General features: G+C 45.1%; 2 protein-coding genes across 4 annotated transcripts; one reads left to right on the top strand and one right to left on the bottom strand.

The window, feature by feature from the left end:
• Positions 1–340: 340 nt before the first annotated feature.
• Positions 341–130,903, bottom strand: LARS2 (leucyl-tRNA synthetase 2, mitochondrial). 3 transcript variants are annotated; one of them, XM_045529805.1, is made up of 21 exons: positions 130,743–130,903; positions 125,965–126,219; positions 120,848–120,976; positions 108,786–108,877; positions 106,448–106,508; positions 83,704–83,793; positions 78,683–78,826; positions 63,442–63,549; positions 61,192–61,351; positions 51,506–51,610; positions 48,701–48,816; positions 45,602–45,885; positions 42,013–42,111; positions 38,823–38,960; positions 26,386–26,486; positions 23,847–24,029; positions 22,084–22,253; positions 19,783–19,860; positions 16,804–16,915; positions 7,008–7,135; positions 341–1,761 (listed from the first exon to the last, which is right to left on the bottom strand). In XM_045529805.1, the coding sequence occupies exons 2-21, from the start codon at positions 126,196–126,198 to the stop codon at positions 1,582–1,584; spliced, it is 2,712 nt and encodes a 903-aa protein (XP_045385761.1). In that variant the 5' UTR covers positions 126,199–126,219; positions 130,743–130,903; the 3' UTR covers positions 341–1,581. The 3 variants fall into 3 exon arrangements, with proteins under 3 accessions (XP_045385761.1, XP_045385762.1, XP_045385764.1); XM_045529806.1 differs by having other exon boundaries at positions 130,761–130,870; XM_045529808.1 differs by lacking the exon at positions 48,701–48,816 and having other exon boundaries at positions 45,879–45,885; positions 130,743–130,868.
• An 89,181-nt stretch (positions 130,904–220,084) lies between these two features.
• On the top strand, positions 220,085–221,880 carry TMEM158 (transmembrane protein 158). Its single transcript, XM_045529629.1, has one exon. The coding sequence runs from the start codon at positions 220,341–220,343 to the stop codon at positions 221,220–221,222; it is 882 nt and encodes a 293-aa protein (XP_045385585.1). The 5' UTR covers positions 220,085–220,340; the 3' UTR covers positions 221,223–221,880.
• The last annotated feature ends 21,913 nt before the right edge of the window (positions 221,881–243,793 follow it).

Genomic DNA, 243,793 nt, shown 5'->3' with positions numbered 1-243,793 from the left:
CTGGTTCTCACACCTGTGGAGTTTTTAAGACTCCTGATGCCCAAGCCCCACCACAGACCAATGAAATTGGAGTTTCTGGGCATGGGGACCAGGCATGGTATTAAGTTTAAGAACCAGTGACTTAACTGCTGTTGCTAAGGTGCCTGTATCAGGGTTGTCTACCATGGACTGTGGGTGCCAGAGCGAGAAGGACCACATGCATCTCACTTTGTAACATTCCTCGTGGAGCTGGGCACACGGCCAATGCTTCTGATGATGACGGAATACCTCAATCTGTTCCTCATTAGCTCCTAGAATTGGAATATGGTGGCTATTCCAAGATCACACATATGTCCCAAAGTCATAGAGGATAAACATTTTATTACACTAAAAAAAGTCATCTGTTAACTGCTTGAACTGCAGGGGAACCACATCTGAGGCTACTTCAGAAAAATGGCATCAGATAACACATGGAGACTTCTAGCATTACAAAATGGCTAGATTCTCTCCCACCCGCTCCCATTAAGTATTAATCAGTGGCTCAGGCCAATTCTGGTAAGAGCACCGCACTGCTGACTTCACATAAAGCCAGGACGAGGTCAATGCGCTGACGGCAGGGCCCATTCCTGGCCATCTCCCCAGCAGCCGGCTGCTGTGGCTTGGACACAGGCGGCAACGCCGGGGGGATCCATTCCACTCCGCTGTGGTGAACTTGCTTGTCCTAATGACTGGCTGTGGAGGCCGCATCAACACTGGTGGCATCGTCATCTGGGGCCCATGTGAGCCCTCTGGGGCTGGGGCTCTGAGACTGGGGACCAGCAGCCTGGAGCTGGTTCCACTTTACTCCATGGCAAATCTTATTCCCCCTTTACGCTGCTCCTCACTCGAGTGAGGAAGTGCTGCTTTGCCTGAGAGCCCCGTGTCAGCGCTGGAACAGGCTTGGCAGGTACATCCAGCTGGGGCTGGGGGAGAGGCCTGAATAACAGAGCTGAGGGGCGATGGGGACACGTGCAGAGTGACCGGCACCCCTTGCCTTTTGGTTCAAAGCAACTCTGGAAGATCCCAGTGTCCGTTCCACATACTGGACGTTTGAACACGGGCTACATGGCTTCTTCATCTGGCCTGCAGCCAAAGAGACCATCCAACACTCGGTGACTGGTTCAAAGTGTCGGCCACGCTGCCTCAGGCTAGCCTCGTGTTCCCGAGGAGGCCACAGGCACTGCCACCTCCAGGATCTAGGGGCTCCCGCACTGCTCGGGAGGCACTGTGCTGCTTCTCACTTGTTACTCTTTCTCCTTCCTGCTCCCACCCAGCACGACCTCTGCTGGCTTCCTGTGGGCTCAGATGGCCTCCTCCAGCCTGCATGGGAGCTAGGGGGTGAGGGACAGGCAGCACGACCCCTCCCCCATTGCTCCTCCTTCTCCTTTGCCCACATCCACCCTGGCCCCTGCACCAGGCCACACCGCAGAGGCACACTGTTGACTGCAGTCTGTCGTAGCACCAAGGTAAACATTCAAGACATTTGCCTCTTCCCTTCCCCTCATCCCAGGCCTGGAGGCAGGTTCCTCAAAGCCCCTCATAGTGGCCGCAGCCCTCCTGCTGTCACTCGTGTACCAGAAAGTTGATGAGGGCAGTTCTGGGGGAAAGAAAGGCCTTCTTGATGCTGCGTCCTTGCAAGAGCCTGACACCCAGCTCACTTTGGAGAACAAGTTCATGCACTTTGTCCTGGTCCTGGGCGACCTGTTGGGGCACAGGAATTTTGCCGCAGGCTTTGTTGTTTATCTGAGAAGGAGAAAAGAGGAGACAAACAGTGAGGAAAGTCCTCAGAGTGTCAGGCAGCCCCATGCCAACACTTCCTGACTGCAAAGGGCACTGCGGTACGTTTGGGGGAAGGGAACATAGGCAGAGAAAGGAGGGACTCAGCACCCTGCTTCCCAAGAGGGTGAGACGCAATCCAATGGGTAGGATTAATGCCTGAAACCCGCAGACAGACAGACACTGAGACTGCACGTGCGTGCTGCACCTGGAGTGAGGACCACCTTGTGTTTCCTGAGCACTGCCCCCCTACACAGCTGCAGTGGAGATTTTGTCGAAAACCTTTGGCATGAGATGGCTTGGCCATTTCCAGGGGGAAAGGGATTACTGGGTCACTGAGGATCAAATCTAAGTTCAGATCCAGGCTAGAGTGGGCTGTCCCCTTGGGTTTCACCCAGGTCTCAAGTGGACCAACTTCTGGGGAACGCAGCCAACCCCTCTTTCTGATGACTGACTCCAGAAGGGGGCGCTCAAGTGTGACGGCTTAGAAATTGGACCCACATCTTGTCCCACTGACAACTCTTCTCACTTAAAATGGGTCAGTACAGCTTCAGACCTTGGTAGGTATTCACCCAATATTATTTCAATGAGGAACTTCACATCAGACATGAACTGGCATCTCTCTGAGGAAAGTGACCATGTGGCTCAGACAGCTTCTGAACAGCCGGGCTTCCAAATCCTCAATCCCATGGCTCCCACATTGACCCTCACATTTCTTTTACTAACACTCTGGTTTTTCACTTGGAAAATATAGTCACGGTACTATGAAAAGTTACTAGGAATAACTTCTCAAGTTTCAATCAAAGCACACTATCAAATGCCCCTTAATCACCCACTTCATCTTTTCAGATTTTTGTAGAATTTAGTGGCATTTTTATCGTTTGCATTAGTCTAGATCACTAGGCAGGAGATAAGAGAATACACTGTGTCCTGAAATATTCTGAAATATTATTTTTAAAAACTGTGAGGCTCCATGTTGCAGGGCTTTAAAGAGTTCTCAAGCTGGGGAACTAGAAGGACCGTGGCCTCCCCTCCTCGGCGTCTCTGAGCCACGAGAAGCTGCCTTACAGGCCACGTGCGTGGTCTGACCGAGACCTTGGAAGAGACCTCCAGCCTGTCACACAAAAGCCGTGCCCCTTGGGAAGTCCGGGGGACCCCAACAGGGAATTCTCAGGATGTGCACTCGTTAGTGAATTGTGTCCCAGCCTGCCTGCCTCTGCTCTTTGTTCTTGTCCTGTGGAACAGCAGCCCAGGGTCAGGTCTCCTCCGGGCCCCATCCACGTTGGGGGTGCTGGGGAGGGGGAGCACGTGCTGGCACATGGGCAGACTCAGCTTTGACCCTCAGGCCTGCTCTTACAAGCCGTGGGAACTTGGGCTTGGTTTTCTCTTCTTCACGAGTATTTCCTTTTCTTTTCTTTTTCTTTGAGACAATCTTGCTCTGTCACCCTGGGTAGAGTGCAGTGGTGTCATCATAGCTCACAGCAACCTCAAACTCCTGGGCTCAAGTGATCCTCCTGCCTCAGCCTCCCGAGTAGCTGAGACTATGAGCACGTACCACCAAGGCCGGCTAATTTTTTCTATATATTTTTAGTTGTCCAGCTAATTTCTTTCTATTTTTAGTAGAGATGGGGTCTCGCTCTTGCTCAGGCTGGTCTCGAACTCCTGACCTCGAGTGATCCACCCGCCTCGGCCTCCCAGAGTGCTAGGATTACAGGTGTGAGCCACTGCGCCCGGCTTGGTTTTTACTTATTTATTTATTTATTTATTTTTAAGAGACAGGGTCTTGCTCTGTCTCCCACGCTGCAGCATAGTGGCATGGTCATAGCTCACAGCATCCTCAACACCTGAGCTCAAGCAACCTTCCTGCCTCAGCCTCCCAGAGTACGAAGACTGCAGGCATGAGCCACCACGCCTGGCCGGTTTTCTCTTCTTTAAGGATAGAATTCTCTGGATTACTGAGTGAAGTGGAACAACCCATGTAAACTGATGGCTCACTAAGCCTTGCTTCTTCTGCCTTTGTCAAGAGTCCTGGGCAGGATGGAAGGAGCTGGCCATGGGACGTCCTTCAATGCACGGCCTCGACACAACAATGACCCCTACTTCCAAACCCCATGAGCTTCCTGTGCTTCCCCAGAGCCTGGCGGGCTGGTTCCAAGCCATCACTGGGGACAGCCCAGGGGAACTGAGTCATTCTTGTCCACAGCTGGGGCTTTGGGGGCAGGGCACATGATCTCTGGATGTGGCCTGGTGCCCAGCAGTCTTTCCCATGCTGCCTTGGGCACCCGCTTGCGGTTCTGGCTCCCCGGACTGCCCCAAGTTACCTTATCTAGGGCCGTGCCCTTAGGGTGGGTGGGTCTCAGTCATGTTCCCCTGTCCCAGCATAAGGTACCAATGATGAAATGGGCAGAGAAGTCAGGTTGGGACCCAACACTGAGCTTGGGCTTCAAGGGCCCAAAGGGGAACAGGCACGTTCAAATCACTTCAAACAGAGGTGGTTACACTGCCGGGCTCCTGCTCCTTCGTCTTTGAAGCACTGCTCTCTTGGACTTTCCCAACAGGCCCCTTACCACGAGTGCTCCTCCCACCCAGTCCCTCGCCCTGCCCCCAACATGGGGGGGCCTTGCAATGGCAAATAACAATCAAACTCCCATTTGCTGAGCTCACTCTGTGCCAGGCTCTGTGCTGTGCAATTCACCTGCATCCATCCCATTTTACAGATGGGGAAGCTGAGGCACATGAGGTGAAGACACCTGCCCAAGACCCCACCAGTGGTGGAGCTTCTGTCTCTCCCCTGCTTAGACCCCCTGACAGCCCCTAGTCCTCCCAGGGATGGGGTCCGGCCTCTGAGGCAGGGACCCTCCCAGCCTGCAGCCTCCCCTCCAGCACCACCCTGCCTGTGCCCTCTGCTCCAGCCCCTCCACGGCCTACAGCCCGTGCCTCTGTGGGCTTGCCCCCTACTGCAGCCCCTGGTCTTCCGGCAGCCCCGGTCTACTGGGGAGATGCTGCTCCTCTTTCAAAGCCAAGGCCCATCTCCTTCTCACGATGCCTTTTCCAATTCCCCAACCGCCACAGGCGACGATGCTGACGCTAGCAGCAGCTCCTGTTCACTGAGCGAGTTCTAGACCAGCCGTGTGACCCTCGCTGAGTTAGCAAGCCCTTCTTTGCCACGTTTCCTCACCCGTAAGATGGGGTTAGTTGCATATCCGCCTTGTCTGCGAAGTGGGGTAACAGCAGGCCCGCCTCTCAGGGCTGCTGGGTGAAGTGAGTTCACACCTGGGAGGTTCTCGGGCAGCGGCTGGCCCTGAGTCAGCGCTCACTGCGTGTTAGTGGGTTTTGTCGTGAGTGTGCCCAGAAGCAGGCTGGGCACTTCCTGGCATTAACCCACCTAATTCTCTCAGCAGCCGGATATGGCAGCCACTGCATTTGCCTGCACTTTACAACTGAGGAAACTGAGGCTTAGAGAAGTTAAATATTTTGTAAAACTGAGACTTACACCCGGGATGGTCGGACTCATGAGCTCTTACATCCCAACCTTGGGGCTACATAAATTCTGCGTGTGACAACTCATGTGCCCTCAGACCTTCGCTCCTAGGCCCTAAGCTCCTAGAAGATACGGGTGGCCCCTGTCTCCGCATCCCTAGTATCTGTCAGAGTCAGGGGCACAGAGACCAGCCAACATGGGCGCGGCGGAACTGAATTACGCCGGACTGTGCGTGCAGCTTCTGTTTCTGGCCAGGTCGCCCCGAGAGACACGCAGGGTCGGGACACAGACCTCTCCAGTTCTGCTGCTGGCGCAGTGTCCGACAGAGCCCTGAGGCTGGGCCCTCTCTCATGGAGTCCTACACACGCATTTCACTTTGGGTTTGCATTTCAATGATCATCTAAAATCATTTTACCAATTATCAAACTCAATTTCTTTTCTGCAGGGATAATTTAAAATAAAAAAATATTTTCATAGACTGAAACTTCAGTTTTTCTCAAATTGGCATTTCTCAACTGTGCTAAGGATATGTTCTTAGGGACGTAAGAGAGATTTATTTCTCATAAACATTAGTCAAGTTAAAGAAATTTCCTCTGTTTTTGGTTTTGAGGATTTTTGGAAGAAGTCTGCCAGGGCAGCCCCAGGGCAGGGGGTGTGGATGGAGAGGGAGCCCCGGTCTCCTGCCCAGGCTTGCACAGATGCAGATGGGCTGGGGCCCGCTTTGTTCCTGGCACTTCTCACAATTTGCCATCATTTTACTTATTTTTCTCTTTCCTTTTTATTCTTCCTTATCTCTCCTACTAGCCTTTAAGCTCCATGGGTAGTAACCCTGTCTGTCTAGTTGGATTTTGTATCCCCGGAGTATAGCACTGTGCCTAAGGTAGGTAGAGCAGGAACTCGGTAATTATTCATGAGTAAATGAACAAAGCTGGGCAAGGTAACTGACTTCTCTGAGCCTATTTCCTCAACTGAAAAAGTGAAAAGGGTAATGCCCACTTCACAGGGTGAGCAGTGTGAGAGTACATTTTGCATGCGAATGACCCGGCCCCAGGTGCGGTTCAGAGGAGGCATAGGAAGAAGCCCACTCCCTACTTCTTTTTCTCTTCAGATACATCAGCATATTTAAGAGATACTCCCTATAAATGTCTCATATTTAGCAAGTCAAATATATCAAAATTACAAAAAGGATAAACTATAAGGGAATTGCTCTATAAAAGGTTTAAATAATAAACTACTCTTATATATTTAAAACCACTCAATTGACCAAAAAAAAAAAAAAATTATGTAGCCTGTCTGAAACGTATTTTACAGTGGGAGGTATTCCCACATTGCCACCCACCTCACTGTCACCCTCCCCCACCCTCCAACACCCCCCAGAGCAGCTAAATGAAATCTAGAGATTGAAGCACAGGCCTCCACTGGAAAGGAAGACAATGAGAACCTGTGAGCAGGACAGGCTTATTTCCCCTCCGTTCTAGTCCCTTGAGGGCCGTGAGAGTTTTATGCTCATGTGCTTTTGGTGTATGGTGGCCTACAAAACTGAGGGCCCCAGCAAAGGAAAGACAGGCCTTTGTGCCCTGCTCCTGGCTGGACGGTCTGGCCGAGGGCTGGGTGGGCTAGACCTGCTGATGCTTCTCTCAACACCAAGCCAGTGTCTAGGGGCTGCTGGCAGGGCAGGGACCGCCCGGCAGGGACCACCCGGCTCTGTCTGGGGCTGAGGGGAGACACTTACCAGAACTGCCATCTGCACGACCTCGGGCTGCTGAAGGAACTGCGGGTCCACGGCTGGCCACGCCTGAAGCAGCACACCGGCATCCCAGGCATAGTGGGCACAGAGCTTCCTTGGCACCAGTGCCAGGCCTGCAATGCCAAGGGACAGAAGGGTCGGGTCACTCCAAGCACAGGGGAGGCTGATGACAGCAGGACAAAAGCTTTTGCCACAACACAGCCTGGCTTGGAGCTGTCTGAGGAGGCAAGGGGAAGCCAGGTGCCCACCACTTACTCTGCCCGGGTTTATAATCCCAGGTTTATAGGTAGCTTGTTTTTGCCGACGGCACCCAGAGCTGTAAAGATGGATGGATGTGCTGTTCTAAAGTGCTCATCTGGAAAAACAAGGCTGCTGATTTTACTGGGTCATCTCTCTGCAACTCTGTCGGGGAAGGAATGCCTGTGTGCTACCCTGAGAACGGATGCATCCGTCTCCTTTCCTGCCCATGCGCTCTCAGGGTCAGAGACGGCCTCCCATCCCGTCCTTCTAGTCATAATCACTGGAGCCGGGATGCAGTGAACAGGACACTCCTCACCCTTCGCAGAGGGATCTTAACCTCCTCGCTACACTTCCTCTTGGGACGGGATCCCCCCAATTTCTGAACTGGAAGGAGTTTCCTTGGCTCAGGGTGGGCCAAACATGAGGAAGCAGTGAGGAATAAACCCTCTCAAGTGCTGTTTCCCAGAGTGCTTCATGCTACAGCCCCCAGAGCAGAGGTGGCCCTCACAGGGCAACCTGTGCCAGTGCGGCTGCAGCGGCCAGTGCTCCAGGACTTCCACTAGGCGCTTCCTGGGGAAAGCTCTGGTTTAAAAGCCTCTGCTGATTTGCTTGAGCGCAAGAGATGCCCCAAAGGTACAGGGAATGCACACACAGGAAAATCAGATCCCTGGGCAGAGGTGGGCAAGTGAATGTGGCTGGCGTGCCCATGCTGGGGCAGTGCTTGGCGGGGCTGGCCCTTCTATACCGCCCCCCTGTCATCCTTGAGACCAGGACCATGCAATTGGGGGACAGGCCCATGGCCGGGGCATGGTCTGAGGCAGGGTTTGAGTCTGGGACAGGGGGAATGAATTCCACCAACGCCAGCCCCAAGGACACTGGGTTGTGAGTGACAACTTTTTGTTTTATCTTCCTTGATGACAAACATAATACACATGCTCCTTGCAGAAAATTTGGAAAGGCCCAAAATATAAAGAAGAAAATCATGTTCATCCAGATAGCATTTTTAAACTTTTTATTTTAAAAGACCATAATTTAATATATTTAATGACTATCTGTACATCTAAACCAACCCCATAAAAAAAAAAAAAAACAGAACCACAACTACCACCACCAGGATCATGCTCTTAACACAGTTTTGTATTCTTTTATTCCCGTTTTAAAATGATATTTAATTTCAAAGAAAAAGATTATATACAATTGTATATATATATAACCTTAGTTTTATTAAAAATTTATATGAGCAGGTAAAAGGTGGAAGGAAATAAATCTGAGCAGTAACAGTGATTATCTCTGGGAAGTAAAAGTATGGGAGATATTTTTTTTTTCTTTAAAAAAAACTATTCTATAGATTTTCTACAAGAACCTTTATTATTTTTGTGATTTCAAAAAAAATTTAAATTTAAAAAATAAAGTTTTTCCATACCGTGAGGTCAGTTCAACATTTTTGTTCTTGTCTCTTTTTAAGATTTAATTTTTTCCCCATTTAACTTTCAAATCTATCAGCAATTTTTGTGCATAACGTGAAAAAAAATTATTTAAAAAAATATGTGGTCAACTTTCCAAAGCTAATTTGTTGAATATGTCTTCTCTTCCCTATTGGTTTGTGATTTTTTTCCTTGAAAATATATTATTCTGGGGATTGTTTTGAAACGATTCAGTTCAGAGATACTCAAAATGCTTGTGTGCAAAGAGGCAAAGAACTGAGGCCAGAGTGCCCGTCAACAAGCTGCTTCCCTCACTGGGACAGTCTTGCTATAAAAAAAAGCCAGCCTAACTCAACTGTGTGGTAGTGACACAGCTGTTGTACGTCCCAGCACAAGTTGTAGACTGGAACTGACAGTTCTGAGGACCACTCTGAGTAGCCCTGGTCCCCTGGCCCATGATATGCTGTTCCGTTCCATCAATCTCCGTCCGGATTCTCGTGCCAGTATTGCAGATCTATCTGCTGTAGCTTTATATGTTTCACTATCTGCACTCTTGTCGCATTGCCAGTCAACCTGAGGGAAGTGAAGCCTCGTCAGCGCCTGAGGATTAAGTGGTATAAAAGGCAGATTCTGGGTGCCCAGCTGGCTCCCATGGCCCGGGGTTTCTGTGCTTCCCACGAAACCATCCTATGTCTCACAGATGTGCCTTTTGGCAGAAACAGAAAGGAGATTCCTGCTTGTTCCTCAAAGGGAATCCTATTAAAACTCATATGTAAATACGACATGGGGGTCACAGACGGGGGATAATCTTTTCTTTCTTTTGGTGAGCTGGCCCAGTCTGGTCTGTCCTGTGACCCAGCTGCCGTGGGAAGGTTTCCAAAGCCTCTGTATGGCAGTTGCACAGGATGCCTGGGAGATGAAAGGACCTTGGTCACAAATGTTGTGGGCAGAAGCTGTTACAGATTCCACTTTAAAAAAACGAGGAAGCCCAGCCTTCCTGGAGCAATCAGGATGCTTATTTATAGCGGCCTGGGCCCTGCCCGGGGTTTCCATATAGATGGGAGTGGGGCCATCCTGTTCAGCAGTGAGGAACAGAAACTCAGGACCCAGGTGTATACGTAGTGTTTTTGCCTCCCTGCTCATTTTAGGGAAGTAGAAAATACCTAATATTTGCATGGGAAATACCATGGTTTCCTTACATGGCACAGCCAAGGTGACAGGTTGAGAGTTGGCCTTTGGGAAGCACGAGGAGACAGTCTGACCACAGGCTGGGAGGTGGCAAGGCCCTGGCACGCAAGGCCACCACGCAGCGCCGGCTGCAGCCCACAGCCCACCCCCTTCCTTCCTCTCCTCTGGGAGAGCTGTTGCGGCTGACCTTCCTGCAGAATGAGCAAAACAAACCTCCTCTCCCAGCAAGGGCTGGCAAGGCTGCCATCCTGCCGTGGCACCCAGGATGACTGCTGAGGTGGCCGTGGCTTCTGTGGATGGCAGTCCTCTCCTGGTGGCCATCTTCAGGCCTGTCTCCATCCCCATCTCCCCACCCCCTGCCCTCATATGCCAAAAGGGAGGACCTGGGGACTCTGTGGCATCTGATCCTCCCTGTGCCTCATCCGGCCCTGGCAGTTCCAAGGAAGTGAACAGGAATTGAGGCCACTTCACCTTGGGTTTAGCCCAGAAAAATGGTCTCATTGACATTATTTTGAAATAACAATATCTACATGGCATACACATTTATGTATAAAATACCATCAGAGCATCAATATTTATTCTCCCTTGTAATTATCACACACGCTTCTCTATAATTCTTGTGTTCATAATTTTGTTGAAATTAATGAATACAGCATTTATGTTAATATATAGAGAGCAAATCACTATAGCTATAATATTTCACAGCCACTTTTTATAAAAAGCTACAAAGAAAGTGATCCCAAATTATTTTATGGAGAAAAATGGATTTGTGGACTGATACTTGCAGATGAAGCTTCCCTCAGATTGCCCGAGGGAGGTAAAGGCTCACCTTGCCCGAGCTCTCAAAATGAAGGTGCTGATGGAATACGTGGAGACCACGAGTTAGATACCAGAAGCAAATATCAAGAAAGAAAAGTCACTGTAGAACAATAAAAATGGCCAGTGAAACAGAAATGTTATGGAGATCTTATTACCCCATTTAAAAAAAACTTGTATTTTGAACATGACACTAATCTCAAAGTAGCACAAAAAACACCAAAAAAAGGGAAATCACTCAAATGCCCATCAGTGGGAGATTGCTTAATCATTTACAGAACATTCACCGGGCAGGACACCCTAGAGCTGTTAAAAAAGAACTAGGTAGGTCTGTAAGTGTTGATACAGAACTAGTTTAAAGGATAATAAGAGTGCAAAATGTTCATACAGAATGTTAACATTTGTATAAAAAAGGGTCCTCACTTGACATTTATCTATCACATTCTTCTGTCAGATTAAATATAAAACTGGTAGCAGAGTTTCTCTGGGAGACCAGCTGAGCAACAGAGCTTAGGGCACACCCTTTTGTAACAGCTGAATGTTTTACAGAATGCATATAGATATACTTTTCAATTAAAAAGTTCAGTTTTGCTTTGCTTTAAGAAGCCCAGAGAGGCACCTGGAAGCTGGATTTATTTTTTGCAGTTGGCTCTCAGCACTTTTCTTCAGAAGCTGGGCATGTGCAGAAAAAAGGTGACTCTTAGGGAGCAAGCAGTGCCTCTGGGGCCCTGCGGGTAGGCCCAGCCCAGGCTCTGAGTGTTCCTGCTCACCCACGCTGAAGGGGGCACGCGGCCTGGGATGCCAGTGGGGCTAGGACGAATGGGTCCATCTGGTTAGTTCTGTGTGTGTGTGTATTAAAATCTTCTTCAATTAAAAATAAATTCCTGGCTGGGTACAGTGGCTCACGCCTGTAATCCTAGCACTCTGGGAGGCCAAGGCAGGCAGATCGTTTGAGCTCAGGAGTTCGAGACCAGCCTGAGAAAGAGTGAGAGCCCATCTCTACTAAAAAATAAAAAGAAATTAGCTGGACAACTAAAACATATATAGAAAAAATTAGCTGGGCATGGTGGCGCATGCCTGTAGTCCCAGCTACTCGGGAGGCTGAGGCAGGAGGATCGCTTGAGCCTAGGAGTTTGCGGTTGCTGTGAGCTAGGCTGATGCCATGGCACTCTAGGCAGGGTGACAGAGCGGGACTCTGCCTCAAAAAAAAAAATAAATAAAATAAATAAATAAATAAATAAATAAATAAATTCCTTCCTTCTTTCCTTCCTTTCTAATGGTCTACTATGTTCCAGAACCAGAATCTCAATACTGAGGACTTGTAGTTTAGAAAGGCAATTTTAAAAAGCCTTTATTTTGAAATAATTATAGATTCACAAGAAGTTGTAAAGAAATGTTCAGGAGGTCCCATGTACCCTCCATCCAGCCGCCCCTCGTAGTAATCACAGCACAACATCAAAACCAGGAAATTGATGTTGGCACAATCCACAAAGCATATTCAGATTTTACCAGTTTTAAAGGCACTAATCTGTGTATGTGCGTGTGTGTGTGTGTGTGTGTGTGTGTGCAGCTTAGTGTAACCACCACGTGTAGCTGCATGTAATCACCACCACAGTCAGGACACAGAACTGTTCCGTCACCACAAGGCTCCCGACTGACACCCTTCTACAGCCACCACCTCCACCCCCTACCTCCTGGCAACCACGAATGTGTTGTCCATCTCCGTAATTTTGTTATTTTAAGACTCTAGTATAATTGGGATCACATTGCAGATAACCTTTTGGGATTGGCTTTTTTCAATCAGCATACTCCCTAAGATCCATCCAAGTTGTTGCCTGTTAGAAAGGTCATTTTGGCAATGATAAAATCACATTTCCAACACGAGCACCACCAAGGAAAATCCCTGTGTGGCGATTTTCTGCTCTTTTACTGTCCACCAACAAAGGAGCCCTTGAACCCTTTGTCTGAAAATAGCATCAGTGGCTCCTGATACTAAAAATTTCCCTAAGCAAGCAGCTAACACCCTCATCTGGATAGGACAATATTCTATTATGGTAAACAAAAGATAACTTTGTAAATTCAGGTGTGGTGTCTTTAGCTTCTCAGCTCTGACGCTTTAGGAAGGAAAAAAAATTTCCTCATCCTGTTAAAATTTGCAAACTGCCAAGACGCTGGCTCTGTTTCTTACCAAAGGTCTCCATTTACTCTTTAGGTGATTGGTAGAGGGCTGGTGGGAGCCAAGTGCTTTGGGATTCTCTAAAATGTTCCTTTTTATCCAGGGCAATAATGGCCACTGTGCCAATAGGACTTCAGAACTCCCCTAGAGGACACATCTTTTTTTTTTTTTTTGAGACAGGGTCTCACTCTGTTGCCCGGGCTAGAGTGCCGTGGCGTCAGCCTAGCTCACAGCAACCTCAAACTCCTGGGCTCAAGGAATCCTACTGCCTCAGCCTCCCGAGTAGCTGGGACTACAGGCATGCACCACCATGCCCAGCTAATTTTTCTATATTTTTAGTTGTCCAGATAATTTCTTTCTGTTTTTAGTAGAGATGGGGTCTTGCTCTTGCTCAGGCTGGTCTCGAACTCCTGACCTTGAGCGATCCACCCGCCTCGGCCTCTCAGAGTACTAGGATTACAGGCGTGAGCCACCGCGCCCGGCCTATAAATCTTAATAAAAATAAAATGTTGGTAGCAATGTGGTTTTACCGGAAAAAAAAAAAAAAAAAGATATTCCAGCCATTACCAGTCAGAAAAATATAACAGAATAAGATCCTAGTCATGAGAACACAAAATAAAATAAAATATAAGAAAATAAAATATTTGAGAATAAGCTTAAGAAATGTGCAAGACCTACATGAAGAAAACTTGTCTGAGCATAAGAGAAGTCTTGAACAAAAGGGGAGACAGACTTCGTGCTGGGATGGAAACCTAGATGAGGTGAGATGTGAAACCTTCCCAAATTAACTCCACGTTTAACCAACTGCAATGGAAATCCCATAGAGATATTGGGGGAACTTAAAAATTATAGCAGACTTCCACTGAGCAGAATAGACAGGAGAGAAGAACTAAAATAATTATAAAAAAGAAAGGAAGGAAGACTGGTCTGCAAGTTAGCAAAATTATCTGTAAAAATTCAATAATTAAATCAGTGAAGCACAATATACAATTAAAAAATAGATCCTAGAGTAGAAAGTGAGAGAACTTTCCACAAAAGTAATTTGGTAATATATATCAAGAGTCTTAAATAGATTCATATCTTTTCCACTCCAAGAAAATAATCTGAAGTGAAAACAAATATTTACATACAGAATTGTCCATGGTGGATTGTTGATGGGAATGAAGTACTAGACACATTAAGTCATGGTGCATGTGGACAATTAATGCAGTCATTAAAAATGTTTACCAGTAATAAAATCAAAACCCAAAATATTTACATCTTTAAATTTAAATTTCTAAATTTTAATCTTTAAATCCATTTTTAAACTAGAAATACTCAGAGTTGAGTCTTTTGTTATCTCTGAGAAACCAACCTAAGCCCCATGTAAAGCAAAGATGGTCAAATTGTTGCACTGTGTTCTGACTGAATATCTAAGTCTGCCCAGATAAGACCCCTGCCACTAATGCCAGGCCCCAGGGAGGCCTGAGATCCTCTAAGACTTATCTATCTGTGCTGGGCCCAGGTGTCTGTGGCCCCTGTAGCCTGTCCTCACAGCCACAAAGGTGTGAGCAATTGCTCAGGATTCAAAGACATGGGACAGATCCAGGTTGGGTTACTCTAGCTTGCAAGGTGAGGTTATCAGAAAGAGATTGAATGGTCCATGTATAATATCTGGAATCATAATAGACACTCTTGTTTCTGCTGAAGCATATTCACAGATGACCCAGAGAATTTCTGGAACTTGATTTGGGGATGTGCACTTAAAGCCTTAACATTTTGAATCTTGGCTGGGCATGGTGGCTCACACCTGTAATCCTAGCACTCTGGATGGCCAAGGTGGACGGATCTTTTGAGCTCAGGAGTTTGAGACCATCCTGAGTAAGAGCAAGATTCCGTCTCTACTGAAAAAATAGAAATATTAGACAGCTGTGGTGGTGCACGCCTATAGTCCCAGCTACTTGGGAGGCTGAGGCAGGAGGATTGCTTGAGCCCAGGATTTTGAGGTTGCTGTGAGCTATGATGACGCCACTGTATTCTAGTCCAGGTAACACAGTGAGACCCTGTCTCAAAAACAAACAAACAGGCCGGGTGTGGTGGCTCACGCCTGTAATCCTAGCACTCTGGGAGGCAGAGGCGGGAGGATAGCTCAAGGTCAGGAGTTCGAGACCAGCCTGAGCAAGAGCGAGACCCCGTCTCTACTAAAAAATAGAAAGAAATTATCTGGACAACTAAAGATATATATATGAAAAATTAGCAGGGCATGCTGGTGCATGCCTGTAGTCCCAGCTACTCGGGAGGCTGAGGCAGAAGGATTGCTTGAGCCCAGGAGTTTGAGGTTGCTGTGAGCTAGGCTGACGCCACGGCACTCTAGCCCGGGCAACAGAGTGAGACCCTGTTTCAAAAAGAAAAGAAAAGAAAACAAACAAACAAACAAAATCCCCACAAAAACATAAAAAAATACATTTTTACTCTATCAGGATACCTTATAGCATATCAAGAAGGGCTGGATCTTTTGGGAACTACACCACATCTCTTTCCTGCTAAAGTAAACTGGGCCTTGATTCAATCTTGCAAGCAGCAAAGAATGAATCTATAGTAAACTTCAGGGACAGACCTACCCACATCTTTACACGGTATTCAGGATTAGTTCATGATATGGATATTTCTAAAGCCCTTTCCACTTTTTTGGTTGATGTTGTAAGCAAGAAATTGTAGATATGGTACATGAACAAAAAACTGGCTGGCAAATCATCCCATTACAAGAATGTCAGTATTTGGCTGAACATTTACAAGTGGCTTTAGGTACCACAAAGGACAAAATCCAAACGAAGCTCATGGGTTTATAATGAAAGCAATTTAAACAGGTCCTCTGTTCCTCAAGGGATGAAAAACACTTTCCTTTTCACAGAGATACTTGCTGATACTATAAAAAGGGGGCAACTGGAAAAACAAGTCTCATCTTAGCTAAGAAAAAGGAACTAATGCTCCTCCTCCTGAGGAAGTATCTTCCAAAGTAGGAGGAAATAAACAAAGCTTTGAGGCAGACACAGGCACTACTCTGCCAACTATAAATCCTACCACAATTTCTACCCATCTCCTGTAGTCATAAAATTACTCGGTGGTAGGAATTTCAAACAAGCTGCAAATTCTTCTCATCACTCAACCATACACTGTGACTCTTGGTCTCCTCACTAGTCAATATGTGTTTCTTCTCTGTGACACCATGTCAGTAAATTTAATTAGGAAAGTTTTTTTTAGAAGAGATCTTTCAGGGAAATGGAACTGCTAAACCAAATGCATGTCAGATGAACTATTTCTAGAAATTTCTAAGGACTTTCCCATGCATGATCCTGTAGCAGTGCAATTACATGTCACTTTGCCTCTCCCTATATGCTTGGCCTAATCCCAATTTGATGATTATGTGAAGTCTCTGGTTCTTTCTGGGCCAACAGTTCTGATGTGGAGAGAATACTAGAGGCTGAGCCTCAGGCAGGTAGTCAGCCCCTCCCAGGTGCCTTGCTCAGGAATGACTGATTGATGGAGAGCACTGAATCAGTGTAAGTGAGCGAATTTTAGACCTGTAATTGAATTTCCAGTGCCCTTTCTCCATCTGTAAAGTGGTCCTAAACAAGAGTTTCTATCTTAGAAAGATCAGGTAGGGTCATGATATGGGATACCGGGAGGCTGGGTCCTGAGAAGGAATCAATGGCAGTGACATCAATATTCACATTAGTCTGGGCACTTTATTTCAAAGCAGGGAAGTATGTCCTTTGGTACGTGTGATTATGTGGATGACGTGCCACCATTCAGAGTACAAGACACAAAGGTCCCTGAGTATAGATGCCAAACGTTGGACTCCATGGCTAAGGACAGCCGAGTCCCAAATAGTATTCAAAAAGAGGCTTGGGCACATCCTGGTTAGTAGTAACAGTCAAACAAGGACTCCACCACATACCTGCCCAGAGCTCTGAGGTTATGTGAGGGGCCATCGGAGCAGCCATCACCAGCAGGGCACACAGAGCATCCTCAAACTCGGGGCTGTGGAGAACGACTCTCTGAGAGGCTTGCTGAGGAAGAGAAGAGAATGTCGTAAGAAGTGACCATGGGTATGGAAGGCCATCAACGTGGCTAAAGTCTAGGGACCAAGCAAGTAGGAAGAAACTCTCTTTACCATCCATTTTTGCTTGGGACAAAGAACTTCTCCCATTTAATCATAGCATTAAACAAGCTACTGCTGTTTTACAGCAAAAACAAATACATTATTATTCTGAATATTAACCTTGTCCTCAGTCAGTTAGCTCTCACAACTACTCTTGAGGGTGATACTCTTTTTTTCTTTTTTTGTTGAGACAGAGTCTCACTCTGTTGCCCCAGGTAGAGTGTTGTGGTGTCATCAGCTCACTGCAACCTTAAGCCCAACTCCTGGGCTCAAGCCATCCTCTTGCCTCAGCCTCCCAAGTAGCTGGGACTAGAGCGTGTGCCACAACACCTGGCTAATTTTTCTATTTTTTGTAGAGACAGGGTCTCACTCTTGCTCAGGCTAGTCTTGAACTCCTGACCTCAAGCAATCCTCCCGCCTCAGCCTCCCTGAATGCTAGGATTACAGGCATGAGCCACTGCTCCCAGCCGAGGGTGATATTCTTACCTCATTTGACAGATGAAAACCTAAGTATCAGAGAGGGAAGGTAATCTGCTCCCCAGTATAGGATAATCAAACTCTTAACCACAGGTTTCCTGTGTGCTCCAGGCCCAGTGAGAAACCGTGAAGCCGGCTCAAAGGTTTTACATTGTGGAACCCCCAGGGCAGAGGTCCCCCCTCGGGAATCTCAGGGACCCCTATTGTCTTAATCATCTTTCCCAGCAAATATGCAATTTCTTCCTGAGGCGTGGCTCATTGGTTAACCCTGTCACGCCCATGCAGTAAACAGAGTCCCTGCTACGTGGCAGGCTGTGAGGATAAGAGGACCAGAGGGCACAGTCCCTGCCCTCAAGGAGCTTCCAGTGGAGTGGGGGGCTGGTGGTCAGCACACTGGTGTGAGCGGGGTGTGTGGTCAGAGAATGGCCAGGAAGGCAGACAGGCCGTCCTGAGGTGGCCGAAGGGAGTTTGTTGCTAGAAGAATTTTGTGGAGGCCGGCAGCTCTCATGGTGCCCTGAGGAAGTCATGCTAAAAACTGGCCTAACAAGGTGGTGGCAGTCAGTATATGTTCATACCACCCTGGGACAAAAACAGTTTTGGTTTAATTTTACGACATGTTTGTTAAATTTAAAAGTAAGGGCTCACATGAGGTATTCTGCTGGGTATAGAGAGGCCAAAAATACTATACACAGTCTTTTTTTAAAATGCGTGTACACATGATCTCTAAAAAATTGCCTGAGATTTGAAATATAACTTCATGGGTAAAGGAACAGAGAAGGTCTGTCAGAAAGGCTGTGGACATAACTAGCTTCGAGGCAGTAAGATTTCATTTTTAAATTACATTTTTGTAAAATATTTGCCTCTTTTTTCCTGACTGAAAAACTAATACATAGTATAGCAAATAAGGCAAAAACAAAACCACTCTTAAGTGTACCATCTAGAAAAATCCTGTATTTTATCCTGTTCTCCAAAAATACAAAAATGTGTGTATATACACACTTATTATGCACATAACGTTTTCACAATTGGGATTCTCACCACGTGGTCACTTTTCTATCACATATTTTTACTTAACACTGTATCATAAACAATCTCTGATTTTAAGTGTTCTTGGAGGACACCATGCTAACGGTGGTGGCACATTTCCTTCTTCCTGATGTGACACGAGTCATTTCACCATTCCCCCATCAGGGGACACGTGAGGTTCCACGTCTCTGGGATTATAAACCATCTAATGAACACCTCTGGGTCAAAGGACATTACATAATCCCAGGGCTGCCAGCCTCACAGCCGGAGCGCTTCCTGGCAAGGTTCCGTCACCCACGCCCCTGACTGGTACGTGAAAACCTATCTGAATCTTTGCAATAGCGTGGAAAACAGTTATGTTAAAGAGCCTCTGCAAATTTGATAGGTTAAAAAAAATACCATCATGTTTTTAATTTGTACTTCACGATAATTAGTGAGGCAGACTTTCTTTTGCCACAAGTTTATTGCCTATTTCTATATCATCTTCTGTGAATTGTTATCTTTACATATCCTTTGACCATTTTTTGGTTATGTATTTTCATATTATAATAATATATAGAAGTATTTTATACATTAAGGATATTAACCTTCTGTCTGATATATTTGTTACAAATGTTTTTCCTAGTTTTTAATCTTTTAGTATGGCATATTTTAGTATATTGGAAATGTCAAGTTTTATGTAATTAAATCTGTAAATTTCTTCTACTATTTTAAAAGCTTGGAGAGGACTTTGTTTTAAAAAGCATTTGTTAATAGTTTCAATGAATTCTTTTGTTGTCCAACAGCTAATAACATTTGTTGACAAATTCCCCAGGCAAGAAAAGTCACAGTCACATGTAGCAAGAAGATGAGTCCCTGTTGAAAAGGCTGATTTCTGTTTTCAATGAGAACAATTCGGATCCATCCAGGTTAAATAAGGTATCACAAATTTGTTCAGGAAATCAGGCAGTGGGGGTGTGAGGTGCCAGAAGAGACGGAAGCCTGAGTCTGGTCCTGGATTTGTCACTAATCAACCAGATATGTCATTTAACTCCCCTGGGCCTTAATGTTCTCATATGCAAAATACTGGTAGAGAAAGAGGTTGGGCCAGAGAATCTCTAAGAACTTTCCAGCAATAAAATTAGGTTGTAACTAGGGAGAAAATGCTTCCTTAAGCACAGCGAGGTGACACTGTGGTACTCTCTGTCCCTAACCTGGGGCAATGCAGGGCCGTCACCACACCTCTCCCTCCCTCCTCTGCCACCGGCAAGTGAGGACGGACAGGCCACTTACCAAGAGGGCACTGCTGAGTCCCATCAGTTGAGAAATTGCGGAATTCAGTGAGAAGTCCTCTGTGAAGCAGGCAGTCACCTGTTGGTAAAAGTTGAATCATTCACTTTCTTCAAAATCGTTTTAAGCTTTTCACAAAAACAACAAAAACCCAAAACTGAATTACCAAAACAAAAAGTAAAATTAAATGAATGCAATCAAAGATATTTATCCATATATTCACTGTCTCAAATAATCTCTATGTTGCATCAACACAAACACTTTTAAATTCAAAGTCAATGCTGTTTCCACTATTCAAGACTGCTCCTCTCCCACCCTGTCCAGGACAGTGCGGGTTCCCACAGCAGGTGCTTCAAGAAGCACCACTGGTTACCTGAACAGGAGGCAGGACCCACTGATGAATAAACATCAGAATAATAGTAAACAGGAGACAGGGAAAGGATGTCACTTCTCCCTGGTCATGTGACTTTAATTCACAATGATGGTTATTAGTATACGGAATAAAGTTAGTTTTACATTTTGAAATGTAGAGTCAACATAAGAACATTAATACAACTTATTACTTTTTTTATGTCCATATGCTTTTCAATTTTGACTATGGGTAGGAATACAGAAAAATAACACATCTTCAAGATGTCAAGAATTTCCAACTTGTTGAAATAACCCAATTCTATTATCTGACAGAATAGAAGAATATGCCAAATCCAGAGAGGAAATATGCGGTATGAAAACAATCGCTCAGGCACCACTCAGATCCCTGAATTCAATCGAGTGAGCTCTGTTCCTCCACACAGAGAGGGTACAGAGGACAGAAATAAAGCTGAAGAAGTGTCACTAAATGAGACTAGCTGGATTCAGGGCCACTTCAGGCCTCTCCACCGGCGAGGAAAAAACTTGCCAAGTCATCAATGCCACCAGTTATTAGATAAGTGACCTTGGCTGATTTTATAAGATTGAATCAGCATGGCTTAAAAAGAAAATCAGCCTAAGAAGAATTTGGGGTATCAGACATCCATTACAGAATGACTTCAGGCTGGGCGCTGTGGCTCACAATTGTAAACCCAGAACTTTGGGAGGCTGAGGCAGGAGGATTGCTTGAGACCAGGAGTTCAAGACCAGCCCGGGAAGCATAGTGAGACCCTGTTCCTACCAAAATTTAAAAAATTAGCTGGGTATGGTGGTGCATACCTGTAGTCCTATCTCCTTGGAAGGCTGAGGCAGAAGGAATGCCTGAGCCCAGGAATTCAAGGTTATAGTCAGATATGATCATACCACTGCACTCTCGTCTGGGTGACAGAATGAGACTCTGTCCCAAAAAACAAAACATAAAACCAAAAAGACACTTCAGATTTGCAAAAACTAATGCATAATAACTCACATGGATATTGTGTAACAAAGTAACTGAGTGGGAAAGTATGAGCATCAGGGAACTTGGATTCCAATCTCTGCTCAGTTCCTCACTAGCTGTGTGACTTTAGGGAAGACATTTAACCTCTCTGGGCCTCATCTCTGTCCCCATCTGTAAAACGAGGATGCTAAAGAAGAGTCTCTTAGTGCTCCTTTCAGTTCTAAAATTGTGTTTCGGCCGGGTGTGGTGGCTCACGCCTGTAATCCTAGCATTCCAGGAGGCTGAGGCGGGAAGATCCCTCGAGGTTAGGAGTTCGAGATCAGCCTGAGCAAGAGTAAGACCCCCGTCTCTACTAAAAATATAAAAAAATTATATGGACAACTAAAAATATATATAGAAAAAATTAGTCGGGTATGGTGGCACACGCCTGTAGTCCCAGCTACTCAGGAGGCTGAGGCAGGAGGATTGCTTGAGCCCAGGAGTTTGAGGTTGCTGTGAGCTAGGCTGACACCACGGCACTCACTCTAGCCTGGGCAACAGAGTGAGACTCTGTCTCAAAAAGAAAAAAAAAAAATTGTGTTTCTGTTAAGATAACATATACACTGTGGGGTCAGGCTGATCTTGAATTTGGTTCTCTGCCTGGATGTGTTAAGTATGGAAACATGGGTCGTGGGCAGCGTCCATCCACCCAGGATGGACAAATGTGAGACATTAGAGAGGCATTTCCTGAGGGTATCTCTTTCCTTTACAACGTTTGTGCTGTTGCTCCACCTTGGTAACACATCCAAAGCAGTGGGATCAATTAATCAAAGTAAGTAGGGCCACCATAACAAGGAAGGAAGAAGACCCACAGTGGCCCAGCCCAAAGCAGGGTGGGCTACATGGAGCACGAGGCAAAGGCTCCCAAACAGTGCTCAGTTACGGAATCAACTGGTGTCCCCTAGAGGGTTTCTGACCTGAGAGATGACCGAGTTCTTGTACTCCCAGAGCTTCCTGGCCTCGGCTTTCTCCTTGTTACTCAGCAGCTCAGGCTGGGGAATCTTCCCCGAAGCCCTGGCCTCAATAAATCGAGTTACCAAGGACCACAGACGTTGCTGCCATCTCAGCACTCCCGGGAGAGCATCAGCTGAATTTAGCATCAGTACATGAAAAGAGAAAGACCACAACATGAGAATGATCGGTTTGGTTATACTGAGGCTGAGAAAAACATCTGTGAATTGATGGGACGCTTCACCGTGCCCTGACGGATTTCTCCGAGCGGAGGCTGGAGGGTCCTCCCTGGCTTCCAGTGCCTGGGAGGTCAGACCAGGACGGAGCTCATCGTATCTTAGTGCCCCAGATGTTCAGAGCACTGGGTGGCAGGGCCACTCAAAGTGCTGCTCACCAACCATCACGAGCTCATGACAAGATTAGAAGCTTGGTCAGGACGTGCATCAGCACACTGCCCCCTTGATTAAGCAAGCTTGCTGTGACGAAAATGCCATGGAGCTGCCAGTGTATCTGGGAGACACAGTCCACTTACGCTGGTTAAAGTGAGATCTCACGTGGACGGGTAGCAGCCAGTGGTGGTGGTGCATGGACCACGCTTGCAGCTGCACTGCTGTACGGTGGGAGGTACTTTAACCCAGTCCCGTCCTTGCCAGGTATGTGTGTATGACGTGTTTCAAACACATTCCTCAAATCTAGCTGTTAACCTGGTCTTTGGTGAAGCAGAATGGCCAGCCATACTAGGGCCAGCCCAGGTCCCTGTACTCTGGACACTGGGCTAGGTGATCTCAAGCCTGGACACACAGCAGAACCTTCTGGGAGGCTTGTTAGAAAAAGATTCCTGGAGCCTGTCCCCGGGGTTAGGGTGGGAGCCAGAAGCTGTGCCTGTATACCTGTGCTTTCCAAGCCCTCCCAAAACTGGCATCTGCGACCACCATTCCCACTAGCCATGGTACGTCAAAATAAATGGCAGTTCCTCAAACGGTATGCATACTTCACACAAGTCTCCAGATCCCAGACATCTGATTTTTCTCTTCCATAATGACGCCCGGGGCAGACTATAAGAAGGAAAAATCAGTGACTGTTGGGCAGTTTACCGTAGGAGAGCCAGATACTCAAGATTTTTACTTCATGTCATCTTAGCTACAAGCAGCTCTGGAGACACAAATCTGCCCTGTGGGGGGAGATGGAGGTTGCCGTGCAGTGACTGAAGGGTCGCAGGTAACTCCAGGCTCAGGGCCCACCAGGGTTTTCTGGACTGGTGAGGGAGAACGACACTGCTCTAGAAAAAACCTGTCAAGGTAGATCAGGAGAGCACTGGCTTCTTGGACCATGACAGGCATAGGGGTAGCACAGAAGCCAGTCTGTCTCTAAGGAAACAGTCCTCAAGGTGTGGTCCCCGTAGAATGTGCCAGAATCTCCACAGAGCTTGTTCGAAGGCAGACTCCTGGGCCCCGTCCTGGAGGCTGTGTCAGCAGGTCTGGGATGAGGACTGGGAATCTGCCTCTGTAACGAGTTCCCCAGCTGATTCTGAGGCTCGCTTCCATTCGAGTAGCACTTACGCTGGTCTAAGAACGGTACAGGCTGTTGGACACACTGCTCCTTGCTTTGCGGAACTGATTCCTAGAGTTCTCCACCACCGTCTTCAGCAAACACATTTCCTTCCCCAGACTCCTTTGGAGTCCAGGGCAGATCACAAAGGAAGCAGGCCAGGAAGAGGAAGGAGACTTACTCTTCACATCCCACAAGATATCCTTCTCCGGAGGGGCGGCAAAAAGGATGTAGAGGCGAATTGTGTCGATCCCATACTGCTCTACAACTTCCTCGGGGTCCACCCCATTGTGTTTGGACTTACTCATCTTCTCCCACGTCACCTCTAACTTCTCTTTCGTTTTTGCATGCACGGGAACAGCACCTAGATGCCAAGGATACATAGGTATGGTGTGTGATTCTCAATTGGTCCCATATCGTCAACAAGAAAATAAATACTGGGTGAGCAATGAAATGTCCATTTGAAGAACGGCACTAAATCACTTGATGCGCTGTCTCTCCCTCTATATTATAAGAATGTTTTTATTTTTAAATAAAGAAGGCCCACCTCCCACCACAGACCTTCCTTTCATGAATAAATAGTATAGTTATAATGTCCAGCAGCAGCTTTTTCTACAAAACAATTTCCCCCTTTATAAGTAAATTATTTATGTACAAAAAAGGGAGGTAAGAAAGAATAAGCAAACCTGCACATACTGCTGTTTTCTTTATGGATTCAGGATCTCTTACACAAGGTGGCAGCTGACCTGTCAGGGTCTCAGAGCAGCAGGGCACATTGAGAGGTCACCTCACTTTGAGGCTTGGTCCCCCACCATGCTGCAGTCACCAAGACATGGTCTATCAGGGGACGCGGAGCTAACTCTCGGGCTCATGCTAAGTGTGGCGGTCCGTTTGTGGTGCCAGCCATGCACATCCTGTTCTTTGGAAGTGTCTCCTCTTCTACCCACACGCCATGGTCTAAATGATGCTGACAGAAGAGGCCTTAAACGGCCATGTTTGGACAAGGTGACCTTGTTGCCAAGCCCTAGTGGATAGGACCAGTAAGGACACCTGACAAAGCTAAGCCTCTTTCTCAGGATTTGGAAGTGAGGGACACAGAGACTCCGTCTCAACACTGTTGGGCACTAGAACCATCAGGTCCTAAGGAGACGGGGCAAGACTCGCCACTGTGGCTACCCAAGGTCAATCTGTAAACTGAAACCGGGGGAACGCAGCATCCCAGTCTGGCAGAGGAAGAACAGAGCAGGAGAACAGAGAGAAGCAGAAGGAGGAAGTAGAGGCTTGAGAAAGAGAGAGGGAAAAAGGAGTGGCTGTGTGTCCCGCAACCACGTTAGGGTGACGCCCCTACAATCCGTGTGTCATACCCACCTTTGGGTGGAATTTTCTTCCTTCCAGTCAAATAAGCCCTGGCTCTAACAGCAACCAAGCTCCCAAGGGACCAAGTTATATACCTAAAGGCTGTACGCATCATGAGAGGTACACCTGTTAGGTAGACAGAAGCGTGCCCCTGCTGGTCAAAGCTTCTCACGCAGCAGGCAAGTCTGCGTGGGAAGGGAAAAGATGTTCACAGGACAGCCTGGCCCCAGGTCATCAGAGCAAATGGAGACTGAAGCCCTGGATGATGTTCTAGCCAGGCTGTGGAGAGGCTCAGGGAACTCTTGCCGCCTCTACCCTGCCTTGGGCTCTGTCTAGCCTTAACAGCACTGTTCTGCAAATTATGAAAAAATTTATCTTTCTGGGCAGGGAAGTTGAGAGGTTACAAAAAGGTGCTCCCTTTTGGCAGATGTGGCCTTGAAACATATGGTTTGACAAGTGGCTGGGTTTCAGGCCAGCTCTTTCCCTTGGCTGGCACGGTGCCTTTGTGCAGTGCACAAACTGAACAGCTATACATGGGCAGCCTTGCCCGTAACACAGAGAATACTTCGCTAACTGCTGAAATTCATGTGCCCCTGAATTTAGTGTCATACCTGTCTGGCTTGTGCTGGAGAGACACTGCCAGTTCTGCTTCTCCAGCTCTTTTCTCCCATGGGCCATTCCAAACCCTGATATAGTATTGCTCTAATTAGGTAATTCTGCTGACTGCTTCCACCCAAACCTGTCTCTAGTGTTTGGCTTGGGAGGCTGCCTGCTATTTAAGAGGTTGTGTGTACCCAAGCTTATCCATCGTGCACTGGTTTTTCCCAATGTAGGCCAGAGTGCAGGGGATTTCTCACAGCTGCCTCTATGTATGCATACCCCACTCCCCCAATTTTCTAGCATGTCATCTATTTCGTTGTGTGCTGGGCGCATGTGACAGACACACCCTCATCATGCCACCTAAAGCTTTGGCAGGAGGAAACATCTTTGAGGTAGGGTCAAAACGCAGAGTGGAGGGAAGAGGCCTGGGAGAGCTGGGAGAAGAGGGAAGTCTGGGGAGTCGGGGAGAGGTATTCTGCTGGGCAGCGCTGGGGGGCAGCTCTGGGGTGTGCAGGATTAAGCAGAGTGGTGGCCCCGAGGTTCTGAAATGTGCCACTAGACCGGAGGAGCAGACAGCAGCCCCAGGACCAGTCTTCAGGGAGCCCAGAGCACGCTGAGGCCTGTATCCCGAGGCCAACAGGTCCCTCCCCCAGATTCTCCACCCAGCCACGGCCCAGTGGCAGATGCCTGCTTGCTCGATAGCTCTCAGGCCTGGCCCGGGTCCTCTGTGAGTACCTGGATGGGGCTGGATGGGCCATTCTTACCCGTGAGATCGACCTCCTCCCTCCGTAGATACTGTCCAGATGGTAGGCGGAATGTCTGCCCCTTGATAAGGCCTTGGGCCAGCAGCTTATGAAAAGGCTCTCTGAGGAAAGATGAGAGGAGAGGAAGCTGGAGGAGTGGGGACACAACGCATCATGACGACAGCAGCTCAGACCTCACCTGCTGATGGGGAGAAGTAACTGCCCTTCAGAAAAGAGGCTGGCTGACCAAGGCTACTTGTAAACCCAGCTTAGGCCAGGCACAGTGGCTCATGCCTATAATCCCAGCACTGTGGGAGGCCAAGGGGGGAGGATTGTTTGAACCCAGTAGTTCAAGACCAGCCTGGGCAACACAGCGAGACCCCATCTCTACAAATAGAAAAATTAGCCAGGCGTGGTGGCATGCGCCTGTAGTCCCGGCTACTCAGGAGGCTGAAGCAGGAGGATCACTTAAGCCAAGGAGTTTGAGGCTACAGCGAGCTACGATGATGCCACTGCACTCCAGCCTGGGTGACAGAGCGAGACCCTATCTCTTAAGAAACAAACAAACAAAAAACTCAGCTTAAACAAATGGCTACCTATAAATAAGTAAGAAAACTGAGTCAACTCAGCAGGTATTAGCCACAGGTCTAACTTCCACCATGGCAAAGTGGAGAGAGCCCAGGTCTCAGATTTGGAAGGCATGGGTTAGATTTTCAGTTCTGCTCCTCAATGAGTTCTACGAGCCAAGGCAAATCACTTGCTCTGAGTGTCAGTTTGCTTACCTGTAAAAGGTGGATAAAAAAATTCCCTGCCTCAAAGGGCTGTTGGGTAGACTAAATCAAAGCATTGCATAAAAATACTTGTAAATGTTTAAAAAACTCACACAAATGTCAGCTATATGCAGAGCTTAGCACAAGCAGGGATCATAAGGACCCGGAGGTTTGGTTAGGGTTCCGTTCAAGGAGGTTCCTTTTTCCTTAACCTTACATGTAGTACCTGTTTGCATTCTTCAAAATATTTTTAAACCATACAAGTTATACATGAATATATCCTTTCTGTTCAAATCCAAACACTACCCTTCCTTTTCAGGCCTACTTGCCTCCGAGGAGGCAGTTGTTATTAATAGTTTGGTGTGAACCCCTGGAAAAGTCTAGAGACTTTTTCCAATGCCTTTATATATATAAACATGTGTATATCCATATACCGTTTTATAGATTTTTTTTTGGATTTAAATAAATTGGATTACATCTTGTGTATTACTTTGTAGTATTCAACTTAATGATATAAATGGATTTCTCCATAGTAGTTCATATAGATGTATCTTGTTTTTTAAACAAGTACCTGGCATTCTATGGTATGGATGGATTTTAATTTATTCATAGTGCCTGTTTAAAAAAAGCAGTTTTAATCACATCCTTACTGGTTAAACAGTGAAATATAAATTTTTTCTCTTAAGAGGACAAGAAGAGGTTGACTTTCATACTGGAATTACTTTACTTCAAAGCTGAAATTTTTTATTCTTAAGAACCTGCCTGATTCAGTTTCTAAGAATTTCAGCAAGACCTATTCCAAACTCAAAGCATGACTCGTGGTGGCAACTGCTGATACCACAGGTAAGAATTTCATATTGTTCAAGGCCGCGGGCAGGAGCATTCACATACTGGAGACACACTGCACCTTCCAATGTGCAAACCCAGGGGTGCTTCAAGTTCACTTACATAGGGTGGTGGTTTTTACTTAGAGTTTCTAAAACCCAGTATGCTCCAAGAGGCCCAACAGGCTGCAAACCCAACTCTAGTGAGGTAGGTGAAAGGAGCCGGCTCTGTTAGTTTGATAGGATTCTCATTTCACACACGAGGTCATCTAATTTCAATGGACCCTGGCGCTGAGTGAGGCTTCTACAAAGGCTCCTGATTGTACCCTGTGTAGCCACTGCCATCACAGCTGTGAGGACAGAGGCGACTGAAAGGACATTCTCCAGTGGATTCAGGAGGAGGCAGTGAAACCGAGAGAATGGGAGGGAGACTGAGGGTCAGCTAAAAGAAAAGGATTCCCAGCCTTCATGTTTTAAAATCTTGTTACGAGCGTGAGTATGTGTGTGCATGCGTGTGGTAGTAGTGGTGGTGGTGGGAGAGGGGGCTTATTTTCCAAGGTGGAAAAGATCCAATATGTTTAACATTCAAATGGAAAAGTAACACGTATTTTTGAGACTTCTTCAGTATATGGTTGCTTTATTCGATGTCACGAGGCCCACTGAGCATGCTACTGTGTTAATGTGTTAGAAATTCCACATGAGCACAAAAGTAATCACACCATTGTTCAGGCTCTAAAATCTATCCTAATAAACTCTTTAGAGTCATAAAACTGCCACGCCTCCCACCTCCTCCAAGACATCCTTTCAGCAAGGTCAATCGGCAAGAGATTAATGTGCTTTTGTGCTACAGTTCATGTCTCAGCAAGATTCTCTGAAAATGTGACCCCTTACCCAGAAGGATGTGAAAAATGCTTTACTTATTTTTTTTTTTCTTAAGAGATTTACATCTCTCTCTGTTTTTTTTTTTTTTTTTTTGAGACAGAGTCTTGCTCTGCTGCCCGGGCTGGAGTGCTATGGCATCAGCCTAGCTCACAGCAACCTCAAACTCCTGGGCCCAAGCGATCCTCCTGCCTCAGCCTCCTGAGTAGCTAAGACTACAGGTGCATGCCACCACGCCCAGCTAACTTTTTCTATTTTTAGTAGAGATGGGGTCTCACTCTTGCTCAGGGTAGTCTTGAATGCCTGAGCTCAAGCAATCCTCCCACCTCAGCCTCTCAGAGTGCTAGGATTATAGGTGAGAGACACTGCGCCTGGCCTGAAAAATGATTTAAAGATCAAATGCACTAAGATCTTATACTGCATTCAAAACACAAGCACAAGGAAGGAAAAGCAAGGCTGTCTATGGTTCCCTGTTTTCCAGGAATGCTGGCACAGACACCATGAGGAACCTGTGTCCTCAGGCCTCATGGGACCTGGTAGGGCTTTGATGGCCAAGGGCCCAAGTCTGCATTTCCCAGGCCCCTTTTGGGAAGCATGTCCGTCAGTTAATGAAACTGCCTCAAGCAGCTCAGAGAACTGTATCCCACAGACCGAACGTGTGGTTCTCTCACATCCAGCCCCCGTCTGCCTTCCTGGCTTCTTCTCTGCCACTTACAGGTACTTGCTCCTCACAGAGGCCACACACACACCTGGCGGAACATGCCATCTCCCTGGGGCAACCAGGACTCATCCTTCACCGCAGAGCTCAGGCCTTCCCTCCTCTAGGTGGCCGTCCCTGTCTAGGTGGCTGTCCCTGTCTGCACGGCCCCCTTCACACAGCCCCAGGCCCCCCATTGTGCTTACATAAAAACTGGCCCATCCCCTGCCCCACACCCTTGGTGGCAAGGACTATTATCTCATTCTTTCCTCTATCCCCCACACTTAGCACTGGGCCCAAGCGATGATGGGTGTCTTTAAAAACGTTTCAGTTGTGGATGAATAAATGAACAGGCGGGTGGGTGGTGGGATGGAAGGATGGAGACTGGCTGTTTGCTGTTGCTCAGCTCCTGCAGCCAACTTCACCTTCCAGCCAATTTGAGGTGGCACCTGGATTTTAACCTCATTACATGAATAACACAACAGTTTAAAAACCAACAAAAAAAATGGTATGGCTACTTTTTATTGTAGGTGGAGAAAGAGGCTGGATGCACATACATTTAAAAGTACAATGCAAATTGAGCTTGTGTTTTATAGGGAAGGGGCGCCTGCCCCTAACACCCAGGGTACCTGCACTGTAGCACCAGCAGGATCGATGGTGCAGATCTGCACACATGCAGGGTGCATATTTTTGAACAAGAGTTCATCTTTTAGGTTAGAATCTTCCTGAAATAATTTTACACAAAGTGGCCTAACACAAAAGAAACAGACTGTAATCTTTTCTTTGATGTGGTCCCAGTAGGATGAATTTGCCTACTGCCTTGGGCTCTAGTGTTCCTGTACCAGGTTTTGAGGTTTTCCCTTTCCTTTCTCAGGTACGTATATGGCTTTGGTCACTCTTAAGTTGTTTCTTTTTTTTTTTTTTTTTAGAGACATCATCTTGCTCTGTCACCTAGGATGGAGTGTAGTGGTGTGATCACAGCTCACTGCAGCCTTGAACTCTTGGGCTCAAGTGATCCTCCTGCTTCAGCCTCCCGAGTAGCTGAGATTACAGGTGCACACCACCAAGACCAGCTAATTAAAATTTTTTTTTTTTGTAGAGACGGTGGGCGGGGGCGGGGGGGGGGCGGTCTCATTATGTTGCCCAGGCTGGTCTCGAACTCCTCGCCTCAAGCAATCCTCCTTGAGCCACCGCGCCCAGACGGGTCCACTCTTAAATTTTAAAGAAGATATCTTTGGATGGAAGTTAGGAGAGAATAATCTAGAACTAAAGATAAAGACAGGTAGAATGAATAAAATAAGCAGCAATGAGCCTCAAGAAGGGGCTGGGGAAGAAACAGGAATTGTTTGGTTTCTGCATTTTATCAAGTGGTGCAACACTGCCACCTTCTGGGAGCCGATGGAATCACAACATGCCAAAATCTAACCCTAACACCAGCTGGTCTAAGGCTGCAACTCCTCAGACCTTATCTTTTAAAACTTCTTTTTTTTTTAAGGTGAACTGTTTTTTTTTGTTTTGTTTTTTTTTTTTTGAGACAGAGTCGCACTCTGTTGCCCAGGCTAGAGTGAGTGCCGTGGTGTCAGCCTAGCTCACAGCAACCTCAAACTCCTGGGCTCAAGCGATCCTCCTGCCTCAGCCTCCTGAGTAGCTGGGACTACAGGCATGCGCCACCATGCCTGGCTAATTTTTTCTCTATATATTTTTAGTTGTCCAGATAATTTCTTTCTATTTTTAGTAGAGACGGGGGTCTCGCTCTTGCTCAGGCTAGTCTCGAACTCCTGAGCTCAAACGATCCACCCATCTCGGCCTCCCAGGGTGCTAGGATTACAGGCGTGAGGCACCGTGCCTGCCTAAGGTGAACTGTTAAATGAAGTGTAGCACACATATTGAAGTGTCTGAGTCCTGGGGGTACACTTGATGAATTTTTACAACATAAACACACCTGTGTAACCAGCACCCAGCTCCATTAGCAGAAAGTGACTTCTAGGCACTGTCTCCTCACCACAGGCACCCCTGCCCTCACTGCTAACACCATTGTTTAGTTCGCCTATTTCCAAACTGTTTCTAACCATTTGTGACTGAGGGGATCTCACACTGGAGGTTCTTCCCGGAACCGGCAGGTGTGCCCTCCCAAAACAGCAGTGCACCCAAACCAAGGCCTGCTAGTCAGATGAATATGTCTTAGTTTCAGAAAGCTGGCAACAATGCAACATGATCGCTGAAGCTCCTCTGGACTCTGTCTTCTCCCAGGGGCGCAGTATGGCAGGGGTCAGCTCAGATGGGTCATCTAGAGCAGGGAGGGCACAACTTGGCCTGTCTGCCCCAGTGCCCTTGCCACAACCACCCAGACATTGCTGATCAGTAGCAGCACCTCCCGGTTCACTCAGACTGGGCCTCAGAATTATTCTTAGTACTACATTATCAGAAATCACAGAGTTATGGCCAGGAACGGTGGCTCACGCCTGTAATCCTAGCACTCTGGGAGGCCGAGGTGGGAGGATCACTTGCGCTCAGGAGTTCAAGACCAGCCTGAGCAAGAGTGAGACCCCATCTCTACTAAAAATAGAAAAATTGGCTGGGTGTGGTGGTGCATGCCTGTAGTTCCAGCTACTCGGGAGGCTGAGGCAGGAGGATCCCTTGAGCCCAGGGGTTTGAGGTTGCTGTGAGCTAGGCTGATGCCACAGCACTCTAGCCTGGCAACAGAGTGAGACTCTGTCTCAAAAAAAAACAAAAAACAACCCCCCCCACATAGTTATTATGTGAAATCCATCATTTATTTCTTCAACAAGTATTTGTTGGGTGTCTGCTGAGTGCCTGGCGCTGAGCTAGGCATTTGGGATGTACTGCGGGCAAAGCAACCCCTTCCCTCGGGAGACAGCCTGCTTGTGGCCTGGCCACTCCCAGAGCTGGGAGGGAGGAAAAAGAATCTAGTCATATATGACAAGCTCCTCTTTCCAAATCAAGCCCTGATTCCTCAGCATGGCCACCAAGGACTCCTCCCTCTCCCTTTTCACTCACTCTGATCTTTCCAAGTGTTGCCCACACGTGCATGTCCTTACTCACATTGTTACCAAAACTCTACTCCTTCCAGGCTCAACTCAGATGCCTCCTCCACTGGGAAGGTGTCTCAGAACTTTATGGTCTGAACCAATTGCTCTTTCCTCGATGCATCCAGTGTGCTATCTGCGACTATGTATTCAGGTTAGGTGCTTACCTGTCTGGCTTTCTCCTCCTCTGAGGAGGAAGAAAATCCTTCAAGACCCTCCCAGTGCCTCGCTCTTAACAGATGCTCAATAAATGTTAACTGCTTTGAACAAAAATCAAGCTTGGTTCTGTGAATGAATGAATAAACCTATCAGCAGCAGAGGTGGGGGATAATGTGGATGGGACACAGGAAGCAAGAGAGGAAGGAAGGGAGGTGGGGGGGGGGAAGGCACTGGATGCCACGGCTCCCAGTTGGGGCCACCCACTTTCTGCAGGGAGGGGTGCAGTGACAAGTCGGCAGGAAGGTCAGCAGTAGCTAGGGAATGAGAGTGGGGACGTGCCCTGACAGTGTTCATGCGCAACTTCACAATGGGGAAGGGGCGCTTCCCAGCTCCTGGAATCCTGCTCATTCCCCGGTGCTCTCCCCTGACTCTTCCAGGGCTCCAGGGAACGCTCCACAGGGCTTTGGGAATCAACTCTCACTCTCTTGGCTGAAGCCCACCACATCTACCTCTATATGTAGTTTAACTCTGAATATTTTTCATTCAATACATACATGTGTGACAGTTGGGTACAGAGCACTTTGCAATTAACTGGAGAGCTTCCAGTAAAACAGGCGGCCCAAGACATGCTCATAAATAACCATCAACATTACAAGAAAGAGGCAGTAAGTGTGACACAGGGGTACAAGGTGCACGGGGAATAAAGGACAAGGGAACATCACAGGCCCTGCTGGACTTGGAACCCAGGCCTGCTGGAGAAGACATCACACCACATCGCCAAGTTCCTCATTCAGATTCACAACTGGGGTAACGTATTTCCCATTTGTTCATTTATTCACTCAACAGATGGTACTTGGGAACCAACTTGTGTAAGCAACTGAGTTATTCATTCATCATAGTGACTGTGCACAGCAGGGGCCTTTATAAGAGAGTGAAAAATCTGCAACTCTAAACCACCAACAAAACCCTTCTGACTCAGAGACGATCAAATTCAGGGGTCATTACGCCTTGAGGAAGGCCAAGATTCTTCTGAGTCAGCTTTCTTCTTACTCCTTCAATGCCACCCCTAGAGACAGATCATGTTTACTTGCACTGAAACACAGCTACATGCAAGCAGAACGACGAAGAGTGGGGAAATCATCAGTACTTTCTTGTTAGTTCATATTCCACTAATTCAGAAATTGTAGCTGATACCTGCTGGGCATTGAAGGCCACCTTTGTCCCACGAAGAAAGGAGGGAAGGAGAAAAGCTGAGAGGGACGGAGGGGGTGAGTAGGGTTGCTAATTATTAGGATAAACAAGGAACTTGAGAATATAGATTGATACAGGCTATTTTAAGTGCCCTTATAAAAATCACTGTGTACCAGGAATGTGCTGATTACGAGTGGCTAAAGAATCTCAGGACACAGCAGAGCCCTAACTAGTTGCTGCAGATGACATTTACCTGTATGAAGCCCTGAATGGCCTGCTGCCCCCCGACTGGCCTGCTCAGGTGTACTTACCTACTTACGTAGACCTGAAAAGAAAACAGAAGGCTGTGGATCTCTGAAAATGGCTTCTAACTTGGACTTTTCATTAAATCAGACTAACTTGACCTCTTCTTCCTGGCTCTGTGCCTAGGACCATCATGTTCATGCAATTAGCCCAGTTTCTAAGTATTGGCCACAGCTCACTCTTAAAATATCACTGCTCCCATTTCCCAGCAGCCAGCCAGTAGCACAGAAGGAGGCCCTCCTAACACAGCAAGACCCAAGTACGGCTTCTCTTCCCTTCCTGTTCCTTTTCCTAACAGCTCTGTTTCTGGCTGATCAGAGAAACAGGAGAAAACTCCGCAGATGGGGCCTGCTGAGCTCTCTGCAGTCAGCAGGGGGCTGGCCTGGCCGTTCAAGCAGGAGCAACCAGAGTGGGCTCGCTTCTGACAGCCACCACTCTTTGTTGATTGCAAACTGCAGGGAGAATTTCAGTTCAGGAAATTTAGTGTTTCTCTGAGTTGCATGAAAAAAACAACAACAAAAAAGCTGATGAGACTTCATGTTTATAGCTATCTCCTGCAAAGGGAGAGAAAAAGCTTCCCGACCTCAGGTCTGTGGACGTGAGCATGTTCTCCCACTGCAACATGCCCCTCTTGGCAGCTTTCATCCTGCTGCTGCCCACCAGGAAGGAGGGAAGCTAAACGCAGATGCCCACCCCACACCAGGAATCAACCGGCTCAGCGCATTTCTCTTGCTCAGAACACATACTGCACTGGCCGGGCGTGGGGGCTCACGCCGGTAACCCTAGCACTTGTTTGGAGGCTCTCAAAAATTCTAACTGGAGAATTCTGAACGAGCAGGTGGTTTTCATTTCATTTGTGGTGAACCAGTTTACCAAAGCAAACCTCTGATAAAGAGGAAACGCCCAGGCACAGTTTTCAGAGGCTACCGCTGCCCTGAAGTGACTGAGCAGCAGCAACCCTGGCAGCAGCGCCGAGAAACAGCTCAGGTGACTTTCTGTACCTTCTTCAACATGGTCAGCCTTCTGAGTACTTAAAGCAAATCTTTTTTTTTTTTGGGGGGGGGGGAATATGGAATAGAATCTTATCATCTTGAAAAGGATTAAAAAACAATAATTGCATAGGTCTATTTAAATTTACACCATGTCACTGTTCCTTAAAGTTGCTGGTGAAGCAAATCCCGGGTGTCACCGGGAAGCTCTGTACATTAGAAGTGCATGTGAGTATAACAACACATACCTGAAACAGTGTTTTAAAATTATATTAGAATGCTGCAAACTTTTTCTCCTCTTTGAATATAGTTTTAAGTCATTGTAAGGAAGTCATATAGCCAGACAGACCCCTGTGCTATCCCTGAGGATAGCTGGCCACTGAAACACTGGCTGATTGATTACTTCTACAAATAATTATTTAGAAACTGGCAGAAATATGCCTCACTGTTAAGGCGCCAGAAATCACTTACATATGGTTGCTATTTTTAGAACTACGTGAGAAAGGGATATTTCTCAAGTTGTATTTGGTCTCTAAACGTAACCTCTAACCAATTCTTGCTATCCCAAGGAGGATGTTTCCTTTAAAGAACACAAACTTTTTCTGTTTATATCAAGGGATTGAACTCAATTTCTTTAAACAAATATTCACTAAGAAGGACAGTAACAGGAAATAATTCCCAGCCTCAAGGGTAATCCTTTACTAGGATAATGCTGTTTATGTGGTTAGTGTCCTTCTGATGCAGACTGGTTTATTTTTACACATGAAGGCCTCTGGGACTAATGAGGAGAAAATTATTTTAAGCATTTAATTTATACCCTAAATTAGTTTTCTGTACAGTAGACTTCTTTTAATTTACATGTGCAGGTGCAGGGTCAGTGAGCTGGCTTGAGGGTGGGGTGAAGGGAGGGAGCTTCCAGTGTGTTTCATTTTAATAAAACTGGCTCTCAGTCTATATTAAAGAGGTTTTAAAAGTAATATATTATTTATGAAAATTTTAAAAACACATATCCTTCAGCCCAGGACTCCCCAGTGTTAGGACTTGACCCTACAGATAAGCTCCCAAATCTTAATACTTGCTAAGAATATAGAGTCACTGGACTTTTTTTTTTTGGTAATAGTAATTAGAAAAATAGGTGACTGCTTAAATAATTTATGGTATATCCATATGATGGAATTCTATGCATAAATTAAAAAGAATGGGAGATTTATACGTGCTGATATGGAAAGACTATGTGATTAAATCAAAGAACATATTAATATATACAATATAAGTTACATGTAAAATGAGTAAATCAATAAAAATACACATGTGGAAATAAGCAAAATATTTTTCTGGAAGATATCAAAGTTAAAAAGTGAAGAAAGGGATAGAATGTGGGGTATAAGAAGAGAAATATTAATGTTCATTTTCTGTGCAGTTAAAATTTTTTAATCCTAAATATGTCTTACTTTTGTTTTTGTTTATATTATTATTTATTTGTTATTTTTGGGTCAGAGTCTTGCTTTGTCGCCCTGGCTAGAGGGCAGTGGTGTCACAGCTCACAGCAACCTCAAACTCCTGGGCTCAAGGGATCCTCCTGCCTCAGCCTCCCAAGTAGCTGGGACTACAGGCATGCGCCACCATGCCCGGCTAATTTTTTCTATATATTTTTAGTTGTCTGACTAATTTCTTTCTATTTTTAGTAGAGACGGGGTCTCACTCCTGCTCAGGCTGGACTCGAACTCCTGACCTCAAGGGATCCTCCTGTCTTAGCTTCCCAGAGTGGAAGGATTACAGGCATGAGCCACTGCACCCAGCCTAGTTTTGTTTTTAAATTGTCAAGATGGGTTATCTGGATAGGGAAATAGACATTTCCCCCTTTTTTTTTTTCTCTGTAATTAAAATATATTCTAAAGGATGTTGTATTAAACAAATAAAACCCAACAGAATGACAATTGAAAAAAAATTCTAGGAATTATGCATTTGGCTGTAGATCAGATAAGAGAACCTGAGTTTTTGTCCTTATGAAAAGCAAGTGAAAAAGCCAGATGGGATATACAATATATTGCTTTAAATGTGTCATTGAGCTGGCAAAAACCAAACCAAACCAAAACAAAAATGTACCAAAAACACCTAAGGAAAATACAGTTCCTGAAGCCAGTTTCACCCTCGGGGTATCTATGCAACCCCAATGACCATGAACTTTTGAGCATGGTGCAGAGCACAAAAGATGGGATATAAAATCTGGGGCCAACCAACTTTAGGAGTCTAGGAGACCTCAAATAAGGCAGGAACCATCAATAGAAAGGTGAACTAGAAATAAACCTATGGTTCAGGACAGAAAAGCAAGGAAACTTGCCTACCTTGACCATGGTGATATGTGGAAGGGAAGAAAAATATTTGTACTGAGAATTTGTAGACATAAGTTGACCCTCATATGGGTTTGGAACTAAATTTATGCTACCTGTATGGGCCTAAAAACCTCAAGCAGAAATTTAATTTAAAGTGGTCTTGGGTTGGTAGCATCTCCAGGCAACAGGGAGAAGCTAACACAAATCATCTCTAGGAGAGAGGCTCCAAAGAGTTTCCATAAAGAAAGGTTCAAGGAATATAAGGTCACAGTTAAAATACACACACACATACTTTCTCTCTCTCTCTCTCCCCCTCCAAGGAAGTAGGCACTATGAGTGAGAACAGTAGAAATAATGAATGACTAAATCAGACCCATAATGACCTTAAATATAGAATCATCAGTCAGATAATATAAAATAGTTATATTTAATATATTTTAGGAAACAAAGGCTTGAAATATAGCAAAAAGACTATAAAAAAAATAAAGGAGATTAAAAAACCCTAGAACTTCTACAAATGAAGAATATAATAATTGAAATAAAAAACTTGGCCAGGCACAGTGGCTCACACCTGTAATCCTAGCAGAAAAATGAGGAATTCAAAATTCAGGATAGGTGTTAGCCAGAGGAGGGGTGATGGGTACAGGAAGAAGGATAAGACTGAGCACCCTGGGGATTCTAAGGTACCTGTAATATTCTATTTCTTAAACTGAGGAGTGGGGCAAGCATGTTCATTTTATTCTTTAAATTATATAATACATTACATATATCGCTTATATATATGATGTATTTCATGGGGGAAAAAAGCACAAACATTTTCTGAACATTATGAAGAACAGATTATAGGCTAACAGGTTAAGAATTTATCAATGGATCTATAATGTGATTCTCTATCTTCTAATTGTTTATTTACATTTATCAGAGTGATATACCAAGGCAGGATTCAGTCAAACTTAGCTTACATAGAGGGACCAGATGACAAGCATGACCTCACATGAGATACTGTAAAAGCCATAAACACTATGGACCACTCCTCTCTGCCTCACAAGTAACAATCTCAAATTAAGGCACGCAACACCACATCCCAGAACTGATTAAGCAATAGAAACATACCTCAAATGGTTAAGGCTGACAATGACCTCTAAGGTACACTTGACAAATAGGATTTTCCTGCTATATGTATACCTTGCTTCAGAAGAACTGACATCCCCTTCAAGTTGCCATTCATAGAACTTAATTCTTTTGCAAAGTAGTATAAATGCTCACCTGTGTTTGACCATTTTTTGATCATGGCAAAAATGACTAAAGAATCTCGCGTAGAACAAGTGCATGACAGCATGTTCTTTCCCTCCAATGTACAAATCCACAGGCATCCAGTAATCTGCCAACGCTGTGTTAAAAGGGCTGGAGGAAAGAGAAATGGGCACTTTTTTTAAAACCTGCTTTGCTGAAATTGTATAAATTAGACAGAGCTATTATAATTTGCATATGCCCTGAAATGAATTATGTCAAGGAATAACAGCGATTTTCTTTTTAAAATATAGTAAGAGAAAAGCTTAAATAATGAAAAAGTCAGATCCATGTTAATTTATAAAATTTATAAAAACTGTAACAGAAGACATCACTGAAATATTTGAACAAACACAATTTTCATACAAAATGAGGACAAGAAGGCCAGGTATGGTGGCTCATGCCTATAATCCCAGCACTTTGGGAGGCCGAAGCGGGGGGAATGCTTGACACCAGGCTGGGCAACATAGTGAGGCCTCATCTCTGCCAAAAATATAAACAAATAAAAAATTAGTTGTGTGTGGTGGTACGTGCCTGTAGTCCCAGCTACTCAGGAGGCTGAGGTGGGAGGATCACTTGAGCCCAGGAGTTCAAGACTGCAGTGAGCAGTGACCATACCACCACACTCCAGCCTTGGGGACAGCGTGAGAACCTGTCTCTCTCTTAGGAGGGAAAAAAATGAGGACAAGAGGAAAATATACCAGCAAAAAGTCATCTCAGTACAATGCATATTTCAATATCTAGATTTATTTTAATTTTTATTATGATTAGAGAATTAAACTTTTGAGTTCTTACCAATAGAGGGCAATGTGGCATCTACAATGGAGGTTAACATGCAGATACGAAGTACTCATTTTAAAACAGAAATTCAATCTTAATTTTTAAAAGCTGCCTTAAAGTATAGTCAGTAGGAGCCTGTATATGGCTTGCTGGATGTGATGAAGCAAAGTTAGGATTAATTGTCATCAAATAGCCCAATAACTCTCTCTCACCTCATAGATACTTTTCAGCCAACAGATAAATGAAAGGCTTCCTCAAACTCCCAGGTCCTAATAGACCCTGGAGAGGAAAGGAAACACCTCTATTTTCTGGCTGGGACCCTCAAGAAAAGGGGGCTGGGGACAGACCTCTTCATTCTCAAAGTTAACACCCTCTCTTGACATCAGCCAGCCAAAAAAACTTCGGCCTTTGGAGGATTTCAAACATTTGTGAATTCTCTCCCCCACAGCTCAAGGCCCCCTTTCCCCAGCACGGACTTGGCTGGCTCCTGCTCTGAGGCTGGAAAAAGAGCCTGTCACTCAGCAGGGGACAAGCCTGGCCACCACCACACGTTTGCGTCTGAATGTAGCTCCGTGTTCTCTCCTCCTGTCACTGTGCCAGAATTCTGGTAAAATTAAAAGAACATTTTTTTTTCTTTGTGTGAAAAATAGTTCCTTAAAGAAATTCAACTGCCAATCCAGGCGACAGAAAAGAAAGGAAAGTGAAGGATGGTATTTAGCCAGAAAACAAGTTTGGGATAAATTAAGGAGTGAAATGTTGAAAGTAGCTACAGCTTGGATTTCTGATCGAGCCAGGAAAGCATCCTAGCGAGAACTTGAGCCAGGGCTGAAGCTAGCGGCAGTGCGTTATGAGGGACATGGAGTGCTCTGTGGAATGCACAAGCTGGGGGCTGTGGAGGTCTCAGGAGGTACCTTCTGCCAGTCAAAGGTCCCATCACTGAATCTGGAGCCTCATCTGTAGGAAGGCTTGCCACTGAAGCACCCTGAGGAGGCCAAGAGTCTGGCTCCCCTCGCAGCCTGAGCCGGCTGTTACTAAGCAGAATGCACTGGTGGCTCCTTCTAGAAGGCGGGCCCCAAAGAGGAGCCCCTCTGTGGGCTAGACAGGGCCAAGCTGGTGCTTCCCAGCCACAGCAGTCACCTCGCACCCTCTCTGCCTTTGCACAGCTCCATGTACTCGGGATCCCACTCATTTCTGAAATGTTCTCAAACTATAGACTCACAATACTGCGGGCCAGAACCCTGGCAGGACAAGGCAGGAGCACCCATCTCGCCAGAAGTGTGTTATTTTACAGGCAATAAAGAATACATGTAGACGACAGGGTTCCAGAATATTGGTACCACGGATAAGAACAATCTGGCAAGGTCCTTTTAATCACAGTGCTGAGTTTCCTCCTGGGCTCTGGAAGAGCTCCCTTCAGCTCTCATTCTCTCTCTTTCCCTAGCTACCTGCTGCTCTCTTTCCCTTAATTTCTTACTTGCTTTTTGGTCAAAGGCATACATGAATATAGCTGAAAAATAAAATAGCACCCAAAGGTTTATAACAAAAAACAATGGCCTCCAGCCCCCATTCTTCCCTTCCTCCCAGGCCTGTCCCTTAGCCACTTTAATTCTTTTGACTCTTCCTCCTGGCAATTATTATAAAAATATGTTCATATTCTTTATTGATTTATCAATTGGAAATTATCTGTTGACCGTATGTGATTAGAGGTGATGCTTCTGAGCTCTCTCACACTCGCCACCTCCTAACGTAGAGTTACATCGTTTTTTCAGTTAAATAAATAACATTTCATCTCTATAATCATATAAATGCAGTTCACTACAAGGAGGATATTATAATGGCATTTCCTTCTCTTTTCTATTTTTCATTTGCCTTGTGCTGGGATTACTTGGCTGTGAATAATCTAACTTAATAATTTAACACACTCCCTCTAAGAGAGCCTGTTTTGAGGTGCACAGTTGACCGACCGATTCTGGCTGCTGCACCTCTGGGCCCACTCTGGTGTTGCTCCTGGCCTGTGCTCTCCCAGGCCGCTCCCAGGAGACTAGAGGGAGGGGGCTAGACTAGAGCCATTTCTGCCTGACTTGGGACTCTGCAAGGACAAGCTTTGCTCGGGGCTTCCCAGAGGCCAGGCTGAGGCTTCCTTGAGACGGGCTGTGGTCTGAGGCTCTTCCTCCCAATCCTTTCTCCTTCCCCTTCCCCATCACACCTTTCACATCTGCACCACGGTCTAAGGGCTCCCCCTGCCTACTCCTGCTCCCCTCCTCTTTGTCTGGCATAGGCATTACTCACTCCCAAGACATCTCCTGCACAACTCATTCCATCCTGGTCTCCATTTCTCGGACGACCCAAACCGACACATGTGCCAAGCCTTGGACAGAGGCTTTACCTGTGAGGGTTGCAGGGATCCGTGTATCTGAAGTAGTACCAGGCAGAATCAACAAAGGTGTCCATCGTGTCTGTCTCTCTCTTGGCTGCTCCCTTGCACCTAAGAAATAAATGAAGTTCATCAACTGGTTTCTTTTTAAATTTTAATGCTGTTTCCCACTAGCTTTTGAGAGAGCTATGGCAATGAGTATGAATTTAAAATGTCACAAGAATAATGCCACATCATGAAAAGACAATCCAGAGAAAGCTCTTTTTGTGCCTTACAGCACATGATGTTTTGAAGAAATTTACAAAATAAAAATTTCAATCTTCAACAATTAAAAGTCTCATTCTCTTATTTCTCTGAATTTAACCTGGTAGAAAATCTAACCACTCAAAAAGACAAGACATGATTAAGTGTCTCCTTTTTGCATCCACTTCTATTTCAGGCACATCAAGACTGCCTTCAGCCCATGCCTGCTTTAGGATGCTTATGAAGCAAATCGATGCATGAAGAGAACTGAAAACCAAATGGAGTGAGATGGATTGAAAATAAACTTTTTTTCTACTTCTGCTCTGGGGTGGGGGTACAGAAGCCCACCGGGATGACCGGAGGAAGATAAGTCACCTTGGAAGCCCCAAGGCAGTGGTGTGCTGGAGCCAGCTCACACCAGCTTGTGAGAATCAATTGTTAGCATCTCTTCCCAACTCTGTGACAAGTGACGTCAAGCTTGTAGCTTGAAATTAGTCCTGGTGGGAGTATGTACATCACAGAAACTGGCAAACACTATAAATCAGAGAGCTGGTTATTACATACTACCACCACACCACTGTGTAAAGCTAGCTTCCTCACAGAAGGGCGAAGAGAGCCTGGTGTTCATGATGGAGAATAAAGTGGGACCCTCGGTGAATGAAGGGTTGAACAGCAAAAGCAATCCCTGTCCTAGGGATGGAGATGCCCGGGGAGGACCAAGGTCTCACAGGGACCCAACTGCTACACGAATTCTTAGGAACATTCTCAGGGTTGTGGGCCTGTGGGACTGAAAGAACCAGGCACCAAAGCCACGCCGCCTGGGAACTCCAGAGAGGGTGCCCTTATCAGGCCTAGCATGGGAGGGGCTTAGCCCCCGTGAAGACTCCTGAAGGCCTGACCAGCAGTGGATCAGCATCTGCTGCCTGACGGGCAGAGCCAGCCATCAACAGGGCCGCCCTGTGGCAGTGAGAAGCCACGGCAGTACACGGCTCCAACATGGGGCTCTCCCTTCTCAGGCCAGCTATCTCTCCAAATATTGCAGTTTGGGCAGTGTAAGTCCTCAGGGGCTCTTGGAGAATTTGAGGGGGAGGATGAGGAATCCCAAGAGGAAATGATGAATCTTCTGTTAATCTAGCATGCAAGAGCTTGAGTCTGCTTTTAATTTAAAACTAAAAGTAGGGTTGCATTCATTATGAAGAAGTTCATACTGGCTTTACAAATATTACCCAAGGAAAAGCCAACCCCCCACCACCACCCCCAGTCCCCAAGCCAGCTGATTAAATGCAAATGGCTGAGCAGACAGCATGGGAGCCCCAGATCTGGCCGGGCTCTGGGACCCCCTAAGAGTCCCCCAATTCTAATCAGGGGTCCTCCCACTGGGAACAGCAGTGGTACCCGAGGGTAGGAGCTTGTTAGAGAGAGCCCTCAGGGAATCCTGTTTGCTACCACCAGGGCTGCTGTAGGAAGCCGGTCTCAACAGTGCATTTCTAAATTAAAGCCAGATCTTTTTATTTGGAGACCAATCAACCAGAACACAGGTAACTATTCCTTGAAATAATTAGAAGATAAAGGTTACTTTTTCTTCCTCAGCTAACTTGTGCAAGTGAGGTACAAGTGAGGAAGAAAATGCAGGGCTCAATTTATAAAAGAAATAACATTGGGCTAACACTTGCTGTGCTGATACTAAAAACTAGATGATGATGAGGAGGCCACTTGGTAAGTGGGAGGGATAGAGGACGGTGCTAGTGTTACCAGTATTAGCCCCAATAGTAATTACACTAATCCTGCGTGGCAGGCACTGAGCCAAATACTTCACAGGTATTCTCTCACCTACTCCCCAGTAACCCTGGGGCTTATGAGACACATACCGCTCATATTCCCATTTTGCAGATGAATAACTGGGGTTCAGAGAGGTTAAGGCCTCGGAGCCCAAGAGTAAGGATCCACATCTACTGGACGCTGGTACCTGCCATCCATGCCACCGCGCTGTCTGACTTGGCCACACTGGCTCAGTGGCTCTCAGCCTTGGGTGCTCATCAGGATCATGCAGGGAGCTCTGACCAGCACCAAGGCCTGAGCTCTGCCTTCCAGGGGTTCTGCAGCCGGGGTAGGAAACCTTATCCTCGCCAACATGGCTGCACCGACTATGCTGCAGGCAGGCCACCAATGTCTCTGGTGGGGAAGCCCTTTGTTGTTGCTTATCAACAAAGAGGGGGTGACATTTTCCTCCTGGAGCCCACATTTCTACCCTAACGTGGCCCACGGCTTCCTATGTTCCTGCCTATAAACTCCACCTTGAATTTCAAAATATACCTGGATGAGGACTTGGGAGAATGGCTGGAAAATCCCTGGCAGGATGGCTGTGATGTTTCCATTTATTGATCATCTGCTAGGTGCCACTGCGCAGAATTACATGTGTTAATTCTAGTCTTCTGAACAGTCCTTCAAGGGGGTTATTTTAGTTTCCAATGAGGGAATCGAAGCTCAGGGAAGGCAAATGACTTTCCGAAGTCTGACAGTAGATAGGAGGCAGAGCCAGGACTCGAATCCATGACTGTCTGACTCCCCAGGTTGAGACTTTCAATTACACTGTGTGGCTACCCAATCGCCACTCTGTTAACTCAGCTCTATACTGACAGAGGACTGAATTATTTTAAAACATGCTCATCATGATCTATAGGGCACAGAAAAATGGCTTCTCCATAGAGGAAAAAGAAGAATACTAGAGCTTGCTATTTGCTATTTATTTATTTAATCAGCTGAGAAGGCATCATAAAAAAATCACACCTGAGACATGCCAGTGAATTGACATGAAATTGAAAAACAGAATCCCACTTCGAAAATGAGAAGGAAATATGGTGTGTTTCAGTGTATTAAAGAACGAAGCCCCTGAGCACGCTCACTGTCTTAGCTACTATCCTGCTGCTTGTGATAAAATCTCCACTGTGCTCATAGTCACTATATTGGAAAACTGCAAGGCGGAGGAGAGAAAGCATTTTCTCTCATCTCCAAGAAGCTCTTTGGAATATAAAATGGAAGAAAGTGGTTTTTTACAAAGCTATCATGAAAATCTAGAGCTTTTCCATCAGTTGGATCAGATGTTTCTGGGATAGATCTGAATTGACATGCTGCTTCCAGCAGTTCAGAGGAGAGAGAAGAGTGTCCATCACAGAGGTTGGACCACGGATTCCAGACCCTTCCCTCAAAAGTCTCAAAAGACCTGAGGTATTCTTTCCAGCCGTGTGGAAGTCAGGGAAGAAGGTGCGGAGTTAGCACCAGGAAGGAGGGGCAGTGTCTAAACTCCCAGCAGGGTGCTGGAGGCACAGGCAGTGACTGCTGCAGGGATGCGGGGCCTTACCTGGGGCAGGAGCAGTCCACCCACTCTGAAGCCGTGGCCAGTGGGGAGCCGCCCTTGCCAGTGAAAGATGTGATGTTGGGCAAGGTCACGGGCAAGTCCTCCAGAGGCACAGGCGTGGGGCCGCAGGCTGGGCAGTGGACAATGGGGATTGGCGTGCCCCAGTACCGCTGCCGCGAGATCAACCAGTCTTTCAGTTTATCACTTGTCACATCTCCACCCACTCTCTTCCCCCGAGCTTTCTGAGTCAGGGCTAGGAAAGCATCCTGCCGGGTCATACCTGTGAACTGAGAAGGAGAGAACTCATTTCTCCCTGCATAAGACAAGTTACCACCCCCACGCCCCCGCCTGTACTGCCGTGTTTGTGTGGTTCTCCCAGGGGACCAGTGCTGTGCAGAGCCGCATGATGACTTTCACGAGGCCTACCTAGGTGCTTTTGCCTTTGTGGGCATTTTCCTCCTTAAGATAATATTAAAAATTATAAATTATATTTTAGATCTGTATTGATATAAAGACAAGTATATTATAATTTTTGACCCTGGAAGTTTGTTTTTTTCTTCTGGCTTATTTTAAAAGAAATTAAAATCTTTTCAGGTCTCTAAAAGTATTCTGGGCCCTAGGCACTGTGCCTACTGTGTCTAGCGGGTGAGCTGGCCCTGGCTCTGCGGCCGTCCTTCTCGCTGGAGCTGTGACACCTACAGAGATAATCCAATATCAGCTTTTAGCTGCCAGTGAAGAACTGCATGACATTTATTTTTAATGACTACTCCCCTGTTGGGGGGAGAGGGTGGGAAATATCCAGAAAAGAAACATTCAATATTATCCGAAAGCAGCAGGAATTCAGAGGAATAAACTAGGGCCTCGGCCTGAAGAACCAGACCACTCTTTTTAGATTCAAATGCTCCCATTTTATAGACAGTATGCAGAACACTAACAGTACAAAAGAGAGATTCTCTTTTCACCTGATGCTGTTTGGAGAGCCAGACTGATTATACGAATTGAGCCAGTGTGGCTTGCTGACAGCCTAGATTGTGGGTACTCTGGAATGCATTCAGTGAAGACATTTTGCTCCCTGCTACATCCTGGGCTTGTGCTAGGAGCGGGGCACAGGGATAAATATGATCTGCCCGTGTCCCCAGGAGCTTATGGTCATGAGGCATAAAGAGTAAAAAAATACAGCTATGTTTATCACGAGTAGCCCTTTTTATGAAAGGTCTGAAATGTCTACTGAAGTCCAGAGCTCCCTACCAAGGAACGACTCACACTCTGGGAAGACATGTCTTATGTTCTGCACTCCTATTACCACATACTTGTGATGCAAATCATAACATGCTCTCTTGAAAGTCTATCTTTTCCATGCACTTTCTGCATGTTCTAGAAGCTCACAGATGAAAGCAGCTTTTCTCCCTCCATTCTCTTTCCACTCCCTGAAGGAACCCCTTTACTCTAGATACTCACCCTAGAGCCAGGAGAGGATACAATAGACCATTTGAAGCTATTTGAAAGAAGCCAAAGAGCATAATTAATGCTCAGAGCCCTATGCTGAGCAGTGGGTGTTTCTCTGGGCATTTCAGAAGCATAATTTTGGCCTTGGGTGTCCCCTTTCTTGCCCTGCAGAGGGTTACCTAGGGCTCCCTTAGATACAGAGGCATGGATCTGCCCTACCCCCAAGGAGCCTCTCTGACAGGGTCTAAAGTAAGGTTTCAATTTCCATATCTTAGAGCATGATTCATGTCTGAGGATGCAATTTATGAAGTGAAGGCACAAACAGGAGGTCAGGAAAACATTGTCACTCCCTATAAAGGAGAAAATCTGGCCATTATTCCCTTATTCTATACTTATATACATATAATATCTTATAGCCAGGTAGCCCAAACCTGAAAGACCTGGATCTTTGGGTCTAATTGAATCAGGATCACTCAGAGTGGGGCCAGCAAGTACCTCCCAGGTGATTCAGAGACATGGCCAGGTGTGGAATCACTATGTTAAGCCAGTAGTTCCTGACTCTGGTGCACGTTAGAATCACCTGGGGAGCTCTGAACACTTTTGATGTCTGATCCATGCCCTCACCACCAATAACCATCAAACCAAAATATCTGCAGTGAGACACATGCATCAGTAGTGTTAAAAACTTTACAGGTGTTTCCAATGTATCATCAAGTTTAAGAAGGAATGCTCTAAGCCAGCACTCTCAAACTTTAATGTGCACATGAAGCACACGGGGATTTTATTAGACCAGGATGGGGTCTGAGATCCACATCTCTAACAAGTGATGCCAATGCTGCTGGTCCAGGGACAAGACATTGAGCAAGGTTCTAAGGCCTAGAATCTAGGCCCTCGATTCTCAAAATGTGGTCACTGGACCAGTAGCAGTAGCAGCAGCATCTGGAAACTTGTTAGAAATGCAAATTCTTGGGTCTCATCAGGGACTACTAAAGCAGAATCTCTGGATGGGGGGCCAGGCAATCTGTGTTTTCACAAGGCCACCAGGTGACTCTGATGTGTGCTCAGGTTTGAGGATCATTGTTCCCACGTCCCCCTCCCACCCCTCACCCCAACTCTTTCATCACACTTTCTGGTTTAGTTCAACATAGAGGCTGGGCTCAAATCGTGCCAGACGTACCATCTTCAAGTGCTGCTGTTTCATGCTGGAATAACCCTGGCCAAATAAACATGACTCAGAACTCCTCTGTTCATTTTTATAAATGAGATAAATTTAAAGCACAAATAAAGTCAGTAATCTGGAGAGAACAGACATCTTCTCTGGGAAGAAGAGCCACTTTCTATCATCTCTCCCAAGGAAACAGAGATTCCTTGGAAAAGATATTCTTCTCAAGCAGAAGATTCCCAAAATAAAATTAGTTACTTCAATGCCATGCTATTCTAGGACTGGATCTGATTTAGAGTTGATAAGCTTCTAGATCTTGAGGAATAATATTATTTTGTTTTCATAGTTGAAGACAGGAGACTGCAAGACTGTTAGGTACGGGGCCAGTGAAGCGGCAGGTTGTAATTTGCAACTGAAGGAAACTGTCTTATCAAACTCACATCAAGGTCATCATTTTAGAAGTAAGCGCTTAGGCCCATGCCATGGGCACCAACCTCGGCAGAGTTGCTCAGTCTCTCTGTACCATCTGGCAAAGTTTCAATGACTTCAGAGTAGGACAGGCCCAGGGTTTGGGCTAACACGGTGTCCTCTGAGCTGGTGCTGGGAATTCCTATTCAGAGGGGAAGAAACACAAAACGTCTCCTTCACAAGTGCCCAAATCACAAAATAATTGACAGTACTGACACTGAGCTTTAGTTTCTTAAAGGAGACTATCTCTTGTAGTTATAATAACAAGATTGGGGAAGGCTCTTCTTTGAATTCCCTCAGTGACAGAGGACAGTGGTTTTCTCTCAAGAAGCAGGGCTGACTCCTGCAGCATTTCCCAGCACCCTAGAAAAATCCACTCAGTCAGGAAGTCCAAAGCCAGCAACTGTGTTTTGTTCCCAAAGGCAACAGTCCATTCTAAACAGACATTTATTCTTCAACCCAGATAGGTCCTTGAGGAAGGTTGTTGAGCATTAGTAAATCACTCACCCAGCCTCCTGTTTTGGCTTTAGCTATTCATAAAAACAGGGCTTTTTTTTTTTCCAGTTGTTGGTTCCGTAACCAGAGTTTTTCAACCTTGGTACCACTAACATGAAGGACTTTGTTGTAGAGGATGTTCTACACATTGTAGGATGTTGAGCAGCATCCCTGGCCCCTGCTAGTAGTACTCCCTTAGTTGTGACAAGCAAAAATGTCTCCAAAATTGCCAAATGTCTCCTGATGGCAAAAATCACCCCCGGTTGAGAGCCCGCTGCAGGGTCATCTGTCAAAACTGCTGACATGCTTGTGGATGCAACACATCTTGTAGAAAGCGAGAGATATAAAACTAAGGGTAATGCACAAAATGCTTAAGTCAGCTCTCAGAACCACCTCTCTGGAACACTGTCCTAAAAGGGTGGTTGAATGTTTGGGAGACATATTCTAAAGCTCTTTGGTATGATCAAAAGCTCTGTAGTATTATGGAAAGTTCTATAGTGTTCTAGCTGAGATTACTCACAAAAAGCATCTAATGAAGCGAATAAATGTTGACTGGACTGACGGATGAGGACAAATGGCGAGAAATAAATATTACCATAAAGAAGGGAAAATAATCATTTAGTACATTCCACAATAGAGTTTGGAATAAGTAGTAATGTTCGAAAGGAGACTTTATAACCACAAAATTTATTTGCCCATATAAAGAATGCTCCAGGCCATGGTGTTGGTCATGTGAAGTTCCATAAAACATGAACTATTTGTAACAGTGCAGGTAGGATGGAAAAAAATACCATTTTACCTCTTGGTTATTTGTTCTTGCTTTTGTTATTCTCGGAGGGCAAAAAGCAGTAATTTAGAAAGTGTTAATTATGCAACTGTGGGAAATCAAGACAACAGGAAAAACAATTTTCCATGCACACCTAAAAAAATCTGATTCTTTTCACTTCAGAACTCTCAATACGGCCAGGCGAGGTGGCTCACGCCTGTAATCCTAGCACTCTGGGAGGCCGAGGCAGGAGGATCGCTCGAGGTCAGGAGTTTGAGACCAGCCTGAGCAAGAGCAAGACCCCATCTCTACCAAAAATAGAAAGAAATGATCTGGACAGCTAAAAATATATATAGAAAAAATTAGCCAGGCATGGTGGCGCCTGCCTGTAGTCCCAGCTACTTGGGAGGCTGAGGCAGGAGGATTGCTTTAGCCTAGGAGTTTGAGGTTGCTGTGAGCCAGGCTGACGCCAGGGCACTCTAGCCTGGGCAACAGAGTGAGACTCTGTCTCAAAAAAAAAAGAACTCTCAATATTGTGTCAGTGATTTGAATCAAAATACCAACCAACCAACCAAACAGGCCGCCCCCCTCCCGCACAAAAGCCACAGCAATAAGTGCTTACTTTATTGTTTATCCTGGCTGGTTATATTAATAAATTTTACTAACTATAAAATGCATAAAATAACAGAACAAATTATTTTTTTAAACAACACACTTAAAATGGTCAAAAGAGCATAACATTGGTTTTCTTCTTTGATGTTTCTTCAAACCACTTCATCAAAAACTGATCTAAGCATTGTGAGGAAAAAGACTGTGAATATAGTATGAAATGCTACTTCTTTTGTGTGCTAGGAAACAGTGTGTAAATAACTTCCTATGCAAGGTTTTGGTAGTCTGGAGACTGGCTGGAATCCATAGTAGCGATGTTGGTAAAGAGAGGTGCATGGGTCTACCCTAAAGGAAGGAGATTTTGGACAAGCTGTCTTTAGGTTCCCATGTCTTTGTTCATTCTCAGACTTCCTGTTGCATGACGATAGTTTAGAACGCTCACGAATGAGTAAGGCTGCCAAGGACATCCAATTTACAGTTCTAAATATGCCTTCAATTTTACTGCTGTTTCACAATCCTTTTCTTGAATAGCTCAAGTTCACCTCCTCCACAAAGCCTTCACCAAAAACCCAGCCCACATTGATCATTTGTGCTTTGAACCCCCATCTCAGCAGTTACTGTTGGTTCTGTGATTTTTGAAACTGGATTTTCATCTGAGTTGTATTATTCCCCACATCATATGTACAAGTCTCACCAACTAACCCTACTGGCAAGATTTGTAGGCCAGGCATTTTTTATTATTCTCAACAGCAAGTAGCAAGGTGCAATACACTTAGTATGTTTTCAAAATGTACTTCTTAAATAAGGGATGATTATATGAAGGGGGATTTCATTTTTACGAAGAGGCAAAACAGATCAGGGAAATCAACAGTTAGCTCTTCCAGATGATAGCAACAGGTGAGTATTTCGATCTCAAACCTGCAAAATATATTATCGAGATTACATTTTAACAGCTGCTTACCTATTTTTGCATCTAGAGAGCCCTCAAAATCAGCTTTGGCCATGACAACGACAGGGACCTCCTGCTGGGTGAGCATATTCACAGCCGTCACAGGAGTGAGGCAATCTGAAAATGAGAGCAAATACTGTGGATGCCAGTCATCTGAAACACCAACACCATCTGAATCTCAGAGGAAACAAGTGAGAAAAATAAGCACTAAAACTTATGTGTTTTGGCTAATTGTTAGAGAATTTGTCCTTTGAAGGGTATTACTAGATAATTCACACCAGTGGAAAATCAAAAGATTAAACAAGCACACAAGAAAATATTCATCCAGGCTCATAAGAATTGAAAATAGCATTTCTGCTTTCCAGATGATGAGGTAAGATATTCCACCACTTTTGAAAAATACCTCAAATATACAGAAGAATGAGAAACACAAAATCTATCGGTAGTGAAACTAGGAGACATCTGAAATTCTAAACCATAACATGTGAAGATACAAGTGGATAAGGAATAGAAAATGACTGAACAGAAAGGAGGCAAAGAGATTTCTAGACATCCTAAGACAAAAGAATTCCTACCCATGTACCCTTTTCTTAGGACACACTGGAGGATGTGTGGTTTACCAGCAAAATGAAGTGGTAAATCAAAAAAGAGAATGGCATGGGATCCAGGAAATGGGGGATCCACCAAAGCAAAAAGGTTAATGACATTCACAGAACACAGACAAAGAGAAGTTCTGGGAGGAAAGGTGTACAGCAGAGACCTGGAGAGTGACCAGCTAGATCTGAGCAGAACACAGGACATCTTCAGGCAAAGAGATTATCTGGCAGGTTGGAATATATAGCAAACTGTATTGAGAGGGGATCCAAGGAGTTCTGGAGAGAATGTGGGAAGATTTAGCCAGAAATTCAAATAATACAAAACAATTGAGAAAAAAAATGAGGACATTATGAATTTTAGGAAAAAGAAAAAGTTATATAAAAAGGAAAAATGTAATCATAGTATACTTGGCTCAGTTGTGAACAATATTTATGTGGCCCTAATGAAACACTTAATTTATCCAAACATTGTGTCATCTGGAATGAAGGTTATTACAACTACCGCAGCAGGGAGACAAGCCATACGTGCACATATCTTCACTGAATACACACAGGGTTGCAAGCATAAAGATCTAAGTAAAATCTCAAAGGAAGAAGGGATGAGAGGTGGTAAACAATTAGTAAGTTCCCTTGGGTTAATCTACAACGTAAGCAACTAACAACAGTTATAATTTATGAACTCTCACTATTTATAACACTTGCCATGTTTTGGGACTTCATGTAATTATCTAAAACATATTTTACAAACCTCAAAATTAAAGTAAGCCTAGGAATTAGGACTGATGTTTTAAAGGGGTAAAAAAAGGCTCTACAGGCATCTAAGCCAGCTCTTATCTTTTTTTGCTGTGGGTGCCAGGAAGCACAGGATGAGATGAGGTGGAAATAAAAGTGAAAAGCAACCCAAACAGGTCTCTCCAAGGCTGAGGTTCAGCCAGCACCCATGGTACGATGTATTAGCTGGGAGGCGCCTGTTGCCTGAGCTGGCCAAGTGCAGACTCACATCTGAAAGTGGAGACCCATTATTTCTGACTCCATACTGTCCCTTGTCAAAGAAGAGATGTATATTTGCAAATTCTGCAATTATGATATAATATTATCAGGAGGCTAGAAGGTGAGGAGTGGTGGAGTAAGAGAGAAAGTCACTAGGCAATGCCTAGAACTGCTTTTGGGAGAAAGCAGCATAGGCATATTACACAGCCATGGAGGTCTAAGCCAGAAAAACAGAGTGTGGCACAGACTACTAGTGGACTCCTGTATCTGCCTCCTCTTCTGCTTCAGCAATATGATGTTGTGTTGAACACATGGCTAAGTGTTTAGTTTAGCTAATGGCAGCACTGTTCAGCCTGCCTTGCAGCTAGGTGTGCCACAAGGTATGTGCAGAAGCAAATGCTAGGTCATGCCCTCCAAGGGAAGGCATAAGCCCTTTTTCTCCCCACTCCCTGCCCCTTCTTTCTTCCTGATGAAGTATGGAGAAACTCAGAAACATGGAGAAGAGTGAGACTCTAAAAAGGCAGAGCAGGAAGACGGAAGGAGTGTTGGCTCTGGTGACCTCATAAAGACCTCATACACACTCAAGCATTTCATGTGGGTGATACATAAGCTCCTGATTATCTAGGACTCTGTCATAGCCACCAAACTTATACCCTAAGTAATACATAATAATTGAGGCTGCAGTGAGGTATGATTACACCATTGCACTGTAGTATGGGCAACAGAGTGAGACCTTGTGGGGGAGACGGAGAGGGAGAGGGAGAGGGAGGGAGAGAGAAAGGAAAGGAAAGGAAAAGGAAAAGGAAAAGGAAAAGGAAGGAAGGAAGGAAGGAAGGAAGGAAGGAAGGAAGGAAGGAAGGAAGGAAGGAAGAAAATTAAAGTAATCATGAAGTGTTACCATTTTTATACTTGATAAGTTAGCAAAAACTTTTAGGAGGGTAATACTAATGTTTGTGAAGTTGCAGTGAAATTCATATATCATTGGATATGGCACTGTAAATTGATATAGTCCTTTCAGAAACCAATAAAAGCAACATGTAACAAGAACTAGAAAAATGTTCCTAACTTTTGACCAAAAAAATCTCACTCTTGGGAATGTCTCCTAAGGAAAGTTCTACAGAAGCAAAGAGCCATGTGGACGTAAATTATCATAATAGCTGTTTCCAAAACAGCCCCAAACGTGGAAAAAGCCAATGTTCAACATGATAAGGAAGACTTAAGATATCATGGTACAGCTTCAAATGGAAACTTAGTTAAAAAAAAAAAAAAAGACATCATAGTACATTGAGTTGACAGAATATTATGTATTGACTTATAGCAGTCCCCAACCTTTTTGGCACCAGGGACCGGTTTCATTGAAGATAATTTTTCTATGGACTGAGGTGAGGGGGTGGGTGTTGTGGGTCGAGGGGAGGTCTTGCTGTGCTCAGGTGGTGACATGCGGCCTGTTTCTTAATAGGCCACAGACCAGTACTGGGCTGAGGCCTAGGGGTTGGTGACAGCAGGAAAAAGACAATTGTGAAACCTACATAAAAACAAAGAAGCATTTTCTGACAGCATATCAGAAAGTGAAGACAAGAAAATAGAGGCAGAAGCAGTCTGATTTTTAAGATATGTGTATGTGACAACATGAATTAAAAAGTAATATGACCACATGCAAAAGAATGAACTTGGATCCTTACTTCATGCCATATATAAAATAAACTCAAGGCCGGGCGCGGTGGCTCACGCCTGTAATCCTAGCACTCTGGGAGGCCGAGGCGGGCGGATCATTTGAGCTCAGGAGTTCGAGACCAGCCTGAGCAACAGCGAGAGCCCGTCTCTACTAAAAATAGAAAGAAAGTTATAAGGACAACTAAAAATATATATAGAAAAATTAGCCAGGCATGGTGGCGCATGCCTGCAGTCCCAGCTATCCGGGAGGCTGAGGCAGGAGGATTGCTTGAGCCCAGGAGTCTGAGGTTGCTGTGAGCAAGGCTGACACCACGGCACTCTAGCCTGGGCAACAGAGTGAGACTCTGTCTCAAAAAAAAAATAAAAATAAAAAAAAATAAACTCAAAATGGATTAAAGACCCAAGTGTAAGATCTAAAACTATAAAACTCTTAGAAAACAAAATATATAAATATTTATGACCTTTGATTAGGCAATGGTATTTTAGATATAACCCCCAAAACAAAAGCAACAAAAGAAAAAATTGATAAATTGGACTTTATCAAAAGGAAAAACTTTTGTGCTTCAAAAGGTATCATCAAGAAAGTGAAAAGACAACCCCAGAATTAAGAACAACTGGTGAAACTTCATCTGCATTTACCGATGCTCCCCACCCATCATATGTCTGAGCTTTGCCTCCCTGCCTGACCACCCTACCCTTGTCCGTAGAAAATCTGTCTTCCATGAAACTGGTCCCTGGTGCTAAAAAGGTTGGGGACCACTGTTGTAAACCATATATCTGGTAAGAGACTGGTATCTATATAAAGAACTATTAAAATAAAACAATAAAAAGATAAAAATTAAAATTGAAATCAATTAAAAAATGGGCAAAGGACCTGAACAAACATTTCTCCACAGAAGATATATAAATGGCCAATAAACGCATGAACAGATGCTTGACAATATAAGCCATCAGGGAAACGGAAATCAAAGTCACAACAAGATACCACTTCACCCCCACTAGGATAACCGTAATCAAAAAGACAGACAGTAACTAGTGTTGATAAGAATGTGAAGAAATTGGAACTGTCATGCACTGGTGGGAATGTAAAATGGTGAAGCCACTTTGGAAACCAGTCTGGAAGTTCCTCAAACACAGAATTACTGTATGGCCCAGCAATTCCACTCCTGGGTATGGAGCCAAGGAAATGAAAACACATGTCCATGCAAAACTCTGTACAAATGTTCATAGCAGCATTATTCACAATAGTAAAAAAGTAGAAATAATCCAAATGTCCATTAACTAATAAATGGATGAATAAAATGTGGTATATCCATACAATGGAGTATTATTTGGAAATAAAAAGGAACGAAGTACTGACACATACTACAACATGGAGCAACCTTGAAAACGTCATGTTAAGTCAAAGAAGCCAGACACAAAAGGACAAGTATCATGTGATTCCAGTTACATGAAATGTCCAGAACAGGAAAATCTATGGAGACAGAAATTAGATTAGTGGTTGCCTATGGCTGGGGATTAGTCAGGAATGGGTGGGGAGGGGGTGACTGCTAGAGGGCCTGAGATTTCTTTTAGGGATAATGAAAATGTTCTAAAACTGACCATGATGATGGTTGCACAGCTCTATGAATATACCAAAAACCACAGAATTGTATACTTTAAGTGGATGAATTGTATGGTATGTGAATTATAGCTAAATAAAGTTACTATAAGAGAAAGTAATAAAATATTAACATATTTGCAATGAATGCATGATATTAATAGCAACTTGTATGCTCTATCTGGTCAAAACCTATTTCTTAGAAAGGACCAAACTAAAAGCTCAAGTTCCTAACCAGGTCTAGTATTCTCCACATTTCTTGTAACACCTGAGCTGGTTATGCGATGTGGGAATCCAACAATGTCATGGAGAAATCTGAAGAAACAGAAGAATTTCTCACAGTGGTCAGATAACAGCTGAATGCTTTAGTCATTACAAAGGAAACATTCCAGACAAAAAGGTGTTCTCTGCTCTCAGGGCACCCACTGCAAAGAAAGCAGGTCTTTCATGTCCTCTGGAAAGACAGACAAAGGACTTTCATTTGGTGTTCACCAAAGCAATGGTCCATGCAACTAGTTCCCAGGGACACTCTACGGAAACAGGGTTCTGAGGTCAAGTGAGTGTGACGAGGGTTGCCCATGACCCCTTCTCTTAGACAGGTGCAGTGCACACCAGCAGAGCAAGGCTCTCAGAAGTCCAGAGCAAAGAAACCTGTCTATTTTTGTTTATTCCAGAATTTTTGACCACAGAAGCTTTTCTCTCCATATAACATCGATTAACATGTACTGAAAGAACGCTACTAAAAACAGTTTGGTTAAAAACCACATCATTACCCCAGCATTACAGATCTGCTCCCCACCCCTTTGTCCCACCCCCATGTTGATACTATGGAGACAGGGGCAAAACAATAGGAGCAATTAATTATTTAATGTTGTGGGGCCTCCAGGGAGGCTCTTGCTCTCTAATGTGCTCTAATGTGTCAATAACAACAGGGTTCTACGTTCCTTTTATAGAGACCTCATTTGCCCTTTTGGCAAAAAATGCATTGTGTAGACAGTTGGTGACTCAGAGCCAAAACGTGTTGTTCCAAAGCCCCAGGGTTAGAATACTTTAATATTAGGAATGCAAGAAAAGGCTTCAGGAAAAGAAAGAACAGCTTCTAGAACTCTGATGATATTTTTCTACTGATGCCTTTTATGGTCTTTAGTTCCTATCAAGTCAGAGCTTACATAACATGACTTAAGTCAGAGCTGGTCAGCTGAGAAAAGGAGGCGACGTCAATGATTGTGGAAATAAACTAAATTTCAAGAACTCTGGGGAAGCACTTTACTTTTTTCCCTCTCTTAAAGGAATTTTTACAAAATTATAGGATGCTAAGCAAAAACAGTACATTTAGTCGATAACATCAGCAACCCAGTTGGCTGAACCAGAAATCAGGGAATCATTCCAGGATCCTCCACCCTTTCTGCCTTCCACACACTCCTCGGAGCTATTCCCTCCCTCCACTCTGACTCTGGCTGTTGAGGTCCTCACAGCCCTTTCCCCGACTAATGGGGTCAGCTGGTCTGCCACTCAAGCATCACCCTGCCTGTGTGTCCTCTCCTCCTCAGAGCTCCTTCTTTACCCACAAGGCCCTCCAAGACCACCCTGAATGACAGCCCCATCACTTGCTCTGCCAAGAAAGCATGACAAAAGGTGACATGACCTTCCTTGAGTCAGCCAGATGGATCTGGGACCAGAACCTTGGTCATCTTGTGCCAAATCAGGAGCTGATATGTAGAAACCAAATTAGGAACAGTAGGAACTCATGTTTGAGAATTTAAACTCCTACAAGTAATAAATCCAGTCACAAATGTGGGCTGCCATGACCCACAGTGGTCACTGATTTAACACTTGTTACCCTCAAAATCTGACATTCAAGGAAAAAACAAGCCAGTCAGCAATAGTAAATGACAGCAGTGATACGATGTTCTGGTTTAAAATTTAACCTCAAAGGCCAGAAGAGGCATAAGTCCATAGTCCTAGGGTAATTTTAATTCACCCTTTGGGAAAACTGTATTACACTCAATGCGCCATACTGGCCCTATGTGACTGTAATGTGACATGTCAAAATCCAGGGACTCATGCAAATTAATCTAGAGATTCTGAATAAATTCACATCTGCAAAAGGAATAATTTTACTCTGAAAATTGGAATCGGAAAAATTCAGTGCCAAGTATAATGATCCATTTGGAATTATTTCAGACATTATTAAAAAGAGGGGAGAAAGTAGCTAATAAGCCATTCCAAGTAGAACATTACACTTGGCACTAAAGGTGCCAAAATGAATGACCAGGCCAAGTCAGGTGTACTGATACTCATGTGGTCATGAAAACGATGCTGTTTGTAGAAACTGATATAATTTCTCAATTTCTTACATATGGAAACGTTCTGAATTTTACAGTGCCTTTCATCTCAGGAACTCTACCTTTTATAATTTATTAGCTCATTAATCTCCTATTAATATTACTTAATTTTAATTTGTGCCTCCAAATTAACCATAAGAAAAAATGTAAGGTCTTCATGTTTAGATTTTTTAGGTTTTCAGTTTTAGATATTATTCAACCATTATAGCCCTCAAGGAATCTCAAATTGCTCATGAGAGTAAAAACTGTGAGTTTTCCCTTTAAACCGAACAGTTGAAAAGAATCCAATCTTTCTTTTGAGTAAGTACAGAAAATAAACCTGAGAGAGATAGGGCTATTGGGCTTTATAGGCATACACTGAAATTTTAACTCAAAAGAGTCTTTTCTCTATTCCAACAGATAACAAAAAGAGGTGAAACCAACAGATGACACCTGCCTTGTGTGGGGTGAATGACGTATGCATCTGGCTGTCCTCCGTTCTGACCCCCCAGGAGCACTCACAGTTAAGACTAAATGGCTCATCTATGTATCCCCAAGAGAGTGCACAGCAGCCTCTTGGGAAGCGCTAACTAATCTGAATCTTTAATGCTGTAAGTGAACAACTGGAAGTTTTAAGCAGAGGGAAGTTGAGATGACATTGTCTCTCTCTCTCCAACCTGGTATCAGGAAATGTTTCATTCTGGTTATTTCAAAAATGGCAACTTCATATCACCATCCAAAACATTTTTGTTAGACAAATAATAATAGGGGTATCCCAAAAGTTGCCATACCTAGCTAAAATGGGAAATTGTAGCTAAATATATCTTTTTATTTTAATAGAGGAAAATTTATTGTTTTGGAATTAATGAAGGTGGGTAGGTGTGTATTTTATTTTTTATTTTTCTTATTTCAGCATATTATGGGGGTATAAAAGTTTAGCCCCACCCCCCAGTCAGAGCTTCAAGCGAGTCCATCCCCCTAAATGTATCTTTTCTTTCTTTTTTTTTTTTTTTAAACAGAGTCTCCCTCTGTTGCCCGGGCTACAGTGCTGTGGCATCAGCCTAGCTCACAGCAACTTCAAACTCCTGGGCTTAAGCAATCCTACTGCCTCAGCCTCCCGAGTAGCTGGGACTACAGGCATGTGCCACCATGCCCAGCTAATTTCTTCTATATATATTTTCAGTTGGCCAGATAATTTCTTTCTATTTTTAGTAGAGACAGGGTCTCGCTCTTGCTCAGGCTGGTCTCGACCTCCTGACCTTGAGCGATCCTCCCACCTCGGCCTCCCAGAGTGTTAGGATTACAGGCGTGAGCCATCTCGCCTGGCCTCCATCCCCCTGAATGTATCTTTATTTACAAAATAATCATTACAAAATTTTACAAAATGTTTCCTTATACAAAGGGACACCATGCATTTCAGAGTCCAATAATTCAGATGGTGTACTTTGGAATGTTTATTGTCTATGGAAGAGAACAGAGATGAGATTTTTATAGAAATATTTAAATTACTCCAGAGATCTATTTCTAAACTGGTAATGGACCTCCTTTTGTCTGCCTAGTCTCCATACCCAACTTCTTCCGCTGAGAGCCCCTAAGTTTGTTTTGGAGACCTACCCCTTCTTCACTGGTTACAGTCTTGGTGGTCCATCAAGGACGTTGCCTGGCCTTCACTTGGTCAAGAAAAAGGCCAAGGGCCACAGCTGCACTGATCAGACACCTTGAAACAAGTGCTGGAAGTACCGAAGGCAGAGTTAGGGCAGATTTACTATGACAGTGGCACTCAAGGGACTGTTACTTTCTGCTCCCCAAACCCTCAGGGCTGCCCACTCCTCTTCCAGACTGGTTTTTGAGCTATTCCTCTAGTCAGCGAGCTTCCCCACAGCATTCTCGCGTGTTCCCCTTTTCCTCTGGGTTAGCCAGAGATGGATTCTGTTGCTTGCAACCACAGAATCCCGACTAACGCATAAGCACCCCCCAAGTCTTCATGGACCAATTACAACTTGATATGCTAATTCTAGGTCAGCTCGATCCACTCGTAAAGCAGAGCTGTGAAAGACCTGTACTGAGGACTCTGTCTGCTCAGATGACCATGTGAACTCTTTAAAATAATAAAATTACGTGGTTGGAAAAGTTTTCTCTCATTCTCACTGGCTTCCCTCTAGTCCCTGTTGATGTAGCTTTATTTGATGGCAGAATTATAAATTAAGGAGGAGATTCTATTCCTACCAGAAAAGCACTTTAAATTTAGATTATATTGAAAGGGAGAGAGCTGAGCTTTCAATCAGAAGCAAGATGCAGACAAAATAGAAACTCACAGTGAAACCAGGGGAAAGCAATTTAATGTTTTCAGAGCTCATTTTTATCCTCATGCTCCAAAATAAAAAAATAAAAAATAAAGCTAAGGTGAAGAACAAACCACATACGATGACACATACGAGGGGACTGGGAACTCTGTGAATCACTGTCCAACGTAAGGAAACAATCCTACCGCCTCAGCCTTCACTGCCAGCTCACCTTTGCCAGGGACAAGTGCCTTCCGAAAGGCTTCCTTCAGAGAGCTGTGCCCATGTAAGAGTCTGTGGCTGGGGGAGATGGCCACGTGGGAAGTGCCGTAAATGGCCTCGGGGGTGGCTGTGTAGGCGGTCAGCTTTTCTCCTGTGACTTGCCCATCAACCTGGCAGGAGGAAAGAAGAGTTATTTCATTTCTAAGCCCTCTTTGGGTTGTGTCCCTCTCCAACCACGTCTGCTTCCCCTTCCCTCCTCATTCCCAAACAGTGGCAACAGCTTCTGACCTCTGGACCAGAGCTACAGAGAATGAGACAGTGCCCAGCAGGGACTGAGAAGGGCGGGAGGGAAGAGGACCGAGGTTCCTGTCTCAGAAGCCCTTCCCAGGGCCCACCACTTAGTGTGTGGGTGGTCCCAAATGGAAGGGGGTCAAAGCATGCTCAAAAAGCTTTATTCAAACACACTGACAAATCAAAAATAACTATCAGTGTTGTATTGTTTCTGTCCTGAAAAAAGGAGCTATATTGTCCTCAAGGATTTAAGGGTATAGTAAAAAAATAAAGGTATCTACTTTTCTAACAAAAACAAAAAGTTGCTAAAGTTATTACTGGCTTAAAGAGAGAACAAAAGGATAGCCTGGGCTGAGCTCACAACTGAGCTGGTTAAAATACCTTTCAGGGAAGAAGCATACCTTAGAGGCATCAACTGAGTGCCAATTATATGACAGAAATGGAGGACACAGAGAGGACAGGTGCTACTTCCTTCACGCATTCATTCAAACACATTAACAGAGTGCCAATGAACTAAAAGACGGTCCACTACATGGCCCAAGTGCCAATTAGGTATCACCTACAGAGCCAGGATTGGGACATGGAGGCATGGCCACATGGTCCCTGTAGGACTGAGTATGTTTCCTCCCCAAGACAGCATGTTGCCCCATCTCATTTTCAGATGGGTCCATGGAGATGAAAACATTTTCACAATGAAATGCTGGGCAAGGGAGAGAGTGTAGAAGACTCTCCATGCACAGCAGCCGAGAGGCTCAGAGACCCACATCCCTAATGCTACCTAAGAAGCAAAGACTTTCGATATGAGGACCAGACCAAGGCTAACGAAGAGGCCCGAAAAGAGATGACCCTGCAAGTTTGAACAAAAGTCATGGCTGGACTGAATTTCATGCCACCTTCTCAGGAAAGCAGGAAGAGAGACAGCTCAGTCCAGGGCTTGTTATTGAAAGGTTTCCAAAGTATACACTCCCTTACGGGAAGGTTCCCATGTCTGCAGCTGGAGAGAGTTGGATCACTTCTATGGAGACTCCACAGGGAATATGAGCTCAGTGGCAAGCAGCAGGTGCTCAATACCAGGTACAGTTGTCAGCAGAGAAGAGTCTAGAAAGGTAAGCCAACTTTGTCTCTTGCCTGCTGCTTCCTCCTCTGAAGGTTTTGATGGGGACTAAGGTAAGGGTGGGGTGAGAAGCTAAATAAACACAGCACAAAATTCTTGACGAGAAAAGGAGAAATCAGAAGGATAACAAAGAACACCCAGGTAAGAAATGGCTATAGAACAACTCTCTAGTCAGTAGAGACAAAGAGAAAATTTTTAGGGGCACTCTCCAGCGTAGGTGGGCCTTATGTTGTTAACTTTCAACAGTGCTTCCATAGCAGTCCGGAACATACTCCTTAACAGCTCTAAGTCTGCCTAGTTTAGAAATGGTGTTACAATTGCCTCTGCTCTCTTGGCTTCTCACCTGCTTTGTGACATGAACACCTTTGAGAATACAATGACAGCTATGGATCCACTGCTCAGGAAAATGCCCACACAAACATTCTGAACGTAATTTCAGGGAATTCATGGACCCCTAGAAGATCCACTGTATCTGCACCATCCAATATGGTAGCCGGTAGCAATATGTGCCTATGAAGCACTTGACAGTTGGCTAGTATGTGCTATCACTGTAGAATACAGTAAATTTTGAAGACTGTACTAAAACAAGAATGTAAACTATTTCTTTAATAAACCTTTTCTTATTGATCCCATTTTAAAACAATAATATTTTGGATATAATGGGTTAAATATAGTAATGTTATTAAAACGAATCTCACCTGTTTCTTTGCATACTTAAAAAAATATGGCTACTAGAAAATGTAAAGCTTTCTACTGGACAGTGCTGCTGCAGAGTCCCCAGATGCCAGTTTAGTCAATGGGTCCCAAATGCAGGAGATTCATAAGCATGAATTGCTAGAGCTACTGCTTGATCACCTTTAATGTGAAGTCCAGATGGCAGCCCACACACTCCCCGATCCAGTGGGCCTGCATGCCTTTTATTCCATACCATTCTGGAAGGTCTGCCAACGCATCCTGCATGGCCTGTGGGAATGAAAGGAGAACAGAGAAGTGAGGAACAGAGCTTATTTAAGAGAAAGCAAATGATGTGGATCTTGTGAAGGTAGGAGCAGTGGGGACACGAGAGGAGGGTTAGGCCAAGTCAGAGGAGGCCAGCATGGGTTAGAAATAGAAGCGCTCATCATGACTCAACTCCGTGAGATGGGTTTGACTGACTTCTCCATTCTGAGTGGGCCATGGTTTCATGGAGAAAAGAAAATTATCAAGGAAAGATCACAATTCACAGCTTTGGCAAATGTGTTTAGTGCATTCTCTCCCACAGTCTGGGAACTAACAAAATTAAATTCAAGTTCATGAATTTTCAAACTCTAAGATATGCCATTCATGGGTGTTCCAAAATTCAATGATATCATATAAAGGCTGTTATAAATTATATCTCTGCATTTAAAAAACAAAAATTAGTATAAGGGAAACATTGTATTAGTTTGTGTAAACTTTTGCTATTAGAAACACATTATTGATTTTCATCTTAATTTTTCTACTTGTAATCCTAAATTCCTATGAAAGGGAGGTCTTTCTATAAATTATTCTCCATGGCCTCAAGCCATGTCAGTCCTTACTTGACGATGAGACATGTTCTTTCAACAGATGGATTTAAAAGTAAATTATACATCTGTAATGTGAAGATTCCTATCTATCTATCTATCATCTAATCTATCCATTACACACAAGGTGTCACTCTATCCTCCAGGCTGGAGTACAGTGGTGTGATCATAGCTCACTATGGCCTCCAACTCCTAGGCTTAAGTGATCCTCCTGCCTTAGCCTTCCAAGTAGCTGAGACTACAGGTGTGCACCACCATGTCTGGCTAACTTTAAAATTTTTTGCAGAGACAGGGTCTCACTATGTTGCACAGGTTGGTCTTGAACTCCTGGCCTCAAGCAATCCCCCTGCCTCAGCCTCCCAAAGTGAGCCACTGTGCCTGCCCAAGATTCTAATTTATAATTCCTAATTGCATTATGGTGAATACAGGCAAATACTTTATTTGTCTAGTGTTTTACAATCCATAAAGTGCTTTTACACATATGTCTTCTCACACACTCTGGTAATAAGGTAGATCATTTTCAGATGAATGAATTTCCGTAGTGAGAGGTTATGTGGCCCACACAAGGTCACAGGAATTGATGAGCCAGGACTAGAAGCCAGATTTTACTAACAGTGTTCTTTCTGCTACAGGACAAAGATTCTTATTCTAATAAGACTAACAGAGCATTTTCCATATCTGTCATCTATCTATGCACATGGTTGCTATAAAATAATTCAATAAGTTACATATTTGTTTCATATGGTTATCTGTATTTATTCTTTTTATAATAGAATATGAAAACAAAGCAAACACTTACTGCTAAGGTTGGTACTATGTAGATCACAACTGTTCCTGCTCTGAATTCAGAGAGTATGGCACAGGGAAATGTTGGCCTGTGATCCCTATCACTTAACTGCAGACTCTGACCTTTATATTCTACAGAGGGCCTGGCCCAGAGTCTAGCACTGTGCCTAGTCCTGGGCAAATGCTCATTAAATTCTCATGTAATTCCCTCTACTCCAGGGAGAAGATCAGAGAGATGTATCGCAGCACCAGACCCCAGGCACCTAGGAAGGGAAAGGGAAGTAATAACCTTTGTGGAATACTTCCTAAGTACCAGGCACTTTTATGTATGCTGCCTCACTTAATCTTCACAACAAGATCACAAGTCAAGTAGTAGTATCTCTACCTCCCAGAAGAGGAAATGAGTCTCAGAAATTTCCCCCACAGTATGGGGCAGAACTGTGGAAGCAGCACTTAAAGCAGGATGTAGCTGACTCCTGAGTCCATATTCAGTCTTATACTCTACTATGCAATTACTGCTTTCTAACACCAGTACTTAAAGTCAGCTTTTCCATATCTATATTTGAGATGGTTTCAGTTATCATTCTCTAAGAGGCACTTAATAGAGATCTGTCTGTTTCTATTATCTTATTTATATTTTTGTTTTATTCCTAGAAGGAAGACTCTGGGCTTCGAGCCATAGGGCTGAGGTTGTCATCACAATCTCATCTTTATAAAAAAGAACACACAGGCCCAGCGAGACTTAGCAATCTGCCCAACGTCACTTAGCTAACTGGAGCCAGGCCAAAGCCTCAAGTCCCTTGTTTCATTACTCAGCCCTCATTCAACTATAATACATCTTTCTGATAACTTGTCCCCAATGACACTGTGAACTTCTATTGTTTTGGCTGCCCAGCACCTGAAGTCCCTTCTTTCTCAGGGAAGAACTGCAAGACAGGTGAGCGGCAGGGCTGCACCACCAACTTTGGAAGCTTGAAAGGGGATAGACTTGCTATCCCATCCCGCTCCCCTCCCTGCCGAAGCTCAAGAGTGTAACCAATCATAGGCTCAGTATAGCCTCAGAACATTGTCACATGGCCCAGAGGCACGGCATCAACTGGTTTAAATGCCACACCAGAACTAAGAGGCTGGAGATGCTGGTACCAATGGCAGCCATGGCTTAAACAGACCATTTTGGGGGAAAGATCTTGGCCGTGCCCTTGTTCTCCCCTAATTCCTGCCTGAGCTTGGATCTCCAGTCTTGTCAGCTGATTGTGAGTAACCTGATCCTCTTCTGATCTGTTCCTTTTTGGCTTCAATTAACCAGAGTAACTTTATGTTGTTTGCAAGTTTCCTGATTCATTATCAATGGATTATAAAAGTTTCAATATCCTGATATATATATAAGGTGATATTGTGCTGCCTTGATATCATATTGTAGCAAAAGTATAAAATCTTAAACATATTAATATGTTAATAAACCGTTAATCTTCTGATAAAATTATGCACTCTAAAATGCTGTTCAATTTTTGGAGTGATTAGGAGGTCTTAAATGTCAACAAGCACATAATTAGTACATTATAAACTCTGAAAATGACCCACGGCTTTTCCTCTCCAAAGACCAATGAGATTCCATTTAACTTTTAAGCAAACCTGTATGTGGCCTGATGGGATCTGGTATCTTTCTATCATATAAAACCCTCATTACATGATCTGAAGATTAGCTCCATCTCCTACTCTATCCTTCCTTGCCACAGAAAATTCGGAGTTGACTGGATTCAATTCTGATAGCACTTTTACATCCCTTCCTCCTCCTGCATTACTGAGCCACTAGTGAGTACATAAGGCCTCTCATTGTGTTTTTTCTTCTAGATTGAATTGTCAAGGCTGGAAAACTTCTTGGGGAGGTGCTTTGCTTAAAATAGACAGATCTTGATGAGGACAAAAGATTCAGATAGAATGAAATATGAATGTTTTTATATGCTAATTCTGGGGAAATGCCTGCTTAAAAGCTAACTAAATCCATGAATATTTTTAAAAACCAAAAGAGATTTTTAAAATTAACCAAATGAAATCAACATCTCAAAGCAAGCTCTTTTTAGGCTCCACTGTATAATAAACACATTATTCATGACTGTTTTTTTTTGATGAACAGGGCTTTAGAGTGCACCTTGCCCAACAGCTCCTAACAACCTCTCCTTCCTCCCTGGGCCGGCCCAGACCAAGGCTCCCCCAGAACAAGAATGATGCAAGTAGTTCTAGTGCCGCAAATGTTCAATCCGAAGAGCTGTTTTTGTTTGTTTGTTTTTGTTGAGATTACATCCTTTCTATTTTTTTTTTTTTTTGGTGTTGCAATCACTGTGACAGCAGATGGTATTCATCTCATTTCATGTCCTTACATCTGGCAGACAGGGTTGCCTCTCTTCCCTACCCTGGCCGACTTCAATTTATAGAAATCCTACTGGCTCACAGAATACAAAAACCTAGGGAAATAGCAGGTTTTTAGATTCTTTTTAAAAGTGCTATGAAATCCCTTTCAAATAAAATACGAGGGAACCCAATACATAGGAGTTGAAAAGAGGTGTCCTCTCTCTCCTCTAATTCTTCCCTATTGATTCCCAACGTTTGGGCACAAGTTGAAAACCATTAATTTATTCAATTTCTCTCATTTAATCAATTAAAAAATGGGCTTCTGAGAGGTCATGTGATTTCCCTAAACTCACTAAACTAGTCAGCAGCAGATCCAAGCTAATGCATTATCCAGATCTGATTGTTCTGGGACCACTGGGCTCAGTTTTCAGGTATCTCTAAGTAAATTAAACAAAAGATACTCTTCCAGATGCAAAAACTAGAAATTAATGATAGAAGTGGGTTTCTCATTCAATTTTTACAAAGAATTACTCTGGTTAATAATCATCTGAAGTAAAATGGTAAAGTTTCCCTGTGGTTATTATTTAGCTTATATAGAATTAGTGTGGTTTGCAAAGGGGTCATAGAATAATTTTTGCTAGGATGGGTCTGAAAAAGACAACCGTTGCTCTATGCGTACACCACCGGAATGAAGATCTTTTAACAGAACTGTAGATTAATGAGTCTGAATGTGAGTCAGCATTTAAGAATATGCACCAATAAGAGATGGCTGGAAGCACCATCCAATCAAAAAGGTTTTAGTGATATAAGAACGAGAAAGATTAAAATTAAAAAGCTGGGGATAAAAAGAAGATTAAATATAACACGGCTAAGCTGACTCTCTCTTCAAAGAAGCAGAAATAATGCTAGGAAAAATCCATACTACCCAAGAGAGGATGTGCATGAGCTAAAGCATGAATAACAAGGTGTAAAATGACCACAAATGAGAATTCCAGAAGTGGTTTAAAAAACATGATACATTTTAGAATACCTCGTAAAAAAAAAAAAAGTTTAAGCAAACTGAGAAGTACAGACCTTTTAAAACAAGTGGAGAGTTGAGAAACAAGAACCTTAAGAGCTGAACACAGATTTGAGACAGAATGGAAGAGGCAAGATTTAATGATAACATTTAATTAAAATATTAAAATGTACTTTATTTTTTTTTAAGAGATAGGGTCTTGCTCTGTCACCCAGGCTGGAGTGCAGTGGTGCAATCATAGCTCACTGCAGCCTCCGAATCCCGTACTTGAACAATCTTCTCACCTTAGCCTTCCAAGTAGCTAGGACTACAGGTGCCACCATGCCCAATTAATTTTTAAAATTTTTTGTAGGGATGGGGTCTCGCTATATTGCCCAGGCTGGTCTTGAACTCCTGAACTCAAGTGATCCTCCTTCCTTGGCCTCCCGAAGTGCTGGGATTATAGCTGTGAGCCACTGCACCCAGCTAAAATGTACACTTTTAAAAAGCTTAACACTTAGCATACTTCTAAATCAGTGTGATTTGATTAGCAATTATTTTTGAATTATAATTTGTATATATTTTTCTAAACTAATTCTTATTGCCAAGATTTCTTTACTCTCTCTTTTTTTTGGAATCATTTCGATGCAATCACTTTAACAACACGATATATATTTGAGTTCTAATGAAGAAAAACCAATTCTGAAGGCACCAAAATGTTTAAAAATGTAGATATCCCCTCTAGAATATTCTAGCAGAATAAACTTTCTCTTATACCCTAAAGTCCCCCTCTCCAACTTTGACTCTGGCATGAAATTATGCATGAAGATTATACGCTAAAAAACTCATTTGGTGTGATGTCTACATTGTTTGAATTTTGAGAAAAAATGAGAAGTACATAAATATAAAAGTCTCTCTATGATAGGCCTACTTCAACTTCTCTCCGAAATGTGGTATGTATTTCTAGAAAATCCATTTGTTGTAGCATCTCAATGCAAGACATTTATTTACAGATACAACTGTGCCATCTAAGAGTATGGACTCCAGGGAAGGTGCTGTTAACCCAGCAGAGAAACATTTAGTTCTGAGCAGGGCACCCTGCTAATGGTATATGACTTGCCAACAAGCTGTGAATTCAGGGACCTCAGGGGCAAGAACAAAAGAGGCACCAAACAGCCCACACATGCATCAAGCATACTCCCAGAGCTACATGAAAGAGGGGGACAAAGCAACTGCTATAAAATACCTTCCAATAAAAGGACTCTTACACACATAAACACTGTCGCTGATGCTGGAAAGAAGAATGTGCCTCCCAGGAATGACCATGAGGGAATGAAAGCCTGGGCGCTCCACTGCATGGCCCCTGTGCGTGCTCTGTGGGAAAGGATCAGTAAAGGATGTGGGAACCAGGAAGCCAAGGTGGTGGCAAATTTGGCTAATCTCTTATGCATATATCCACTCAAGGATACATGCATACCACTTATTAGTCTTCTCCCTCCTCCCCTACCCTGGTAACCCTAACTTTTCAGCAGCAGAACAGTTCTAATTCCACTAACTTCCAAGATGGTGACTGTAGGTTCGGACATGTCACCACCACCTTCCTAAGAATGCAGATTATCGATAGAGACTGAACTCTCCCAACTACAGTGCCACCTGTCTGATGAGACTGTTTCTGATTCCCACAGGCCACTTTTGTCACCTCACTGCCTGCCCCTGGGTCCACAGGACAAAAGAGGGACTGTAATTGCAGCCCTAAGGAGAGGGGTTAAATAGGGAATAATTAAATAGCTACAAGTTGAAAATCACCTTCAGCCCAATCTCTGGCACTAGTCCCCTGAAAAGGTAGTCTTATTCCAGGAAAGAGGAGTCTTGGGGGCAAGATTGAAAGCTTCTATTGGTCTAATTATGAAAAACAAAATGGTAACAGTAGTCCTAGTAGAATTCTGCTCAATTATCTTCAAGTTGGAAGCCTGCCCATGGATGAAACTCCCAAGAATGTAAGATCATCCATCCCTTTCCAAGGCACTCAGGTCTGAAGATGATGCGTAAATAAATGATGACATTGCCCTGATATCATGCTGTTTTCTCTTATGATTATCAAAATGATACTAATCTTTTTATGAAAAGCCTAGAAAGGACAGAGGGATAAAGAAAAATAACAATTATCCACAATCAATTTAAGCACCCTGGGAGATGACTGTTGTTCTATATCCTTCTATCCTACTTATATCCTACCTTCCATTGATTTGAAGATGCACGTTTTTTCCACAAATTCTGAAACTGGGACACATCTTACGATCAACGATATCTTACAACTGATTGACAGTGTTTTTCTTTCTTGTGGTGCATTTAATTTAAAACTAATTGCGTGTCAGGATGGATAAAATGTAGCATGAGTATGTGTGCCTGGACACACATTTTTACATAGTTAAGATCATGCTATTAATATACTCTTTTTAAACTATCATAGTGCATTTCTCTGGAGTTCTCAACTTATTACAGCTCTGTTCAATCTGTCTCCAGCGAATCTGACACTCAAAGCTAGCCATCCTGGAATGGGAAGCATAATATATACAGAAATGGAAAGATATTGTGAAAGACTCTTTCTTTCTATAAGAGAACACTTACTTTGAAAAAAAAATAATACTGACACATATGTTTCTGTTACTAACTGTTTGCTTCTTTAATAGCGGCAGCCACTGCATCAGTCTCACTGTTCTCTACGCAGCTAGGCTCAGAAGGCCCCCACTGAAGACAGGGCATTAGAGTGGAGAATAATGATGCAGAGCACAACAAAGCTCTAGCTCTGAGAGGCCAACAAGCCAATCCCATCAAGAACAAACCAGAAAACCTCTATTCGGCGCACTTTCCATTACCCGGCCATTTGTGCCCTCTCTCTGTACCTACTGCGTTTCCTAAGTGGCTAATGTCCTGCCTTCCTGCAACACAGGCCGACTGTCTACTGTCCCCACACGGTTCTCAGAAATGCTCGGTTGCTTGGGAACTAGTCCTCAAGAGCAGGGGAAAGAAAGCAGGACCAGAACTGGTTCTTCCCTGGGCTTGGGTGCCTCGGTTATGAAACGAGGCGTGGGCTGGGTCAGTAATTTTCAAGGATGGGACACACACCTTGGGGTGGCAGTCAGCGCCCTGGGGAGGAGTGAGGAGGCCAGAACGTGGGCTGTTTGAAATAAAGCATCACCTTATTCCTTTATTTTAATTTGTTCTTAGACATCATATTGATTTTGTAATTTCAAGCAGCAGTAAAGGCAAACATGATGGGTTTGTTTGCTTGCTTTTATGTTGCTCAGATCAGGGCAGGGACTCTTAGCTCAATGTGGGGGACCCGGAGCTAAACATTCTCTCAAGTTTCTTCTAGCTTTAAGAGTCAAATGATTCTCTAAGCTAAAGAGGTTCGTTGGTGACATTCACCAGCCCTTCCTAGCGAGCCCTGAGACCCCTCAACAAGGGGCTAAATAAATCCCTTTCTTCCCATGGAATCCAGGTGAGAAGGCAGAAGGCCTATTGACTCCAAAACAGGAGCTCAGAAAGCCTACTCAGGGTTTAAAAGCAAGACATATGTTTAGTTCTATCTTTATTTTTTCCTGATCAAATTTACAATTCATTTTATTGTCAATATACTATAAAAAGTATACTATTAAATTATTTCTTCCATTTTCCCTTTGCAGTCATTCCCTCCATCTTGGAAACAAAACAAAGAATGAAAACCTTCCTGCTTGCAGCGCGCGTGTGCTGCCCTGGAGACTGCATGTCCCTCAGAAGCGCGCTTTCACCTCATGCCCCTGGCGTGGGTTTGCAGGCGCAGCTCTTTCCTGCCTGACAGGGAGGGACAGCGGGGTGTGGGCAAGGACAAAGCGCTAAGGGAAATAAGGTGGTCACAGAGAATCAGCCTAACAGAGACCACCTGCAGATGTGATTAGGCATTGGTGGGGGACGCTCCAGAGTGGGCAGGAAGGCCCTGCATTTAGGGACAGGAAACATAACTGCCTGTATCATCTCTGTATCATCTCGAAACACCATCGGTTTCTAAATCCCAGAGCTGGGGCCCAGCCCTGCACCAATGCTGGTGCACCTTTCCAGGCAGAAGTTCTCTCTGTGGCCTGCTGAGAGCCGGCAGCTGCCTCCTCCCAGCAGTGTCCCTTTTGCCCCGGCTGTTATTAAGGAGCTTACTCCCTCTACTTGAGGCAGCCTCTTGCTGGCCTGGGAAGAAGTACCAGGCGACCGCCAGCCTCAAGTTGCCTACTTTCCTATGGCCTCTGCTCCCTCCTGCCCCTGCCCCATGCCACTCCCAGAAGAACTTCTGAGGGGCTGAGCGCTGGCTCTCCCAGAAACAGCTCCCACCTGTGCCCCTTGGCACTGGCTACCCTGGCCAGGGTGCACCTGGGGAGGGCTGAGAGGATAGGATTAGGGTGGAGAAGAACAGAGTTCAACTTACGACAGCTTCGGAGAGAAAAGAACCTGGAGAGGTAGGGAAAACAGAGAACAGAAGTAGGAGATAGCACGTGAGAAGGAGCAGAATTTAACAATTAATCAGCTTTGTGACACAGGAGTCAAAACCAGATCCCAGGCACTGGGAGCAGAGCCTGCTGTTTCCGAAAGAACCAGAAGGACCCAGGGGAGAATTCTGGCAGGGAGGCAGAGGGCTCTGGGCATGTGGCTCAGCACTGGTTTGAGAGTTCAGGGGTGTAGTATGGGCTCTGCCTCCTACCACTCAGTAACTAATAAAATATCTTTTAAAAGGGGGAGGGATAAGGCCACCCTCAGCCCTGACTGGCCACAGAGGGGCACAGCAGGGATGAATGCAATAAGAGCTTCAAAGCCACAGGCTTTTAAGAGAAAACCTTGTAGTAGATAAACCCAAGCATTATCATCATTAAATCCTAGCCCTGGCTTGTGTCCTCAGAGCTCTGCAGAGAAGCTGACAGCTCGTTAAATGTTTCTCATTCGCTCCCCTAGGTTCTGCCATTTTGCCTCCTCTGCCAACATGTTATTTGTGTGTCCCCTACCACATGAAGGCCGGCATGCACACACAGGAGGAGGCACTGCATCTGAGGAGCTTTCTTGGGGGCAGAGGGCAAGGTGGGACCAATCCCTTTGCAAAGCTTCCCTAGCAGCACAGAGGTGACAGGGGTGCTGTTACCCAGAGGCATTTCCTGGCATTAACTGTGAGCCAGCCTCTCTTCTGGGGCTGAGACAGGATAGGAGGACAGGAGCAGAAAGCCGGCAACGGGCCCAATTTCCAGGGGGCAGCCGTATGCTTTCATAAGCAACCCAGAGCCTCAGAATTAGACCAAGAGTCCCAAGGGTCTCCATTCCAGAGCGCAGGTGACTCTTGGAGGCTAGACACTTGCATCACTGCTCCCCTGAGGCTGTCTCTCTGCCCTAGCATCCTCCTCCATCTCCCCAAAGAGCTCCTGGCACAAACTGCCCTTCCCTTCCCTCCCTCCCACCCTCCAGCCCCCTGTTTTCCTGCTCTGCAGGCTAGAACAAGACCAGTGCGTTCTGTAAAGGTAGCTCCGCTTTACCTGTAAGTTCACAGGTGAAATCAGGAGAGGAGGGGCACAAAGGAGGCAGGGAAATCGTTCCCACCGATTTCGTAACAGCTCTCTGATGCCCATCTGCTTCTCACCAGCAGAAATCCTACTTGGAAACACTTGGTGAAGGATAAAGTTTCCTGCACGTCTAGAAGGCAACAAGATGCTCCCTTGCAGACAAGCTGCACTCCCCATCTTTCATCACCTCCTGGGTGATACTTCCACAGAGCACTGCGCAAACTTGGGGCTCCTCCTCCTCGTCTCCCCTGCACTCTCTTGCAGTGTGACGGGATCCCACTGGGTTGGGACGGCTCACATCCACCACTGTCTCTGGCCCTAGCCTCTAAGCTCCTTAAGAGCAGGGACCTCAACTTCTCTCGTTTGTACTCTTAGCACCCAGCCCAGGGCTGGCCAGGCACTCAATAACATCTCAGGAAAGAACACATGAATTCGGACCACCAGAGGAGCAGTAGAGACCACCTGTTAGGAGACCTCAGGCACTTGGAATTAAACCCCAGAGCTGTCACGTATTACCAGCGTTAGCCTCAGCTTCCTCATCAGTAAAATGGGGAGAAGTGAGTACCAACCCTCAAAGGATGAATGTGAGGGTTAAGTCAGATGGTGTAAATAAAGGCCTGAGCCCTGATCACAGACTGTGTTCACATTATAGCAGTTGCCAAGTATCTCCTGCAAACATGGTAAACATAACCATCATGGTTGTGCACGGTGCCCAGGGGCTGAGGGCCTGCAGTGCAGCCGACAGGGGCCACTGGAGGCAGCAGGAGAAATCAAAAACACAGACCTATTAGAAAAGTTGAACTGGGAGGCCCTCTCTCTGTGTTGGACTGTCCTTCCAATTGTCACCCTGCTGTCAGGAACTGAGGCATTCCACCAGATGCTGAATCCCTGTGCTCGCTGTACAGAAGGCTCCAAGCCATCCTCCTCCCCTGCTCTCGCCTCAGCAGTGCTGCCCACGCGACGCCGCCCACATCTCTGCCAAGACTAATTCATGGTCTTCAGATACTCCCACTGCAAGTTTTCTTTTTCACAGAGAGAGTGGCTGAAATCACTTTTAACATTTCACAAAGCAAACAATCTTAGGAAGACTGGGTGGGGGATGAGAAGAAAAAGAATCAAATAGATCACAGAATGGCCTTAATAAAGCATTTTTATATTTCAGGGCTCCCTGTACTTTTCACACCAGACATTGCCTTTAAAATTTGGAGGTTAAGTGAATGAAAGGAGGGCTCCTCCATAACCACGCCCCGAAGCAGACCACGGCCGCAACACAGAGGCAGCCCTGAGAGCTCCCAAACCAGATGCAAATGCAAAGCTCTAGAGATAACTGTGGCAGGCACTGCTCCCTGGCTATCCCAACACCCAGTGCCCATTCTCTTGCCCCATCCACCTCAACCACAGAAGCTAAAAGCCCACGCCTGCTTTCCTAGTCTCCCTTGATGTGGGGGGTGGCCACATGACACAACTGGGACATCAGTGGAATTCTATTGCGGGTTTCTAGGAAAGTTCTTGCTTTCCAGATAAGAGGAACAGTCACTCGCATTGCCACTTCTGCTTCTTTCTGTCTTGAATGGAGATGTGATGTCTGGAGCTGCAGCAACCAGCTTGTAACCACAGGAGATACGCAGGAAGGAAAGGCCAAGAATGCCACTAAGATGCCAACTCAGAGCCCTATCTCGGTTCAGTCCCAGCAACTGGGACTTGTTATGTGGGGAAAGTAACTTCCCATTTGTTTAAGCCACCATAACTTGGGTTTCCAGTTGCTTGTAGCTGAAATCATTACTAATTGATTCAACATCTCATCCTTATATAGATAGCAGGACCTCTTCACTAATTCAAGACTATTTCTGTCATACCAGATTTTAAAGCAGATGTCCTGTTTCATCTCATTTTATCTTCTTTGAAGGTTTGGACCTCCTTTTCCAAGCACCTATTATTTTTATGTCTACTCAAATATCTCATGGCCACCTCAAACTCAAAAGGACCAAGACTATGTCTCTTCCAGGACTCCCTATCCCCGTAAGTGGCTTACCCATCCACTTACTGTTCAAGCCAGGGTCTTCCTTGATACCACCATCTCCTACATACTCTCATCCATATATTAGTACCACTAAACTATGAATCTTGCCATCTGAATATTTTTCTAATCTACTCACTTCTCTCTACTACTCCCACCTAAGTCCAAGTTTTACATGCCTGGACCACTGCAATAGCCTTCTAACTGGTCTCTCTGTGTCCACACTTGGCCTTCCACTATGACCTTATAAAAACACAAATCTGACCATGTCATTCTCTTCCTTAGAATGCTTTAATGGTTTCCTCGGGTTCCTATGGTAAGTTCTTTAAGACCTAAAAGGCCTTGTCTGGTCTAGCCCCTAAACACTTCTCCAGCCCTATCCTGAGTCCCTCCACTTGGCTCTTTCAGTTTAAGCTATAGTGTCATTCTTTCAGTTTCTCAAAGCCATGTATACATTTCTGTTTAAGGCCACAACACATGCCACTCCCTACACGGGTGTGTGGGGGGAAGCTCTCTGCCAGCTTTGTGGTCGACTTAACCCTTACATATTCCTCTGTAGCCCAAATAGATTTTTAATTTCAGATGTTACACTTTTCTGTTCTTGATTTCCAGTTCATTCATTTAAAATAGTTTCCACTCTCTCCTGAGATTCCCCATCTATTCACTCATTATGACTCTCTTTTCCTTTAAGTCCCACACCATTTACATAATAGATGCATTTGGCTTTATTGACCAATTTCAATGCCTAGGTCATGTCAGGGTCTATTTCTATTGGTATGCTTCTTTTTTTCCTTGATTATGGGTCCCAATTTCCTACTTCTTTCCAAGTCTAGTATTTTTAATAATATGATGGACACTGCAGACAAAACCTTGTAGGGGGTCTGGATTATGCTGTCTTCCTTTACAGATGTTGAGTTTCGTTCCTTTTGAACCTCTCAGACTCGCCTTTATTTTTCATTAAAGTAAGTCTATTTTGATTTTGTCCTTAGTCCTAGGGTGTCATCTATACTCCTAATGCCTTTTTTAAGGTATCAACTATACACCCTTGGCTAGGCCATATCTCCAAGGTATCCCAGTAACTGCACAGCCCCCCTGGAGTCTCTGTTCTGCTCTCAGCCCCACAGCAACTGTTCTCTGTTAGGCCTCACGGAGTCTTGCTCTCCCTCTTCTCCTGATTTTCAGAGCAAACCAAGTGCTGACCTCAAAGACAACTTCTTCAATAAATCTGCACAGGAGTTCAGCAAGAACCAGGCAAATCACCATGGTAACTAACCATTTCCACTGAACAGATGAAAATTCACAGCTGACAATTTAAAGAATAATGTCCCTCAGTTAGGTTATTATATTTCCAACTAGAGGCAGAGGTCAAAACAAAAGAGCTAATTAGGTAGCCTTTCCAACAATGCCTATAACAGAATCATCTCACGGGTCCAAGAGGCGACCTCGCATCCCTCCAGGTAATGTAGTAGAAACCAACTGTCAGCAAATAGGGGCTCCCACTGCCTGGGATGGCACAGAAAGCAACACCCTCAGCTTTGCTCTTCCCATTCAGTTCCCAATATCATTGTGCCTAAAAGCAGCAAGGCACATGTTAACAAGTTCTAATGAGCACTTCTCCAAATCCATATGCTATTCTCTGCTGCATTCTGAATAAATTATATTGGGAAAACGGTCTCATTTGAAACATGTCTTTTGGTGAGAAAACTGAAGGTCATATTTCCATATGGCTTGGTATTGTGCGTTGGTATACTGCAATTCTAATTCAACAAAGTTTTGTAGTGATCAGAGGTTATTGAGAACTTTGTGTTTTCTCTGCATATAAGAACTACAGGATTGGATCTGACTTGACAGTCTATTCAGTGCGATACCCTATCTCTCACAGAGCAACCCATGGGCTACTATGGAAGGGCACAACTATCCTTCTTGTGCTGCTACCACAGAGGAAGAACTACCACAACACACTGTGAGTAGTCTTTCATGATACCTCTACCTTTTCAGACCCTGTTTATGCCCGGTCTCATGCATGCAGAATAATACAGAGATCATCAAATTGCCATGTAAAGTGTCCCTAATTTGCTCTGATCATTTATCTCTGGAGTTTCAGGGGGTGACTCCTCAATTCTAGTATCCTGAAACTTGGTAAGCTCAAAGGATAACTTGCATAGGACGTTTCCAGTATATACAGACTGATCATGTTGCCCAGGTTAGTGGTGATTTAATAAGCAAGTCCCTACTTTCAATGATTGGCTTTGCCTTGAATCCCTGAACATGGAAAGAGGCAGAAGTCTCCTTAAAGACCACTTGGCCCACCCCCTTCATTTTATTCACGAGAAACTAAGGCCCAAGGACCAGTTTACAGAGCTTTGGATACTGACTTAGATTGCACTCTGGCCTTCCCTCATGGAGACCAGTCATCTCTTCATTCCTTTTACATAATAATCTTCTATGGATCCTCTGAAATTTCATTCTGTCTTCCTGGAGGTCTTGTCAGAACTGCATAGATGAAAACAGTTTTCTCTCTTTTTTTAAAGCTTTATTGCTGCTGTAATTGTGGGTGTTTTTTGACCTCTGTGGCAGTGAATTGAAAGGTCAGCAAACAATGGCCTACAATGACCTCCAGGTGTCATTCTTGACTTACAACTGGAGACCCAAACCCATCACCCTCTAAGTGAGTGAAGATGAGGCTCCTCTGCTTCCTGTCTGTATACCTGTGGCTCTGAGAGCCCTTCCTAGAACTTACCCCCAACAGTGAGGCTTTCTAATGCCCAGAAGACCTGGGTGTTGCCTGCTAACACGTAAGGTATTATTGGGGAGCCACCAGGCTGCTACTAACCTTTGCATAAGCAGTTGTCTTAATAAACCACTGTTTGAGGTACTTCTGTTCCACCTTTGCTCCAGAACGCCACGAACAGCCACGTTCATCTACCTGCTCATTGGCAAGCACTGTCTGATCCACTGGGTCCCAGTTAACCAAGGCCTGTTATAATTCATGAAACAAAATAATACAATCAGGTGAGTACCCTTAATAGGATCATTTCATGGCTTCTTACATGTGAGAGGGTCTGAAAATGCAATAGCTCTGCTCTGAGACTTGTGGACATCTCCTTGGAGTATTGCTTGGCAAAGAAACCACTAGCCAGCTGTAAAAACAACACGTGAACTGCCACTGGGTTTTCACCTTATTAGAACAGGCTTGGGAAGGAAGCCTGTAAGCATGTGTCTGTCTGACTCAACTTTGGTATCTTCTTATATGAAAGGATGAACTTGCAGAATAGAAAATTTTAGTAAACAGAAGAAAAAAAAGAAAAGATGGTACTGACCTAAAATTTAGCAGATGGGGATTATTTTAAGGGAAACAAATGTATTTATTTTAATAAAATTGTTAACATTTATTGAGTGATTACCATGTACTGGTTGCTATGCTAAGTGGCCTACTAAAGTTGGATCTTTTAATCTTCACAACCACCTTTTTTTGGGTTCTGAATAGGAGTTTTTTATTGAATTTTTTATTCTAGCTTAACAATTTTTATAAATTTATTGATTATATTGCAAAAGATAAGTAGCTTTCATAAAAAGGTTTTTTTTCCCACAACAACCTTTTGTGGTAAATTATGTTATCATCTCCATATTGCAGAAAAGCAATTTGAGGAACAGAGAAATCAGATAACTTAGCTAAGTCACAGTCAGTAAGTGACAGAGACAGGATAGGGTAGGAACTCAGGTCTCTAGAAATCAAGTTTTTTTTTTCTTCAATTTTTAAAAACTTCTGCTTAAATTAAGGTATAACACACATAAGGTAACTTGGAAAAATCTTAAGTGTATAACTTGATGAATTTTTACATAGGAACATACTCATGTAACCATCACTTGTATCAAGATACAGAACATTACTAGCATCTCAGAAAACTGTTGTGTGCCTTTTATCAACACTGCCCCGGGCCCCAAAGGTAACTACTATTTTGAACTCTGTCTCCATTGATTCATTTGGCTGATAGAACATGTAGTCTTAACCATTATGAAAATTCTCTCCAAAAGAGTTCTAGTTTCTATCTTCATTTAAAATAAGTATCTCTGCCATTTGCATTTACCCTTTTATGACATTCAGGTACTACTCGGGACAATGGAGGCAATGAGTAGAGAGAAAGGTGTTTGGGCACTAAAATGCCCCAACTTGATACATTGTATTTTATTTATTTTTTCCTTTTTGAGAGATAGGATCTCACTCTGTTGCCCAGGCACTCTGTTGCAAGGGGAGAAGTTAACTGGTAGAAAACTGGTAACAATGCATATGATTTTTGTCTGGGAATATGCAAATAGTTCCCATCCAATGACAAGGCAAATGATTCTCTCTCATAGAAAAGACAGCCCTAAAGGTTAGGTTCATTGCCTTATGGGACATTAAACGGTTTTGATTCCATTAGGAAATTCATTTCAGCATTCCTCTGACTCCATACATCTCTGTTCCTTGAAATCTCATTTGAACCAGTCATAACACAACTAGCTCCCTCATTAATTAATGGCTTGAATAAAATCTATGACACATGTTCATTTTATATTAATATTTGCATGGGAGTCATTTTTCAACTTTTTGAAAACTATGCTTCAACAATACAAAAAGGTTTGTATAGTCAGGAATTTGAATGGATATTTCCTCTGTCTCTCACCATTCGCCATAATTCCTCCCCTCATAAGGCGTTGGGCAGAGGAGGAAAAACTATGGCGTTTTAAGAAATTAAACTGACCCAGGAGAGACAACAATGGGTGAATATTGTAATAGTATAACTCAGCTCTACAAATTCTCACTCTCAATTTATCCCAAATGTTAATGGAGACTCAACAGGTTAAAAAAAAAAACTTAAAATATTTTAAATAACCAACATTTTAATATTAATTTTACAATGTGAGCAGGGGTGGAGGTTGTATACTTGTACAATGGTTCTCAAAGCGTGGTCCACAAACTTCTGGGGATCCCTGAGGCCCTTTTAAGGAGTCTGAAGGTCAAAACTATTTTCATTATAATAAGACAGTATTTGCACTTGTAATTGTGTTCACATTTGCACTGACGGCACAAAAGCAATGGTGGGTAAGGCCATTGGGTCTCAGCACAAATCAACACAGTGGTACCAAACTGTACACGGTCACTGTGTTCTTCACTGCCATGTACTCACAGTATAATGAAATAAAAGCCAGTTTAACTTAAGAATGTCCTTGGCAAAGTAGTAACATTTATTAATTTTATAAAATTTTGACCTTTCAGCACACATCTTTTTAATATTTTGTGTGATGAAATGGGAAGTAGGCATGAAGAACTTATGCTACATAGTGAAGTACAAAGGTGGTCTCCAGGGAAAGTACTCATGTGACTGAGTTTTGAGTTAGGTGGATTAGCCACTTTTCTCATGAAACCATATTTTTATGTGAAAGAATGACTGACAATAAATTATGGATATTCAAACTCAGGTATTTGGTAAACATTTTCTCAAAAATAAACAAAGTGAGCCTGTCACTTCAAGGAAAACAATCAATGGCATCTATTGTCAATGATAAAATGAGCTTTCAATACAAAATTAGAATTTTAGAAAACTTGCATCTATCCACTATGAGCTGACAGCTTCTCCAAAACTTCAAGACTCTTTTGATGACATTATACAATGAGATGTGTCCACATTTTGAAGATTGCATAACTCAGTGACCAGTATTTTCCAAATGACGGATACATGATGTTACAAAATTATGCCTGAGTAAAAAATCCATTCAAAGATAGCCCAGTGCGTTGTAATATAACAGAGTACAAAAAGTTCATTGATGTCATTTCAGATTCAACATCGCAACTGACTCTTAAGAAACTATCACTCATTGAATTTTGATATAGTATCAAAGAAAAATATCCATAATTATCTGAAATGGTTACTAAAATACTCTTCCACTTTTAACATGTGCTGTTCATTAGTTCTTCTGGTGTTTACTGTTACAACTTTAAGTAATACAATTTTATTTCCATTTTGGTATATTATCTTTAGACTATATCTGCTGACCATGAAATAAGCATGGTCATATAGCATTTCTTCCACCTCCCCAGCCCTCTTGTAGTTCTTGCTATCTTTGTTAAAGTTAGCTTTGATAGCTACCTTTCTAATAGGCATATTTGTAATAGACATATTTCACTAAAGTATAAATCGTAAACCTCAAATTCTTGATCTATGACTCTTTGTTATGAAAGATGAAGGGATCATCTCACTCTTGCTTCTACTTCTCTTCCCTATCTCACCTTCTGGGCTAAAGCGATCCTCCTGCCTCAGCCTCCAGAGTAGCTGGGACTATAGGCGTGCACCACCATGCCTAGCTAATTTTTCTATTTTTTTGTAGAGATGGGGTCTCACTCTTGCTCAGGCTGGTCTCATCCTCCTGCCTCAGTCTCCCAAAGTGCTATGATTGCAGGCGTGAGCACAGTTCCCGGCCTATATTATTTTTATATTGTCAAGGTTTCAGACATTTTTGTTTTATTCTGAAATTTAAATTAAGTCTTCTGTATTTGTCTCTTTATTAATTATAAAAATTTAAAATCTTAACACATGATTATATAAATATTATTCTCTGCAAAACCAAACTCTGTGGGACCCACAGAGAAGGAAATGTAATCCGATGTCATGAAATCACTCTGGTCAAAGGAGAATGTCTCAAGCATAAAGGTACAATGGATTTCCTCCTTGTTACTTCTGAACTTTCTGAGCTAACAGAATGGTCTGTTATGAGGAAATAGTTTATAACTGTGCTGTCCAGTACTAGCTACTAACACATGAAGCAACTGAGCACTTGGAATTTGGCTAGTATGGCTAAGGATGTGGCTTACTAATATTATTTAATTTTAATTACATTAAACTTAAATTTAAACAACTACATGTAGCTAGTGGCTATCATGCTGAACAGTGCAATTCTAGGCTACACTATGACACTCTTGCCTCATCTCCCGCTATTCCAAGCCTTACCTATTATTACTGAGCTCCTGCCATACAAGCATCTCCATTTCTTGGGAGACCACTATGGGTAAGTACTGTGATATTTGTTCTGTAACTGTTACTTATAATCTTCCCCCAAACCCTGTGTCTTAGTCTGTTTTCTGCTGCTATAATAGAATACCTGAGACTGGGTAATTTATAAAGAATAGAAGTTTATTTGGCTCATGGTTCTGGAGGCTGGGAAGTCCAAGAGTATGGTGCCAGCATCTCGCAAGGGCTGTGTTACCCTGTGGTGGCAGGTGGAAGGGCAAGCGAGTGTGTGAGACGGAGATAGGGAATTGGGTCAAACTCATCCTTTTATCAGGAGCCCATTCCTGAAATAATGGCATTAATCCATTCATGAGGGCTCTGGCTAAACAGTTCTTAAAGGTCCCATCTCTTAAATCCATCACAATGGCAATAAAATTTCAACATGAGTTTTGCAGGCGACATTCAAACCATAGAACCCTGCAAGGAAAATGTTACCATCCCCATTTAGCAAGTTAGAAACCACATTTCCTGGAGGTTGAGCTAGCCAGCTAGTCCCACAGCTGGGAGAGGGAGCTGAGCTAGGTTGAGAGAAGCCTCTCCTTGAACTCATTACAGACACCAGACACTGTATTATATACTGGGAATTTAGAAGTGAAAGAAGCCCAGACCCTGTCTTGAAGGCAATAAACTAAGCCAGGTAGTAGTTACTTTCTGGGTCTGTGACGGATTTCACGAACTTGAGGTAGTGTTCATTTTCACTGCTACTGTGCAAACAGGGTTTATTTGCTTCTTATTTAACAATGATGTCTCCTGAGGAGAGAGAGAGAAAATCTGTGGAATTTTGGAAGCACAGCCACCTTTAACTTACCTCCTTTTGATAGGCCAGTCCATCTTCATAGAGCTTAATAAAGAGGTACTGAGTCCATTTGTAGTAATCTGGCAAACACGTAGTTATTTCCTGCCAAAGAGAAAGAAAAATCATGTATAGGCCATTGTAAAATTCCTCCCACAATGTATGTATCAGCCTTGCAATTCAGGTTTGAGAAGCAATCATATCACAAAAATGTTTGCCAACCTATAATATTTTCACCTATTTGTAAAGTGAGGGAAACAGCAATTTATTCTGGGAAGAGATGTGATTGAAATGCCACCCCCACCTTTCCTAGGGCATGTTCTATGATAAGAAATGCAACTCCAACCTTGTGCATACCCCCTGCCCGCCCACGAACCCATAGCACTAACAGGTGAATTACATTGTACAAAACTGGGTACTAACATTTTGTTAGCAAAACGTATGTTAGGAACCATGATGCTAATTCATTAATGTAGCTCATTTTGAAAGCAATCACAAAACTCAAAAGGAATATTTGCCTGCTTCGGTATGATCCTCATTTGAAAATAAACTTTGTGTATCTATATATAACTGGGGCCTGGTGGCTCCTTTATACTCATTATGTTCCCTTTATTCCATTACGTGAATCAGGCTGTTGTCTACCTAGGAAGACCAATTAAAAACATTATTCAATATTGAAGTGAGAAACCACTTGGTTTATACTTCCAAGCCTAAATCAAAGGTCCCCAAAGTTTACTTGCCATCCCCAAAACACATTTGCTATAGAATTTTTCAAAACAGGTCTCGATTAACCAACTTACAAGGTTTGCCATTGGTAAAGTCAAGTAAGCATAAAACCTCTACATTGTCATGTTTCTTTTCTAGTGCTCTTTAATGTCCAAAAATAGATAATGCAGAAATGGATGCAGGAAGGGGATGTTTCAGATTTGTAACTGACTTTTGATAGAAGGCACACTTCTATCAAAAGGGCAAACAACTGCCTTCCTTAAGATGAACAAACGAGGAGAAAGCTTCAAACCCAGGACGGGAGGGCACGTGTGCAGGAACTGAGCAAGGTGTCAGGTAAACTCTTGTGCCCCCAAGGGGCTGTTTTTCTCATGTAAGATTCCTGGGTCTTTTTAAGTGTCAACTTATAAAAATAGCAGAATAATAACTATTAGAAAACAACGTTTTTAAGCACAAATAACTCAAATCTGACCACTGGCCCCACCTTCCCACTGCAAAGTAGGTAGTGAATAACCCATCAGACTAATGGCTTTGCCCACCTTGTAGATCCCCCACCAATCTGGCCTCATGCAATGCCAGAGCTGTGATTTCTTTTTTTTTTTTTCCTTTTCTGTCTTTCTTTCTTTTTTTTAATTTCCAAATATTAAGGGGGTACAAATGTTTTTGGTTACATAGATTGCTTTTCTAATACTTGAGTCAAGGTTATAGGTGTGCCTATCATCCAAATAGTGTTCATTGTACCCATTAGGTAGGTTTTTGCCCCTCCCCCCAGATTCCTGCTTGATTTCCAGTGAGTTTTACTTCCCTCTGTGCACGTGTGCTCATTGGTTAGTTCCAATTTAATAATGAGTACATGTGATGTTTGTTTTACCAATCTTGAGATACTTCACTTAGAAGAATGGTCTCCGGTTCCACCCAAATTGTTGCAAATGGCATTAACTCATCCTTTTTATGGCTGAGTAGTACTCCACAGTATACATATATCACATTTTATTAATCCACTCATGAATTAATGGGCACTCAGGTTGATTCTATCTTTTTGCAATTGTGAATTGTGCTGCAATAAACATTCTAGCACAGGTGTCTTTTTGATAGAAAGACTTATTTTCCTTTGGGTAGATACCCAGTAGTGGGATTGCTGGATCGAATGGTAGGTCTACTTTTAATTCTTTGAGGAATCTCCATATTGTTTTCCATAGAGGTTGTATTAATTTGCAGCCCCACCAACAGTGTGTAAGCATTCCTTTCTCTCTGCATCTATCCCAGTATCTCTTCAGAGGTGTGATATTTGAGCCACATGTGACATAGCCCGCACTGGCTCCCAGCAACTCCACAGCTACCAACTCTGCAGGAGCATCATGTACAAAGAACTTCACCAACTCAAGAACCAGATTAGGACACCGAGGGTGGGCTTGCTTCCCAGTCCTCCAAACTCATCCTCATCCCATCACCTTTTCTGCACCGGCTACTCTTCCTGCTGGCATGACACAGAACTTGTTCTACTTAGATTTAGACAAGCAACTTTAAAACTTTAATTTTTAACAAAACCTAGGGCAGAAGCTATGTTTGATCTGTTTCATTTTGCTCATCAATGTACGCTGAGGTCCCAGCACATCGAGGTACCCCAAAATTGTTGAAGAAAGAATGAACTATTAATAAATGGATATATGAATAACTGCATGTTCAATCAAATTTGTACCCCTTGTGTAGGTTACACAATTAAGTTCAAAATACTTTGTGGTCCACAAGATGAACTGGGATAGGGGATAGCGTGAGATGTGGGGGGAATATGATAAAAACATTCTTAAACCCGATTTTTGTAGATACATCTTTTTAAAAAAATCTTTATTGGCTGGGCACGGTGGCTCACGCCTGTAATCCTAGCACTTGGGAGGCCAAGGCGGGCAGATCGTTTGAGCTCAAGGAGTTCGAGACCAGCCTGAGCAAGAGCAAGACCCTGTCTCTACTGAAAAAATGGAAAGAAATTAGCTGGACAACTAAAAATATATAGAAAAAAAAATTAGCCGGGCATGGTGGCGCATGCCTGTAGTCCCAGCTACTCAGGAGGCTGAGGCAGGAGGATTGCTTGAGCCCAGGAGTTTGAGGTTTCTGTGAGCTAGGCTGATGCCACGGCACTCTAGCCCAGGCAACAGAGTGTGATTCTGTCTCAAAAAAAAAAAATTAAAAAAAAAAATCTTTATCCATTAGAGGTTTGAAGAAGTATATGAAACAAATATGAGAAAATAATGACAATTATTAAATCTAGGGGATAGAGATTTATTATCTTCTTTTTCTCTATTTTTCTGTATATTTGAGTTGTTCAAAATAAAATATCAAAATACTTCTAATGACTATATATATATATGTGTGTGTGTATTTTTTTTTCCTAAGCCCTTGAACCTGCTCCCATAGATTGAGAGTAAAAATTACCTAGCAGTGGGACAGCACTGCTCTCTTCACCTAGGTTTACGGTTCTGAAAGCCACTTTTACCTACAGTAGAGAAAAAAGGATAGCTCCAGTCAGGAAAAAAATAATCTTTATGCAAGCAAGCGTTAGCCTACTTTTAGTCAGACATGTAAGGAAAAGTACATTCTCCCTGAGAGTGTCAGCTCCAAGGTGAAGTAAGGAGTGGGGATTTCAGGCCCCCACCTTCACCCTGGCTTCAAATTTGAGCCTGACCTGTTTTGTTTATATTGTGTATCTGCATATGCCATTTGAAGAAAAAGTAACACCAACTGTTAAAGAGCACAACTTGCAAACCACTACTCCAGGATCATTACTCTGTCACTGGCAGTTTACTTGCAGGCATGGGTACAGCACTCATAGTTCCATCATGCTGCAGCGCAGGCTCACCTGCTCAGAGGGGGTTGGGAGCGCCCAGAGGAAGGCATTGTGCACCTGCCCATTTTATTCCCACCTGGTGCGCATAGGGCCCAGCCACAGACCAACCCTCAGTAATGTCCATTCTGTGAAGACATGTCAGAGCAGGCTCCAGAAGGCTCACCAGTAGTCCAGTCTCACAAGAACCAAAAACAGCATTGGGGATAGACACTGCTCAGAAATGCATTTCCAGCTGGGTGCAGTGGCTCACGCCTGTAATCCTAGCACTCTAGGAGGCCACGGCAGGAGGATCTATCGCTTAAGCTCGGGAGTTTGAGATCAGTCTGAGCAAGAGCAATACTCTGTCTCTCCAAAAAAAAAAAACGAAAAAAAAAAGAAAAGAAAAATTAGCTAGGTGTGGTGGCACATGCTTGTAGTCCCAGCTACTCAGGAGGCTGAGGCAGGAGGATCGCTTGAGCCCAGGAGTTTGAGGTTGCAATGAGCAATGATGATGCCACAACACGCTAGCCAGGGTGACAGAGCGAGACTCGGAAGGAAGGAAGGAAGGAAGGAAGGAAGGAAGGAAGGAAGGAAGGAAGGAAGGAAGGAAGGAAGGAAGGAAGGAAGGAGGCAGGGAGGGAGGGAGGGAGGAAGGAAGGAAGGAAGGAAGGAAGGAAGGAAGGAAGGAAGGAAGGAAGGAAGGAAGGAAGGAAGGAAGGGAAAAAAAGAAATACATTTCCTGCAAGTCACAGAGCCCTCTGATACCTTCCCTGATCTGCTCATTAAAACAAAACAAAAAACAAAACAGCTATTTCTAGTCTTCTAATGCTTTATCTTGGTCAAAATCATCAAAAGCATCTTTCTGAAATTAAACTGCTTAAAAGCTTTTATTTTAGTCAACTGGCTAGAAATTGAGACTCCCTTTTCACATTTTCACTGTGAATTACTTCCTCAAATCCTGGTTCTGTAGACAGGGGTCCTCTAGGGGTTTCAGTACCCACAGAGCTTTTAACAGTCCTTTCTTCCTCTCTCTAAGGCAGGGGTTCTCAACCTGGAAAATTTTGTTCCCCAGGGAACATCTGGCAATGACTGGAGACATTTTTGTTTGTCAAAACTGGGGTATGTGTGCACTAATGGCATCTATCTAGTGGGTAGAGGCCAGGGATGCTGCTAAAAATCCCATAACACACAAGACAGTCCCCAGAACAAAAAAACTATCTGGCTCCAAATGTCAATAGAGCCAAGATGGAGAAACCCTGATCTAAGAGTTTAGATATTTTTGAGTCTGTAACCACAGGCAGATTAAAGGAGAATTAACCAAGTAACTTTGGTGGGCATTCCATAAAAATCAATAACATGGTCAACGGGCAAAAGTGGAATCATGGAGTCAGTTAACTTAATTTCCTTTCCCCATCAGAAACAGCTCCATCTCCGTCAAGCACCACTGGTAATGCAGACGGAGAAGCTGCATGATGCAACCCCAGCCTTTCTACCAACTCGGAGACCAATCACAGGGGAGACATGTTGAGTCTGGGGTTGCAGGCACATAAAATTCTGAAACTCTATCACATATGCATAATGCCTTTTACTGACATGAGTGATTGACTTTACTATCTAAATTTTAAATCATTTAATATGTCAATAAGTAGTTGCCTGACTTAGAAAATCTCACATAATAAATTCATGTAATAAATTTCCTATTTTGAAGTTACAAATGCAGTTTTTCTCAATATAATGCCAGTTTACTCCTGCCCATGAAATAGCTGTTGAACAAATAAATATACAAAGATCATCCACTGGACTCTGGCCCACAGACCCAATCCTGCCTGTGACCTAGCAGGAGAGCCCCGCGTCTGTGGGGCAGAGCTCCCTGCTGCCCACATCTGCCCACAAGCTGTGGGGTAGCCCCGACTTGGTCAGACTTTTAAGTGAGACATCCAGAGAAGTCAGACAAAGGCTGTTCACTACATTTCAAAATCCCTCTTCATTCCTGTACTTTCCTTTCTTTGCCTTGCTTTTCAAACAAGCAAACACCTACGTTAATGCACCATTGCTTTTAATACACAAAGTCAGGTAATTCAAAGTCATAGCTACAAAAGCAACTGCAATTCAGCCACACTCCACACAGATTTATACAAAGGTGTCAACTTTTATATCCTCCTGAGCCCTAGAAAGGTCAGTCTAGCTGCCAACAGACCAAATTTACGTATCTGGGATCCCAACTAGAATTGTTCCTGCACACTGCATTTTTACATTCCACAATACCTGGGTTTTGGCATTAAAAATATTTTGCACATTCACAGGCAAACACAGCCAAATACATGAGGTGAGCTCTCTCAGAACATAAGTGAGGCTCGAAACATTATCCTTTGAGGCCAGCCACCCATACCTCAATGACTCTGCACAAATTAATCACTAAGCCAGTCTGGCCAGCAGTTCCTGTGGCACAGTGATCCGGCAATGATGAAGTCCAAGAAGACTGAGCCACAGATGTCCACTTTACTGTCCTGGATAGAAAATAACTCTTGGTCTGTGACGCAAGAACATATCAATCAGCCCCCTTCTGTGTGCCCCGCTGAGGTCTCCGCAGGCTGTCAGTCCTTGCTCCAGGAAAAGTCTGGGAGAGCATGATCTCAGGAAAAGACTTTGGAGCCACTTGGCTTGGGTTCAAGTCTTTGTGTCATCACTAGTTTGTGGCCACACCATGTTTCCCTATTAGCAAACGGGCAATAAAGCTAAGCCACACCTGGACTCCTGCCTATCCTACAGAAACTGTAAAATAATAAATGCTTATTGTTTTAAGCTACTAAATTTTGGGACAATTTGTTATGCAGCAACAGATAACCAATACATTACTAAAAGGGGCCAATAACTGGACCAAATCCTGGGAGGGGTGTGGGAATTAAATGAGGAAATGTAGGTAATGTACTTGGCAAGTAGGACCCAGCTGAGAGGAGGGTGATGTGTATGTGGCGGGTGCACCAAGGATATCTGAGAATCACCAGGCTTCCCTCCCCACGATGTGGGGGCACAATCAGTCTGCTGCCCCCGCCACAGAGAACAACAGGGAGACCTAGTGCTCCATGCTCCTGTCCAACTGAGCTGGGTCTTAAATGCCAAGTACCCCTCCCTCATTTAGGACCCAACACAGACTGCTTGGCCTTGTTATTTAAGCCCCCAAATTTTGTTCGCCTTCCTAAACAAGGTGTCGGTTCATGAGGGCAGGTGGAGGGCACCTAACGTAGGGAGCATGGGCTTGGCAGGCTGAAGACCAGGGTCTGGACGCTGGCTCTGCCGTGACTCACCGGCAACCCTAGGCAATGACTCATCTCTCTGGGCCTCACATTCCTCATCTGGAAACTGAGATGCGGTAACTGTTGTGAGGATCAAGGAAGCCGAAGAGTGTTCGCCTGCCTTTCCAATATCGTCAGCTCAGTATGGGGGCACACAGAGCAAGTGCTCAATAAATCTTCACTAAAGTAACAAAGATTCTCTGTACCTACTTTGCTGGAAAAAAAAAAAAAAAAAAGAATAAAGTAACAAAGACATCAATTCAGGTAGTCAAGTGCCACTATATTTCAAAAACAAATGAAAGCCTTGAGACAGAGCCCTTGTAAATTTTCTTAAATATAATAGGCCTTCTGAAAAAGTAGAGTGCCATTGTTCTTGGAGCCATAGTTTGGCTTGTCCATACTAAAGGTTGTCAAATGTGAGAAAAGTCACATCAAATCACATTACACAGTGCTCTTAAGAAGCCTGTGTGCAGAACCTCCAAATCTCCAAAGATAAACGAAGAAGTTGCTTATCCCCAGAAGCAAACTCCAAAACACTAAAAACAAATGATGGCCTTTCAGGAGACACACTTGAGATCACTTTCTCAATGCCCTGGTGCAGTGCTGGTTCAGTATTCTATTACTACGTTTCCCCCATTTACTCCACAATTAGCAAATGCTGACTAGGGTCTGCCATCCAGCCCTTATCCTAAGTGACTTACCGATGGGCCAGGGTGAAGGAGAGGAAATGGTGATGCAGAGAATAGAAAGATGGGATTTACCACCCAACTCAAAGCTCCGTTTGTGTGTTGATTCACTCATTGAATCATTCCACAGACATTTATTGAGTACCAACTACATACCAGCATTAGGCTAGGCAAATGAAGAGGATGATTTCTCCTCCATTACTCAGATTAAACCCATCTAGAGAAGGCCTTTTCACAGTCTCACCACCCTTAAGCAAAATTTCTCAGAATTTTCATGTCCACCCCATCCCATTCCTTCCTGTTTGTCTCCAAGGGAAAAGAGACCACCCAGCTTAATGCCCAATGGCACTCCAGGCCGTGGACCCAGCCCTCCTGCCTCTCCACGTTCTGTATCATTCTATCTCATCTGCATCTTTCCCAAGAACTTGTCATCCATAGGCCCAGCCAGGGCCCCCATCCTAGACCACACGGCCCCCTCTTCCTCCTTCCGAAATTGTTATTCCCTGTGACTCCCCTATCCAGGCTTCCTCAGCCTCACGGACTGCTTCCTCTCGGCCTCTTCCCCTTACTCCTCTTCCTGCAACCATCTGTCAATTCCACCTCTGCCAAGGTTCTGTCTCCGACCTCCTTTACCTTCCCTGTTCTTCTTTTTGCAGAGTTGAGAAAACAGGTGTTAATATCAGGGTAATTAATTAATCTTGAACCTAACATTTGTCTAAGAACTCATTTTTATGCAATTACCTTCCTTTATCTCAGTACTAACTTTAGACTGAAAATGAGCATTTAACGAAAATTGAAAATGACAAATGCTAGACACTGTGCTTTTACAGAGCGTGCATTTTTTTCTTAAAGGTCTTCTTTTTCAAATCTAGGGCTACAAGCTAAATTCTTAAGTAATTTGAAAGGTTCATATTCTATGTGCTCTTGAAGCCAATTTAGAGAATGAGTATTACCAGGGAAATTATGGTCTTTTCAGTTTTAAAGACAACTCACACTGTCTTTCTAAACTGAAAACAGCTTGATTGGTGAGCTCTTCTTTTTGCTACTTTCTTGACCAATATTTTTTGAGCATTATCATTTTTACGGTAACCTGAAAGCTGTCCTCTGTTCCAAACTACACAAGATTCAATAAACTATCCATAATCAAACAAAAAGCAACAATTGGCTTAATTTCTTGGTAATTGTTTTTTGCCAGCTGACAAGAATTTTATCAAGGCAGTCTAACAATACAAACAGCTTTTCTAACTAGACAGTTGGGAACAGAAAACCCTCCATTAAACCACAGATGAGATTAATTGGTTTGAGCTGCAATTTCAGTCTAGTTGAGCTGATGCCAGTATATCAGCTGCCCAAGCTACAATTGTTCCATTTTTTTTTTTTTTGGAAGGAAAGAACATTAATTTTATCTGCAATATCCTTGAAAATTTCAGGATCAACAGGACAGAATCATCTGAAAGATGTCTTCGCGTTGCCAGTTCTCTAGGTTTCCTGAATAATATAAGGGCTATTTGTTAGACACGGGCATGGATCCAGAGGAAGAAGAAATATCAATTCATCAATTCCATGGATGCAAACAGTGACAGCAGTGCCCAAAATGAGCTGTTCTGCTGCCTGCAAACTCCATAAGCAATGAGTAGTAGAAACCTGCCACGGCTCAAAAGATTTCATATGCAACACAGACCAAGAAATAAAGCCATAAACTTAGAAAAGTTACAGAAAATCATTTTGATAGTCCAGTGATTTTTAAGAGAAGGGTTGGGGGTGGGGAGACACAGATCAAAATCCCACATGAGGTGGGGGAATTTTTAAAACTACACATGTTGTCTTCTGCTTCTGGGAAGATAGAGTAGATATACTTTCCCAATTCTTTCTAGGTACAACTAAAAATCTGCAAATATAAGACTCTTATATAAAACATAAGACTCTAGGCCGGGCGTGGTGGCTCACGCCTGTAATCCTAGCACTCTGGGAGGCAGAGGCAGGTGGATCGCTCGAGGTCAGGAGTTCGAGACCAGCCTGAGCAAGAGTGAGACCCCGTCTCTACTAAAAAAATAGAAAGAAATTATCTGGCCAACTAAAAATATATATAGAAAAAATTAGCCGGGCATGGTGGCGCATGCCTGTAGTCCCAGCTACTCGGGAGGCTGAGGCAGGAGGATCGCTTCAGCCCAGGAGTTTGAGGTTGCTGTGAGCTAGGCTGATGCCACGGCACTCACTCTAGCCCGGGCAACAAAGCGAGACTCTGTCTCAAAAAAAAAAAAAAACCATAAGACTCTAAAAAACTGGGGAAGAGAAAGCAGACTGTTTAGGGACCTCAGTATCCAAGGAATGACACAGTGGTAAGTTCCATGGATTTTCTTTATGCCCCCTAAGTTCTAGAATTGTTGCTAACAAAGCTAGTAACCCAGAAATGCCAATGAGTGCAGAGAAAGAAAGAAACAGACAGAACTGCTCTCTCTCTCTCTAGGTCAAGCACTAGGAAAGATACAACCTAGAAAGACATAAAACTTTTAGACAATAGCCACTCTACTCCAGCCAATGCCACAGAAGAAACTGCAGCCCTACCCCTACCAGCAAAGGCTTAGTGAAGAGCCTAGCCCGGGGTGGGGAACCTGAGGCCTTGGGGCCACAAGTGGCCTTCTGGATCCTTGAGTGCTGCCTTTTGACTGAATCCAAATTTTACAGAACAAATCATTTTAATGAAGGAGGCTTCCTAGACTTACATCGTTGGGAGGTTGTAACAGGGCACTGCAGCCTCCCCGCCACGGTGCTGTGACAGGAAGCTGAGTGGAGGAGAGCTGTGACTTCCATCCCTCCTGGGCACTAGTGAAAAATCCATCCCCTCCTTGGTGGTAACAGTGGAGGCCACAGAAGGAGAAGTTATAAAAAAGAACCAAATGAAAATTTAAAAACTAAACAATAAAATAACCCAAATAAAAAGCTCAGTAGATGGGCTCACCAGCAGAATGGAGGGGACAGAGGAAAGAATCAGTGAACTTAAAGACAGAACAATTGAACTTATCCAATCTAAACAACAGAGAGAAAACAGACTGAAAAACATGAACAGAACCTCAGGGACATGTGGGATTGCCACAAAGGATCTAACATGTGTGTCACTGGAATATCCTAAGGCAAGGATAAAGAGCGTGAGGCTGAGAAACTAGTCAAAGAAATAACTGCTGAAATTTTCTCAAATTTGGCAAAACATAAACCTACAGATTCAAGAAGCTTAAAACATACAGAGTATATTCTCTGACACCAATGGAATCAAAAATCAAAAGACAAAAGAAAGATTTTCAAATATTTGGGAACTAAACACACTTCTAAGTAATCTATGAGTCAAAGAGGAAGCTGTAGGAGAACTAAAAAAATACATTTAACTAAATGAAATTTAAATACAACAGATCACATTTTGTGGGACCCAGCTAACAGTGCTTACATTAGAAAAGAGGAAAAGTCTTTGTCTTTTATAAACTTTCCTTGTTGAAAGTCTATTTTGTCTGATCTTAGTATAGCCACCTTTGTTCTCTTTTGATTATTATTTGCATGGAATATCTTTTTCCAGCCTTTTACTTTCAACCTATTTGTGTCTTTGGATCTAAAATGAGTCTGTTGGAGACAGCATATTTTATTATCCATTCTGCCAATCTCTGTCTTTTGACTGAAGAGTTCAATCCATTTATTTTGGATAAATTACTGATAGTAACTACTAATAGGGAAGGACTTACTTCTGTCATTTTGTTCTTTATTTTCTATATGCCTTATAGCTTTTTTGTTTCTCATTTCTTGCATTATTGTCTTTTGTGTTTAATTGATTTTTTGGTAGTGAAACATTTCAATTCCCTCCTCATTGCCTTTGGTGCATATTCTAAAACTATTTTCTTTGTGGATACCACGGGGATAATATTTAACATCCAAAAGTTATAACATTCCAGTTTGAATTTATACCAGCCCAGCTTCAATAACATATGAACTCTGCTCTTATATAGCTCTGTGCCCACCGCTTTCAGTTACTGATGTCATAAAATTACATCCTTATACAAGGTGTGTCCAAAAACATAAGGTAATAATTGTTTTTATATGCATTTCTTCTCTTACATTATGTATAAAACAAAATGTGGAGTCACAAACCAAAGTTGCAATAATACTAGCTTTTATACTAATAATTATATTTTTAAAAATGTATTAGTCTCTTAAATCATTTAGAGAACAAAAAGTAGAAGTACAAACCATTTGTCTTAGCATGGGTTGCTATAATAAAATAGTATAAACTGAGGGGTTTAAACAACAAGCATTTATCTTTCATAGTTATGGAAGTTGGGAAACCCAAGACCAAGGTGCCAGGTGATTGGGTTCTTGGTGAAGGCCCTCTTCCTGGCTTGCAGCAATCTATCTTCTCTCTGTGTCCTATGGCAGGTAGAGATGAGGGAGGGTGGGGTGTGTATATGGAGAGGGCTCTCTGGTTTCTTCTTTTAAGGGCACTAATCCCATCGTGACAGCCCCATTATCATCTAACCCTAATTATCTCCCAAAAGCTCCATTTCCTAATATCACTACATTGGGGCTTAGAGATTCAATATATGAATTTTAGAGGGACACAAACATTAAGTCCATAAAAACCATTAAAAAAATAAAATTTGCAGAGGGATGTGGTACGCTGAATGGCCCCCTCAAAGATGTCCATGCCCTAATCCCTTGAACTTATGAATACGTTAGTTAAGTGGCAAAAAGGATTTTGTAGATAAAATTAAAACAGGGAGAGTATCCTAAAGTATCTAGGTGAGCCCAATGTAATCATATGAGCATGCAGAGATCTTTAGCTAGAGTCGGAGAGCTGTGAGGCATGAGAGGGAATGCACTGCCAGAGGGGGCCATGTGGAGAGTTTGAGAAGGAATGCAGGAAGGCTCTAGAAGCAAAGACTGGCTCTGGGCTGACAGCCAGCATGGAATGGGGACCTATCCTACAATTGCCAAGGAAGTGAATTCAGCCAACACCCTGAATGATCTTGGAAGCAGATTTTTCCCCAGAGCATTCAGTAAGGAATACAGTTCTGTCAACACCTTGATTTTGGCTATTTAAGACCCTAACAGAGGACCCTGTTGAGCCCACCCAAACTTCTGGCCTAAAGAAACTGTGAGATAATAAATTTATGTTGATTTAAAGTGCTAAGTTTGTGGAAATTTTTTTTTTTTTTTTTTTGAGACAGAGTCTCACTTTGTTGCCCGGGCTAGAGTGAGTGCCGTGGCGTCAGCCTAGCTCACAGCAACCTCAAACTCCTGGGCTTAAACGATCCTACTGCCTCAGCCTCCCGAGTAGCTGGGACTATAGGCATGCGCCACCACACCTGGCTAATTTTTTCTATATATATTTTTAGTTGTCCAGATAATTTCTTTCTATTTTTAGTAGGGACGGGGTCTCGCTCTTGCTCAGGCTGGTCTCGAACTCCTGACCTCGAGCGATCCACCCGCCTCGGCCTCCCAGAGGGCTAGGATTACAGGCATGAGCCACTGCGCCCGGCCAGTTTGTGGTAATTTTTTATGGCAGCAATAGAAAACTAATATAGGGAACTTGTCTAGACTAAAAACAGCTATAAAAGACATTCTCGGGGCAAATGGGAAATTCACATATGAACTGGATCATAAATAATATTATGGAATTACTATTAATTGTTTTAGTTGTGAAATGGTATTGTGGTTATGCAGGAAAATGTCCTACTTCTTCAGACAGGAATGCTAAAGTACTTAGGGGTAAAGGGCCATGATGTCTTCAAGTTATACTCAAATAATTCAGGGGAAAAAGAAAATATATGTTAATATAACATATATAAACAGAGATAAAGCAAATACAGCAACAGTTATTGAATCCAGGTGAAAGGCATATTAATGTTCATTGTACTATTCTTTCAACCTTTCTGAATGTGTGAAAAATTTTATTTTTATAATAAAAAGTTGGAGAAAAACTGTTGAATTAAAGAAGCTAGACACCAAAGAACATATACTATGTAATTCAATTTATACACGTTTAAAAAGACATATAGGTGAAGAGTACTGAAGATGGATGGTGGTGATAGTTGCACAACAATATGAATATACTTAATACCATTGAAATAGACACTTAAAAATGGTTAAGACAGTATATTCTATGTTATGTGTATATTACCATAATAAAAAAATCATCTAGAAAAACACTCCCACACACGTAGGTGGTAAAACTATACTGAAAACAACCAGTAGTGATCATAAATGTCCGGATAGTAGTTACCTGTACTGAGGAGAGAACGAGTTGTGATTGGAAGAGGACACACACTGAGCTTCTGGGTGCTGGTGATGCTTTATTTCTTAACACAGGTAGGTAGGTAGCTATACATGACAATAACATATTAAGCTATACACATGTTTTATGCTCTACTCATATATATCTAATATTTCACAGTGAAGTTATAAAAACACCTTGTATTTGCAAAAACATTGACTAGTTTTTAAGATTTTATTTTTATATTTCATTTTATATTCTATCTTATGTCAGAATGAATTGATGGTGGGCCTGTATTTTGATTCCTACCTAACAAGGTTTGGGTGCATGATCATTCCGAAGATTCCTTTTTCTGAACAGAAAAACAAAATCACAGACCTACTGAATCAGAAACTCTGGGGTGAGACCCAGAAACCTGTGCTTTAATAAGCCCTCTTGGTGATTCTGATGCTTGCCAAAGTTTGAGAATCACTGGTATAAGTATGTGCAAAAATAATCCTTGCTATTTTCATGGAGTAACAACTTCATCTTCAAGACCTTTTAGATATTGTTTCCCAATACACTTAAAGCTCATTTTATCCCTACAGCTATAAGTCTCCCATTCTGTCAAATGTAACTGGCTGATGTGCAAGACTGAAGCTGGAGGCCTGATTCAGCCATGGAGAGAGAGGCTTTGTCCTCTTATTTTCTAAGGCATCTAAAGAGTGACCTAATCTCTCCCAATAATGACAAGAATGTGGAAAGAAGTTGAGGCTCAGAGAGGCAACAGGTCATGCCCACCATGTGTTAGTAGCAAGATCATCATCAAAACCCAGGCGTCCAAGATGAGCTAAGATCATGTCTCCTGAAAGCACTTAACAAGCATTAAATTGAGAGATTCAATTCCATTAGGCAGAGTGTGCATCCTTGATAGGGAAGACCTCACTGGGCTCATGGCCACCTGCTGGGACTGCGGACAAAACAAAAGACTTCTTTCAATAGCCACATTTGCTGAGCAGCTCCAGCAGACCTACTTCTTTAATTAGGACTGAAGAGTCCAGGAACATTATCCTGGCTAAGGCAATGAAAGACAAGCCTCACATGTTTCAGGTTGACAAGCACTGAGCTGGTAAAGGCTCCACAATGAAGTCACGCATGTGTGCCATCTATTAATGAGATGTGGTCCCCGAACTCAAGATGACCGACTACAGTTCTGAACACTAACCCTTATGCAGCAGCACCAACCTTCCCATAAACAGGTAAGCACTAAAAGATAAGCTACCAAATCATTTCAGCTAAAACAAAGGCACCGCCTTTTCCCCTCCCAACCAAAGGAAAAACCTTCAGGAAAAGGTTAATTTTCTGAGTCTGAGAGAGAACAAGTAATCCAGAGCCGTGATCTGCCAGGCAAACTGCTTCACCTCTGTGAGGATTTGAAAGAGGACTAGGAAAGTCAAACACTTTGGGTGCCTGTTACATGTTGTCAAGGCAACCGCGGCTCCAAGCTCTTGCAAATGGGAATCTTCCCGATCATGTTTTCAGGGACTCACTTGCCCCCAAGTTCTTTTTGTTTTAAGCTATTCTTTAAATTATTTTAAAATGAAGAAACATTAAAAACCGTATCTTGGCTGGACACAGTGGCTCACACCTGTAATCCTAGCACTCTGGGAGGCCAAGGCGGGAGGATCGCTTGAGCTCAGGAGTTTGAGATCAGCCTGAGCAAGAGCGAGACCCCTGTCTCCACTAAAAATAGAAAACATTAGCTGGGCGTGGTGGCACACGCCTGTAGTCCCAGCTACTCAGTAGGTTGAGGCAGGAGGATTGCCCGAGCCTAGGAGTTTGAGATTGCAGTCAGCTATGATGATGCCACTGCACTCTAGCCAGGGCAACAGAGTGAGACTCTGTCTCAAACAAAAAAAAAAAAAAATCTCTCTATTATGCTGGAGGCCTCATTATTTCTTATAGTTCATGCCCTCCCGTCATAGGCCTAGTCTTTTATATAAATGAAGTGCCAAGTTAGTAAGCGCTTTGAAGCAATAATCATTTTCACTTTGTAATCATCAAATCATGCTGTCTTTGAAAATAAACTCAGGCAGGAATGGTGCAAAGGTCTGTGTGTTTTGAGTGGAAAAAGAGTTCTCCCAAACTATGATAACAACATGAGGGTGAGAAGAAAAGGCTAAAACAAAGACCTGCAGAAGTGCAGGCAAACAAACCCATGGTCTAAAAACATACTCCTAAGACAATCGGGGAAATGTGCAAACTGGGATTCCATGATGCTAAGGTATTATCATTAATTGTTTTACATGTGATAATGGGATTGTGATTACGTGAAAGCAAGACAGACAGACAAGAGCCCGTCATCTTAAAATATATATACTGATATATATCTTATATTCAGCAATATATACTGAATTCTTTACAGAGGAAATTATATGATAGAAAGCAAGCAGGAGAAATAGAAGCAAAGATCTCTGTGCTGATGGTGGGGATGCCACGAACCCCGCAGTGGCCACCCTACTCTATGCAGGCTGGGAGGCATTGATGGACAAAACCTGGAAGAGCTCAAGGTCACCAAGAGCCCTGTCCCAGTAAAATTCTGACAGAGCACAGCTCTGATGTGGCTGTGCTGCCGCCCACTTCCATCCACATGCAACATCTCCTGCTGCTCTGCAGACAACCACGCTCTAAATCTCCCTTGGCCCGCATGGCCTGCAAAGAAGAGTGTGAAGTCACATTATGAGTTTTTTCCAGGAGAAAACTGTCTTAAGGGGCAGCAATTCCTATATCCCTCTGGCCCCAACATGGGCAAAAGAGTCAGTTTTACTACAGGGCACCAACATGTACAGAAGACTGAACATAGAAACATGAGAAAGAAGTAGGACAGAAGAATTCAGAATACAATAAAAATGCAAGCAAATAAAAACTCCTAAGATTTCCACAATAAAGAAACTCAAAAAATAGTCAGCTCTCGATTATGCCACTAAGAAAAACAAGAAAAGTAGAGGTAATTCTAACATCATTTTTGTCTAGTCCTGGAATATTTCCTTTTTGCTTTAATTTTTCACTGGAGTATGGGTGTTTAGGGATTGTTCCACAAGCACCTTGCATATAATAATCTCCTCTGGCAGATTCCACAGGCATTACTTTGAATCCCTTCTGGTTTGGACTTTTTTTTTCCTTTTTATTTTTGTCTGATTTTGAAGGGCACTCCTAGGGACTACCCCCAAAACAATTATCCAGATGATTCTTGATGAAAACTAGGCCCCGGAAGCTATTTCAATCAAGACTCAAAGCGAAGGCCTGGTCCAGACCAGCTCAGGCACCAGAGCCCTGGTGAGAAGGTAGAGATCAAATCAGAGGCACACCTACCTCAGTGGGCCCCACCAAACACATTAGAAACTAACTCTGTGACTTGTCACAAGAAACTCACAGGGCCATCCCCTAGGGTTGATTCTTGCTCATCAAAGCCATAACCTGAACCCATGAGGGTAGCATGCAGTCTACACCTTCTCCTCAGAAAGGCTGCCAATTATTCCATAAAATGGGTGTCACACAAAGAAACTCTTTCTCTCTTTCTCGTTGCACAGCTTGGAATTTTCTTTCCTCTTTCCTCTTCTCACAGTAACTATTCAGCTATTCAAATTCAGCTTTCAGTTTCTTACTTTCCTTCTCCTCAAGATGATATAAACTGTTTTGCAAATAACATGTGAAAAAATGAAACACAGTACGGTGCTAAAAGACATCATTTGATTATCATTCTGGCTCACCAGAAATGTATTAATTCCAGAAATGGACACATTTTTCAATCCGGAAAACGAAGCTGTAATTACACATGGGAAAGACGTGGGTGCAGCTCAGGCACTGGATGGTGCGTGCCCGCAAGCTCCCCACTAGGCAGGGGCAGGAAGAACAAGGCTATGACCCAGGTTTTAAAGTTGGCCTTCTCTGTCTGGGGGAGGAAGATAACATTTCCGAGCCACCTTATTTTAAAAACATTCTGTTAATTGTCAGCTAGCCATCTGCTGAATTATTCGGTTTTTATGAGAATTTAGGAATGTTAATTGGAAAGGGCACAGATTTGCCACATCAATAAAATAAACTATTCATCTACCTCCTCACTTTGCCGCTTTGTATGCACCAAAAAGATCGTAAAGGTTTAATCAAAAAGCACTTGTGGACTTCCGGGCAAGAGGGCATCATGAACACACGCACCTAAACTTGTTTGCATTACTCCCATTAAAATGACCAACAGAATATACAGATGGCGGGAGGGGATGGGCTCAAGGGGACTGTATCAATACTGGAAACAACAGAAAATACCATCAATATGCCAGAAATGCAAAGGAATTTTGGCAGATGGGACTAGATTAAAGAAAAATACTGCAAGCCAAATAGCATCTCTTCCTCCTAAGAATAGGCTGGGTGCTTGAGAAGCAGGCTCTGGCACCCCTACTTGAAGGGGCATGGTCCAGAGGAGACAGTGGCTGTGGGGTAGATGGAAAGCCCATAAACCTGGTGTGGTGACTCAGCAGCACTTCAAGCAGTCATGGTCAGCGTGTATCTGTGATGCCACAACTCATCCCTGGGCAGAGATCAGACCAATGAGAAAGATGCACCAGGAGCTGCAGATTCTCCAAACCCAGACAGAAATAAATAATACAGAAACTAATGATGCAGAGACTACAGCAGAGCTTCCACTCCACTCCCCTCAGGCTGGTGGAGCTCTAAATTGATACACTAGTCCACCTCACTCCGAAAATAGGGGAAAATCCACGGGTGTCTACAAAAAGATTCTGAAACAAGGAGAACAGAGCATTTCAACCTTGCAAAAAAGATGTATTACAGAAGGCAAAAATATATTTTCAAAGGCATCTCCTTGTGTTCAGGAAGATTTCTTAACATATATGGTCTATGAAGATAAATAAGATAGCAAAATAAGAAAGAAAAAAAGCATTTGGCCAAGAGGCTTTGAGAAAGAAAACGGGAACTGAATAAGATAAGGAAAAATAATAATAAATCTAAAAATACAACAGCAAAATTAACATCTGATTAGAAACCATTCAGTGGTGTAGAAAGCAAACATGAGAAGTTATTCCAGATGGTAGAGAAGAACAAGGAGACCAAAGTCATGAGAGAGATGGTGATAACAATGGAAGTTGGTGAGCTAAGTGCACACAGACAGTTTTCTTGAGAAAGACACACAAGTGTGGATCAAAAGTGGTCACCTAGCACCAGGCAAAATTAAAGCAAAAGGAATGACACCGAGATACATTCTGATGAAAAATTTTAAATGGCAGGCCGGGTGCAGTGGTTCATGCCTGTAATGCTAGCACTCTGGGAGGCCGAGGCATGTGAATTGCTTGAGCTTAGGAGTTTGAGACCAACCTGAACAAGAGTGAACTAAAAAAATAGAAAAAAAAAAATTAGCTGGGCAACTAAAAATAGAAAAAATCAGCCAGCTGTGGTGGTGCATGCCTGTAGTCCCAGCTATTCGGGAGGCTGAGGCAGGAGGATCGCTTGAGCCCAAGAGTTTGTGGTTGCTGTGAGCTAGGCTGACGCCATGGCACTCTAGCCTGGGCAACAGAGTGAGTCTCTGTCTCAAATAAACAAACAAAAAGTTTAAATGGCAAAAGCAGGGAAAAAAAGAGAATTCAACAAGCATCAAAACGGGAGCAGAAAGACTACTACATGTACAAAGGGACAATTCTGGCTGGCCTCAGACTTCTTTATCAAAAAACAATGGATTAGGTGGTGGTGGTTACATGTGATTACATGTGATCAAACCACATAGAACTACTACTACTGCTACTATTGCAGAGGGTCTCAGACTTACAATATTCCACTCATGAAATACATTGAGTATTACATGAGATAGTCAACACTTTATTATAAAATAGGCCTTCTGTTAGATGATTTTGCCTAACTATAGGCTAATGAAAGTGTTCTGAGCACATTTAAGGTAGGCTAGGCTAAGCTATGGGGTTCAGTATGGGGTTCAGTATGTTAGGTATATTAAAAGCATTTTCATCTTATGATGGTTTTATTGGGACATAACCCCATTATAAGTTGGGAGCATCGGTGCTACTATGACACACAAACACAAATGACTGCATCTAAAAACTGGTGAAATCTGACTAAGATCTGCCCTCTAGTTAATAGTATTGTACCAGTGTCCATTTGCTGGTTCTTATATATCTGATATATTATCTGATATTATATTATGTTATGTTAGCATTGGGGAAAGCTGGTAAAGGGTACACAGGATGTCTTTGTCCTATCCTGGCAAATTCCTATGAGCCTGTAAGTACTAAAAAAAAAAAAAAAAAAAGACAAGAGATCAAAGTCTACTATGGAGATCTGAATGAAAAAAGATAATGAATGAAAAATTCTATATTCTAGTAAGTCAGTTCATACGTGAAAGTAGCAGAGTCATTCATTCTTAGTTATGAAAATAATGTGTGATGTCAGAGAATCCAAGCAAGAGTTTAAACAAAATTTAAAAAATTTTCACAAATCAAAAATTTTAAAATGAACAATTGTGCTCTAAAAGGTCTGCTGGTAAGCACTGATATTAAAGAGCATTAAATTTAAATAGTTGTTATGAATATAATAAAACTGGAAACAAATATCAAATATAATGTTTAAGAAATATTAGAAAAACTGCAATAGAACAGTAAATTAGGCTGAAAATCTCAGGATATAACAACAACAAAAAAAAAACAACCCAAAAAACCAAACAACAAATATAATCCTTAAAATAAGTTTAGAGAGCAGGAAGTATAACTACCTGCTACTTTTCTTATCTTACATGGGGATCAAGAAAATATACTGTCTTATTTTTTTTAGGTTGATACTAAACATGTGGTTTAAAAAAAAAAAACTCTTAAAGCTCATTTCTACTTACAATATTTTCAACCTATGACAGGTCTATCAGAACATAACCCCATCGTAAGCCGAGGAGCATCTGCACTAAGATTTCTGCCCCGTGTGTTGAGGAGGAGCACAGCAGTCATAAACTAGCCAGGGGATTAGTTCAGCCCCACCACTTGGGTGACCAGCAATGAAATGATGTCAATAAAAGTCCCTGCCTTTTAGCACTGTCTAGAGATCCAAAGAGATGATAACGTAGTACCTACCAGTGCCTGGCCCATGGTAAGTGCTCAGTAACCATCAGACACTGGTAGCAGGAGTAGTGATATTTATCTACATCATTGCACTATAGGTTCAAAATTCCTTATCTGAAATGCTGGCAGCCAAATGTACTTCAGAATTAAGACCTTTTAGGATATTAAAAGGAAATAACCAAAGTAGGTCTGGGATGGTACCTGGTAATTTTAACTATTCCTATGGTAAAATATGTGAACATTCATTTTAAGTGAGATAAACATCAGTTTAGGTCAGGTTTTACAGTTAAGTAAGTTATGACAAAACTTTCAGTTTTCAGAGCTTTGTGGACTTCAGATATGCATAAGAGAGACTGAGAATCTGTATAGCAGAGAAACATTAGAATGTATCTAAATGTATAATAATAAGGGATTAGCTATATATATTATGATATATTCATAAAACAGAAAAATGATCATTTATTAAAAAAGTCCCTTTTTCAAATAGTTAATGAACATGAAAATGTTCATGAATACTATGTAAAAAAAGAAAAAAAATATGCATAATGAATTAAATTTTGTAAAAGGAAATTATATAGATGCTTTTAATTCCAGAAAAAAGGCTGCAAGGAACCATACCAGAATGTTAAATGAGCCACACTATGTTCTTATTTATACTTTTCTGTATTTTCTAATCTATGATGATTAAGAAAACAATCTAACAATTTTTAAGTCATTTACGGTTGATGTTCCTATGCAAGACTAGGCTAGTTACCATTCTAGAGGGTTAATGAGTCCATCTTTGCCCTCAAGGAACCTACACTCTCATTCCTGAAGGGCTGGGCAGTCCTCAGTTCTCTCTGCATTGGGCTGTATTTCACTCTCTATCAGAGGGTCCCTCCTGGCACCTCAGGACAACCTGACTCAGGCACGAGGACTTTTTTACACCCCACCAAATGAAAATGATAAAAATGGTGTCAGTGGTGCAATTACAACTTGATTCAGCCCATGCCCTTACCTAAAGAAGTCCCAAAAAAACTCAGGGTCTGTTCAGATGAGTTTGACTTTCCCTCTCTTTCACTATACTCATCAAATTTCAATCATTTAAGAAATTATTGGGGGAGAGGGAGGACATCTCATTTAGGTTTGTTCCAGTGCATCTCATGAGTAAAAGGATGTAAACTTGGCAGGCTCAGCAATGAAAAAAAACCCAATCATTTCATGGAGCAAATGGGATGTTAAGAGGGATCATGGCATTGGAAGGGACCCTTCGTGGAGGGGACAAGCAGCCGTCCATCTTACCAACAAAACACTCCTCTCTAGGGGTGGGCCTTTGGCTAGAGTTTTGAAGGGTTCAGTTCACACCCAGGTGGCCTTCTGTGAACCCCTCCCTGGTCTGGAATTCTCCACGGTTTAATATACAGTTTGAAAGTGTCTTACACCAAAAGGTTACATTTTAGAGAGTCATTAGGGGACATTATGAGCCTTAATTCTCAACAAAAGGTAAATAAATGGTCAATCAACACCTGATCACCCAAAAGACCAGATGGGTTGTTATTTAATCACTTTATTTGGAGTTTATAGATTCCAACAGTCTTTTTAACTACTGCTGAGAGCAACAGAAATCTTTATGCAAAGCTTTTGTCACACATAAATCATAGTCAACTATGAAGTTACATAAGAAGTTAACTCTTTTAGCTTAATCCCACAAAAAATTACTTGTTTGCAGACAAATTATCCACTCAGGATACTTTTTTATTTGAAGAGTGCTTATCCTTCCCTCCTGCTTCCTGCCTCCCTCCCTTCCCTTCTCCCAATCCAGAGAGGAGGAATAGGACTATGCAATCAGGACCTTCCTTAGAGTAATGACTTTCCAGGAAAAACGGTTGACTCACCCTATCCCAGTTGAAACAAAGTCCCAGTCGATCAAGCTGTTTCCTCATATATTCAATATTACTGAGAAACAAAGGAAAGAAAGTTTGGTTTTTAGAGCGGGGTTAAAGCCATAAACAAACTACACTTTGAGAATATAATGGGAAACTGAAAAGGTCTAGATTATTCAAAGGGGCTTTAAGTGTTGCTATGTCCTGGTATAAAAATTAACCACCAACAATCAGTGAAAATACCAACATATTAGAAAACACTCCTTATTTGGACACATACAGAATCCACTAGAAACCTCTATGGGCCAGGTGCACTAGCTCCTGCCTGTGTAATCTTAGCACTTGGGAGGCAGAGGCAGGAGGATCACTTGAGACCAGGAGTTCAACACCAGCCTGAGCAGCACAGCAAAACCCCATCTCTACAAAAAATTAAAAATTAGCCAGGCATGGTGGTACACATCTGGAGTCCCAGCTCCTTGGGAGGCTGAGGCAGGAGGATCACCTGAGCCCAGGAGTTGGAGGTTGCAGTGAGATATGATGATGCTACTGCACTCCAGCCTGGGCAACAGAGAGGTAGTCTCAAAGAAAAAAAAAAAAAAAGAAACACAATGGTCTTTGGCCCCGAGGACTGCCCCTTCCCCTGGCTATTCAGATAGCCAACCCCTTTGATAGGTGCACTCCTGGCTCATACATATGTCTATATTCTGCACAAATTTAAGCTAAGTATTTACAAGTTAAAAAGTGGTTGGAAACAAAAACCTTAATGTATAAATAGTGGGAATCCAAAAGAAACCATACAGTGCTTTGTTAATCAAAACCTAAAACTGTCCAACAATTGGGAAACAGGGAGAGAAGAGAATTAATCAACTTATAATATAGAATAAGGAAATACATCATTTTTTCTTTTCTTTTTTAAAGAAAAAGAACTAATTCATTCCTGCTGCATCCTTTCAGTTCGAGCAGACTAAAAATATAAAAAAACCATGAATAAGTCCTCTACGTGATCTTTGATTAGCTAATAACAGCCTATTTAATTCCAGGCCTCGTGCTAAGCCCTTTGCAGAAAAGTGCTTAATCTTTATCCAATCATATGAGGTAGGAACTATGACTATCCCTCTTTTACAGATAAGCAAACTAATGCAGAGATCAAGAAACTTGCTCAAGGTGATCAGCTAGCAAGAAGGAAAGGCAGAATTTGCACCTAGGTGGCCTGACTCAGGGGCCTTCTTCTTAACTGCTTTGCTCCAGTGGAGAGGCTGGCAAACTTTTTCTGTAAAGGGCCAGATGGTGAATGTTTTTGACTTCAACTCTGCCATTGTCTCACAAAAGCAGCTGTGAATGATACAGAAACAAATGAATGTGACTGTGTTCCAATAAAACTTTACTTACAGAAAAAGGCAGGGCCAGATTTAGCCTACAGGCCATTGTTTGCCAACCCCTGGTCTAGCTTATAGCTTATACCAGATTGATGTCATGTTTGATCCATTTTATTTGAATCATCATTTCCACCTTTTTTTCATCATTCCCATTAATCTAAAATTAACCATAACTGGAAAAGTAGAAACTAGGGATTAGGAAGAAAAAAGAGAAGAGTATGCAGTAGTAGAAGTACAGTAGATGTCTTTGCAATGCAGCCTTGGGTAAGATAAAGCAAAGGGAGGGGAGAGACATCAAGACAGGCCCTGGAACTCGCTCCTACATCTCTGAGGGGTGGGGTGGGGAAGGGTCCCAGGTCTTTGTCAAAGGGGCCCAAAAGATTCTGCTGAGCTCTTGGTGTGAGGCTCTCAGGACTTTATCAGGAGGGAGAGGCACGGGCACTGCTGGCCCCTGTGTGCCTGGAAGCCTGAGGCATGGGTGGGATTGGGAGTGTTCCCTCTTGGAGAGAGCCACGCCCAGTATTAAGTGGCCATATAGTTCCACAGTGAATGTCTAAGTTCCTCTTGCTTCTGAATGGTGAAGGCAAAGAATTAACAGAATTTTCAGAAGAAGTATAAAATAGTATTTGGATATAGGTCAAACTATGGTCAAGAAGAAGCATTACAGAAATTTAACAAATGTGACCCTTTTCTTCTCCTTTTTTCTCCCAAATCTAAATACTCAAAGAAAGTATAGCTTTGTAAATAACAAAGCATCAAAATGAACACATGAATGAATACCCCAAACCCTCTTTGATATTTCTTAAATAATATCGTGTGTTAAAAGATAAACACCAACATATACAATCCTATTTCTCTCTCGCCAGGCTACAATGTTTTGTTTGCTTTGCTTTCTATTTCTCATGCACAGGTCAAAAAAACGTTTTTAAAAGGTTTTGGTACACAAGTGTTTGAATAAACCTGTAAACACATACCTTTGCGTCCAACTTTGTGGATGCAAATTTCTCTCGATCGCGGCATTTTCAGCAGGCAATCCGAAAGCATCCCATCCCATGGGGTTGATGACCTAGCATCCAGAAGAGAAGCATCAACATGGCAAATCACTAAAAACTGTATCGGTATTCTGCTGTGGGCCATAATCAGCTCTCTCCCGCTAACATGTCTGATCCCTTGCTGGATCATAGCAAACTATGGTGTGTGAAAGCCAGCTGGCTACCTACGACACAGTGTAGGGGAGAATTTAGAAGGCTATACACTGAGGTGCCAACAACGGTTATCTCTGAAGAGGTGCTTTCATGAATACTTTTTATTTTCTTTTTCTTGACTCTGTTGTCTCTAATGAGCCCAAATTGTTTTTCTGAAATTGTAAAAAGTTTCTTTCAATTTCAAAAGTATGTATATGTAAAACTTATAGGCTTTCAAAATGCTCACCTGATGTCAGTATTTTCCAATTAAGAAGCTGTGCTTTCCAATATGGTAGCCACTAGCCACATGTGGCTATATATATTTAAGCTTAATTAAAATTAAATAATTTAACACAGTTCCTCAGTCTCACTAGCCTCCTTGCAAGTGTGTAGTAGCCACACGTGTCTGGTGGTTACTGACAGTGTATATGTATCTCCTATTTTTTTCACTGTACATTGTGTCAATACAACCTCTTAGTGACTGCTTTGAATGTCCTGCTGTTTTTAACTGTTTTCCTAAAAGTTGTTTCCATTTTCACTATAAAAAATAAGCCATGATGGACATTCTTGGATATAAATCTTTGTGTATACATCTAATATTTCCTTTAGAAAAATTTCTAGAAATAGAACTACAGGGTAAAAGGGTATGCAAAATTTAGACTTTTGACATGTGCAACCAAATGGCATCCCTAGAAACAAATCACACTTCCACCTGCATATGAGCACCCAGAGTTTCCTGCCATCTTTATGTTCAGCCAAGGACTCTCTCTCAGTGCATACTAGTATCACTCACTGGCCAATGGTCATCTCTGCCTAAGTCCCATAAGCACCCCCAATTCAAAGTGTCTCAAACTGGACTCATCTTACAATCCCAATCATCAGATCTGTTTTCTCTTAAGCCCCTGTCTTAGCAAATAGGAGTAAGAGAACAGACATACCCCTTCCAGTGGCTGGAGCAACTTGCATTGAAGTCATACTTCCATTATGTACTTTCTTAAAAACTGGGTTTTAGTAGTCTGATGGAATAATTCCATATAAAGAACTAAGACCATCTATCTAAAATCAGAGCCTACCTCCTTTGGCGAGTGAATAGGAAACACTAACAAAGGCTTGCTCTCCAGGAGCCTGTGTGGTTTGAGGGCAAAGGTCCTACACCCAGACCTGCCATTTACTATCAGGTGACCTGAGGCATATTACTTATTCTAAGGCTCAACTAGAAATCTTGACTGAAAGATGCTACCTTGAATTGTTGACGATGATATGCCATGATGTCTGCGGTGCATCTAGCATGATCCAGACACCCAGGTAATAAATGGCAGCATTCACTGCTGCACAGCTGCTGTTGTCTGCTTTCTCAATCTCAGCATCTCACAACATTGCACATCACCATTCCCCTTGCCAAGATTTCAAACTCTGTCTCTTCGGCCACATTTTTGTTTTAAATTTCAATAGGGGATATAAATGTTTTTTTGTTACACGGATGAATTGTATGGTGGTTCTGAAGTCTGGGCTTTTAGTGTACCCATCACCTGAATAGTGTACACTGTACCCAATAGGTAATTTTTCATCCCTCACTCCCTCCTACCCTCCCCCTTCTGAATCTCCAGTGTCCATTGCGACACTCTATGTGACCACGCACACCCATAGCTTAGCTCCCATTTATAAGTGAGAATAAGTAGCATTTGTTTTTCCATTCCTGAGTTACTTCACTTAGGATAATGGTTTGGCCACATTTAATATGGTCGCTGCGTGACAAGTAGGAAGATACCTTAAACTCACACATATCCTCACATATCCATGCACTTTCTTAAGGTGGGTCACTTATGACAAGCCTCTGCAGAAGGCTGGTGCCAGACATTGGACATTCTTACCCAACTGAACAGACCACGCAGGTTCAAAGGGCCAGTAAAGTACTTGGCCCTCTTTTCAGTAAAAGGAGCCCAGCAGTTCTTCTTTCCCATAATTAAAGGTCCACATCAGATGCTTTGATTAAAAGCAGCTCAGCTGTTCTAGGCACAGCTGGTTGGACCAGGGGCAGTCCATCAGCAGAAGGCAGCCATCTATGGCCGGGGCAGGAAGGGGCTTGCCTCTAACTGCCCCAGGCAAGGATTCTGCCATATTGAAGGTGGTGGTAGATCTGACCCACTCACATCTGCTTTCTGGAAGGGATATACACTTAGTGAACAAACAGTCCTGCAGATCTCTTGAGCTTTCTGTTGCTCCAGGTAAGTTTGGTTTGTTACATCTGGACAGTATTTCCCAGTCTTGGGAATCTAGGGAGTTTGGAAAACTCTGGATTTTCAGGCTTGGAAATGATTCCCGAGCTACTACCTTCAATTCCTGAATCTCCACACCTCCTGAGGTCAGTTTGAATAGGCTCCTTTTCTTTTTTCTTTGATGTTTTTCAAATTACAAACACAATGCAAGCTTTATTGAACAAGTGAAATAACAAGATAAAGGCAAAACTGATAGTCACCCTGGCTACTACTCCTCAGTGATGTAACCAGTAACACCAGCCTTCATTTCCTCCCACACCTATCTCCTCACTCAAACACATACACACGAACACATGTACACATATACAGGAGCTTGCTTATTTTTTATGATAATAGAATCTATTATACAAGTTATTCTAGGGCCTGCTTTTTTTCATTTAACATTATATTATGGGCATATGTACAAAATATGTAAGTATGCGTATGTGCATGCATGTCTTTTCTAAAAATTTTAACATTCCCTGAGTATATCTATTCTATGCAGTTTAGGAAACTGACTAGACGTATCCCAATATGGTTGAGACCTGAGGTCTCTTTTCCTCTTGCTAAATGTGGCAGACCCAAAGTGTTTCACCCTCCCAAACAGCATTTTCTGCTTCTAGGAAACTGTTCCTCCTCCAACTTCATATAGTCCTGGTGAGGACTGCAATCTTAAAAATCCATCATCCTGGCTCCAGAGCAGGGCATGTACCTGAATCCTTATCCAGACAGCTCCAGTCTTGTCTGGAGCTGGGCAGGGTGCTGAGGCGTATGGGACTCTCTTTTCTCCTTGGTCAGGAGCCATAAGGGCTTTGGGTGGCTCTGACCCCTATCCTGTGGAAATGTCAGAGAAAATAAAGCCGGCATGTGGAGGGAAGCAGAAATGGGAAATGGGGAGAGACTGGGGAAACCGATCTGCTCCAAGGACCTGTTCTCAATCCTCCATGGGTCTGGCTCCTGCAACATTTCCTTTGATTCTGTGAGTTTCAGGATCTATGAAATTTAGGATCTGTAAAAACAAACAAAGCCTTCCTTTTTACTTAAGCTAGTCTGAGCTGGGTTTCAGCACCTGGTAGCCAAAAATCCTGACTAAAGCAAACACCCTTTAAAGATACAGTTTTCTCTTGAATATTGCTTGATCCACAGAAAACAAACATTCTCATGTATTCACTGTTAAGCTTCACAATTCTCTTTCTTTTTAATTTTCAAGAGCCAAAAAGAAAAATAAAGGGGAAAACTTAATTACCACTTGGATTCTTTGTCAGAACTGCCAAAGTGGCACTGATTCAATATTTCTGCCTATTAACATTCTGTTAGGTGCTGTCCATATTTTTAATAAAGTCAATACAGACACTGTCACAAACACCCATCTGGATTTACATAATATACTTATTCATTTCTATTTTTGTTTTCAGATGGAATTAACATGAAAAGATATTCTTAGCTCACATGTTATCTAAGCTGTCTACAAAAATAAAGTTTAAAAAGTCTTAAAGTTTCTTAATATTTCATATTCTTACCAAAAATTGACAAAAAAACAAATGCCTGCCCTAGAAAGAGTAACAGAATACAGACTGTGGGAAGGCCTTCTGACATCTCAAGATGTCATCTCAGAATACTTCTTTCTACGATGGACCAGATCACTGGAATAAACGTCTCTGTGAGCCCAGTTTCTATGAAACAGGAAAGGGTCCCATTGTTTCTATGCCCTGGGTTTCCCAGTGACCAAGCACAGAGCTAGCTCATTCTTGTGTTACAAGATGATTCACTACAGTCAAGAGAGAAATGAAGTGAAGACCTAAAACAGGATTACAAAATACTAAAGCTTGTCTTTTTCCCTCAGGCAGCAGCTTCTATTTTCTGGGCAAGCTGTTATGGTCCATTTATCAGATGCTTCCAGCATCATTCATGTCTTGGTCTCTTATGCATCGTTCAGATCAAATACCTCCATGCTAGGTACAGGATGCACTTTCTTGCCCTTGATTTCTCTATGGCCAAGACCGGAAGAACTCTAAACTCTTGTTTGAAGTTTTAAAATTCCAATTCCTTTTTTTCTATTACCATAACTTGTTTTTTAATTTTTCCATAGTTGAAAAAGTAACTGAACCTACAGCTAACAAGGAAGTGCTAACTAAGCAATTTACCCTAAACAAAAAAAGTCAGCGTCTGAATTTACATGCTAGGGGCCACCTGAGACCTCTCAATTGCCTAGACATTAACCTCTTCTTGGATATGAGTGCTTTCTGCAGCTTCAGAACACTTTTTACAGGTATTTGATACTTTTTATATCTATTAAAAATATACTTTGAGATATATATATCATATCAATTTGGAAAGACAGGAATGTGATATCACAGACAGGGCAGAGATTACTCATGATATTTTAAAATAATAAATGTAAAAATATTCAGAGGCTGAATCAAGAAAAAGTTCTAGTAGCTATAATTTGGAAATCCATAAAATAAACCTCCAGAGTCCAAAAAAACCATCATTTCTATTTGGTTCTTAGAACAAACATTCTTTGTATTTAAAATGGAGTGAGAAGCCAAAGGGACAGTGAAGCCACACGGAAATTTGGAAGGGCAGGACATCACCACGGTCTCTAGACTGAAGAGACCAGGTGAGCTAACAGAGCCCAAAGGCTGACCTCAGCCGCAGAAGCTCAGACAAGCTGGTCTGCCCAGAAGGAGCTAGATTAGTGGAGAAGACACCACCAGGGCAGAGAGAGAGAAATTCCCTGGCTTCCCCCATTCTCCTGCTCTCCAATCTTACCAGGATTTCCTATTATTCAAAACCAGCATGAGGCTGGCTTGGGAAGCATGACCTGCAGGGATCAGGTTCTGCCATACAAAGCAAAGCATGGATGGATCTGGTAGCAAACCGACCAAGGACCAGCACAGGAACACTAGCAGGACAGCATAACCTATCTCAATGTGAGATCTCAAAGAGGAGTCAGGGCCAGCCATTGAGATAGACGATCAGGAATTATTGATGAGGGGCAAACACAGGGATCAGAGCCCTGGCTGGGAGGCGAGGCCTGAGAGCTGGGGCTTGGCCAGCCTCTGCTGTGGACAGTCACATGGCCATGGCACACCCTGGCAGGGCCTCCTGCCCTCCTCCAGGCTGAGCCCTGGTGTCTCAGGGTCAGCAGGTGGGATGGAAGGCAACAGACTAGGAGAGAGGGATGTAGGTGAGAACACAGTTCCAAATGACAACATACGGACAAGGCTCTGGAGAGACATACCATGGGAAATGCCAAGGGGTTACTGCCTGGAGGGGCCTAGCAGGGAAGGGGTGGTCAAAGGGGACTCCAGTGTTATCTGTGTTGTCCTTCTTTTTCTTAAAAGGGGAACTATGGAGTTTTACGTACAATTTAAAAATACTTCAATTTTTAAGAAGGGACACTTGTGCCTCCAACACAAGAAGTAAGACCAAGTAGAGTAAAAGGTTTGGAGACAGAAGGGAAGGAAGCCAGGCAGCTGGTCATCTGCCTTCCCAGTGGAGACAGAAGTAATGCAACTGTTACTACAAAAGGGCCAGCCAGTTCTCCAGGGATGACCAGCTTTCTCCCCTTTCATCATAAACAAACTTTCTATCTGAAGCCAATTCAGCTTCTAATTGAGAGCGACCATGGTTACTGCTTCTCAAAAAACTGCTATTTTCAGAGAGTGTCGTGGTGTCTTTGGAGTAGATTCAATCCTTTTTATTTCCAAGAAATGAGAAACACAATATTTAATTTTGTTTAGCAAGTGTAATAACCCATCATTATTACAGATTGGGGATAAAAATCAAGCGAACACTTCAGATTAAAAAAAACAAATGACAGTACCTAGGCCCAAAGCAGCAGACCTCCTCTGGGAACCTGGGGAGACGTGACAGGCAGATAAATCAGCCAGTTTCCAATCAAGACACTGGACCAGCAATTCATTCTCCCTTTCAAATTACATCTGAGAAGATAAGCCCTGGAAATCCACTACCTACTTTCGGATGCTACAGAGATTTGAAAATTTGAACTAAATGCCATGCTATGCACTCTCTAGGCACTTCATAAACACTGTTGACTGGCAAACTGAAGCTCATGGAACGTATATTATCGTGTACTTGCTAAGAACTTCCCTTGCTTCCTGATATTTGTGGATAATTATATTATGATTATGCGACTGCCAGACACATAGCCTCAATTTTCCTCCTCCTCCTCCGCAGTGAATAGCAAAAAGGCCCAAGCAGAAAACTCTACTTGGGCAATGCCTGGTGGCTTTTTGCCTGAGACAAATGAGTCCAAGCCCAACTCCATGAAGGTGGGACTTGGCACTTTGATGCTTTTATTACCCAGCTTCTGGACCAGAAGGTGCTGGGGAGACTAGCTGAGGTGGGGGGCGGGCAATTTTATTTTCCAACCATCTGTGCATACAACATATGAAAACACAACAAAATCACCATATGGAGCTAAGCTTTAAATATGTCATCAGACATTCTATGAGTTTGAGAAGAAACCGACTGGCAATGCAGCCTTTTCTGACTACTGAAAGAGAATAATTTATCTCTGGCTTTCAAATGGCCCCTGCTCAAACACCCAAACCTCAGGACTCCCTTATTATTACTACTATTAATTGGGTTACACTTGAAAACTCAGTATAGTTTTTAGAGGGTTTTCTCAGTGATCATCTCATATAATAAATCCATGAGGTGGGTAGGGCAAGTATTGTCATTGCTTTGACAATTGATTCCTGATTGATGTCATACCTAAACCACCTGCTACACCACTTACACAGTCCACATCTAACCTATGTGTGTGTCCATGGTCCGGTCGGATGCTTTCTTCTCATTTCAGTGTGATCTGTTTTGAACCTAGAGAACCACGTCATTTGGCTCTGTAGAACACCCCTTCCCAGTCATCTAAGTGCCAAATCTGGAGGAGCACTTGCGTCAGAACTACCTGGAATGTCTACTTAAAATGCAGATTCCTGAGCCTCAGTCAGGACTGAATCATAATCTGCCTTTTTAGCAAACTCCTTGGGGGATCATTACACACCCTAATGTTTAAGAATCACTGCCACATGCAGAAAGGCTTACAAAGCATAAATGGTTGGATGCCAAACTTGATGGTGACAGCTTTATGTATTCTGGGCAATGTTTCTCAAATCCCACAGGCTCAAATTGAGAGGTATGCTAGTTCTCCCTGATGATTTTTAAATTTTTGTTTTCACATAAATGATAATCTTAAAAAAGATTACTCAAGATAAGAATATTCTGGGTCATCCAGATCACCTTACATGGTAGTCATCAGAACTGTTTGTGAACATTCTGATTCTCCTCCCCATCCTTGCACATGGGAGGAGCACACTTCTTTAACCTCTCTGAGGATGGATATGGCCACATCAGTGTAAGTGACTTGAGTCCAGGTGGAAGATTTAGGAGCCAGTGGGGATTCACCACACCCCTTCCCCCTGGCCACAGAAATCAGAGAGGCACTTGCTGAGATAAGAACCACCATCAGCCAGATCCTGAACGCTTTGAACAGAGCTCTCCTGCTGGACATGTAGCAAAAGCAAGAAATAAGCTTTTGTTGTTTTAAGCCACTGAGATTTAGAGACTGTCTATTACTGCAGCATAACCTAATTGTTCTGATTGATAAACCTTAACACCAAGAACTACCACAAGAATTGGCCATCTGAGGTTGCCTTTGTGTTAATAATCACAAAGATTTAGATCTGTGAGAGAAAAAAGAAAATGCAGTCTGGAATATTAACAAATTCCTTGAAAAAAATAATTTCTTAAAATAACATAGAAAAAAATAGAAGATCTGAATAACCCTACAGCCATCAAAGAAACAGAACTGTAATTTTAAAACTTCCCACAAAGAAAATTCTAGGTCCAGATACCATTATTGGTGAATGTTATAAAACATTTAAGGAAGAAATAATAACAAAAATGTATGACATTTTCAGAAAACAGGAAGAAAATACTTCCTAGATTGTTTTGTGAAGCCAGCATAACCCTGATACCAAAACCAGATAAGGAAATTATAAGAAAAGAAAATTACAGATCAATATCCCTCATGCACAGGACATTAGCAAATTGAATACAGCAATATATACATTAGGAAAAAAAAACCCATCATGACCAAATGGAATTTGTCCCAGGAATGCAAGGTTGGTTTAAGACAAAAAAAATTAATCACCATGATAGTACACATTAACAGATTAAAGGAGAAAACCCATGTATCATCTCAATACATGCAGAAAAGGCATCTAATAATCAATACTTATTCATGATAAAAATTCTCAGCAAACTAGGAATAAAGGGAACCTGCAGCTTTGGGGCCACATGTGGCCTTCTGGATCCTTGACTGCAGTCTTTTGACTGAATCTAAATTTTTCAAACAAATCCTTTTAATAAAGGGATTTGTTCAAGTTAGGATTTGGTCAAAGGACCATAATTGGGGATCTGGAGGGCCACACCCCTGGAACACGAAAAACTTATGGAGTAGATTGGGAGGAAGAAGCCAAGATGCAGGGGAAAATTCTGGACAGTAGGGTCTCCTGCCAAGAGAGCAGAGTGTTTTAGGAGGGAGGAAATGTTCCACAGTATTACATGTTGCTGAGGTTGAGAAACAAGAAGACGGAGACACATCCATGGAGGTCACCAGTCACCCGGAGAGCAGACTCGCTCCCTGGGTCACTTCACTCTTTATTTCCCATAACACTGTTCCCAGTGTGCCTTACAACTACTTCACATATCTCCATTCTAGAACAAAGCAAACCAACAAATTAACAAGTTATAGAAAAAGACAAAGTTTGCTGGATTTTTCTTGGGCCTACTGCCTGATTTTCAACCTATGACTTCTGCATTTCTATTTAATACAGTAAAAAGCCCAGTGATTAGAACAAAGCTAGTGCTCAATGACTATTTATTGACTGAATACATGTGTCAGACCCTGTTTGACAGTTCCAGATTAGATATTCCTTCCCTCCTTAGGGTAAGGATCATTAAACCAAACTGATTCCAATCCCACTCAATCTCACGAGTAGTCCTGACAACGGGCAGGAAGGATTTTAAAATGACAAGGACATGCAACAGGCTTTCTTTCACATTGTTGACAATAAAAGTAAGATTTCTGTTTCTCTTTTGCCACATCACTTAAAAATGTCCAGACAAGTTTTCACCAAGTTGGGTTATTCTGTTTGAGATGCTCTGATTTACATTTGAACTGTGAAAATTAACAAGAAATTAATTTCAGAAGAACCTAGCGGACACTCCAAGAAGATGGCTTGTCATCTTAAACAGAGCAACTGAAACTGAAGAACAAAAAGACAACTCTAAGCACCTGTTGATCACACAGACTAAGATACCATAAACTAAATAACAAATAGAGGTTTCAAACACAAGGCATAAATCACGTCACAGGACAGGTAATATGAATCGCAGGCCATGAAACATGAAAGGCAGTCAAGCTGCTTCTCAGAGAACAGCTCCATGCACTATACTCCAGGCAGAGGAGAGCAAGGATTCATTTATTAAATGCTGGTGAATCGCTTTCCTTAGCAGCTCAGAGTAAATCAGATCAGTATCAATAATAATTACAGCTATCAACTTTTATGGGATTATTATGTGCCAGACACATGCACAACAACCCTGTGAGGGAGAAATTATTGTTATCCATATGGTAAAGATAAGGAAAGTGGGAGACATTAAATGACTGTGCAAGGCCACTCAGCTAGAAAGTGGTGGGTTCAATCTCGGTTGTCCAATTCCTGGGCCCAGCCCGATCTTGGGCTTCAGTTACGGCAGAAGGACTCTCTCGTGTATTTGGGGCCTGAGCTGCCTACAAGGTCCCAGTTCCTCTGGGCCTAGGGCTCTGCCTTCAGCTTCCTCTGTAACATCTCATCTCATCCAAGGGAATTAGAATCTCACCTACACCACCCTTAACCACTTTTCTGCTAATAGGCTTCCCTACATCCTATCATAAATGTACAGTTTTGTAATAAAAGCTTAATCTTCAGTGATTTGCTGGCAATCACTAATTGTCCAAAATAAATTGGCATAAGTAAAACAATAAGACAAATCTACTTGAAGAATCACAGATAAAGAATTATACTTTAGGCCAAGGGCCAATTCATTCTGCCCTACCTCTTTCTAATAAACATAGCAGAAATAATAGAAAACAATGTCTGGGGAAACTAATGTCTGACAAAAGTCAAGGAGACAAATACCCTTGGTCACTGTAAAGCAGAACACAAATCTCTGAATTTAGTAGTATAAAGTTATTAACTCTTCAAGTGCAGAGACATTACAACTTGATCTTCTTCTAGGAATACTTCTTATTGCCAATGTCAGCTCAAGATAAATTTTCAAACCAGTTATGACAACAGATGCACTTACCTTCCTAAATGAAAATCTTTATAAAGAACTGGAAGGTGGACGATATCATTTGTATAGGCCCTGTCTGATTAATAACAGCAGTAGCCAGTGGGGTGTCAGTAAATGTTTACCAGTTGGCTCTATGGAGGAAAAGGCCCTGATTTATAGGTTTGCTGATTTCCATGGTGTAAATATTCCCACTATGGCAGATTTCAAGCTACCAAGGTGACTAACACAAAGTAGAGCAGAAATGTACACAGACGACTCTCAGGAACTGGTGTGAGTAGATTCTCTCCTGCCTGGCATTTGCTAATACTTACTGACTACATACTATGTGCTAGGGATGTTCTAAGTGCTTCATAGTCATTCTCTTTGAACTCTTGTAACAAGCCAATGGGGCAAGCACTACTTTATTTCCATTTTACAGATGAGAAGAAACTAGGTCTTCATGAGGTTAATTAACTAGTCAAAGGTCATACAACTAGTAAGTGTTATGAGCTGGCATTTGAACCCTGGCAGTTTGGGGTCAATGGTTCACAATCTCAGCCCCTCTTCACGCCTGCCTGCCTCCACTGGTGGTTAAAGAAGGTGTTATGATCATTGCCGCCCCATCATATAGACGAGTATTGCTGAAGAGTAAAGAGCAGCTCTGAGGCAATGGGCAGTGGGGTAAAGAGGGCTGATCCACATCAGCCAGGTAAGGGTATCTGTCCTCCTCTCTCCCAGTCAATTTCATCTCGTCCTTTAAACCCACGTCAGATGTTCCCTTTTCAGTGGAACCTTTCCCAACTCCCCCAACTATTTTTTTCTTACAAAATGTTACTTTTTCCATTATAAAATAAATACACGCTCAGAAAATATCAAATAGAAAGGAACAAAATCTCTTGTGGCCCCACCTGCCACTCACAGCATTGATTGTATTTGTGGCTTCAATCCCTCACACAATGATTCTCTATTTACGGGTGAGCTCCTCCTGGGAAGAGAGCAGTTAGCCACATTTGTATCCACCTTTCGCCCCATTCCCACCCCATCTCCATCTCTAGCACAACACCCAACACAGAGCTGCCCTTCAATTCATCTAGATGCTTTAGGAAACTCTGAGCTTCTATGTTCATCTTCAAAGATGTCATAATCTTAACTAAAGTTGGTTTTCTTCATTTGTCTTGAACACATATCACTACATTCTTCTCCTGGGTGTGGCACACAGGGGCTGTCCTAGCAGCCACCTTTCCTTACCTGCATCCCTTTCATCTTCTGGAATCGTGCAATGGTGTCGCTGATGGTGTAGACACGCACGTGGCCCATGTGCAGCTTACCAGAGGGATAAGGGAACATGGAAAGCACATAAAACTTGGGCTTTGATTTCTAGGAAGGAATGACAATGAGTATTTATTAAGCATTTTCTGGGAATTCTGCATGCATACATAATATTTTGGCATTTTCCTCAAAGTAATAATTTAACATTTTAAAAAATACTGTTCCTAAAAATGTCAAAAAATAAATTCAAAGCCCTGGTTTAAGCTAAAGAATGTCCAGAATAATGCCAAACAACCTGTAAGTGCTAATTACCCATATATACTTTATTTTTTTCCTCTCTAAAAGCTTTTCTTTTAAGACAGCTTCTATCTAGGTCTTCAAGAACTGTTTTTCCAAATGAAGCTTTAACACATATATCCATGTAATTCAAGGAAGCAATAGTTGAATCACACAGATGTGACATCTCTAAAAATGGATGCTCTTCTTAAATTCCTTATAGCTGCATTCAGACTAGATTTAGCAGTAAGAGCAGGATCCTAAGGTACCCAGTTTGGGTCCTGAGTTTCCCCCACTGTATTGTGATCTCTTTCAACAGAAAAAGTTGAAATAGGAAGGTAATGAGGAGATCTTAACCAAAAAAGAGAGAAGGTTGTTGTTTTCCATGGGTGACAAATAGGCAGCCTCAGACCAAGGTTATGTAACTCTCCAGCTTCCAAAGCAGCTGCTGCATCATGAGAAACACAAGAAAACTGTACATGTATCTGAACAGAATGAACACAGGGCAATGAGTCCTTAATGGGCCGCTGACTTTTGGCATCTTAGGTCTTCCATCGGTAAAACAGTGAATGTTGTCATGAGTTTGTGCACATGAAGGGATAAGGCTCCAAAGAAAAGGAGGTAGTCATCGAATGGACTCCTTACTGGGGACACCTATTGTTCAAGGGCAAGGACTGTGTTTTAATCACCTCTTTCTCAGTGCCTGCCCCACCACCCGGCAGGAGTTTAATAGCTATTGGGTAAATGTTTGTTGGCCTTTGTCCTCCAAAAGCTTGATAACCTGCCCCCTGTAAAGCACTTTTTAGCACACAGCATTTACCCCAGCAAACTGTCCAGGTAATAGACAGGTTTCCTCTAACCGGCCTCAAATCCTTTCATGCCAGGAGGGAGGGGGGCTCTGAAGAAAGGAAGAGCAACAGGTAACTGCTTCTGTTTGGTCACTGAGGGTCAGACCTTCTGCTATTATCACTGTTTTATTTATTTCTGCCTTCTGTATTTCTTTTTCTGGCCTCACTTCCTTCCTAGAACTTTACTAGAGTTCTTTAAGAATTTGCTTCCCCCCAAGCAATGAAAACAAATGCAAAACAGAATGTTCATAACCCTTCTTTTGTGTACACGTGTGGGAGGATGGTTTTTTATTTTGCATGACTGATAATGGACATAGCCAACTGTAATCATGGGAGTAGAAGAAATCAGAAATCAGATTCTTGCCAAGAAGTTCTTAATCTTCCTTCCTTCAGCAAAGAAGTTAAACAAACCCTTTAACACTGGAAAGAAAAAAAAATACAACTAGGGTGGAACTATTCTCTATGCTAACCATCTAGAAATCACCAAGCAGTGGTCAGGAAAGCTGCCTGAAGGAAAAGAAGGGAAAAAGAGAATAAACAAGGGATCTGGATCATACACAAACTAGAAAATCATCCGTTAACTATAGAAATGACAACTACGGTTTATTTATATAAACAGGATGGAAAGCAACACATGGGTCATACTTTAATAGGATATCTTGGATTCATAACTGTTAGGAAAACCTTAGGAGTGTGAGGAAAAACCTGAGACTTGAGTTGATGGGGACTCAGGAACTTCGTAACTGTCATTGAGAAGGCAAGTGACAGATAATCCTCTCAGCTCGTGAACAAGCCCCTCAAAGGAGGTGTAGGAACTCATTTTTTACTTAGTGCAGAATTGGAAATAAGAAAACCATCCACTCTATTCAAACTTTACTCCTTCTTGCAATGTATTAGGCCTATGGCCTTTTCTTCAGAAATTTTTAGAAATATAAGAGAAAGAGCTGTTAGAATTCTTTGGGAACTAGAAAAAGTAAAATCCTTGATATAAGCTGTTTCTAGTTTTTCATTTTAAAGTTTTTACCTAGAACTATTTTTATTATAATCACCTTGTTTTTATTAGTTATGTTTATTTAACAATCTTGTCCCAAACATTTTCCACACATAGCTTCTTCACTAGTGTCTCCTTTTTGTATGTTTGTTCAATGAAGATTAAAAAATTAAAAGCAAAATCAAATGATTCATTATACATTAGCTAGGCCAAGCTCTAAATCTGAGTTTATCAAAAACATAGAGAAAAGTACTGTTAGCAAAAGTCTTTAATATTCATGAATATTTTTGGTTATTGCAGAAAAAGTATTCAGCTTACTGCCTGTCCCTGCATTTTGCTTTTTGGTGTGAATTAAGTCATTTTCCTCTATGACAATGAAATGAGTTCTATCATCTGGGGGTGGAAAGGAGAGACGGAATGACGGGAGTTTATATTATAATTGAGCAGGAATCTGACTGAAAGGGAAATTTTCATAATTATATAAAAGTATAAGAATTTAAGCCTTTTAAAAAATTAAGATTGTAAGTGATGGGGAAAGAATGGCTTTTAGAAGTGGGTCCTATTATTTTTGTCAGCTTCTGACTTTAGAAGAAAGATGACTTCTGACTCTTTATATAACAGATCATGCTCTGAAGTTGTCGCTGGGCCTAGAGGATGGCGGTGTAAATGGAGTACCTCAATGGGAGTCCAGAGCCCTAGTTCTGGCACTAGCTTTGCCACTAGCTGTGAGGCCTTGGACAAATTCCTTTGCCTTTCTGAGCTTAGTTGCTCTCTGTAAATCAAAGGTGAGACAAAAGAAATTTTCAGGCGAAACCATGAGCTCAGGAATCAAACGTGTCTAGCTTTGAATCCTGGCTCTGTCACATGCTAGTTGTGCATCTTGGCAGATTACCAAACCTCTGTCTGAGCCTCAGTTTTCTGACTCTCGAAATGCGGATAATAACACCTATCCTCAGGGTTGTTTCAGGATTAAATGATAATTGATGGAATGACGGTGCCTGGCACATGGTAAAATGCTCATTAAATAGAAGTGGCTTTTTTTTTAAAAATAATGATTATGGCAAGACATTCAATTTGGAAAAACTCATTTGGGTGGATTCCAAATGTATCTAATACCAGAGTGAGATCAATTATAAATGCTTCAAAAATCCACCAGCATACAGTCATAGTTTCACTTCCTGATAATGACACATCACATGTTTTGATCTTCTTGTACTTTTTATTTATATAACACTTCAGTTTGTAAAATGTGTTCAGCCACATTTTCTCATTTGATTTTCAAAACAATTCTGTGAGATAAACAATGCAAGGAGCCCGAGAATCCAAGAGGTTAGACGACGTGACCTGGACCACACTGATTTCTTGGGGCAGAGCTGGTGTTACAGAGTGCTCTTTCCACTTTGCCATTTCCTGATTCAAATCCTGACAGAGTGCCACCAGGGGATCACACACCATGTCCCCTAAGCTATCTCCCCAATTATCAAAGCATAGTTTATTTTGATCCATTTAGTGTTTAAAAAAAAATATATATGCCTAAGAAGAATGAGATAACATAAAACCAATAAGCTACAACTTCAAAATGTTTGGCAGTCACTAAATTATAACCTAAACCAAAAGAAAAAAAGGCTAATTTTACTCTCTTCACTCAGAATTAAACTGTTCCCTAGAGTTTGTTTCCAAAATACATTTAGAAGCATTGGTCTGGTCATGTTGATATAATACAACAGCTTTCACTTCATAATGAGGTAAACGTCAAGCTTTCATTGTAAAACCATGTATCACATTCAAATCTTCCTTTTTATCATTTCATTTTACTTGTTACATACCGTATCTCTCTCAATAGATTTTCCTTCTGACCAATGCCCCAAACCATCACTCAGTTTAACACAAATAGCTCCCCTCCCCCTGTCCGTTTTTCAAATGACTAATCTCACAGAAAGGACAAGTGTGATGACAGTGAGAATCGGGAGATGGGGAAAAGGCAAGTCCAGCGAAGTGTAGTCTTGCACAGCTATACTTACTCAACTGCTTGCCTTGGGCCCAATCTCTTTAATTAAACACAGAGGGTCTGTACTATGTAACTATAACTATTACAAAGGGATAGTCAGAATTTAAGACTAAAACTCCTATCTTCACTCTGATCAGATTCAAACATTTCATGTGACAAATCCCATGCCCCATCTGTCATTTTGACCAGTATCAAGAAGTAAGTGTTATCACACTTACCCCAGCAGGCTGTCCTCCCAGAAAAGGAGCAAAGCATACTCCATAGAAACTGGCTACATCCAAGTACTTAACACAATTAATTCAGATAACGTGTGGAGCTGGTGCATCTAGACCAGCAGCCTAGGGTCCACTAACTCATATAGCTGCTACTGCAAGGTTGGACCCCAGACCCAGATCACACTGGGGGAGGGGCTGGTATCCCCAAAACCATGGTGCTGTGGTGGCAGAACAGAGTTGGAGGCCAAGGTCATGCCAGGGGAGGGGGTAGATACTTCTCAGAACATGCAGCCAGTGAGGGGCCCAGGTGTCTTTCCTGGAGTCTCTCATCTGACCCCTCCAGATCCCTGTTTCCTGCCCCCTGTGCAATGGACCACAAAGGACCCGACAGCTGCTAGAGCTCCTGCCTTCATGAGCTTCCCCCAGTAAATGTTGCTCCAGAATGCCTGGTGTGGTGCTGTCTGCCAGGCACTTCATGTGTACAATATATGACCACGTACACATCCACCACATTAGAAACTCTTCTAAGCACTGCCCTTGTATCATCTCAGTTATCCCTCACAATCCTTTTATGCCTCACAATAGTGCAACCATTATTGTCACCCTCCATTTTAGACAAGAAAAATGAAGCAGAGAAAGTCAATAATTTGGTTCAAGTCACATACTTAATAACTTATTTGAACCCAGGCAGTCTGACCCCAGAGTCCAAGCCCTTAGCCCCTCTTCTCTACCCTCTCAGAATCTCTCAGAATACTCACATCAGCTTCTGAAATTTTGGAGGCCTGTTCTTTTATTCGTTGATGCCACCACATCTCAACATCCTTTCTTGTCTGCAACGTATACTCTTTCGTCCACTTTCCTGTGGCACTGTAAATACTTCTGGTACATGCTGGAATTACTTTCCTTTCCCACTTGATGACATCTGGCCCACCATGTAGCTGTCTTTTCAGAAGAGAGGCATAAAAACCCAATCTCTGCCAAGCAGAAGCCATTCTTCAGAGGGTGAGAAGGGCCTGAAAAAGAGGGCAGAAAGCACACTTATGAGCTGCCTGGAACCTTCTCCCAAGCTTATCTTTCCATTAAGCACAGCCCAGTATTTCTTGACCGTTCACACGCTTTCTTCTTATTCTTTTAATGATTTCTCTCCCTGAAAAGCATACTTTAGAGGTTCAATTGAACTAAACACAAACTCTGTAATGGAAAATATCAAGGTGGTCAGTGCCCCCCAGCACCAAAGATACAAAAACCCTGTAGGAACAAATGGAGACCACCAGCCGGGCCAGCTCCTGCACAGCCTCACCAGCTGCATGGAAGACAAGGGAGTCCCCTTCCTCCCTTCCCTGTAGGCCAGCCCAGGGCCTCTCCAGCAGGCTCTGAGTCCCATCTCTCCAGAACTCAGAAGAGCTCCAAGCACAGCTTGGCTTGGCCTTAGGTTCAGATATCAGAAGGGGTTGGAACACAGGTCTCCCAGAGGACCAGAGACTGAGCATTTTTCATACATATTATGAGTTAAATATATTCTGTAGTCTGACCCAGGAAATAACTATTTAGAAGACTGTTTATCCCTTTAGTTCCTCATTCACTTAGCAAATATTTGTTAAGTGCCACTAGGTCCATACACTGTTCTAGGCACTGGGCATACACCAGTGAACAAAAACAAAGTCCCTTCTTTCACGGCACTTACATACTAGCAGGGAAGTAGATAAGAAACAAATAAATATGACCTCATTCAAGAAGTTTCATGCTTTTTCACTGTTTAAAGGGTTGAAACAAGATTTCACCAAATACTTAAGATTTATGACTAAATTCCCTAAACATTCTGCCTTCTTGCATAATAGCATTTGAGAAGTGCTACAGTGAAAAAACAGTGAAAACAGATCTTTTAAAAACAAGAGAAAAATAAAGAAACCTGGCACTCTATACTGGTGTTAATTCTTTGATGCTCTCAAAATTCTTTCCATATCTATAGGGTATAGCCTGCTGGATCACAAATGTTGCTGGGAAGGGCAATATAGGCTTATACAAGTGAGTTTCACTCACATAAAATGGCATCATAGTGTTAGCATCTTACAAGTTGGTCTGCCAAAGTTGTTGACATGCCAATTACCACTGTATTAAACACCTCTTGTTTTGTTTTTTTCCTCACTACAACCTCAAATTCCTGGCTCAAGCTATCCTCCTGCCTCAGCCTCCTGAGTAGCTGGGGCTACAGGTATAAGCCACTGTGCTCAGCTAATTTTTATTTTTTTGTAAAGACAGAGTCTCACTCTTGCTCAGGTTGGTCTCTAACTCCTGAGTTCAAGCGATTCTCTCACCTTGGCCTCCCAGAGTGCTAGGATTACAGGCGTAAGTCGCTGCACCCAGACTTAAATACCTCTTGCTTCTTTAGTGGTAGAATCTAAAAAACCAATCTCCTATTAGTTAGGCTTGGCTATTTTTTTTTTTTTTTTTTTTGAGACAGAGTCTCACTCTGTTGCCCGGGCTAGAGTGCCATGGCGTCTGCCTAGCTCACAGCAACCTCAAATTCCTGGGCTCAAGCGATCCTACTGCCTCAGCCTCCCGAGTAGCTGGGACTACAGGCATGCGCCACCATGCCCGGCTAATTTTTTCTATATATATATTTTTTAGCTGTCCAAAACATTTCTTTCTATTTTTAGTAGAGACGGGGTCTCGCTCTTGCTCAGGCTGGTCTCGAACTCCTGACCTCAAGCAATCCTCCCGCCTCGGCCTCCCAGAGTGCTAGGATTACAGGCATGAGAGGCTTGGCTATTTTAAAGCTTAGATGTAACTATAGGTATTAAGGTAAACTATATGAAATTGGTTAAATATTAGCAATCCCATATGACCAGCCTGATATTGTACGCTTAAGACAATTACATTTATTTTTAGGGCTTAGGTTTCTATCTACAGGAATCATTGATTGTATGATTCTCTTGGTAAGTCAGCATTTCCATACCTTTGCAAGTCAAAGAATGCCTGTTTAGCAGAAGGCACACAGATAGATGCCCAATGTTTGTCTCCTAGACAGCATTGCCTAAGGACACATAAGGAGAGTGTTCTGGGCTATCCTCTCAAATAGAAACAATGCGAAACAACAAAAGTATAAGATACAAATTGACCTGACTTGCAATTTCACAAGTTTTTGGTTTCAGTGCTGGTTAGCCATTGTGATGAATGAAACATCAAAGAGTGCAGACAGATCACCAATATGAGCAATATAAAGAATGGTTATTCATTCACTTAAAATTCTAACCTTGTCTCTGTAACTTACTTATACTATACACCTAAATCATAAACAACACATGATAACACTCCCTGTCCATACAACAAGAACAAGCTTTCTAAAAATGTTTACATAATACCTGGCTCACTAATAACCTCTCCTTTGCACAAATAAACCAATGGACTAAAGAATCTTGAAACAGATCTGGGTATTTTAAAGAATTTAAAGTTCATTTAGGGCCAGGCACAATGGCTCATGCCTGTAATCCTAGCACTTTGGGAGGCCAAGGAGAGAGGATCACTTAAGGTCAGAAGTACAAGACCAGCCTGAGTAAGAGTGAGACCCCTGTCTGTACTAAAAATAGAAAAATTAGCCCAGCATGGTGGCATGTGCCTGTAGGCCCAGCTACTTGGGAGGCTGAGGCAGGAGTATTGCTCAAGCTCAGGAGTTTGAGGTTACAGTGAGCTATGATGACACCACTGCACTCTAGCCGGGGTGACAGAGCCAGACCCTGTCTCAAAATAACCAAATAAAGTTCATTTATAAAACAAAAAAGCACAAGCAGATTAGAAAGCAATAGATTATTCAATGAATGGGAGAAAAATTAAAATTAGAGCCTGACCTCAAATCATAAAACACAGCAAATCCCAGACAAAGAATGTTTTTTAAAAATACTATAAAACAAAGCTGAAAACACAGGTGAGTATTTAATAAATCTTTACAAGGTGCAGGATGTTCTCTCCTGAGCATAAAAACAATGGAAAAATTCACAAAGGAAAATATTAATAAATATGACTCTAAAAATGTATCTGTATATCAAAAACATAATGAACAAAATTAGAAAGCAAACAATTAGCTGAGAAAAAAGGTTTATGAAAACGCAATGATAAACTCCTAAATTCATGTATGAGAAGAGAAACGCTAAAAACCTAATTTTAAAAATGGGCAAAGGAAAATAGGAAAGGGAACATATTATACACATGGATAATATGAAAAAGATCAACTTTATGACAAATCAAGTAAAAACAACAATGAAATAGTTTATTTATCAGATTGGCAAAAATTTGTTTAAATCAAAAGAAATATGCATTTTTATAAACTGCTGGTGGGAATATAAATTGATTCCACCTCTCTGGGGAGCAATCTGGTAATGTGAATCAAGACTTTTAAGAAAAGTTCACACCCTTTGGGTTAGGGATCCCCAGAGTCACTCTCAGATTCTGATTCACAAAAATCAAAATATAGTCTGTACTCATGGCTATGATTCATTACAGAACTTCCTATTCCCTTCCTTTACTTCCCAGGCCCTGCTCTTAGCCACTCCAGTACCCCTCCACCAAAGCCTATGGGCACAGCCTGTTTTTGACAGCAAGGAGCAGATATTTTTTTAGAGGGCTATGTGGATACAATAAGTGAAAGTTGTGGCTTATGTCTTATGTTTATGATCAACTTGGCCCTTTTCTTCCTTAGCTCATCCAGTTCCTTCCCTACATGTTTGGAATCTTGTCTCTTCTTCCACATCCTTCCAAAGCATCATTCCCCACTACTCCAGCCCTCTTTAGAATCAGCGCTGACCTCAACCGCACTTGGGGCTTAAGGGTAAGGTTTCTGAGAATAGGAGGGTCCTGAGTATTGGACCCAAAATGATGATCCTATTATATAGACACAGAAACCTAGGAGAAGTGAAGGAGACAAAGAAACAGAACACCTGGGAGAGGCATATGAGGGCATTTGTGCACACCCAAAAGAAAGAGCAAGAATGTACATGGGAAAATTCATCTTAAGGAAACTAAGTTTTGTGGCAAAAAATACATATCTTGGATTTTGCAGCTACGCGTTCTCTGTGTAATCTCAAGCAAACTATTTTCCTGTCTGGAACCTCATCTTCCGTCTCTGTAAGTTAAGGAAGTAGACCCATATGATTTCTGAGGACCTTCGAGCCCTGACATGTTGTGGCAATGGGCCCCGGAGATGTATCGGATGACTTTCAGCTGGGTCCAAAGCCCAGGGAGCAAAGATCCAGCGATGAACTGCGGTAGCGGAACAATGGAGAGGGGGACTTGAGTACAAAACTATGTGTACATGTGCGTTTTTCGGGGAAAGAATCCAGCACTATCAATGGGGTTGGTGGTTCAAAGAGCCTGAAGACCTGGATCTCAGAGACTTTCCACTTTGGAAACTGCAAGGTTCCGGAACCACCTAACCCAGCCCGCACCTTCCCTTCCTGCCTCAGCAAGTCGGAACCTCTTGATCCGAGGAGAGAGCAGATCGGGCCACGCTTCTTGTTCTGTTGAGCCCCAGCAAGGGGGTTACCTGCTCATAGGCTCTGACCTGCAGCTCCTCTATGCCTCGTTTCCCACCTTCAGGCGAGCACGGCCGGGACGGTCACCATGGGCGCCGCCATGTTGGCAGAACAACAACTTTATCGAGAGCGGCCGCCACAGACACAGACAGGCGGGGGCGGAGCCGCGGGGGGAGGAAGAGGCGGAGTCCGGGGCTCCCGGCAGCCCGTGGGGCGGGGCGGCGGGAGGAGGAAGAGGCGGAGTCCGGGGCTCCCGGCAGCCCGTGGGGCGGGGCGGCGGGAGGAGGAAGAGGCGGAGTCCGGGGCTCCCGGCAGCCCGTGGGGCGGGGCGGCGCGGGCGGAGCCTCGGGCGGGGGAAGAGGCGGAGTCCGGGGCTCCCGGCAGCCCGTGGGGCGGGGCGGCGGGGGCGGAGCCTCGGGGGGGGAAGAGGCGGAGTCCAGGGCTCCCGGCAGCCCATGGGGCGGGGCGGCGGCGAATGAGCTGCCGCCTCGTGCTCTGCGCCCGACTCGGGGCGCAGCTTTAAAGCCGCAGCTTTTGCCACGCGTGCAGCGTCAGCCAAGCTCTAGACTTCTGGGGTTTAAATTATTACCACTGTGGCAAATGTATAAGAACCGCTGGTTCAGTGGCCCCAGAATAAGCTAGGCGGCAGGTGGTGTAAAGAGCCTTGGGGTAGCCCAGACGCCAGCGTTCGAATCCCAGCGTGGCAACAACCGCCTCCGAGGCTTGGGCAGGTGTCTTGGCTTCTTGATTGCTATTGACCCTGGACCGCGTGATGACTGGGGCACCTTCTTTCTCCGTATTCCATGATCTTTTAGCCCTGAAGGCAGATGACGGGCGAATTACCTGACCAAGCATAGATTGGGGGTAAAGTACTTTTCTCACCTGGCAAGTGGGCTAGGAGTCAGGAAGGCATGATGCCTTTCCTAGAGGAGTTTATGTATCCCAATGCCCACCGTCACCACCACACACCCAGCAAGTGTTTCTTGATTGTAATCAATCAATCAATCAATTGCAAAGGACCTGTGGTGTTAAAGTATAATTTTCAAAAGGGTAAATCCTGTTTAAAGGAGATTTTGAAGAACACGTATGTGGGCAATCAAGAATACTGAAATGAATTTGCTAATTGTGCAAAATTGGTTGATATCCTATAGGACAAGAAAAAGTTATGTTTGGGAGCCATATTTTTCTACAGGGCTGAAATCAGTTGTACCTCTACCAAACAAAATTCATCACGTTACTGCAGTAGTACCCCCTTATCCTCAGGTTATATGTTCCAGGACCCCCAGTGGATCCCTGAACTCTATACATACTATGTTTTTTTTCTGTGCATACATACCTATGATAAAGTTTAATTTGTAAATTAGGCACAGTAAGAGACTAACAATAATAGAACAATTTTAACAATATACTGTAATAAAAAAAAGTGAATGTAGTCTTTTTCTCTGAAAATGTTATACTATACTCACTCTTCTTCTTGTGATCTGTCGATCTGATAACTGAGACAGCTACTAAGTCAACATGGATACGCTGGACAAAGGGATAATTCGCAATGATTCGTGTCCCAGGCAGGATGGCGTGAGATTTCATCAGGCTACTCAGAGATCTCACAACTTAAAGCTTATGAATTATTTACTACTGGAATTTTTCATTTAATATTTTAGGACCTCAGAAAGCTAAGGAAAACCAAAACTGTGGTTAAGGGAGGACTACTGTATCCCTATTCTACATCAGCTTCTGTTCTTACAGAGCCAACCAATAACTGGTCAGTAGGGAGGCAAGCAAAGGGGCACACCCCTATAGAATCAGATAATCTCCCGACCAGCACTCCACACAGTGGACACCCAGTATTCTCTTTTGCCCATTTCCATATCTTTAACAAAGTTTCCTGAAAGTTCAAAATCCAAATACCCTGTTGTTCAAAGTGTGGTCTCCAGACCAGCATCAGTCTCACTTGGGAATTTGCTAGAAATGAGAAACTCGGCCTCCACCCCAGACCTAACGATCTGGCTCTGTATTTTAACAAGACCTCGAAGTGATTCTAGGCACATTCAAGTTTGAAATTCACTGTTTTAGAATGTGAGAGCTAGAAAAGATCTAGCTCTTTTCTAGTCTAGTCTGCTCGTTTTATAGATGAATAAACTGAAGCCCAACCAGAGCTACCATTTTGCTCAAGGTCATACGCCAATTTTGTAAAAGGTTTGGTATTCAAAACTGGCCTGCCAGAATAGTACCTTTCTGAAATTGCAGAATTGAGGATCATAAGGAGTTTAGAACTTCCAGTCCAATCCTTTTTATTCAAAGACAAGGATACTGAGGTCCCGAAATTGGACACAGTTTGCATAAGGTAACATATCTGGTTGATGACAGAGCCAGGATTCCAACCCAAGTCTCTTGATCTCTCCCACCCCCAACATCAGATGCTTAATTTAAACTGATACCATGGTAACATTGACTGTCATATTAACCTGCCACACTTAATGCAATTTAGCCTTTAGAAATGGCTATATGTACAAAGCAAATAGGAGAGACTAAGCCCTTCTGACATCATAGCTGAGTCTTCAAGAGCTCGTGCTCTGGGTGGAGGCAGCCTGGCTCTGAAGCCCAGGCCTACCACTTTCAAAATGTGCAATCTCAGGCAAATTACTCCACCTCCCTGAGCATCAGTTATCCCTAAAATGAGGATTATTGTGCCAGGAGGATTAAATGAGATTATCATATAAAGTGCTTGGCCAAGTCCCAGACAGAGTAAACACTCAATAAATCATAGTCATTATTTTTGCTACTTTTATTTAAAGAGCTGGTCTACACATACTATTAAGTGGTTGGGAAGTGTTAAGATTGTATAGAAAAGGAAAAGCAAGTGCGCTCTCTCTCTCTCTCTCTTTTTCTCTCTCTCTCTCTGTCACTGACCCATTCATTCAGTGGGGGAAGAAATAGTAAGGAGTATGCATCTGTGATGTGCCCACTAGACTGTAACTCCTTGAGGACAGGAACTGAGTCTTGTACTCACCTTGGGAGACATATTGGCCAATAAATAAGCACAGGAGGAAGACAGTTCTAGGGCAGAACTGAGGCTCAGACATTAGCTGGGTGTGTGAACTTGGACAGATCATCTACTCTGGATTTTTTTCACCTGTAAAGGGGATAATGATGATGATGCCTACTTTATAGGGATGGTGTCACCAGTAAGTACAATAATTTGTGTAAAATGCCTGGCACATGGGACTTTCAGTCAATGTTTGTTATCCCATCCCTCTTGTAGCCAGACAGCTTCCTTGACTGTAGTCCCAGCTTCATAAACATCTGCCAATTCAACTGGGCCATGAGTTGACAGGGCCTCAGGGCTCAGGGTTGCAGAGCTGGATGAATCTGCCACAGAGACTTGCCCGAGGAGGAGCCTCTCCCTGAGGTCCCTACACCTTCCTCTAGGAACCCACATGAGGGAAGAGTCCCCACTCCTCTTCTGTTACTCCACTATGAATGGAACATAGATACAAGACAGGAAAAATGAAATGTCAACTCAACATTCTTGTCTGGACATCCATTTGTGTACAGGGGCTGCACTAGGTATCCCCCACTTCTGGGTTTGCCTTTGTATCTGTCACAGCACCTAGTAACTCTAGCAATGAACATCTGTTGAGCACTTAATATGTATTGAGCAGTGTGCTAAACACTTAATGAATATTAATCCATCAACCCATAAAAATCCCTCCCAATAGGTACTATGGCCATCATTTTGCAGATGAGGAAATTGGGACATAGGGAGATTAAGAAAATCACTCAAGGCCAGGTGTAGTGGCTCATGCCTGTAGTCCCAGCACTTTGAGGGGCAGAAGTGGGAGGATCACTTGAGGCCAGGAGTTCGAGGCTACAATGAGCTATGATGCAACAGAGCGAGATGCTGTCTCTTAAAAAAAAAAAAAAGAAAAAAAAATCACTCAAGACCACACAGCTACTAAGTGCTAGAACCAGAATTTGAACCCAGGTACTCTGGCTCCAGAGTGCATGCTCTTAACAACTAAAGCCAGGCCGTCTCCCTTATTATTGCTGCACATATCTGCTTGACAAATGGGAGTTAAATGTCCGTTGAAACAGCAACTGGCCTGCCAACCAGCCACCACTGCGTGCAGTCAGCCTGTCCCCTCCACACAAAGGTAAGATGAAAGGGGTTCTTTGATCCTTGTTCTGAAAGGCATCTGTCCTGGTTTTCCTCAAATTGAACCTCAGCTTCTTTAGAGTGTCACTTCACTCATGTAATGTCCAGACAGGCCTTGTTTTCAGGTGTTTAATCGTGTGACCCCCCCAAGAAAGTTTTAAATTATTCTCTTTTAAGCACTGACAAGAAATCAGTTTCCTGTTATCTGTAACCTTTGGTTCTCAGGAAATAGGCTCAGGGATTGGATGGACCATTTTTTCACTTTGCTTCTTGCTGACCAGCAGGTCAAGCCTGGCATTGATAAGCCAAAGGATTCATGAGGATCTTTACGATGTCTGAGAGGCCAGTAACTACAAAAATGGGAGTTGCGGCAAAACAATCCAGCCCTCAAGTGTCCTGGAGTGAAATCAATGTTTTCCTGGAAGCCTGATACTAAAAAGAACCCATTTGGGGCATCCCTCCCAGGATCATAAATTTTGCTGAAAGTGATCTCTTTTATTAACTTTCAAAACTTTGGTATTTTCCCCAAACACCTTACAGTTCTGAGTGTATATGAAAAACCTACTCAGAATGACTCATACCACAATTATGCTTGGATGCAGAGACAGACCTTGGGATTAAGCTTTTAATCTGTTCATTACAGGGGAGAAAAAAATCCTTTCCATTGCTGCAAATCTCCTTAGGCCTTGTGATTGCTTCTAGAAAAAGATAATCCTATTTGAAGAAATATTGAATTTTATAAAACAGTATTGAGTTACGTTTGACCTGCATATATTCAGAATTTGTTGTTAGTCTAAGAATGGGCTATAGGTGACATGCATTTATTTGAAAATGTATTAAATGTATCTTGCCCATATTTTGGTGATGTCTGTAATTTTAATAAACAAATTTTAATAAGCTCCTATAGCTCCTACATTTCTACCATTAATTGGGCATTTAGTCATACCACATTTGGGCATCTCTTGTATTCTTGTAGAGTTAATTAGCCCTTGAATTTCTGTGCATGTATTTTGCCTTCCCAAGTAGTCTATAAATTAATTAAGTCAAAGATTATGGTCCTCTGATCCTTGATCCGCAGTACAGTTTTATTTACAGAGGACAGCAAAGGATGTGTTATTCCCAAAGACCTGGTTTAGTGTTTTCTAGCCCAAATTATACAGCAGACAAGTAGAGAGTACACAGGGCCCTCTGCCCAGTCTGTGGAATGTGGAAGTTGTGTGTGCAAAGAATGAAACAAGCGCCAGGTGCATGGAGGGAGCTTGGGAACCGGCCAGCTGATACTAACACCAATGATAACACAACAGCCCCGTAATATTCTTCAGTGGCTGGAAGGGCTGGCCGGCACGCCCTTCACCTCCCAGTGGCTTCCCAGTGGCTGGTGATAAACACACCCCAAGTAGAGAGGATGGTGCCAAACCTACCTGAACTTATTTTTACTAATTACTTTTCGGACCAATCAGAATATTTATCTGGGGAGAAACCTTCAAGTGTCTTCTCTCTCTCCTCTCCCTCCTACTTCCCCTCAGTCTTTTGTATCCTTTGTGCTCCTCCCTTCTCCCCCACATAGTTTCTAAATCTATAAGACAGACTGGCCTTTCTCTTCCTAATGTTGATTGCCTCGTAGCAGAGCTCTAAGTTCTTGCTCTTCTTCCGACCAGAGGGGAAGTTGAGAGGAACAAAGAAGGAGAAAGAACTGGAAGTCCTGGCTGGCCAAACTGTAGCAACAACAAAAATCACCATCATCAGCGTCTACATTGTCTACCTGGAATCCAGGGGACGAAGGATGGAGGGGAAGGAAAAGGAAAAGAGGGAGGGAAGGAGGAGGAATAGGAAGGAGGAGGAAGATAAGAAAGAGAAAGAGGAGGGGATGGCAGAGGAGGAAGAGAAGACTGAGGAGAGGAAGTAGGAGGAGGAGAAGAACATGCCAGAGGAAGAAGCAGCAGCCTGAGTGAGGAAATGTCATTCCAGAGCCCACAAAGGGTTGAAAACAGGAGATGCCCACCACAGGGCAGTCTATCAGTCCACTGGACTGTTCTGTAGCCATTTAAGTCTGGACCACCCGGTCCCCAGAAAGAGGAGGAGGATGCTAACAGCCCTCGATTACAGAACCCTTATTATAGGCCAAGTACTGTGCCGAGCTGGGTGGCAGCAAGCAAGCTGTCCTACCTCCCTAATCCTCAGCTCCTCCCCTGTAAAGGGGATAGGCGTGGTACCCACCTCAGGTCCGTGCAAGGATTACGTGAGAATGCATGTAAACACTGGGTGCAGGGCCTGGCACGGCATGAGCTCCCAGGAATGCCAGCCCTTGGTGAATATGTGGGGCTGCCCCTTCTAGGAGCTGTGGGTGGGCAGGCAAGGAAACCTGTTCAGTGTGTAGATCCAGCGAAGGTGTAGGCTAATTTAGTGCTGACACATTGCAAAGAGGTATGTATTCGATACTTTTGTCCTGGTTTTGTCCCTGCATTATCTATAAGGTATGGGCAGGGGCAGGGGCATTGCTCAGGTTAGTTTAACCTCTGCTTCTCAAACATGTGCGTTCATACGAATCTCCCAGGGATCAGATGGTCTGGGGTGGGCCTGGGATTCTGCATTTCTAACAGGCTCCCAGGGAATGCCGATGCTGCCAGCCCGTGGGCCACACACACTGAATGGCAAAGAGCTCGCTGAGAGCTCTGGTGTGACAGAGTCGCACAACATCAATGCCATGCAGAAGTAAAGGCAAGATACGCAACCACCGATTTACCTTCCGATGCCTACTCATTCTGTTCCTTGTGGGGGCAAAGGCCCATCTGAATGAGTGGGAGCTTGAATAATGAAACTTACAAAGAAAAAGGAAGGCAGGAAGGCAGGAAGGGAAATGAAATGAAAGTGAATTACTTCTAAGGCCTTACAGTAAAAGACAAGAAGAGTTGACGGAATTTTGCCAACTAGAGATTGGTCCTATATAACCTACTGGAATAAATACATTTAAATCAGTTGAAATTAGTGAACTATTCATAAAATAGAGGTTGCCAAAGCTCTTGGAAAAGATTTTTTTTTAAGAGTGCTTAACATCTCTCCACCTAAGTCTTATTTACATATTAAATTTGCTCAGCAGATCCAAAGGCAAAGACTAATCCCAATCAAAATAACTGAGTTTCCTTCTGAATTAACTAACCACATATGAACAATTCAATTTAATCCATCAGTGTCCAAACATCCTGAATTGTACTAAGCACCATCTTTGGTCCTGGGGACAAAGATCAGAAAGACACTTACTGCACACTCTCAGGAGCTCGGGGTCTACTGGTGGAGACACATGGCAAAGCCTCATAATCTACAATGATGAGAAGCACACGGTAGCTGCAAACACAGAGGAGGGACGTATCTCTCAGCCTGAAGGTGAAGAGGAGGGCAGGTAGGGAAGGGATAGATCAGGAAAGGCATACTGGAGGAGGTGATTTGAATGCTGTCCTGCTCCTGTGACAGCAAAACATTCTCCTGGCTGTTCATTAAGTTCCCAAAATGGGATCTAGGAGGATGGGTAGCCTGCAGCCAGAAGAGCAAGGGCTCTGGGGTCCTCTGGCCTACATCGTTGCAAAGAGCTGGCTGAGACACCTTCAGTTCCTTGCTCCTTTGCTCCACAAGTAGGGGGCAGAGCAAGTGTCCCTGAATAAAAGAAGTCTACAGGAATTGCATTGAACTTACACTAATGTATACATTAGCATCTCATTAACATCCTTTGCCACCAGATAGTGTGTAAATAGCAATTCATTCGTTCTGCTCTAGAATATCTCCCCCAGTGGTCTGGACTCCCTCGCGGGAGGGGCGAGCCTCAGGAGCTGGGCGGAGGCTGCAATGGCCCTTGAGCTCTCTGCCTGCACCTCACTGGCCCGCAGCGCTGCTCTGGTGGAGGGGACCAAGGCGATGCACCAATCTTCCAAAAGGGAGACCCCTTTCCTCCTATAAATGAGGCACTCTAAAAGAGGGGGAACTGACCAGGGTGACCTACTTTCACAGAGGATAAAGATCCGATGTGAGGAAGCTCACAATAAGCCCAGACCAGCCTTCACCAAGGCACCAGGTGCGCTGTACAGAAAAGGATCTATGCCCAAATTATGAGAAGTTCTGCAGCACAGGCACCTTTTAAGCATTATTTGACAAAAGGTTCCCCCAAACATAATTGACCACAAAACCATTTTTTGTAAATAGCTGAGGACTTATTAGCAATGGTCAAAAATGAGTGTTTCATAGAGCTCACTCTGGGGAATACTGCCCTAGATGCCAATATTAGTCAGGGTTTTCCAGAAAAACAGAACCCACAGGAGTTTTATATATATAAAGAGATATTTATTTCAAAGAATTGGCTCATGTGATTGTGGGTGGAGGCTTGGTAAGTCTAAAATCTGCAGGGTTGGTCAGTGGGCTGAAGACCCGGGGAAGAGTTACAGTGCGAGTCCAAAGGTGGTCTGCTGGCAGAACACGTGGACGAGGCCCGTCCACATCATGGAGGGTGATCTGCTTTACTCAAAGGCCACTGATTTAAATGTTAATCTCATCCCCAAAACACCTTCACAGAAATATCCAGAATAATGTTTGATCAAATGTATGGACACTGTGGCCCAGCCAAGTTGACATAAAATTAACCATCACAGTGCCCTAGTTTGTGTCACATTGCTCCATGGGGTGTTAGCTAAGGAGCTCAGCTGGAGCTGAGGGGCCACACCCTCCTGCCTGGCTCGTTCACTCTCTGGCAAGTGAGTGCTGGCCCCGGACTCAGCAGCAGACTATTGAGGTGAAGGAGGGGGGCTGGGTTTCACTCCATATGGGCTTCTCCATGGGGCTGCCAGGCTTCCTCTAGCAAGGTGACTGGACTTCAAAAGCAGGTGTTCTATGACATATTGCAACCCACCCTCTGGCCTCAAATTATTTATATTTCTCCTGCATGCAAAATACACTCCTCCCCCAAAGTCTCATCTTCTTCCCACAGCAGGCTTGAGGGGCAGGACTAGTCTCACCATCTAAACTGGGTTCAGGCATGGATGAGACATCCCAGGTGCAGTTCAAAGAGGGTGACAAAGCATTCTGCCCACTGAGAAGTGGGGTCTGTGTCCCCACCCCTTAAATCTGGGGAGGGGGAGCTCTCCTGACTATGATGACAAATAGAAGACAGCAGGGTACTGCTGTGCCAGTATCCAGGACAGGCCTTAAGAGGGCCTTGAAACACTTGCTCTGGGCCTGAGCCACTGTGGAGTCCAACAACCCTGAGACCACCATGCCGGAGAGGCCACGTGTAGAGGTTCCAGTCAACAGTCGCTGCTGAGCCAGCCATCCTGCCACCCTCAGCAAGGCTCCAGACAGGTGAGTGAAGCCATCTCAGACCCTGCAGTGCAGCCTGGGTGCCAGCTGAGTACCACCTAATAACTTCAGTGGGCACCATGACAGTAGACCTGCCCGGCTGAGCCCTGCCCAGATCCCTGACCCACAAAATCATAAGATATATTAAAATAGTTGTTTTAAGCCATAGCAACAGATAATAGGAACAAAGAGCATTTTAACATCTTTTAGTTCAGTTGTTTATAATCCTTGGTTTTATGTTTAATAGCAGAAACCTCTTTTCTAATAAAATCCCACGTGGAACTCTAATATGTAAAGGGATCCAACAGGATCTACTTTGCCAGGGTAGGGGACCTGAACTCCCTCAGACTTCTTATCTCTGTCCCATGGCCAAGGCACCTCTGGTACATATAGGGGTCCTCAGAACAGAACTTAAGATAACATTATCTAATCCTATTCCTCCAAACTCCTTGTTCCACAAAGAATGTACTTGAGGTCTAAGAGTTAAATGGCTTGCTTTATACAAGTTGTTCTCAAAGTGTGGTCCCAGGACCAGCAGAATCAATACAAATTCTCCAGCCAAACCCCAAAGCTACCTAACCAAGAAAATATTTTGAATTGAGCAGACCTGGATTTGAATCCTGGCCACTTCTTAACTTTGGGAACTTAGGCAAGTTACTTGATGTGTCAGCCCACTTTCCCTAACTGGTAAGAGATGAGAGTAGTAACTACTGTTGACTTCCTCTTCTATTCCCATTCCCTCCTCTAAGAGTCCCAATCCTTTTGGGTGATGGAAAAGGAGAGAGGGAAGCCCTGGGCTGATGTGAGGACTCAGTCCAGCCAGAAGAATGGGTGGCTGCCATTTCCCGAGTCTGGGATTCTGGGCTTTCCTTCTAAGCATCTTTGATCAATTTAAAGAGATCAGATGCAACAACAAGGATATGCAACTATTGAGATTTATTATAGTTTACATGAATGGCTGTCAAATTCTGAGAGAAGCTCAGGTGTCTCTGGAAGGCAGATTCAAGTCCACCACTGCATAGGAAACTCTGTCTCTCCAGGGCTGGTGCCTCTGTCCGCAGCACCGGCCTGAGAGCCCTCTCTCCTTCCCTGGCTCCATCCTCCTCAGCCTTCCCCCAAGATGGAGCAAGCCAGATCACAGCTGGTTCCGCCTCTAATGACTATTTCCTTCATTTGCCTGTTTTTCCTTCTTTCTCACTATAATGTCAATACCAGAAGGAGGAGGTTGTCAGGGCAACCCAGAGTGGAGGTGAGAAGTCCATCCTTGACTGAATCTTAACCCTGTTTGGTTGAACACCCACGGGGTTTTTGGCTGCCCTCTGTTTCCTGGTAGCAAGTATGTAAAAATTTGACATTTTCTGTTTTTCTTTCTTTTCTTCTCTCCCTCTAAACTCACTCTCTCTCTCTCTCTCTCTCTGCAAAGTTGGCCTGACCTGTGTACGTTCTGAATTTACTAGCTTAATTCCTTCTGTTTCTAATGACCTTGACACTTTTTTCTCCCTGATACAATAGATCAAGACCCTCCCAATACCCGGGCTGATCAGTACTGCCCACACCACCCTTCCTAACATGGCTGGGGGAGGCATTTAGATGAGGCCATGAACCAGCAGAGCCTGAGGGTCTGCGGCGGACACATGGAAGTCAGGGCTGGTGCTGTTAATGGTTTAATTAGTGCCTGTTTTTCTGGCCCGAATTCTGTCTATGACAAAACCAGAATGTTGGTGCTCAGAGTTGCCACAATTATGTGATAATATCATTTAAAATGATAAGGAAAAAACCTGGAAAGGAAAACACCAGCATACAGACATAAATTATGTCGAAGAGATGAGATGATTTTTTTTTTACTTTTCTGTATTTCCTGAATTTTTTTAATAATATGCATATATTACTTTTTAATTTTCCTTTTGAAATAATTATTACAGGAAGTTGCAAAATAATACAGAGAGGTCCCATGTACCCTTTACTCAGACATATTGTTACTTTTATAATAAAAAATGAAGATACCTAAAAAACCTCCTATATACACAGGAGCCAACTTGAGAGAGTTCCCAACGGCCAAATCTCAGATAATTTGGGCAACAAATAATGATAGGAATTCATTATAACCCATAGAATAAAATAAACATCCATGAGTCTGTACTGATAGAAATAAATACTTAAATAAAAAAATAATGAATAGGGATAGCTCTTCTTTACAGTAGAATTCCAATTAGAAATGTGTGATAGAAGGAAGGAAGATAGGAAATGAGCATTAGGCAACAGTACAGTAATGACTGCTGTCAGAAAGCATCGTCAATGGATGCTAAAATTAGTGGGCAAAAGAGTAAGGAGAAACAGGATATTTGTATAGTGTCAAAGTATCTCCCCCACAAGATAATTATTAATTACAAAGGGAAAAACAGAAACTGAGCAGACACCATGTTAGCCGAGTTATCAAAGTCAATATCACCAGTAATAAGACATGGTGATACCAAGTATCTCTAGTATCTGTGGTCCCCAACCCCTGGGTCATGGACTGTTACTGGTCCATGGCCTGTTAGGAACCACCAGGCTGCACAGCAGGAGGTGAGTGGTGGGTGAGCGAGCAAAGCTTCATCTGTATTTACAGCCGCTCCCCATTGCTTGCATCACCACCTGAACTCTGCCTCCTAGAGGAAACCCACTCAGCACCCATGCAAAGGGCAGCCCAGAAGTGGGGGCAGCTGACATCCAACGGGGGAAACCTTTGAGAAAAATGCTTCCTTCTTTCTCTCCCCACACATGGAAAGTCCCCAGAGGGCTCCTGAGATGGTTCTGGATGCAGACCCAGTTGCACTGAGCTGAGGCCAATTCCATAATGCATCTTTGCCTGCTTTGCTCCCACATTCCTCATTCCTGCTCCCTGGAATCATATTCTCCAATAAAATTCTTGCACAGAAACCTTTATCTCTTAACCTAGTCTCTGCTTTCTGGGGAAACCAGGTCAAGACAAACATCACGGCATTAAAATCAAACATATTCACAGGGACAGAGACTGCAAGGAAAAGCACCTATGGGATGGCCGTGGTTGTGTTACAGTGTGGGAGTTATGAATAATTTTTTTCTTTTCTTTATTTAAAATTTTGCTTAAATGAAGCTTTACTTTTATAATTAAGATATTTACATTTAAAAAATTATTTCTGTGTTGAAAGTCATCAGAAATGGTATAGAACTATAATAGACAGAGGCACTGACAGAATGTCAGTCAGAGACCTCGGCTCAGATGTTAATTACCTTCCTTAAGGAGCGGGGGCAAGGGAGAGACTTGGGGAAGACACATTGCTGGGGGTTGGGGGAAGAGAATACAGGGAGTGCAGGTAATTGGCCAGAGTGTTGCCAAGGAGAATCTACCCTCTCTGTTGGCTTCTGAGTTTGGCAGGGAGTGTTTTGCAGCATTTCGACCAGTTCTAATTTGGGCATTTTTCTTCCACTTAAAAAGTGTGTATTAATATAGAGGTATTTAAGCAACCCAGGAACATGGAGGCCCTTCTTTGGTAAAATCTCTCCAGCTCCTTTGAGGTCTCCCTGTCCCACCTAGTCAGTGGCCAAGGTTAGAGCTGGAGCCCCAAGGGGAGATGTAGTAGGAGGTGAGAGTTTCTGTGGGAGACAATCTTTGGGTTCCTAGGGTAAGAATAATGACAACAACATCTTTGGGGTAGGGAAAAAAGCCTTGGAGCCAGAGCCTAGAGAAGAATGGAGTCAACAGAAGGTAGATCAGCAGCAGGGCAGGGCGGGGAGAGCAGAGATGCCCCCTGTGGGCTGCTCTGGAGTGTTAGAGCCCTCCATCTCCAGACTGGCCCCGGTGGATGGGGCTGGTTTTAAGAGCAAAGGACATACTAGAGGCTGTCATCTTCAGTCCAAGAAGGGGAGCAGAGATCTGGAAATGTAAGCCCCAAATCCCTTTGATGCCTGTATTTTCTATCAATGTTTGCAGAGTCACTCAGTTGTGTTGGTTTTGTTTTTCATGCACTGATTTGGGAATTGCCCCCACAGAACCCCTGGCATTCCGGGAAGCCAGATAACAAGGCTTGGGGTAGCTTCCGTTCATTTCTGAAGCCCTCTCAGAGTGGGAGAGAATAAATTGGATGAGGCCACCACAAAACAGGGGCATCTAAAGGGAGATGACAAGGCCCCAGCAAGGGAAAGCCAGCCAGGGAAGCAGCCTCCAGTCCACGGTCACCCCTGCAATCACATACAAACATACGTGAGTTCAGTGGTGTGCAGGTAAATGTTGAACAGTAGAGGGGTGCTGATTTGTTTGTTGATTTCCATGGTGTAAATGTATTCGTGCCATGGCCAATTTCAAGACACCAATGGTTTAATGCCAGTTTGCAAAATTCCTGAATATGTAACAATCAGCTCTTGTGAACCAGTATGAATCAATTACAACACTTCATAGTACAAGCCAGTCCAGCAGCACTGATTTGGTCTCTTAGGTACCCAGCAATGTGCTAGACACTGAAACAATTGCCATAAGGTGGGCTATTATCAATAGCATTATACAGACGGAGACATTGAGGCTCAGAACAAATAATTTTCTCAGGGTTATGAAGCCGAAAAGAGAAAGAGTGAGGACTCAAATTCAAGTCTCTAGACCTGCACCATCCAGTACGGTAGCCATGAGCCACACAGTGACTACTGAGCACTTGATGTGTGGCTAATCCACACTGAGATGTTGCCGTAAATGTAAAATACACACCAGATTTTGAAGACTTAGTAAGAGAAAAAAGGATGTAAAATATTTATATATGTTTAGATTGGTTATATATTGAAAAGATATTTTGAATATGTTGGGTTAAGTAAACTTTTAAAATTAATTTCATGGGTTTCATTTATTTCCAATGCAGGTACTAGAAAGTTACATACCTAGCTTGTATTCTATTGCTATTCATGTGGCTCTAGGCTCCTGGTTCAGGGCTCTTTCCTCAAAGTACCAGGCATTTCCCATATTCAGAGATATACAAATCCCTACCTGTTCCTGTAGGCAAGCACACACTCTCCCACCTGAACACAAGCCTGCTGCCACTCTCTGCCCTCGTTCCTCTGTACGGTCAGGTAAGTGTATGTGTGCATCAAGAAAGTAGGAAAATCTTGTTTTTGTTCAGGCTCCTCCCTACCTCCTTAACAAACACACTTGTTTGGCACGTGTGTTTGCCGGGCTGTATGTTTGCAGCCTAATTGCTGGCATTGACTATGGGGCTGTGCTCCAGCCTCACCAAACTGGTTCACTAACTCTTAGGAGTCAAGATCTTTCCAAGTTCACAGTCTTTGGGGCATCTTCAAAGGGTATTGTTTTTCTTCCCTTAAGCAAAAACACTTTCTGATTCAGGTGACATTAATCTGACAATCACATGGAGGTAATTACCCAAATGCAGACTTTGGATTCTATAAACAGCCACAGCCACAGCCCCTACGGGGGCCCAGCAAGACTCTGCTTCCAGAGGTCTTGGCAGACCCCAGCATCTGTCACAACAACCACTGAGGGTTTATAAAGGCTCATTACAAAACGCAGTAGGCTCTGGAGACAGCCTTCCTCCTCCTAATTGCTTAATTAGACGGAATATTGCCGGCTGGATTCAAATCAGATAAGCTTTCACAGACACATCTGACTACAGAAGGGTCTGGGCTGATTGTCCGTGTAGGGGTGGAGATGGGGGGAGTACAATGACCTGGAAGATTCTAGAACCAGTGGTATGACAGGATGAGGCCTGTGTTAGGAGAAGGAAGGTAAGTCTCTTGTCTCATGCTGCTTATTAGTTACCTGTGTAACCTGGGCGCCCAGCTGTCCCTTTGGGCCTTAGTTCCTTCCTCAGTAAAATAAGTTGGTAAGTCAGCTTCCTTCAGCTTCCACAACATCAAGTCTGCACCTATGAACAGCTGAAAACCCCAGTTCAAACCAGTTGTCATTTCACATAGCAAGAGGCAGAAAAGGGTATGCCTCAGGCAAGGTACAACAGGCAGATTGATGTAATCAAAGGCCCAGGTTCCTTCCCTGCCTGTTATTCCGCTTAGTGGTGCCTTGTGGTCACAAGGTGTCTGTGGCCATTCCAGGTGTCACATTGCAATTGACACTGATTGGAGGCAGAGAGGGCCCATCACTCCTGTAGTCTCCTTGTTGAGAGGGGGAAGTCTTTCCCAGAAACCTCCCCTGACATCTCGTTGGAGGAACCTGGTCATATGTCCACTTCTGAGCCAATCACTGGTAAGTGGGGGGTGAGACTACTTTGCTTAGCTTAGAACCAATCTGAATTTAACTGAGTTACCTTCCATCATTGGGTGAAGATGGTGCCTGCAAGATACTGAGGTTCCGTTAACAAGAGAGAAGGTGGGGGCTGGATGTCAAGTAGGCAACCAAGAGCGTCTGCAATACATACCACTTACATTTAAGTGGAAGACAGGACACAGGCCTGGTCCTACTCCCTCCCCCCACCATTTCTCTTTTAATCCTTCTTATCCCTTTGTTCTAGTTAAAATTGCGGGGACGTAAGTCAAATCAAACTGGCTTAAGAATTTTTTTTTTTAATTTAGAATTATAGAAGAGTTGTAAGGATAGGACAGAAAATTCCTGTAGGCCCTTCACCAAAATGTTAACATCTTACATCACCATGATACATCCATTAATCAGGGCGCATTCAGTCATTTTGTCTCCTTGGTGTCCTCCGATCTGTGCAGTGTCTTCGTCTTTCTCTTTTATGACCATGACACTTTTGACAAGACTGGGTAAGGCACATACTTTTATTTTGATAAACACACAAATCTCCCATTCAGCTTTAATGATGTATGAAATTTAAAAAGTCAATAAAATTCCATAAGCACAATGAAAACACTTCTCCTACTATATGCTTTTCAGGCCACACATGACTGCTTAAAGATTGTGATTTCCTCACCTGAGGGTTACCGGCACTCTTTCTTACATGGAAAACGACTCACAGGCTGATCTGAGCTTCACTGTCCATGTTCAATAATAAAGGGGGAGTGGGGTGGGCCACATGTTCTCCATGCTCTGCCTCGGCTCTAAAAGTTGATTCTAATGAAATAAGTTTCATGGACTTAAAACAGAATTTTTGCTTTTTAATTCTTGGTCAAATTTGTACTTTAATTTTTTTTTTTTTTCCTGTTTTTTGAGACAGAGTCTCACTCTGTTGCCTGGGCTAGAGTGCGTGGCGTCAGCCTAGCTCACAGCAACCTCAAACTCCTGGGCTTAAGCAATCCTTCTGCCTCAGCCTCCCAAGTAGCTGGGACTACAGGCATGTGCCACCATGCCCAGCCAATTTTTTTCTATTTTTAGTTGTTTGGCTAATTTCTTTATTTTTTTTAGTAGAGATAGGGACTCACTCTTGCTCAGGCTGGTCTCAAACTCCTAACCTTGAGCGATCCTCCTGCCTCGGCCTCCCAGAGTGCTAGGATTACAGGCATGAGCCACCTTGCCTGGCTGTACTTTAATTTTAAGGTAATTAAACACTATTAAACCCATTTCTTTTAAAGTGTGAAACCTATACTTTCTCTGTCTCTGGGCATTCCTCTCCCCCTCTCCCCACTCCACCAGACTTGAGGCTCTGGGAGGGCAGGGGGACCTCAAAAGTCACTATCCGTCAGCAGACAGTGCAGCGACCAGCTCTAGGAAGCATTCAGCACATTTTTGATGGATGAATGGAATCACTTTCAGATGGACTGCTCCGTTGCCTCCACTTTGTTTCTGTTACAAGTTCACTAATTTATATAACCTCCAAATACATTTTATTTCCTCTGAAATTACACAGTCAAGTCCACCAGGGCTGTGATCTGGGATACTATTTCCTTTCTCTTCCCACATTGTGCCCACTGGGTCTGCCTTAGGGGACAGTCAAGGAACACTGTGCAATGACCTACTCACTTCTTGGGCATCAGCAGGACTGCTTCTGGAAGAATCCTGGTGAAAGAATTTGCCATGGCTTCATTCAACAAATGTTTATTGGCCACCTATTGTATGCCAGGGGCTGTGGGTGCTGGGCCCTATTCTATTAGGGACAGGATGGCCAACCTGTCAGAAAAGATGACATTTGAGCAGTGTTTTGGAAAATTCCCATCAACTGATGACTAAATGTATTGGAAAGATAAAATGGGGTATACATGGTAAGAAACAATGTGCGTCTGGGTTTAAAAATGAACAACAGGATATTTTATTCCTAGGGAAATATATTCTCGGTTTTGCTTGCTCTTTGGTTTTGCTTTTTTGGTCTTGGGTTATTTTGCTTTGTTTTGTTTTTGACACAAGTGGCCTATTCATGAGGAAGAGCCTGGGGTTCAAGGACAGCCTAGAGATGTAATAAAGGGAAAATGAGGTGTCTGGGTTTAGATTTTCTCTACTTTCGAGCAAGGCAATTAAGCCCAGCCATTGCAGAGGGGGCTGTTGAGCACCACAGGATGGACTTTGATTAGGGTTGCTCACCCTGCTCTGCCCTCCTGGAAACCAAAGAATGAGATTTGGAAGTCACTGGACAAGGGGAGTCTCCCAGCTCTTCTGGAAACCTACCCCCTCTTCCAGCTCCGCATCCCCTGTTCAAATGACCTGTCAATCACACCCTGAAACATCCCACCCCCCTCAGGTTATGGGTGCCTGGGGGCAAGCCACGCTTCTGAATTCTTGATGCTAGAGGGACACTCATTTCACTTGTCTCTCTCAGCTAAGGAAAGAAACCCTTTCCCTTTCAAATGGGGTCCAACTGTTTAAGAAAAAATGTCTATTGAACTTTATCTTTTCCTTTGGTCTTTTGGTAAGACAGATTTGGGTTTTGATTCTATCAAAATGAGGAATTTTCCTTGTTCTGCAAGATCAAGAAGTTGGAGGGGTTTCTCTTTTCTTTCCCTTTTTTTTTTTCTTTTTTTAAACCCTAAGGGGCACTGACTGTTGAGAGAGCTGCTTCCGACTCCCAGCGTGGCATGAGCTCTCCTGTGTGCAGACCGTGAGCACAGGTGACACCTGCTCCCCATCTGTGAGGGGCCATTGCCTGGGAGGGCTGGGGCTCAGTCACCACGTGGTAAACGCCAGGAGGTGCCATTCATGTCATCGCCCATGATGAGGCAATGCTGTGCCTGACAGATAAGAAGAGGCCCCGCTCTCCATGAGGCACTGAAAACTCCAACGGCCTGGGCTGGCTGAGGGAAGGAGCTAGCAGTGCTCCTGCCTGCAAGTTGCTGGGTGACCTTCAGCAGGACACTGAACCGCTTGGACCTGTGTCTCAGCCCTAAAGTCTGGGGCTAAGCCAGGTCAGCCTCTTATTAGGTGCTGGCGTATGCTGGCTCCTTTTTCTTCAGACTGATGCTGACACAGCAAGAGGCCACTGCATTAAGGGTCTCATCTTGACCAAATTCGGTTGGCCCCATAATAAAACGTAAATAAAATGTTTCCCTCTCATAAGCACTGAGAACCATAAAGCTTTCCTTTTTCTTGTTTTTTGCTTTTATGGCAATAGCCATAAAAAATGACGCTTTGCATTGAAAACAGAAGGAAGCTGGGAGTGAAAGAGTGCCTGGAAGGGGAGGCCAGGAGTGAAATTTACACTTAAAATGTAGTCACAGGTGGAGCTTGTGGAGCTTGCCAGCAACCATTCCTCTTTCTCCACTGCTGTGTTCTCATTTGGGCAACTGCATCTTGTCCTCTGCAGATGCTCTGAAGGGACAGTTGGCCAAGGCTCCCTCCCTGCCTTTCAGGACAAGGGGCCAGCAAGTTCCCAGGTGAGGCTAGTCTCACTGCTTCCCAGGATGAGGGATGTCGGACCCACTGCCAAGCAGGGGAGCAGACAACTTTAGGGACTCCCTTCATTCCTGCTCCTGTTCCTCCCGAGACCAAGATGTTGAGCTTCATTGTCAATTCTGCTACCCCGAATCCTTCGACCAGATTCCCATTTTTATTTAAGTTAGTCACATTCTGTTGGTTGCAGCCAAAGAATTTTAACTCCAATGGGCATTTTATTTCTCTTCTCTTTCTCTTGCCAACCTTTTCTTTAAAAAACAAAGGAGAGAAGGAAGAAAGGAAAGAGATGAAGAAAGGAAAGGAAGACATTAGTGTTTTAAAATTTTGTTTTTAGCCACAGAACCATTTCTCCCTAATTAAATCGAGCATGGACTACTCGAGACAGATGAAAGCAGAGCTCCTTGTTTGATGGAATCGGTTGGGGCCTCTCTGGGTAAACTTCCCTCCTGCCCGCAACCCGTTGCAGGCTGCTGGCTTCTGACTCATGAAAAGCGATCAAGTATATTGACTATCTTTCCATCGAGCCTGGTGAGGTAATACCCAGGAGCCTCCCCTATCCCAGATCTGCTTCCTTAGAATCCAGAAATCTCAGCCATCATTTCCTCCATTCATGCTTACATGGGGGAAAGTTAAGTTTCCTTGAGTGAGGGGGCAAGGAGAGAGAGAGGGAGAAACAGCAGCATTTAAAGAATACTGCCTGTGTACCAGGCACAGCCAGGAACTTCATATATCCAATTTTAATTAATATGACAAACCTACAGGTGGGTTCCATTGTTACTTATATTGTGCAGATAAGGAAATTCAGAGATCAAGCAACTGGCTGGAAGGTACACAGATACATAGAGCTGGGAATTGGACCCAAGTCTTTTGTTCATAAACACAGGGAGATGGCCACCCATCTGGCTCTGTTTGGGGTGCACAGTATGTCTCTCGCACTCCTGCACATCCACACCACCAGCAATCCCTGCCTCCTGCCTTGCCTTTTCTTCTGGAGACCTTTTGTTACCTTTGCCTCACCCCAAATGCTTCTATTTTCATCAACACAGGCCCTCCCTAAAGTGTTGAATGAAAGAATGAGGAACATAAGGAAGGAGTGCAGTTTAAAGGTTAAACCATCAGATGGCCTGGGGAGATTCCAACTCTTGGGCAAGTCACATAACCTCTTTGTGCCTCATTTTCCTCACCTGGAAACTAGGAGATAATAATATTATCAACCATCGTAGGCAGAATAATTGCCCCAAACACATCCATATCCTAAACCCCTAATCCTTGGAATGTGTGAATATGTTATATTCCATGACAAAAGGCAGCAATAGAAAACCAGTATACCTGTCTCACAGGGTGGTCTTGAGGAGTATAGGGACGCTGCTGGACAAGTTGTAAGAAGGCAGTAAAGTTGGCTATCCTAGTTGGTTGGTGTGCAGAGGTGGGGACCGACAGTGGCAGTGAACTGTGCCCCCCTTTCACCTGCCTACCCCTAAATACTGAGCCCTGTACCTTTCATGCCTTAATTACTTTGAAATGCTTCTTTATAATCACACCCCCAGTGGCTCCCTTCATCATGCTGAATTCTAAATTGTGCTTGAAGTAGCTTCTACAATGTCAGCCCTCTGATTAGCTTCTTTCTGAGCTCCAAAATGAGGGTAATCAGAGTAGAGGAAAGATCTTACTGTGTGTGCTGGGAGGGATGAGAAAGCAGGAGATCTCTCCATTGCAATTTTCTAATAAGACTTAAAGAGCTTTTAAAAAGCAGGCTCCTATCACCCTGCTGGCCTGTGGTCATCCTCCCTCCCAGCCCTCCATAAACACGAGTTCTCAGCTCACCCTCCCAGCGTCTGACTGCACTGCCTTTGGCATCTCCTTCACCCCTGGTCTCTCCTCCTCTGAGATTATACTTGGTTCTTGAGATCAGGAAAGTGATTAGAACCCAGCTGCCAGTTGTATCTGGCTGGACCCCACAATCAAGATCTGCTTGACTTAAACTCCCCCATTGCACAGACTGTGGAAGCCCAGAGCCCCCTCCAAGATTTGTGGGGGTTTACAAGTGGGGCCTGGCTTCCCTGTGGTCTTATCTGCCCAGAGGAAGATTTACAGGGAAGCTAATGAGGCTCCAACTCCAGGGCCACTCGCTTGTGGGAGGCCTCAGCCAAGTGTTCATGTGGCCATGTTGTTTTTATAAACTTTGCAAAAGTTTGGTATTTTTATATTCTTTTTCTTTAAGGGATCTCACCAAACTATGAACTTCAGGTTCCATGAAATTTAGGTCTGCCCCTGCATCTAGCCCCCTGTCTTTATGCCAAAGGGCATTCACCCGGGCATGAGGCTCAGCCCTTTGTTTTTGACTAAAAGACGTCCAAGTATTACTGAGCTTCTCTGAGGTGTGTGTTGGGGGAGTGACGGTGGAGGATATGAGGAAGGGTTTACAACGTACAACTGGCCTCTAGGCCTCCTCATTCTTACACATCCCTTTGGCCATCAGCGTGAGTCATTTCTGTGACCTTCTCCCCAGGAAGCCCCCCCCCCCCCGGGACTCTGGCTTCTCTCTCCTCTTCTTTCCCTGTGCCTTTGCCTCCTTTCTGTTCCCTTCTTCCTCTCGGGAACACAACAAATTCCTTTTACTCTCTCATTTTTAACCATCACCTTTGAGTTCTTACCCTGTATCCTCCCTGCTCTGCCCCCAAACAGTTTATCGTGTTTTCTTCCCAGGCTGGCCTCCCCAAGAGGGTTCATCTCGTGCATCTGGTGTTAGGAGAGTGTATTTTCACATCCCTACGTGCTTTCACAGCTAGTACTGGGCTCTTCTTCCTCAAGCTGGGGTGAGCAGACCGGAGAGCCTGGGGGTAACATAGTAATGGAGGTGTTGGGGGACCTGGGGAAGCAGAGGGGCTGGGAAAAGGGGGGTTGGCTGAGAGCTTTGGTAAAAAGAGGTTGTGTTGAGATGCTGGTCGTAGGTCCATCTTTCCCATCTTTTGGGAAGCCCCAGGACTCACAGCCAGCTGGATAACACTAAGGGAAGGGACCATTCCCTTCTTGGTGCCCATTTGGAACTTAACAGCTGCTCCCATAATACTCTGGCACATGTTTTTGTTTATGTATCTGTCTCTGTCTCCACCATTCTGAGTCCTTGATGCCAGGACAATGTGTTACTCATTAATGTTCCTCCCCATTTAGCATAGGAAGGGCAGCCCTCCTTGAGACCTGTGTTTGGAGAGGGCTGGGGTTGGCCCAGGGGGAGGAGAGAGGGAACTGTGTGGAGAGGGCAGAAGTAGCCACAGAAAAAGCCAAGGAGTTGGAGGGCGAGGGCAGCACTGGCCCGAGGAAGCAGAGAGCATGGGCACACACAGGTCAGGGGCCCACTCGCAACATTCACACGGTGGGACGGGATTTGGAGAGACTGAGGAGGCAGCCTAGTGTGGGGTGGGAGGAAGAGGAAGAGGAAGCAAAGAAAAAGGAAAAAGAATTACAGGACAGAAGCTCAGACAGTTCGGCCTCTCAGTGAGATTTTCTCAAAGGTGGATGGTCTGGGCATGGTTATGGGTACAGGGGAAGGACGTGAGGAAGAGGCAGAGGGAGAGAATGAAGACGGGAAATGGGTGACTGATGGAGCAAACTCCCAGAGGGGGTGAGGAAGGAGAAAGAATCTAGAGAGTTGGAAAGGACAGGGCTACCCATTTCTCTCAGACGAGGGAAATGAAACCCATATAAACCCAGAGCTCCATGTGACCCCGACAGGTGGCAGCTTGTGTTCAAATAAGTACCAGGTCAGCAGCTGAAAATAACTGAAAACACCTCACCAAACTCCTGCAAATCTTCTTTCCCTCCCAGATCCCCAACCCTCCTCGCTCCACTAAGACCATGTCTCCCTTTGCCAACCTTCTTCTCTTCCTCCTTCCCTCTTTTCTCTGGCTCTTCCTTTACTGTATAGATCAATGCCACTCTGACTTCCTTAGCTTCATATGCCCAGTCACCTAGTCATCCAACTCTGATTTTATTTTATTTTTTAACTTACAACATGATAGGTTTATATTTAATATAGTACTTCTCACCATGGGGCTGTTAATCAGTTAATAAAATTGTGTTTTTTTTAACATTTAATCTTTTCTCCATTTCAATATTAGATACACTGAATACATTTTTCTGAATGTTTTTTCCCCAGAGATAAAAGTTTCAACTTTTGGATGACTATGTGATATCTAAATATAATATTAACTTGGGAGACAAAACAAAAATCTAATAAAAAATATGGAGAAAAGACTCCTCAGCAATCCAGGAAGCAGTGCTTATAACTTAACAGTGGTGATTTCCCAGGATTCTGGGCAAAAGATTTCTTCTTGCTATTTCATGTGCTTTGAAAATTCTTAAACTATGAAATATTACTTATATAAATTTCAGCTATCTTACTTCTTTGACTCCCTTTCTAACTAGCGAATGCAAATTATAGATTGCAATTTTTAGTGCATTACTTGTAAAGAAAACATTTTTTCCCATTTATATATCAGTTTGTTCCCATTTTAAGGGAAAAACAAAGAATATGAAACTCCCTTATTTACCATTTCTTGGAAACTTTCAGACAACAAAGCTCAGGTTTATCCTCAACAGCACAAAGATTTTCAGCGCAAGGTTTGATTCAGGAGGTCCTTCAAAGTCACATCTGTGCATTTCTCTTCCATCCATATTCCCAAGCAAGCACAGATGCCTGTAATGCTGAGAACTGCACCCAGCAAGAGAGCGGTTGCATCTCCAGGCTCCACTGCTTCAACAACAGGCAGCACCAAAAGCAGTGAGATGAGGACTAAGAGCAATTGTGTTGACACTGAGGTCATGATGTTGCCATCTTGAGGACTTAAGTTTCCAAAGAAATGCTATATATATAATTCTACCTGACTTGAAATTTTTCCCTTTCTGGAGCTCCGGATGCTAAGGCTAAGAGGTTCCATGTGATACAGCCTTCCAGGAATCAGCCATTAAAATCAGAATCCAAATCTGATTTTGTCTTTCCCTATTTCCTGGATTCTACAGAGCAAAGGGTGCAGATCCAACAACCCCAAATCCTCCCTCTTTAGAAGGAATAAGATTGCAAAATTATAATTTAAAATCTTTTCTTTAAAAATTTCTTGTTGAAGGAGAAAGAAAAAAAATGGGTGAAAAGCTAGAAATACTAGCCATTGAGTGGAGGCAGAGGAAACTGAGAGGTAAAGATGGTGTGTCCTGGTGAGATTTCAGGCCCCTTTGCAGGCACTGCTACAAAGGACCTATGGGGAAATGCCAATCAATCTCACATGGGTGTTGGGAGGGAAGCAGGTTGGAGGGTGCTTTTCAGATACAGAACACCTCCAAAATGCCAACACAGAGTGAGCGTTCCTTCGTTATCAGAACAGCCGCCTACACAGCTCAGGGAAAATAAAAGATTTCCAGGCTGACTTGCTTTCTGTTAAACACTGATCTTTGACTTTATAATCGATTGCAAATTCTGCTCAAATTAAAAGGCCGGCTGGGCTCCCGTGGAAACCTGGATTTTAGTTGGGAAAAAAAGAGGAATAAAAAAAGCATTAATTAAAAAAAATAATATTTTAAATTAAGAAGACATTGTATTTACTCATGGTTCACAATGAATTCCTTTTGGTTTTAAAACATCCTAATTATTTAGAATTTATAGGGACTTTAGGACCCATCCATACCATCCCAATTGTCAAGGTGCATCTTCCCTGAAAAGGGGTACATAGTAGTAGTCTCGGTTTATATTTGAGTACATATAATTTGTCTGGAAAATGATATAGATCCATTATATCAAAATGATATAGGCCATTTTGGAAAATGCTGACTCATCTGTGTTAATACTAGAGCTGGAAATGACTTCAAGGGTCTTACAGTCTACCCCTCTGTCTTCTCTGCAAGATCTCCAACATCTGATGCCAGTGATTGTTTAATTCTGCTTTGGAAAGCCCTTCAGAAGCTGGATTTCACAGTCTCTGGTTTTTAGTACCTAATCATTAATCCTACCAGGGTGTTCTTTCCAGAGAACTTGATTTTCTCCAGCTGCAACTTCAGCACTGATCTGTCAAAGGCAGCAATGAATAACCAGCATGGTTTTTAAGTACACATTTCCCCCAGGGTTGAGGCATCTCAGGGTATGCTGTCTGTTTTCCCTTCAACTCTTCCTGCATCAGTTCTCTACCCTGCCCCGTGCACCAGGAGGCTGGTCCTGAGGACTGTATCGCCAGGGGTCCCTGCACCTTTTACCTTCTGCCTGGGTTGGCCAGTGGGAGGGACTGGCAGAGATCTGCGTGGGGGAGGAGAGAGAAGCCAGGGAGGTCTTCTCTGGTCAGTCCCTTCTCTGGCCATGGTGGTGGCCCCATGACCCCAGGGCCCATGGGCCCCTCCTCATGGCGCCAGCTCTCTCAGGGCTCTGAAAACACCTTTTCCTCCTTGTTGAGTCTTCTGGTCCAGGGCTGACAACAGCCACTCACTGTGGCTAGCCTCTGGACTCCTTAACCTGCTCACACTCTGAAAACAGCTCCATCATTGAAGTCCCTTGAATCATAAGGGCTGGATTCTGTTTCCAGACTGAACTCTGCCACATGAGCTAGGTTAAAAGACATCTAAAGCCTCTTACCCTTTTGCAGTGTAGAAGAACCCCATCAGGTATCACGTTTATCCCATTTCCTCCCTGAATTACCTTGAAGGGTCTGGGTTTTTCCATTTGTTCTGAGGCCAGGTGGACCTTTGTGTGTCATGGACAAATCATGCTGTGCCCATCAGGGAGAAGGTTCCAGGGTGGGAGCCATGGGACATAACGGGTAGAATCGACTCCACGGTCTAGCGCTAGACGGAAGCTGACAGAGTAGACAGTGTTGACTGCACGGTCATTCTGTCGCTGGTGTGGGGAGGAGCTGCAGAGACAGCCTCCAGCCACAGCCCCCAAGACCTGCCTTTGGTGTGCTCAGTCCTTTCTTGCTGGCCCCATGCAGATCCCTTCTCAGACCTTGGCCTGGGTCCTCCCTCTCCTGCCCCGCACAGCCCTCCTTCTGGGGTTCTCTCAAAACTTAAGGCAACAACATGAGATAAAAGTAGCCAGTGGTACAGCCCTAAGAAACAACACTGGGAAAACCACATTCTGATCCCTATACCACCTCTTCTTATCTGCAATGTGTGACAAGCCCCTTCTCTCTAGGCCACAATTTCTCCATCTGTAAAGAGATGCCCTGCCTACTTCCCTCCCCAGGGGTTATCAGAGACTCTAATGGCATCCACAAGGGTACTTTGAAAGTTGTTTTGGCATCACCTGGTCTCCTCTTTTTCTTTGACACCCCACATCCAATCGTCAGGAAATCCTGTACCTGGAACCCAGTACTAGCCCAACCACAGCCTCCAGACTGGCTTTCCCACATCCCTTTAGTCCCTGCCCCGGACTCTGTCCTCTACCCAGCAGCCAGAGTAATTCTCTAAAGATATAAGTTAAAAACATTAGTCAAGATCCTCCCAAAGTCCCACAGCTCACATGGGCAAAAGCCCAAGTCCTTTAAAGTTGTCTGAGGCCCTGGTGATCTGCTAGAGTTCAATCCTGGCCCCCTTGGCCACCTGCCTTCTGGTGTGCTGGGCTTGCCAAACATGTCTACCACAGGGCCTTTGCTCCTGCTGTTCCCTCTGCCTAGAGCCCCACAATTGGCTCCCTGACTCCTGCAGGTCACTGCCCAAACGCCGTCCCTCACCACCATGGCACCCCCACACTGGCACTCTCCGTGCCCCCCACATGTGCCACCTGCTTGCTTGCCTGCCCGCTTAATTCCTGCTGCCTGCACTGAACCTCAGTTCACTGGTGGGGCCCCACCGCAGCATCTGGCACATAGTAGATGCTCAGCAAATATTTGTTGAATAAATGAATGGGATTATGTTTTATTCCCATTGCTTTGATTTAGGTCTCCTTGTCCTGATGTGTGTTTGGAGATATCTCTACAGGGCAGCGTGTCATGTGAAATAAACCTGTGTGATGGGAGCCCATGGCTCTTACGTGAGCCCATAAGGAACGCGGGGGATGGCGGTGAGGGCCCACAGGAAAATGCAGTTTTTAAATGGGCATATAAAAATTAGGCTTGGAAATGCACAATCTTATTTTAAAAAAGAAGCAGCAGCTAAGACTGAAATATGCTTAGTGCTAATTTTATTCTACAAACATCATTCTAAAAATGTAGTGCCTTTATAATTTCCTACCTCCTGTGACAATACAATAGCTTTGATGCAACGGTTCCTTACAAAGAAGAAATGGTGACAATGAAATGGCAAGTGGGAGAGGGGAGAGAGGAGGAGGAGGGGAGGGACTCTTCTGGAAGAGCCCCCACACCTCACACAGGTGGGCCAGGAGGTGAGCAGAGAAGCAGCCACTGTCTAGTGGGAAGTTTTGTGCAGGGGGAGTGTGGGCTGGGCCTTGGAGATGGGGTAGGGGGGTGGCAGGAGGAGGTCATAAACAGAGGTGAGGGGGTGGGGCTGGGGCGGGGTGCAAATGACCTCCATTAGAACAGGGGCTTGGGGGGCTGAGAACGCTAGCGGAGGCAGAGTCCTGCGTGTGCAGCAGGTGCAGGTCCCCAGCCGCAGGTACAACAGTAGACCCGGCAAAGCTCCCACCTGGAGCTCTCCTTAGAGCCATCGGTGGGGTTGAGTGGGGACTGGAACATCGGCACCTGGGCTCTGGGACCCATGGAGACAGAACCCACCCACTACTTCTCAACTCGCCACTTCTGCGGCCCAGGAACACTTTGTCTGAACAAAATGGCCCCAAATGAGCCCAAAGGATTTTAAATTTTCCTTCGTTTCCAGGCCAAACGGAGCTTCGTGTGTCACAAATGGGCACAGTCACACAACAAGGCCGAGTGAGTAATTTGTGATCAGACAGCTCCGGGTTGGAATGCAGGCTCTGCCATGCAATAGCCATGAGGCCTCCAGCGTGGCCCTGGCTTCTCTGAAGTTCATGTCCTTTTCTGTTCAACAAGAGTGATACTAGAACCCACCTCCCGCTGTGCGGACTCAGTGAGACAGTGTTCCTAAAACTCTTGGCCAGTGCCTGCCCCGAGGAGATGCCCAGGGGCTGTGGACACAACTCATTGTCAGGGAAATGTTGCCGGGAAATGCTCCCAGCCACCGACTCTGCTCTGACAAGAGAGGGGCAGAGCCCACTCAACACCTGGAAGGGGACGGGCTCAATTTTCAAGACATGCCTCATGAAGATGACCCAGTTTTTTGTAGGCAAAAGCACATCCATAGACACCTTGTCTTGGCCTGCTACTTTCAGCTGTTCAGAGTGTGTCCACATCTCCTGTCCCTCCCATCTGCACAGTTCCCCAGTAAGGTGAGTAGGATTCACGTTATTACCCTGAGAGAGGGGGAAGGGGGAGGCAAAGGAGTGGCTACCCAGCCTATCCTAGGCATTGCTGGGCTGTGAGCTCTGAGGACAAGAGGCCCTGGCCAAGGCTGGCAGTGTGGCAGACGGTGGGGCCTGGCAGGGCTGCCCTGAGCATCCTTGTCACCCACACAGAGCTCGGCCTTCCCAGAGCCCTCCCTACATGAGAGCCGACCATGGCCAGGAACGTCGTCTCTCCCCCTTGTCTTCATAGGGCTGGAGCTGGGCCCTGACTCCTGCCTGGGCCTTGCCCTCCCCCCATAAGGTTCTTCCTGCTGAGGGGCAGAAGGTGCAGAGGCTGCTTTCTCTCGCTGGTCCCCTCCTGCTGTCTGGGTACCATGGCAACAGATGCACTTCTCAGAACTGTGGTACTGCCACTGCCTGATTCCAAGCACTGCCACTGCCCTGGCCTGGCCAGCTTGAGCCCACGAGGATCCACAACTGTTCAGAGCATGCACCCCTTTCAGGTGCTCAAAGCTGGGCTGTGGCTAGCCTTCCAGGTCACCCCAATAAGCAGGTCCCCCTCTTACTGTTGCCTCCAACAGGCCACTTGGTGGTCTTCCCGTGCATTCCCTGGCTATGCCATGCTTACTGAGGTGAAAGCAAGGCTGTGCTTTAGCAAAATGGTGTCTGTCCCCTTACTACATTTGGGGACTCCCGTTTATAGGATTCTTGGTGATGGGACCCTGCTGACGTTGCAGCCATAGTACCTTTCCCATAGTAGGTGCTCAGAAAAGGTTCCCACAGGGTGCCGTGCCTGAGGACTCCAGGTCGATAGCTCACTAGCAGGGGAGCTAGCAGTGGGGACCACACACAGCACGGTGGCAGCTAAGAGCATGGGCGTGTGGCCAGGCTGCCAGCAACTGAATCCTAACTCCGTTATATAATTAGCTGATAACCCTGGGCAAGTCGTTTAACACCTCTGTGCCTCAGTTTCCTCGTCTATAAAAATGGAAGAGATAAAAGTATGTTCTCCTCTAATTGGGAGGATTAAGTAGATAATACCAGTAGAGCATGGAGAATTGGTCCTGGTACGTAGCTCATGCTCCATATGCACTCACCGGCAGTGTTTAACCATGATTCGGGAATGCTAAAGTAAAAAGAAAGTTAAAAAACAGAACATTTTGTGGAAGTCATTACAATGTATATGTACTGACAACAGATGGAAATAGATCCTCAGAAATGCCAATAAGGGTTACCTGTGGCTGGTGCGATTACAGATGACTTTTGGTTTCTCTTATACATTTTTTCTGTAATTGCCAACTTTTCTACAGCAAACTTATATAAAATGTCTTTGGGAATGAGATTTTAAAAACTTGCTTAAAAAAACCACCTGGGACCTCTACTACCCTCCCCCGTCCTGAATATCATTTTGGATTCTAAGGAGACATCCCTGCTGTTTCCAATTGCCTAAGAACAAAAGGCAACCTGCTGAGACATTTTAGCTGGAGTAGTGGAGGCTATGTTTCTGCAGTATTTTGCTTGTACACCCAACTAGAAAATGAGACATCTTGTGGTTTGAGTGAATCTCTTCCATTAATCATGGGGATACTCCAGGTCTATCAGCAGTGTGATTGGTATAATTACAGCCTCCGTCTCCAAGGATAACGCCATCAGTCAAGTGCAGCATGCGTGAAGCAAGCCCGAGTCTTCCTGGCACTTGTAGAGATGCAATTGCTTTCCTGAGCCACAGAAGCCGAGGGCAAGAAGGGCCGGGTTGTCCAGATTTCAGGTGTAGACAGAAGTGTGGCTGTAGCTGCCTCGAGAATTTTCCAAGGACTCTCCAATATGTCAACAAATGCAGTGTTGGCTGGAAGGACTATTAGGAAAGGATTTCAATAGTCCAGGAATGTCCTTAAGGACAAGTCAGCTGAGTCCTACAAGTGAGTTCTCCAACCAGGCTCTGTGTCTCTTTTACAAGTTAAAGCAGTTTGTATGAAAGGGCTATGTCTACTTTAGAGGTTCACTCAAAAATGCATAAATTTTAGAGCCCGAAAAGGGGGATGGAAAAATGACAAATAAAACATGTCAGTGCCCTGCCACCGGGCCATCTGTCCTCTCTGTTATCTACCTTCCTTAGTAGCTGTGGGCTCCCCGGGGGTCTTTGGGAAATGCCAAGAAGATAGAAGCTGACCTGGCTCTGGGAATCCTACAAGTGCATCCTCCTCGCTCCCAGTATTAGGGAGCAGGTCTCGAGCTCAGCTCAGAGAAGGAAACTTTCATAAAGTTCCACACAGTTTATGTCCCTGTCTGTAAATAATTGCATAAAAGAACAAACCCTTCCCAATTCAGCCCTTTTTCATCACCATAACCAGCCCCATCTCCTAATAAAAAGAGTAACCATCCAGACAGGCAGAACGAGGAGCTTGGATGTTTCTCCAGGGGACTTTTCTCAACCCTCCAATCTTTGTGTGATTTTGGCCTCTTGAGACATCAGTTAGCCGTGTGACCATCACCAGACAGAGCTTTCTGCCAACAATGACTCTTAAATCTCTGTTTGTCCTCCCCTAGCCAAGCACCCAACCTCAGAATATGACAAGCATCTTAGCTACATTAATCACAAGAAGCAAACAGAGGAAAGATGAAGGCCTGAAACTAAATCTACCCTATTGCATCCTAATTCCAGGAGGAGGTATACAAGCCCTTAAAAAAGGAGAGAATGCAAGGAGTCCAGGCAGAGGGTGTTCCTAGTCCTGGGATAAGGAGAAACGGGGTGTTAAAGGGAGGGATTAGCCATCCTAGAGTGGGAGCCACGGGGTGAAGTTCACAGGGAAGCATGTGGCAGTGTCCCGGGCAGCTGTTGGCCAGGGGGTCTGGCAGTCAAGACTGACAGCTGGAGCAAGGAGGGCGCAAGCAAATGAGCCAGACAGCCCATTTCTATTCTAGCTTGCCCTGATTTCTAGTGAATCTTCTCCTCTTTTGAGTCTACCCGACACTTAGCAGTATGAGGAGTGTGTGCCAGTCAGGGTCCAGTAGGGGAAATAGAGCAGAAAAGGATTTAGCACAGGGAACTGAGCACTTGCAGTTGTTGGAAGGGTGGGAAAGTGACCCAGCCCCACAGCCGAGATCCGTAGGCAGGGTGCTGCTGCCATGAAACCATGATGGCAGGGCCCACGCCACCGGAGCTGGCTGTCAGCCACCTCTGCCTCAAGTCTACCTTCCTGCCTTAGCTTCCTATGGCTGCCAAAACAGAGAACCACAAACTGGGTGGCTGCAAACAACAGAAATTGATTCTCTCCCAGTCCTGGAAGTTCAAAGTCTGAAGTCAAGGTGTCCACGGGCCACGCTCCCTCTGAGACTCTCTGAGTGGGATCCTTCCTTGCCTCCTCCCAGCTTCTGGTGGTGGCCAGCAATGCTTGGCACTCCTTGGCTTACAGCTGCTTCACTCCAAACTCCGCCTCTGTCACCACATGGAGCTCTCCCTGTGTGTCTGCCTTCGCATGGCATTTTCCTCCTCTTGTAAGGACTCTGGTTATGTTGGTTTGGGGTCCACCCTAATGATCTCATCCTAGGTTGATTATATCTGCGAAGACCCTATTTCCAAATAAGGTCACATCCATAGATATTGGATGTTAGGACTTCAGTGTGTATCTTTTGGGGGGATACAATTTAGCCCATGACTCTTTCTAACCTTTTATGGTAGCATCTCCCCCTCCAAACCTCATTCACATCAGACCCCCAGCTAAGCAGTCGTCTGGAAAGCGAAGTGTTAGCTCTCAGACTTTCCAGATGGACTGAAGTCGAATGGAGACAGGAGGCCTGCCTGTGTGTCCAGCCCAGGAGGCCACTGGGCAAGCCCTGTTGCATTCTGGATGAACAGGTGATGTAATTGTGATGCACAGACTGAGAGATGGTCCAGCACGGTGGTCAGCAGCAGCGTTGGCTGATGTTTGGGCCCTGGCCCTGCGCCTGGTGGATGGGAGGCCTTAGACTAGTTACTTCTCCTCTGTAACCCTCAGCTTCCACACCTGTAAATGGGAACAATAATAGTAGCCATTTCTCAGGGTCTGTGTGAGGATTAAATGAGATAATGGACTCACAGCTCCCAGGGCCAGGCACACAGTAAGCAGTCTACAGATGGTAACTTTTATTAAATTACCAAACTCAAATTCTGTGTCCCATCATGGCAGAGAGCTGGGTGAAGCACAGAAGCAGGGATGAACTGTATATGAGTCCCCTGGAATGTTTAGGACTTTGTGTAAAAACTAGAAACTCCAAGAACTCTAGCCAAGGTGTAAATTTCCTGATACAAGAACTTTCTCACTTGCAGCAATGACCCATGGGAGTTTCAAGAAGCTAAGGGATTTATCTCTAGAATAGATTTCCCCAAGCTCTGTTTGTGATTACCAACGTGAGATAGGAACAGAAAGCACAGCTGTCAGCCCGTGTGTGGGTGTTTTCCTACACAAGTATTGTTAGATGTTTATGTTCATGAAAAAGGGAAGCAAGAGTCACGTTAACCCTACTTAGGGTTCAGATCACAAATGTTGTTTTAGTTTTAAAATGCTTAAATAGATCAGGCATACCTTTGTGGTGGTCAGCATGACTTGGATAGAAACACATTTTGAATTTTACTAAATCTGTTTCTTTAAGTAAAATGAACTAGTTGACACAGAAATCAGACCTTTAGTCCTCAGACTGGGTCGCAGGGAAAATTTAGATAATAAAAATTAAGCATTGTACAATTCAATAATAAAAAGACAAACAATCCAACAAAAAAATAGGCAAAAAATTTGAACAGACATTTCACCGATGAAGATACACAAATGGCAAATAAGCACCTGGAAAGATGCTCAGTGTCACTTGGAAAATGCCAAGGAAAACCACAACGATACACCACAACACAATGATGAGAATGGCCAAGACAAATAAACAAAACAAACTGACTCTGCCCAGGGCTGGCAAAGACGTGCAAAAACTGCAGCTCTCGTGCATTGCCAGTGGGAATGCAGAATGGTACAGCCACCCTGGGAAACTGTGGCAGTGTCTTTTCAAGTTAAACATAAACTTCCTATAAGATCCAGTCTAGATATTCACCTAAGAAGAATGAAAACATGCCCACACGAAGATGTGGACATGAATGTTCGTAGTGGCTTTGTTCATAATTACCCCAAACAGAGAGCAACCGAAATGTGCATAGCTGGCGGATGGACAAACAGATTGTAGAACACGCACACAGTGGAGAAACACACTTAGCAATAAAAAGCAACAAAATGGCAATACACAGAATAACACAGGTGAATTAAAAACATTATGTTAAAGTCAAAAAAGTCAAACATGAAAGATGAAGTATTACATGAGTGCGTTTATATGAAATTCTGGAAAACACAAAACTATAATGACAAGGCAGATCAGTGGCTGCGGGAGGCTGGTGGGGAGGACAGCAGCCGCACAGGGGTACGGGGGAGTTCTTGGGGTGAGGAGGTGGTCTGGTCTGGATGTGATGGTGGGTGGGTTACTGAATGCTGTTCCTGGAAGCTGCATCTGCCCCAGGAGGGCACAGTGAGGGGAGAGCATCCGGCCACTGCGGGGCCACGAGTGAGAAAGAAAAAGAATGGACGATGACTGCCATTATCTATGTTCTCCTCTCTGTCCACGACAGGTTTCTAACAGGGCTCTCTCCTTTCAAAAATGCTTAAATGATTTAAACCGTGCAGGTGGTGGGGAAGCACTTGATCAGGCCGTTGTAAATTGTTCAAGCTGGCCCACAGCCTTCTCTGAAGCCCCTTCCGCCTACAGCTTCTCTGCTTCAAATCTAATTTCCTGCTCCTGGTGTCCAGGGGGCAGTGGTGGCCCTCCCAGCCCCAGACCTCATTCAGATCCCCTCCAGCTGCTCCCTCCTCTCTCCCCTCCAAGCTGAATTGCTGCATTTTAAAGTTAATTGATGACAAGATGAGCTGAATGTGACTCAGGATGCAGAGAGATGAAAATCCTGGAACAGTTGTCCGGAGCAGGGGAAGTCCCTGGGCCTCACTTCGCAGCCCGCGCAGAGGGCCCCAGCCACCAAGGGCCCGGCATCGGGATCCAGAGAGGCCTAAGATCGGCAATGTTTGGGTTTCCTTCTCCTTCCTTTGAGCACATGTGTCTACTGCAGCCTTTTATAGAAAGAGTCAGCAATTCATTCCAGTACCTGCTCTGTGCCAGACACTGCACCAGGTGCTGGAGGCTCCAAGACCAACGAGGAACACTTCCCTTTTCCAGGCACTCACACTCTGCTCGGAGGAGAAAGACAAGTTGGTGGTGACTGCAACATGCACAACTTCACAGAAAGGTTTGGAGAAGCCACTCCAGGAACATCAAGGAAAAAAGCTCCTTCTGCATGGTGTGTTTTCAAATATAAAATTACTTTCTATCTACCTCAGAATTTAAAAAATACTGTCAGCCTGATAGGGCACCAAACTATTGACCTGCCTGGCATGTCCTCCTGCCTGAGGCCAGCCCAGCTAGGCTCCTCTGGAGGCAGGCAGCTCCCTCCCTACCGTAGTCCAGCAGGTCTGGACCCCTGAGGAGCCTCTGCGGAGAGAGGAATGAAGACAGTGGGCGGCAGGGAGGCAAGGTCAGGAGGAGCTTTGAGCTTCATCCTGATGACAGGTCCCTGTGGCCCAGGAGGGGACATGACTAGAGCTTGACTGGGATCACCTGGGCGTGGACTCTGCAAGGGCAGTGGTTTGATAAGCCCAGCCGAACAATTTCTTGTTCTGAGAAAGGGCTTTTTCCCCTAATGAAGGCTAGTTGAGTGATAAATAAAAGTTCGGGTAAATGGATTTGCAGAAAGTTTATAAAACAAATAAATAGGTTATTTGTAACTTTATCCTTCTGGGCAGGAATTTCCTGCAGAGAGTGGAAGGGTAATTTTAATGTAGACAGTTTTAATAATGAATCCCGTTGCGCTGTGAGCTGCAGGTGGCTTCCTCCTCAGAGAGCAGTGAGGCGCAAGGTCCTTCCGCGGGAAACTGAGTGCACCAGAACTTGACCTAAGTCTTGGGGATCCACCTCCTGCCCCTTCCCTCTGCCACAGGGCATTCTTCAGAACGGTGGTGCTGAGATCACCCCACTCAGACTTTGCTACAGGACCCTCCAACAGGGTCCAGGTAGGTCTGCGCTGGACGCTGCTCATGACCGGGGTGGCTCCTCGGGGGGTGTTGGGGTGAAGGCACAGGGCAGGGTCACAGGGGAGGGGCTTGTGGCCCTGGAATGAGTGAGCCCCAGGCATAACCTGCCAGGTTGAATAGTGTCCTTCCAAAATGCAGGTCCACTCGGACCTTATTTGGAAACAGGGCCTTTGTAGATGTAATCAGTTAAGATGACGTAATACTGGATTAGGGTGGGCCCTAAATCAAGGGACTAATGTTCTCTCAAAGAGGCCATGAAAAGACACAGAGGGAAGGAGGCTGGGTGACATGATGACAGAGGCAGAAACTGGCTACAAATCAAGGAACTCCAAGGATTTCAGGCAACCACCAGAAGCTGGGAAGCAGAAAGGAAGGATTCTCCACTAGGGCCTTCAGAAAGAGCAAGAGACACCTTGATTTCAGACCTCCAGCCTCCAGAACTGTGACAGAACATATTTCTGTGGTTTTAAGCCCCCACGTTGTGGTCCTTTCTTACTTCAGCCACAGGGCAGCAACGCAGATGCTGAGTGAGCCGTTCTGCTAAGTGTAGCAGGCACCCTGGGCTTGTGACCACTGAATGGGAGCCGTGGTGCCCTGGTTGGGATGTGCAGCCTCCCTAAGGCTCTGGAGGGGGTGGGGCAGTTTCATGTGGACAGAGGAACAGTGTCCACATCATACCCTTTTCTGGCTGTCTGTCCACTTTGCCAACATTCGGGGAAGGACCTTTTAAAAAATGTCCCCTAACCAATTCAATTCTGGAAAAGCTTCAAAGCACAGCACAGCTCCTTGCTGAGCCTCGCAATTTTCCCCTCCGGAGGGGACACCCTCGTTCCCTGTTAGTGCTACACAAGGAAACAGAACGATCCAGTGCTGATGCTAGGGACAGAACTCGAGGGAAGGCAGGGCGCAGCGTCCTCCCTCCTGGCAGGTGGGCAGGGTCACAGCCACAGGGCTTCCGTTGGGACAGGAGTACTTAGAAATCTGGGCCACTTCAGACACCTCCCAGCAGGTGCCAGCTGCTGTCTCAGACACCAGCACTGAGCTCTGAGTTAACCCACCCACTTGCTGTTGGGATCTGGAACATTTCTCAGCCTGAAAATGGCTTGGTCCTTTTCCCCATGAGAAACAAGCCTTAACAAGTATGAATTTGGCAAACGATAATCAGACATTCATGTGAGGACGCTGCAGTTACTCCTTTTGGAAATGAAGAGGTGAAGGACATGAGGTCCCACCCTCCAGGGAGCCATGGATGAAAAATACAACTAGAGTTTGAATGCTTAGGTTTCCAGCGCACCCGTACACGCGCTGTCACCAGCCTCCTCCATCTTGCTCAGGGGAAGCCTGAGGCCCAAAGAGGCCAAGTGATTTGCCCTGACTTGGGGCCCCCGGGAGTCTCACCCACAGTAGGGGGAGCTGGAACCAGAGGAAGGAACTCTGGGGACACTATGGGGACACACATAACCAGGAAGCGAGGGAGGAATGGCAGGTGGCAGGAGGCAGTCGAAACCCAGGGCCAAAGTTCCAAATTGATCCTTGGGGGAAAGAGAGGGGAGCCTATAGGCCATCCCCCCATAGCAGCAAGACGGACATCCGAGAGCAGCCAGCACCCCCGATCTGAGGGGCAGGGGCAGGGGTGGGAGAGCACAGAGCCTCAAGCGCAGTCTTCTGACACTATCTCCAAAGACAGAACAGTGCTGCATTAAAATGGCAAGTGCTCATCATGACTTTAGAGCAGTGGTCTCAGTCTGCTACCGCAGACCCATGATGGGCTGGGGGAATGTAAAAACCCCAAGGCTGGGTCCCAGCCCCAGACACGCTGCCTTCGTCAGTCGGGTGTGGCCTGGGCACTGGGCTCATCAGTGCTCCCAGGGAGTTAGAGCTCTCTCAGTTTTCATAATCCTGTGTTGGTGATTCTTTCTGCTCCTCCCTGTTTTAAAAATTACACAAGGACGCTCAGGAGATGCGGGCAGGACGTGGGGTTAACATCACACCACACAGAGGCCTACTGAGGTCTGGGTAAGGACAGCAGGCTCAAGGGACCCTGCGTATGTGTGTTTTGTGCGTGTTTAGAATTAGGAATAATTTACATATAGTAAGATTGACGCTTTGAAGTTGACAGTTTTGTGAGTTTTGACAGATGCATGTAATGGGGTAAGCATCCCACAGTCAAGATTATATATAGAACAGTCCTACCACCCCAAAATGCTCTCAGAGGACACTTTTGAATGCAGTTCCAGTGATGTGACTTAGATTCCAAACCCTAATGCCCTAATTCTCTGCCCAAAGAAGCGTGTCTGAGGTTCCTTCTCCCATTACTGGCCTAGGAAAGAAACTTTCCTGAGAGTTGGAAGCAATGATTCTTCCAACAGCCCAGCTCTGCCTCGTTAAAGCCTCTGTTGAGAGAGCCAGGTTGCTAATGTCACTTTTCTTGCTCCTCCTGAGACCAATTTTCTGGACCTGAACAGCACCCACGTTCAATACTGCCTAAGATCACCAAAGTGACTTCTGTGGGAGAAAGAACAAAATAAATAAATAAAACCACCTGCTTCCCGAGGCAATCAGCGCTTTCCTCATGCAGCTGTTCCCAGCTCCTGAGAAATCATTTAATTGGCTTAGAGGTCACAGGATCCTCTTCCAATTAGAGGCTCATCATGCTAGCTGCCACGTGCACTGGGCACAAGCAGACTGGGCTGTGTGAGACAAGCAGGTCCACTCGCAGAAGCAGCAACAGCCCTTGAGCAGCCTTCCGGCTCCTTCCGTGAGACAGACTGCCCTGTAGTGAGAGTTCACCTTCACCACAGGTCCGTTATTTGGGAACCAGAATGGAATAAACAGAACAAGAATTTTCGACTCGGCCTCTTTTCTTTTCCAGAGCAGCCGTCGTCAGGATAGAACGGAGTTGGAGGAGTTGGAGGAGTTGGTGGGGTTGGTGGGGTAGGGAGGGCCTTTCCAGATCTTCTCTTTCAGACGCTGCGGAAGGAGAGCTGCCTTTCCTGGGCTCGTTGGCGCAAGTTGACTTCATCGCCCCCTCCCCTGCGATGCTCACACCACACTAAAACTGCCTCTGTTTCAATGCCAGGGAGGGGACCCCGTGACAAGCTAAATGTTGGGAACACAGTGAACAGGGAGCAGTGCGTGTGTGGGAGTATGTTTAACAGAATGTTCCCCTGTGGGGAGGACTTGCAAGAAAATGGGTGAGGGGCGGGGATGAGACTTAGGCCAAATGGTGAAGTCAGTGAAACCCCAGCTCCTGTCATTCCTCCTCCTCGCATCCCACCTGGACTCTCGCCTGTCAATGTCTAAAGTAGTGTGTGCTGCGCTCCCAGGCCCTGAGTGAGGATCAGCTCCTCCGGGCCTTGAGTGACCCCAGCCCGGGCAGATCCTCCCAGCAGGCCAGGCCTGCAGGTGGAGCTGGCGGCTAAGCCTGCACTGGAGAGGCTTGATCTGACTCCTACCTGTTGGGTCCGGAGCCTAGAGGGAGACTCGAAGCCTCAGGTGTAGCAAAATGCTGTTTATTTGAGCATCTGGGTGCAGATGGGTGGAGGCCAAAAAAGGTAACCACATGAGGACGGGGAGAGCCTGGGGTTTTATAGATGGCTTTTCGGGGAAAAGTGAGCAACTGGGCCAGAACAGCCGCTGTAATAAATTCTTTGCGAACAACCAGTTCCTGAGACCACTTGTCGGTCACATCCTGCAGAGATAGGGAGGGATAGCTTCGTCCTTATCAGGAGGGGTAGAAATGCAAGTTCCCCGCTTGCACTCCATTCCTTTATCTCCCTAGGGGTCTGGCAAAGGCCATGTGCCTAATACACCCCTAGGAAGGGAACAGCGGTGGGTTTATAGGAGGTTTGGATGGAAGTTTGGGGAGGGTGAATTTTTTCTGTACAGTAACTGGTCCTTCAACCGTCCTCGGTCAGAGTTAGATTTACAACATGAGGACTCTCCAGACTCCTGTGGCTAGTGTTTCACAGGCCTTATGATCACTGCCTAAGTTTTCCATTAACCGCGTTCCATCCTATACATAATTTCCGGGTTCCCACCCTGAGCAAGCCTAACACTACTCTAACTCAATATACTTGTTTTTCATGAAGGTGTGAAGAGGGAGCCACTGCAACCCCTGCCCTGCCCTGCCCCGCCCCAGGTCCACCTTGGGACTGCAGCAATCCCCCAGCCACTGTAGCCCATGGACCATACTCCTTGCAGGTGAAGGCTGCACGTGCCTCATTGGGCCCAGAACTACCTAATTAACTCTTGAGCTAGAGAATCCTCGGGTGAAAAGCAAATAATAAAGGGAAAGCCTGGGCCAGAGCCTTCACTGGGGTTTCTATGGGAAGCAAAGTCAGGACCGGGTACAGAGTGTAAGATTGAGTGATTCTGCCTGGCCCGGGGCTGGTCCTCGCTGTCGGTATGTGACCCTGAGTTGATTTAGGGCAGGGGGAATAAATCCAGGGCTCTGGATTCGTCTCCATATGAAAGGTGTGCTCCAGGGAGCCCTTTGCTCTCTCTAGGAATTGACTAGCCCTGGGAGGGGCAGTCTCTCCCCAGCCAGCAAGGCCAGAAGTGCCAGAGCATCAAGGATACAGAGAATAAGAAAACAGAGTTAACAGAACTGGCCCTGTGATGAATGGATGCCAAAGAGACAACTTCAGAGTCTAAGAAAGCACAGCTAAAACAGAGGTGCCCCTCGTCCTCCCTGCCTCCCAGCCCTCTCCTCCCGGGCCCAGACGGTCAGGACATGCATCTCTTCCGGCTGTTCTGGCAGCCCCACAGAGCCCTTGTGGCCATGTCTGGTTTCAAACCCCACCTCCCTCGTGTTGAGACCCGGGACGCTTTCCTTTCTGAGATAGCGTGAGAGAGGCTCCCAACCCCTCCCCCTACGCCCAGCCAAGGGGGCTCAAGGCCTTCTGGAAAGGGCCTGGCGCAGCACCACAGGCTGGTGCTCCCTGCAGAGACCACCACCAGAGGCCACCCTCCGCATGTGGTGTCACTTCACTCTGGCCAGTGTGTCTGGTTCACACTTCTTTTGTTTTTCGATGTTTTTTTTAGCACTCGTTAGCATTTAATGAACTTCCCTCCAAGTGGCTTCAAGCCATCAGCACCTCCCCCATCCCCAAAACACACACCCTTAATCTTCTCCTCAGATCTTCTGCTGAAGATTTGGCCTTCAGGATGACAGGCTGCTCTGGGACCTTTCCTTTCTCCAGAACTTCGTAGTAGCCCAGTCACACCACATCGGTGCAGGGAGCAGCCCCGGTCTTGCTTTTGGCCGCATTTTACCTGTGTCTGCCCACTGACCGACATCCACAATTTAGCAAGGTTGACAGCGGGGCAGGATCTCTGGTTCCTCTTTAAGCGGTAATACCTTGTAGCCTGCGCAGCGCTGACTGAAGCTGGCCCTGTAGGGATGCCACCAGCATGATCCCGCCGCCTGGGGGCTTCTGGTGCTTTCTGATGTGGCTGTGGCTCATGTGGCCTTGAAGTTTCTGGACCTTCCTCAGTCTGGACAGCGTGTCAGTGGCTGAGACGAAAGAGAGGACACACTTCTTAATTCACAGCCCTTGGCCACGGTGCCCCAGAGCTCAGGAGCACCCGCCATGTGCATCTCCTCCCTGCTCTCCGCAGTGGCATCGTGTTGACAGCTTGAAATAGGCCAAGGCCTGATATTTACACTAGCAATCACCTAACACCACAGCCCAGGGCTACGGGAGTTTGTTGTTAAAAATACACCAGCCCACCCCTGCCTTGAGGCCAGTTTCCCACGGTAACAAGCAGCACCACCTCCTCTCCAAAAACCCAGAGCAACAAAGCAGACATGGGGAAACAGACGGAGGTGACCATCAAGTGCGAAGACCCTCCCCTCACATGTCCCATGGTACAAGCCCTATCCTTTCCGTGGGGTCACTCACTCCATAGCCAAACCTCCTGTTTCTCGTTTCCTAGCTGGATGCCCTTGGGCAAGTCCCGGGGCCTCTCTGGTCCTCTATCCCCTCATCCATGAACCAGAGACAACCCTGTCTGTCGCATAGGCAGGTGGCATCTACCTGAGCCTTTTAGACTGGGCCTGTGCAACTGTAATCGGGGACATGGACAGAGTGCTGAGTCTGTGCTTCTCACTATGCAGGGAAAACCACTGGTCTTCCCAGGCAGCTCCGCAGGCAGGGCTCCCCTCTGGGGACCTGGGTCCAACCTGGCGGTGGCATGCCACGGAAGGGACAGTGCAAGCATCACCTCTTGCCTGAGAGTAGGCGACAGGGGGTGCATTGTCACAGAGAATTGAAAAAGAAAATAAGACTGAAAGTTGGACTGCTTTTTAAAAATGACATGTGTCAATGATTCTAAAATTTATCAGTTCTAAATAATTCCTCCCCTCCAGGGTGGGAGGGGAGTGGGGGAAACTGCTCCCTCTGCCTCTCCCCTGGCAGGCCTGGCACTCACAGTTAGGGAGGGAGCCAGTTCCAGGGAGCCATGGGACACTGGAAGTCAAGGCACTCAGGTCTCTCACTGTCCCCACAAGCACCCCGCTGTCTGGTGTTCTGGGAAGATTCATGGCATATTCTTGCATCAGACTTTGGGGTAGATTTCTAAAATGGCTACCATCTTTGCGGCTTGTTCCAGCAAGACACAGGGGCTATTTCTCCACACCTCCGATCCGATCCAGCCATGCCTGGATGTGGCCAATAGAATGTGGCAGAAGTGATGACGTGCGAGTTCCCAGCCTGGGCATCAGGCAGCCTCCCATGCTCTGCTCTCTCTCTTGGAACTCTGCCACCCCATGTGCAGAAGCCCAGGCTAGCCTGCAGCCAGCTGGGGTGAGGGGGGAATCACGTGGTCTAGTTCCCTCCCACCCCGCCCCCAGCCCACACCCAGCTGACACCAGAGGTGTGAACAAGGCCATCCTAGGCCAGCCACTCACCAGCTGATCTGCCAGCTGACTGCAGACACATGATTAAGTTCCACTGTGACCTCTCAAGTACCTAAGATGCAATAACCCTGAGGTTCCCAAACTTTATTAACAGAAAAATCACAGGGAGCTGGCTAACCATGCAGATTCCCAGCCTACTGCCAGAGATTCTGATTCATTAATTCTAGGGTGGGGCCCAGAAACCTGAATGCTTAACAAGTAATGCAGGAGATTGCGATGCAGGTGGTGTGTGAGCCACACTTAAACAACACTGCTCCATGGAAATGTCCATGAAATAAACATAGGAGGACTTTGAGAACCCCAGGGGGTCAAGTAACTTGTCCAAGATCACAGCTGGAGAGTGACAAAGCCAAGTTTAGACCCAGTTCCAGACAGCTGTGCATATACTCCATGTGTGTTCTCTGGGAAGGAGAAGACAACATGTGGGCCACTCGTACAGCTCCAAACTCTAAGGGTGTACCAGTAGCCACCATCGTGGGCTTTCTTTCTGTAAAGAAGACAAATGATTTCAGGAAAACATGCATGTGTATGCATGCATGCCTTTAAACAGCTGCTTCCCAGAGAGTCTGTTTCAGCAGACGGTCCTCCCGCTACGCATCACACTTCTCTGATGCACTGGGGAGATGTTGGACTGGTTGTTAGATGTTCCTGGCATGGCCTCAGATGAACAGTCAGCCTTCTGCCTCAACACTGAGAAATACAGAGAGCTCAAGGCTCGAGTCTGCCTTCCTCCTCCACAAGTCCCCAGCAAGACAGCTTTGATGAGGGCCCAGATGGGGGCCCAGTGTGGAAATAAATGAAGACCACCCAAATGAGAATACACAAAGGCTACTTATTCACAGCTTGGTATAGCAAAGGCGTCAGCTACCACTACTTGCATTTGGCAGAGGCTTCAAGGCAGGCGGGGGAGGAGGACAGCTTGTTAGTGGCAGAAAGGGAAGGCTCCAGGTGTGCCTGATGGGAGGCTGCGGGCTTGGGAAGCTGTAGGTGGGCTAACCCGAGGCAGGACATCGTATGTGACTGGTTAGGGAGCATATTTGGCTTTCCCTGGTTGGTCCTGTGTTGGAAGAGGGACACACCTTAGAGAAGCTGGCAGTTACTGATTAGGTCCCAGCTGTTTGGGGCTGGTGATTACTAGGGTTGTGGTTTGGCTTCCTCAACCTGCCGTTGCAGACTGTGGGTCAGAGCTCTATTTTTATGCATATTCCGGCCACTCTCCATTTGTATATTCAGCCTCTCAAAGGGAATTCAATTTCCAGCACATTCCTCCTTGCCCATTCAGCCCTGTCCTTACTTCCCCGAGAACAATCCGGTATCACAGATTCCGTGGCACGTGAAATATGCCCTCCACCCCCAGCTCCCAGCATCCAGGGGAGACAGCTGGACGGGGCACGAGCAAGGCTGTCTCCCCTCTGGGGACTCTGGAGTGGCCCAATCCACCATCAGAGACATCTGTGGGGGAGAACCCACCTTCTGAGTCACCGAGAACCTGCGTCACCTCCGCCCCCACCCCATTTCCTCTAGCACTGCCCAGACACAGGAGCCACTCTGGGCCTCTGAGGAGGGAAATTTTGTATACAGGGCCTGACGTCACTAACTGTGAGACAAGCAGATTTCCAGGGGACATGCCACCCTCCCACTTCTCTTTAGAGCAATTCTCCATGTTCGCACAACGGACCTGGGAGTCCTTAACATGCCCACTCACCTCCCCTGCTCAGCTCAGTCATTTCCCAAGTCCTATCCGTTCTACCTCCAAAATCTTTCTTAATTCCATCCAATTCCCAATTCTCTCATTCCCTGTCCCCACTCAAATCCAAGCTCACAACATCTCTCACCTGCCTTTGCCAAAGCTCCCTACTTCCATCTCCTCAGTTAATTTAAATGAGCGAAAGCTACCAAACTGTGTTTCAGTAAGAATTACAAAGGGATATATTTTTCTCATAAAGAAAGAAGAGCGGTGGGTTAATGTTCTCCTCTAGGCTTAGGAAAGAAACCTCACAAGTACTTATTACTTTTAGAAAATAAGGACGTCATTTCAAATCTCATCTACCGGGGAAATCAATGAGAACTATAGACATTTTAGGGAATAAAGGTCATAGTTCTAGGACAGAGTAACCATCTCCGAAATCCAGGCATCTTTGAAAAGCCCTGGTCAGAAAGAGTATTTTCAAATACGGTTTTAGGAAGTGGAATTGTCTGCTTTTCTGCAGCTTCAGGGAAGGAGGAGACATTTTTGTTCTTACTGAGATGAGAGTTCTTTCACCAGCAGCTTCAAGATCAAGCTCTAGAACTTAAGGAGTAAACAGCAAGAAGCGAAAGTTTGCCTCAGTAACTGAACACTTGTGGGAAACGAATGGCAGAAAGAGAACGGTGACAAATGGAACACGGGGCAGGCTGTGAAGTGTTGTCCCTGGCCATTCCCCCTCGCCCCTCCAGCTGGCATCACTCAGCGCAGAGCATCTGGTGAACATGACCTTGTGCCTCCTCTGCTCAAGTCCCATCGCTCGCCTGTGGGACCCACTGCTTGGTGAGTAAATACTGAGCCCTTCCTGGGGTCCTGTACCTTCTGCCCTCTGCCTCTCCAGCCTGGTTTCCTGTCCCCCTCATGAGCTGGAGCCAGCCCCGCTGTCTTCCTTCAGATCCCAGAAGTTCCACGTTCCTTCCCGCCCCCAGGCCCACACACTCACTGCTCCTCTGCCCGGAACACTGTCCCTCCATGCTGGGACTACCCCTGGTCACCTGTCAGGGCTCAGCTTCAGTGGTTTTCTCTTAGGGAGGCCAAATCTGCTTCCCACTCCCCAGCCCCCCGCCAAAACCCAAATGATATATTTCTATTATATCCTTTCATAGTGCCCTAAACTTTTATAATTCTTGTCACAATTTATAACATATGTTTTTGCTTCTTTATTTTATATCTGTCTCCCTTCCAGACTATAAGTTCCATGAGGGAAGGGATACTATCTGATTATTTCCAATACTGTATTGTTACCCGTAACACTTAATAAAAATAAGAACAGTTAATATTTACTAAATGTTTATAATGGACCTTGCCCCATTTTGAATGTTTTAAGGTTATCAACAACTTTTAACAAGCATTTATCGAGCAATGATTTCGTGCCAGGCATGACAGTAAGTGCTGGGGGTGTATCAGTGAACAAAACAGACAGAAGTCACCATCTGTGTAGAGCTGACATCCTAGTGGGAGAGACAGACACTACACAAGATAAATAAGTAAATTATGTGATATGTTAAAAGGTGACGAGTGCTAAAGAGAAAGAAATGCAAGGAAGAGGGTAGAGCAAGCTGATGAGATGCATATTTTCCCTGTTTTCATAGATGAGAAAACTAACGTAGAGAGAAATAAGGAACTTGTTCAAAATCCAATCTCACGGTTATGAAGTGGCAGATTTCAGGTCGAACCTGGGTTCTAACACCACTTGCCTAACCATTGTACTTTACTGCTCCCAAAATAGAAACTCAATAAAATATGATGGAGAAAGGAATGAAAGAATGAACCCAGAGGTTACCTGTGTGGATTCAGAGATCTGAGCATTCACACTTGGAGGGACCCATGTGGTTTAGACAGCTGGTTTTCCAAGCATGATTCCCGAGACCTAAGACTGTAGAGACCCTTAAGAGGCTGCCACAGGCAAGTGGGATCAAGCAGCCAAGGACACAGGGCTCCCTGCTCCTCTCTGCCTCCAGCCACAGCAACTCTCCTTTTGTCTATCTAATATATTAGGGTTCCAGGTGACCTGTCTTTTGAAGAAAGGATAAAAATTTTTGAAAACTCCTATTTTAGACAAGAGTATAACTGAAGCAACTAGCATAATGAAAGACTCATTTGATGTTAGAGCAAATGGTAGACATAGCTAGTCCAACCCCTCATTGTACTGACGTGGAAATTGAGGTTCAGAAAAGTGACACCACTTACCTAGAGTCATATAGCCAGTGACAGGGTCAGCACCAGGACCCCTGTCTTCAATCCAACACCCATTCCTCTGCACCACTGCAGTGGACAGATTCTTAGGTTACATAGAGGGGGCTTCTGTGAAGCCAGCTTGGCCAATGTGGCACTGGTGAGTGATCACTGGTCCCATGTCCTCCTCTTCCTGGGTATGCGGCGGGGCTTCATTTTACAGTAGTCCTTGCATTTACACTTCCAAGAATCCCCTGAAATCATGTGTGGCCTTGTGTTTGAGTTCTTGCCAATAGAACATGAGTAGAAGTGACAGGCATCACTTTCAGGCCTGAAAGATCTCTCTAAAATGATGGGTTGTGATTGCATCAAAGCCTAGCAGAAAAAAATTAGTAAACAGTAACAAACAATAAAACAGAGTGGTTAATGGTCAGGCTTTGCAGTTAGAACTAAATTTGAGTTTCTGCTTTATCACTTAAAAAACTTAGTCACTTTGACAGGTCTTTCAGCTTCTTTGAGCTTCAATTTCCTCATGAAGATACTAACTAGCTAACCCCATAGGAAAGGAATCCATGTGTACACTATCAATGAAGACTTTTGGTTGCAGACAACAGAATCTGTTCTAACTAAAGAATTTATTAAGGAGAATAGAAAACTTACAGAAATTGAACCTGGGCCGGGCTTCCAGGAACAACTGGCAAAATTACACTGGAGAACTCTTTCCGCATAGAGCTGCTCCTCTGCCTAACTGGAAAACCACAGGATCAGGAAGTTGCCACTCCAGTTGTTGCCTCTAGGACTGTGCTGCCTCTGCCCAGGTGGCACTGGGAAAATGGATGTCTTGCACCCAGCTTCTCTATTCAAGTAACTCAGTCACAAGTCCAAGTCTCACATGAGATTTTCAGGTGCATGGAACCTACATCGCATCTGGAAACTAGCTGTTAGGGGATCTGAAAAATGCCACAGCTTTCCAGTCCTTGCCATATACGAAGGTATTTTAGAAAGATATTAGAAAGGGTGTTGAATGAATCAGGAACTCTATGGAAAACCCTTACCGCAATCTCTGGCACACAGAAGCTGCAATATGTTTTTAACCAGAGTTAGCATAGCCAAGGACCTAAACTCTGGAGCCACACTGGGTTCAAGCCCCTGCTCCACCACTCGCAGCTGTGTCACCCTAGCAACCTGCTTCCCCTCTGCTTCAGCTCACACATCATACAATTAGGCCTGTTTCCATTTACTTGTCATAAAATTGGCTAATTACAACAGGTCAATTTTAATTATATAAGCAAAGGTATAGGCTTGCTGTGAGAAATAGAAGAGTTAATAAGTGAAGCACTTAGACAAATACCTGGTCATAGAACCTCAATTAACTTAATTGACTCTACCTGCTACCAGCCCACTGTTTGTCCTGGTCTTCATGGCTCCAAGGAGTAATTACATTTACTAGAGGCCCCTGTGATACCAGCGGGTTTGCAAACTCTGCAGACTCTGCAGGTCAACTTTGTATCTCATTTGAGCATCTCATTCCTTTCCCCAAATACTGCTGAGTCAAAGAGGCTCCCTCAGTAAGAAAATACTAACAGTGCAAAAGAAAAATGAACAAAATAAATTAAGACCATGAATAGGCAAGACACAAAAGAATATGTACAAATGATAATGAACATGTGAAAATATATTCAACTTCAAAAATTAGGAAATGCAAATGAAAACAACCCCAATATACCATGTTTGCCTATGAAATTAACAAACATTCTTTTCAAAGTCAGTATCAATCCTGGCAATGGTATAGTGAGCTGGACTCTTTTATTTCTATTGGGACTTCAAATTGGTAGAATCATTCTGGAAAGCAATTTGGCAACATTTCTCAAAATACTCTGAAATAGTCATATCCTTACATGTGGTAGTAGTTCCTGCTGAGACTGATCCTATGGAAAGTATCTAAAGGATATTCATTGTGATAATAGCAAAAGATTGGAAAGGACTAAATGTACAGCCATAAGGAAATGGTTAAATAATTACACCAATATATATATGATAAAAAAAGTCATATAACTAGTAAAAAGCTGTTTTTCAGAAAGATTTAATGATACAGGAAAATGTTCACAATATAATGTTTATTGAAAAAAGAATATAAAACTATACATATGACATGATACCAGTTTTGCAAAACACAAAAACAAGTGTTTGTCTTTGTGTGTGTGTGTGTATGTGCGTGTGTGTGTCAAGGACATTCTAGCTAAGGACAAGCTGGCATTCAAGGTACCCAAGGCATCCATTTGAATGAGCTGAAATGTGTGAAGCTCTTTTTGATGGCTAATGGAGGAGGGAGGAGGCACTGGTGGGGAGAGCGGAGGGGAGGAGTAGATAGATGAGTTCCAGAAAGCGCATGGAATGGGGTTTGTGCCTCACTCAGGCCCTCGGACCAGTTTTGGTCCTGACTGAAATGACAGGTGCACAAGTGGAAGCTGTTGATTTCACGAAAGATTTCTGAGGCTATAGGGACCAGCAAGGCTGTTTTGTGGCCCCGTGGCAAGGGTGGCACCTATAGGTGTGGGAGTCGCTACCCTCACTCTTCATGAGCCCAGCCCTCGCCAGCCCCTTGAGCCTGCCTGCTTTAGGAGCAACAGGAGCCAGTCCTCTGAGGAAGGATGTTGGTGTCTGCATAACGAACCCCACTCAGCAGGGGCCTGGTGGGCTCTCCAAAGTGCCGTCACAGATAGTAGGCATCAGGTAGATAGAGAAGGAATTTAAGGAGCTTCGGAATTAGTCTTTCATCCTAGAGTCGAGTCTTGCCTGCAGAAATGGTGCAACTTTGGCCATGCTTCATAATTTTTGTGAGACTCAGTCTTGATATCTGCAAAATAGAAATGGCAATGCCTGCTGTTGTGAAGAGTGAGATGGTATACATGAAGCTCGTGGTAACATTCCTGATACCTACAAGAGGCTCAACAAAAATTTAATGGTAATGACAATGAGTGATTCCAAGCTGCAGACTGACAGTACTAAAGCATCCTTCAAACTTTTTGAAGGAGGCCTTTGGAGACATCCTAAAGAGACTCTTTTCTTTTTCCTTTTAGAAATTTAGGGATTGGTTTTTGAAAGTTCTATAGCATAATCTCAATTTACATGGGTATTTCCTTGGCTGTCCTTTAAACACAAACTACCTGCTGTCTTTACTTTCTCCCTATTCCCTTGTTCCCATCAGTAACCCTCTCCAGTTTGACATTAGACTTGAAAAGATGAGAATTTCCTTTATGGACATAAGAATTGTGTTGTTCCAGCAAAAGCTTGCAGGATCTTCCTTAGATGTGTTGACAGCATTTTTATCACCTAGACATCTGCTAAAAGACTTGAGCATGTCTAGCTTTTAATTGCCTTGCCCACCCACACAGAAGCTGTTTGGAGCGTTAATCTGGGCTGTTCGGTGCTTTCTGATTGCAAGTCTACCGACGTAAACAGCACCACAGCTTCTTGGTGAGATGAGGAGGGGAGACTTTAAATTTCTTTTTCTTCTCTGATAGGAATGTCTCAAGAATCTATCACCAGAGAGCTCGTACACTCCATAATTACAAAGGATATACAAAGATCACAAAGAAGAGATCAAACAAAGATGAGGTCAGAAACAAAAAAAGAGGGATGGCAGAAAATGATAAGACAAAGAGATGATGGCAAAAAATAGTTTAATGGAATCAGTGCAACATCCTCATATATAAGAAGAGTTAAAGGGAGCAGATATATATATTGTGCATCTCACATGCATGAGCTACTGTGTCAGAATGAATGAAATCAAGGCTATAATCCAAGCTTGTATCACTCATGCAGGTGGTTGAGAGAGAGTCTGGGTCAATGCTCCAGAGCGAGACCCAAGTGCCATCTAGGGACCTCTCCTTATTCTGACTCAGCAGGAGACTTCCCAACAAAGGAGAAGGGGTGCACCACAAACCTGTCTTCCCTGAGCTGAGAGAAGAGGTTTCCCATGAGAAGAAACCAGCAAAAGAATTCTGGCAACATGAAAAACAACCTAGTTGACTCCCCTAAGTGATCGCAATAGGTCCACAGCAACAGACTCCAACCAAAAGGAAACTGTTGAATTATCAGAAATGGAATTCAGAATATGGGTGGCAAATAAGATAAATGAGATAGAAGAGAAGGTAAAAAGCAACAAGAAGAAGCCAAAAAAATATTTCAGGAGATAAATGGAAAAACTTGCTAAAGAGATAGACAACATAGGAAAGGATATAACAGAACTTAAAGAAATGAGTCATTTAGGGAATTACAAAATACAGCAGAAAGCTTTAACAACAGGCTAGATTAAGCAGAAGAAAGTAAAGCAAAATTGTGATACACGGCGATGAGGGGTTAGTGTTGGTGTCATCTGACTTTGTGATACAAATGGCCAGCAGCAGTCAGGACACAGAGGCTCTTCCTATTTAAGTATGAACCTCTACCAAAGACTGAGATGTGTGCCCTTGGAGCAGCTGTGATAAGAGCACTTTTACTGCCCTTTCACTACCCAGATGAAAGGTATGATTATGAGAAGCATGGATCCCTAACAACTATGAGGAAGACACTGGGGAGCTTATTCATTAAAAGTCCTTAAAGCAATACTTTTAATTCTCCAGTCCTGGAGCTTTCACCTGCAGGACCCTGAGGCAAGCACGTCTGATCTAGAGCTAGACTGTGTTATACTCCTCCAAGCCTTCACCGCATTGACTGAAAAACAAAGCTTTTTGGTATAATCTGAGTAAATTCTTAAACACAGGCATGCGTCTGTCTGGAGCGGTTTTTTGGTTTCTGTTTTTTTTTTTTTTTTTTTTTTTGAGACAGCGTCTCACTCTTATGCCTTGGCTATAGCACAGTGGCATCATCATAGCTCTCAGCAACCTTGAACTCCTGGGTTCAAGCGATTCTCCTGCCTCAGCCTCTCAGGTAGGTGGGTACAGGCACATACCACCACGCCCAGCTAATTTTTCTATTATTTGTAGAGACGGGGTCTCGCTTTTCTCAGGCTGGTCTTGAATGCCTCAGCCTCCCAAAGTGCTAGGATTACAGACATGAGCCACTGCCCCCAGCCAGTCTGAAGCTTTTTATCCACAGAGACCGCAGACCTTAGCATGCCTTCTCATGCCGTGACAGTGAGGAAAGGGGAAGGGGGTAAGAAAAAATGCAGAACAACCTGACGCAACATGTTACCACACTGGATGTCATTGCATGGCCAGTGGAGAAGAGGCAGAGGGGTGACTCAGCAGGCATGTCTGCTCAGCACACAGGACTTTTCCAAAAGAACCGCAAGAGAGAGCTGCTCTTTTACGGTAGTCCATGGCTTGATCTGTTTGGCTGTTTCATCCTCGTTCCCCTTGCTCAGAGCTCACCTCACAGGGAGATATTTCCCCCTATTAAAAAAAAAATAAAATAAAATCGGAGGCCATGGTTTAGACACCTCCAAGGCCAACCGCCCATAGTCACGTAGCCAAAACTGAAGTCACCCTGATTTCTCCAAAACAACAGCTGTCATCATAAATGAAACACAAAACATGAGCTTTGTCTTTGTCAGCATGACTCAGCAAAATTAAACCAATCAGCTGTAGACAAATCAGCCTAAAAAGCTCTACTTGCCCTAAAAAGAATGTTAACGTACAACAGCCAATCAGAAAAAAGGTAAAAATACTTCCTCTTCTATCCTTTATAAACTGTGGTGTAATTGCTGTAAGCAGGGCTTCTTACCACTTTCAGTTCAAAGTCTCCCAGTTTGAGAACTGTTCTTTTGCGTGCACAGTAAACTTTTACCATTTTTCTAACTCGATCTGATTTTATTTTTGACCCCCACATTTCTGCACTGCACCATCTGGCCCTTCGATGGCCACCCAGGGCACCCCGTGGTCCTTCCCCGTCTGAAAGTGGAGGATGATCACTTACCAGTGAAGGCTGGGGTGTTGAACAAAGGAGAGAAGGAAGGAGGCAAAATTTTAAATCACTCACTGAGACCTTTCTCTGTAAAGTAGATAGTTGTATTATCCCATTTTACAGGTGACAAAACTGAGACTCAGAGATGTTCTTTAGTTTGAGTGATTGAATTGGAATTCTTATCCTCATTTTCTGGGTGCTCATTCCACTACTGGTAGCTTTCAGGACCTGTCTTAAATTCCCCAGTCTAGTAAGTCGCTGGGAGAAGGCAACGGGGTCACCTCACACATAATTGGTTCTTGCTTAGGCAGAAGAACCCCAGGAGCTCTTATTGGTTACTAGTGAGATGGCTACAGGCCCCACCTATGCTGAGCCCATTCTTTTTCCTCCAAGAATTGACCTTCTGCCTTGCATTTTCTCAGTGGAGAAAATGGTGCTATGTCAACTCTTCATTTACCAGGTGTCCCGCAGAGCAAGGGGCCGGGGGGGTGGGGGAGGCACTTTATAGGCTTGCAGAAAGACTCACAAAACTGAAATCTGTTTTTTCCCTCTGACAGCCATCCCTTCTTTGACAAAGAGATTAGCAAGCTGTCCTTTGTTGCTGCTTCTCTTCCTTGATCACCCATTGACTTCTGATCATTTCAACTGTCAGCCCTAGGCAAGAGGAGAGAGATGCCAGTCTAGCCAGCCTGTCTGCTATTTATAGATGTGCTGTTAAAGCTTTCACTGGGGAGAGATGCTTGTGGTACATGTAGATTTTTTTAACCCAGTGCTACTCAGAGTTTGGTCCCAGACCAGCAGCATCAGCAGCGTCTGGGAATTTGCTGAAAATGCAGACTCTCAGGCCCCACCTCTGTCCTCCTGGACCAAAATCTCTGCTGGAGGGGCTCAGGGATCTGTAGCCCTTCAGGTGACGCTCATGTGCAATAAAGATTGGGAATCACTGCTTTAAATGATTTCCTCCCTCTCTTCCTTAGTCCAGGCATTAAGAATTGGCTAAATTACCTAAGCGGCTTCATAGGACAAGTGGAGGGGCAGCATGAAGAGGGGACCACAATGGGCGTGTGAATCCGGCAGAGTGGGGGTCACTCTTCTCCCCTCCACTTGCGCTGTGGCCACAGACTAACCTTTCTGAGCCTCAGACTCCTCATTAATCACATGGCAATAGTTGCACTGCTTTATGGGAGTATCATCAGGATTAAATGAGATAATATGTGCTAGGCCTATGCTGCACGGTAGGAGCTCAACAAATAGTTGGTAAAGTAGTAATGGTGATCATCATCGGCATTAGTAGTGAGTTTGGGGCGTGTCGTAAACATCTGCATGTCTTCTGGCTTTGCAGTCCCTTGTGGACACCATTGTTACCTTCGGGAAATGATCAGCTGTGATGGTTGCTTTTCCGTGTCCACTCGGCCACGCTGTGTTGCTGTGGAGGTATTCTGGTGATGTTGTCGACATCTGCAACCAGCGGACCTCAAGAGGAGGAGATTGCCTTTGATAATAGGGGTGAGCCTCGTCCAGTCAGTTGAAAGGCCTTAAGAGTAGAACTGAAGTTTCTCTGAGAAAGAAAATAATTCTGCCTCCAGACTCCAGCATTAGCTCCTGCTGGACTGCCCTAAGGGTTTCAGACAGGCCAGCCTCTACTCTCTCCTAAGCCAATTCCCTGAAATGAATCTCATTTACCAGCCTTATGAATTCCACCTGTCCAGGGTTGAACCCACAAAACTCGGTTCCCCAGCCTCCTTTGCTCTGGGACACAGGCGTATGACCTAGATGCCAACTCACAGACTCACCTGTGTAAGATCGGATTTCAGAAACGAGCAAGTCCAAGGAAGCTACATCTAGAACCTTCTGCATGGGTTCTAGTGGGCAGTGGCAGAGGCATCTGGCTTTCAGAGTCAGCAGTGGGTGCAAGGTCACTTCCTGGGGGAGGAGCAGCCTCCGTGAGTGGTTCCTCCAGTGCCAGAGGTGGTGGCAGAGGCATCTGGTCAGTTCCGCATGTGATTCTGAAGCGCGGCCTTGAGCATGAACCCCAGTCTCCCAACACTGCTGTGAGCTCCGGCAGTGTGTTCTTACTAAACGCCTCTTCTACCTTGTCAGACTCAGCGTCTCACCACCAGACACCTGACATCCTGAAACTGGGACCAGAAGTCATTGCCAGCTACAGAACCTCGGGGAGGAACGTGGGACAGTTATGCAGCCCAGCTGGAAGGCCTGGTGCGGAAGATCCTGCTTGCGCTAAGGAATGGACCCCGCAGTCCAAGGTGAGAGTCTTGAACACTGACTTCAGCTATTTCCCAAGGTCCCCTGGGATGAAGCGTGTGTTGAAGGCGAATCGGGAGGACCTCATCGTGCTGCCGTTGAATGGTGTGAAATGTGTGAGGAATTCAAGGCCTGTGGGGGAACCTGGCTGCTTCCAGCGGCACTGGACAGCTTAGTGAGGGGCAGCTTGCCCCACTAACCCGCTTTGTCAGGACAGTGTCCCCTCCTTCCCTTGCTGGGGGCTCTGTAACACCTCCCTCATAGCAGTTCATTTGCTGTGGAAAGCAAATCTCTTTCAGTCCCCCTCACCCCTGCCACCAGCACTGTCTTGAGACCAGTAAGCAAAATCAGACCCTAGCAGTCGCAGGTGCCAAGTACAAAGTCAAACCTGGGAAGAAAAGGCATCTGTATTAGAAGAATTGCAAGAACTTACAAATTTGTGCCAGAAAGAAGCATAGTCGTGTGTGTGCTTAACAAGTTTAGAATTGATTCTAAAGATGCTAGCAAGGGGGGAGGAACTTAACTTAGTTAGGGCTGAATTTATCAAAAGGAGTCTCTGACCAGAGACTGTGTTGAATAGGCTATCTCGAGCAGGTGGCTGCAGTTCTAATTACTCTTTCCAATTGATTGGCTGACTTAATCCTGGATTCAATGGCAACTGACACAAAATAAAATGAGGTTCCAGAAATTCTGTGGCATCATGTAGAACAGCAGCTCTCAAACCTGGCTGCACGTTAGGAGCTTTTCAGAATTCTGCCATCAAGGCCCCACTTCAGATCAACTCAATCAGAGCGGACTGCGCCCAGGTATCGGTATGCTTTCAAAACTCCCCAGGTGATTAAAACAAATACCCAAGGTTAAGAAGCCCTAATGTAAAGGAAGGAGATGTAAATGTAGAACTAGATTAATTATATCAGATCCATTTACTCATTCCCTAACTATGTCCCTTGAAAGGGCTCTGAAGATACTTCCTTTGCCAACATATTGAGAATTACATCAATAGAGAAAGAATCAGAATCTTTCAAAGGTGCTGTTGTAGCTCTTAGCTGTGGATTGGATGTGCTCGTGGGAGAGACTCCATCAGAATGGGTTCTTTGATATAGAGTGAGGGGGGTGAAGGGATACCAAGGTCGGTCGCTAAGCCAAGAGGTGGCACTAGCTTCCAGTAGGTGCTTCAAGGTTACAGCAATCAGCAGAGAAGCTGGGGTGGCCCTCAGAACAGCCTGACCCACAGAGCTTTCTGGAGTAGTTAATTGCTCGTGAGGTCCTTACGACTAAATGGGCTGGCAGCTAAATGTGACCTTACTTGATCCTTGTAACCACAAACCTCCAGTTTGGCCACTTGGAGCTTAACTTGAATCACCAGAGCAGCTCCCAGATCTGAGTTATTTAAAAGACCCAGGGCATTTTGATAAAATGATGATATCAAAAGTTATATACATCAAATCTTATACCTAGCCTGAGATAAACTGCCTTCTTCCAGCCACACTGGACAGCTTAGTGAGAGAGGTACCATGCCCCACTCACCTGCCCTTGTCGGAAAGTATCCCTTTTTCCCTTTTCCAGGAGGCTCTTCTTGCCTCCCTCGAGGACTTATGGTGATCTCACCCAAACAAGTTCCAAGGAAACCCAAATCTCTTCAAGCTCCCCTCACTCCTGCCATCACCACTTTCCCAGAGGGACCTGTGCCATGCACCAAGGCAACTGAGTCCTAGGGGAAGGAAAATAGTCAGATCATTTGAGGAGAATTAGACTCAGTACTCTGCTATGCTCCTTTGGGAACCAAAGAACTCGTCTACTTCAGTCAATCCACCGGTACCTTAAACACCAATGCCCTAGTGCATAGGGGCTAGTTTCTCAGTTTGAGTATGCAGTCAGCATACGCATTCTCAGCAAGAAGAACCTACACACTGACTCTCTGACCTCAGATTACAGGCAATTATAGTAAGAAGGGCCACGAGGGAGCCCCTAGAGCTTCTCTTTCATTCCAAAATTATAAACAAAGAAAGAATTCTGCATCCATGAGGGAATTGTTAAAATTAGTTAACAGTAATTAAAAATTAATATTTAAGATATTCAAAGATGTGAAAGATGTAGGGGTATTAATATCCACTTTAACTCACCAATTTAACCTATGAAGAATAAAAAATGGGTCTTGGATAGTGACAAAAAATTATCATAAGCTAATTAGGAGAGGACTCCCCCCCCAACTGCAACTACTGTTCAAATATGAACCCTTATTTCAGCAAATAAACATAGTCTCTGGAACTGTGGCTATTCGTCTGCAAAAAAATAAAAATGGAAATTGTTTCTCTATCCCAACAGGCAGAGAAAGACTGGAAGCAGTTTTTCACTTGACAGGAACAGCAATGCGCCCTCACCATTTTGACTTGGGCGATGACAGCTCTCTCTCTCTGGGCCAAAATTTAGTCTTCAAGGATCCTGCTCTTTCCTTATCCCACAAGACATCATACATTGCGTTGATGATACTATGTTTACAGGATCCAAGCAGCAGGAAGTAGCAGGCATTCTAGAGGTCTGGGAAAGACACATGGAGCCAGAAGGTGAGAAATAAATCCCATGACAATACTTCACCTATCCTCTTGGTGAAGTTTCTGGGGATATAGTAATCTGGGAAATAATGTAATAACTCCTTTAAAGTGAAAGACAGGTAGTTATACCCAATGCTAAGAAAAAGGCATGATACTCATTTGGCTTCTTTGTGCTTAGGAGGAAGTATGTGCTACAAAGGGGTGTGTTGCTCCAATTACTAACCAAGTTACTCAAAAGGCTACCAGCTTGAGTAGGGTCCAGGGTGAGAATCAGCTCTCCAGCCAGTCCGGGCTGTGGTGCAAGATACTCTACCTCTTTGAGCCAATGACCCAGAAGACCCATCAGCGCTCATACTCTCTACGGCAGACTGCGAGGCTATGTGAGGCATACAGCAGGCACCAACAGGATAATTACAGAGCAACCCCAAGGGTTTAAGAGAAGAAGCAAGTCTTCTTCACCAGTAACTATTTTCCTTTTGAGAAACAACTCTTGGCTTACTTCTGAGCTTTAGTATAGACTGAATGTTTGATCAAAGGACACCGAGTGCCCATGAGATCTGAACTTCCCAGGAATAACTGGGTATTACCCGATATGCCAAGCCATAAAATCAGGCAAAGTAGAAGTAGTACACACGGGATGGGGTGATGTGAGCAGTTCTGAAGCCACTGATGAGTTGCATGAATAGGAGGCTCACATTCTCTGGGGTACATATTTGAATTGTCACCCCTCCTTCAACCGACACCTGTGGCCTCACAGGGAGTTCCCATGACCACTAAGGAGGAGTGAGGTGGTCAGGTGTAGCTAACAGACAGTTTTGTATTTTCTGCAATTCTATAGACTCATTCAGAGGTGGCCTTGAAAACCTCCCAGAGAGGGAAGAACTTCGAGTTTCTACTTTTTCTGGAAGGAACGATGGCCAGAGGAATGGATCTATCATGATTCATGGGCTATGGCTAACAGTTTGGCTAATTAGTCAGAAATTTGGAAGGGACGATACTGGAGGATTGGCGTAAAGGAAATCTGTGGAAGAGGTATGTGAACAGGCCTCTTAGCAGGAGTACGAAGCATGTGATTATATTGTGTCTCATGTGAATATTCACAAAAGGAGTCCTTCTGTGGAGTGGGCTTTCAAAAATGAGATGGGCAATCTGACCACGGGTACCAATCACCTCTGCCACCCCACTGGCCTCTTGAACAAAGGGGCTATAGTGGCCCCATATATACAGAGATTATATATGGGCTCAATAATAAGGACTTCCCTCACCAAGCTGATCTGCTATTACTGTTTCCCCAATTGCCAGCGCAAAGAGCATTGCTGAGCACCTCTGTGGCACCTGCTTCAGGAGAATGGCCAGTTACCTGGAAGAAGATTGTTTATACTGGTCCTCTTCCATCTTGAAGGGGGCAATGATTCATCCCCAGGTAATAACAACCCACTCTGGATTTGAATTTGCTGCCATGTTTCTTCCAGAAATGTCTCCAGTGGACTTACTGGATGCTGTATTTCACCACTGTGATACCACACACCACACTGCATCTCAGCAAGAACTTATTTTAGAGAGAAGTGAGGAAATGAGATGAAAAAACATGGCATTCGTTGGTCTTGCAGAAGGTTTGAATGTTTAATAGTCTCAGTAACAGCATTCGCTGAGAGGAAACCCCGTGTGAGGTGGGGCTGCTATCCTACAGGATGAGTTCATGCTTCGAACTAGAAGCCAGTATATGGTGCAGGTTTCCCACAGGCGGAATGCGGCAGTCTGGGGAACCAGCAGGTAGAAGCGGGATGGTATCTGTCACTATTACACATGAGCACTTGCAAATGCTTTCCTTGCTATTTGTATTGGTGATTCTGTGCTCGTTCCCCCACACCCGCTCCCCCGAGTCTCTGTCCTGGTGCAGCCTGCAGACTGTCTCGCTCGGCCGCCGTGCTGGCTAGCTTCTGTGGGTCAGCCAGCGGACCCCACAGCAGGCGAGCGGAGGGCAGAAGAGAGAGAGCAAGGTATTTCTTCTCCATGCTCTTTCTGCTCTGGAGTTGCATCTTTGTCAGGGCTACTTTTTCTATAACCATGGCTGCTGCTGGGTGGTTTCACCTAAGCTCCACCCTCTCTGGGCTCAGGTAACTCTATTTCCTCCCCTCAACCCCGCAAGCTTAGAGGGGGCAAGAGCTTCCTGCTCTTCCTTGGTCTCTGGGTACCTCTACATCCTTTGTTAGTCCCCTTTGCCCTGCCTACAGTTTTTAGTGGTCCCTTAGTAAAGTCTCTTTGTTTAAATCAAATGCGTTGAATTTGGTTGCTGGGATCCTGACTGGTACATGATTTCTGCAAGTCTAGGTTCTGCTGGCTTCAAGGGCTAATGCCCAAGAGAGGAGACAAAAGCATAGTTTCACTGTACTGAAAACTGACGCTGCCACCTGTCCATCTCAGTACCTTCCTGCCACTTAATGAACAGGCTTCAAGAGGGCTGGAGGTAGGCTGCGGTGACAGGTGCTGTTGTGTAACAGGAGCTGCAAGCAATTCCGCCTACACTGCAGGGGGGTAACACCTGGTTGTGTCAGGACCAGCGTTTTGTTTAGTTTTTTAAAATGCTGGTGGAAGACTTCAATAGTCCCATCCAAGCAGGACCACCAGGGACTCAGATTCCTCACCTCACTGGGTCAAGAACTCTGTCCACCTGAGGTGCCCCTAATGGGAAAGGGAACATGGACTAGGTTTAAGAGGAAGAATGTCATAAACACGTCACTAAAGCTTTGTGAACGAGGCGGGCAGACACGAAGGCTGAGGTAACTGTCCATATTTTCCGCTATGTATATATTTTAGTACTTTTTCCCCCTTTAGTTTTTCGTCTCCTGTTTTTATGGTTTATTCCATGAGTAACAGATTATCAGAGTGGGATTGTGAGGGACTCAGAGGAGGGGTATGTACCCCCCAGAGTTGGCCTGGCTTTGGAGCCGGGTGCAGCCCTTGGTGAGTTTGAACTGACTGCCGGACCTCCACATGATTCTCCCTTAATGTGTGTTTGCGGATACACACGCGTTCCACTAGCTAAATGCAGTTAAGTAAATCACACTCGGGATGGTGCTTGGCACACGGGCTCCTTCTCACTGTGAACAGATGGTGGCATATGGTTCCTGCTGTCAGCCGCGGTGGGAGAAGTCAGCGGCGGCTGTGGAGCCATACGTGGGGCAAGTGAGCAGCCTTGGGCACGCGCCTCTGTGCGAGGGGGTGTGGACAGTGGGAGCTGAACGTTGAAGGGGGAAGAAGGAGTCAGTCATGTTTATGGTTTCGCTTCTTCCTCAGTCACTGGGATTGCCCTATGCATGGAAAAATCCGACGTAAAGCAAGATGAAGAAGTTGGTATCATATTTGGCTTCCTCCTGCCCTTGGGCTAGATAGAAAACGTTTTGTTACGAACAAGTGACTTGACTTCAGATGCTTTGGCCACTTTGGCCTTCAAGACAGGTGGTGGCAGTAGCTGCAGTTTGTGCCCCACCAGCACCTCTTCACCTGGCAAGGGCACCTTCCCCCAGCTGTGGTGTGCGCCAGCTGCTAACCGCGCACAGCTGTTCCCTTCTTCTGAGACTTGTCCTTGGTGAAGGAAGCCACCTCACCCCGAAAAGCCCGAGAGGCTATGCCCTCCCCTGGGGGCAGTCCACAGCCAGCAATGACCGACATGGGGGCCTAAAGGACAAAGGCCTTCCCTCCAGGTGGAATAACCCCTGCTTCTGAGTGCCCCGTGCGATCAGGCTGCACTAGACTCCAGCCAAGCCTGTACGTGTGCCCAGCTGCTTCCTGCCCCATCCTCGCCTCCTCTGTCCCTTACCGGTTCTACCTGGGAGCAGCACCGCAGTCAGTTCTTGCTTCAGGCTCTGTTTCTGGGGAAGCCAGCCTAGGGCAATGCCTCTGGGACCACTTACCAATCCCAACACTCGCTTGTGTTTCTGTAGGGCCAGCTATGTGGGCATTTGAGAGGACTCTGGTGAATCTGTCAGTTTGATATCCAGGCCCGAGGCCCAGAGAAAGTTCAGTATTCATCTGCCCGTCCCCAGGCTCAGCCCACACAACTGCGAGCCTTTGGAGGAGCAGGTGAGCTCATTAAATCCATCTGTGCCACCTTCATGCACTGTGGGTATTTTTAACTGCATGGCACCTACTGTATCCCTGGGCACCTTGAGTGAGGGTCTATGAATCATCCGCAAGATTGGCAAGATGTGCCAAAGGGCATCCTTGTTATATTTAGCTGGGACTATTTCTAAAAGACTTAGGGTTGGGGGGAAAAATAATTAGTTTCTTGGTTCCAATTTGTGGTAGGCAACATACTGAGCCTGGAACTGGGGGACTGGAGTGACCCACCTGAGGTTGTTTCTGTTCTCCACCTGACTCTGCTGGGGACACAGCAGACACCAGGGCAAGGGAAAGCAGGACAGGCAGATTAGCTCAGTGGCAGTTCCTGAGGGTTCATGGTGAGTCCTCAAAGTGCAAGGACTGTCCCCAGCACAATCACAACATGTTGGGGGCCATAGGAGAGCAGGAGGGGCCTGTGACAGTCATTCAGGGTCTGGCTTTGACCTTTGCTAACTATATTTCCTCCAGCCAGTGACCCTCCCTCTTCCCACCCACTTTTCCTCTCCTGTTAGATGAGAACAATACCCAGCCCACAAGGTCTCTGGGAGTGTCATGTAAGGGAATACTTACAAAGGGCTTTGCAAACTGAAGTGCCGGTCAGAGCAGCTGTTGTTAGGGGAAGACTAAAGGAGGGAGCTCAAAGCCTCCAGGATTTGCCCTCCTGCCAAGGGGCCTGGACTGCCCAGGCCAGGCAAGCACCCACATGCCCTGGGAGAGGGAGGGCCTCACAGGAAGCAGCTTCAGTCACCAGGCACTTCATTATCATGACTGTGCGGAAAGGTGTTTTGTAGGGGCATTTCATTGACGCCGCCTGTTTTTGTGGGGGGAGCTACATGTTCAGACAGGATGGATGCGAGGTGATCTATGTTTTGATCATGGAAAAGATGAATTTGGGGCCTGCTCTGCTGTCAAGACCACACAGTGACAGATCTGTGTTCTGGCACAGCCCAGATGCCAATGCCTGTCTGCAGCAAAGGAGCATGGCTGGGGGGCTGCTCCACTGTGCTTTGGTTTCCACTTCTTTTCTCGAAGACACCTGTTTAAGGAGAAATGTTTGCCCCTCTGCATATAGTCCATACATTGAAATGTGTTTGCATTTCTCAAGTCCTGTGAACCACACCAAGAAGATAGACTCAAGCAATCCTTTCTGTTGGTGAGTTCTTAAAGACCTTTGTTTCATTAGCAAGCAAAAGCTTGGCCTCTTCTGGGTGCCCAGCCTCGTGCTCGGAACCATTTCCAATAGACGGCAGCACCCCAGTTCCTGGTTTATGAACCACTAGGGCATAGAGTAGTGGCCTATTGGACTTGGAGTTGAAGGACTCTGGCCAAGTTATTTAACCTGTCTGGGACTTGGTTTCCTCATCTTTAAAATAGGAATTCAAAATATTGTTATGAGGATGAACTACACCAAGGGGCACTAAATTATCATAGAGTTTTAAAGCTGGGATTAACCTTAGCACTCACTTTGACAACGGACAAACTGGATTCTTTGAGGGCAAGAACTGCATGTTCCTTTATATCCGGGGCCCAAGATGATATATGGGATAGAGCAGGTGTTCAGGAAAGGTTTGTTGAATGAGTGAATGAATGAAATATAGACAAAGAAAGTAAGATTCAGATTGGAGAGGTAACTGCCCAAGATTGCTCAGTCATCATTATAAAAAGTGGACTCAAACCAGGTCTTTTAACTTCTATTCATTCTAGAGATTTTTATCAAGATCCTTATGGTCACGTGATTAAAATTAAGCATCACTAATAAAGAAAAAACTGCAAGCACCCACAAAGTAGAGTATTTTATCTTTTTCTGCACTGTGTGCTACCTTATTCAATAAATAATGAGGGACATGACACATTAGGTACTGTGGGAGGTGTGACCACTTAAAAAGGGGAAATATTCTTCATATATCACATATTTTCAGATTGATTGATGGTTGCAAATGATGACTACCTCCTCTGAAAAGAAGTGTAAAAGATAGAATTCTAGTAACAAAGGGAGTAAGGAGCAAATAAAACCAAAAACTTAGAATGCAGGAAACTGCTTCCACCTTCCTGCATTAATTTCTTGGCATCCAAAGAAAAGAAAGAAGCATAGACTACATTAGTGCCTACTTGACTAGTACAAGGAAGGATTGCAGGATATCAGCAGACAAATTCTCTTACCCCTGAGAGAGATTTGTCCTGAGGGTGTCCATGTGAGGACAATGAATAACCCGATGGACAGTGTCTTCCGGAACAGTGCCAAGAGCTTTCCTCCACGATCCTTTAACATTTCAATTCTCAAGAAAAGCCAAAGGGGCTTTGGGTTCAAGTTGAAGACCAAGACACGTTCCCCTCCCCAGCGTCTTTCCCTCAACATCTCATGGAAAAGTCAGAAAAGATATGTGTGTGTGTCTGTGGTGTCTGTGCATGTTTAAGGAATGAAATTACAAAAGTGCTAGGAAGCAAGAATGGTATCACAGCAAATGGAAAGTTTGAGAGAATTCTGGAAGATAGAAAACAGATGTGTCTGGGTTGAGGTGGCAAAGTGAAGTAGGACCACAGAAGCTTTCTCCCTTAATTCCTAAGGAAATGACAAAAATAGTAAAAAATAAATGAACATACCAGAAAAATTCACTAGTAGGAGTCAGACAAGGGCATAATCTAATGACATAGGAATTCAAGAAGTGATGACAGAGGAAAAAATAGCTCCGAAGGTGACGGAGCACAGCGTACGTGCCTCCTACACGTGGCTCTGGTGAGTCAACAGAATCATGACACTTCTACTCAGAGCCCTTCCCCCCTTCCTGGAGAGAAGTGGCATTTTCTTTTCCTTTTTCTCTTTGGGTGGGGAGTGGGAGAGAGAGAGAGAGTGGTGGAAACAGCCACTGAGAAGATAAGGGTAAAACTTGGGAGATAATTTCTCAACTAAAAGCAAGGGCTTCAGGACTCCACAGTGAGTTAGGAGAGCAATCGTCCCTGGTCCAGGCTCTCAGGTCACAGAGAAGTGGACAGAACAAAAATACTTGCAGGGAAATTTCTCACAGAATATAGAGCATATGGTTATGGCTGTCCACATTCAACAGGACCAAAGTAACAGGATGGTAACCATGAAAACACACCACCATCAACAAAAAGAAAGGCAAGAATGAAGCATGCAAAAGATAGTTGAAGAACATATTTTAAAAGAAAACATAACTCAAAAAGCAGAAAACTATTCCTCATGAGTGCTCCTTCTCATAAGACCGTGAGTTCAATAAAACAAGAATTGAAAGCGGAGTTGATAAATCAATAGACTGAAATTAAAATAGATCTTTCAGAACTAAGGAAACAAATTGAGGGCCAAAACAATACCATTCAAGAATTAATAAAGATACTACAAGCAGTAAGAAACAGGAAACAGAAGGCATAAAATCAAATTGCTGTCATAAAAGAAAAAACAGGTGACAATCATGATGATGCAAAGGAAAAATACAAAGATATTAATGTAATTAGAGAAGATAATAAATATGTACAAAGATGAGTCAACAATTTGAACATCCAGAAACCCTCTAGCTAAAAAATATTTTAACATGCTAAACACACACTCATGGATACAGTTGGTCCTCCATATCCATAGGTTCCACATCTGCAGACTCAACCAACCCCAGATCAAAAATATTTGAAAAAGTAATAATAATGCAACAATAAAAATAATACAAATTAAAGAAAATGATAAGTATGACAACTGTTTACACAGTATTTACATTGCATTATATATTAGAAGTACTCTAGAGATGAGTTGAAGCATACAGGAAGATATACCTAGGTTATATGCAAATACTATGCCATTTTATATAAGGAACTTGAGCAACCTTGGATTTTGGTATCTGCAGTAGGTCCTAGCCAATCCCCCGTGGATACAGGCGTGACTATGTGTGTGTGTGTATATATATACACACACACACACACACACATTACATATATATATGTATATATATATGTAATCCCTTGAGAATACCAGGGAGATATCTATATAAATAAAATCTCCTTATGGTGATGAAATAGTCTGCAAGAAAATAAAGAGAATTACCTGTGATTCAGAAGATCAGGAGGAACCCCAGCCTTTGAGGGTAAATAAGAACCAGGCCAAGAAGCAGTCCACAGCTTGAGGCCGTCTTTGGAGAAAGATGGCCTAGCATTTCCTTACAGGGAAGTAGCTTGTGGGGAGTGGTGGCGGTGGAGAGCAGACCAGGCTTTAGACCTGAGCAGTAATAGATCCAGAACAGCAAAACCCTGCATAAATCCAGGACTCAGAGGGAGTTACACCTTGAGAAAAATGGTGAAGTTGAAGAAAACCTGACTAGCAGAGGCTGAATGCAAGAAATAGTGACTTATAATCAATTCTAGTGGAGGAGGGGAAAGAAGCTTCCCTGGAGATTTCAAGGCCATTGGCCAACTTTCCTATAGGTGTGAGACCTGAATATACACTGAAATGTACCCAAAAATCCCAAAATGAGAATTTAATTTAGAGGCACCCAGTTCTGTAGTGTCCAAACCTTCTGACAGAGGCAGGCAGATACCTAAATCCAGGCTTCATAAGATTCCTACTCGAAAAATCCTGTCATATATGAGCTCACGATATAAAATCAGAAAATGCCCAAATAAGCAAGCCACCATGAGTAAGAATCAAAGGAAAAAAATAGAATTTTATGCATAAATGTTAAATATTAGAATTATCAGATGTAAAATATTATTTTGTTATGATTAATAAAGAGAGAATTTAAAAATGGATATGAAGCAAGAAGCTATAAAAATAAGCAGACATATTATAAAAGAACAAAACAAAACTTCTAGAAATTAAGAATATAATAGAAATTAAAATATAAGAGTTGAAAAACCAAATAGACACAGCTGAAGATAGAATCACTGACTTCAAATACAGATTTGAAGAAATTATACAGAATGCAGCTCAAAGAGATAAAAATATGGAAAACTCTGGTTAAGAAAATTTAAGGGTGGAGTAAAAAGGTCCAACAGATCTAATCAGGCTTCTAAAAGCATATCATAGAGTAGGAGAAAAGATAATATTAAAAGATGTAATAGCTGAGGATTTTGCAGAATTGGGTAAAGACATTGTCTTTGTTCATTTGCATTGCTATAAAGGAATATCTGAGGCTGGATAATTTACAAAGAAAAGAGGTTTATTTGGCTCACAGTTCTGCAGGCTGTACAAAAAGCATGGCACCACCATCTGCTTCTGGCGAGGGCCTCAGGGAACCTCCAATCATGGAGGGAGCAGGTGTGTCATGTGGTGGGAGAGGGAGCAAGAAGAGGGAGGTGCCAGGCTCTTCTAAACAACCAGCTCTCACATGAACTAACGAATGAGACTCACTCATTACCATGAGGACAGCACCAAGCTGATCATGAGTGATTCACCAAAATACAACCCCTCAGGCCCCACCTCCAATACTGGGCATCAAATTTCAACATGAGATTTGGATGGAACAAATACCCAAACTATATCAGACATGAATCTTCATATTTAGAAAGTTATTAAACATCCCAAACAGGGTAAATCATAAAGTGGACAAACTCAGAAACATCATAGTGAAACTTATAGAATGCCAAAGAGAAAGAGAAGATCTTAAAAGAAGCCTGAAAAAAAAGACAGTTTACTCAGAAAGGAACAAAGTTAGATCAAATCTGACTTCTCAGCATCAAATATGGAAGCCAGAAGACGGTGGAATCATGTTTTCAAAGTGGTGATAGAAATAACCATCAACTAGATTTATAAGCCCAGCAAGCCATATTTCTAGAATGAGTAAAATAGAGACATCTTCAGTAATGTAAACATTAAGAGAATTTACCACCACCAACTCCTCATTAAAAACAATCTAAGGGATACACTCCAGGAAGAAGTATAATACCCCAGAATGAAAATCTGGGATGAAAAAGCAAGAAACTGACAGGTGAGGATGATTTTTCCCCACCCCATTGCATCCTCCTTGAATCCTCCTTTGGGGCAGATTGTTCTGCACTTCTTTGTCCACGTGGAAAATCCCTACTCATCTCCTAGGAATCACCTTTTCTGTGAATCTCTCCCTGGATCCACAGCTAGAACTGATGCCTCTTTCCTTTGAGCCCCACTGAACTTCCTGTGAACTTTTAGAACACTTCCCTTCACTTATTTATCTGCCCGTTGCCCCTTCCTACACTGTGAGTTCCTTGAGGGAAGATTTTAGGATAATCTTCATATCCTTAGGGTTGATTATTAGCGTCAATAATGATCATTTCTTGGTAATGGAAATTTTACATCAATATGCTCGTTATTCTCTAGAGAAAGAAAAAAACTCAAATAGGATTTCGAAAATGGGACAGAGGGAACAATAGTCTTAGATAGCACAGGTAAAATCAGCCATTGCCATGGGAACCTCAGAGGAGTTTCCAGCTTATAATTAATGAATACAAACCCTGGTGCAGGGCTGGGAGCAGTCGTCAGACCATGCTTAAAGAACAGTATTTGTAGCACTGGGGCTAGTCAGCCCTGTCTTTCTCCTTCCCTTTTTTCTTCCTCCTGAAAATGGAGCATATGTAGTGGCAGCTATGGCTTCTTCCAGAATGAGCCTCTAAAGAAAGTAGGGCTACCTTCCTGGGGTGAGCTCTGGGTCAGGGTGTAGGGACTTGAGAGAGAAGTCATGGAACTTAAGACCAGGCTCAGAGCGGAGGAGGGAGAGGCTGCGGGGAGAACAGGCAGCTCCTGCCGGGAGTGAAATTCCCTGGAGGGCTCCATCCCCAGGGTCAAGTCCTGCTTCCTTAGCATCACGGGAGTACCCAGCCTGCCTGTGTTCCTCGTGCCTTGTTTACCCTGGGAAACACCACGGTGAGGGGCATCTCAACGACCCACCCACAGCAGCGCTGGCTGGCAGACCAGCTCCTCTCAACCTACTCCCAGCACCTGTGCATAGAAAAGAAATGACAGTAAGGCTGGAGGCCGTGCTGGGGCGAAGGATGAGGGACTTTCACTATGAAGGGGAGCTTTGTCAGTTGTGGACATTCCAGTATGACCACGGGAGGGGTGGGGCAGCAGCCGAGAATTTACTGCAATACTGGGTGGAATACTAAAACTTAGGTTGGTATAACAGGAAAAGTAAAGAATATGACATTTCTTCTACCCAAGGGTTGTGAGGCAATCACATTCATTTTAAAGGGAGGACTTCATTGTTTTTACAAAACAGAAGGGGAGATGGGGGAGTGGTGCAGGGTGTTAAACCCCTCAGCCTCCACCATCTGAGGCTGATGAAGGGTGGAAAAGAGACAGATGACGTCAACAGGTGACACCAGAGGAGTGGAAAATTGGGAACTCTTGGAGTGCGGACCCCTGGGGAATGAAACTGGGCACAGAGGGGTGATGCCAGGCAGCTTTTCATTTTAGATCTTTCTAGTGGTTCAATTTTATCTTGATCAAATATACATGTTTCTTCAATAACCACAACAATAACTTGGCAAATTGTTTAAAACCAAAAATAAAGGGCATCCTTATTACCTGAGACCTAGTGAATAAATTGCAGTTTACCCATACGGCGGATACTGCGCGGCAATGAGAAAAGGGAGGTAATCTGTACAAGAATGGAAAGACATCCATGATGTTATGTAAATGGAACATTTTAGAAACTAAGTTGATGGCCAGTATGGATGTTATGATGCCAATTGTGGTTTTTTAAATCTCCATGAATATGTATATCATCCGACTCAGATCATTTTTTCTTACAAGTGGCAGAGACTCAGCTTTCAAGCAAGAAGGGAAATGAATAGGTTCCTACAGAGCTGGAGCTTTAGCCAAGCTTGATCCAGGGGCTCAAACCAGGCTCAGGGAGATGGTGCCTTGACCCCCAGCATACCCCTACAGTCCTGGGATGGGGAAGATGGCCCAGCTTCTGTACAGATTGGAAGAGGGGGACACTCTTAAGAGCAGCCTGGGTCATGTCCCAACCCTTGTTTCAGGAGGTGGAGTCAGTGCCCTCAACAGAGCCTCACAGGCTAACTAAAAATGTCAGCTGGAGATGGGTGGTCCCCAAAGGGTTTTTGTTTCCAGGAGAAGGTAGAATGGATTTTGGATGGATTAACTCAATTGAGGTCCACCATATACACACGTGACATGATTCCATATGGCTGAGAAAAGATTTGGACGGAGACGGCTAAATTTGGGATTAGTGGGGGAGGAGCACACTCACTTTTTGAGCAGCTTACACAAACCCAAGGGATGACTCGTCACCATGCCCTTGAGGTCGTTTCTTTCCAGGATCACTTATCATAAAACTCTACCTTGTTCAAAAACATTTTGGCTACAAGTGGCAAAAATCTACTCAAATGGGCTTCAGTGTAGGGGGTGGGAGGGTTTCTAGATGGATCCAAGGGCCTCATGAAATTCTCAGGCTGTAGAAGAGAACTAGGCACCATTCTCCCCAGCCACTGAAGGACCCTCTCTGCGGCTCTTTCCTCTTTTTATTTTTTTAAGTCGACTTTACTGAAGTATAATTTATATAAAATCAAATACACATATTCCAAGCATAGAGGTCAGGAGTTTTGCCAAGTATATACACTTACATAATCACCACCTTCTTCCAAGATTCCCCCAGGCCCCTGCGTCCAGCTCTCCCCACACCTGCCCCAGGAAGCCACTGCTCTGATTTCTACCACCTTAGATTTGTTGTATCTTTTGTAGAACTTGTGAAAATGGAACCATACAGTATGTACTCTTTCGCGTCCCTCAGCCGCTCTTTCTGGATCGCACAGGGTCACTGTGCCCTGAGTCTTTCTGAAGGTCTTTGCTGTTCCCTTTTGCCCACTTCCCGTCTCTACGCATCCATCCATGGGACCGAAATGGGCCACCCCTAAGTCCCTGAGCCTCTATGTCCTTGTTAAGCAACCAAGAGTGACCTACCTCATTTCTAAATGACAACCTAAGTTTTTGGAAGATAAGAGTTAATGGTCCAGCTCAGGCTGTGTCAGTCCATGTGCCCACCAGTTCTGGCCAGAGGAGTGAGGTCAGAGAAGACACGTGAGGCCACAGGGCCCACCCTGTGGGTGGAGAGGTGGCTGCAGGTCTCAGAGAAGGGGAGGGGTGGGCAGAGACCCCAGAAGGGGTTCACTGCACACTGGAAATCGCTTCACTGTAAGTATCTGGTGGACAGGTGTCCTCTACTGCTAATTAGAAAGGTCATTTAGAAGCTGGGATCAGCAAGCAAGTTGATGGGAAAGTTAAGGCTTTGCTGAAAATAAAGAGCCTGATGTGTCTTCCTGGGCTTCACTAGGGCCCTTCTAGCTGGGCAGGAGAACAAAGAAACCACCATTACTGGTAAGTGTGTGGCACAGGCCAACTCACTGCTCCTCATTCCAGGCATGCGAGGTGGTCGTTATTATTCCATTTTACAAATGGTAAAAGAGGGGTCAGGCAAAGCCACCTTGAAACTCACAGAGTTTTCTTTGCTCGTGAGCAATTCTCAGGCTTTGCTCAGGGCGGAAGTGGGGCGGGGGTGAGGTGCGGAAAGCGGGCCTGAATCAGCTTTGATAATTAAATGATTCTTGAGGGCATCCCAGAGTTCTGCTCCAAGACTAGGACAGAGAGACCCTTGGCCTGGAAGATGCTGAGGGCAAGACGGTCCTGTCACCCATCTGTACAGTGGAAGCCTCTGGATTGTTGGGTTAACCTTGATCCGTGCTGTGGCCCACCAGGATGGCTGGGGTGAATCAGCCACAGAAAGCATCCCAAAAGCAAATCCACTATCTCTGGAATACAGTCCCATCAGATCCTCCGGATGCAGAGGAGGGCCTGCCGGAAGTCTGGGCGCTCTGGCAGTGGCAATGGGCCCACAGAATCAGCCTTCCCCTGAGGCCACCTTCTGAGACCCCCTCTGGGCTTTCTCCTGCCCAGGACCCACGCTTGTATGTTAAACACACACGTACTCACACATGCATGCACACATGCACACACACACATGCATGCACACTCCTTCATCTGTGCCTCCATCTTTGGCCCACATGCATGGAATATCTACTCGACCTGTCTCTGTTTGCTGCATTCTTCATGGCCCCAGAACACAGAAAGTGATAAAAATAATTCCTTTTAACATGGTAATTTATCGCTACAACCAGCTTCTCAGCATTGTTTGCCAAATTACCCTTTCAGAAACCACGAGCAACAGAACCGGCAGAACCCAGCCCTCGCTCTATTGAGCGGGCCAAGGCGGAGGCCAGGGCAGTCTGCACAAAACGGAGGCTGCGTCTGGATCTTTCCATCTTCTTGCCAAAGGACATTAAGTGACACCCCATCCCCCATCCCTGCCAATCAAACCTAAAATATTCTCTCTGATCTCACCTCACACATTTTCCAAGATAGTCTGGGCAGTTGCTAGAACGGTTCCTCTGGCTAAAAGGCCCTGAGCAGTGGATTATGGTCTAGGGGTGGGATTGGGAGTCAGACAGGCCTAGGTTCACATGCCAGTTTCTTTGCTTACTAGCACTGTGTGGCCCTGGCCAGGGGACTCTCTGCACCTCTGCTTTCTCACCTACAGACTGGGAAGGAAAACAGCTCATGGCTTGGAACAAAGCAGTTATCATGTGGATGTAGCTGGTGTGGTGTTAGCCGTTGGATGCTCTTTTTATTAACTAGCAGCTGTGAGATGCATAAGGCAGAGTGGAAACCTGCAGGCCTTGGGTTCCAGGGCTCAACCACTCTCTAGCTGTGACCTATCCTCTCTGAACTTGGTGCCCTTGTCTGCAAAGCACGGATGCATCAACTTTGCAGATCAGTCTTGAGGGTGAAAGATTCCATGTGGTCAGCAGACACTCTGGTGCCCTGCCCGGATGCCCGCAGATGGCTTTTGCTCTTCCTGCCTGCCCCTCCCCACCTGCAGTGGGCCTTTGCTTCCAGTAGCCACACCTGCCACTCTTTGGGGAGGACCCCTCTCAAGCCCCTCGAGTCTTTGCCTTCATGCACTGAGACCTAGAAGTGCCTGCTAATTTCCCCACCCAGGGCAGTCCAGTCTCATGACAGACAGGAGTGGAAGTGTGAAAGCCCACGTCCCTGGCTTCGAGTGGGGACACATTCTGAGATGTAACTCCATGGAGTGCCCCCTGTGGAATCAGGGTGAAGCCACCTTCCACGGGACCTTGTGAGATCCCACGCTGCCTGCCGGCTTCCTCCCATCCCCTGTCCTGCTTCCCCCACTCCCTGACCAGTTTGTCCTGGGAGCACTTCCTATACTTGCATTCAAGTAAAATACTTGCTTCTGGAGAGCCTGGCCCAAGACAGTGTGCGACGTCCTGTATCTCAGATGTGGCCTCTTAGATGCCCCACAGCTCCTCACACCTGGTGTGTCTGGAACAGAGTTGTCCTCCCACCTGCCTACTTCCATGGTGGCACATCAGGTTCCCAAGCCCCAAATCTGCTAATCACACAGGGCTGCCCTCTCACCCTCACCCTCCACCGTGGACTGACTGATCACCATGTCCTACTGCTTTGGGGCTCTAAATAATTTCCTGGTGACTGTGACTTCCACCTGCTTGTCTCTCCCACCACTGCTTGGTCTAAGCCTCTTTCCCCCCTCCAGACCTGCTCCAGCCCAGGCCCGTGCTGCAGTGTGAGAGCTTGCAGAAACATCTCCTTATCTTATAACTCTCCTGCTTCAACCCTCATTTTTCTGGATGAAACTCCACCTTCTCAGCTCAGTGCTGAAACCCCCGAGATGCAGTTCCTGAATCCCACCAGCCCCCATCCCCTCATTCCCTTACCCGTGCATGCACCCCACCCAGCACCATGCCCATTGACTTCCTATGCCAGGCAGCCCCGAACACCTTTCCCCTCATTTAGTTTGGTATCTCCTATTCATCCTTCAAAACCCAGCTCAGGCATCACCGCCTCCAGTCTTCCTGGATGCCCCAGTGTGATTTAGATGGATGGCCTGCTCATGGCCCACAGCATCCTGTACAGGTCCCCATCATTGCCTTTCCAAGCTCTTGGGAACCCCCTCTGTTTACTTGTTTACTTCAGAACTCATCTGTGAGTTCCCTGAGGGGTGCACTGCTGTTCATTTATCTCACTGTCCCCGATACCGTGCCTGGCTCATAATGGCCACTCAATAAGTGCTAATTTTGCAAACAGGCACATGTAAAATTTCCTGGCATGCATCAGGATTTAAAAATCTACCATTCTCCTCTCTAGGCCCCCACACCTTGAACTCACTTTCCCAATTATCTCTGCTTGCCTGCTCCTAAGAGACACATCTGAGCAGATGCAACCCAGGGCAGAATCACATGTGTTATTTGCATATGATTTGCCTGAAATTGGCATATAATTGGCTTATGCCTGCGGAAGCTCATCTCCGGCTATTTGATTTCAATGCTGAAGCCACATCATTGAGATAAGCAGGGAGATTATTCCCTCTCCCCTCCCTCAGGTGATCTCCCAACTCTCCCGCCCTGGAAGTTTTGGTACTGGCAGTGTTGCCTGGCAGGAGGGGTCTCAGAGGTCTGTGAGTGGGAGGAGATGCGAGCCGAGGAGGGGAACTGGGCAGGAGTGGGATCTTTTGTGGCATGAGGAGCAGTGTGAGTGAGTACGGGACCTGGCCCAGGCTGAGGGCAAAGATGCCCTTGTGAGGTCTCCGGGCTCTGCTGAACTGGGTCTGGAAGTTTGCTCTACCCAAAGCCTTGAGCTGGTGGGACTTTGGTGTTAAGAAGAGATCAGGCTGAGTCCAGTGGGGTGCTTGTCAGTGGTAAAACACAGCAGCACAGAGCAGAGAGTGGGGCTCCAGCAGCAGGAATCAGGGCCAGAGGCAGTCCAGAGAGATGCGAATGCCATGAGAATACCCGGAGATACGGGAGGGCCAGCGGGTTGCCTATCATATATGGGACAGATTTTGAAGGCATTTTTAATAAAATCCCAAAGCACAAGTTGGTACTAGCACACTGAAGGACTTGGGGGACCCCCAGATTAATCCATGGGAGTCCCTAAGTGTGGGTTCCCACCTAGCTGGTAGTACCCTCCTCCCTAGCCCTCCTCCTCCTGCCCATCACCCTGCACCCTCTGGGACTGCCCAGAACCTCCCCTGCCCACTGTGGATATGGCGAGAGGCAGCCTCAGGCTGCATGGCCCACCCTTCAGGAGTCAGACAGACCATCTGGGATGGGGTGTATAGTTTGGACCAGCCCATCTGGGCCCACACAGCAAGCTTGGTCTCATGCACGAATGGACATAGTCACATTTTAGCAAGTCATACCCAGATAGCATGACATCCTGGGTGGAGTTTGACACACTCCAAACATGAAACACCACGAACTGCTGGCTGCTTCCCACCTTGTTTCACCAGCCTACACGGTGCCAGACAGATGATCACACAACACTAAAGACGGCCACCACGAGCCCAGACACTCCTGTACTTGGCTTACATTTTCTGTCTGGCATCTAGGAGAGGTATCTTGCAAATCAGCCCTCTTGGAGGTAACACCACTGAAGACCCAGAGGTGACATTTTAAAGCAGTTGTGCTCTGAAGTAGCTTTGAACACACACACACACACACACACACACACACACACACATCCTCACAAAAAGTATTTTCAGCTTCCTGTAGTTCTCAAATGCCAGTAGCCTAAAATTGCACAAGAATCACCTTGATAGCAATTTTAAAATGTGATGCCAGGTCTTTGTCCCTAGAGAGTCTGGTTCCATATGTCTTGAATGAGCCCTCACAGGTGTGTTACTACGAAGCTTCTTAGGTGATTCCAATATGCAGCCGGGGATGCAAACCCACTGCCGGAGCCACCATCGGGAAAATAAAGACCTGCACTGGATTCTGTTGCTACCCAGAGGTGAGTAGCATGTCCGTTCAAACAGCATTCAGGTTTGTCATGATGCAACAACTAATGCTAACGCTTCAGTAAAGTGGTGTCTTTCATGGGCAGCAATGTAACAGTCTGCCTGTTTGAAACATAGCCATGTGTCATCTTCCTTCCTGTAGAATTCTGGATTGAAGGAAAGTTTGTCTGCCCACCCCAACTCCAGACATTTAGTCATCTGATTTGCAGTTGTATCACCTCATTAACCTTATCAATTAGTAAACGAAGCCTATGGTGCAGGATGATTAGTTTATGTTTATTCTTGCCAAAGCAAGTACTAGCATTCGAAGACCTAGGATTTAGGTTAAATTCCTCATTAAAATATAAGAGGAACAATAAAGTTCATATATTTTGTGTCGCATCTAAAACTGTCAGGCTTCCCCACCATTGCACGGGTTCTTACCATGCTCAGATGAGTAGGCTGCTCAGCCTAGTCCAATTAACACCTGCCCTTCAATCCTCAACGTCCCTTGAAATTGACTACTCTTTGCCACACAGACATTTACACCTGTCTCAGCAATTTTGGGAGAGATGCTTTGAAGTGCCTTTTCAAAAATCCCCTGCTAATGATCTGGTAATTATTGTGGTGACTTTTCAATGAGGTGTGAAGTGCGTAGCTAGCTGTCAGCCAAGAGAATCCAGGGTACAGGGGGAGAGAGACTCAGCAAAGGAGAAAGAGGAAAAGCCTAGGTCTCCTTCCCAAGTCACAGGGGTATTCCCATCTGGCCAGAGGAGGGGCCCTGCCCAAGGCTGGCACTGCCACCAAGACCCCCTGTTGACAGATGAGACCTCTCTGAAATCCAGGGACCAGTCTGACTGTAGAATCTGGGGAAAATACATAAATAACCCCCAAATTCCCACCTATACCATAGTAGGCCATGCCGAGTCCATGGCTGCCTCCAGGCGGGGTCCAAGCTCCTGCACACAGACTGCAACATCATCCTCAGTCCCCTCCCAGCTGAGCCCCTCCTTCACCTTTACAGTCCACAACCATTTTAAAGGGTCAGGGCTGCCGGCCACAGAGCAGCCTGAGTGAAGGCCACTGATGCTTTTCTCCCAGTACTCTTGTTTTTGGATCTACCACACAGCCAGCTGCGGCCAAACAAGGTCAGCTGTGCTGGGCACCCCCGACATTTTGGAAGCCAACTATGCCACCCATCTTCATGCCTGTGCTGCCTCAACATCCTGCTTCCACTTGTCAAAGGAAAAGAGCACTGCAGGGACCAGCTGCAGGGTGCTGATCTCTAACAGTCTGACCCTCCCCCCCCATAACAAAGGCAGCTGCAAAACACACCAAGGCGTTGTAACATCTGAGCTGGTCCTCCCTTCCCTGCTCCCCTAGGAACACAGTCCTAATGGAGAAGTGAAATACCGGCTCTGAGGACCCATTTGGCATCTTTCAGAGCAGAGGACATCATCATCTGGTGCAGGCCCCTTGTTTTATCAGTGATATACCCTGATGACATGCTCCAGACACAAGGTGACATGACATGCTCCAGATCAAAGCCTCACTAACTAATTTCCTGATGGGTCTTGAACCAGGTCCCCTGGGACTTTTCCACCACCCTTGGTTTTCCACTGGTGCCCACCATGAGTCCAAGGTGTCTTCATATTTACACATGCTGGCTTGCAGGGTCTCCCCAGCAGAGAGCAAGGGCCTCACAAGCAGGGACAGCTAGGCCGGCTGTGCTCTTGGCCATCTCTGACATGCCTTGGCACAGTGGTAACTGAGTACAGCTGCCATTGTGCTGACCCGTCTACCTCCCTGACCTGGCTTCTGGGGCCCTGGACCCCAGGCCCCTGCTGGCCCAAGCCTGCTCCCAACACTGGCATCTTCTCTGGCTTGGAGACCATGGGTGTGGTTCTAGTTACTTGCTGGAAATTCTCTTTCCAAGTTATAGGCCCTGATCTGGGATCCCTTTCTCTGTTTGGAGGAACTGGGGAGCAGATGCCCCAAGCATGAATATTTGCAAGCAACTCTTTCACCCTCCAATAATGATATGTGACAAGATGGAGAAAACACTATTCACCAAAATTCGCCTTGGGGAGAGTCTTGTGTGGAGAATAAATACTTCAAGCCAGCAGTTCTCAAAGTGTGGCCCCCAGATCACAGCATCAGAATCACCTGGGAATCACTTGGGACCCGTCAGAGATGCACTTTCTCAGGTCCCACCCCCACCTGCTGAATCAGAAATGCTGGGGCGGGGCCGGCACCTATGCTCACAGGAGCCCTCCAGGGATTCTGGTGCAGGTAAGGCCTGAGACGCCCTGCTGGAAGCTGTTTGCAGGGAGGTGGGGACCTCGGAAGACAGGCTCCAGCAGCAAAATTCAGGGCTCCACTGCCCTGTGAGGAGGAAGGGTCTGGTTACAGGGATGGCTCTGGGTGCCGTGGGGCGGGAGCAGTGTCCCAGGGTGAACTGGAAGGGATGAGCTAAGAGAAAAGTGAATGGCTCTTTGGGACTGAAATGAAAGGTTTTTGAGCTTTCTTGAGCAAATTAAGTTGGGAGGAGAGCGAAAGCAGTGAGGCTGGGTGCTGTGTGGGAAAAGATACGAGAGAGTGAGACCTCAAGATGGGGCCACTGCGGGGCATTTGGACAAGCAGAGAGTATATCAAGGGATTGTCAGCGGAGTCGTGTGCCCAGTGCAATGTGACCTCTCTGCAGAAAGTATGAATAAAGATATGCAAACAATCACATGTGTTCTGCAGTCCTTGTGGACACCACGAGAGGAGCTAAATTCTGCATGATGGCTTCAAGGCTACGCTAAGCAGAAAACTCTGTCAATATAATTGCAATGGCTGCATACTATTTCATAATGTGAACACGCCTATGTTTACTTAACCATCCCCTTATGGTGGACATCTGGTTTGTTTCAGTGTTTTGCTATGATAAACAACATATGATAAACATCTTGGAGCTAAAAACATTTCCTTTATTCCTGATTATGACTTTGAAATACAGATTCACAAAAGTCGAGGGATTCGGTTCAAATGCTAAGTACTCTAGAGAACAGAAATTTCCCTTGAGATTGAGGAGGCAAAGAAAGTGTTAACTCAGAGCATTTATGAATATGATTAAGGAGAGAAAACAGGTATTTTTCTTCCTTTACAGAATTATAGGGGTTCAAAGAGTAGAGCCAGGCAACCTCTGGGGGTGTGAGGAGAGGAAGTGAAGGGGCTTCCCAGTCAAGATCAAAGCCATGTTAGAGCTGGAGATGTTGTGAGTGACAACCATAGGGTTGACAGATAGTTGTTGCATGTATTTGGTTGCAGTATAAGAGACTCAATTCAGGCCAGGTGCAGTGGCTCACACCTGTAACCCAGCACTTTGGGGAGGCCAAGATAAGAGGATTGCTTAAGGCCAGGAATTCGAAACCAGCCTGAACAACATAGCTAGACCCTGTTTCTAGAAAAAAAAAAAATAAGAAAAAAGTTAGCCGGCATGGTAGTGTGCACCTGTAGTCCCAGCTTACTTGGGAAGCTGAAGCAGGAGGATCACTTGAGCCCAGGTGTTTGAGGCTGCAGTGAGCTGTGATGACACCACTGCATTCCAACAAGGGCAACAGAGTGACATCCTGTCTCTTAAAGAGAGGGACAGAGAGAGAGAGAGAGAGAGAGAACCAGTTCAAGCTAGCTTAAGGAAAAGTGTATTTTTAAGCCCACAATCTGGTCACAACAGGGCTGATGCAGGCTTCAAGTCCAGCTGGATCTAGGGTCTCAGATGACAATGTCAGGCCTCCCTGCATCTCTCACCTGCTGCTGTTAGCCTATTCCTTCCTACTGCAAACTGGCTTTCTGTGTGCTGGGAAAGGAGAGGGGTAGGGTGGAGGGAGGGGTGGGAAGAGCTGCAGACAGCTCCAGTCTCACCTCAGCCAGCCAGTGATTCCAAAGGGAAGAGCAGCCTTCTTGCTTCTGGCTTCATGTCAAGGAAGATCTCTGATTGGCTGGTGTGGGTCATATGCTTCTTCCCTGGGCAAATCGCTATGGCTATGTGGTTGGGGCATCATGATTGGCTAGGCCTGGGTCACATGTCCACCACTGAACCAGGGGGCAGGGTACTCTAATTGGTAGCCTCACCAGGATCACACAGAAGTAGTGAGCAGGTACCCAAGAGAAAGGGGTGTACTTTCCAGAAGAAAGTGGAGAAGTGATGTAGGGGAGGCAAAACCACAGAGATTCACTACCGTCTGTTCCTCAGGACCCTAGCAGCAACTGTTGATCCATCACAACATTTCTCTCTCAGCCCAGATGTGGCCCTGGAATGCTTTTTTTTTTACAGATTTACTGAGGAATAATTGCTATACAAATAACTGCATGTATTTAATATGTACAATTGGATGAGTTTGGCCACACCCATGATACCATCCCCACAATCAAGATAATAAACATATCTGGCACCTCCAAAAGTTTCCTTGTGTCCCTTTATGTGTATGTGTGGCAAAAACATTTAACATAAGATCTACCTTCTTAACACAGTTTTAAGTGCACAATACCACACTGTTAACTACAGGCAGATCTCTGGAAATCATTCATCTTGTATAACTGGAACTTCATACCCACGGAACAACTCCCCGTTTCCCCTCCCCTATGCTCTGACAGCTGTCATTCTATTTTCTGCTTCTATTAATGTAAGTTTAAGTATTTCAGATACATCATGTTAGTGGAATCATGTGATTTGTCCTTCTGTGACTGACTTACTTCACTTAGCATAATGTCTTCCAGGTTCCCCATGTTGTCACAAATGGTAAGATTTCCTTTTTTAAGGCTGTATAATATTCCATTGCAGGTATACACCACATTTATTTTATCCATTCATCTGGCCATGGACATTTGGGTTACTTCACCTCTTGGCTGTTATGAACATGGGAATGCAGATACCTCTTCGAGATCCTGATTTCAATTCTTTTGGATACATACTCAGAAGTAGGATTTCTGGATCCCACTGCAGTTCTATTTTTAGAACTGTGTTCCACAGCAGTCATACCATTTTCCATTCCCATCGACAGTGCACAGTGTTTTAATTTCTCGGAATCCTTCTTGACACAGCACAGGCAACCACTTCTAGCCAAGCCAAGCAAGCCTACGAGATAAAAGTGATTTGCCATTTTGGAGCTTAAAACAAGAAGCCAGACTATCACTGGGCAAGGAACGAAAGTCTTAATAGACCAGATTTGAGGAAGGAGTAGGCCACAGAGGGGTAGTTCAGAACCCTCATGGGTCCACTCTGGGAGATGCCCCTCCTGGGACTCTGGGTCACTGCGGGTATGAGTGTTGGTGGACAGTAAGGTGGTTGGGCCTTTGGTGGCATGTGGGACATTGTGAGCCTCTCTGTTTTATTTACAGGAGTCCAAATAACGTTACTCAAAAGTAAGTCACAAGTGAGCATCTCAGGCGATCTCTGGGTTTTATTCATCTAGATTTCCACAGGGGTCTGGCTCCAGAAGAGGTCTGATTCCTCCCACCTGTACACTCCATCACTCGGTCATCAGCCAGCCACGGTGGATGAGCCACGCTCGGCAGAGGGGGCCTGCTGGAACCACGGGCGCAGCTGCAGGGTAGCACTGGGCTCTTCTGTGGAGAGGCTCACAGCACACATCTCCAAAGTGCACAGGGCAGCGCACACCCAGGCACAGTCAAGATGGAGACTGCCATCAAGGGTGCCAGCCTGAGTGGTGGGAACAGGGCACAGCAGGCTGTCAGTGGTCCTGGCATACAGCTTCAAGCAGGTGGTCCCACTAGGGATTTTGCTACTGTGGGAGGGACTGCAAGAGTGTGGTCAGCAGCCCAGGGCCCAGGAAGCATGACCCAGGCTTAGATCAAAGTGATGGCAAGAACAGGTAGAAGGAGGAGAGAAAGAGACATTAGCCCCACTCCCCTCAACCGGGATGTGGCGTGGAGGCAGGTTCAATCCCACCCAGGGAGGAGTATAAGCAAGTGGCAGGGCCCTGAGTCTAGCTGGCCTGAGGCAGAGTCATCAGCCTGAAGTTTCCATGGGTTTCCAGGGATATAGCTAATTTACTTATTTAACACTTATTGAGCACTTACTATTTGCCAAGTACAGTTCCAAGTGCTTTAAAAGTGTTTATTCAATTCTCACAAGAATCCTATGAGGCAAGTGCCCCACTGTTATCCCCATTTTGCAGTCAAGAAAACTGAGGCTCAGAGTGATACGTACTGTGCCCAAGGCCATACAGCTCGTTGGGGACTCAAACTCCTAGACGACTTGTATCCTAGCAGACCTGGCCCTCACTGCCACAGGGCCTGGGTAGGGCAGTCAGGAAGTCTCCACAAATTACCCAGAATCTTCTGGAATCTGTAGCTGGAAGGGCCTTTCAGAGTCTTTACTACTGCTCACCCTGGTGATGGATCATGGGCTGCAAATTCTTACCTATTCCCGTTGACTTCCTCAGAACTTGAGGCCAGGGTTTGTCCAGATGGGCTTCCATCTCACATCTTGGTCCCTTGAGGCCTGACCCAGGTCCTCAGCAGAGCTGGAAGGAGTAAGGCTTAATTGCATCAGAACCGAAGCTTGCTGAATGCACTGACACTCTTGGTCCGTGCAATCAATCCTCTACCCTGTAAATCTAGTTAGAAGTGTGATTCTGGCAATTATAAAGCCCATCATTTCCTCCTCTTCCTTGTCCCTAAGTAAATTATTATAGAAAGGCTCTTTGCTCTCACTTTGCAAGTGGACCTCATTTCTAAAGTGCAGCAGTAAAAGCACTGCAAAGGACTATTCTTGGAGAGGCGTCCACCCAATGCCCAGTCAGCCAAGGGGCTTGGCTCCCAGCTCTGGTTTTGCTGCCAACCAGATTGTGATCTGTGGAAAGGCCAGTTCCCTTCTCTGTGCCTTGGTTGTCACGTGTATAAAATGAAGAGTTTGCACTAGGTGGCCACTGGGATCCCTTCCAACTCTTATGGCCACTGGATTCCAGGCTTGCTTGATTGCCAAGGATGGTTCCCTGTAGACAGGAGTTTAGCTTCTTTCAAGCCAGGAGCTAGTCCTATTTCCCACATACAGTGACGAATCCCTGCAGGTGAAAATATACCAATTCCCACAGCAGTGTAAAGACAGAGGAGGAGCCACATGCCTGTGTTCCAAAAAAGAGTACTTTCTGGAACTAAAAGTGCTAGCCAGCAACACTCACTGAATCCGTACCCTGTGCAGGCACTGAACTGATTGTTCTCCAACAATGATCTCAATTAATCCTCACAACAGAACAGCTATTAGGCCCATTTCATAGACAAAAAAAACTGAGACCCAGAAAAATAAAGCAGGGTGTCCAAGCCAGGTTTGCCAGGCTCCAAAGGCCGTACTCACAGTCACAACTCTCTCAAATCCCAAAATCTGAGGACTTCAGTAGAAAAAAAGAGAACAGACAGACCATCAGGTGACCTGAACATGAAGGGACTGCCAGGCAGGACATGTGCATGACTGAGTACGCGTAGGCAAATTACAGATGTCCTGCAAGTGCGTGGTGGCCTGTAGATCCAGTGAGAAGGGCTGCAGTTGGAAGGCATGAAAGGCCTTGATAAATGTGTTCCAATGTTCCTGGCTCTCTCAAAATGTGCTTTGGCTTCCCCCATCTCTTCTCCTCCTCTGTAAATGGAATGCCGATTATTTAATTTGAAAGGAGAGTTGGTGCTGTTTAGAAGCAGCATGAAGTAGATTTTTATGATGCTCGATAGTGGCTGATGGGGAACTTCCAGTTGCCTTGGCTTTGATGACCCAGCTGTCTTGCAGGTTTGCCACATTGAAATCCTCAGAATTTACAATTATAAATGCTTAATGCCATCTTAATTTGTTATAAGTTAACTAAAAGAACCACAAAATACCACTTGCTTTAAGGGTTGTCTTCCCCCACAAAATTACTCCAAGTGGCACACAATTTTATAGAAATTCATGTTACCATGTTACAAAAGAAAAAAATTTAAGGAATAGATTCTATTAGGTTCATCCAACAGACATTAACCCTAGAAGTAAGTGTTTAACAGCAGTTGTTTCACAGAAAGCACTCTTCTGTCCCTATCAATGTGAGCTAGTCAATTTCCCTGATCTTTTTTCCCCCTCTTTCTTCAATACCTGTCCAAGTAATTTGTAAATGCATTATTTAAAAATCCATCAATGTCACGCCCAAAGTCTCCCACATATATTGGGAGCTGCAGGCTAGATGTCTGCCAGGCTGAAGCCCAGGTTCTTTACCGGCACTAACTGAACAGCTACTCCGTACCAGGTGCCATGCTGACCCTGAAGGTGGGCAGAGCCCAGGCCCTCCTGGAGAAGATTCCAATGGAGGAGACACGCCTGTTAGCAGGGAAACCACAGTCCAGAGCTTCATCAATAAGCATGCATCAGACTGGGAATACATCCATAAGTATTTGAGTACTGGCAGCATTTATGAGTTGGAACTGAGGGCAGGGTAGATAGTTGGAAGGCTGAAGAGCCCTTGCCCAAGGCCCAGCCATCCTGCACCTGTTTGCTCATCAGTAAAATGGGAAGATCATCACTTACAGGGTTGTTAGTGATGGTGGAGGCCATTTAGCAGGGCTGCAATTAAGAACCAGGTTGTCAGACAAGGCTGGACTCTTGGTTCCAGCACTGCATGACTGTACAAGTAACTTAAAAAAAAAAATCCCTTTGTGCCTCGGTTTACCTCATTTGTAAAATGGCCATAGTAATCTCTTCCTCATGGAACTGTGGTGACGATGCATTTCAAGCACTTGGCACAAAGTCTGGCACATAGTGTTAGTTAAAGGACAGCTATCATCTGGTAAAGGTGCCAATGCCAGGCTATGCCCAGAAGAGGTACTCACTCAGCAGGCATTTCTCTCCCCTTCAAGTTCTTTCCCACATGTACCACATGCACACCATTCTCTGCCTTCCGGTTCTCTCTTAGAAATTCTACATTTCTCTGGAATAGCAGAGGCTTCTTATTTCCTCGAAAAGTCTTTGCTGAAATCTTACCAGATGCCCAAGATGACTATAGAAAAGAAATAACAAGCAGCGGCCCCTGCCCACCATGCACACAGGGTATCCACATGCAACGTTTAACGTGCCAGACAGAATTAAGTCTAAATTATAATGTAAGCTGGCAACAGTAGCCTTGTCCCAAGGTGGCCGATGATTAATTACCAAATGGATTGTGCAGGCTGTAATTGCTGCCAGAATTCTGCAGAGGCAAATCTCCCTTCTGCCTGTGGTGGTCAGGAAGGATAAATGTCCACACCCTGGAAATTGGGCAGACACACTCTGGGGGTTTGCTACACTGCATGGAAGCAGAGGGCCGAGGTTGTCAGGGTCTAAATCAGCCAAACACTGGGGACTTCCAGACCTCCACCCCAGTGCCCCTGGCAGACGTCCAGATCTTCAGCTGCTCCTGAAACCAGTCCTTGAGCTCCCCATCTGGGAAACAGGGCTTCTCAGGGAGATAGGCATGAAAAGCATTCTTTCCCATTGCCTAGTCTTCCCCCAAATACACACGCAACATAAACACCACAGCCTCCACCAGTGACTTTGACACAGCTGAGCCACTGCTTTCTAACCCCTTCTTTTTTTCTGTCCTATTTCTATTATTATTTTGTGGTTACTTCTTGCTTCTCAGTCTACAACATGTGGCAAAATCTTAATTCCACCCACATAAGAAGAGAGAACAAATGAATTACTGTCCCTGCCACAGTCTGAAGTCGTTGGATGAAAGGAATTCAAATAACCCAGAGAGATCATTTTTCTAAAGTTACTACTTCAATAGGCAGTATAAATAAAAATCAGCTAATACTGGAGAGGTACACAGAAATAAAGAGGTTGAAGTTATTGTGCATCATTACTAATTATTTTCTTTGAAGTCCTCAGTTATTGCTTTTTAACAATATAGTCCATGTAGAAAAATTTATTGTCCCTATTTTATGGCCAAAACAGAGATTTATCAAAGTCTTCCATTCTTTTTATAAAAATCACAGGGGAAATGGAAGGGATCTCATTTGCCTTTCTTCCCTAGACCCGACATAAGGAATGTCTGGGTGGCTCTGTCCTCCACTCCCTGAGCCGCTGCCACATCCTGCCTGCCGGGTTGACCCAGTCTATTACATTCACTCACTCGTTCCTCGACTATTCTTCAAAGCCCTACTGTGTACCAGGTACTGTTCCACTTAACAAAGGAGATAAAGTCCTGCTTTGAGGGAGCAGATATTCAAATAAAGGAAGAGACATTAAACAAAGAAGGAAAACATACAGTACGTCAGCAGACGATGAGTACCAGGGAGAAGTGGATCAACACATGAGGCGGGAGAGTGATGGGCATGGTGGGAAGGGGCGCTGTTTATAGAGAGGGGTCAGGAAAGGCCTCTCTGAGGAGCTGACATATGGCAGAGATCTAAAGGAAGTGAGGGAACAAGCAAGACAGATAATCAGAACAGTGCCCCAGGCAGAGGAAACAGCATGGGCAAAGGCCTTGAGTTCATAGTTTGCTCAGTTGTTCATGGAGCAGCCAGGAAGCCAGTATGCCTGGAACAGAGCAGGTGAAGGGAAGGGATGGGAAGGTGGTAGGAGGTGGATCAGAGAGGTGGCTGGGAACCACAGGTTATGAACAGGGCCCAACTCTGCCCCAGAGCTCACGCAGAGTTCCCAACCAGAGGCAGACTCACTCAGTCAACAACCGGGTGCTGAGTGCCCCTTCCCCTCGGCTGCCCCGCCAGGTCCCTGCTGAACTGAGCTGAAGGGAAGGGCACAAAGTAGTAATGGTTGGGAAAGGTGGTGGGGCTTATAATTTATTTTTTTCTTTCTTTCTTTCTTTTCTTCCTTCCTTTCTTTCTCTTTCTTCTCCTTCTTTCTTCTTCTCAGAAGTAATATTTGCACATTTTAGAGAATATAAAAAATGCAGAAAAGAATAACGATGCAGAGGCAGAAAAGTAAAGATATCAGATAGCTGGGACTAGAATTGTTTTCTCCTCTATTTTTCAGCCTTTGTATAAGGCTGTTATATTTATACTACATACATATATCTTTAAAAAGAAATTCAACTGAAAGTTTATTTTTTCAAAATAAAATAGAATTGCACCATATAATCCTTTAACTCATGCACAGACTTCAGCCCCCAACCTCCATGAGACGAGATGCCTCTAGTTCTTTAAAAAGTACAAACTTTTTATTTTATTTTATTTTATAAATTTTTTTTATTTCAGCATATTATGGGGGTACAAAAGTTTAGGTTACGTATATTGCCCTTGCTCCCTGCCCCGAATCAGCGCTTCAAGTGTGTCCATCCCCCAGACGGTGCGCATTGCACTCATGTATGTATACACCCATCCCCTCCCCCCCAACATCCCCCACTCGATTAATGTTATTCTTAAATGTGCTCTTAGGTGATGATCAGTGAAACCAATTTGAAAAAGCACAGCTTTTGAGTCAAGGGAAACTATACTGACATTTTGGCTTTGCCACTGACTGCTGTGGGACCTCAGGTAGGTTATTTACTTTCTCTGAGCCTCAGTTTTCTCATGGTAAAACAGGTCTCACATCCACAGGACTGCTGTGAGGATTAGAGATGATGCGTATCAAACACCTGGCACATGAGAAGTACTAAACAATTGGTAGCTGGTCAGAGCTGTTAACAAATAAGCAAATTTGTTCAATCAACAAGTATTTACTGAGTCTCTACCTTGTGCTAGGTGCTTTCCCTGTTGCTGGTAAAAGTAGTAAACAAGATAGAAAATAACTGACTTACAATATTACCTCCTGTTCTCAAATTCCAATTGTCCAAAAAGACAGCAAATCAATCTGGAAACTAGAAGCTGTGTTATTATCTGAATGATAATTACACTCTGAATGAGCGTGAGGTGGCAGAAAAGTGGGCAGAATGCAGGTTGCTAGGACGCGGGGCTACAATGGCGCAACTTTGCAGGGAACTGCGTGGCTCCCCAAGCAGATGTCTTCTCCCTTTGCTGCTGCCTCCTCTGCTGCACTACAACAGCTCAGGAAGCCCTTGTCTCTGCGAAACCACAGAGAATGTCACCTGCTGATATGGACAGCAGCCTGGCTCAAAATGTACCCCTGAAGACTAGGCCTTCCTCAGCCCTGAGGATCACCCCATGTCTCTGCTCTTCAGCAGCCGCCAGCCACGTGGCTCAGATGAAAACAGTTCTGCTCCATCAGACAGCAGATTCTGTTCCTGAGATGCAAGGCTGAAAGGAGAAGTAATTTTTAATAAAAGCCTGAAAATTCACATTGTCCTTTCTGGCAGTACCGCTTCCAAGCACAAAAGTGATGAAGGCCTAAACAAAAGAGGAGTCCCATCCTCTTGGGGAAATTAACCCTTTCTGTAGAAATCAAGGACCATTCCAGACAGCCGATGTGGGCTGGACTGCTACATCACAGCAGCCAGCAGGTGAGCACCTGAGGACAGACAGGCTGACACTGGCTTGGGAGCACTTCTTATCACAGCAGCCCTGCAAGGCAGGTACCACCCACCCATTCAGAAGGGGGAACCAAGGCCAAGTCAGAATAATAGCTTGCCTAGCTGGCAACGGGTAAGTTGGGAACCTATATTTTCAGGTTGTTTTTACGATTTCCTCAGCCCAGTTTTACTCATTGTTAGAAAACAATGAATGAAAGCTTCCAGAAATGTAATCAGCCAAGATGTCTAGCAATGTAGTTCTGTCCTTTGCAGACCTGTCATTTAGCTGAGCTGGTTTACAGGGAGGGCCATTTTGTTGAGGCCTGTTTCCTCTCCCTCCACCCCTTCCTTCTCGGTCTCAGGAATAGGAGGTGTTCATAGAGCACAGGCTTCAAAACACAGGGTCCTTCCCCAGACAGGGCTCAGCGATTTTGTTTCCAAGTGTGAGACGTCAAGTTACTAGGAAAGTGCTTTTCAATGTAAATCTGATCTCTTGACGCCTTATCTTGGCAGCCCTCCCTCCACGTAATATCCCAACGGGGATAAACTGCCCCTCGACACGGATTCTAACATACAGGACTTTCCTAAGTACGTGCTCCCTCCACCAGTCGGGACCTGTGTCCTCCCTGCACAAAGCGAGAGGTTTCCTGTGAGTGAACTGCCAGCCCGGACCTCGGGGCGGCAGAGCTACAGGGCTCCCCTCCCCACCAGCCACTGTCCACCCGAACCCCTAGAGTTCCTGGTGTTTTCCTCAGGGCTCGCTTGCTGCGAGAATCCCAAGTGGGGCCATTGTGTTGGAGATGCATTAAAAACCAGCCGAGGGCGGGCGCGGTGGCTCACGCCTGTAATCCTAGCACTCTAGGAGGCAGAGGTGGGAGGATCGCTTGAGCTCAGGAGTTGGAGGACAGCCTGAGCAAGAGCGAGACCCCGTCTCTACTAAAAATATTAAGAAATTATATGGACAGCTAAAAATATATATAGAAAAAATGAACGGGGCATGGTGGCACATGCCTGTAGTCCCAGATACTCGGGAGGCTGAGGCAGGAGGATTGCTTGAGCCCAGGAGTTTGAGGTTGCTGTGAGCTAGGCTGATGCCACGGCACTCTAGCCTGGGCAACAAAGCGAGACTCTGTCTCAAAAAAAACAAAAAAAAACAAAAAAACAGCCGAACTCTCCAGATTGAACGTTTTAAGAGACACCGTGGAAAGGCAGAAAGAGCTACTGGAGCGGAGCTGTTTCTGGCTCGTGGGGTGGCCCGGGGTGGGGGGCCGTCCCCACCCCCCAGCTTCCGTTTCCCCCTGTGTAAGACGGGGTGGCGGGAGGGGGTCCAGGTGAGCACTAAGGCGAGACAGCGCAGGCTTCCCCCAGGCGTGACAAAGAGATGGTGTCGCAGCCCTCGAGCCTCCCTCGGAAGACGCGATTCTCCCGTCCGCTGGCTGCCCCCGCCCGCCCGCACCTGCACCTGCCGGGCCCGGCGATCCCCCCTCCGCGCGGCCCGGCCACGCTCCCGCCCCAGAGTCCCACCCACGCGCCCGGTCCCGCAGCCCTCCGGCCCCCCCGCCCGCGCGTGGGACTCCGCCTCCCCCGAGTCCCGGCGCCCGGCGAGCGGAGGGCGGGCCGGGGCGGGGCGCGCGGGAGGCGGAGCCAAGCCGGGGAATCCTGCTCCGGGCAGGCGCCCGGCCCCGCAGAGCAGCCCGGCCGTCCGAGGGCCCGGCGCCGGGGGCGGTGGGGAAGCCCAGACGCTGCCGGGTCTGGAGGGATCCCCGCGCCGAGCGAGCCGCCGCCACCGCCTCCGCGCCGCCCCCGCGGGCTGGCAGCGCCCGGCGCGCCCGCGCTCCGCCCGGCCACCGGCTCCCGCTGTCCCACCGTCCGCCCGCCGGCCCTCGCCCGCTCGCCATGCAGCCGCCGCCGGCCCCGCGCGCGTAGGCGCCCGCCACAGGCCATGCTGCCCCTGCTCGCCGCGCTGCTGGCCGCCGCCTGCCCGCTGCCGCCCGCCCGCGGCGGGGCCGCGGATGCGCCGGGCCTCTTCGGGACGCCCCCCAACGCTTCAGTCAACGCGTCGTCCGCGGGCGAGCCGACCGCCCCGCGGCTGCTGGCCTCGGCGGCGCCCGGCTCCCCCGAGCGCCCGGGCCCGGAGGAGGCGCCGGCGGCGCCGTGCAACATCAGCGTGCAGCGGCAGATGCTGAGCTCGCTGCTCGTGCGCTGGGGCCGCCCGCGGGGCTTCCAGTGCGACCTGCTGCTCTTCTCCACCAACGCGCACGGCCGCGCCTTCTTCGCTGCCGCCTTCCACCGCGTCGGGCCGCCGCTGCTCATCGAGCACCTGGGGCTGGCGGCGGGCGGCGCGCAGCAGGACCTGCGCCTCTGCGTGGGCTGCGGCTGGGTGCGCGGCCGCCGCCCCGGCCGCCTCCGGCCCGCCGCCCCCGCCACCGCCGGGGCGCCCACCGCGCTGCCCTCCTACCCCGCGGCCGAGCCGCCCGGGCCGCTGTGGCTGCAGGGCGAGCCGCTGCATTTCTGCTGCCTGGACTTCAGCCTGGAGGAGCTGCAGGGCGAGCCGGGCTGGCGGCTGAACCGCAAGCCCATCGAGTCCACGCTGGTGGCCTGCTTCATGACCCTGGTCATCGTCGTGTGGAGCGTGGCCGCCCTCATCTGGCCGGTGCCCATCATCGCCGGCTTCTTGCCCAACGGCATGGAGCAGCGCCGGACCACCGCCAGCGCCACCGCGGCCACCCCCGCCGCAGTGCCGGCAGGGACCACCGCGGCCGCCGCTGCCGCCGCCGCCGCCGCCGCGGCCGCGGCCGTCACCTCGGGGGTGGCGACCAAGTGACCCGCTCCGCTCCTCCTTGCGTCCGTCGTGTGTCCGCGCTCGCGGGTGCCTTTCCCGCCGGGAGACCCGGCCGGTGTGCTTCGTGCTGTAGTATCGTTAGTTCTTCTTCCCGGGATGGGGCCGCCGAGAGGCCTCGCAGTGTTTGAAAAGCAGGGGTTGTGCTGCGCTTCCAGTTCCGAAAAGCAGATGCGAGCCCTGGGACCGAAGGGTGGGATCCGCAGCTCGGAAGACGGAGAGAGGGAACTGGGGCCCTTTCCCCTCTGTTGCACCCCCTGCCCGCCTCCCTCCCCGCACCCACGTGCCCTCTATTCATGGCAGAAAATGACCAAATCCTGTGTATTTGTTTTATATATTTAATAACTGTTTTAAATGAAAGTTTTAGTAAAAAAAATACAAAACAAAAAGATTAAATTGCTATTGCTGTAGTAAGAGAAGCTCTTTGTATCCAAACATAGTTGTATTTGAAGTTTGTTGTTTTTTAATTTATTTTAAAAGGGGGGGAGGGCACGGGAAGGATTTAACACCGATACATTGTTACTGCTGAAAATGAACTTTATGACTCTTTTCCAAGTCGATCTATCCAGTGACGTGGCCTGGTGGGCGTTTCTTCTTGTATTTATGTGATTTTTTTGGCTTTTAATACAGACATTTTCCTCCAGACATGCGTATGTAGCTTCTTCTTTATTTGGTTTAGGAAAAGGAATCCAAGAATTGCGAGATATTACCCTAAAACGTGAGAGAGGGAATCTCCAAAAAGTTAGAGAAGGGTGAATTCTATCTGCCTCACCTGGCTGGAGAGGTAGGAGGTGCAAGCCCTGTCACCTGCCCTCCTGGCCATTGTTCTACCTCTCGCCACACTAGGCCCCCTCACCCACGCCCACCCACTCCCCACCTGTTGTGGTGGCAAGTAGAGTTTTACCTGATTTGTGTTTTTACTCACTGTCCCAGCCTCTGAAAAACACTCACTAAAGTGTCAAAATGGTAAAATCAATAATAGTTCCTCTGAGCTGGGTGTCTTTCACAAAAATGACTCATTTTAAAAAGCATATAGATTTCATTTTCGTATGTGTGAACTTTAGCAGATGAGCACTTTACAAAAGCTGGTTTTAAAACCTGATATATTATTTTGGTATTAAGAATTTTTAAGAAGGGGAACTCTTGGGGAATAAGTAGTTAATGATCACAAGACTTTCTTTACTCTTTGGTTTCCATGTTATTATGGTGTCTGGGTTTCAGAAGAGTAAGTGAAAAGTTCTTAAAGAGACAATATAACAACAATTTTTTTTCATGAATACTTAAGATTTTTCTAGAGCTGTAGTTCTCAAAGTGTGGTCCCTGGGCCAGCAACATCAGCAGCACCTGGGAACCTGTTAGAGATGCAAAGCAGGGCTCCACCCAGGACCTGTCGAGTCAACCCAAAGGAACCAGATACCATTAATTTTAAATGACACAACGCTAACGTGATCTGACCCATGACAAGGCTCTCACGTTCCACGAGCCTCAGTTTCCCCATCTATAAAGCAGGGGACATCAAACACCTGCTGTAGGGCTGTTGGTGCCTGGTACTCCCATGGCATCAGCCCACCTGCACCTGCTTCTAGCTTATCAGCTGTGTCACACCTTGTGGGGAAGGGGCAGGCTTGATTGGACCACTGATGCATACTATTCTAAGTAGCTATTGTTTATTGGGATGTTGCTAGCACCCCTCTCTATTCTGAGAATTTCTAATCACACGTATAGAAGGCTTTGGTGGTGCCACAGCTGGTCCCTCACCCCTTTCTATTTCCACGCATGTTGGCACAACTTCCAAATGCCATCATCTCCAAATCTGCCTTAGGACTCTCTGTAGTTTCTGGAGCCCCGTATTTCCATGTGCTACATAAGCCAGGGTGCTGAGGAGTCTGGGCAGCAGGTGTGGCCCTCAGTCAGCGACTGATGGGAATCTGTGGGTGACACCCGGCTCCCTTGCCCCCCAGACAAGGTAACACTGAGACAGACTGTGTGCCAGGTGCCCCCAGGGGCAAAACACTTGCTGGGTAACTCACCCTTGCTGTCTCCTTCCCCTCTCCTGGCCCACATCTGTCTCCCCAGTGGTGGTTCCTGGGGATCCCCTCCCAAATAAACTATTTACATCTGAATCTCTCAGGATTCTTGGGAACCCCAAGCAGAATCTCATTTGTTCTTTACAAAGAACTTAAGGAGGTGGATACTTTGATCTTCCTTTTACAGATAAGAAACTGAGGCTTAGAGACGTTTAGGAACTAGTCTAAGGTTACACAAGCGCTAAGGAGCAGGGCTTGAATCCTGGCATCTGGCCCCAGGGCCCCAGGCAAACCGGCACGGGTCCTACCTAAGGCAGCGGCTTGCCAGGGAAGGCTGAGGCTGCAGAGGGTAACCTACCCACCTTTACGGTCCACCTACACACACACACACACACACACACACCAGGGGAGGGGGGCAGAGAGAGACAGACAGACGGAGAGAGAATGCCCATCCCATAGAGTCATAGAGTGCCCACCACCAGGTGGTGCCCTTGCCAGGAGGCGCAGGCTGGCTCCACAGGGACTAGACACAAGCAAGTGTTGTCATTAGGTCCCACTGAGCTACTTGGAAGAGCCAAGCTGTCCGCCTTCTGCCTTCTGCCGCTGTGCGGGAGGCTGGAGCCCCAGCAGGCAGAAGCCAGACTGGAAAGTTTCTCAGAGCTCCGGGCACACACACTAGCACTTCCCAGCTGTTAGCAGTGGGAGGACCGAGTGCTCTTCTCTCTAAATCTGCCAGGAAAGTTGAGGGTTCTAGAAACCCTCTCTGTGGTCACTCAGGGCAGCAAACCAGACTCCAGCTCCCTGTTCAGCCCCCTGCACTGTGGGACATGGGCACCCCACACCCAACCTCAGCCTCCTCTTCCCCTTTGCCCGGGGGTGCAGATCTGGGGCGAGGTCTGATGAGTCAGGTGCCACAGGACAGTTATTTCGGTGGAGCTGCCCACTGTTCTGGCTCAGAGAATGCAAGTTCTCAGGCAATGACTCCCTCAGTAGCCCAAGACTGGACCTCCAAAGACAATGCCAGCTGCTGGAAGTGGTGATGGGGACACACACACACACACCCCAGTAAAAGGGGATCTGAAGGATTGCAGCAGAGCACCAACATTGTCCCATAAAATGCCTGTTCCACTCATACGCTGCTGGTGGGACTGCAAACTAGTGCAACCTCTGTGGAAAGCAATATGGAGATACCTTAAAGAGATACAAGTAGACCTACCATTTGATCCAGCAATCCCATTACTGGGCATCTACCCAAAACAACAAAAGACATTCTATAAAAAAGACATCTGCACCCGAATGTTTATAGCAGCACAATTCACAATTGCAAAGATGTGGAAACAACCCAAATGCCCATCAATACATGAGTGGATTAGTAAAATGTGGTATATGTATACCATGGAGTATTACTCAGCTATAAGAAATAACGGTGATATAGGATCTCTTATGTTCTCCTGGATAGAGTTGGAACCCATTCTACTAAGTGAAGTATCCCAAGAACGGAAAAATAAGCACCACATGTACTCACCAGCAAATTGGTTTCCCTGATCATCACCTAAGTGCACATTTGGGAATAACACTAATCAGGTGTCAGGCAGATGTGGGGGGGAGGGGATGGGTATATACCTACATAATGAGTGTGCTGCGCACCATCTGGGGATAGGACATGCTTGAAGCTCTGAATTGGAGTGGGGGGGGGCAAGGGCAATATACATAACCTAAACTTTTGTACCCCCATAGTATGCTGAAATTAAAAAAAAATGCCTGTTCCACTGCTGGTCCCCAACCTTTTTGGTGCCAGGAACTGGTTTCATGGAAGACAATTTTTCCACGGACTGCTGGGGGGTGGGAGGTGGAGCTCAGGAGTTGATGCAGGTGATGGGGAGCGGCTGTAAATACAGATGAAGCTTCGCTTGCTCTTCAGCCACTCACCTCCTGCTGTGTGTCCCCCTGCACTCCCCTCCCCATTCCTAAGTTTCATGGAAGACAATTTTTCCGTGAGTGGGAGCAATAGAGCTCTAACAGGCCACAGACTACTACTGGTCGGAGGCCCGGGGATTGGGAACCACAGTGAGGATTCAAGATGACTTAACAAAATGATGTACGATACAAAAGGATAAAAACATCTAATTGTGGGAGCTGAGGCAATGGAGAAACAGATTAAAGAGTAAATCTACCCGGAAGGAAACCTGGTATACTAAAATGTGTCTAGATAAGGGTTGCATTGAGCTTCCCAGCAGCCAAAAAAGGCAACATTAGCTGAATGGAAGATTTGTGATGCCCACAGGATTTAGACCTTCTTGCTGGTCCTAGGGTTAAGAATTTCCTAAATAACAAACCACTTTATATGAGAGTCTAGATCAGCGTTGGCCAAAATAGAAATATAATGCATACCACAACTGTGTTTTTCAATTGTCTAGTAGCCACATTTAAAAAAGAAGCAGGCATGAAAACCCCACAATGATGCAAATATGTCAAAGGGACATAGGAGCCAACTGAAAGAGCTCCTAATGGCCAAAAGCTAGAATAATTTAATCAACAAGACAAAAGAATTACTAGATTATACTAGATTATAAGCCAAAGAATAAAATAAATATCCATGAGTCCAGACTGATATAAATAAATGACTGAATAAACAATGTTTAGACATCTGAAGAAATCTAATTTGTTAACTTCTTATATTTTCAATTTAATGGCCATGAGTTGTGTGAATATTTAGAATTGTTAATTATTTAAAGTAACAAAGTTGTGGATATTGTTTTTCACAAACAAAAACACATTAAAGAATCTTGTCAACAAATAAGATGCACAAATGTACATTCACAACAATACACACACACACACACACACACATAGAAAAAAGACTAGAAATAAATAAACCAAAATGTTTTTCTTTTTAATTTTTTTTTGGAAATTCCAGATTTGAACAATAAACCAAAATGTTAACAATGGTTACCTATGGTTAGTGAAATAACAGGGTCATTTTTATTTTCTTTGTTATAGTATTTTCCCCTAAGTTTTCTAGAATAAAATTATATTATAAATCAATTATAATTGGAAAAAATTAAGTATGTGATTGGAGAAGTTGTGAGCATCCTATGGTCAGGGTAGCATTTGTTGAGATGTGCAAAACACAACTGTTGGTAAGATCCCAATCAGCTCTTTAGGCCCCATATCCTCTATAGGCAAGAAAACTCTGGATCTTGCTGTAACGGTATCTCAGCCTCTTCTGGGTAAAATCATCTCCTTTTGGGTAATTACATAGTCTCAGGTCTCTCCATCACTGCAAGGGTTTCCCTTCTGCCTCTTACTCCAGGACAGCAAGTGGTGTAGGGGAAGCTAGCACATCTTCCGGCCTTGGCCTTGTGGCACAGTTACATGTTGCCCACGAGGTTGGAGGCTCTACCTTGCTTCCTTGGCCTCACCTGGCTCTCATGGTGGCTTCTGGTCACCAAGACCCACCTGGGAAATCCATTTGACCTCTGGTTTGAGAAGTCCTTCCTCCAGCTCTCTGTTGTAAAGTCATTTTGCCTTCTGTATGGTGATGTCTTGGTGAACTCATCAGCTAGCACTGCAGCTACTTTTGGGGTCCCCCTGTAGCACGCAGGGATGTCTGAACCCCCTCCACATCTCCTGCAAGCCCACACGTTACCTACCAGGGGTGTCGTCTCAGCCCAACCTGCTGAAGCACCTCCCTTGGCCATTTCACTCTGTGGCTTGGATGTTGCATTGGATGCAGTGTTAGGCTGACCCAAATGCTCCCCTGAGACATTTGTAGAGTCCTCAGATTACAGCCAGGGAAGTGGGGACACCAGCCCTGATGCTCTTGGAGTCCTTAAAGCTGCCTGGGTGTTGCTATTCTCCCTTATACCTGAGGTTTTGCTGCTGATGTGGGGGGTGTGAAAAACCAGCATGCTCACTCCCTGACCCTGGCCTGCCTTTTCTTGCCCTCTTTCTCAACTTCTTCCCCAAGCCTCAGAATAGCAGTTCTCCTTTCTGCGGGGTAGAAACTTCCCTTTTGTCATATCTGCATTCCTCCCTCCTCTGTGATTCACTCAACGATCACTCAATTTCTCTGAGCTTTGATTTTTTTGATATGTAAAAACTCCAGCCCTGGGAGTTTTAAGAAAATCCTTTATCCCTCTGAAAAGTCTGGCTTTCAAGACTGTTATCTTGCTATGAGATTTTAAGGCTACTTCAAAACTCAAACCAGAAAAATGGTGCCTTTGATTCAAGGTGTCACCCCCCTCTTCCTCCTTAAAGAGATTTGTCCCTGCTTCCTGGCCCAGGCTAAATGGCATAAAGACTATAAGGGACACAAAGGATGAATTATGGAGAAAGAAATCTATATTAGGTGATATTATCCCACTGCTTGATTAAAAATAAATATTAAATATAAATGCAAACAAAAGCCAATAATAAATCTGTCAATTTAGCAAAAACGTTTTAAAATCTTCATATCTGATGCTGGCGAGGATATGCTGATACAGGCACTGGTGAGAGTGCAAATTTGCGAAGGCAATTTGGAATGTAATCTGGCAACACATGTCACTCCCAGGCCCCTCTGAGGGGACAAACACCCTTTGCAGGAATGGATGCCCCTGGGAAATAGGCCTTGATAAAAACTACCCATTTTCAGGATGAACACTGAGGAATGTGCGAGGGTTGTTCCGTTCCACACCTTGCACCTGGTGAGCGCACAGGTATGTAGCTCAAGTCTCCAAAACATTCAGGGTTTCGGGGCCAGTGATAGGAATGATAAACCCCCTCACCCCTCCTGTGAGAATGGCAGAGGACACCTTGCACCTGGCAGAGCCCTTGCTCTGTGAGGTTGGCATCACTCATGGAGGGCTGTCCTCCTGGGGGACTTGGGGACCTGAGGAGCTATAGGCTGGGCTGCCTCCTCTTTCTGTAACGACCTCCACACCTTTCCAGAGACTCTGCTTTCTCTACTGATATCTCTCGCGTCCCTCCACTGGCATGTCACATCCTGCAGTGATGTGCATATCACAACCATTTCTTGAAACAGGCTCTCTCAGCTGTTTCCAGAAAGATTGTGCATCTACAAACACTCAGCTAGGTCATCAAAATCTAGAACTGTAACCATGAGGAAAATATTGAACACTAGGCTTACCCCTGCAATCAAAAGAGCTTACTTCACTTTCCTGACAAATGATTGAATCTTTGTCGGCTCTGTGTTTCCCAGAAACGCTTCATCATAAAATGAAACCAGCACATAAGGTGACGTCTCCTGGGTCAGATGCATATTTCCTGGTATTACTGTGCCACTTTTATTTGACCTGTTCATTGAGCAAACACCCATTCCTGGAGCACCAGCTGAGCGCTCAGTCCTAATCTTTGAGGAGTGGGTGCCCAGGCTGAGACTGAGCCTGGCTGTTTGACAACCGTGATGGTCAGAAGGGGAGTGGGTGAAGAGGTGGGTGCTGCTCTTTTAAACTTAAATGCACGTCTCTGCCGTAGAGCCAGGGGTTGAAATTTACCTTTGACGGAAGTCTGCGTCTTTGTTTGGGAAAAAGTCTCTAATGGGCATATTCGTCAGGACTGTGATTGTTGAGGGCATATGCACATTTCAAACCAGCATGGGCAGAAAGGGGAGTTTGGTAGGTTAAGTCAGGAAAGGCCAGGAAGTAGGGGCCTGCAGTGAGGCCCCAGGGGAGACAGGAGCTAAGGCTTATTCCAGACTTTCTCTCACTCTCCCTCTGCTTCTTGTTTCTGCTGCTCTGGGCTCCGTGGCTTCCTCTGCAAGGCCAGAAATGTGCCTAAAGCCATCCCTACCCCCCAGGCTTCCACCTACCAAGTTCACTGCCACCCTTCACCTCACACTGGTTCCCCATATCCATTTGTTCCAGAAGACGTCCAGACAATGCCTACCTTCATGTTTTTGTAAGGGATAGAGAAGGGTGAGGTGGTCACAGCAATGACAGTAGCTGAGGGGAGAGGTGAGGTAGGAGATGGACGGAGGGCACCTCTAAGTCTCACAGGCTTCACAGAACCTTGGGAGCTGGGGTGAGGACCAGGGCTGCCATGAACTGTTGTGTAGGTTATGCACTGCACAACCCTAAGGGCACCACATGCTGGTGGAGGCTGAGCCCATCTCTCTGGAAGCAATTATAGTGCATTGCCCATGCTGAGAGAATACACTGCAGGTGACATAAGCCAAAGATACTTCAGCAGTGGACACTGAGGACAGCCACTACCCCAAAATAGGTCAGACACAGCTATACCTGAGCCAAGGCAATAGAAGCCTGCAGAGAAGGACAGTCCTGCAGAGCTCTCCCCAGCAGTCCCCATTTCTGAACTAGGGAAGGTAACTTCATGAGGAAAAAGGGCTGCAATCCAAATCAACAGAAGGACAAAGCTATGCAAAGGGTTTTTGGTAAAGTTTTTATTGAAGGATCAGAAAAGGGCATAAATCATAAATGTCCAATTCGATGCATTTTCATAATAAATTAAACATACCCATGTAGCCAACACCCAGATCAAGAATCAGAGCTTACCAGCACCCAGAGCCCCCCTGACTCCCCTTGCAGTCACTCCTTCAGCTCAGCTGTGGACTTTTCTCTGTGTTTGCTATGCGCCCACGAAAGCATCAAGCGGCATAGCCTAGTTCCGAGTTTTGCCTGTTCTTGAACTGTATGCAGTGGAGCCACGCAGTTTGTGTTCTGTCATGGCTGACGCTGCGGCTCACTGCCGTGACTGTGAGATGCACCCGTGCTATCGTGTGTCACCACGGTTCACGTGTCCTCCTTGCTGTACAGCATCTCATGGAGTAGACGTGCCGTTCTATTATTGACAGGCATGTGAGTAGTTGCCAGTTTTGGGCAATTACAAATAGGGCCATTGTGCATATTCTTGTGCATTATCTTTGGTAAACACACAGGCCCATTCAGGTCCAGTGTGTACCTGGGAGCGTGTGTCTGGATCACATGGTTTGCATGTGATTAGCTTGAGCAGATACTGCCACCCAGTTGTCCAGAATGCTCGTCCCAAGTCACTCTCCTGTCAACTGCATAGGAGAGTTACAGTTGTTCCACATCCTCTCCGACACTTGGAATTGTCAGCCTTTTGATTTTAGACATGCTGGGGGATTGTAGTGGTATTTTATTGTGGTTTTATGCTGAGCCCTGTTCCATAGGTTTATTGGCCATTTAAATACAGCCATGCACCGCATAACGGCATGATGGAGTGCATTTACGACGGTGGTCGTATAAGATTGTAAATACTGTATTTTTACTGTACCTTTTCTATGTTTAGATATGTTTAGATACCCAGATACTTGCCGTTGTGTTACAATTGCCTTAGTATTCAGTCCAGTGACAGGCTGTACAGGTGTGTAGCCGAGGAGACATACCGTATAGCCTTGGTGTGCAGGAGGCTGTGCCATCTAGGTTTGTGTAACAACACTCTGCGATGGTCGTACAATGACAAAATCATCTGACAATGCATTTCTTGGAATGTGTCCATGTCGTTAAGTGATGCATGACTGTGTTCTCTTTTGTAAAGTGCCAGTTCAATTCATTTGCCCCCTTCTCCTTTGAGCTGTTGATGTTGCCTATTGATGTTAGGGTTCTTTGTGTATTTTGAATCCTCTGGGGGGTGTATTTACCACAAATATCCTCTCTTAGTCTGTGACTTCCTCTTCACATTCTTGCCTTCTGATGATCACAAGTTCTTAAATTTAATGTAGTCCAGTTTATCAACATTCCCCCTTACGGTTAGTGCTTTTTGTGTTATTTTTAAAAATCTTTTCCTATTCCAGAGGCTGTTAATTTTAAAGGTGATTTTAAGTAGACAGAAATGAAGTTTCAAAATAAGATGAATCACTTACAGAAAAAAAATTTAAGCAACATTTTTATGTACGTCCAAGTTATAATGTGAATATTTTGACTCCAGAACATGTATTTTAGACTTAATTGGATTTTGAAAATCAAGGTTACTGGGTAGGCTTTTTAAAAAATTAATCATGGAATATCAGGATTGCAAAAATCTGAAGTCTTGCCTTTTGTCAGTTTGACTCAGGTCAACAAACACTTAGCGAGCTCTCCTCTGTGCCATGCTCTGTGCTGGAAATTAGGAATGTGAGATGAATGAGAAATGACCACGTGACTGGGGGCCTAGCAGGGAAGACAGTGATGCACCCCAGTCATCCCAGTGCTGCCCCGAAGGAGAGGGGGCGTCTGCTGGAGAGAGAGGCCTTCAGAAGAAGAGAGATACTTAGGAACTAGGTCTTAAGGGGCTGCAGGCAAGTTCTTAAGTGGATACAGACGGAGGGTGTTTTATTCCAGGGAGAAGGAACGGATGCTCTGCTGTGTGCAGAGTGGACTTGAATGGGGGCATTTAGAGCTTGCTTTACAAGGCTTCTGTGATCTCATGGGCCCAGACTCCACAACAAACCCCCCAAACATTCCCTTTCTAAACCTGTGATGATAACAGATGAGCAAGGACCAGGGCCAGGATGCTGGGTGGACCGTATCCTCCCACTCAGCAGCATCTTGTTGGCCCTATCTGCTCTTTGGGGGAGTGGGTGGCTTTTCAACTCACCAGGGAAAGGCCCCCTTGCAGAAAAATTGGTTTGGAAGGCCCCTGCATGAAAAGGAAGCTGTGAAAAAGGAGTCTTCCTTTGCTGAACCTCCTGTAGTGATAATTACTGTGCAATATGACCTGCCCTTTATTGTAATCATGTTTTGATTTTAAATGCCTAGCTTGTTGTAATAATGCACACCTGGCACAAGAAACAAGTTTGAGACTGATTGCAAGAGGAAAAAAAACGCTCAGTAATGGTGCTGAATAATTAAGAGGGAACAAAAAGAGAACAGACTTGATTAAGCACCAGTGGTGTCAGGCTATTCTAAACATTTTACTCACTGTATCTCATTTTATTATGACCGAAAGGCAGGGTACAACACCTCCCATTTTGCAGTTTCCACAAGCAAACAGAGATTCAGAAAGATTAAGTGACTTTCCCCAAGTCACCAGGCTGGACAGTGACAGAGCCAGAATTCGCATTTGGGTCTGAGCCTCCTTCTGGCTAGAATTGCTGCAAAGAAACCAACATGCATGATGTTTGTGGGGCCTGGTTATTTCACTGCCGCATAAAAAAGGACAAATACCCCAAGAAGGAGAGGGGCATCAGGTGATGAAGTGCCTTGAGGGGTGGCAAGCTTAGTGTGACTTCAGGGGAACTAGGTGAGTACGTGAACTGGTCTCTGCTGCCCAGAGCCTCCTTGCTTGCCCGTGAGCCTGCCCTTCCCAACAGTCACCCACAAATGCCCCATCTTTCTGCTGTCCTGCCTCCAAATGTACCCGTCTTAGCCTGTCCTTTTAGTCATTCTCCAGGCTTCTAAATAGGTTCTCTTTTCTGTTGATTTAAAAGAAAAATTAACAGCTGGTGTGGTATTGGTGAGTGTCTGCAATCCCAGCTACTTGGGAGGCTGAGGCAGGAGGATCACTTGAGCCCAGGAGTTTGAGGTTGCCGTGAGCTATGATGATACCACTGAACTCTACCTGGGGCATAGAGTGAAACTCTGTCATCAAAAAAAAAAAAAAAATTAAGGCTTTGATTCTAAGGCTTTATGTACAATTATCCTTAGCTGGATCATGATTGGTGATGACTCACTAATTGGCAATGTGGGAGTGTCCTTATGTGCCTGCAGGCTTGGAAAATACTCCCTGAGAGCTTTCCTGGTCTTGAAGTCCATTCATCTTCCCAGCATTCTCCCTCAATCTTACCCTCCCTCTGCCCTCCCTGTCCACCCATCCCTGGCATAATTAAGGATCTCATCAGTGTGTTCGATGTCCAGAGAACTCAGGGATGTTTCAATCAGCTGCTGTCACAGAGCTGCCTGCGTCTTATTCAGAGTGTTCTGATGGATTCCTGCACTCTGCTCACTCGGGAGAACTGTTAGCTTAATGCCTTTTTAGGAAAGGATCACCCGGCAGCAGAGCTGGGGAGGTTTTCTTCTGCATGTTAAACAGGGTTCAGGCAGAGATGAACCAACGTGATTGAAGGGCTGGGTTGGAGGAAGAGCGGAGACTAAAGCAGGTAGAAAGGGTGGCTGAATGCTGAGCGGGAAGGAACACAGTCACGGATGAAGGATGTCTTAAAGAAGCCAGCCTTGGAGGAAGAACGATCTCAGCCTGCGTGGGAAAGGTGGCTGTGGTTCTATTTTCCAGAGATAGATGCAAGAATATCTCCTGCCTCTCCCGACCCCCACGCTCTTCTGCAACCTTACCATTTCCCCATCGAGAGCGGGAGTCTAATTCCCCTCCCCTTGACATTGGGTGGGCTTTTGTGACTGTTTCAATTAATTGTGTACCACTGAAGTGACGCTGCATGACTTCGGAGGGTCAGCTGTAAAGGGGACCCGTACCCACCCCCCTTGCTCCCGGTGATCCTCACTCTTAAGGCCGTGAGCATTTTGACCACCTAAGGCCATCAGTCTATGAAGCAGCCTAAACCAGTCCACGTGCAGAGGCCACGCAGAGGCCGTGAGGCCACAGGAAAAGGCAGAGATGCTCTCCAGGCTCCAGCCACTGTCCCACAACAACCACATAAGAGACCAGAGCCAAATGGGCCTTTCCCAAACTCCTTACCTACAGAAATGGAGGGAAGTTACAAAACGATGATAGTTTTAAGGCAGTGGTTTGTTATGTAGCGCTAGCTAGCTGGAACGGTAGTTCTGGCCAAGTCTCTATCAGGTGAGAAAATAAATTGGAGAGTCGAAGTCATTACAAAGCACTTGAGGAAAGAAATATGTTTGCCTGCCTTTTCTGGATTTGTCATGCCAAAGCATTTTGAATCCAACTGATAGCACCCTCCCCAGCCTGCACCTTCAAAATGATGCCCTCTTTCCTTGTTATCACCAGATGGTGAGGACTCAGCCTTGGCAGCTTGCCCACTGGCTATCAGCAACCATGTGGCTCGGCCTGTGCTTCTAGGAGTCCCATCGGGTGTGCTCTTGGACCTGCAACACACTGCAGTTTCCACCCCTCCTCTGCCCCACGTCCTGCCCCGGCTCCCCCGCGCCTGGCCAGGACCACTGCCCATAAGGACATGCGGGGCAGCTTTCCCACTGCCACACCATCAGGGATTCCCATGCCGAGGCCAGCCCCCACCACCAGTGACCCACTGTGTCCTCCAGACCCTAAAGCAGTTGTGCCTGGGCCCAGGGTCTCAAAAAACTCTCACATGACCAGCTTCAGCCTCTAACCCCTTTCTCCATCACGGTTCAAAGGACAGAGGCTTTAGCATCACTTAGTGGTCCTTCTGTCTCCTCCAGCCCTTCCTCGAAATAAAACTCATCCCTCCTCCCCTCACTACAGATCGAAAGATCCTGTCTATACAAAGAGATGCTGGGTCGGGACAGAGTGTATTTTACACATTGGGCCCCCGCTCAGCCCACCAAAAATGCTCTTTTAACTGGAATCATCGCAAACAATGGTCTCATCGCCACTGTGTACATTCAACATTAGAGGAGTCATAAACTGAGAATAGAACTCTTTAAATTGCATTTCAGGAAAATAGGGTGAGAGAATGGAGATACAAAACCTGCCGGCAGTAAAAATCAGTTACGGGAATCTTTCCTAGTAGGTTTTGTGGGAGCATTATCACAAGTTTCATTATAGACTTGAGCAGATACGGGTGCCATTACAGACACATATCACAACTTGGGTTATTTACAAACCACTGTGCTTTAAAAATGCATTTAAATTATGTCATGCAGGCTGAGATGACTTTACACAATAGACCTGAAATTGGCTAGAAGCTGGTTACCCCAGAATCCCGATCTACATGATTGGTTGGATACATTTGTGGCAGGGTACTTCCATCAGGGCACTGGGCGTCTGAAAAGACAACTATGGCTGTATCGAACATTTTTATAACTGTGCAGAACAGAATGCGAGCTGAAACCTGCAGCTGCTTCCCTGCTTGGAGTCTCTAGACAAGACACTAAGGATGAGGAAATTATTTCTTGAGACCTTATGAAAATTAAAGACATGAGAAAGAAATGAAAAGCAAAGATACAGCTTTAAAGAGTCTGAGACAAGGAAAGAGATGTTCAGTGTCAGAGAACGTGGATGCAGAAGAAATTGGAGTGGCAATGTTGAAGCAGAAGCCACTGTGATCACAAACTGCAAATGACATCTCATCAGAATCTCCCAAGGTGAGAAGCAGCACACTCAAAACAGCTCATACTTGCGGCTGCTGTGGGCAGACTTCCCAGCCCCTACCTGCCCTGAGGTTTTTGAGGAAATAATCAAAATGTCCTCAACTCACAGCAGCACCTCGCTCCTGGCATAGAGACCTGTCGGACCCGCCACCTCCTTCTTCCCCTGTTGGGGAGTTGACGCCCACCTGTGGCCTTTGCCTCCTTTTCTCTGCCTCCACTATGCGTGTGCAGTCCATTCAGTCTCACCGCGCAGATGCACGGCTGCTACCCACACGCTCATCCAACAAGACCCCAGTTTTGTTCTGCACCTACCGTCCTCCACAGCAGTTGTATGATTTGTAGGGGATGAGCCCATCCTCATCCCCAAAGCGTGAGTCCTAATTGGTGTAAACCAACGTTGGTGGCACCATTACCCTTGTCTGTGATTGGGTTAGGCAGGAACGTATGATACAATTCTGGCCAATGAGAGATGAGTGAAAGTTTATGGGAGCTTTGGGGAAACATTTTTTTTTTACTGATAAAAAGGGACACACGGGAGGAGATGCCTTTCCCTTTTGTCACTAGACATTGTTGGGTCTGCAGATGATGCTGGAAATGTGGTGACCATCCTGAAACTAAAAACGGAGCCAAGCCAATGATAGAAGAGCAAAAAGATGGGAAGAACCTGGGGCTTTGGTAATGTCATTGAGCTGCCAAGCTAGCAACCTTGGAGACACCCAAGCTTGGGTATTTTTATCGGTTAATCCACCATCGGTTGGTATTTCTGTTGCCTATATCTGGATATATCCTAACTGATACAACCATTTAACTTTCTTCCTCCTCCATTCTTCCAGCTCTTGCCCAGTTGGGGAGAGGAGGTTGGGGATTCTCTCTCTCTTTCCTTTCCTTTCTTATTCCTTTTGTGAACCCAAAGATAGGTTCACCTGCTGCTAGGTTTAAGAGATAGCTGAAACTTACACTTGAATCATAGAAATGGATACTCTTAAGTTTTAAAGTGAAATGAGCCATCAAATTCCAAAGCAATTCTTCTAATCTTCAGAGGTCATGGACCCCTTTGAGAATCTGATAAGAACTAAGAAATAGCTCCTTAGAAAACTGCACATGTCTATATGCTAAAGATTTCAGAGGGGTTGGAAATCACTATTGAGAATCTCCACCACCTGAAGTATGTCATGGTGCTGTGTGCCCAGCCTAGGTTAGGCTTTTTTTTAATTCAAGACACGGGATGGAGAAAAGTTTCTTCACGAGAATTCAGGGAAAAGCTTTAACAGAGAGCAGTGGGCCCGAGGCAGGGTTGGGACACAGCACTCTCACGAGAGAAGAAGTCATAGAGAGACTGGACTGTGTTGTCCAAGGGTCTATGGAATGGAGGGGCGAGGGCAAGAGAGAAACTTTGGCAGATAGGCAAGAGGAAAAGGGAAGCAGTGCTGGAGATGGTCACAGTGTGGGATGCGCTCTCCACGTAACCCCTCAAATCTTCACTGCAGTCACCAAACTCATGGAATGTTGAGAAAGGTTGGGTTTCCTGTGGAGAAGAATGATGGGGCTGAGGTCCACACTGGGTTTGATGTGAGGCAACACACACAGATAGAAACAAAGAAAAGAGTGTTTTGAAAAAAGGATCTGGCCCAGACATGGTGACTCATGCCTGTAATTCCAGCACTTTGGGAGTCTGAGGCAGGAGGATCACTGGAGGCCAAGAGTTTGAGACCAGCCAGCCTGGGCAACATAGCAAGACCCAAAAAAATGGAAAAGTTAGCTAGGTGTGGTGATGCTTGCCCGTAGTTCCAGCTACTGAGGAGGCTGAGGAGGGAGAATCACCTGAGCCCAGGCATTTGAGACTGCAGTGAGCTATGATTGCACCACTGCACTCCAGCCTGGGCAACTGGGCCAAACCCCTTCTCTAAAAATAAATAAATAAATTTTTAAAAGAACTAGGTATTGGATTGTGCAGAAACTAGAGAAAATCTCTGAACTTACCTAACGCACTATACAGGATGATTAAGTCACATTTACTAAATCTCCAAGGGGCAGGAAGGCCCCAGGTGACGTTCAGATCACACGCACAGCCTTGCATTGAGCAACATGCCCAGAGTGACACAGTATGTGGTGAGCTGGGATCCCAAGCCTATTGTGACTCAGATCCGTTAAAGTAAAGAAAAACATTTTTAAGGTTATTGTTCTTAATGACTGGCATTGCCATGATACGGCCTTCTATTTTTATTATAACTTTGCAATAATTTGGCTATATTCATTATTCACTCATATTAATCAACAATCTATTATATGCGTGAGGTATTCAAGGTTGGATTTGGGTTTTCAGATGCTGACATTCCTCTCTTCTACCCCTGGGGTTTCTCACCAAAGTAACTGGACTCACAAGGGAGGAGAACCCCATGGGAAATGAAGTACTGTTGTATAAATACGGAGGAAGAGCCTAATACTAGGGTGACCCTATGCCCTGCTTTGCCTGGAACGGGCTTATTTTCCCGGTGTCCTTATTAACAACCCCCTGACCCTTTCACTCTCAGGATGCCTGGTTTGGTCGGTGCATTATCTGGCGTCCCCACCATGAATCCCAGTGCAGAATTCTGGTACAAGCTGGTTTGGAAAAGGCAGGTCAAGTTAGGACACTGAAGTAGACACTTGATTCTCACTCACCAACCTGACTCCCTGTGAATCTCGCTACCTGAATCTGCAGCCTCCCACTTTACATGGAGAAAGCAGACCAGAAAGAGGGGCAGGCCTGGCCAGCACGTGCACTGCGTGGAACAGAAAGTGAAAGAGAAAAGGATGGCTGGGCCTGCTCTGAGAAAACAGGTTTGGCTTAGTCACAGTTACCACCCGGGGAAGGGAAGGGCAAGGGGAAACTCACTAAAGTGCTCTCGCCTCTAACACCGTGACCTACCCACCAGTAAAATGTGCCCCAAACCGTGTCTCGGGATCTGATAACTCACATGATCAATGCTTCCTCTCTTGGGAGGAGCTAGATGGAGGCAGCCCAAGAAGCCCGACTCTTCCTGTAACAGGCTAGAATAGGATATACCATAATAGGATATAACAGTATCTTGCTAGGGTGCCTTCAAAATTGAGTAAGACAGGTTCATGTATACTAGGAGCATCTACGGTGTGGCCATAAAATCGAGATGTAGATCATATTTTTAAAATTTTAATTTTTTTAGAGACAAGGTCTTGCTACGTTGCTCAGGCTGCACTTGAACTCCTGGGCTCAAGCAATCCTCCCCCTGTAGACTCCTGAGTAGCTGGGACCACCTACAGGCCACTGCTTCCAGCTTTCTTGGTTTTTTTTTTTTTTTTTTTTTAACAGATTGAAAACTTTTGATGATGCTGTATTACCCAACTTTACGGACACCATGCAGTTTAGTAGAGGAGGGAAGGTATGTACACAAACGCCCACAACAGAAAGTAGAAAGTGGTTAAGAGGCAGAAAGGAGACACAGATTGTGCTACAGGTACTTAGGAGAGGAGATTTCTGACTTGACAAATCTGGGAAGAATTTAGGGAGGAAGAAAGGGTTAAGTGAGACTTTATAGTGAGGGTGGGGCTCCGATGTGTGGAAATGGGGAAAAAAGGGTAGTTGCTCCAGAAAGTCTTTTTTGGTAGCAAGGGGAAAACAACCAACTCAGACCACTTCATAGAAAAGAGGTTTTCTACAGGGAAGTACGTGGACTAAACAAAATGGAAAAACTACCATGTCTGAAACAATTCCAGGGGCCTGACCTTCCCCTGACAAATTTTTTCTTCCCTTTGCAGGTTTTCTCCATTTTCCTCTCTGCTCCCTCTGCACCCACTCTGCCGCAGCGTGTGCATCTGTTTTTTTTGCTTTTAGCAAACACAGATCATGGACTACGTGCCAGGTACTGTTCTAAGGGCTTTGAACAGTATTAACTCATGTAACCCTCCCAACAGCCCTAGGAGACAGGTGCTATTGTCACCCCCCATCTTATAAACGAGAAAAGGTTAAATGACTTGGCCAAGGAGGGACAGCCTGTGGGGGTGGGGCCAGGATTCAAGCCCAGGCGGTCCAGTTCCAGAGCGCTGCTCGGCTTGCACCCACGGGGCTCTGCTGCCTCCTGCCTGGTCCAGCGACAGCCGGTGCAGTCAGGTCAATGGCCCAGGACGTGGTCTGTTGGCAAAATCTCTTCCCAGCAGTGACAGTTATTAGTTGTGCTAATCAGACGTCCTAGCTCTCAAGTATGGACAGAAAAAGCCAGTCAATGGTGAGAAGAGAGGAAGACAGGCCCACAGCAAGTCCCAGTGCAAGAGCGGAGAGTCCCCAGTCCTCCTGTTGTGGTCCCAGAGGTATTTCATACAGGTTCTGGCCTTGGTTGATCTAGTTCTGTAGTTTTCCAGGCTGGAACTTAGCCTTCCCTGGCTTTCTGAGCATGTGAATCCTGGCCGTAACTGTACTCACTCTTAGTTGAGGCTGTTTGAGGGGGTTTACTTTTCTTGGAATCCAGCGTCCTACCTACACCCTACACCGCAGAGCCCAGAAGAACTACTGGTTCCAGCTTGGTTATTAACTCACTGAGTGAACTGGGCATATCGCTTCTTTCTCCGCCTGGTTTGCTATAGTTACAAAGACTCTCACGTGTGGTTAAGTGGATTGAGATACAGGTGGAAGGGCAGGGATGCACTGGCTCATATGACATCTGTGGCATGTAGAAAATGTGGAGGGAGAGGGGATAATTATAAGGACCGTGGAACTGGGTGGCTGTTGCTGAACACCATTCATGCTTCGAAGAGAGAAAATAACAGGCTACGGGCTTCCTTGGCAGTGGTTAAAGAAATCCTCATCTCCTGTAGCCAAAGGGCAGACCGAGCTGAGGAGCAGCCTTAGGACCTAACTGTAAGAGTAGCAGAACTTCAGGGAATTTTCTCAGCTCATTCAAAACTCTGACAGGGGAGGAGTGGGTCTCTGAGACTTGGGATGGGAACATCTAGGTAGATGTACTTGAAAAAATTGACCCCTGAATCCCCTGAAACCTCCGGGCTCACCACCCCTCATTAGAGGAAGGCCCTCTCCCTTGCTCGATGCCCACACAGAAGGCTCAAGTGACAGAAGCCGTATGAGACGACACTTGCCCTCCTCAGGGTCTATGCCCTCTCCCGGCCACCAGATCTACAGGTAGGGTTAAATCTTAGCATAGCCCGAATGGGGAGGTGCCAGGCATGCTGAGGGGAGAGAGCCCCAGCCCAGCCCCTTAGAACTGAAGCCCCATTTAAAAGAAAAGCATGTCCAGAGGGCTGGTGAAGAAACTGTTGTAGGGACTTTCATAACGAGGGGCAGGAGCGTTGTGCAAAACATGCTTCCAGCTCCAAGGCAGGCAAGGCCCCTCCTGCCCTGCACCCAGCTGGTTAAAACATCCCGGAGGCAGCTCTGAGCCAGCAGCCCAGGGCTGGGCGTGTGGAGATGTCCCTGGACTGGACTTCTATCCCCACCAGCATGTGCAGCCATCACAGTGCCAGGGAAGAGGAACTAACACCAGCAGACAGAAGGGAAGACAACGGCATTCAGAGCCTCTCTGCCCTTCACTCCAACCCCATCCACCCATTCTACAGATGGGGTGGCTCATGTGACTTCCCCAACACCTCATTGAGGCTGAAGAGCAGTGGCTTAAAGCCCCTGGGAAAATAAGAAGGAAGCCTGACTCTTTCAACCTCAGGCTGGTGGCCTCAAAGGCAGATCCAGAAGTAAGAACTTGGTGGCCTGAGTGTCTGGGGTGGCAGATATCCTGATGGCCCCAAGTCTGGGCCCTGGTGTAGGGCTTGCACTTCATAGGTCCTCAGCACCAGGCTGGTGGTGGAATGTTGGAATGCAGAGGCCTTGCTGGGACTCCTGTTCTCACAAGCTTCATATTAAGCCCCATTGTCTGTCTTTTTTGCTCTGGATTCTCCACCCTAAGAGAAACTGAGAAGGAGATGAGTCAGCACATTCCTTCTCTGCCTCACCTGGCCTGCCTGGGAGCAGGAGGAACCAACACCCACTCCAAACACTGGTTACACCATCCACCTCCACCCAACTCCACCTTTAAGGGCTGCACCTGGCTTGCTGTTCTGCCAGGCCCATACCCTCCCTGGGCTTAACCCTCCCACGGAAGCACAGAAACAGATTCACTTGGCTGGAGGAAACACCTCCAGCTCTCAGCAGTCAGGTAAGTGAGGGCTGGTTTGTACTGTGCATACTTCTGAAAGGACAGGAGGCTGCTGTTTGTCATAAGAAACAAAAAGACAATCCACTACTAAGGCCTGGAATAAAAGAATAGTAAGACTGTAACAATGTCTATGTGTGTTTGCTTGGCAGGGGGCAGGAATTTCTTGCACCAGAAATCCTGATTTAGAAAGAATGCTGCAACTTACAGAAAAATCTTGCTCTGAGCCTCCTAGCAGGCAAGGGGAAAAGTAATTTATGCTACTCTCATTAACCAATTTTAAAAAGCATACCATATCCTCTCAGGGACCCAAAGTCTTAGCAATTTTTTTCTAACCCAGAGAGAGTCTTCAGAAAAAATGTGTGGAGGGGAGAAAGGAAAGTAAACTTACTCCAGGACTTGACACCTTGACTACCAAACTCTCATTAATTACCACCTGGAGGGAGCCCCAACAAGCAGGGGCAGCAGCATTCACAGAAAGTTTTACAAAATATACTAAGCTATTTTCCCTGTGGCAGTTTCCACATCAGCTGTGGAGCCTGCAAAACTGCAAATTGCTGATCCCATCCCCAGACCTATAGAACTGAAATCCCTGGAGGTGTCAGGTCGCAGTCAGTTCTCAGTTCTTGGTGTGCTCTTGTGGAGGAATGACAAGACACACCAATAGCAAAGCAAGCAAGAGGCAGAGTTTATTGAGCAAAAGCGAGATAACGTTCGCCACAGACAGCAAACGGGCCCCTGTTGCTACAGGAGGCCCTAACTATTACCTAAAGTTTCATTTTATGCTGTCTGGGTTGGACGCTCCCCACAGGTGTGGCTCATGCGTCACCTTGATGGACTGCTCTTAGTTACTAATATATAACCTGAGTCTTACTGTGATGCAGATTTCCCGTAAGCCTCTCTGAAAGCCCACTGGGGGAGCAAAACTGCAATGCATATTTACACTAATGACATGATCATTGGCCCAAGGTCACTACTGGGCATCTTCCAGACCCTATTGCACCTGCCTGTGCTGCTGAGCTTTCTGGGAATTCCTTCTTTCAGGAATCCCCACTGCCTTTGCGGTTAGTGTGCTGAGTTCTGATTGGCAGTGCACTCCTCTTCCCTCCTGCTCTGGTGGTTATCTGAGGCGGGGTGCTTGTGGCCCCTTGTCCCTGGAAGACCCGGAGGCTCTGACTATCTAGCTAACAGAGGGAGGGGCCCAGGAATCTGAATTTTTCCTTGTATTCCCCATGGAATTCTTGGGCACCCTAGAAAATTGGAGAACTGTTTTAGAACTTCCTTACACTTGGAAACTACATCCCAAGTTGGACACTGGGAGTGTAGCTCTGCTTTTCCTCACTACCGAGAGACATTGAGCAGGAAAAGAGGACCCCTCTCTCAGGACCATGCCAGCTCTAATGAAACCAGATGTTTGTGAGTCAAGCCAGTCCACACTGCGCTCCCACCCACTCTGCTACTCCCACCATACTAGTCCTAATTCTCTGAGAACTAGATGCCAAGAAAGGATTAAACACACAATGATTTTATTGGAGGAAATGCACGTGTGACAGAAAGAGGAGAGGGGACAGAGGAGGTTGCTGTGTGAGTCTGGCCCCAGGCAGTGTCACTAGATTTTACCAAAAATAGCCGAGATACCTAGGTAAATATGAATTTCAGATAAATAATTTTTAGGGTAAATATGTTCCATGCAATATTTGGGACATACTTATACCAAGAATTGTTTGCTGTTTTATCTGAAATTCAAATTTCCCTGGGCATCCTGTATTTTATCTGGCCACTCTAACTCTGAGTGAAAGAGAAAGGTAGGTTGAGTGGGAATCCCAGACCGCTGTACCAAGCTGTCGGGAGTCGGTGAGCCAAGAGTAGGGGACGCCCAAGAGTCTGCTATCTCCCAGGAGTGGGCTGGCCTTCGTACCCCTGCTGCACTCAGACTGACCTGGCGGGGCTGTGGGAAGTGTGGCCTCACACAAGCCAGGGGAGGACTGAAGAGCCCTGGGCCACCCACCGTGCTTCCTGGCCAGAGGCCTGCAAGGCGCACACTCCCACCACCACACCCCAGGACAAAGCCCAGAGTGCAGGAGGCTCAGCAGTGGCTGCCATTGGACACCTGCGCTCCAGCCCCAGCTCAACCTCCTTGAAACCAGGCCAAGAGGAACCACCTCTGC

Source organism: Lemur catta, chromosome 18, assembly GCF_020740605.2.
Source record: "Lemur catta isolate mLemCat1 chromosome 18, mLemCat1.pri, whole genome shotgun sequence".
NCBI lineage: Eukaryota > Metazoa > Chordata > Mammalia > Primates > Lemuridae > Lemur > Lemur catta.
Note: the sequence above shows the minus strand (reverse complement) of the source record. Positions and strands in the feature narration are given on the sequence as shown.

Excerpts from the sequence above, each read along its gene's own strand:
- LARS2 (XM_045529805.1), bottom strand. The coding sequence starts at position 126,198 with ATGGCTTCTGCTTGGCAGAGATTGGGTTTTTATGCCTCTCTTCTGAAA. Across the intron at positions 120,977-125,964 it reads CCAAAATTTCAGAAGCTGAT|AAATCAAAGCCCAAGTTTTA; the intron begins GTGAGTATTCTG and ends ATTCCTTCCTAG. Across the intron at positions 63,550-78,682 it reads AGACAACTGCTTATGCAAAG|GCCATGCAGGATGCGTTGGC; the intron begins GTTAGTAGCAGC and ends TCATTCCCACAG.
- TMEM158 (XM_045529629.1), top strand. The coding sequence starts at position 220,341 with ATGCTGCCCCTGCTCGCCGCGCTGCTGGCCGCCGCCTGCCCGCTGCCG.